Source organism: Ctenopharyngodon idella, chromosome 7, assembly GCF_019924925.1.
Source record: "Ctenopharyngodon idella isolate HZGC_01 chromosome 7, HZGC01, whole genome shotgun sequence".
Taxonomy (NCBI): Eukaryota; Metazoa; Chordata; class Actinopteri; order Cypriniformes; family Xenocyprididae; genus Ctenopharyngodon; species Ctenopharyngodon idella.
This window is the reverse complement of record NC_067226.1, coordinates 40,148,103-40,386,345: the sequence shown is the minus strand read 5'-3', so window position 1 is coordinate 40,386,345 and position 238,243 is coordinate 40,148,103. Positions and strand designations below refer to the sequence as shown.

General features: G+C 37.3%; 5 protein-coding genes, 1 long non-coding RNA gene and 2 other non-coding genes across 17 annotated transcripts; 5 read left to right on the top strand and 3 right to left on the bottom strand.

The window, feature by feature from the left end:
* The first annotated feature begins 7,165 nt into the window (after positions 1-7,165).
* psmd9 (proteasome 26S subunit, non-ATPase 9) lies at positions 7,166-14,361 on the top strand. 2 transcript variants are annotated; one of them, XM_051899399.1, is made up of 6 exons: positions 7,166-7,486; positions 8,730-8,829; positions 10,869-11,056; positions 11,819-11,920; positions 12,068-12,156; positions 12,363-14,361. In XM_051899399.1, exons 1-6 carry the CDS (start codon positions 7,361-7,363, stop codon positions 12,388-12,390), a joined length of 633 nt encoding a protein of 210 aa, XP_051755359.1. In that variant the 5' UTR covers positions 7,166-7,360; the 3' UTR covers positions 12,391-14,361. The 2 variants fall into 2 exon arrangements, with proteins under 2 accessions (XP_051755359.1, XP_051755358.1); XM_051899398.1 differs by having other exon boundaries at positions 8,727-8,829.
* A 1,484-nt stretch (positions 14,362-15,845) lies between these two features.
* ywhae2 (tyrosine 3-monooxygenase/tryptophan 5-monooxygenase activation protein, epsilon polypeptide 2) lies at positions 15,846-28,314 on the top strand. Its single transcript, XM_051899397.1, has 6 exons — positions 15,846-16,111; positions 16,988-17,187; positions 18,451-18,557; positions 19,770-19,976; positions 24,574-24,710; positions 25,800-28,314. The coding sequence occupies exons 1-6, from the start codon at positions 16,048-16,050 to the stop codon at positions 25,850-25,852; spliced, it is 768 nt and encodes a 255-aa protein (XP_051755357.1). The 5' UTR covers positions 15,846-16,047; the 3' UTR covers positions 25,853-28,314.
* A 9,074-nt stretch (positions 28,315-37,388) lies between these two features.
* Positions 37,389-93,620, bottom strand: LOC127516366 (sodium/potassium/calcium exchanger 3). 2 transcript variants are annotated; one of them, XM_051900929.1, is made up of 17 exons: positions 93,172-93,620; positions 86,716-86,808; positions 62,878-62,954; positions 62,696-62,770; positions 58,231-58,315; positions 57,210-57,313; positions 55,036-55,110; positions 51,562-51,587; positions 51,343-51,396; positions 47,957-48,093; positions 47,698-47,864; positions 47,289-47,493; positions 45,490-45,656; positions 45,236-45,350; positions 42,696-42,808; positions 42,533-42,598; positions 37,389-41,675 (listed from the first exon to the last, which is right to left on the bottom strand). In XM_051900929.1, the coding sequence occupies exons 1-17, from the start codon at positions 93,278-93,280 to the stop codon at positions 41,565-41,567; spliced, it is 1,779 nt and encodes a 592-aa protein (XP_051756889.1). In that variant the 5' UTR covers positions 93,281-93,620; the 3' UTR covers positions 37,389-41,564. The 2 variants fall into 2 exon arrangements, with proteins under 2 accessions (XP_051756889.1, XP_051756890.1); XM_051900930.1 differs by lacking the exons at positions 62,696-62,770; positions 62,878-62,954; positions 93,172-93,620 and having other exon boundaries at positions 86,716-86,797.
* A 4,688-nt stretch (positions 93,621-98,308) lies between these two features.
* On the bottom strand, positions 98,309-162,296 carry zmp:0000001168 (signal-induced proliferation-associated 1-like protein 2). 6 transcript variants are annotated; one of them, XR_007930831.1, is made up of 17 exons: positions 161,411-161,589; positions 140,988-142,628; positions 137,490-137,614; positions 136,739-136,927; positions 134,723-134,897; positions 134,188-134,291; positions 130,316-130,473; positions 129,634-130,237; positions 127,264-127,538; positions 122,270-122,641; positions 121,332-121,461; positions 118,177-118,300; positions 113,457-113,555; positions 113,233-113,314; positions 108,544-108,622; positions 108,209-108,294; positions 98,309-102,736 (listed from the first exon to the last, which is right to left on the bottom strand). XR_007930831.1 is itself a non-coding variant. In XM_051899216.1 (17 exons), the coding sequence occupies exons 2-16, from the start codon at positions 142,105-142,107 to the stop codon at positions 108,228-108,230; spliced, it is 3,819 nt and encodes a 1,272-aa protein (XP_051755176.1). In that variant the 5' UTR covers positions 142,108-142,628; positions 162,045-162,296; the 3' UTR covers positions 98,309-102,736; positions 108,209-108,227. The 6 variants fall into 6 exon arrangements, 5 of the variants coding, with proteins under 5 accessions (XP_051755176.1, XP_051755175.1, XP_051755177.1 ...); XM_051899216.1 differs by lacking the exon at positions 161,411-161,589 and adding an exon at positions 162,045-162,296 and having other exon boundaries at positions 108,209-108,410; XM_051899215.1 differs by having other exon boundaries at positions 108,209-108,410; positions 161,411-161,590.
* A 16,207-nt stretch (positions 162,297-178,503) lies between these two features.
* Positions 178,504-225,392, bottom strand: LOC127515925 (RAS guanyl-releasing protein 2). Of its 3 annotated transcripts, none has more exons than XM_051900100.1 (17): positions 225,027-225,392; positions 198,797-198,952; positions 198,479-198,581; positions 197,199-197,252; positions 196,975-197,106; positions 195,218-195,368; positions 194,498-194,671; positions 192,288-192,404; positions 191,916-192,197; positions 190,090-190,170; positions 189,743-189,865; positions 187,617-187,732; positions 186,556-186,697; positions 184,657-184,693; positions 181,765-181,923; positions 180,618-180,680; positions 178,504-180,487 (listed from the first exon to the last, which is right to left on the bottom strand). In XM_051900100.1, exons 2-16 carry the CDS (start codon positions 198,864-198,866, stop codon positions 180,622-180,624), a joined length of 1,800 nt encoding a protein of 599 aa, XP_051756060.1. In that variant the 5' UTR covers positions 198,867-198,952; positions 225,027-225,392; the 3' UTR covers positions 178,504-180,487; positions 180,618-180,621. The 3 variants fall into 3 exon arrangements, with proteins under 3 accessions (XP_051756060.1, XP_051756059.1, XP_051756058.1); XM_051900099.1 differs by having other exon boundaries at positions 178,504-180,323; positions 225,027-225,391; XM_051900098.1 differs by having other exon boundaries at positions 178,504-180,680; positions 225,027-225,391.
* LOC127515926 (uncharacterized) lies at positions 200,013-209,909 on the top strand. Its single transcript, XR_007930889.1, has 2 exons — positions 200,013-206,841; positions 209,645-209,909. It is a non-coding gene; the product is annotated as an uncharacterized LOC127515926 (long non-coding RNA).
* A 10,190-nt stretch (positions 225,393-235,582) lies between the features above and the next one.
* On the top strand, positions 235,583-235,655 carry trnak-cuu (transfer RNA lysine (anticodon CUU)). The gene has a single exon. It is a non-coding gene; the product is annotated as a tRNA-Lys (tRNA).
* Positions 235,656-236,548: 893 nt separating this feature from the next.
* trnal-cag (transfer RNA leucine (anticodon CAG)) lies at positions 236,549-236,623 on the top strand. Its single transcript has one exon. It is a non-coding gene; the product is annotated as a tRNA-Leu (tRNA).
* Positions 236,624-238,243: the final 1,620 nt, after the last annotated feature.

Genomic DNA, 238,243 nt, shown 5'->3' with positions numbered 1-238,243 from the left:
ATTACAGTTGGTTCACAATCTGATAGATGTAAGCATTTGTTCATGTTAATCACCAACATAGAAATGAAATGGGTATGTGATGATTTAATTTGAAGTATTACCGCTGAGTGAGCAGAGATAACACATTGTTTTTAATGAGATAAGGGACAAAACATGTTTTAGATGTTTTTATTTTTTTAATAGGCTACTACATTATTAGAAATGTATGTATTTGTAGACACAGGTCTCAGGTAATGAACCATACAAAGCCTGTAACACACCAAGCCGACACCGACGAACTAGTGGCAACGAAAGCAGACTGCGGGGTTGGCTCACGTTGGCAGCGTCTGGGTCCAAAGTTGCCCTGACACCCCAAACCAACACTCGACACCCGACGGCCGAGCACGTCCGTTCTGTGTCTGCGTAAGAAGAAATGCCTTTCTGTACCAGCAGGTGGCAGTAGCTGAACAGCCAATCAGAATGATAAGATGGCCCGACTGACCGACGAGCTCCGACACCGATTCATGTCGAATCGGCCGAAAAAAAGGCGACAAGGACCAACTTCAGCCAACGGTGCGGAACACACTGAGAAAACTTAGTCGGCCGACCGTCAGCTTGATGTGTTCCGGGCTTAAGGCAGGGGTGGGGAATGTTGATCCTGGAGAGCCATTGTCCTGCAGAGTTTAGCTCCAACCCTAATTAAACAAACCTGAAGCTAATCAAGTTACAGGCAGGTGTTTTTTTTTTTTTCAGGGTTGGAGCTAAACTCTGCAGGACAATAGCTCTCCAGGATCAACGTTCCCCACCCCTGATATAAGGGAACAGATTTTTATGAAAATGTTTTTTTCTTTTTTGTAAAAATTGACATTTATTCATTTCATAAATTGATTAACTCCATTAGACTGCATGCTATACTTAGAAATGCATGCTATTTTAATTGGATCCATCCAACAATAAGTCTTCAATTATGTAATAATGGTGTTCAGTAAAGGAGCTAAGTGATAAAATACAATCTCTCTCTCTCTCTCTATATATATATATATATATTTTTTTTTTTTTTTTTTTTTGTCTATTTTCACACTATTATGAATAATCCTCTCTGGGTTATGAAGCTCTGGTCGACACTCCAACGCAGTAGGTGGCGACAATGCGCCTAAACGTTGGTGCCACTGGCCATTAAACTGAAGAAGAATTTCATGACCACATCAATATGGTTTTTGACAAGGGCTGCGTTCCACTCCACTTTTAAACACGCAGTCGCGAACTTCTCTAAGCACTTCCCCTTGGGGGAATCCCTGCCGCCATTTTGAAGTGCGTTCCACTTCGTGAAGTGGACAAGGGAAGTTTATATGGACAGACCCTCGCTCCCTCGATTTTGACCGAGGGAGTGAGTCTACTTCATATGTACACTTCAGACAGCTCCATATACCACAATGCAACACCATTGTGATTTCACTGCATATCGCGTTTAATTTACCCCACCACGAACTCTATGATATGTTAATTATTTTTTTTAAATATCTAAAACAACCCAAACACACCTATATACAGTACATGATAGGCCTACAGAATGCTGCACTAAACAGTTTCGTAAGGGAAAAAAATATATAAAAAATAAATCAACTCCATAGTGGATTCCAAGTGATCAAGGGATTAAGACGTTCCGATTCAACCCATTGCAAGGGTTCCGCCAGTAGTGGGCACCAATGCAACATAAGCAATGACGTACATCCGAGTCAACAAGACTGAGGGAAGTTAGCGAGGGAAGGGCATAAAAAAACAAACTGGAACGCAGCCAAGGTTGAACTACAATGGATTTAATAAAGGCTCAAGTATGCAAAGAATCTGTTTTAGCAGTATTGTTTGATATAGAGAAAGCTTATGACATGTTACGGAAGGAGGGGCTTCTGATTAAATTAAAATCATTGGGTGTAGGGGGCAGGATGTATAATTGGGTGATTTCTATATAATCAAACAATATAAGTTAGGGTAGGTACATCAGTCTCTTACAGATATGTAATTGAAAATGGAACACCTCAAGGAAGTGTATGCAGCCCTCTTCTATTCAATATAACGATTAATGATATTTGGTGTATAAGGAAATGAAAATTTCATGCTTATGATTACTATGATTATTCTTTAGGGTTATTTATATGTTTAATTCTTTCAAACATATTCTTATGTGGATGCATTTACTCTTGTATGAACCCATTTATGCTTCAATTTAGCTTACAAAGCCTTGGTTAACCTTATATTAAGAAAGCTAGGACATGCCATTATTGATTTCCTGACTAGTTTAAAATTTAGCATGAGTTGGTGATCTTACTAAGATACAGATATATTTGCATTAGGTCTAGACTTGGCCAACATATGCTTATTCGACTCATTCTGCTTCTACTTGTTAAAACCACAATGTTTAGCTGATCATTAGTTCCACATTTTGTTCTGAACATAGGTATAAATATTGACAACTCTCACTGCTCTGGGCTCTTTCTTGTGTCTTGCTCATAGGGCCCTTTTCTCTCCTTTGCACTTATTTATTTTATTTTGCACTTATTTATTTACTGGCAATATTTATTTTACTCAGAGTTATTTTACAGATTGGTTTATTGTTACTTTGTTACTCACTATTAAAAGCTGATTATTACTTACAAATTCATTTAATGATTTATTGTTGTATTGTTTTATTATTCATTTTATTCTTATAAATAAAATCATTTTTGATTTATCACGTCTGCGTCTGACTGGATCTCCTTGCATCAATATTTTAAGCATGTTAAGCAAAGAATGGGAAAATCGCTTTATGCTGATGATGGGGCAGCTTTGAAGAGAGGATGAAATATTATGTACACTGCAAAAAAGGTCCAGATAGCAGTATACCATTTTGAGGAGTGGGAAAAGAAATTGGGATTTCGTTTGTCTAGCTAAATCCCAAATAATGTTTGTTTTTGGTTAAAAAAAAGAAGTAAAAATCAGACAATATGGTCATATTCTTGAGTAGGTAGATGTAAACTGCGTCCCAATTCAGAGGCTGCATCCTTCGAAGGCTGATTGTGTCACAGCGGCACAATGAAGGCTGTCCCAATTCCAAGGCTCCTTCAAATGCGGCCTCGAAATGTGTCCTTCATTTCCTGGGCAATGAAGGATACAACAGATAGATCTTCTGCGGGCTAGCCTACCCCAGAATTCATTATGCCGGTGACGACTTTTGATACAACGATCTACAATCTAATGATACAAATGTAAAAATAAACAAACCTGCGAGCAGCATTTATCAGGGTTCAAGCGCTTTAAGGCCTTTAAGCATATGCGTAAAAAGGTATAATGTTTTAATTAGCAAGCCTGTAACCATCTCGATCAAAGATGGAAGACCATTTACAGCCTATACAGGCAATTTACCATAGAAAAAATATATGGTTTATAAAGCTTTTTAACAATTATCGAGGTTGAGTCAAAAACCTGGGACTAGTTCGCCAAAGTTTTGAAGTAATCTCTAATATTTAACAAACAATTCGATGGACAGCAGCGGTCCTAGAGGCAAAGTTGCTCAGAATGAGGAGTTTTGCCATGTGATATAAAGGTCGTGGGCGTGTGAGAAAAATCCTGTGATATACAATCCTTTACGCACGTGAAAAGCATGAAGGTGCCCCCCTGGTGGCCAATTTCTTTCAAATATCTCACAGGCCTCTAGGGCCACGAGTCAAACAGGCACAGTGAGTTTCGTTCTGATCGGCCTCCATTAATAGGTGCTCAAAATTCATTATCCAATGATGGCCATGTTTTTTGAGATACACCAATGTCCTCATAGACAATCATGGCATCTTGGACAAAGACACCGCATGCCAATTTTCAAGTCAATCGGACTAACGATTAAGTAGTTATAGCCATTTTCTTTTCTTTTTTTCTCTGTTATAGCTCTACCAAGTGGCCAATTGCTGCGATTTTTTTCACGTGACCAAAGATTGAGCCCATACACCTGTGTTCCAAATTGGTAAAAATATTTAATTTCATTCACGAGTTATAGTCATTTTAGTAAAAGTGGCTCCTCCCACTTTGAACGTTTTGGCGGCCCGTGAATCAAAATTTCATTTTTTTTTTTTTTTTTTGATAATTATTGACAATCAGACTGTAGAGAATCTTGCTGCACTGGCTTGGTTCTGATCAGGCCAAAAACCTAGGACTAGTTCGCAAAAGTAGACTTTTTTCATCCGAAATTTGCATTATGGAACACCTCAAAAACCAAGGATTAAGACCAACGATCATTATCAACGTCTTGAACCAAGGATTTCAACGATATAATACACGTGAGCGGTATTAGGAGTTATGAGTGATTTTGTACTTTCACCACTGTAGCGCCCCTGTCAGGCCGATCGGGGTGAGCCTTAGTGACATTGTAGACCAGGGGTGTCCAAACTCGGTCCTGGAGGGCCACTGTCCTGCAGAGTTTATCTCCAACTTGCCTCAACACACCTGCCTGGAAGATTCTAGTATGCCTAGTAGACCTTGATTAGATGGTTCAGGTGTGTTTAACTGGGGTTGGATCTAAACTCTGCAGGACAGTGGCCCTCCAGGAGCAGGATTGGACACCCCTGTTGTTGACGGTATGAGTACTAGTAGCCCGCAAAGTTTCAAGTCTCTACGACTCACGGTTTGGTCTGCCCAATCACTTTTAGGGGAGAATGCTGATCCTTGGAGATTTCAACAATTATTCAGCCTCTGAATTTGGACACAGCTGTGGTGATATTTTTTGGAGTATGGTTTGAAAAAAAGTTTATATTCTATATAATTATTGAAAATTGAATATTGAAAATTGATTAAGTACAAGAGAGCACTAATGCCCTGTTTCACAGACAAGGCTTGAGCCTAGTCCCAGACTAAAATGCATGTTTGAGCTGTTTTAACTGAGAGCAACTTGCACTGACTTATCTTAAAATATGTCATTGCCATTGTTTTGTCTCAAGATGCACACCAGTAATGCTTTTTTTCTAAGGCACGTTTATAAAAGTGGGATAATCCACGGCTAGCTGTGCATTAAACGATTTGACCCGACGCGATGCACAGCTATCCGTGGATTATCCCTTACTTATTCAGACAATTTAATGGTGTATACATCTTGTGGCAATATATCTGGCTCTACAGTGGGTGGAAGAAGTAAGGCTAGACAAGGTAGTCATCTGCACAGACTCTTTAGTTAGCAGCTATAAAAAGTCTGCTCTTACTGTAGACAGGATATACACACTATATTGCCAAAAGTATTGGGACACCCCTCCAAATCACTGAATTCAGGTGTTCCAATTACTTCCATGGCCACAGGTGTATAAAATCAAGCACCTAGGCATGCAGACTGCTTCTACAAACATTTGTGAAAGAATGGGTCGCTCTCAGGAGCTCAGTGAATTCAAGCGTGGTACCGTGATAGGTTGCCACCTGTGCAATAAGTCCATTCGTGAAATTTCCTCACTACTAAATATTCCACGGTCAACTGTTAGTGGTATCATAACAAAGAGGAAGCAATTGGGAACAACAGCAACTCAGCCATGAAGTGGTAGGCCACGTAAAATCACAGAGCGGGGTCAGCGCATGCTGAGGCGCACAGTGCGCAGAAGTCGCCAACTTTCTGCAGAATCAATAGCTACAGACCTCCAACTTCGTGTGGCCTTCAGATTAGCTCAAGAACAGTGTGTAGAGAGTTTCATGGAATGGGTTTCCATGGCCGAGCAGCTGCATCCAAGCCTTACATCACCAAGCGCAATGCCAAGTGTCGGATGCAGTGGTGTAAAGCACGCCGCCACTGGACTCTAGAGCAGTGGAGACGTGTTCTCTGGAGTGACAAATCACACTTCTCTGTCTGGCAATCCGATGGACGAGTCTGGGTTTGGCAGTTGCCAGGAGAACGGTACTTGCCTGACTGCATTGTGCCAAGTGTAAAGTTTGGTGGAGGGGGGATTATGGTGTGGGGATGTTTTTCAGGGGTTGGGCTTGGCCCCTTAGTTCCAGCGAAAGGAACTCTTAATGCTTCAGCATACCAAGACATTTTGGACAAATTCATGCTCCCAACTTTGTGGGAACAGTTTGGGAATGGCCCCTTCCTGTTCCAAGATGACTGCACACCAGTGCACAAAGCAAGGTCCATAAAGATATGGATGAGTGAGTTTGGTGTGGAGGAACTTGACTGGCCTGCACAGAGTCTTGACCTCAACCCGATAGAACACCTTTGGGATGAATTAAAGCGGAGACTGCGAGCCAGGCCTTCTTGCCAACATCACTGCCTGACCTCACAAATGTGCTTCTAGAAGAATGGTCAAAAATTCCCATAAACACACTCCTAAACCTTGTGGAAAGCCTTCCCAGAAGAGTTGAGGCTGTTCTAGCTGCAAAGGGTGGGCCAACTCCATATTAAACCCTACGGATTAAGAATGGGATGTCATTAAAGTTCGTGTGCAGGCGTCCCAAAACTTTTGGCAATATAGTGTATGATATTCTGCAACTTGTGTATTGACTCCATAATCAAGGAATATTAATTTTCTTTGGGTTCCAGCACATGTAGGAATAGAAGAAAATGAAATAGTGGACAGACTAGCAAAAAATTCATTAAAATGCAATAACGTCAATCACAGTTCACATGAGCAAATCTGAAGCCAAGGTACTTTTTTGAAAAGCTGCAAATAATATCTGGCAGAAACTGTGAGATAGAGGAACAAAGGGAAGACACTTATTTAGTAGGCCTATACAAGAAAATGTGGGTATAGGTGGAGGAATCACAACATATTAAGAAGAAAAGAAGAATAATTTATAACAAGATTATGTAGGCTTATGGGCCACACTGGACTTAATGGTAACCAATATAAAACAGCATTATAATGAGTTTTGCAGTCATTGTAATGTAGAAGAGACACAAGTCATTCTACATTGTACAAAGTATGAAAATGAAAGATATGAAAGATGATGTTCTGCAATATAGAAAAGCAACAAGATTATATTTGAGAATATAATAATAATAATAATTATTTTTATTATTAAGTAAGTAGGCTATAGATAATCCTTCCGCATATACTGTTCCACACTCCAGTTTAGTTGGTGGCGAGTGGCGGTAATGCACCAAAAGCTGGTTTGCCAACAACAACAAGAATTTCATGGATTCGCTCTCCAGCACATAGATGGCGTTATGCACCTCTTTTAGTTTGCTTGCAACCCGGCAGTGAATCCACTGGAGAAGAGGCTGCGTGACTACTGACTAAATTTAGTGCGCTTCTGTCGAATCATTTGGCGTGAACAATTTGTAAGATTTCTTTAAATAAAATAAGTAAAATCCGTATTTGTTGAGCATTCAGAGGTTACTTGGATAAAGACCATTCAGTTTATTTTTTTGGCAAAAATTGTCATGAAAATGACAGAGGTAAACAACGCTGTTGAGCCAAGTGTAACTGAAGAGGATGTACGACTACTAATAAAAAGAAAAGAAGATATTGAAGAGCAAATCAAAGCATACTACGACATGCTCCAAGCTGTAAGTTCGAACCATAGATATTTTTATGTGGATTTAAATATGTTGTCATTCCGCCTTGAAAAAGATAGGCTACTTTGTTGGCTGCCTTGAAGTTGTTTAATTAGTTCGTTCTTACAGGACTTGTTGTTTGTGCTAGATGCACGCTACGGTCTCGAGAGCAACGATTTTTCAAAAGCTTTTAACTTGAATACGACTTTGGCTCTTTTGTATGGCACTTGTAATGTATCGTTCCTTGCGTAACTTGTTTAACTGCGTTTGGAGAACGTTCATCTGTTTCAACGTATCATGAAAACAAGAATGGAAATTATAATGGAAATACTAACGTGACAGGTGGCTTAAATTACATTTAGCGTGCTTTGACTTTATTAAATATTTCACCAGAACATTATGGAATACAGTATAGTCAGCCCTGCTGAAATAGCGTCTTAAACCAACGGGCTTGTATGGAGTTAGAATAGTGTCAAAGTTAATACATGGACAAACCATGATGCACACACGCAAAAAATAATTCACATTCACAAAAACGAATTCATGCATTTGCAATTTGTGTGCATATTTTGAGACTTTCCTGTCTCTATACCAGATTGCAACAGTTGGTTTCTGGAAGTAAAATTCCTATCCATTTCCCCCAAAAGTCATGTTAACAGTGCAATTCTTGAAGAACTATACTAACCGTGATCTAATATACACTAATCATATAATCGCAGCAAATAAACGGCACCAAAGATACTCTTCAGTGAACACCCACTCCCATAAAGCCCTGCGAATGATGTAATCAAGTCGCTCTCTCTACACGTGTAAACTAATTATTTATTTGGTTATTTTATAATAAAATTCAACTACACTGTTTCTATACTTTTAATAAACAACTTTAAATCAAGGTATTTCTTTTATTACATTGTTCCCAATGCTTTGTGAGCTTGTGGTTCATTCCTGCATTAATGATGTTAAGTAAACGGTTTTACTTTTGTCTTTTTGTCTGATTTTCAAATTCTTATTTGCTTTAAATAAAAGTCCTTTCTATTATATAATTTCCTGTTCCCACCAATCAATTTTCATTAAAATATTTAAATAATAAAAATAAGTAACAAAAAAGATTTTATTGTTGTCGGTTTACCCTCTCGGTTGGATATCTGGGTTTCAGCCATAGATTTGAAAGAGTTTACCTCTGTTGCCAGCTTTTCACCATGTTGCTTGCTATTGTTCTAAAGACATTTAGACATTCATATGATTTCTTCAGCAGGGAGGTGTAGGCATGGACGGTCCTCTAGTTGATGTCGAAGGCTTTCCCCGTGCAGATGTGGATTTGTACAAGGTCCGAACAGCAAGGCACAGTATCTCTTGTGAGTATGTTTTTCATCTATACCAGTAGACACAATAAACTGGTAGAAATAAAGATTTTGGTCTATCGTCTCTTTCGCAGTTATGCGTACGTGAGTTTGCCGTGCTGCATCATCACAGAAGCATATAATTTGCATGCATTTTTAAGCATTGTGGATTAAAAACAATTGATTTTAAACTAGGGATGCACCGAAATGAAAATTCTGGGCCAAAACTTAAAATTCAGGATGCACTTGGCCGAAAAGCTTTCTTGAGGTAAATTTAGCATTAAGTGACATTGTATAGCCTACAAGCTCTTTTATTGACATCTTTCCTCGGTTGAAACACTGACTGAGCGATTACATGAGACAGGATTCATTTCGGTAATGCCTTGGACACACTTAAAGGGTTAGTTCACCCAAAAATGAAAATAATGTCATTTATTACTCACCCTCATGCGGTTCCACACCCGTAAGACCTTCGTTCATCTTCGGAACACAAATTAAGATATTTTTGTTGAAATCCGATGGCTCAGTGAGGCCTCCATAGCCAGCAATGACATTTCCTCTCTCAAGATCCATTAATGTACTAAAAACATATTTAAATCAGTTCATGTGAGTAAAGTGGTTCAATATTAATATTATAAAGCGACGAGAATATTTTTGGTGCTCCAAAAAAAACAAAATAACGACTTATATAGTGATGGCCGATTTCAAAACACTGTTTCATGAAGCTTCGGAGCGATATGAATCAGCGTGTCGAATCAGCGGTTCGGTAGCCGAAATTTTGGTGCATCCTTATTTTAAACGTTTGAAAGCAGGCGTCTATCAGCGGACCATATTAACCATATTGTCCTCTGATAGATGCCTGCTTTCAAACGCTTCCGTGTGTAACTGTGCGAGCGCCTGGTGAAGAACGTCAAAGATGTCTAAATTACATTATGTTTTTGAAGTGTTGATCATTGTAGCCAATCACAGACATATCTGTTGAGTGCGTGAACACAATGGCCAATCACAGGTGTTTAAATTAGTCAGAATCTGCTCAACACCACTTAAAATGCTAGGGGGAATTGCTGGCATCATCACAATTTTAAAATTTCAGTACCGACTTGGTACCGAAGTACCGGTACTTTTGACAACCAAGACTATTCAGTGGTTTTGTTCATATAATTACTTTATACAATTTATGTAGTATTGATGTAGCTCTTATTTCTAGTGCTTGTAGTTTTTTTTTTTAGGTAGGTCTGTTTCATTTGTGTATTTGTTCTATTGTAGTTTTGTCATTGCTTGTAATTAGTTTTTTTGTTCTTATTTTAATACTGTTTACTTGTCTCCAATAAGCTTAAGAGTTTTCTTTTTTTTTTTTTTTACTCAGGCTAATCGTTTTTTTATGATATTGAAATTGGTGACAAGAACTTATTGAAATAAAACCCTATTTAAAGCAAAAAGAACTATATCTTGATATATATCATTATCGTGACATAAAATGACTTGTATTGTGATATAAGATTTTGTTCATGTCGCCCACCCCTACATCTATAAAATGCATGTTCTTACTTTTTTTTAGGGTAGTGAACACAAAAAGTATGATGATAATACCTTTGGCTTTTGAACATGTATAATGGTATATGAATATATTAATTATTCAGTGGCATGGTATACATCACAGTACCATAGTTTTACTGTCTGAAACCATCATTATGCCATGGTAGTGCCACAGTATTTCTTTGTAAGTGAAAGGATGTTTGTTTAATTTCAGTAAGGAATTGGTGTAATTCCTTAGACTCTGGTGCATGTTTTGGATTTCCACTTGAATTTGACCTACCTAAGCTAATATTCACCCCACAATATTGCTGTATTTTACTGTATTTTTGATCAAAGAAATGCAGCCTTGCTAAGCATAAGTGACTTCTTTTAAACACATTTTAAAAATCTTAATTTTTCCAAACATTTGACTGGTACTATATAAGTATAACATACCTATACTATATATATTTGTAATCATTTGCCATTCTTGTAACTCTTCAAGTGTTTAACATTTTTTAATCAAATCATTTTTAAAGGTTTACAGAATGATCACAAAGCTATCATGGTGGAGATAGAGGAGGCTCTTCATAAGCTCCATGCTACAGCACGGGTCAGACATGAGAAGGATGAGACAAAGATGGAAGCCACTGAACAGTCTGTGTCTCTGCCATCCCCATTTGCCCTGGTAGACGCTGTAACACAGGGTTCCCCTGCTTTTCAAGCTGTGAGTTTGTGCCCCCAATCAGCCATTTCTGATCTTCTGATTGGTCGAAGTTAACTTGAAATTAAAATCACCCTGTTTGCTTAATACACCTTCCTGGTTTTTAAAATCCTGACCTACTTTTTTTCTAACTACTGTATGTGTCCTTCTTACTTGTAAATATACAATATTATATAAGTAATTTACATGGTTGCAACTTTAGGGTTTTATTAATATTTTGAATCATATTATATTTGTATATTTTCTGTTTTCATTTTAATTTTAAAGTTTTAGTATTTTTTTTTTTCTTAAAATAGGTATATATATTTTTTAATTTTTATTTTAGATTCAGGTATTTTAGTACATCAAGTTAACTAAATTAAAATGAAATCCATAATAATATTAATAAATTACAACTAAATTAAAATGAGGATTTTGCCTTGGCAACTAGCTGAAATAAAATAAGTTTGTTTTTTTATATTTTATTTCTGTTAATGTTTAATTAACAGTTTTTTCAAGTTAATTAACATTTTTTTCAAGTAACAAAAATGTTTTTCAATGGTTTTAGTTAACTATAATAATGAGCTTCTAAGTTACTGATTGGAAGGTTTATTTCATTTCTCATACTTAATTCTGTACTTATTTTGATTCTAGGCACTAATTGATGATGTAAACAGAGAGTTTAAAACAAATGTACAGCACTTTACAAAGTGGCTGTTGTTTTTTCTTGAGGGACAGTAGTTGCAGTTGATGTTTACATTGATTTCTGTTTTGTTCTGTGTATAGGGTTTGAGAGTTGGTGATGAGATTATGGAGTTTGGGTCCGTAAATACACAAAACTTCAGGAATCTGCGTGACATCGCTTCTGTTGTCCAACATAGTGAAGGGGTGTGTTGTAACTTGAAACTCTATCTGTTTAGTTTAAAACTCTAGTGCATATACATATTCTTTTTAATACTTTGCATTCCTGTTTATGTTCTGCATGATTCATTTAGATTTCCGTCTTGATGGTTTATTCTCCTTTCTATACTGCAGAAATCCCTTCGTGTTGGACTGTTTCGAAATGGACAAGAAGTACATCTTAATTTGACTCCGCGGAATTGGTCTGGTAGAGGATTACTAGGGTAAATAATGTGTGCTTGGATTACTTACTTATATCAATAATGTTAATTCAGGCAACAAGTAATGAGGTAATATGTATATCATCTGTCTTTGCTGAAGTCTTGTATGGTTTTATTGAACACTGATACATTTGTGCTGCTGCTTTTGTAAATACAGCAAAAAAATCTTTTGAGTATCGTTAATACATTTTTTATTCTTCTGTCAATAGGTGCAACTTAGTACCTCTTCAGAGATGACCAGTGAAAGTGCAAGGATCATCTTTACGACAAACAACACAACTCTGAACTAGATCAATTTTTTGCTTGTTTTGCTTTTGCAAATTGTAAAATTGAGTTAAGTAAATAAATACCCAGGAGAGATGACAAGAACATTCAGTATCAGACTGACTTAATCTGTCAAAAGGAAATAATTTCTTAGCAAGCTTTTCACTTAGCTTTTTCTTCCATTTCTTGCATCCATTTTTATTTAAATTCTTGTTTTAATTTTGATGCACTATGGAAAAAAATCTGGCAAGAGGATCTTAAATTGTACATGCAAAATTTCTTAACATGTTAAGCCATTTTCATACCACTTTTTACGGAACCTGGTGTGTTTTCTTCCTTTGTTCGGTTAGGCATATATGGACATGGCAATTGCACTCAGATCCACACCAAAACAGTCGCTCATATGATGGATGATGCAGAGGAAACTGACCAATAAGAGGACAGACTTTCTCACATGTGGCTTGCATAAACACATTTTGGTACACCTTGAAATGTTGTCTTGTGAAAGCGAACCGAACCAAGAGGAAAATGTAACATTGTAACAAATTAAGTCCCTGTTTCAGAACAAAGCAAACAATCTACAGGTCTGAAAACGCCCTTAATGTTAAAACACAGCAGAATGATAAGAACAGAGTCATTCTGAAGGGCCTGGGCCCTGATGTATAAAGGTAGCATAAGCTGCGTACCCTTTGTCACAGTTGCATTAGAACAACACCAGGGTGAATAAATACTCAAGTCACTTTTTTTTATTTTTTTTTTTTATAGCGCTTTATACAATACAGATTATAAAGCAGTTCTGCAGAAAAGTGATGTCATCGTCCAGCTCAGTTCAGTTCTCATCCAATAGTGTCAGTGCAGTCAAATCAGTAATATTGTTGAATATTAAGTGTCCCCAACTAAGCAAGCCAGAGGTAACAGTGGCAAGGAACCCAAACTCCATCAGGTGACAGAATGCAGAAAAAAACCTTGGGAGAAACCAGGCCCAGTTGGAGGGCCAACGAACGAACATGGTGTGTTTGTGATTCAGGCTGCATCACACACAAATCAGATTGTGGATTGGTAGCATTCAAATATTCCATCTAGTTCCTTTTGCTTGATTGGATTGAAGATTGGATTCATCTCGCTGATGAAGCTGGTCATATGTCTGTGCAGAGGACTTGTCTGGTTTTTGTGGTCTTTGCTGAGGATTTGTGTCGACGGCTGTCGTGTTGATGAGGCCTTTATGGGATTGTCTAGTTGACAGGATCTCTGCTGACATTCAGGGCTGCGATGTGGTCATGTCTATAGGTGCAGGTCCGGTCCACCATCTGATCTGGATATGGACCGGATACGGCTGACTACAGTAACCTCGGGATAAACGGAGAGACTAATATTAGAGTAGGTGGCATTCTTCTTACGATGTAACAAGTACATTGTTATGAGAAGTCTTCCCAGTTCCGGTTGACCTAATTTATGTAGCCTAACAATTCTTTAACGGGAATTATAGAAATGTGATTATGTGTATGCCAGGTTAATAGATGTGTTTTTAGTCTAGATTTAAACTGGCAGAGTGTGTCTGCTTCCTGAACAAGGCTTTTGGTGCTAAATAGGAAAAGGCTCTACCGCCTGCAGTTGGTTTTGACATTCTTGGTATTTTAAACTGGCCAGAATTTTGAAATAGCAATAGATATGAAGGAATATAATGCATGAAGAACTTCATAATTAGCAAGATTTTAAAATGTATGCGATGTTTAATTGGGAAATAATGTCTGAATTTGTATTTTTGGGTGAACTATCCTTTTAATATATGTGATAAACATATTACGATTTCAACTTTGGGCAGCTTTATATCCCAGGGGTTGATGATGATGATTATTATTATTATTATTATTATTAATATCAAAACAATCAGATTTCAACTTTTTCTTGTATAAAAATCAAATTAAAACTGATGTAGAAACCTTTTACATGCCTTTATTTTCTTTTGTTGCTACTTTTCAAATGCCTTTTATGTATAGATTGTATTGTCCCTTGTACCAGAGCCAGACTTTAAAATTCGAACTAAAATTCTTTAAACATTTTATACATTATCATAGTTTTAAGCATGTAATAATCTAAACAATGTATGAGAACGTAAAACATTTCAATATTTCATTGTGTGAAAATGTTTTTAATCTCTTTTTAAAAATGATGACTCTCACATTTGTGGCATCATTTCAACCACAACAAACAATTTTGCCCATAATGAAGTTTACACACTACTTAAATAGAATTTTGACTACACATATCTTGAACCATCTTTCTTATTAGTCAAATTATAATTGCACATACCTCTAATGATCACTTTGACTTGTCAAAACACAATTGTAACTATCTAAAATAGAATTATGGATTGCCAAACCAAAGCATTAAATGATAACTTGGCTTGCCATATAACATCTTATTTATAGGACTGGTGTATGATTCAACTACATTGGTTTGAGATTTTCTTGTAAAATAACAACTTTGTAAATGACATTTAATTGGTAAGTATTATATTTTGTCTAGTCATAAATTAAATTCAAGGTATCTATAATGTTAGGCCATTTTGACCAGTAATATCTTAGATTAAGATATCAAAAATGTATTACAGATATCTTTAATAATGAAAAGATAATGAAATCAGCAATTACAATTATGACAGGTCAAAAAACAATCAGATTTTACGCATAATTTAATTAGACATCTTGAAATACGGTACTAAGGCTAGTAAAAACTCAAGTTGTGGATAGGCTATTTTTAATTACAATTTCTACAAATAACTCAAATATTTCTAGTGGAAATATATGACTTGTCAAAATGGCATTGTAGATATCTTGAATGTAAATTATGACTAGTCAACCGGATTACAAATATATTAAATGTGGCTGGCCATGATCGGTAGTGGATATGTGGAATTACCAGTGAAGCTTTAAATGATAAAATGTTTTGTGACCAATGTTCATGATTTTTTTTTTCTAGGTACGACCATCACAAAAACCAGGCAAAGGAGTATCCACGAGACGTCAGAACTTTTTTTTTTTTTTTGTTATTTAAATGCAAGTGTATGAAGACAAAACCTTACTTTTTTTCTTACTGATTTTATTTGTAGATAATTTTCCATCATTAATTTGAATAAAGAGTAAACAGGCCTGCAAATTTGTTAGGTTGATAGGAGACTTTGGTTTACTGGAAGATGAATAAATGAATAAAAAGACCCCTCTCTGTACACTTATCTTTCTTTGTCTCTAATTTATTTGTGCCTTGATTTACTTTTATTTTTAAATTATTATTATTATTTTTTTTACGTCTACGAAAGCTATTTTAAATGTATATTTTAAGTTCTTAAAAAAAAAAAGAAAGAAAGAAAGAAAAAAAAAAAAAAAAAAAAGGAGTATCCACGTTCGTCGCGAAGGAAGTGCGCAGGACTCGCTGCGAATTTCCCGGATAGAGTTTTGTCGCCATATTTAGTGCAGTGTCGCCGGTTACAGTGTACGAGGATTTTAAGCTGCCGTTGATTCACCAAGTAACACAGTATAGTATATTTATTCACTTGCTTTTAACCTTTTCATCCGTCTGCACAAAAAACAACGTCGCTTACCATTTCCACCTCCTCCCGATCCCCAAGTAACCATGGCAGATCGAGAGCACTTGGTATACCAGGCTAAACTAGCAGAGCAAGCAGAGAGATACGATGGTGAGTTGATGTTTTTTGGCGATTTATATTCTTGTCACACATTTGAATTGCAGCCGAGGAAGAAGAAGCAGCAGAGCTGGATTTGTTTGTCCTATTACTGGTGAAATTGTGGGTTGAAACCCAAAATCTAAGCGCTGGCCATTCACATGCGCACGTCCAGGTGAAATGGGAAGAAATATCCGTTTGGAAAGGCCTAGACTAACTCAACCCAACCTAAGCTTATACTGCATTGTTAATATGCTTCAAACTGGGGTCCGTTGAAAAGTCTAGAGAAAAACTGTATGTAAACAGATTAAAATAATTTAGATTAGATTTTAATAAATGAATAAAATTGTGTATAATATAAAAAAAAATATTAATCTATTAAATTGATTTAATCAGATTAAAATAAACATGCAGATTGATATAAATAGATTAAAATGAAACAATAAGGTAACTTAAAAGATAGATGCCTTTTAATTTTTAGGATACAATTTTGGGGTCTGGCATCTAAAAGATTGAAAATCATTGGTCTAAACTAACTCAGCCCAACCTAAGCTTATACTGCGTTGTTAGTATACTAAAGTAAATGTTGATCTCATTGCTCTCATTGCCAAGAACTGTTCTGTAAAATCTGTGAATGGTTAATTTGTAATAGCTAGGGCTAGCAAACTAGTAGAGTTTGAAACCTCTAGAAGAATTAGTTACCATGCTAGTAACTTTTATCTGGAAAATTAAAAGGGGGGGAAAAAAGGTTCCCTTATTTCACTACCCAGTCTGTGACATTTGTATGTTATGAATTGTAACAGAAAAGCTGTGTCCTTTTTCCCTTTGATGATCTTTGTTGATACGTTCCCTTTTTGTCAGTAGGATCAATCTTCTCTCTCTGTGTTTCAGAAATGGTGGAGACAATGAAGAATGTTGCAGGGAAGGACATCGAGCTCACAGTAGAGGAGAGAAACCTGTTATCAGTTGCATATAAGAATGTGATTGGAGCACGGAGAGCCTCCTGGAGGATAATCAGCAGCATTGAGCAGAAAGAGGAGAGCAAGGGCGGAGAGGACAAACTCAAAATGATCCGAGAATACAGACAAACGGTGAGACTACATTTTATTTTTACAATTTTGTTTTATTTCAGGTAACAAATGTTGTTGTTTTTTGTAGTTTTAGCTTGCTTTCACACTGGAGGAACATTTTCGTAACTCCTAGAACTATTGGCGGAAGTACCTGCTTTTGCCGTGTTTGCATCACGGGAACTGGGAACGATTTTAGTTATAGGAACACATTTTGGGGGGACTAAATTAGCTCTTGGTTTACAACATGCCCTAGATATTGATTGGAAATGTTATGATTCTTTATTATTGTTCGTTAACACTTTACAATCAGGTTCCAGTAGTTAACATTAGTTCATTTTTTTCAACTGACAATGAAAAATACTTGTAAAGCATTTATTAATTTTAATATTAATTTCAACATTTAGTTACACATTATTAAAATCAAAAGGGATAACTGTATTAATTAATGGACCTGAGCTAACATGAGCTAATGCCCCAGTATAGTGACGGGGACACTATACTGTAACAAGCACTGTCCTTCAAATGAGACGTTAAACCGAGGGCCTGACTCTCTGTGGTTATAAAAAGTCCCATGGCACTTCTTGTAAAAGAATAGGGGTGTAACCCTGGTGTCCTGGCCAAATTCCCTCAATTGGCCCTTACCATACATGGCCTCCTAATAATCCTATCCATTGAATTGGCTCTGTCTCTCTCTCCTCTCCACCCATAGCTGGTGTGTGGTGAGCGCACTGATGCCTTTGTGGCTGCCATTGCATCATCCGAGTGGATTCTGCACACTGGTAGTGGTTGAGTAGAGACTACTGATATGATTGTAAAGTGCTATATAAATGCCTCATTCATTCATTCAATACAGTATATTATGATAAACACTTAAGCAATTTTCGCAACATAATCGCAACCGTCACATGCCTAGCCCCTATAGAAGAACAATTTTTGGTTAACCAAAGAACCTTTCAGTGATCAGTTCTTAAAAGAACGATTTTTTTTCTTGGTGTGAGGAACATTTTATAAATCTAAAGAACCTTTTTCCTCAATAAATAACCTTTTGTGGATTTAAAAAAAAACAATGGATGTTAAAGGCTCCTCATGGAACCATCAATGCCAATAAATTAACCTTTATTTTACAATAATACCTGAATCCATACCTTGAAATGCCCTTGTTGTGAGTTCTATGGCTCAGAGACTTACATGGTGTCTTGTGAAAGGATTTTAGACTGTTTGTTTTTTTATTAAGTCATGTAATCTAGATGTATGTGATGCCATTTCTCATCTTACCCTTTGCAGGTTGAGAATGAGCTGAAATCTATTTGCAATGACATACTGGATGTACTGGACAAACACCTCATTCCTGCAGCCAACACAGGAGAATCCAAAGTTTTCTACTACAAAATGTAGGTGGTTGACAAATCAAAGTACATGCATTTAGAACTTCATATGTCTCCTACACAATGCTTAGATGGGCGAGGGTCAGAGTGTTGAGTATACTGTACTCTCACTTAAGTCATGGGCTTCGTTCATCTTCGGAACACAAATTAAGATATTTTTGATGAAATCCGATGGCTCAGTGAGGCCTCTATTGCCAGCAAGATATTTAACACTTTCAGATGCCCAGAAAGGTACTAAAGATGTATTTAAAACAGCTTATGTGAGTACAGTGGTTCAACCTTAATATTATAAAGCGACGAGAATACTTTTTGTGCGCCAAAAAAACAAAATAACGTCTTTTCAACAATATCTAGTGATGGCTGATTTCAAAACACTGCTTCGAAGCTTTACGAATCTTTTTTTCGAATCATTGGTTCGAAGCGGCAAAGTCACACGATTTCAGTAAATGAGGCTTCGTTACGTCATAAGTGTTTCGGAATTTCAGTAGTTCACGTGACTTTGGTAGTTTGATACGCGATCCGAACCACTGATTCAAAACAAAAGATTCGTAAAGCTTCGAAGCAGCGTTTTGAAATCGGCCATCACTAGATATTGTTGAAAAGTCATTATTTGGCAGGCCAAACCAAGATGGCAGGTGACTTGTAACATTCTGTCCAGGGGCTACAGATAAAAAATAGCCTTCGGCTAATTCTGTGCATTTACAGAAATGTTTTATTAATGTGCAATGTCCCTGTTAACTAAACAAATAAATAAAATAAAATTAAAAAAATAAAATTTTTGGTGCCCAAAGTATTCTCTTCGCTTTATAATATTAAGGTTGAACTACTGTACTCACATAAACTGTTTTAAATATGTTTTTAATCCCTTTCTGGGCATTGAAAGTGTTAATTGTCTTGCTGGCAATGCAGGCCTCGCTGAGCCATTGGATTTTATCAAAAATATCTTAATTTGTGTTCTGAAGATGAACAAAGGTCTTATGGGTGTGGAACAACATGAGGGTGAGTAATAAATGACAGAATTTTCATTTTTGGGTGAACTAACCTTTAAATTTCCCTTTTTTGCATGACAATTTCATTTAAACAATTGATTTTATTGAAATTAATAATCGTGACAGGCCTGATATATCATAACATTTTTGAACACTTTTCTGACGTCAAGTCAATTTAGCTAATGCAAAGTTAATCTTTTCACCCACACTTGTTTTTGTGTGTTTGCAGGAAGGGTGACTACCACAGGTACCTAGCAGAGTTTGCCACGGGTAATGACAGGAAGGAAGCAGCAGAGAACAGTTTGGTTGCGTACAAAGCTGCCAGTGACATTGCCATGATTGAGCTCCCACCCACACATCCCATCCGGCTTGGCCTAGCTCTCAACTTCTCCGTCTTTTACTACGAGATCCTTAACTCCCCTGACCGCGCATGCAGGTTAGATTTTTTTTTTTTTTTTTTCCCTCACTTAAAGTGTGTAATGCTTGTTTGATGTTAAAAATTCTAGGGCTGCTCCCAAATAGTCGAAACGTTAGTCGAGAAGAGGCTTAGCTGACCAAATTTTACAGAAACAGTCATAGAAAAAAAAAAAAAATCCTCCACAGGAATTGGCGAAGTCAGACAGATCTTTAACAACACATTTGTATTTTAAAGGCTCATTACTGTGGTTTAGTATTTTTCTGTAATGTAGAAGAATGTTACATATAATATCCTTTCTCAGCCCTGAAACTCGATTATTTTCCGATCTCCATCCACCCAGTATATTTAAGTAATTAATTAATTAAAAATTAAACGTACGAGTTGTCAACTAATGGCTTAAATCTTTAGTTGTGGGCAGCCCTAAAAAATTCCTTGTGTCCCAGATTAAAGGGTACATAACACACAGTTTCTGCCAATCTCATGTTAATCTTGAGTCCCTATAGAGTAGTATAGCATCCTTCATATCTCCGAAGAGTCTTTAGTTTTATCATATTTATAAAAGACTGATAAGCTGTACCGAGTCTTTCCGAAAACAGCCGAGCTCCTGGAGGTGTGCCGTGGGCGAAGATAAAAAGAGTGACGAGCACGCGCAGCTTTTGTGCAGCGAAGCTATCAATGGTCTGCTAAACAAATGTTTTTAAACACACACAATACACCATCGCATTATCCATGGATAACTTTTGAATCACTATAATGAATATAGCGTATAGTGAATGATGAATTTATGAATTCACTACATTCGTGTTGTTTACATTACATGCACTTAGGCGCCTATTGCCAACAAAAGTTTTACTCACCACCTGCGGTTCCAACTCATGACCGGGATCATTATCGCTGTGATTGCTCCATCTTTCAGTTTCAAACGATCTGGAACTGGGTCTTGTTTATGAAACCATAAGCGCCGATCCCGAGGGCTCAAACAGCCGCGGAAAAACACGAGATATTCTCCATTCATTTTAACCAATAAAAAAGTGATTGCAACTATCAGTTTCTATGGTTATTTTAATAACAAATATCGAGAGCACATCAATGTAATGCGTGAGCACAAAACTCTCAGCGCCACTTAACACTAGGTTCTTTGGGAAGCAAGGTTATCTTTCCCTCACAACCAAAAACACACTTCTTTGGTGACTGTTGATTTCGTGAAGTCCTGTGACCTGTGCAGCGCTGCCGACGACTTCCGTAAACCCGAACGAAGCACGTTGATGGGCGTGCTCTTGCTCTCTCGCTCTGGTCGACGTGTGCGTGCACGCTCTTCTGGGTGAAGTGCCCGTACAAAGAATTCTGACCCCTTTCACATCACACAGGCCCATACTTGAAGTAAAGACAGCGAAGTTTATGAGGACTTGGAACAGTATTTTTGGCACAGAAATACTCCGTCATACGTCCAACTCGTGTTTTGAAACTTTGTCCATGTTTACCATGAGAATCCAACTCTTTAACAGTGTAAATAAGTCAGAATACATGAAATGGCATTATACCCCCCCTTTAAAGCAGTTTCTATGGTTATTTTAATGACAGATATCGAGAGTGCATCAATGTAATGCATGAGCACAAATCTCTCAGCTCTACTTAACGCTGGGTTCTTTCGGAAGCAAGGTTATCTTTCCCTCACAACCAAAAACACACTTCTTTGGTAACGTTGATTTCGTTGGTCTAAAAAAAAAAAAAAACAGTGACACATCTTTCTCGAGCAAGTCCTGTGCAGGGCTTCCGACGACTTCCGTAACCCGAACGAAATGCATTGATGGGAGTGCTCTTGCTCTCTCTCGCTCTAGTCCAGGAGAAGTGCCCGTACAAGGAATTTCACCCTTTATTTCATAATAAAGGGCCATACTTGAAGAAAACTGTCCGAAGTTTGTGAGAAATCTCAAGAGTATTTTTGGTAAAGAAATACTCCGTCATACGTCCAACTTGTTTTTTGAAACTTTGATCATGTTTAATAAGAGAATCCAACTCTTTAACAGTGTAAATAAGTCAGAATGCACGAAATAGCATTAGACCCCCCTTTAATATGCATAGACAGCTATGGCTAAGCAGTGTTATTTTAGTATCATTTGGCGCTTTTCCACTGCATGGTATGGTTCACTTAAATAGTACCACCTTATTTGAGGTTCTAAGCGAGCTGTACCGATACTAAACTGTGACGTGCAAACACTGCAGATCACTGATTGGTCAGAGTGAATCGTCACTACCAGCGTCAATGGATTTGCAACAGTGACGAGATTGAAGATTGACATTGAACTAGATTTAAATAGTCAGTAACAGCCACCGCAGTATCATTGGTTTAACTGCTTTAAACGACTTGCTTTAAACGACCGTCGCACGCAACTTGAAAAAAGAAAAGGCTGTATCAGTAGAGGCAGCACAACTATAACGATCACTCTAATCCCAACCACTTTGAAGCGGTACTGAACTGCAGTGGAAAAGCAAACCGAACCAAAGTAAAGCGCCAATTGACATACTATTAGTTTTTTATTTTTATATTTTCTGTTTTCATTTTAATTTTAGTTTAATTTTAATAATTGTGTTTTGTCATTTATATTAGTTTTTTTAATGTCTACATATATTTGTATACATTTATTTCAGCATTTGTTTATTTTACCTAATGTTGAAGCATAGTACCTCATGTAAAAATAAATTGAGAAATGTTGAATGGGCAAATGACTGAAAAAAAAACAACAAAAAAAACCCTTATTTTATCCAAATGTGATCACATTGCTGGAATATTTGCGTAGTAGGCCCTGTTTTACATCTGGAATTAAGATGCGTTTTGGTTGAACAGATCACAAGTGGACGACGCTAAATACAGGTGTAAACGGGGTCTAAAATGTTTTGAGCTTGTCCACTTTTGACCACTTCCAGAGGTAGTCGAAAATGCATTCGACCGGATTGCTTTCACAGTGTAGACGCTCATGTGGTCGAATGCGTTCGAACAGCCACAAAAGACTGCCTACTCTCTGCCTACTGACTTAATGCATAAACATTATGGGAAACGCGTTAGCCGGATGGGATTTAAACTTTGTGCGTGGTACGTTTCTCGTCTTCAAACCAATCTTTGGTCTCCAGCCAACAATGTTCTCTCACAATTCCTGATTTCTAACACACTCACCATGATCTTGCGGCTGGCAGAGCAGAAAAGAAAGCTGCTGTTCTCTGTATGATTTTCCGTTGTCTCTGGGTGCATTCATATGTAAATTGCTTTAACTTATTTAATCTATTAGATCAAAAGATCCGAAAAAGCCCATTTATTTACCCACCCATAGACACTCCCCTAAAAGAAATCAGGACAGAAGTGGTTGAAAGTGGACAAAAGTGACAGATTAAAACACCAGGTGTCTTCCTCGTCCACTTGTGATCTGATCAACCAAAACACATCTTAAAGGGTTAGTTCACCCAAAATAAATAAAACAATTCTGTCATTAATTACTCACCCTCATGTCATTCCACACCCGTAAAACCTTCATTCATCTTCGGAACACAAATTAAGATATTGTTGATGAAATCCGAGAGGTATATGACTCGTCTATAGACAGCAGTATAAAAAACATTTCTTAAGGTCCAGAAAGGTAATAAAGACATCGTTAAAACCGTCAACGTGACTACGGTGGTTCAACCTTAATTTTATGAAGTGACGAGAATACTTTTTGTGCACAAAAACAACAAAAAATGACTTTATTCAACAATCTCTTCTCTTCCCTGTCATTATCCTTACGCATGTGACGCAGTAAGCACAGTGAAGGCTTCTGTGTTTATGTCTGAATGCTGGCTCAGTATTGGCTAAAACTGCACACATGAGCAGCACGACGCATGCGTGTGTTGTTGACGCAAGAGCCGGCCAATAATGAGTTGGCATTCTGACATAGAACCTGGAAGCACTGGATGTAAACAACGTATGAGAACGACACAGAAGAGAAGATATTGTTGAATAAAGTCATTATTTTTGTTGTTTTTGCGCACAAAGTATTCTCGTCGCTTCATAAAATTAAGGTTGAACCACTGCAGTCACGTCGACGTTTTAACGATGTCTTTAGTACCTTTCTGGACCTTGAAAATGTTGATTTATATTGCCATCTATGGACGAGTCATATACTTCTCGGATTTCATCAAAAATATCTTAATTTGTGTTCTGAAGAGGAACGAAGGTCTTACAGGTTTGGAACGACATGAGGGTGAGTAATTAATGACAGAATTTTCATTTTTGGGTGAACTAACCCTATAATAGCAGGTGTAAACAGGGCCTTAGATTCTCAACAGCTGTTTCTCAATCTTTTCCTCCCGTTTTTCAACACAATATTCAAAGCTTGTTAATATATCAATATTATTTATATATCAACAGAAACTGTGGGTATTGATATATAAAATGATTTTAACCATGATGCATTTCATGATTCCTGAAGTTTCAAGAACTGTCTGTTATTTAATAAATTTAAAAACAATAGTTATTAAGGGGGGAAAAAGAAATGTGATTTTAGTCAAGATTTTTATTTTATGTAGTTATGTTAGCATTTAATTAGGATTTAGCCTCAGTCTGACCCACTTACTCCTCCAACAGGTTGGCGAAGGCAGCGTTTGATGATGCGATAGCAGAGCTGGACACGCTGAGTGAGGACAGTTACAAGGACTCTACACTCATCATGCAGCTGTTACGGGACAACCTGACACTGTGGACTTCAGACATGCAGGGAGATGGTGAGACACACCTTAGAGAAGGGAAAACTGCTTTGTCAATTGCTATAGTAGACTAAAGCAGTTTCTAAAGCAAAAAGCTAATTTCTCACCACATGTGGCTTGTGGCATGACTGAGGATTGAAGAAAACAGAAACCATTTTGTAGTCGGAGCAGTTATCATCCGTAGAGATAGTCGCTGCGTCTGAAATTGTGTACTGTCTGAGTAGGTACTTTTTGAATTTGAATTTACTCCAAAGCCATTAAAAAAGTATGCTCTATATAGTATGAATATGGGTAGTATGAATGAATTTTGGATGTACTACATCAATGTTGTTACTGTCATGTAATCTACCAGCGTCAGTTGTGTTGTTTCACTTTCGTTCATAAATCCCCTCCCATGGCCTCATGGGATAGTAGTGTCCATCAAATGCGCACTTCAGAATCTTGCCGGAAGTAGTAGGTCATCCACTTTCACCTACTATTTTACTATTTATTCGGACATACTTCTCTTTTGGCCTACTGTTTTCTGCATACTATATAGTAGGGAAGTATCTGAAATTGGATGCAGTGAGTTTTTCTTTTAACAGTAAGAATAGGAAAATAATCTTCTGCCAATAGTTCATTAGCCTAACTGTAGGTTTTGACGCATTATATAGAATGAGTGCATTGTCTCTGCATTGAACTTCAAGCGTGGCTCATCCAATCAGAATGTAGAATCAGTAACTATTTGTTTAAAAAAAACTCTAAACAGAATCTTTGGTAATTGTTCATACATATGGAATGTTTTGTGAAAACATTCATTTACGCAGAAACTTTATATATGCATTCTGTGCTTTTGTACAGTTGACATTAACAAAGCTAGAGGAACATGGACAAACCAGTGTAAATGAAAATAAATGTGAACAAGCACTAGTTGGGTGCAAACCTGTTTGAAATTGGTTGTAGCATCTGTGACTAGTTGCAGCGTTGCACAATTGCACATGAAGAGTGTCAGCCACGTGACTTCAGTTTTTTTGTCGCAGGCTTAAAACGTGTAAGGTGTCGAGTTTGTCTTATAGTGTGTGGCTTAAACTGTTAATGCCACTGTAATAACAGACTTCTTTTTTTCAGGTGAAGAACAAAATAAACCAGCACAGCAAGATGCTGAGGAGGAAACCCAGTGAGATGTCAACGCCAACATACTAAACCTTCTCTCTCTCTCTGTCTGTCTGTTGCTCTCTCTTTCTCATTCATCCCTGCCCTCAGGGAAACCACATGGTGTCATAGAGAAGAGTTCAGATGCTGAATGCTGTTTCTGTCCATCCCTGTTTTATCACTTTATCTGTCTGTCTTTTCCTCTCTCGCGTTTCTCCTTGTTTCGTACCTTTGCTGTCATCTATCTGACATCTACAGTAGTTTGGAGTCATTGAGATTTTTTTTGGAGTCATTGAAGTCTCTTATGCTCACCAAGGCTGCATTTACTGGATCAAAAATACAGTAAAAACTGTAATATTGTGAAATATTACTTTTTTTTTTTTTTCTTTTTTTTTTAAATATATATTTTAAAATGTAATTTATTCCTACAATGCAAAGCTGAATTTTCAGCATCATTACTCCAGTCTTCAGTGTCACATGATTCTTCAGAAATCATTCTAATATGCTGATTTGCTGCTCCATTATTAATATTGGTGCTCGATTATTAATAATGGTTCTTATCAATGTTGAACCCAGTTGTGCGGCTTCATATCTTTGTGGATACTGTGATACATTTTTTTTTTTTTTTTCAGGATTCTTTGAACAAAGTTCCAATAAACAGCATGAATATAAATGTCTTTACTGTCACTTTTGATCAATTTAATACGTCCTTGCTGAATAAAAATATTACTGAAGTATTATTTTCTTTAAAAAAAAATCTTACCCTTGACTTTTGAATGATAGTGTCACGGTATCCACAAAAATATGAAGCGACACAACTGTGTTCACTATTGATGATGTTAAGAAATGTTTCTTCAGCAGAAAATCAGCATATTAGAATGATTTCTGAAGAATCATGTGACACTGAAGACTGTAATGATGCTGAAAATTCAGCTTTGCATCACAGGAATAAATTACTTTTTAAAATATATTCACATAGAAAATATTTCTTTTAAATCCTAATAATATTTCACTGTTTCTACTGTATTTTTGATCAAATAAATGCAGCCTTGATGAACATAAGAGACTTCTTTCAAAAACATTAAAAGATCTTACCGACTCCAAACTTATAAGCGGTAGTGTATATTTTTAGAGGGTTTTAGGGTTTCATTTTATTTTATGTTTTTTAAATCTTAAGCATTTTTTAATAAACTATTCACTTAGGTCATTATATGATTATATGATGCCAGAATGGAGAGTTTCCTCTGTAAGGTTTGGCTTTACTACCTGTTGCAAACTTCCTTGAGAATCACACTTTTATTATACAGGTTTGCTTTGGCTTAGTTCTTTATTAGTGTTATTCTGTCAATTGAGCTCAATGGCCATTATTGGAGATGTTTATTTTTAGAAGCTTTTTTTGAGGTCGGCTGTGAGTAAAAAAACTCAAGCTGTGTAATCGTAAATTTGGCCTCAAAAACATTTTGCCCTTCTTTTCTAAAGCGATGGATTTTGTCAGAAAGTTCTCTGTCTGTGGTATGGTGTCCTGTGGTTGGTTACAATGAGTAACTATACGCTTTTCAAGCTTTTCAGAAATGAATGCAACTCTCGCCTCAATGTTATTCGAAAGGCTGCTGCTGCAGAAATATTTCTATAAAGCTGTTGTCAAAGCTCTTGTGCTTTGCCTCAGAAGCTTTTTGTGTTTTAAGGCAGGAAAGAAACAGATCTTTCTCAAGATCAGATGCAAAACAAGCAAGATGCTTTGGTGTTTTTCTTCAATGGACTGAGGTGAAACTCTAGTTGGGGATTTTGGTATGACTTTACAATGAGGTTGCATTTCTTAACATTTGTTGACTACGTTATTTAACATAAACCAACAATGAGCGATACTTCTACAGAATTTATTAGGTAATGTTCATTTCAACATTTACTATTACATTTTGTTTTAACATTGGTTAATGCACTCTGAACAAACATAAACAATTTTTTATTTACTAACATTAACACAGGTTAATAAATGCTATAAAATCATTTGGTTACTCTTTAAAGTGTCCTTGTTACAGTGTAATTATACAATATTAACAATGAACATTTTCTTAATATAGGTTTAGGGTTAGTTGCTTGAATTTGTGTAATTTACTGTTAATACTATAGTATGTACATGTAACATGTAACAAGGATACTGTAAAATAAAGTGGTCCAAATTTGCTTGTTGTTAGTTAATGTTAGATAATGCATTAACTAATGTTAACACACATGACACCTTATTGTAAATTGTTACCAGGATTTCATCTTCGTGTATCTACTCTCATTCTGACTCTTTCTCTCTTCAGTCTACATTGTCATGTATTTCTTCTGTTCAGTACGTGTAACTTGAATCTGATTTGTACTGTTTATTCTGCCTGAAGCCAACAAACACCTGTCTTCGTATGGAGACACAGCATGAGATCGACTCAACCTTCCGAATAAATCAAGACTAAATAAATGAATTAATAAAACACTATCTTAACCTTTCTCTTTGTTTTAATTGATTTATTGGAGGCAAGAATATTTATCTATAACGGCTGAAAAAATGAAAAAACTTTTATAAGAAAAAACGTCATTGGCAATAACATAAGCAGCATACAAATTGTAGATATTTTAAGTTTTTTTTTTTTTTTTTTTTTTTTTGTCCTAATATGTGGATAAGCATCATCTAACAGAGACTAACTAGCCAAACCCTGACCTCTTGAGGACACTGGAAGAAAAAAAAATGCTGTAGAAACAATTTTTACTCTGAAATTGCCTGTAAATTTCACAATTAACCCTTATGCACTGTTCGATTTCTGGTTACTGCTTATATGGTCCGGGTCAAATTGACCCTGACTGGATTCAATACAATCCCCCAAATCACACTATGAAAAAAAAAAAAAAACATACAATCATGTATAAATAATTAACTTTTAATAATACTTTTCACACATTACAAAGAATAAATATCTGAATTTATAATTTAGAAAAATGTTTTTAACCACTATTTTTAAGACTGCCCCTCCCCCCACCCCTTGGGGCATTTACCATTATACATTTATAACAATAATATCTTAATCTAATCCTAAAGTAATCTTGACAAAATATATATCATCTGAAAGCTTTTAGACTCTAGTTTTAATATTGGGTGACAGAGCAATAGATAAATAGCGATAGATTCTTGATTTGTGTTGTGGTGCCAAACTATCACACACCCTGATTCTTTCATTCCTTGTTTACGTCTGAATGCTGGCTCATTATTGGCCGGATCCTGTGTCAGTATCACATACATGCGTCGCGCTGCTCACGTGTTCAGCGTCGGCCAATAATGAGTCAGCGTTCAGGCGTAAACAAGGAAGCCTGCACTGAGTTCACTACGTATGACAACGGTTCAAATTGTTAAAGTCGTTATTTTTATTTTGTTTTTGCACACATAAAGTAATCTTGTCGCTTTATAACATTAAGGTTGAACCACTGTAGTCATGTTGACTATTTTAACCATGTTTTTAACTACCTTTCTGGACGTCAAAAGGTGCAATGACGTTGCTGCCTATGTTTGGATCAGATACCCTCAGATTTCATCAAAAATATCTTAATTTGTGTTCCAAAGATGAACGAAGGTCTTACAGGTTTGAAACGACATGAGGGTGAGTACTTAATGAAATTTCATTTTGGGGTGAACTAACCCTGGCAGCTGGTAGACCCACCACATACTAACCGCTATTGACCCCTGCGCTGTTCAGGGACTCATTATTCCAATTCTCAATGCAAATGTCTGTGAAATTACGTCAGTTTATGTCTTTTGAGTTTTTTTTTTTTGTCCATACAAATATTTACACGTTAAGAAAGAAGACGTTTCTTTTTTTTTCTGTTTTGCTGAGTTTATACAGTGGGGAAAATAATTATTTGATTCCCTGCTGATTTTGTAAGTTTGACCACTTACAAAGAAATGAAGGATCTATAATTTTTATGGTAGGTTTATTTTAACAGATAAACAGAATATCAAGCAAAAAATCCATAAAAAAAAAAAAACACTGTACAAATGTTATAAATTGATTTGCATTTCATTGAGTGAAATAAGTATTTGATTTGGTCACTAGGTTTGCACACATCTCAGGAGGGATTTTGGTCCACTCCTCTTTACAGATCTTCTCTAAATCCTTAAGGTTTCTTGGCTGTCACTTGGCAACTCGAAGTTTCAGCTCCCTCCACAGATTTTCTTAAGGTCTGGAGACTGGCTAGGCCACTCCATGACCTTAATGTGCTTCTTCTTGAGCCACCCCTTTGTTGCTTTGGTGGTATATTTTGGGTCATTGTCATGCTGGAAGACCCATCCATGACCCATCTTCAGTGTTCTGGCTGAGGGAAGGAGGTTCTCATCCAGAATTTTACGGTACATGGGCCCCGCCCATCGGCCCCTCAATGCGGTGAAGTCATTCTGTACCCTTAGCAGAGAAAAACCCCTAAACCATAATGTTTCTACCTCCATGCTTGACTGTAGGGATGATGTTTTTGGGGTAATAGTCAGCATTTCTCTCCCTCCAAACACAGCGAGTCAAGTTGATGTCAAAGAGCTCAATTTTGGTCTCATGTGACCACAGCACTTTCTCCCAAGCTTTCTCTGAATCATTTAGATGTTCAGACGAGCTTGTCCATGTGCCTTCTTGAGCAGGGGGACCTTGCGGACACTGCAGGATTTCAATCCATTGCAACGTAGTATGTTACCAATGGTTTGCGTGGTGACTGTGGTCCCAACTGCCTTGAAATCATTAACAAGCTCCTCCTGTGAAGTTCTGGGCTGATCCCTCACCTTTCTCATGACCATCCTTTCCTCATAAGGCGAGATCTTGCATGGAGCACCAGACAGAGTGCGATTGATGGTTATTTTGGATTTCTTCCATTTCCGCACCAACAGTTGTCTCCTTCTCACCAAGCTTCTTGCTGATGGTCTTGTAGTCCATTCCAGCCTTGTGAAGGTCTACAATCTTGTCCCTGACGTCCTTTAACAGCTTTTTGGTCTTGCCCATGGTGGTGAAGAGGTTGGAATGGAAGATACAGATTCTGTGGACTGGTTTCTTTTATACTCGTAACAAGATGACGTTAGGAGTACTTTCTTAAAGTGACAGGACTAATCTGTGTTCCACTTGGACACCTAACCAATCTGTGGGAGCCAGAATTCTTGCTGGTTGGTAGGGGATCAAATACTTATTTCACTCACTGAAATGCAAATCAATTTAAAACATTTATATAATGTGTTTTTCTGGATTTTTTGGTTGATATTCTGTCTCTATCTGTTAAAATAAATCTACCATACAAATTATAGACCCTTCATTTCTTTGTAAGTGGTCAAACTTACAAAATCAGCAGGGGATCAAATAATTATTTTCCCCACTGTATATATAATTTATGGGGTTTTAATGCACACCTTTCAGCCAAAATCCAGTACTGTACTCATGTTGCAGAAAATGGTACAAATACAATGGTATTTATTTCATCTGCATTTTGAGAAAGCTTGTAGCCTAGTACGCTTTTGTGAATGTGAACTCCCTCATCCAATATCCAGAGCTTTCACTCTGACAGAGTACAGTTGAACCATTTCAACATTGATGATTCACAGATCTGTGTTCATGTTTCTGTGTTGAACATCATCTGAACCAGCTGACTCTCTCAGATGTCTGGTTGTCAAACCTCATAAAATGTCTGTTGTTGCTGTTGCTTAGCTCCATGTTCTTTCACATAGACTGTCTATTTCTGCTGTCAATTTCTCAGGGCTGTCTTATGTTATCATCACCTAGCGGTTCAGAATAACAATGGCTTCAAATTTTATTATAGGCCAACGCAGCCAAAAAAAAAAAAAAAAAAAAGGTTGCATGTCTGGAACTCGGGTTTTAAAGACATAAATGGTTGTATTAACATCTTGAACTGGATGTGTAGGCTGACTCATTTGATTGGGCGAACCCATTTACACTATAGGCCTATGTGACCGGATTCACAAATATTGCACAAACAAATGCAAATAGTGTGAATAGTGTGAAAACCTCATAACTCCACCCACCTCAATCGAATGAACTGCTGTAGTTTGTTTGCAATGCTAAGGTAAAAAAAAAGAACTGGTTGTTTGAATAAGTACACTGTTTTCTTTACTCAAGAACACTAAATATCTCTCTCTCTCTCTTTATTTATATATATATATGTATATATATATATATAAAGGCTAATGTTTTATGTATTTGAGGAGCGGAGAAGAGTGTCTTAGTCTAGCATTTGCCGTCAAGTCTTAGGCAATACTGTCTTAAATAGCACTTCATTTATAACATGAGATTTTGGCCAAATGACAGAAAAAAAACTGAGCGCCCACATAGCTACAATAAACTATATCCTGTAAGTATGTGAAATTTTTATTTTGCCTTTGTCACAATATGAGATAATTCCAGCCCTGGGAGTAAAAATGAACGATACTTTTACAGCATGTATTAGTATAGGTTACTGATACTTTTTTTCTTCTTCTTCAATTAATTTAATATCAGTTTCAAAATTATAGCTTAAAATACCATTTTACATTTTCATGCCGTTATTTTTTGTTGGGAAATGTAACATCTCTAATAGCTTTCATGCCAATGAACACAAGATTTGCATGATTATTACTTTTTAAGAAATGTTAAGGAATCTTAGTGTATTTTTCAGTAAAAAAAACTTGTCACCCTTGTTCTCTGAAGGAGGGAACGGAGATGTCACGTCGGTGACCAATGAATCCTGCCAGAGAGACCAATCTACTTCGAGTGTTAACTAAACGAGCCAATGCACCATGACAGGCGATATTTGCATTTGACTGCCACGCCCTGCAGCGTGGGTATAAATAGGCAGCAGGAACAACGCATATTCAGGTTTTCACTGAGAAGCCGAGCCGGTGACCCGGCCAGCGGTGGTACAGCAACTGTGGTGACAGGATGTGACATCTCCGTTCCCTCCTTCAGGGAACGAGGGTTACACAAGTAACCAAGACGGTCCCTTTCAGCCAGTCACGTTCAATGTCACGTAAGTGACCGACGAATTGGAAATTCCTACCAAAGCGCCACTGATGCTGCCCCTTCCAGTGCCCTGCGAAAGCCTGCTGATCCCTCCATGCCTATTAGGGCAGAAGATGGGACAGGGCTTATGCAGAGAAGATTGATCACTGCTGTTCCTGCACAACCCACTCAGTAAGACTTGGATAACACTGGGAAAGCATTCCCTTTCCACTGGAAAAGGAATGCTGCGGAAGCCACATCCTGTTGCAGGGAGGTTCTATGTGGAGTTTACACATATGGACTAACGCTATAGGGTCGTACTGCATATGGATGTCTCTGGGGTGACTCTGAGGGAGTAGGCTACACCTTTGCAGAGATGGCAGAGCGGGCACTGCCAAGGGAAAGACACAAGCTTAGAAAAGCTATACCATGAAAAAATACACATATGGGATCCCCTCAGGGTCACTACATATGGGCACCCAGCCTAACACTGGTTTTCAAGAATACAGCAAGTGAAGGCCTCTCTGGGGGAACTCCAGAACTCCAGGGAACTCTCTGGGGCAAAACAAGCATATATTATGGCGCAACAAGCCGACATTAAGCCGGGGCCTTATGGTTCCACTAGTTTGAGGTGAGAACACAGGAGGATACCGGCTCAACATGAAGGCTATAGAATCCAGCGAACATGTTGGGTCTCGCCCAACCCATAGCTCTACAAATATCTGTCAGCGAGGCACCACGTACCAGCGCCCAGGAGGATGCAACACTTCTGGTAGAGTGAGCTCGCAACCTGAGCAGGCAGGGTAAGCCAAGGTGATGACATCCACTGTCCAGTGGGCCATCCTCTGCTTGGAGACAGCGTTTCCCTTCTGCTGGCTTCCGTAACAAAGAGCTGCTCTAAGGTCCCGGTTCACGTACAGTCGCAGAGCGTGGACAGGACAGAGCAAAGCTAGGGCTGGGTCTGCCTCCTCCGGGGGCAGTGCTTGCAGGTCCACCAAGGTCTCAGAATAACATGGGAGTTAGGCGGCCCAAACTCTTGGCACGATTCGTCGACCGAAAATGCCTGCAGGTCCCCTACCCTCTTGATGGAGGCCAATGCAACCAGAAGCAATGTTTTCATAGATAGAACCTTCAACTCTACTGACTGCAAAGGCTCAAATGGGACATTCTGAAGTGCACTAAGCACCAGAGCCAAATCTCAAGAGAGTATGGAGGGAGGGCGAGGAGGCATATTTGCGCAGACCCTGGGGCCAGCTGTGTGCCAGTCAGTCCGTGCCAAGTGTTCCCTTGGTCAGGGAGTAAAACAGCTGGCAGTGAGAGGTTTCTGGAGAGACAAACAGGTCTACATGAGCAGCTCCGAAACAGCTCCAAATCAGCTGGACTGCCTGGTGATGCAGTCTCCATTCTTCCAGAAGCACAGCTCATGAGCGGCTACATGATTGAGCACACCGGTGATGTGAATGGCACAAAGCGACCTCAGATGCTTCCAACTCCAGAGGAGGAGATGGCAGGCGAGTTGCAACATGTGACGGGAGCGTAAATGACCTTGTCGGTTGATGTACGCAACGGTCACAGTGTTGTCCGTATGGACCAATACGTGTTTGCCCTGTAACGGCTTTTTTTAGGCAGCTCAGTGCACGACGTACTGCTAGCAACTCAAGGCAGTTGATGTGCCAATGCAGTTGGGGTCCCATCCAAACCCCTGATACTGCATGCCTGTTGTGCGTGCCACCCCAGCCAGTGGCAAAGGCACCTGTGGATACAACAGCATGCCTGGACACCTGTTCTAGGGGCACACCTGCCTGAAGAAATGAAGGGTCCACCCACTGGCTGAAGGTTTGGTGACAGGCCGATGTGATTTTTACCCAGTGAGTGCCGCATTGTCACGGCCATTTTGGGACTCAGCCGTGAAGCCAGTGCTGAAGCGGTCTCAAATGAAGTTACTCTCGCTGCAGCTGCCATATGCCCCAGGAGAAATAATTTCGGTGGGACCGCTGTCCTGCCTTTGAACGAATTCAAGCAGTTCAACACTGACTGACCACGTTCCTCTGTGAGGTGTGCTGTCTGTTCAAATGAATCCAGCTCTATCCCGAGAAAAGAGATACTCTGCACAGGGGAGACAGGGACAGCCCGAAGGGAAGGACTTTGTACTGATATGCTCAACCCTCGAATGCAAAGCGCAGGAACGGCCTGAGTCGAGGGAGAATCAAAAATATTAAAGTACACGTCTTTCAGGTAGATTGCTGCAAACCAATCTTGGGAATAACATTTTGAATGGTAGCTTGTGAAGTGCTCGGTTCAAAACTTGCAGGTTCAAAATTTGCAGGTGCCATAACCCACCGCCTTTCTTGGGTACAATGAAGTAGGGGCTGTAAAACCCTGTCTTCAGGTTTGGCAGAGGGTGCGTGAGAAGGCTCTGGAACCAACCACTGTTGCCCGCTGGCAATATAGGATGATGAGAGTGATACGGTTCTGCACCATCCACTGCTCTCCATGCCCTCTTGAAAATTTGGGTACCGCTGGCTTTAGGGCCAGTGCTGAAACAAAAATAAAACAAAAGATTCTCCACTCAGCCCTCCATTGGGGGAGCTCTATCTCCCGAAGAGCTGATCCCTCCATCTCAGGGTCGCCCGTCTCAGGGCCTCTTGCTCTTACGCTTGCCGCCAGGATTGGTGGGGGCCTGGACAGGCTGGGCGCCCTGCTTGTGACCGGCTCCACAACTCTGCTTGGATGGAGGCTGCTGCTGTGTGGGAGTGGGGGCAGATGCAGGGGGGTGCCCTCGGCAACGAGCAGACTGGGGCGCTATGGCTGGCGGTCCAGTGGTCGCAGCAGCTGTCCACTGGGGCAGGATATGTTTAATCGCCTCCATTTGCTTATGTGCAGCCGAGAACTGCTGGGCAAAGCTCTTGAGTGCTGTGCGCAGCTCTTGTAGAACCTCTGGGTCGAGACCACCCTTGTGCAGGTCTTTGAGCGCTTTGGCTTGATGGACCTGGAGCAACTCCATAGCGTGCAGGGCGGAGGCAGCCTCCCCACAGGCTCCAGTTGCATCGCAACTGACCGCTCCACCTGGGGGATCTCCGTGTACCCCTTTGGCAGCCCCACTATCGAGGGTAGAGACGCTGGGTCTGTTTATGGCAGTTAAAGGTGCCATCCATGACCTAGTAAGCTCCTCATGCACCTCTGAGAAGAATGGGACTGGGGCGGGACATTGAGAACCAGCATGAGCCGCCCTGAGAAACCAATCATCCAACCTAGAGGGCTCGGGACATGGTGGAGGTCTCCACTTGAGCCCGACCTTCTCAGCAGCCCGGGCAAGCATCGCCATCAACTCTGGGTCTGACTCGGACAACACTACTGTTCCCCAAACTGAGCTGCCTCCTTATCCTTTATATATATATATATATATATATATATATATATATATATATATATATATATACGGGGTGCACATAAGTGGTACGCAGGTACGCATGCGCGGTAAAAAAATAAACGATGCGTACCAGAAAACATGGAGGGAAGCGCTTTTGAATACCAACATTTTTGAGGACCGGTTCACAGGGACCGGTTTACTTACTGGAGTAGGATTTTTCTCCAACTCTGGTAAGATAGCAATCATGATGATAAGTTTGTTCTTTAATTATTTAATTATTAGGTTGCACAGATCGCAGTTAATCCGTGATCCATTCAGATAAGGTCCAACGGTTCGGCACGCATGTGATTCGCGGATTAACTGCTAAATTTACCATCATAGAGTGAAAGTTTGTCATTTGGATGTGTTTTGTCTCGCCAATTAACACATTCAAACGATTTAAAAAGCGGAAGAAGAGGCGAAAAATGGGACTCACAAACTGTTATCTGTGCGCACAGCCTCACACCCCCGAAACACACGCATGCAGAGAGAGAGAGAGAGAGAGCTTGAACACAACACCGAATTAATTCCTCTTTCGCGTTTTCTTGCACTTTAACGGACACATACATACAAAATTATGTCAAAATACCTGTCTCGGCAAGTATTCTCTCGGTTCTGTCATAAGTGAACAGTTGAGAAAGAAACCGGATGTGTGTCAGTTATTCGGTCCGTGCTTTCCTTCTTAAAGTGACAGCAGCCTTTGCTGTTGTCTGTGTCATTAATGTTAGTAAAAAAAAAAAAAAAAAAAAAATCATTATCATCGTCTACCATGTTCGAGAGAAAAGAAGACACTTTCAGACACTATATATATACATATTCTTTTTTTACTAGTGGGTGCAGGACACTATAGTTCATTTATGTAAGTTAGGATAGCAAAATAAAGTAAATTGTAACATATTATACCCAAAAATTCTTCATACAGTGGACTACCAGTAAAATTGCTAAAAAAAGTTTGAACCAAAAATTATTCAGACACTTTGACCTGACCATGTTTTGCTTAAGTGTTATCTGACATAATTAAGATTTTTTTTTTTCTGACAGTTTAACTAAAAAAACTAAAAATGACAAAAACACAACAAAATTACTAAAACTAAAATGAAATGATAAAAAGAAAACATTAATTCAATCTCAATTATACTAAAATAACACTGACAGAACCTCTCATTCTTCTTATTGCACATTTTATTGCACACAAGAACAGACTTTTTGTAGAACAAAAGCCATGAAGCATTTGATTTTCACTCCCCGCCATGATTATTATTTAGTGGCATCACTGTTTTGTCTTTGCACTGACCATTTAGTCTCTAAAACCAGAAGCAAATGTAATCTTTACAGAATTTGGTGAATCTCACAGGACAGAAGTAACAGAATACATATTTATATATATGCCAACAAATGGTATCAATAGTGAAAATGTACAATAGTATACTTCATTTTAAAATTTAAGACATCAATAAAAAACAACTCAAAAATGTTAAGGGATCTTTTAGCAAAGCATAGACTAGACATTGTTTGACTCATTGATTTTTATCCAGTCTAACACACAACACTACAGTACTCACATCATATCCACCACATTTATGTCTAATATAGAAATATTATAAACATTTCAACTTGACTTTATAAAACTAGGCAAATTGTAGTAAATATAGACAGTAAAGTTTTCTTTCTGTGTACTCTCATACGTAATAACAAACAAGCTTAAACCTATATAAATAACGTATATCCCTAAAAATTACCTAAATATCTTTTTTCAATAATATGATTTTTTTTTTTTTTTTTTTTCAATTTACAACTAGTAAAATGAACCATTTTTGACTGCAAGGGGGGAAATCTAAAATTTCACTAAAAAATTCAGTACACATATATTATATTCTATAACAACCAGTTACAAACCTCTTTAAAAAAAACATCCAAAAAACTACTATCAAAAATACAATCACGTTAAATTACTACTACAGGCAAACCTGTGGTGTTTTGTTTATCGCTTAAAGAACTACTGTTTCTACAAGTATTCCCACACTCACTTACAGTGATCATCAAAAACAAATCAAGTCATCAGTCTATGAATTCAGAAGTATTGCTACAGTCAGTGCAAACAGATTAAAGACAGAATTACCACAACGTGATTACTTTGTCAATAACTACAGTAAATAAACAGTCTTTATATAACCAGTGCTATTACATAATCCTATTACAAAAACCAAGTACTTGTAATTAGAGTATACATTACATTTTAAAAATGAAACACACACGCAATCAGAGTACAGTTACTTTTTCATGCTGACATATTGATTATATTACCATCAGTCAACAGCAATAAATTAGTTAATTAATTTGTAATTTACTAATAGTGAGCTGTCTGAGCCACAGGCTGGAATATGTTTGGTTGATCTTTATGTGACATGTCCTTGATTTCCAAAAGATGCTTATATCCACAGCAAAAGTAATAACTATTAAACTTTAATAGTCTGCTGTTATTTTTAACTGGTTTACTATTGTGTGGTGAAAGTGGTGTTAAATGGTACTTAAAATAGTTTACCCAAAAATGAAAATTCTATCACAAAAGAAGATATTTTTAGAAATGGAACACTTGAATGGAAAAAAAATTATGCATTACTCAAAATATTTTCTTTTAAAAGTAGCAGTACAATTTTGGAGCAACGTGAGGGTGAGTAAATGATGACAGAATTTTCATTTCCGGGTGAACTATTTCTTTAATTCACAAATTAGTTATTTTTATCAAAACATGCAATAATTGAAGAAACAATTAAGGCTGTTTGTGTTGATAATAAAGATGTGCAGTAGTTTAAGGAATATGTTCATATCTGGTCTTTTTTTTTTTTTTTTTTTGTCAGAACAATACAACAGTATTTTTTATTAAAATAAATAAGATATAGCTCAAGTGCTACAAAAATAATTAAATTATAATACTTAAAACGTGTAATCTAAAAGACAGTTACTGATTAAATTGTTTTAATCAGTGCCTAATTATTTTAGAAGTTACAAACCCAACACTGTATTTAGCATAGATGCATGCATGCTTGATCATTACATATATTCCTAAAAACAACTTGTTTAATGCTGTCATGTGGTACAGTATGTTGTTCTGAATTGACAACTCTGTGATTATCTGAATGCTGATATTGAGTACAGCACGACTGCAACTGTTCTATAAACAATTAATTCATAAAGAGTCTTTATTTAGAAATATATAGAAATACAGTTGTGGTCATAAGTTTACAAACACCTTGTAGATCCTGCAAAATTCTAATAATTAAAGCTGCATTCCGTAAGTTTTGCCTCTTTGTCGCCATCTCTGTTAGAAACCAGCAATTGCAGTTGTTTGCGGAATTATCATTTTTAAGTTGTAGAAGAATTTAATATTTGCTGTTAGTGTGAATAATGTACTTCGGAATCACAGACTGTAGTCTTGAAGTATGACCAAAGTAAGAATTTTCACCGGAAAATGTCATCTGAACAAGTAAGTAACATGTCTCCCACTTTTGTTCTGAACAACTTAGAAAAAAAAAGTATTATAATAAATCGCGCTGCCTATGGTGATTAAATTTAACGAACGCTTAGCTCGGATCACGTCAAACTATTCAAATTAATATTATTGTTAAACTTTGTTCTCAAATTGTTAATGTTAACAACATCAGCATTGCGTGGCTATGTGTATTTAGTATGTAGCATTACCTGTAGATTAAAATTTCTGTACAGTCTAATCTCTAACAATAATTTTTCACACCATACAATCCGCCATCCAAATGATAAGTTTAATTATTGCAGCTGCGGTGAGAAAAGGCTATAAATGATCTGCCTCACATGCGATATAGCCTTCTGGGACTCGTTCTTTCTGTTTACAGATGTGACGCAATGACACAAAGACATGCTTGAATTTCCCGTGGAAACCCACCAGTACCACCAGAATTATAAAACATTATTACAAGCTTACCGTTGTGAATTGGGCTAAGATAAGGAGATAGTTTTGAACACTGGCTGGTAATGGTACTTGCTCAAAAATTGATTTTGGATAATTTTTAACCAAAAAAAGTTACGGACAGCAGCTTTAAAAAATAAATGCATAAGAGGAATCATAAAAATTGCATTTTTGTTTTGTATTTATTCAGAGAAGCTTATTTAGGGAAGCACTAAATACACCACAGTTGTTTACATATAAAACAACATGGATTTTCTAGGTAACTGCACACAGTATTAAGATTCAAAGGTGTGAACTTTTGAACTGATTCATTTGGTCTTGTGGACCATATTCAGGGCAGTACTAAAAAAACAACATGCAATTTTTATGATCCCTTTTTTTTTTTTTTTTAATTTATAAATTGACATTTCTCATATTCTGCAAGGTGTATATAAACATACAACCTCAAATGTAGTTCCAGAAGGAGCCAAAGCATCAAGTTTTGGATGTCAACAAAGTAACAAACAGACCAAAAGCTGGTCTGGTATAGTGTACATCAGTAAGGCTGAAAAACAGCCATTTCCAGCGTTTTGTAATCACTTGTCCACTATGAGTTTTACATTACCTCAATAGTGAGAGAGACTGTATACAAAAGCTGGAAATCTCTGAACACAGACAAGCAGAATAATACGAACTGTGTGAAATGCCCCAGTGCTGTTATACTCTCTATTGGTACTCTTGGAAGGCAGCTCAGCCAATCAGATTTAGGGATTAACTGAACTGTTGTACAAACTAACACAACAGCAGGACTACCCTTGTGAAAAAGAAGTGCGCATAATTGTATTGAATGTGCACTTGTAATGTACTTCAAATCTCAACATTTATATTTTTAAAAAACTGTACTTGCAGATAATATAATATTATTGAATTAAAAGGCCACTTAAGTGCACTTAATGTCAAATTAAAAGTTTTTACATTTTCTCTTTATTACAAAGTACACTTGTCAAAAGTGTGTTAAGAAACAGTCATGACACTTAGGTTTTAGAAGTGTACTTCTTTTTCACAAGGATTTAACACAGCAAAGCAGCTAAACAGTGACTTATTGTAATACTTCAGTGTTCTTGTAAGATGGCAGACTGATAGAAACATATTATACAGTATACCTTCCAGCTTAAAGCAGTGCTTAATGGACAGAACAAAAGACTGATCGGATTTGAACACTGTCATTTCAGTTTAAATGCTTCGAAAACCATTCTGTAGAGCACAAAATTTCCTTTTGCTGCTACATTGGATGCAGGCATGAAATCAGCTAAGATTTAGTACCTGATCTACAGTAAAAAGCACTATAAAATTCAACCAAAAACAATGAAGAAAAAAAAAAAAGTCAGAATTGCAGGATATAAACTCATTTGAAGCCTCTAGAGCTGACCAAAGAGGATGGAGCAGAGCAAAAAAACAGAGTAAAGGAGCAAGAGACCAAACCCTAATTTCCGATCCAGCTTCCAGCCATTCAGATGCACACTCAGGACCTACAAGACACATACGCAGTTAACATTAACACCAATAGCATTGAGTATGTGGGTAGTCAGTATGTGATTAAGGGGGATTTCACTGCCTCTATCCCACTTTTTGGTTCATTTTTATCCCTGCTTCAGGTCAGATGGAATGCATTTCCCATTTCTCACAGTAGATGGTGATGTACGTTTCCGGCTTATAGACCATTTGGGTGTTTGCAACAGTTTGTGTGCATAAAAACACATGGTCCTCAACCTTGGGTTTGTGAAGATGGGCACAGTGTAGTTTTTTATTTTTATTTTAATTAAATACTCTTCTATATGTTATAGTACGTTTTTACATTTTATTTCTAGAGTGTCCTTGTTACAATGTAGTTAGGCATTTAAGTAATATTAATGAACTATATGCACATACTACAGGGTTAGGGTTTGATTTAGGGTTAGTTGCATGTAATTATGCATAATTTATAGTTATTGCTATAGTAACTACATATAACATGTAACAAGGATGCTGTAAAATAAAGTGTTATCTTTTGTTAAAACTATTGGTCACACTTTAGATTAGGGTCCAATTACTGCTTATTAATAGTAAGTAAGATAGTTGTTAAGTTCAGGTATTAGTAGGATTAAGGGATGTAGAATATGGTCCTGCAGAAAAAGGCATCAATATCTGCTTTATAAGAACGAATAAACGGCTAATATCCTAGAAATATGCATGCTAATATGCAACTAGTTAATAATGAGAATTGGACCCTAAAGTGTTACCAAAATATTTTTAGTTTTTTTTTTCCAATTATGCAATTATCTGCAGACCAAATATGGTAGAGAATCTCTGGTGTAGAGCTTGTATGTTGTGGTACTGGGTTGCTCACAGTGAGGAAGACTGATGCGAGCAGCAGGATGACAGAATAGACCAGGCCCTTATTATTGATGAATACCTGATAAAAGACACAGACCAATCAGATAAAAGCATCAACGGGAACACATTTGCATTGGATAAACAGCTTTTTTTTTTAGAATAAGTAAAATGCTCACTGTTGATCCATGGTGTACTACTAAAGTTCTTAGAGCCCAGGGGAAGCCCAGTCCCAGCAGGATGTCAAAGATATTGCTGCCAATGGAGTTAGACACTGCCATGTCCCCCATACCTGAGACACAAAATACAACATCAATGTAATACATTTTTTCAAATAATTGGCAGTATCCAAAATCCTTGTCCTTGTGGGGATATTTTTTGTCCCCATGAAGAAAAAAGCTTATAAATCTTACTAAGTGATGTTTTTTTGAAATTTTAAAAATGCAGAAAGTTTTCTGTAGGTTTAGGGGTAGGGGTAGGGGATAGAATATACAGTTTGTACAGTATAAATATCATTATGTCTATGGAAAGTCCCCATAAGACATGGAAATCCAGCGTGTGTGTGTCATGTAGGGATTGAGGAAGATGATGAGATGAGGCACGGATGAAACAAAGTAACTTTAATTAAACAAAAGGTGAGAATAAATGCAACAGCGCGTAGCATACAAACACAAACAATACCAGACAAAGAATTTAAGGGCTTAAATGGGTGATGAACATAATCCAGAACAGGTGAACTCTAATCAATCATATAATGATTAACCATGACAACTAAATACAATCAGGAACAAAGGAAAACAAAGAGAAGCAATCTAAAAGTCTTTAAGATTGAAACTGAAACTAAGACTGAACATGACATTCCCCCCCCCTCCTCAAGCCATAAATGAAAAATGTTCAAATTAAAGTTCAGGAGAGTGGAGGAGCGGAGGACCACCACAGTAGCACTGATGAGACTGAAGACCCCCACAGTGGAGCAGAGGACCACCACAGCCAGGCTGAAGATCCCCATGGTGGAGCCAATTGTGGGAGGAGCCAAGGTGGAGTTAGCGGTCCAACAGCCAATAGTAGAGACCTGGAGACCCAGGCGCAGCTGAGGAAAAACAACACTGTAGGTTCAGGAGGCCAGGGGTTTGTGACCAAGGTGGAGCTGGTGGGACAAGGGAGCCCTGTAGAGCTGTGAGGACGACGGTCCCTGGTGGAGCCAAGGGGGCGAGGAGCCAAGGTGGAGCCGACTGGTCAACGGGCCAAGGTGCAGCCAGGAAATTCACTCGCTACAGCAAAACTGGTGACTGGAAGACCCTAGACGGGTAGAGTCAACAGAGGAGGAGACGAGGGACTGGAAGGAGCCAGCGGAGGCGGGGCCAAAGGGCTGACTGACATCACACCCTATTACAGAGGCAGTCATGTCCTAATGGTTAGAGAGTCAGACTGGTAACCTGAAGGTTGCAGGTTTGAGTCTCAATACCTGCAGCAAGGGATCTAACCCCCAATCGCTCCCCAGGCACACAGCAAATATGGCTGCCTACTGCTCCAGGTGTGTGTCCACAGTTTGCCGTGTGTGTGTTCACTACTCACTACTCCTAATGTGTGTGCACTAACTAGACGGGTTAAATGTAGAGGGTTACCATACTTGGCCTTCACATGTCACTTTCACTTTCACTTATAGGAATGCCCACCTGGAGGGAAAAACAAGGCTTTCTTCCATTGCCCGCCAGTCATTTTTACTAGGTTTGTGCTAAGTACTAATGTAAGACAGTGATATTAAAAAACAAATTCAGTATACACCTTATTGATTAGGCACAGTATGTACAGGCAAGCAAATTAACCCAGAATATAAACACAATGCACAGTTCCTTATTAAGCATTTTTCCAAAGAAAACAATTATAAAGAAAATGCTTAACCATTTAGCATGTTGCGTTCATATTCTGGGCTCATCTGCTCACCTGTATATAGTATGCATCTTCAATAAGGTTTATACTGAATTTGATCTTTTAATATCACTGTTTTAGTATATTAAGGCACAAGTGTTTTTGAATGTTCCCCTGTTTTAAGTTGTTGGAATACTGCAGCAGGTGCTGTATATAGATCACAAGCGCCCGAAACTTGCATTTTGTTCACGTTTTTGATTTTCTGTAATACAGTTCTATGCATGTTTTGCCCTCCAGGTCTCCGTGGCAGTCACGTAACTGAAAACTATGAATTAAATAAAATTTATATAGGTAAACAGTAAAATGAGGATTATTGGAAGGATTGGAGTACATTGTATAAAAAAATACTATTTTTCAGTCTTTCTACTTCAAAATTTGATGTTTAATTCAATGTGTTAATTGCTGTTTCTTTGAAACAATTTTTATGGTAACACTTTGCAATAAGGTTTAATTTGTTAACAGTTAATGCATTAACTAACATAAACTAACAATGAGCCATATATTCTTACTGAATTTATTAACCTTTGTTAATTTTTGTTAATAAAAATGTTCACATTCATATTAGTTCACAGTGCATTAACTAATGTTAACAGATGCAACTTTGGAATGGATCTTAAAAATTTAGTAGTAAATGCTGAGATTAACATTAACTAAGATTAATAAATGCTGTAGAAGTATTGTTCATTGTTAGATGTTCAAGTTAACTAATGGTAACAATGAAACCTTATTGTAAAGTGTTACCAAAAATTATATTAAAGATAATAAAAGCATGCATACAAAGGTTACACACCTTGACGGGCAACAATGAGGCTTGCCATGCAGTCGGGTACACTAGTGCCAGCAGCCAGAAAAGTGATTCCCATGATGTAATCCGGAATATCTAGCGTGTAGCTGATGATGGTGACCTGCAAGGCATTAAAAACACACCACACAATGATAAAAATCATCATAATGGACCAACCAATGGAATGAAAAAAAAAAAAAAAAGAGTAAAGATTGGGATATTTAGTAAGAATGTCCATTTTTTTAAAATCTTTTTCTTACCATCCACACCATGAGGTAGGAAAAAATAGCAATCCATAAAGTTGAAGCAATAAAGGTGATCATGAACCAGCGATGCCAACGTGGCAAAACACAGTTAGGCACTGTGTAATACAGCAAAACACCCAGCGGCCACGATACAAACCACTTCATACGCGCACAGTAACCAGCTAATGCACACAATACACAGAGAAAATGAACCATAAAAAGTTATCAAAGCACCATTACATTACTCATTGTTTTGTAAAAAATAAATAAACAAATAAAATCACAATACATAAATAAAATGATTCCCAAGAAAAGAAAGACAAAATAACCACAAAAAAATTTTTTTTAAAACAATCTTTTGATTACTTCAATACAATTTTTGTAGAAAAAAAGGTCATAAAAAATCATTCTTAAGAAAAAATGCAAAAACAAAAGTAGAATAAATAGCCTATTTTTTTCCTTGACTCTGTACAGGTCTTACTAAATGAATGCAGAGGGAAGATACATTAGCTGTGTTTACATGGACCCTAATAATCCGTTTGCAATCGGACTAGTAGCAGTCGGAATAAAAAAGTCACATGTAATCACGTCAATCGGAATGAATTGGCCAAATCCGACTGAAATTTCATTCAGATTGTAAGGGGTGGTTTAAACCTCTTCTAATTCGATCGAGAGGACATGTAAACATCTGATCAGATTAAAAAAAACGAACTGGAAAGTTCTGCACATGTGCAATGACGTAGAAATGGCGTAATGGCGTAATGATGTATGACGGAAGAAAAAAGCTGTTGTTGAATATAGTGTAAAGTCACGTAAATCTAAAATTCTCCTTCCACTCATCGTCTATGAAGTGCTGTTTCGGACTCTTATCCACAGGTCCGGTAAGGGGCATTTTTACTGCTTGATTAATATAAACAGCACAAAGCTTCATGTGCTTGGCGTCTCCTAATTAAGACCCGAAATAGATAAATATAAAGTCTGCTTTTTAAAACAAAGAAAAGCAGCAATGGTAGAAGGACAGTTAGTAAGCGCCAATAGTGGGAAACTTGACGTGCAGTGTGCGCATGTCAAAAGATCAAATCTGAATGTGCACATTAACCAGACCATTTATTTAGCGTTCATGTAAACACTATGTTTGGATCCATCAATCGGAATGATTTCATTCTGACTAAAACAAAAAGTGTCCATGTAAACGTAGCTACTGTTACTACCAACATACCTTTACAATATTACACAATTAATTACTGATATGAACAATAATGGTCTGATCTTAAAGCTGACAAATGAAGTGCTAAACTGTGCCAGAGTGAGAACAGGTTGTTATTGGATTTAAAAGTTAATATTCAATAATACTATTGGTTTAACTGCACTGACACTATCGGATGAGAACAAAATTTGAACTGAATTGAGCTGAGCAAAGACACTAACTTTGCAACATTGACACAGTTATTGAACTGAACGGAATCAACATTGGACTAAATTGAGCTGAATACTGACAATAGCGCTGCTTTACAGCTGAAATTGAATTTGTTTCATAATTTAATATTTTAGGACATTTATTATTTTCCTTTTTAATAATATAAAGCAGCTTTGAAACAATCTGTATTGCATAAAGCGCTATATAAATAAATGCGTCTTGACGACTTATTACATACAGTTAAATTCATATTAGATATTAGCCCTTAAATAAAAATTCTCCTAGAGATGATTCACGGCCTACCAAAGGAACAAACCAATGTTTAGTATATTAAGCGGAACTTTCTGCATGTTTTTAATACTAATAAATTGCATTCGATCTGCTTTCATGTACTAACCAGGAATATGGAGAGGTCTGAACCTTTCGTCCCCATCCTCATCCTCTTCTTCATGATTGTTTTCCCCTTCCACCTTTACTCCTTTCTTACCATCCATCATTTCTGCATCCTCAAGTGGCTGTGTTTCAACACTTCCTCCATTTACTATCCCTCTAGAATTGAATGTCTTTACTGGGGTCCTGCTCTCCCTGAGCAGTCGCTGTCTCTGAAATGAGCGATGGAGAAATGGTAAAGAGGAGGAAATGAGAGGAACTGACATTTTAATGCAGGGTTGGGCAATATTCTGAATTTAAGAATTTACTCCCCTTTCAGTTTGTCAGTTGGAATTTGAATTGAAATGACAGGAAGAGTAAATTAATTGCCATTAAAAGAAATTGGTGCATATATATATATATAAATTAAAGTTCACCTCACTGATGAGCATGCGTCCAGCCATAGTCAGACGGGTACGTGGGGAGAAATGTGGTGTGATCATGACACGCAGCCCAGCCTCCGGGAATGAGAGCTGGTGTGGCCTCAAGATCAGCAGCTCATCCACCATCACTACTGGTGACTCCTGCCCTGAGCCTGCTGGAGCTGAGAACAAAACAGAAAATAAATACATAATTTGACCCACCAGTTTGGAAGTGCTGTTTTTATAGAAAATAAAAACATGTATGCATGAGTACCTTTCCTCAACAGCACCATGGAGGTGTTGCAGTTGACTTCATCACCCTCTTTATCTGTGGACATTTCTCTCCTGACACAACACTGGGCTGGCCTGCCACATGATCTTTGGACAAAGCTGGCAATCTGACTGTTAAACCTGCGAATGAGATTACAGTCACCATGAAATCAAAATCGACCATTCTTATTTTTTATGGAATATTGCAGTATTTATTATAAATGATTTATCTGTACACATCATTATTACACATTATTCATGTGCCCTGTAGTCTTTCAAAATAACTTCCTTCTCTTGCAGTGACATCTCTTATCTTCTCTGATGACATGTTTACTGGTGCAAGGCTGTGACAACCTGTCACTCACACGAGCAAACCACAACCATCCAATCAATTCCCCATGGACAAAATCAAGTTTTCTTGTTCAAGAAGCCGTTTTACTCAGATATATGTAACAATAGGGCAGAAAAGGCTAGCGCAACTTCCGTTTCATGCCGACTTTAAGGCTAAATCAACCAACAATTTGAGTTTCTGTTTCTGACGGACTAGAAAACAAATTGTGTCATATTTTATATATTTAAATGTTAATATATAAATATACAATTGTTTTTTATGTTTTTGAAAGAAATCTTATGCTCACTACGGCTGCATTTATTTAATCAAAAATAACTAACAGTATTTCAATTTAAAATAACTTTAAATGGCATTTATAATGTTACAAAATATTTCTATTTCAAACAAATGCCATTCTTTTGAACTTTCTATTCATCACAGAATCCTAAAAAAGCAGTAAAACTGTTTTCAACATGGATAATCATAACAGCAATTACTAATAATTGAGCATCAATAATAATAAATAATAATTGAGCACTAAATTAGCATATTAGAATGATTTCTGAAGGATCATGTGACACTGAAGACTGTAATGATGCTGAAAATTCACACAGGAATAAATGACATTTTAAAATATATTCAAATAGAAAACAGTTATTTTAAACTGTACTAATATTTCACAATATTACTGTTTTTACTGTATTTTTTTAATCAAATAAATACTGCTTTGGTGAACATATAAGACTTCTTTAAAAAAAAAAAAAAAAAAAAAAACATTTAAAAACGTAATTATTCCAAACTTTTGACCAGTAGTATATATCCTCACTCCTGATATGCTTTTGCATACCTATGCATTCTCCTGGTATGATTTTAGCACCCTCTAGTGCAGGGATGGGCAAACTCGGTCCTGGAGGGTCACTGTCCTGCAGAGTTTAGCTCCAACCCTGATATAACTCACCTCCCTATAGCCTTCTAGCAATGCTGAAGACAGATTAGCTGGTTCAGGAGTGTTTGATTATGGTTGGAGCTAGTTAAGCAGCACTACATCTAATTGTTCTTCAGTTCAGTGAAAATTATTCTTGTTCATTTCACTTAATCTCATCATATATTTTAAGCATTTTTCATTATTACCTACATGCATACTTACCTGTCATGAAGCTGTGCTATATAAAAAATGATCATTTTTAGGCGGAACTTTGAAATGTATGATTAACAAATGTAAATTCTTAAAATTCATTGCTAATTATTCATACTATAGTTTTTCAAAATGTATCAATAAATACATTATTGTACATTTTGCAGTTTCACAGTTAACTAATATAAACTTCAAAAGTCTCTCAAAGAGTTTTGAGTCGCTGTTTCTCTTAAAGGAACACTCCACTTTTTTTTGAAAATAGGCTCATTTTCCGACTCCCCTAGAAATAAACAGTTGAGTTTTACCTTTTTCGAATCCATTCAGCTGATCTCCGGGTCTGGCGGTACCACTTTTAACATAGCTTAGCATAGTTCATTGAATCTGATTAGACCGTTAGCATCTCGTTAAAAAATTACCAAAGAGTTTGAATATTTCTCCTATTTAAAACTTGACTCTTCTGTAGTTACATCGTGTACTAAGACTGATGGAAAATGAAAATTTGCGATTTTCTAGGCCAATATGGCTAGGAACTATACACTCATTTCGGTGTAATAATCAAGGAACTTTGCTGCTGTACCATGGGTGCAGCAGGCGCAATGATATTACGCATATTTTAAATAGGAAAAATATTGAAACTCATTTTTGGTCATTTTTGAGCGAGATGCTAACGGTCTAATCAGATTCAATGAACTATGCTAAGCTATGCTAAAAGTGGTACCGCCAGACCCAGAGATCGACTGAATGGATTCGGAAACGGTAAAACTCAGCTGTTTAACTCTAGGGGAGTTGGAAAATGAGCCTATTTTCAAAAAAGTGGAGTGTTCCTTTAAGGCACTTGGTGGGGACATAATGCCTCCAAAACACAACATACTTTTCATTTTTCAACAAAGTTGTATCTGTATGGGATAAATATGTAATATCTTATATTATCAACACATTTGCAACAAAACATGCTTCAGCTTCCCTCCTCCCATAAAATAGAGAGCAGGGATGTTTATCTCAGTCTCAGACAGCTCAAGCCTCCTCTAATGGCCTTAAAAGGTGCTTAATGAAGACTGTTGTCATCTAGAAGATCCTTATCTCTCTAGAAGCTGTGTTGTCTGTACAACACTGTTGCTCATCCAGGTGACTTTCTAAACAATAAATGGAACATGGTCCTTTCTCTCATTCAGAGGGAAGAGGTGCAATGCATTAGCTTGAATTTGTAAATTCTTAACCCAGAGAAGAGAAGAGACACTTGAAAATTGATATGATTGAAGCAAGAGGGAGGTCTGTGTAAAAGATGTTTCAGCTATTATTTGATAAGTTCATTTGGGATTTAGAGCCAGACAAAGGCAATGAGTATTAATTCTGGGATTACATGTCACACTTTCTTAGTTCCTCCCAAGGTTTCTTCTTCTCAAACCTAACCATCTAGGGAGTTTTTCCTTAACACGATAGCCTTTGACTTGCTTACTACAAGTTTTCAGACTTAACTTTCAGTAACACTGCTTTGAAACAGTATGTATTGTTAAAAATTCTATACTAATAAAACTATATTAGACTTGACAAGTGTCTTGCCTTTTTTGAAAGTATTGTAGGTGGAGCAATATTCTCCCCAATGTTGTAAAGTACTTAATTACTCGAAGTATTGTTGCTGGTTTCTTTTCTTGTTTTTTTTTTTTTTTTTTTTGTTATATATTTTGCAGGTCATCATGATATTCCATGTGAAAAAGAAATACACTTTAGCACACATTTAAAAAGAATACTTATGAAAATAACACTTTGAAAGAATATACTTCTAAATTACGCAAAATTAATGTTTTCTGAAACTTAATTGCATGTTAATCTGATGATAAATTTGGAGGGATTCTTTACTTTATGAATACTACTCTGAATACTTTCTAAAGGCACTGTGATGGAGAACAGCATTATTTATACTCACTTCATGATAAGGATATAGACTCCATACATGGAGATCAGAAGCATGGATTCCCACCTATAACAATGGATGCAAAAAATGTTAGCGAATACAACTCTCATATGTATAAAGATCTCATATAAGTATAAATATATTAACTTTCTAATGCTTCTAAATAATGAGACTACTCCGCTTGAACATGTGGACATGAGTGTAGAAGAAACATACAGTTGCAAAACTTACCATACAACTTGTTCGTCATAGATAACCTTGAGAAAAGTAGACAAATGAAGGGGTTAAATGACTGGGATTTGGGATTTGAGCACTGACAGTCATTATTCACTGTTTATGCTTTTAAGGGGTTCCCAAACTTTTTTTCAGCCGAACCCCTAAGATGTAAAATATTTACTTGAAGTATCCCCTTGAGATCTTAAGTTAATATTTTAATCATTTAACAACACATTCACATGTTCACAGCTCTCTGATGTTGGTTAATGGTCACAGGTAAACAGATAAAATATCTAATAATTTTTTAGTTAGTGATTTATTTTGATTTTTTTTATATTTTGATTTTAAAATTATATATATAAATAATTATATATGACGTTGTGATAGGAAGAAACAGTTTGGAAATTTTAAGAATATTCACACTTGGGTTCGCTCTTTACAAGAACCAACAAGGGAACAAGACGCTACGTTATGATGTTGGTGCTATGGGAAAGCTACATGAGCCAGTGTCTGAAGCACATGTAGAAAACGCCAATTTTGATTGCCCAACAGTGTGGTCAGGTGACATTGCATGCATAAGACCATAAATAGATGCCTGAAATGCAGGTCACCAGATTTTATTTGTCTGTAGGAAGATGTTTTCAGGCATTGCATGAAGTATGGCAAAGCGGCGGAACTGGGTTACATAAGTAACATGAGACGTTCCCTTTCGAGTGGAACTCAACGCTGCATCATGACGTTAACGCTATGGGAATGTTAATACCCACGTTGCCATACTGAAAAAATACCTGACCAACAAAATTGTGAAATACGCACAAGCACAAACCCTTTGGTCTAAAGAACGGATTAAAGGGTTAGTTTAATCCGGTGAACTAACCCTTTAACCCAAAGCAGTCAAAGCCTGGGGTCAATCCAATTCAACAATAAATATGCATGAATGTGTGTGGAAAGTTCCAGCCTGCCGGAGCACAAACATATAAAGGCGTATTATTTAGAAAAAAGCCCAGAGAGACGTACACTCCAAGGATGAAGCCTACCATGCATCCCACAGGTAACTGAAATTAAAGAACTATATGAATGTGTGCAGAAGGATTAATCCAAAGAATAAACCCATAAAGACCTGAGATCCTGGGGTTGAATTCATATCCAAACAGTAGAATCTTATGAATGTATATGGAGAGGACCAGTCTGCTGCAGCACAAACATCTTGTAATGGCTCACCCTTAAGGCATGTGCACACCGGGGCGATTATCACGCGCTCTTATCACTGACATTTAACGCCTCATGACTAAACAAAGGGCGCCAATGTGAGTGTGTACATCGATGCGCAAAACGCCTCGGGTTTGTCTGGCCGACCAATGAGATTGGAGCTTTTGTTCACGTGCCTGGAGCTGCTGAAGTTACAGTAAAACACGACTTGGTGGCGCTCAAGCATGAAACGATCTTGCAGAGCACACATTGATACCTAAGAAGATGACGAAGAGGAAGTAAGTAGATGAAGAAGACCCCTACAAACTATAGGTGCTCTGCCAGTTCTTGGCCACACCAATAGATGTGTATTATATGCCATTTTATTTCTGTATTTTTATTGTTTTTTTACATTCAAGAAATATAGTTGAGAATGTCTATTTCATAAATATGTTTATTTAAACTAGCGTTCACTTGCACTACTGTCATTGTGACTTATTTGCACTACCATATCTGACTAACATCTCCTCATGTCATGTACAGTATATGCCATATATACCATTTTATATCTGTATTTTATTTGCACTACCATTCACTTGCACTAAGCACAAGTGCCATATACTGTCAGGGAGTGAATTTGCACATTTACTAGGCGCATCGCCAGTGAAAATCGCTTGGGTATGAACACAAAGACGCGTCGAAAAACGTCTTGAAAAACGCTGGAGATAAGTGCTTCTGCCATGGTCTCCAAAGCCGACTAGTAACTGATCAGATTTACACCACAAGCCTGAGCGGCCAACGTAAGTCCTCAAGATCCTGACTGGGGACAAGAGATGAAGCCTTTCTTATTTTTGCAAGTCAAACGGTGGAGGAGAAAAGGCTTGAAGGATGACCGAATGGGCGGTCGAAAACAGCACCTAGCGTAACCCGGCCTCAGGTACAATAGAACTTTGACCAGTCCATGGGGTAAAAACTAAGCAGAAGGGAGCAACTGAAAGGGCCTGCAAGTCTCCTACTTTCTTAAGCAAAGTCAGAAACTCTGAGGCTGACTCCATGGGCTCAACAGGAGCCACTGATAAGCCTTCCAGGACTTTGGAAAGATCTCAGGAAGGAAATTGCGGTCTGCAGATAGACCTCAGTTGTCTGGCACATAACATGAGACAGGGGAATGCCTCCCCAAAGAGGCTCTGTCAAAAATGAACTCAGTGAGCTGAAGGCGGCCAAGTAAACTTTAGCAGTAGCAGGTGATAGTCTTGCCAGAAGAAGCTCCTGCAAGAACTCCAGCACTGAACCAACCAGCCAGTTGACTGGGTCAACGTGGTGCTGAGTACTCCGTGATGCAAGAGATGAGGTTAAGGCATAAGGTTTCCTCATGGAGGGAGCCCTATCATTTAAGATGGTCTCAACAACATCAGTTGAGAGACCAGAATCTATGAGCTGGCACCCCTCAGGGGCCATTACTACAGTTTCCAAATCTCAGGCCTGATGCTTATTTGGCGTTTAACTCAAAGAGCTGCTCAACATTTCCTCCTGCCTTATTTTGTTGCAGACCTGTAATCTATGTGCTGCCTCTGCAAACATGAGACCCAAGTCCCTTCAGAAGAAAGTCAAACAGGAGCGAAGCTTAAAATGAAACTCCCTAAAGTGCACGCCTGTACACGTCAGTACATTTCATACACAGATGGCTCCTCTCAACTGTTTGCTTGTTCACAAATTGCGTGGTGACACACATCTTAAATGTTTTCCATTCATACATTGTAGACAAACTTTTCTCTTACCTATTTCTTCTAATTCCTAACAAACACATAGGACTTTCCACATACATGCAAACAAACGGTTTCCTGAAGACAAAGAAGCTGGTGAAGTGCATTTCAGGAGTTTATTCATGGTCTTAGTGATGCGCTGATGCTACGTCACCTGACCACGCTGTTGGCCAATCAAGATTGGCATTTTCCACATGTGCTTCAGACACCAGCTCATGCAGAAGCGTTCTCATAGCGTCAACGTCATTATGCAGCGTTGAGTTCCACTTGAAAGGGAACTTCTTTGATTTGATAATCTTGATTTAATAATATATATTGCTATTTTAGTTTTATTTCAATGAATTCTGTAGCCCAATTTGGTTAATGTTACATTCAGTTTAATTAATTAATTAGTTTTTTATCAACTCACAAATCCCCTGCAGTTCCCCTACGAACCCCCATTTGTGAAATCCTGGCTTAATAAAACAATATCAATTGCTTTTTACTATTTCCCTTTTCTTTTATCCTCTCTCATATATACAGCCACCCATACACTCACCAAAATCAAGGCCAACACTGAGAAGATGTAGTAGAGCGAGTCTCTGAACATAGACCACCAGGTAAGGGTCACCGTCTAGGGCACAAATGGACACATGAGAAACTGTGGCAATATGCTTATTTCAAGTGTTCAGTACTTTTGTGTTCAATGTGGTTATAATAAAGAATGGCTAAACTAACTCTTTACAGTTGTGCCTCTTATCATTAAAGGGGTCATGACATGAGAAATCAAATTTTCCTTAACCTTTTGACATATAAGTGATCTTTGTACTATTAAAACATCCTGCAAGTGTCATAGCTTAAAAGCCTGTTTGCATCTCTGTATACCTTTAGAAGGTTCCCTGCATCAGAAACAAGTGGATAGTTCATTTTAATGGCGTCATGGATCATGTCGGAGGACTATATGTTTGTTCGGAGCATTTGACAGATTGTTTTGTAAACAAAGCACCGTGTAATGGAGAGTTCACAAAGAAACTTTTGTTGAAAGATGAAGCAGCTAACTGTATTGGATCTGACAGCAGCTACATCGCAAACCGTAAGTAAACAATTTTTAGTAAACAGATTTCCACTCTAATAAAAAATTATATAACAAACACAATAAATGTAACCATTTAAAAGAAAAAAATACTGTATGTTTTGTTATAGCTTTTGTAGCAAGGGCACCACCATCTTGCAGTACTGCAACCTGTGACGTCACGGAGGTTGGTTTTCTTGCATGAGTTCAACAGATACAATGGTAGAGAAACAGTTAAAGACAGACAGTGGAAGACAGATAATGAAAGATAAAGACCGAGACAGTGAAAGATGAAAAATGGAAAGCCACAGGGCAACAGGAGACAAAAGGGAGGCCACTATTGCATTGCTCCTGAAAGTAAAAATGAGCTTTACAGTGTTAAAGCAAAGAACAAAAGATTCCATTTTCATAAACTGCCGATGTACAGTAGGCTACTGTTTCACTTCCCGATACACATTCAGACACATTCAGATACACACAAGTCCCACTGTCTCAAGATTTCCATAGTTATACTTTCCCAATATGTTGCCAAAATGACTGTCAGAAATGAATATGAACAACAACCATTATAAACACCCCTTTGTCATTACACAACATGCAGAGATCAAGCTGATGCCAACCGCAAAATAAATATTTCTTACCGTGACTCCACATTTACCAATCAGGTAATCCAGGATGCTGAATAATCCCTAAACATTATCCCTAATCCTGTCATCTTCCTTGCCATCATCTTTTTTAAAAATGTTTTTTATCATTTTTTTGCATTACGTGCAATAAAGTTTTTAACCAAATTTTCCTAAATTATCTTTGTTCACCCTTTTTTTTTATCAACCCAGTATTCCCTTGCAAATAGTACTGGAGCCCTCTATTGGTCAACAACTACTACAGATATTATGAGTTTATCTATTACTAGTAATGATTACAATTAGTAAAAGCAGACAAATAAAAGACCAGAATCGAAACTATATATTAAAAAAAGGATATTAGTTAATAATAATGTACAGTAGGAGCCCAGTAGTATTATTTAATATTAATTATAAGTTAGATCCTGTCCTTGATTCTGATTGGTCAATAGCTGTGTTTGATTCACGATAATTTTCCTTCAGGTCAGCAACTGGTGGCAACTTTCTTTTCCCCTTTAAATGGTTACATTTATTGTGTTTGTTATATAATGAAAAATATAAAAATATAAGTTTTGATTAGAGTGGAAATACATTTACTAAATAATGTTAATTTGACTGACTGCTTCATTTCCACTTTAAAGAAGTCACCCCTTAAAAATGAATAATTTCAGACAGAGGGTCAGAATGAAGTTCGAAAATAATCATTTTTGAAATAAGAACATAATATATAAAATGTCTTTTTTTGTGTGCAAAAAACTTAATACTATTAACATTATAAGTGAACCTATGGAAGCTTGTTTCTGCCATGGAATAAAAAAGGTAATTGCGACTTTTTATCTCACTGTATAGAATTTTTTCACGCAATTGTAGATTATATCTCAAAAATCTGACTTTATAACTGACAATTGCAAGTTTAAATAATCGTAATTCTTAATTTTTTTTGTCATGACCCCTTTAACACTTACGCTTCTGCTAAAATCTTCTCCTAAGCTGAGAGGAATGAATGATGACGTCAGTTTGATAGATCAGTATGTCTACCTGACGGGCAAATATGCCACACACTCCAATGATGACCAGTATGTTAAAGACAGCCGACCCTACTATGGTTCCTACTCCGACATCCCCCTCTGTGATAAATACACCTGCCAGTCAAGAACATGGACAATGGTAACAATAAGCGACACAGAGAAATTACATTGATTATTTAACAAATTTCACATTTTACCATCTGGTTTAAATTATAAAACAAAAAAAAACAAAAAAAAACTTAGTGGACTTGGTAAAAATACACAGTTTAGCCATTTAATTACTTTGGTAAAGAGCATCTATGATGAATTTACCTTGATGTTGTTCCAAACCTGTATAAATTTCATCCAAGGAAAACTTTTTTTTCTGAAGGAATATAATAGCTTTTTAGGGGAACAAACTAAAATTTAACTATTTATTCATTTGTAATCTTCCCCTCTATTGTAGCCTCCAAAGCTTATTTATTCAATGAGATCTAATGTCATTGTTTTCTGCATGAATAGCAGAGAATGAGATTTTCAGTAAATAATGACTTACATTTCTGTCCTCTGTGGAGCTTGACAGTCCCTGGTAACTTTATCAAGTCAAGTCTTATTTGTTTGTATGCTGCTTTTTATAATACACAGTTTCAAATCATATTTACAGGAAATTACATATATTGTAAAATAAAGTCATACTATAATGTCTATAATGTATAAAGTATTGAACAGTTTCAACATAAGCTTGACTGAAAGTCATGCCATACTGCATTTGAAATTATATGCTTTCATTGTATGGAAAAGAACAACTTTAATACTTAAAATTTAAAATTTCTCCTTTTGCGTTCAATGGGTTTGTAATGAAGGTGAGTAAATGATGATTTACATTTTTCATTTAACTGCCTATTTTTGTAAATATGCATCAATCATCACAGTTTTGAGGACAGGACTTTTGTAATGTAATGTATAAAATGTAGTATGTGCACATCTTACATCTTATGTGAAATTATAACTAATTAAGTGGAGGTTCAAAGGTAGTGCAAAAGCAAACTGACCGATTAAGGAAGTAAATAATTCTGGAGCTGAACTTCCTGCAGCCATAAACGTAGCTCCAGCCACGTCTTCACTCAACTGTAGATTCTAGTGAAGAACATTATATACAGTAGATGATGAATCACAGGTACTAGCAATAATGTGCAAACAGTGAATAAACTGTCTCTTTGACAATTTCTTGTACAGTGTCCAACAAAATGTTTCAAGATATTTATCTGCGCTCATGGATACCACATTAAATGCCATGTACTTCAACTAATCTTCCCTTGTGAAAAAGAAGTGATTAATTGTACCGAATATGCACTTGTAATGTACAACAAAATATATTTTTAAAAATTGTACCTGCATAATATTAATTTATTGTTATTAAATAATACATTATATTTTAAAGGTACTAAATTTCAACTTCATCATTACAAACTTTGTGTAATTACAAATATATTAAAATACATGACCTACGTTTCATTAGAAATGACAATAAAATATATTTAGTTTATCATAAATGCTTGTCAGTACATTCAGCAGTACATTTAGAAGAATTTAACATAAATTTGGTCTAAAGATGCATACTAGGACGTAATCAGACGCATCCTAAGTGATGTTCCTGAGCTCCTTGTGTGTTTCGGGTCTTTCAACATCATACACACTCCCTGAGGCGACCCAGCTAGGGTTGAACAGACTCCGACTTGGTCCCAGCAGCATTAGCCCACAAATCACTCCTCCTAAACCACAGACATCTAGAGGCCCTCTCTGTAGTTTCCATTGTAGACTTAATTGTTCTACTTCTTACATCCTCAAATATGCCAAGTAAAGTGTATACTTTACACAGAGAATAGCCAGCAAACCCTCTACAACCCACGTTTATGGGCTCACATCGTGCCTTCCAGCCTCTCCTTTGGCAATGATCCACCAGCTCCTGGTACTTAGACCTTTTCCGCTCATTCGCCTATTCCACATGGTCTTCCAGGGAACTATCAACTCTATGAGGAACACCTGCTTTGTACAGTTTGATATTAACACCATATCTGGCCTCAATGATATCTGATACGGGAACTTGAGTTGCCTCCCCGAGTCAAGCTGCATCTCTCAATCTGAAGCTGATGTGAGAAGACCAGCTGCTGGTTCATTTATATATTTATTTATTGGCTCTAACTGCAGCTGCGCACCAGCCCTTCCAAAGGCAGTGTTTCTCTGGCTGTGGATCTGCTTGTTACTGGTGATGGCATCTGCAACTGCAAACCTGGTCATGTCACCAGCGGTAACAGGCCCAGGGCTTTTGGATGGCTACTGAGGATGTGCTCGAGTGAGCCTCTTCCAGGGCACAGCGGGCATACCGGGGAATCGTTCTTGCTCCAGATGTGGAGATCATTTGGGCTGGGTAGGCTTGGACTAAGAATTTAAGCCGCTGAGGTTCTGCCTGCCAGATCTCAGACTATGAGATCTTCCTCTGCAGTGCACCGTCCCACCTTGTCCAAGCACCCTGCTGCCGCATCACCACCATCTTGATCTATCCCTACCCAGGCCTTGTCATAACATGGCTGTGGGATAGCTCCCAGCCCTGCCTTTACTGTCGCCACTGTGCCCACAAATGCCCTCTGTCTCAGCCGAGATTATACTATTTCCATGGTTTCTCGAGCTCTACTCTTCCTGTCTGTCCGCACCATTATGCCTGATGATTCCACTTTTGAAGACCTGGAGTCTCAATAGAGCACTGTCTCTCTTGTATGAGCCACCCTAAACTCTTCATTGAGACTGCTAATCAGTAGCAGAAGTTTGTTGCTCCTCCCATACAGAGCTACACTACAGAGGCTACGAGGCAGACCAAGCCATCTACGGAGATACTGTAGGTGTTGACCTTCCTCTCCAATATGTCCACTGTTGATAGAGTTACTTCATACACCAGCAGAGGCCAGAGAACTCGAGGTAAAATACCATGTTGGTAAATCCAAGCTTTGAACCTGCCAGGTGGGCCAGACTTGTCCACTGTGGTGAGCCAGTTTTCGAGCTCCTTAACTATTATTTAGATAGATGTAGCATCCCTGAGTCTAGAATTGAAGACCTTGCTTAGGCTCTTGACTGGTTTCTCACTGAAAAATGGAATTACAATGCCATCCAAAAAGAAACAAAACTTGTCCACCACTTACCCCTCTTTAGCGCCATGGCCCTGGATTTGGCAGGTTTAAAACTCATCCTTGCCCAGGAGATGAGCTTTTCCAGGCACTGAAGGATCCCCCTACCACCAGCCACTGATGATGCAGTAACAGTGAGGTCATCCATAAAAGCTCTGATCGGTAGCTGTTCAATACCAGACTTAGACAAAGGGCCTCTGCACTCATTTTCTGCCATCTTAACCAGCATATTCATGGCAAAAGTGAAAAGAATAACTGAAATGGTATGCCTTATAATCCCCTTTTCAAGTTGATGCCAATCTGATGCTACATTCCCTGAAGTGACCCTGAGCCTAAGTTCTTGTTTTAGTTCAGGTTGAGACCCTTGATCTTACTGGGTACAGTGGCGTAGCGTTTGTGCACATGCACACACATACTGACAGTTACTCACATACAGAGATAAGAGATGGTGCATCGTACACACAGAAACATTCAGGAGCACAGAAACCTGTTGTAAGCACTGCCCACACCTTTTTTTATTAAAATAGCTTCACTACTGAAACGCTACATTATACTTCTCAGCAACAAGGTGGTAACGTCACTGTTTTTTTAAAGTAATTTAACACACAGCTTCACTATTAATAAAGAGACACTGCATAGACGAAGGTAATTCACACGCACAATCTCAATCTCTCTCTCTCTATTCATTCAAATAAATGCAATCTTATCTACTTTATCTCCGTGTCTGATTTAAAGCGAGTAGAATGCTAGCTCTAATGACCTGTAGACAAAATAACCCATCATTTTTACCATTCTAGTCTCTGCATCGCATCAGGTGTTTAAACAGCCATTGCATATCACATACCCAGCACTTGATTTGTCCTGGTTAACTACTTCACTAAAACGCTCCCACAAGGTTCTTTACTTCCTGTATGGAAGTATGCTGTCCTGTCCATATAATGTTCCTTTACTGTATCTTCTAACTATTGTTTGTCATCATTGTCTACTCTACTTGTATTATTTCTTCCTTGTTAAATGTACATTGTAAAGCGTCCTTGAACCCTGGAAAGGCGCTATATAAATAAAAATTGTTATTATTATTATTATTCCTTTTGTTATGTTTTTGAAATTTCACACTTCTCTAGGATCGGTTTTGTCCCTTTAAGACAAGTCATTTCACTCGGCGGCCATCTTTGAAAAGCCTCTCGGGCATGCAAGTGCAGCTCCTATCTCTTTGAATGGGGAAACATAAAAATTCTCCAAAGCTGTTTGCCAAGCTTTTGATTAAATTTCATATTTGAAATCACCAATGAAGTCTGACAACAACTGTCTCATAAATTATGTTTTTAAACGCTCGAATCATGACAAAAAACGGTATTTTTCAAGCTGGATCAAACTAATGTGCATGCGCAGTACTAAGTGTGCATCTCTATAGGAAGCGTGCGGCTGACTGTTTCTATAGGAACCGGAGCTTCTAACGGCTGCTGCAGTGACGCAATGACTTTACCAGTCGGCGATTGGCTCTTATTTATAAGGTGGGATTTATTCCGCCATATTGCACATTGCACTTTCTCCCATTCAAAACAATACAAGTGGCGCGTCTTGTGTTATTCTATAGTCTTTGATATAACCTGCGATTCGTGCATCACTACTTAACAGAGAGAGTACTTTTTTTTTTTTTTTTTTTTTTTTAGATATAAATGTCCTTTGTGAAGCAATGTGTTTGGCATGGTATTTTCATAATACGTGCAGCATAAATGCCTCTTTGTTGCACTTGTTGTTTGGGGCCCGTTAAAAATGTTTTGTATATGCCACCATTGTGTCGATTCAAGACAGTCTCAACTAGTATTGAACTGTAGGCATTGGAAAGGTCAAGCCAAAGCACAACCAGGTTTAATTTAAACTATAATGCATTTTCATTGAATTGCAATTAATATGCAGTTAAATGTCCAAAAACATTGCATTCAGTTCGAACTTATGTGTATTTTTTTTAAAAGCATATTATTTCCATAAGTACTCTTTTTAAAAGTATGCTAAGTTTACTTCTTTTTCACAAAGGTTCCCAGTAGCATGAATCTCTGTTGTTTTAAAGGACAAAATTCTTAAAATCTGTCAAATTGTGAACAAAGGGAATTTCCTAAAGGAACATGAACAAAGGGAATTTCCCTAAAAGGAAACACACCTTCATTCTTGATGTGTTAATTAACACTTTACACAGAGTTCATGACACATAGCATCAGTGCTGACCCATGGGAGCAGGGAAACAAGGCTGTCATCACTTAGTTTTCTAAGGAATGGCAAAAGTAACGTGTTGTCATTCTTATTCCAGCTGAAATGTCTGACAGGTGGCTAGACTCACCTCTGAGATCTTCTCCAGGGAGGGGACAAAAAAGTCATCGCAAACAATAGCAAGTGCGTAGAACATATAGATGGCCTGCAACGAGAAGAGAGAAGATGGATGGATAGATAGATAGATAGATAGATAGATAGATAGATAAATACATAGATAGATAGATAGATAGATAGATGCATCTCACTCACACATAGCACGTGTAGTAGTATGGCACCTCTCTTTCGCTGTTCTTTGGTGAAGATGTCCTCAGGGAACTCATGAATTGCTAATGGGAAGATACCACATGGTATGGACATGGAATCATTAGAAACAGTTGTGCTTGTTGGATTTTTCAAACCAATTTATTTGAATGTGTGGTGGACTAGTTGCATGTTCAGGCAAAATATACAGTCTGACTGAGGAATATGAACTTTATTGATGACAGAACCCAATTATATTTATAGCAGCCCATGTTATTGAAACCTCCCTTCTTCACGCTCATAGGCCACACACATACACACAACCTAAACAAAACCACTTTTCAACAAAATAAAAAAAAATGAAACCAGCGAAAATTGTAGAGTGACAATAATTTTACTAACAACGTACCATCTTGATCTACTCCGTGAAGTCATGTAAATCTCATTCAAAAGCACACATCATGACCCGAAATCTCATTGATCATAAATACAGTAGAATCAACCAATTCATTCCATGTATTAAGTATTCACATATTAAATAAAGATTCTGAAACATTTGTACTTCTGAACGTTGTTCATACGTAAATTAGTTTTAGATGATGTCAATACATCAATATTGTACGTTTTGTTTACGTCTATGTAAACAAAAGTAAATGTACGCATGCCGTGGTTGACACATTTTACGCATAACTACATGCGAATACTCATAAGATCCTTAGGAAAAGGACTAATAAAAACAAACGCATACACAGGAATAATTTTCTTTCTTGCCCTTTACATCCCAGACAAAACTTCTTCACCCCTCCTTTGTTATTTGCAATGGTGTCTTTTGATTTCTCTCATTGGTCTTTTCTTTTTCTTGTTGCTTTCTTGCACTTTCTGTACTTCATTTCTTTTTCCTTTCTCTTTCTTGTCATCTTTCTCTCCTCTTCTCTAGTCCAGTGTCAAAAGACATGTTTTGGCTCTATGTAAATCACTGAATCGCTCTGAAAAAACCCGCCTCCAATGAACGTCCTGACGAGCTGCCTCAGCGAAGGCAGTTACTATGGAGACGTATTCCCTGGGGCAGTGAATTGTTGACGAGCAGCGGCAGGAAGCCAATGGCAACAGAGCGAAAGTGAGAAACTGGGTGGAGGATATGTCTTTCCCATGGACTTGAACTCGGAAATATGGAAAAAAAGGAGGGACGAAGAGATGACAAGCAACACAGAAGTGCAACTGCTAAAAATAATTTCCCCCTCTCCCAGGGGGAAAGTCTTGGGGTTCTGTGAGAAAGACGCACATATAAGATGGTGTTTGACTCCAACAAAAATAGAGGAAAATGTGTAAATCAGATTGCAGACCAAGTGAATGATTTTAAGACAAACTGAATAACAGGAAAAGCTAGGATAATGGAAACTTACACACTCACTTTTTTCCCCCAAATGTTTTTAAGTCTCAACCTCACATATATGCCAACCTGTCATTGCAACCTGTAGGCTCACTGGAAAAATGTTCCTTTACTTACATTTTTGCAAAACTCCAAAAACATACCTGTACATACAATTCATGTACAATTCAACTTTTATTCCTTTTTAAACAAATTATGATTACAGGGGCAGATTATCGATTAATAAAGACTTATTTTCATGCAGTTTCTTGCACAATATTATGTTATGATCTCAAAACACTTTTACCATAGTTTTGTAAATTTGTAAAGTAATACATTTTAATGTTTGCGCTACGTAACCAGCTCCATACTGTATGTTTGGCTTTTTGGATGTAGTAAACTTGCTCAGTAGCTCACATGGTACAGCACCGCACTTGTGATATGGAGCATTTAGGTATGAGACCCGTGAAACACGAGTCACAATAAATAGCTCAAAGTTAAAATGGCACAGTTACATCAGCAAGTGTGTTTTTATCTCATGTTCGCTTTTGTTAACACTATTGGTTAGGTTTAGTGTAGGGTTTCAGGGCTGTACTTTTAACTTTTTTGGCACATAGCACTGGTGCTACAGAGTGTAGTGAACAGCAGACGTGATGGCACCAGAGCTTCACAACAGACATCCTTTTGTCCCACATTGATTAATATAAAAGAGTGTGATGGGACCCTCAATGACAATTAAATGATTATTGTAATCAGGACTGCCAAAGGTGGAGGACAGGAAAGATGACATCAACGGCCCATTGATCACCGGCTAATCTTATCACGAATTGCCTTTGTTCACTTCAGCCCTCCATGCCTGAGTCCAAGGTGTGGATGGCCATGGCAGAGACCTGCATGGGTCCTGTTTGATAAACCCGCACCCGCCCCGCACCCGCAGTTGTTAACAGCACACCCGACCCGATATCCGACAGAAACACTAATTTTAGCCCGCACCCGAACCGACCCGTTTGACATAAAAAACGCGACCCGACCCACACCAACATTAAATCTCCTACATCAGGTAGACAAAAATATTTTTCTCATGTAGCACCCGCACCGCACCCGACACGTAAATATTATTCCACTCGTTACATACAATTTGGCGGGTCACCCGTCGGGTACCCGCGAGTACCCGCCCGCGTGCAGGACTCTAGGCCACGGACTCCTAGGACTACCAAACTGGTTCTGGAATAAAAGCCAATGCAATTGCACTCACTGAGACAGAAATGTGATGCCTCAACCAATTCACATCTAGTTTGGACTCTATGAGTTCAGAGCACTGCCACAGGGACTTTAAGAAAGGTTTGAAAAAGAAATAAAGCATTTCCAAGGTCCTAAAGACATTGTTTTATTTAACTGCGTATTTTGGGACAATGTAACAAGTTCTACAGGATGAAAGGTGGGAGTGATGGGCGGACACCTGGAATGCTACGACCCAATCACATCACCACATCAGGAAAGGTGGGGATTAGTAATCCCCTCCCCAACGGGAAGGAATAAAAGCTTCCCCAAGTGAAAAACCTGATGAGGTGACCTGACCTGACCATCTGACCTGATGAGGAAAGAACAACAGCACGACCAAGGTTATACTCTTGCGAGTAAACCTTTCACCGCACGGACCTTCAAGCAGCCCAACTGCTTCTGCAGAGGACTATGGCTCCTGACCTGCATAACTCAAGTACCTCCAACCTACAGAAGATCCTGCGGATCGACCACCGTCTGACCTACAGTTCTCTGGATTACACAAAGACCCCAGCACTTAGTGCAGCTCTGCAACTATTGGAAAGCAATCCAGTTTCTCCCACTGCAAACAGAAGGATACCAGTGGAAGACGTTTCTCGTCACTGGACTGATCACCCGACCAAGTGAAACGTAAATATAAACTAACCAAACCTTTTCCCAAAGGCCTTGGCATTAGATTGTTGCTATATGAGATTTGTGTAGAAACTGTTTATCTAGGGTCAGCATATACAGATAGATACATCAGACACGTTATCTGTATTCATAGTAAATGCTTATTTACTATTTCATACCAGCATCCAGAAAGACCACAATTTGACTCCCCCATAGACTGCTAATTACCCATTCATCCAATCCATTGCACATCTATTTGGCATTCATTTTGTTAACGTCCATTTGTGTAGTAATTTGTAGTTTCTGTTTGATTATTGATTCAGTTTTCTTAGTAGTACAGTCATTTTCCTTAGTAGTATTTAGTGAGTGTGATATTTTACTCTTGTGTATATCTTTTTGTTAATAAATTCATTTTTATTGCAAACTGTGTCATTCTTGTGTTGATAATCAGAGGCTCTACAAGCTCACCCGAATCTCACTAAATCGTTCAGATTGGTCAGATGACAAACTTCCTCCAATTTATAAAATTCTAATTCAGTCAACAATCTTCCATGATTGTTCTTTATTGTCAAGGTGAGATTCCTTGTCTGGTGCCCTGAAATATAGGAAGGAATCATCTGACGCAATATTATTATTAATACAAAATATATTAATATTAATATCTAAGACCATAAATAACTACATTTGTCGTGCCCTCTTGGGAGGCTAATTCAAAATCACTACAAGATTTTGAAAGTTGTGTAGCACAGGCCACACAATTGTAGCACAAGTATAAAACATCTATTACCATATCTGAAAACAACCACAAGTAGTGCAGTTCATCACTTAAACAGGCAAGTGACTGACAGGGCACACAATATACAAACCTCAACCAGAAATGTTTTCAGACAATCATTTTCTTTATTTGCCAAAAATAGCAGACTGCATAAACATAACACCTCTTTCTTAACATTAAGTTAATTTTGTTTATACAGCCCAATATCACTAATCACAATCCACAATTGGTTGAGCACTTGAAAGCGCTGCTTCATTTTCCTATAAATCATTAGAAAGGTTTTTTATATATATAAAATATTAAATTCTTATGATAAAATCCGTAAAGGTAATTTCTTAATATGTGTCAGGAAATCTTATGCATCCACCGATAGAGAAAAAAAAAAAATTCTCTACACTGGAAAAAAATCCTATGGATTCACATATGTTTACTTCAAGTTTCTTTAGAGAGAAGTATCATATTTCTTATTTTTACCCAAAATAGGATGTTGTGAGCATTAGTGAGTACACATATGTTATGTCTGTTTCATTCATACTCGTAGCCGGAGGGCGCCCTCATTCAGAAAGTCTACAAGTGAGGCTCATAGAGGTCATAAAACTTATGTTCCAGGAAATCCCTTATATGGACAAGTCATCCAATTATTCATCCAATAGTTCTCTGCGAGACGCCCTAACCATAAATATATATGCTTCTAATAACGTACTGGTTCTATCACTGACGTACGCAAATAATCTACAGGAACACTGATATTTCTCTGTTCTTGCTCTACTTCATCTGCTAGTATTGATTGGCTTGGAATGCTTTTTCAAATCCACATTGAATTTTGCTACATTCATAGCGGGACATTTAATGAAAATGCAGAAAAATAACATTTAAATCATTCAATCATTCAAACATTTGATCATTTTGCTACAATTTTTGCTTGAACATGTTAAACATATATAATCATTTCTGAAATACATTTTCATTTTAATTTTGCAACTTATAAAGTTATAAAGTTAAAATATATGTTTAAATTATATGTTAAAACTAGTGTAGGAAATAGCAAATGTAAATTATACTATTGAATTTAAATTATCATTTTGCTCCAAAGGTTGCACATATGGTATGGAAAATGTAAATTTAAATACAGAAATGCATAGCCATTTTGCATATTACATTTTAAATTGAATATTGCTACAAATATGCGTCCATAGATTTCATAATCGCACAAAACCAAATTGCGATTTCGGTTTCATTTCTGTTAATCATGCAGCCCTAGATTACACAACAAATGCTCACTCACTTCACACAAACAAGCGCCTCTGTCTCACACACCTGCAAAACTGTATCACATGCGTGTTACTGTGGTAAATTTATTCATCGCACAGATCCAGTTTTATGTAGTACGTGCAACATATAGGCCTATGTCACACTGTACAGCCCTAGGTTTACTGTTGGTGGTAAGTTATTTCCAAATGCAATAGGAATCCTTCAGCACCACTGACCGGACATTTCACTTAAAAAGTGCCCTATACTGTGCAAGAAGCAATGTAATATCATTTTGCAGAAATGTGTTTTTCCAATGAGTCTGGTTTGTGTCAGTGTGCAAATATGTCACTGTGACCTTTCACCTCACAGCAACAGCCATCTGCTCCACCTCTTGGATACAAGCAGCCAATTTGGCCTTGTGTTTTCCTTTTTCTTACCAGCTGGAGCCAAGTTTAGCTACAGTGCAGCTGAACTGATTGAAAGCCGCTCATAGATGGCTCACCCAGTTCTATGTGACAGTTATTCTGATCAAAACAAGGAAGTATAGCATAAAAGACCTCAAATTGCAAGAAAAAAAATTGGATAGAGAAAAGGCATGATTGGTATGAAACAAAGTTGAATCAGCTATAAATCAGCTCTAAAGAAGATAACAGTGTCATTATTCAGCTCAAATTTTGTTCTCATCCAATAGTGTAAATCTAGACAAATCAATAAAATTACTGAATATTAAGTGTCTTTCAAACTGAAACCACACACACAAAAAAAATTAACATATTGTGTTTCACTGGTCTATTAATCTGACCTGTGAATTATGTCAGGGGGTGTAAAGAAAAGAAAAAAAAAACTAAGTGAGAAAGAAGTGAGAATAAGTGGGCAACTGATATCAGGTAGCTTCATTGGGCCACAATTTATTAATGCAAATATGGGTACACAGTGGCAGAGCTTGTCTTTTCGCTATGTGGGTGCAAGTGAGAAAGCCTCAGTTAGGTGTAAATTCCAAAAATAAAGCCTATTTCAGATTGTTGCGGAAAATAGCACATCATTATTTTCACTAACTTTTAAAGTACCTCCAGTTTGTATTATAATTTAAGTTCTTCAAGTCTTTTTGGCTGTTACAAAGGTAAGCAAGTAAAATGTGAGCAATGCTTGCAACTGGCAGAATTTAAAGGAATAGAAAGCCAAAAATGTATATTTTGTCATCATGTCGTTCCAAACCTTTACAAGAAAAAGAAAAATATATATTAGGGGTAAAGATAATTTAATTTAAAAGTATTAAATTTAAAACTTTAATAAAAGTTTTTCCAAATCTCCCCTGGATTATTATTAGACATGATAGATTAGTATTGATTCTAATTTTGACTGAGAAGAGAAGCAACCTTATAAAATGATCTTTACCATTTTTATGCCTAATTTTGCATTTAAGGAATATCATGGGTTCAATACAAGTTAAGCTCAGTTGACAGCATTTGAAGCTTTGTGTTGATTAGCACAAATCTCTTTTTTCTTAAAAAAAAAAAAAAAAAGGATTGAGGTTATATTGCAGCACTTAAAGGTGCAATATGTAGTTTTCGGCCGCTAGAGGTTGCCTATTCAATACAAATGTGTAGCTTGATGAAGCCAAGTTTGAGCGCGGAATCTTGGGACATGTGGTCTTCACCTCACAGCCGGTGGAAAATAATTCGGGATAGCACTCGGGCAGGAATCATGCTCATGGATGCTATTATTAACGTTACTCTAGTATGAAGCAGAGCAGGACCGAGCGTTGTAGGAGCTGAACGAGGCCGCTGGAGCGATTGTTAATGAGAGACGAACGCAACACAAGCCTCATGAGCAGCGGAACTTTTATTGTGCCACAGTCACAGGCGCCGCTTCCGCTTTTTACAGTCATGAGTATGAGGTAACGCAGCTCTGTTTATCATATTAGATACATTTGAGTGTGTTGAAAATGATGTTATAACATTACTCTGTGCATTTGCTCGGCGGCTGCTGTGAGACACTTGTTGCACACTGCTGTGAGCTAGATCGATTTTAGAATATGATATTAAATGCTGGATTTGCTGTGTTGATAATTGGCATGCAATTAATTGTAAAACGTATTGTATGATGGAGAAAATTCTGTATTACTGTTATTAAAAATAAAGCTGCATCTGATTATGCTATGTTAGCTAACGTTACTTGACAAAATAGTGTTTTTCTCTGAGGCATGGTAAAAGCATGGTACTCGCAAAAAATCAAGAAAATTAGATTTAAACAATAAGACAATGCATTAAGCTAGCTATAACAATGATTAGTTTTCTGTCTATAAATGTATCAAAACAGATGTTCCCTTGTCTATTAAAACATGTAATACATTAAAGCATCTTTGGTGTTTCCATGGTTTCTACAAAATAAAACCGGAAACCGAGGTTAACGCGGATATGACGCCATTGACAGGCAACTCACTCACACGTCCTGGAGCCTTGGTTAAAATAGCAATTTTCTCAAGATTTGCAAATAGTTGGAAACATTTGGGATATTGTAAGTACTCAACTGAACAAAATATATAACACTGGCCTAGTGCTTTTTGGATATTTTACTGCAAAAATCTTACATATTGCAGCTTTAAAATGCAAGTGAACAGGGAATGTGTTTAAAGGGAATTTGGAGAAATGTAAATGTAAAATGTTTATAATAGCAATAACATCAATTATTCTGTTAAAAAATGTATTATTTGAGATGTAATGACTTTTACAATTGGTTTAGGGTTATGACAAAGTTGTAAAACTGGATATAATTTACAGATTTACAGATATAATTATGTCTTGTGGCTGTACTATTAAAAGTGAGCATTTTAATGTTTATAAATTGGCCCCGTTCAGTTCCATTGTAAGTGCTTAACTGTAAACCAGATTTTTGCTTTTTTAAAGAAAAGGAGGGACAAGTGGGAATTCATTTTTGTGGTAATCAACAGTATGCTATTAATTGCTGTCGACTGAGCTTAACTTGCATTGAATCTGGAATATTTCTTTAATGTGCAGTTTTAAAAAGGCTCATTAAAGCTACTAAATTTATTCAACAAAGAGCAGTAAATGTTACTAATGTTACTAATAGAGCACATGACATCACAGTAGGTGGCAGTTATTGTGATAGTGGCAAAAACACTGAGTCACAGCACTGGTGTTCAGGTTGAATGCTGCGAAAAGTACACAAAACACATCTAAAATGGGAAAGATCTTTGTGATTAACTGTACAAATAGTTTCAACAAGAAATCATAGCTATCTTTTTACAGACTGCTGAAAGCTTGAGAAAACAAAAGCAAATAGCATAAACAACTAGAATCCAGGTAGTAAACGTGGATTTGCAGTTACCATTTTGTGTCAGATATGTGGAATTTTGGAGTAACATCATACCTTCTAGGTTATATATTGTATTGAGAGCACAATTAAATATTTACCATCTTACAGTCATGTGAAAAAGAAAGCACACCCTTTTGAGTTTTATGGTTTTACATATCAGGACATAATAAAAAATCATCTGGTCCTTGGCAGGGTTTAAAATTAGGTAAATACAACTATTCTACAGTTCCTCCATTCTACAGTGAAGAAGATTATTCACAAGTGGAAAACATTCAAGACAGTTGCCACTCTTCCCAGGATTGGATGTCCCAGCAAACTCACCCCAAAGGTCAGACCGTGCACTGCTCAGAGAAATTTAAAAAAAAAAAACCAAGAGCTACATCTCAGAATCTACAGGACATCCAGAATCTACAGACCTCAATTAGCATGTTAAATGTTACATTAACTTTTGCAATTTCGCAGTACAATTACAAAAAGACTGAACAAGTATGGCTTGTTTGGAAGGGTTGCCAGGAGAAAGCTTATTCTCTCTATAAAGAACATGGCAACACGGCTTAGGTTTGCAAAGATCTGAACAAACTACAAGACTTCTGGAACAATGTCCTTTGGACAGACAAGACCAAAGTGGAGATGTTTGGCCATAATGCACAGCACCACATTTGGAGAAAACCAAACATAGCATATCAGCACAAACACCTCATACCAACGGTCAACCACTGTGGTGTCGACCATGAACTCTTCTATATACCAAAGTATTCTAGAGTCAAATGTGAGGCCATCTGTCTGGCAGCTAAAGCTTGGCCAAAATTGGGTCATGCAATAGGACAACGGTCCCAAGCACACAAGCAAATCTACAATAGAATGGCTGAAAAAGAAAATAATCAAGGTGTTGCAATGGCCAGACCTCAACCTGACTGAAATGCTGTGATGGGACCTTAAGAGAGCTGTGCATAAACAAATGCATAGAGCAAATCTCAATGAACTGAAGCAACGTTGTAAAGAAGAGTGGGCCAAAATTCCTCCACAATGATGTGAGAGACTAATAAAGTCATATAGGAAATATAATACTTCAAGTTATTGCTGCTAAAGGTGGTTCTATAAGCAATTAAATCATAGGGTGTACTTAGTTTGTTACACATGGCTTCTCCATTTTGGCATTAATTGTTGATAAATAATGACATGGATGTATTGTTGTTCATCTAAGGTTGTAATTTCCTAATTTTAAGACGTGCTAAAGGCCAGATTGTTTTTTTTATTATGTCCTGATACATAAAACCACAGAATTCAAATGGGTGCACTTTCTTTTTCACATGACTGCATATTCATTTATTTAAAAAAAAAAAAAAAAAAAAAAAAAAAACCTTTATTGTGATGAGCCTTGTGTTCTACAAAGGGGGATGGTTAGATAATGTTAGACAAATCCAGTTTTCCTTACAAAGCTAGTTTAGATAAATAAATATATAGGAGCAAAAAGAAGTTCTTAAATAGATTCAGTTTACAGCATGGAACTCTGTATTGTCTGCCTGACGGTAACAGCTGATAGTTAACTTTAAAAGTTTCTGCAAAATACATTGAAAAAACCATTGATGTCCTCGTCACTTTTATCCCATTTTGAAGTACGACCAAGTATCAAGTCGAATTTATTAGCGCTTCACACTACACATTGTTTCCTAGCAGCTTTACAGAAAGTCATACTCTTGTCTATAATGCATATAGTGCTTTAACATGATTTAGGGCTGGGCGATATGACGATATATAACAACATTTTAAGTGATCATCCGGATTTAGATACCTATATTGCATTTATAGTGTTATAGCATTCACGGGCTTTGCTCTATGTATTTCTCCGGCATCTGAATCGGGTACATAAATATATATAACACTGTTGAGTCCAAATTACTTTAATTTAAGAAGATAATCATGTTTTACTCCTGTTTTCACAGTTTCCCCTATTAAATCCAGTCATGTTGCAGGATGTTTTGTCATATGTCCCAGTGGGAAAGTAACATCAATGCATACCATCTATATTAACTAATTACCATTTTTGTTTGTGCATATGATCCAAAGGCCTCAATTAAATTAAACCAGTAATTCCACGTGATTCCTTTTGTTTTATTCCAATATTAGTTGTTAGTGTAACAATTAGCATAACATTGAATATTGCTTTCAAATTGCAAGACAATAAAATGTCAGGTTGTATTTGATTTACTGTTATCTTAACTTTTATCAATACTCTAGTTTCATCGCTGGATTGAAAAATGCCATAGGATGTGACTTCAATCAGACAGTAGTGACACATTATCACAAATATCTCAAGATCTAAACATTTGATTGACTAAAAATAAAAAGTAAAATGACAGTAATAAACGTGCATTTGCTGTGAAATAAATAGAAGATTTATTTATAAAAAAGTAGATTTATATGGTCAGTGGGCTTGTTAGGGTCACTTTCCCTAAATATCTGGCAAATCATATCCAGTCAAAAGCATCCACATTGTGTCAACCAATTTCTTCTGCTCATGTCATGTGACCTTTATGCAGCATGTCAGAAGAGGTAACACTCAAGGTCTCTGATTACAACATCGTCAGAAATGATGCAGCATGATTTGATTTTTATTTGACTGCAGCAATTGGGTTTGCCTTTGTAAGGGATTTTCTTGCCACCTACTCCTGTGAAATGTACACAAAATATTTGGCTAACGCAAAGAACATCATGTGCAATGATTACTGACATGCCTAAAAATAGCACCTTCCCTTTCCTTCTCATTATTTATTTCCTCCCACCTTTCTCTCTCTCTCTCTCTCTCTCTCTCTCTCTCTCTCTCACTGCCTCAGTCTTTTTCATCTAAGCTCTTGCTCTCTCACGGCTCTCCACAAACACACGCACTCCCAAAATTTTGCATTCAGTTGCCAAGCAACACAAACCTCAAAGGACGGGGTCTGCCGTCTCGTCTTTTTAAAGGAACAAAAACAATGGCGAGGACGAGAGAGAAAGACAGAAGGGAAAAAAATGAAATCGATCTCAGACTTATTACATAATCCCTTCTAATTATTGAAGAACAGTTAAAGAAATTGTGCCTATTAAACATAATATTGCTCAGCTCTCACAGACAAGCAAAGACGCTGTATTTATGACTTCACCAGAAAAATTTTCACCAGATTTTTACCATCTCATCCAATGGTAGAGCTCCAGAACACATCTTCAGACAATGAGAGCAGTCATTAACCCAGGGCATTACTGCAAGCACGCTTTGACTTGATGAGTTACCTACTGTCATCTCATACTCACAAAATGCTTACAATTTTTACCCATCCCTTTAAATTAAGGGATGGGTAAATTAAACACGATTCAGCCTTCGACAACAATGCTAACATACTTGTATTTTAATATTAAAACACAATTTATTAAAACAAAACTGTCATAAAATATGTACCTTTAAAGGATTAGTTCACTTTAAAATGAAAATTACCCCATGATTTACTCACCCTCAAGCCATCCTAGGTGTACATGACTTTCGTTTTTCAGACAAATACAATCTGAGTTATATTAATAATCACCCTGATGCTCCCAAGCTTTATAATGACAGTGCACGGAAACCTCCTGTTTGAAGCTCAAAAAAGTGCATCCATCCATCATAAATGTACTCCACACGGTTAATAAAGGCCTTCTGAAGCAAAGTGATGTGTTTGTGTAATAAAAATATCCATATTTAACAAGTTAATATCTAGCTTCCACCAGATCGCCTTCCATATTCAACTCACGAAAAAAGTTTTTCGTAAGTTGAATAGGGAAGGCGTAAGATGTAGCGTAAGCATTTTGAACTGCGAGAGGCATTACATTTTCTTTGTAAATTGAATATGGTAGGCGGTCTTGCGGAAGCTAAATATTTTATAACTTGTTAAATATGGATATTTTTCTTACACAAATGCATCGCTTTGCTTCAGAAGGCCTTTATTAACCCCCCGGAGCCGTGTGGAGTACATTTATGATGAATGGATGCACTTTTTTGAGCTTTAAACAGGTGGTTTCCGTGCACTGCCATTATAAAGCTTGGGAGCATTAGGGTGATTATTAATATAACTCCGATTGTATTCATCTGAAAGAAGAAAGTCATATACATGGCTTGAGGATGAGTAAATCATGGGGTAATTTTCATAAAGTGTACTAATCCTTTAACTGCACTGTAGTCAATATTTTAACTTCAAGCCTCACACTTAAAAATGAGCACTTTATGCATTGCTTTTAAGTTAACATAACACTTTAAAAAATTGTTTGACAGTAATACTTTACATTAGATGTAAAGTGCATTAACTAACATAAACTAACAATGGGCAACAAATTTTAAAGCATTTATAAACCTTTGTTAATGTTAGTGAATAAAATGTTCATGTTAGTTCACAGAGCATTAATTAGTTAACTTTTGATCTTAAAAATGTAGAGGTAAATGTTGAGCTTAACATCAATTACGATTTCTAAATACAGTAGAAATATTGTTTATTTTTAGTTCATGTTAATGTAGTTAACTAATGTTAACAAATGAAATGTTATTGTAAAGTGTTACCTGCTTGGACTTATTAGTAATCACCTTTTCCACCCTCCACTACAAACCATTAGTGAATACTGTCTGTACTGTAAGTGCTCTTGGATCAACTCACTCAATGTGTCTTGTCTCATTTAGACTCAGCCATGATTGGGAGTGTTGGCTGATTAAGAGCATGCAAGTTCAATTTAAGAGCCATTTAGCCTGATTTGTGAATCGTTGACCAGTTTGACAGAGAGCAATAAAGACAACTAAGAGCTATGAATGTATGAACACTTACAAAAGATAAAACTAGTAAATGAATAAACCTTTATCTGGCTGAAAGAGGTAAAACTAGTGAATATGAGAGTGTTTAGTGTGTGCGAGATATACAAACTAAGGCTACGTTCACACTGCGAGCCTTAGTGCTCAATTCTGATTTATTGCTCAGATCCTTTTTTTATTTGTTTTTTTTGTTTTGTTTTTTTTGTATAGCTGTTCACATTTTTGTTTTAAATGTGGCCGATTTCAGATTCCATTGTGAATTAGTGTGATCTGCCATGGAAGCCAGCGAATTTATGCGCAGACAATATAAAAAACAAAGTTGAGGATGCAAAAAAAGAGTTTTTAAACATTTATAATACGAGCCCTCATGTTTTGCTGTCACTGTAATACTTATAAGTTCTGACACATCATTGTCCTTCCACTGGCTACCTTTCACAACTGATATAAAGTCTTGATATAAAATCTACCATGAGTGCAGAATTGTGAAAAAATTTTGCTCTAGTCTAGAGTAATGAAAAATTTGCATGAATTCCGATATTACTGTTCAGACTGAGGTCACACTGCAAAACTCGATTCCATGTGGTTTGTGCTGTTCCCATTGTCATGACAAAAACAGATCTGAGTCACATATGAGCAAAAAATCAGATTTGGGCCACATTTACCTGTAGTCTGAACCTAGCCTAAGTATGTTAGGGTGACCACAGACATGCCGTTTTCCAAGAACAGTCCCCATTTTCTGAAAATGTTTTATGTGTATCCCTTGTGAAACAGAAGTATATTTTAATAAAAATAGTACTATTACAGATAGTTTAAAAGAATATACTTGTACAAACTGAATGTAATTTTTCCAGACACTTAATTGTGTCAGGGCTGGTTGCAGGTAAAGAGAGAGAATGTGTGAACCTGTCTGCAGGAATATTAATTAACCCCTTAGCATTCCTAGCAAGGTCTCTTTTGAAAGGTATGTTTACCACGAGCGGTATAGTGGAACGTTAACAGGTTAACTGCTAAATGTTCTGACAAGCATTTATGGTAAACTGAAATATACTTAATGTCATTTTTAATGTCATATTTAAATTTGTATGGCATGTTTTTAAATATATTTGTAATTACACATTTGCAATAAAGTTGAAAATTAGTACATTAAAAATATATTAACGGTCACACTTTACAATAAGGTTCCATTAGTTAACATTAGTTAATGCATTAAAAACATTAACTAACAATGAGCAATACATTTGTTACAGTATTTATTAATCTTTGTTAATGCTAGTAAATAAAAATACAACTGTTCATTGTTAGTTCATGTTAGCTCAGGTCCATTAAATAATACTATCAGACATAACATGTAATTTTAATAATGTATTAGTACATGTTTAAATTAACATTAACTAAGATTAATAAATGCTTTAGAAATATATTTCATTGTTAGTTCACGTTTACTAATGTAGTTAACTATAATGTTAACGAATGAAACCTTATTGTAGTGTTACCGTATTAACTACAGATGTAATATTAAATAACACACTACAGTTAGTTTCAAGTACTTATACATGTGCTTTAGTATGTTAGTCAACACATCAAAATAATTGCATTTATTATTGCATGTATTTTAAATTTTAATTTGACATTGTTTTTTTTTTTAAAGCATTCTTAATTATGTTAAGAAACAGTCATGAAAGTGTATTTAAGTGGTCTTTTATTTCATTCATTTTATATTATGTGCAAGTGCAGTTTTTTAAAATATACATTTAAGATTTCAAGGACACAAGAAGTTTACATTCAATACAGTTAAATGCACTTCTTTTTCTTGAAGGTATGGAGAGCATTCTGCATGAATGTGAGAGTTCTTTGTTTGTATTGTGTATGTGAGTTTGAAATATGTCCCAAATGTCACCTCATACCTGAATCTCCATTCAGATCCTTTGATAGAGTAAAGGATGACATTTCTTAGACTTCATGCCTTCCTGCCAATGCAGCAAGTGAGCAACATCATTGACATTTTGTTGATTATAATTGGTGCAATGTTGTGTTGTTGCGTCACGTCGAGCAGCTTGCTTGCACAGGGTTAAAAACCAAAAGAACTGGGTCATGCATAGAGCTCACAGTTTTTGTTACTGCGCACTGTAAAATGTGAAATTGTGCAATTGTTACCTTAGAGCTATTTCAACCTGATCAGACCCTTAAAAATGATGTGAAGTAACCGAATGTAGTCTCAGAGTCAATAACTCATGGCATTTGTGCTGACACACTTTGATTTGACCTATTCACTGGAGAAATCAGATTCTCTATATCAAAAGATCTAGTTTGATAGTCTTATGGTACACTTTATCCCTGTCATCCCTGATTTGAAGACTGCACTTGTGAAATAAAGTGTTCTTAAATGTATTGTGTACATCAAATCTTAAGAGTATATTTCTTTAAAAAAAAATAAAAAAATTCACTTGCAGCAGTGGTGGACATTAGAGTTTTTCAAAAAACGTGAGAAGAAAAGATGGACTTACTGGCCGTTCAAGAGGATCGTTCCCTCGAGGACCACACAAGGAAATTTTTAGACCTGGCATGCCAAACACCTCTCCCTATGTTTGTTTTTTAATACCAGCCTAAATGAGTGGTCCTGCCCAGAGAAGGTCCTTGAGGGACATTTGTTGGCTATGTGGAGTGGGTGCTCCTGCACTGTGGTTCCCCCTTCACCATCTGCGAGGCAGAGGAGAACCTCATCAACCCCGCACCCACCAAGGATCCAGCAATGAATCCCGCACCTGCCATGGAACCTGAGCCAGAGCCCACTCCCGCTATGGAGCCAGAGCCAGCCGCCATGTCCATCCCAAAGCCAGAGCTGGCCATCATTTCTGTCACAAGTCCAGAGCCTATCGCCAGCTCCATCCAGGAGTCAGCGATTGCGGCACAGTCCATCCCTGAGCCAGAAATGGAGCTCTGGCTCATTGTTTCTTGGAATAGGGAGCCAATTCCCACCCAAGTACCCACCCTTGAACTCTTTTCTCCTCAACCAGATCCATGGAATCACATTGATGACCTGATCCCGCTCAATGTCCTTTGTATCCTGTTATTTGCGTCCTCTCTGCTGGTTCCGTAACCTGCCCTGGATCTGCCTACTCCAATGGTGCTACTCAGCTCCTCGGCTCTGCCCTCTCTGCTGGTTCCATCCACTGCCCTGGATCTGCCTGCTCCACTGGTGCCACTCAGCTCCTCGGCTCTGCCCTCTCTGCTATCTCTGTGCAGCTTTTTGGCCTTCCTGATCCCCAGCTCTGCACGTTGATGCAGATCCCCCAGCTTCACCTCAGCCTCCAGGCCCATAACTCCACCTCGGCCTGTCAGCCCATCGGGTCTGCCCCAGCTCTGTGCTCCCTCAGCTCCACCGTGGTCCATCAGCCCTCGAGCTCCACCGAGCTCCTAATTCCATCTCCCTGGTCTGCCGAGCCCCTATCTCCACCTTCATCCTGAGAGCCAGCAGCTCTACCTAAAACTTCCAGGCCTGTGCTGTCGCCTTGGACCGTCGCCCTGTCAGCTCTGCTTGGGTCTCCACCTCCCCTGGCTCCGCCTTCGTCGGTCGATCCTCAGGTTTCACAGAGCGAAGCCTCCACCCTGGCTCCTCCCTCTATCGGCTACGTCATGGGATCTTCCTCTGCCAGCTCATCCAGGGTCTTATTCATCGCCAGCCCTACATCCACCTCCAGAACCTCAACCCTCCCTCCGCCATTTGACTGTTCGGACAATTTTACTATTTTAATAAGTTTTGTCATGCTTAAAAGAAGTACACTTATTTTGATGTGTTGACTAACATATTAAAGCATATGTTACTTGATTATAATTTTTAGGGCACAAGCCCTGAAAGGGTGAAGGCCCTATTGTTTTTCTTAGGATCCTTCTTCTTTATTATTGGAATCGTTGGAATTATTGGCCATTAGGGTTGACATGGGGTTGAAACCCTTTTATACAATCATATACACAATCCCTAACGTCATCACGGTACGTGGCGCGGCTGCGAACCGCATCCGGCGGTCTGTCTAGTTTTTATTTTTGTCGTCTTTTGTTTTGTGTGAATGGAAGAAGTATGTTTTTCTGCATGGCTGAAGGGATTGAATATGGTTGTGTTTAAGGAGTTGCCCTGGACCGTTGCCCTCTTGGTTCTGCCTATAGTGCAACCCTTTTCACCTACAGTAACCAAACTTCATGCACTTATAGATCTCACCAAGCCTAACAACTTTCGCACTCTAAATTTTGGGTTGTTTGAAAAATGCATGCTTTGGAATTTGATATGATTCTCCCAGGCAATTCCTCCGATCATCACCAAACTCGGTCAACATGAAGCCAAGACATTGAGAATGCTAAATTGCAAAGAGTTTTTTGATATCTCAAACTGTTTGGCTGTGGCGGGGCAACAAATTTATGGTGAAAAAAGGGGAACAGAATGTGTTATAACTTTTGCATACATTGACTGATTTTGATGAAACTTCAGCTGTATGTTCATTGTAGGAGGCCTATCACATGGATGTGACTATTGTGAGTCAAAGTCATAGCATCACCAACTGGCAGCAGGAAGTGTGTCCCTTTTGAAAAATGCTTTGAAATCACCTTCTTATATTTATGTGATTTCCTTCAAACATGGTCAGAATAATGTCAAGACACATAAAAATGTAAAACTGTGAAGAGATTCTTAATAGCTTAAACAGTGTTGCCATGGCAATGCGTCAAACTTTAATCTTTTTGGGTGTTTTTGAGGCTCTTATGCTTCAAATTTCATGGAACTCGACACACACATCAGAGTTGTTGACCGTTAGACATTGGCAATTGGTAGGTTTAGGGGTAGGGGTAGGGTAAGGGGATATAATATACAGTTTGTACAGTATAAAAACCATTACAACTATGGAAAGTCTACGTATAGATTAGGGCTGCATGATATTTCGTTTTAGCATTGATATCGGGATGTCCGCATCCAAGATATCCATTGCAGGATGTGCGATGTCAAGTATAGAGACGGTACTTGATCCGTTATCCGTACGGGCCAGCTGCCCCCCGGTTCGGAATGCATGTGATTCACAGATTAATTGCAAAGTTTAACCACCAAAGAGTGAAAGTTTATAATTTGCATGTGTTTTTAAGTCCTGTCAGTTTAAACATCAAGCGCAAGAAGACTGGAATTTTCACACTGTTTTCTGTGTACTCACACAGAGCCGCACAGACAGCACGATAACACCAAATTCAGTTCTCTTTCACTTTTTTTTATTTTTTTTTTTGAGCTGGAAGAACAGACACGTGAAATGAAGTCAAAATGCCCATCTCGGTGAGTATCCTCATAAACAGACAGTCGGTTATGTGTTGTAAACAATAAAAAAAAAAAAAAAAGGATGCATATCATTGTATTGGATCCATGCTTTTGTCTTAAAGTGACAGCAGCCTAATATACCCGCAGCTGTTTGTCACCAATTTTAATCAAACAACAAAAGAGAAAGAGAAAATCACTTCTGTTGCTTTAACAAAGATAAACTGAACGAAAACCACGAAACAGGATAACTAGGATACCAATATCCTTTGTATCCTAGGATACCATCTCCGCCACCTCTGGTGTCTCGGGGTGCAGCGGTTTCCAGCGAAGTGTTGGGTGTTCCGTCTTCCTGTTGTTGCCCAGGACACGGAACACCCAGCACCTCCTCAATGGGAATTATCAAAATTGGTACCTATTTCAGAAAACTTGGCAGCGTGGAAGCCACTGCCAGGCATCTCTACTTGGGTTCTAACGACAGTAGAAAAAGGGTACAGAATCCAGTTTGCTCGTCGCCCTCCAAATTTCAACGGCCTGGGCCCCACTACCGTAAAACCAGAGCAGGCACATTTACTGTCACATGAGCTGCAATCTCTTCTGAACAAAAGGGCCATAGAACATGTTCTCCTCCCAGAGAGAGAGACAGGCTACTACAGTCGATACTTCCTGGTCCCAAAAAGAGATGGGGGACTGCGTCCGATTTTAGATCTTTGAGGCCCGTTCCATCAGAACGCTCAAGTTCAAGATGCTAACTATCAAGATGATCATGTCGCAAATTCAACATCACGATTGGTTCATCACAATCAATCTCAAAGACGCATATTTTCACATAGAAATATTGCCACAACACAGGAAGTTCCTGAGGTTCGCTTTGGGGGACGAAACTTACCAATGTCGGGTTCTTCCTATCACCCCGCACATACACAAAGTGCATAGATGCAGCGCTGGCTCCTTTGCAACTCCAGGGCACCTGCATTTTGAATTACATAGACGACTCGTTGATACTAGCACAGTCACAAGAGCTAGCGTCCCGACACTGAGATGTCATTCTAGCTCATCTTGTCTCTCTGGGGTTGAGACTCAATGCCAACAAAAGCGTTCTCTCTCCTACCCAGAGAACGACATACTTAGGGGTCATATGGAATTCGATCAAGATGCACGCACAATTGTCTCCCACTCAAGTCATGACCATCCAGTACACCTTGAGCAAAGTCAGGCTAGGTCAAGCTCTTACTATTCGCCAGTATCAACAGTTATTAGATCTCATGGCATCAGTGTCCATGGTGATCCTTATGGGCCTCTTGCACATGAGCCCATTCCAGTTGTGTCCTCAGGGAATTTCATCCAAGGGCCAATCCCCAAAGGCAAATAAGGGTTACGTGTCCCGGACTACGTACCCTCTCTATGTGGCTCAGACCCCAGTTCCTCACCTTGGGTCCTACTCTAGATGTGCCTTGCCGTCGCAAAATGCTAACAACAGACGCCTCCCTGTCGAGCTGGGGAGCGGTCTTAGATGGTCATCCAGCGCAAGGGGTGTGGGAGGGTCATCAGCTTGAATGGCACATCAACTGCCTCAAACTGATAGCTGTATTTCTTGCCCTGAAATACTTCCTTCAGCAGTTGAGAGGCTGCCATGTCCTTGTATGGACGGACAACACAGCGGCAGTCTCTTACATAAGTCACCAGGAAGGTCTATGTTCGCGCTGCCTAAACAGGCTAGCGCAGCAGATTTTTCTTTGGGTTCAGGACAAGTTTCTGTCCGTAAAAGCAATCTATATCCCTGGACATCTAAATGTGATAGATTTACTGTCCAGACAAAGAATATAAATGGGGGAGTGGAAACTCCACCCCGAGATAGTAAAACAAATCTGGATAAGATTTTACAAAGTGGAAGGGGACCTCTTTGCCTCCCAATAGACAGCGCAATGTCCCATCTACTTCTCTCTGAGTCACCCAGCCCCCCTGGGTCTGGACACAATGGCGCATACATGGCCCAGAATGCATCTATATGCTTTTCCCCCGGTTTCTCTGCTCTCAGGAGTTCTAGCCAGAGTTCGCCAGCAAGGGTCTTAAGTCAGAATTTGGTTCTCAGAGATAATAGCCCTGGGTGATACCGAACAGGAGGGACCTTCTGTCTCAAGCGCAGAGGACAATATTTCATTCCCGGCCGGAGTTGTGGGACCTTCACGTTTGGCCCCTGAGGGGTACCAATTGAGGGACACTGGGCTTTCAGCTGACATCATACAGACCATTCTCAGTGTGAGGGCTCCCTCCACAAGAAGAATTTATGCCAACAAAAGATGTCTTTGAAAGATGGTGTACTGCATGCCATTCAGATCCAGACAACTGCCAGGTTGCTTCAGTCCTGGAGTTTCTGCAGGAGAGACTTTCAGCAGGCATTTGACCCGCCACTCTCAGGGTTTATGTGGCCGCTATATAGCCTTTCCACACATTGACTGACAGGGTGCCAGTAGGCAATAATCCTCTACTCCGCTTCATTCGTGGGGCCAGGTGACTGAGGCCTCCCGTTAGAGCCAAGATTCCCTTGTGGGACTTAGCCATAGTCCTCGAACCTCTAGAGTCAACACCTGACAAGCTACTGACACTTAAAATGGTTTTTCTCATGGCTATAACTTCCCTGAAAAGAATTGGGAACTTGCAGACTTTGCCCTAGGTATCGTTAAGGCTATTTTGCATCCTCACCCTGACTACTTGCCTAAGGTTCCATTTTCGACCGTAAATCTGGTCACTCTTGAAGCCTTCTGTCCTCCTCTGTTCACAACATAGGAGTAGGAGAAACTTCACCGAATGTGTCCAGTTCATGCTCTTCAGGCCTATGTCCACCGCACTTGTAAGTGGCTTAAGTCATAGCAACTCTTCATCTGCTATGGAGGTCGAAACAAGGGGGCAGCTGCCACCAAGCAAACAATGTCACATTGGGTGAGGGATGCCATTGCTCTAGCTTATGAGGTGCATGGTCAAGCTTCGCCTCTAGTAATTAGGGCTCATTCCACCAGGGGGGTTGCTTCCTCTCAAGCTTTGGAAAGGGGTGCCCCTTGCAGCAAGTATGTGATGTGGCAGGTTGGACCTCTCCGCACACATTCATAAGATTTTATAGTTTAGATTTTCATGTTACTCCAGGTCCTTGAGTCAACATCACAAGCTCATGTCTGAGACCTTTTGCATGCTTGTGAGCACACACACTACACAACCATGAGGGGTCCAGAAACTCACAGTGTGGCGGCGTGGGTATTCTCGTTCTCATAGCGCTAAGCGCAGCATTGAGTGTAGCTTTTGAAAGGGAACGTCTCGGGTTACTTGACTGTAACCCTGTTCCCTGATAAAGTGAGAACGAGATGCTGCGCTTCATTACCACACTGAGGATGTCCCAGGACCATTCTTCAGACAAAGTGATACCTGAAGATGCACCTGTGGCACATCTAATTATACAGATGAGCGCACATTACTATGACGTCACTGTCTGAGGCTGTCAAGTTCAATGTCAATTTCATTGACGTGTTATACACAGTATTCACAGATGGTCACGCAAAGCTGTTCCCATAGAGCTAAGTGCAGCATCTCATTCCCGCTTTATCAGGGAACAGGGTTATAGTCAAGTAGCCAGAGATGTTTTCCTAAAGCCACTGGGGTAGTGGTGGCGCTGGGGCTTGGGGCAAGTCATCGTTGCTTGCAGCTATATTTTTATTTTTCATTTTTTTAAATAGTTTAACATAAGTGTCCGAAAACATTACATTCAGTTTGCACTTAAGTACGGTGTATATTATTAAGATTATTATTATAGTAATAAGTACTCTTTTTAAAAGTATGTTAAAGTTTACTTCTTTTCCTCAGTGTAACACAACTGTTGATGACTTTGTTATTTACAATGGGTGCATACTACTTTTGTTGCAACTTGAGCCACTCACTTGCAGTGTAAGCACAAGCATTTTTATATTTAAAAAACAGCAATATACATATACTGTATATCAAAATAAACACAAAGGGCTTCTACACTTAACACTGCAACAGATAATTCAGAAACACTGATTTTCCATCATGTGAACAAAAGTGCAAATGGATCTTGCACATTTTTATTCATCAAACACTCAATCTGATCTTTCGCTAGTGCTAATTCTGGCAACTAACTGCTTCAAGCATGCAGTCATTGGTGTATGGCATTATTTAAACTGCTTGCTGTGTGCACATAGATACGAGCAGACAGATCATGCTGTGATCTCAGTTCTCAGTACTTTCCATTTACAAATGGCAACAGAATTACAATAATAACAACAAATGTATTTGTCTAAGATCAATGTCTGTAACCTTTTTCAGATGAGACAGTAGAGTGTCTGTTCCTGACTTCTGTTTATGCTTGCTGTAGCTTCTTAATATCTCTGGACAGTGTATGTTTTCTGTTCCATTCCTTTTTAACTCATTCTATTTTTTGTACACCTTAAAGATGATGTTTGACAACAACTTGGCCCCTTCAGACAGAACACTGCTTTCTGAAGGCCAAGTAGACATTTGTGAAAAAGACTTTACACTTTAGCATGCTTTTAAAAAGAGTACTTCTTATGGAAATAATATACTTTTAAAAATATATACTTAAGTGTGAACTGAATGTAATGTTTTCTAAACTGCATGTTTAAATTTAGTAGTTTCAATTTATATTAAATGCAGTTTGCTGAACTTTAGTGTGTTTTTGACTCACTTATGTAAGACTTAAGTATATTTTTATATGGAATTTCATAATTAATGTACTGAATTAAAATTGACTTTAAAGTTAAACATTTAATTTGTATAAATTTACATGATCATATATATTTAAGATTTCAAGTACACTAGTGCACATTCAGTACAATGAAGCACACTTCTTTTTCACAAGGGGAGTTTTGAGAATATGCTCCATGCAACCATAATAGCCTAGAGATAAAAACATACACAAATAGATTTACTGTGTAAATGTTGTATATCTTTCAAGCAGTGGCCTTTGGGAAAAACAAATATATACTCTCAGTAGTTTGTATAAATTACCACGAAAACACTCAATGAATAGTGCACCATAAAATCTTAAATATGAACTTAAGATTTCAAATTTTATGAAATGAAAATACTGTAAAATGTTTGATTCCCACCTGCTCTGGGAGTGTCAATTGTTTGATTGTCAATTCCATACTGTAGGACCCTGCGTCTGGGAAAGTCAGTTTCTGGCCACGAAGACTCCACCTCTGTAAAGACACAAGAAATTAATTCACCTATACACCTTTCACAACCAAACATGTTCAAAAGTTTACTTGCAACAATCAACAATGCTAATGAAAACATTTACTTGAACACGAATCCATCAGATAAACCAAAAAAGGTATTTGTGAGCAAGTATGCTTGAGTAAAAACATTCAGCATCAGACAGCACTTCAAGCTCCACCACGCAAGTGTGCCTCTTGACACAACCATTTTGTTTAGATTTCCCTTGGCAGCAAGAAAACACAACAGTGTGACAAAACTACAGTATGAACTAGGCTTATATAGAATACTTTGAGCATACATAAAACATTTTCTGTTGCACAGATTGAAGGACACACATACAAATGAGTAATGCTAATCGGCATTTTAAATTGAACTGCACTAAATTACACTACTGTATATCAGATTTCTATAATTATATTTATTATTATTAGTTTTCTAATTTTTGTTTTTGTTATGTTATTCAGTAAGAAGATTTCATCAGTCTCAGGTAAAATCTGAAGGAATCTGAATTTAGTTATTTTGTGTAATGTATATCTTTGGATAGTTTACAAAACAAAACAATACTCTTTGAAAACATAATTGTATTGCATTGTGTTCACTTACAAACAGTTCACTTAAAACAATCCTCATGCACAATTACAGAGTTATTTGCAATCTGATAGTAACATTGTAAAAAAAAAAAAAAAAAAAACCTTTATTAAGGACCCTCATTAAATACCTTCAATGCAGTTAGCTTCACTATCAAAGAGTAACTAACTACTTTTTTAGAAGGGTACTTTCACTGTAGCTTTATTTATAAGAAACTTGTAGCTCATCAAACTACAACTTCAAAATATCTTAGCCAACACAACAGTAATAAATACACTGGGAATTACATAAACAAGGTAGTTTACATTGAATCACCATTGAGTTTTTAATGACATAAATATAATCATCTGGCTTTATAGATAAAATCTGAGGAACCATGACTGAAACATTCAGGCTACAGAAACTGGCAAAAGGAAGATTAGATGCCCAGGCTCCAATTAGGCAAATATCCCCCAGAAAACATTCAGACCAAGCCTAGGAGGACACTCAATGTTCTAACTAGACCAAAGGTGCATCGATAGGTGCAATAGTCCAGCACATGCAATAGGTGCCAAATAGGAACAAGAGAAGGTTGATAAGGAAACAGCTTAAGTGAACTATAAAACTAGCTAGTCACGACTGTTTCCCGAACCACGTTAGTTCAACAATATCATGACGTCATGTTTATATATAAGATTATTTTACATAAACAGAAAGCCGGTCATTTTTTAATCACGTTACCATGTGGTATTTGGCATAAACTTTACTCCTGTAATGGTTCATTCAGTCAGCAGCTTTCTCCACAAAGAAAAAAATTTCTGACATAAATTTTCTGACATTTTCTGCTGTAACTAACTGAGGTCTACTTCACTGTTTTTGTTTCTTGTCGTTTTGCTTTATTTGACCTTTGATTCATTGCGGGTTCCCTCATACATCATATTCCGGGGTTACTTTACGCATTTATGCATATGCGCATTTCTCAAAAACGGCAATGATTGTTGACACACTAAAATATATAGATTAAAATGTATATATATTTACAACCCCAATTGCAGAAAAGTTTTGTAAAATACAATAAAATCAAGAATATGTGATTTGTTAATTTTTAACCTTTATTTAACTGACAAATTGCACACAAGAGATTTTCAACATTTTCACTGACCAACTTAATTGTATTTTATAAATATAAACAAATTTTGATTTGATGGCTGCAACATACTCAAAAAAGTTAGGACAGAGGCATTTTTACCACTGTATCACATCACCTTTCCTTTAAATGTTTTAGAATTGAGGATACTTATTGTTGCAGTTTTGCTGATACAAGACAGCTGTTTAACAGTCCGTGGTCATCGTTGTCTGATTTTCCTTTTCAGGATGGGCAATACATTTTCAACAGGAGACAGAAATGGACTTCAGGCAGGGCAGTCAAGCATATCGACTCTACAGTGTAGTGTCTAAGAAACCACTCTGATGTAGAACGTGCTGAATGAGGCCTGGCATTGTCTTGCTTCCCAAGAAAGATGTCATTTTGATGGAAGTATATGTCTCTGTACAATTCCAGTATTCATCTCCACATCAGTGTTACCTTCACACATATTCAAGTTACCCATGCCTGACACAGATACACCCCCATACAAATGTTTGCTTTTGCACCTGTCGCTGATGAAAGTCTGGATGGTCCTTTTCGTCTTTGGGACTAAGAACTTGATGTCCGTTTTTTTCCAAAAACAAGCTGAAACGTGGACTTTGTCACATATTTCCGCTGTCTTTTGGACCATCTGAGATGAGCTCGGGCCCAGAGAACTCGGCAGCATCTCTGCATAGAATTGATGTATAGCTTTCTCCTTGAATTCAGTGCCATCTGAGAGCTCAAAGGTCATGCACATTCAGCAGAGGTTTCCTGAGATTTCTCTGGATTCCCTGAATCTTTTCACAATATTATGTATGACAGATGGTGAAAGACCTAAATTCTTTGCAATCTTGCATTGGTAAATGTGATTTTTGAATTGTTTGACAATTCTTTCATGAAATTTGGCACAAAGTGGTGAACCTTTGGTGGATGCTCCTTTTATACCCAAACATGATCCCCTCACCTATTACCAATTGACCTGCTTTAAGTGGACTGTTTCCAAACAGCTTAAACTTGGATATTCTATAATCTTTTCACTTTTATTTTGCCACTGTCCCAACTTTTTTGGAGTGCTTTGCAGCCATCAAAATCAAAATTTGCTTATATTTACAAAATACAATTAATTTGGCCAGTGAAAACATTGGAAATAAATTAAATAAAGGTTAAAGAGAATTAACAAATCACAGATTCTTGATTTTATAGCATTTTACAAAATGTTCCAACTTTTTGGGAATTGGGGTTGTAAATGGGGTTATATAGATATAGAATGTACTGAATGTGTTTGCTTACTTATTGTGCCTAAGAGCACAATCTATTTAAGTCCAAGTCATTTTAACAAGAAACTATGCTTCTAACCACAGCTCGAGAGCTGTAGTTCCAACCTTGTGAGTTTGTGATGCTGTTTGCGGATGTGCATTGCAACTATGGTTTTAGGAAATGCCAAATCGTTCAAATATGTTGGTAACAACGGAACTTTCGACCATAGTTGGCTAAGGATGCTTTTGGAAAATGCAACCCAGGTCTGCATGCCTAAGTCAAGATACAAAATTGACCAAAGGTGGCATTTCCTAGCTTGCTTTCAAGTACCACATAGTTTTGAAAAAGTAATGATAGGCAGCTCTGTGAATATTACACATGCTATGTAAAATATTTCCTAAAATGTTTTTTAAATTTAAGTTTGCATTAAATTAAAGCAGAAATTGAATATTTAAATTTAAGCTAAATATTGCAACATTTACTTTTAGTAACGACAATGTTTTGGCAAGTCATAAATTCAAGTTTCTCTTGTTATTAAATTTTGAGATCTGTGTTATGGACTGTATTTGTGGATGTTGTTTTCGGTAAAAAAAAAAAAAAAAAAAAAAAAATGGAAGAATTTAAAACCAGAGGAGATTATCAGTCCACTGTAACATGGCTGAGAATTTAAATTACAAGCTTCATCATCAGGAAACTTTCAGGTTTATGTTCAGTTTGTTTGTGTTTTAGTTTTGGTTTTCCCCATCTGTCGTGCAATTCATTGTAACCATCCATGACAGAATACAGAGTTTGACGGCATGGAATGGAGCCCCACCCGTACTCTCGCCACTGAGGTCGAGATGTGCCAGGTCCTAATACGATGTTTTGAAGGATTGGAAGAGGTTATTCCCCAAAGTCTCCCTTCTCCACTCAGCTCCAGGTCTCCTTCGTCACTGATGGTCCTGCCCAGCCTCCCTCTCCTGCCTATGCCAACTATCTCCTCGGCCTCGCCTCTGCTGGCTCCCTTCAGTCCCTAGGTTCCTTCTCTGTTGGCTCCACCCTGCCGCTCGGATCTGCCTTTGGCCTTCTGGTCTCAAGCTCCACCTTAGCGTGTGGATCCTGTCACCACCTTGAGTACTCACCCCTCTGCTCTACCTGGGGCCGTCATCGTTGTGGATCCACCAGGCTTCCTTGTCCCTCCGGCTCCATCTTGGTTAGTCTCCGCTTTGCCTATGCCATGGACTTTTAGGACTTCAGCTGAGCCTCATCCCTTCACCCCTGTGGCTCAGTCGGGCTCTGCTTTCCCTCCAACTCTGCCTTGGTTCTCAGTCACACCAGCTCGCCTTAGTCCTCCGGCACCCTGGCTCCACTTCGGTTGCTCATCACTGCAGTTCCGCCAGTGTCCACCTGGACCGTCAAAGCAGGCTCCACCCCTTCTCCTCCCTCCATCGACACTGCCATGGTGTTTAGCTTTACGTCCACCTCCTGTCTGTCTGTCCGCCTGTTTCCCTAGTTAGTTTTCATGGTTACTGATTATGTTACTCACCTGTTCCAGTTTCTGTTGATTAGCTTCCCTGTGTTTTGATACTGTAGGTTTCGGTATTGTCTATGTTTTACGTGGTTGTTCTTCTAAGCTTTTTCCTTGTGTTCTCCTGCGTGTTCCTTGTTGGGTTTACTACTAAAGACTGTTTATGTTTGTTAAACTCCATTGTTATACAATTCATTGCATGACAGAAACAAGGCTGTTTGTGTCAATGAATGGTTACAACTTCAGTTAAACTTCAAGATAAAGAAATCAGTGAACATGGATCCACATACAAGTGACTTCTATGCTGAGTCTTCTGCTTTTTAGAGAGACTGCTGCAATGTTGCTCTCCACAACTGATTTAAAAACTGTTTCTTATCAGACTGTCTCTCCTGCTCTATTTGTGTAGGGCATATTTTTTTCAGCTTTCATTTTGTGATGCTATATATGGGTAAAATAGGCTCCTCTGCTGCAGAACCGTCCTCTCTGTCATCACAAAACATAAAAATTGATGCCACACACAAAGCTCAATGTGACCACTGCAAGTAGGAACAGTTTGTTGTCCTGGTTTGGTCTGTTTGTCAGTAGGTATAAGCCTGCAGCTTTATTTAAGAAATGTCAAATCATTCGATTATATAACTACACTTACTGTAAGTAGATTGTTTCTTCAACTTGTACTAACTACTGTAGACTGAAAGTGACCATCTGTCTATATGCCATTACTCTCCTTTGTGAAAAAGAAGTTTGCTTAAATGTATTGAATGTGCACTTGTAGTGTACTTCACATCTTAAATTTATATTATTAAAAAACTGCAGATAATATTAATAAACGAAAGGCCACTTAAGTGTACTTAAAGAGAGAACACTTTCATGACTGCTTCTTAACACATAAAAAAAAAAAATAGTGAAGTTTGTAATAATTTCAAATTCAAAGTTTTACTTTAAAGTACATTGTTTCAATAATATTTTGTCGTTCTTTAAAAAAGTACACTTATTTTGATGTGTTGAACATACTAAAATGTAAAGTAGGCTACTTGATTATAATTTTAACTACTGTGTGTTACTCAATATTACATTTAAAGTTAATTTTTTAAATGTACTAAACTGCACTTCCATCATTACATGACATACACATTTCAATAGAAATGGTAATAAAGCATAAATGCTTATCAGTACATTCAACAGTACACTTTAACCATTTTCCAAAGACAATAGAAGTAATTATGTACAAGTACAATATAAGTAATTATGTGCCATTGTACAAGTTTGTCGTATGATTTTTCAGACAATGCCCTTGATAGATGAATTTCAATGATCAAGATAAGGAACTTTCTGAACCCTTAAGGCAGCAAAAGAATTCGATTTAGGTAGGATAGTTTATATACATTGGTCTGTCTCTCTCTTCCTCTAACACTCATCACCCTCTCTTTCTACTGCAAATCAGCACCACATACTACAGGTTAATTGGTTATATATATATATATATAACCATCTTTCAGCGGTGTTGTGACGCAGGTGTGAAGGGGGTTTTACAGACAGAACAAGCCAGAAGAAAAAAACTTTACATTTCAAACAGTAGCTAAGTGCTGCTTTATGAAAACCATATGCTAAATTATTAGGCTATTTTTAACTGTATAATCAATCAAGACTCTTATCTTATAGCTATAGTAAAAAGGAAAATTTGCTCTATTGTACTTCCTTTATGTGCATAAAATCATGCTCCTCTTCATGGGCTGTCACACTGATGCTGAGACACAAATGAAATTCTCAAAAAAAAAAGAAAAGAAAAGAAAAAGAAAATCCCTGAAAATGCATGTTACGAACAAATGCATAACCAAGGGATGATCGTGTTAAACTAATGAATGTTTTGTCTGTGAATGTCCTAACCTGTCAGTTGCAAGACCTGTGCGACCCACACAACCACGAGAAACCCGAATGCACAGCAGCAGAAGCGCTGGAACGGCCGCCGTCTGGCGCTCCATATCACCGACTTCATTCCGCTCCGTCTGTTCTGCACCAGACAGAGTCAGAACATGATCGCCGCAGCAGCAGATTCCTCCTGTTGTAAGGCAGGGCTGATAACTACCTTATTACTAAACTAAACTTTTCAGTTGCCTTGTTTTTCTTCATCGCAGTTAACACGGCACTGTTTCAAACTATTTAGAAGCATCACAGCGCTAACCTTACGCGCAGACCTGTTCTGTATGTGCTCGGGTATCATCTGCTTCAAAGCGCACAAATGCGCTCACATGCCATTAGATTTGGAAAGGTCGTTGTAAATGGTACCCTCTTTCTCTCCCTCTCTGTTTTTCTGTCTCTCTCTCTCTTACACACACACAGCAGACAAATCACACCGCTGCCACTTGAGGGCGGCTCTTACCACAATAGTCGTCGTGTAACGTCGTGGACGACCAATAAGAAAACACTAGGAGGCGAAAGACTCGTATGAGTGCATTGCTCAGATCTATGAGCATTATAAAAGATTGGGCGAAGTGCTAGGTGAAATGATCGTTTTGATATATTTCTATTCATCTTATCTCAGGTTCATACTGATAGAATAATAGAATGAGAAGCATCCTTGTGAGTGCACTTGTATTTAATATACACGTGTAGTGTAGGCTACTGAAAATCTGAAAGTATATTTTAAAAAACTGTACTTGCGGATAATATATTTTATATATAACTATTAAATACATAAGACTTATTTAAGTGGGCCAAAAAGGCATTTTTAAGTTCAACTAATGCACTTAATATAAATTTAAACTGTCCATAATACATTTTCCTTTAATTGCAATTGAGATTCAATTAAGTGTCCAAAAACAATCACACTTAAGTATATTATACTATTCTTTTAAAATATATTATAAAATAAGTGTACTTCTTTTTCACAAGGGTGTCCTACGAGTAGGTGTAGCCCAAACATTGACTGGTAGTAGCTATCTGTGTGAGGAAATTGCGTTCACATGTTCAAACTATACTTAGTATCTTTAGGAAACCTTGTTCATTTGCAGTTGCTTTAGTTTCTGCATTCGTTCAAATCTGACACAACGATGATACACTCGAGGGCCAGCGGCCTGGTAACATTTTTAAGCAAACTAAAACCAAATTTTCACTAGCATAGGCCTACTGTATATCCTTACAACTAATCGAAAGCAACACAACTTTAAAGGCACTGTTAAGTAACTTTATACTGATATTCACCACCAGGTGGCGACATTTACTGTGTGTATTTGTTCTCGGGATTCTTCAATTCCTCATGCGGAATGTATGTAATGGGATATATGGAATATCATATAATATTTTGGTATAGCATTTATTTTACTATTTGATCATGCAGCTTACATTTAAAATCAGTGGCCAAATTAAATAGAGATATGATGAGACATGCTCAATGTCAAAATATGTGATTCATTTTTAAAGACCCAAGGACATCACCAATCAACATCATTACTTTTAAAGGGATAGTTCACCCAAAAATGAAAATTCTGTCATCATTAACTCACCCTCAGGTCGTTCCGAACCCGTAAGCCTATTGTTCATCTTCGAAACACAAGTGAAGATATTTTTAATTAAATTTCTGTCCCTCCATTGACAGCTACGCAAATACCACTTTGACACTTCAAAAAGTTCATAAAGAGATTGTAAAACTAACCCTTTAAAATGGTTATGTTTGTATGTGTTATGTATGGTTAGTTTAAGATCTTTAGTTCCCACAAGGATAGAGAAACAACAAACACAACTTTAGTATTTACAGAGCACTAGTGCCTCAAACCTGATAAGCCACAATTTAAGCATGACGTCAAAGACACATTTCTCTTCCAAGTTCTGGAAGATATCACACAGTACACTCAGGTCAAATAAAGACAAAATCCAGAGTATTGTTGTCATCAACAGTCTGCACATAACCAAAATAAAAGAGCGTATGTCTTTGAATACAAACTGTTTAGAAAAGGTCTTTAAAGTTGGTGTGTTTGCAGCCTGTTTGTGTTCTATATCACTAATGCCAACCAAAAGAGCAAAGAATCTGGTGGTAGTGTTTGATGTCCAGTTGAGCTTTACTAATTATATCTCGACAACAGCCCTGTCGTGAAGGTTCAAGCTTACAAAATCAGGTAAATCATGTTGGAGAACACTGTGCAGATCCTTGGAGAGCCAAGCTGTTGTCCTTTCAAGACTGAACCACTGCAATGCTCTATTGGCCGGCCTCCCAGCCAGCACAACTAAACCTATGCACAGGAGCCAGAACATGGCAGCGTCACGTCAGCTTTCTCTTGGTCGCACTATGCTCGCTGCTTCTGATGCTGGCCTTTTCAGCAACTGGAACTTTAGATATACAAAGATGGTGCACACATATTACTTTAATGTGCAAAAGTGAATGTGAAAAAGTGCAATGCGAAATGTGGTGGAATAAGTCCCGCCTTCTAAATAAAACAGCCAATTGGTGAAGTCATCGCATCACCTGTCAGCTGTCTTTAGAAGCTCTGGCTGCCACAGAAACAGTCAGTGTTCTGAAACCCACCTTTAAGATGGCACATGTGCATTGCCTGCACGGCTAGCAATAGCAAGCTAGCTTTGAAAGCATAAGTTCCCACCCTCCCTTCAGAGCGCTCTCCAAAGCCACGCCTCCTCCAAAACACATGAACGCACAGCAGAGTTTGCAAAGCGTCATGAGATGAAAGATGACGTTAAATTACCTCATCACAAAGCACATGATTTTACAATAATAATGAACGTAAACAACTTACAGAGCTCTAATTGTACCACCTGACTGCTGCAGATTCATTTCGGTGTTGATAGTGTTGACAAAGAAACGTTGAGTCTGAGGACGTGAACAGCTCAGAGTAGAACATCACGGGTAGCCATCTCGTAATTACGGTTTCGACCTGGTGTGAATGCAGCAAGCTTGTTGTTTTGGTTCATGAGGAACTGTAAAATATGACTGTTGTTTATTTACGGCGCTGCTCAGTGGCTCTCTGTTTACAACACGCTGATGATGTGTGATGTCTGCACAAGCAGGTGCGCAGAGGTATGGAAATACGAACAGTATGTTGACAGGCAGGTAGGACATTGTATCATTGCATTCGGACCTGAGACGTCCATAGAAGATATATGTACATTTTTTAATATTTAGACCACTTCTATTATTGATTGCTATTAGAATGTGAAGAGAGTTTCAACCAGTATAACAAAAAGTGTTTATAAAACAAATTACCTACCTTATCTTTAAGGTCAGTGCACTAGCGGCGTATGGTTGTTTCGTCACAACAGGCACAAAGTCGCTTTCCAAAACCTTTACTCTCTCTGCTCCTTTTTGGTGGAACATGATGCCAACCTGTAGTTCTACACTTATGATGTCCCTCAAAAACAGGAAGTTCAGGAGAGACAGGAAGCTCAAACATCTGGGGATGAACTCCATGGCTATGACAGGAAGCACAGGAAACTCATGGATGTTGGAGAGCGTGCAGGGTTCAGGCTGGGCTCCTTATAACAAAATTATGTTTTTACAAAAACAAAAATAAATATGAGAATATATGATAACTGTATTTAACAAATATTTTTAAAATATTCTAATTGTATTGTACAAACTGTTTCCAGTTAAGGTCATTTTTAAGTTTAAAATTTTATGTTTGTGGATTTGGAAATGTATATTTACTAGCACTGTCAGCTGTTAGTGCATAACGCCACCAACTGGACTGGAGTGTGAATAACGATATTGCATAAGGATTTAAAAAATATTTTTTTTCTACAATTTCTATGCGTTCATTTTTTAGGGCTTGGCATAACTATTACACTCATCCAGGTCTAGAAATCACACCTTTATAATTAGACTACCTCATGTAACGTGGTAATGTGATATTTTGTTGTAATCTGCCAATGTCATTCTGGCTCAAGTTTGATCTTAAGGTTTTTGTTTAAAAGCATAACCATTGTCCATGCATTAACTCAACCTCTTTGACTCGCTATACAAAATTAAAGGCAAATATCAAATGTTAAAGGTACAAATTTACCTTTGGCCTATAGTGGTTAAATAAACTGCATTCATTTTGCGGAGGAAAAAGGTTGTGTTTCGGCTCTGTGTGACTGTGCGGATGAATACGATTCTTTCTCATAACTAAAAAGAGAGAGAAAGAGAGATCCTACTGCTTAATAAAACATAAGAGATATAACCAGTTTAGATGGAAAGGATCTCAAGCTGACTAGCTGAAGACGTTACTGTAGCTACTATATATCCTATCCATTAATAGACACAGTACTTCCTTAAAAATAAATTCCAGCACAGAGCTACAATAATGGAATGACCCTTCACAATTACAATGAACACTGTTAGAGAGCTATATGGCAGTTTATCTGTTCAATAAAATACCTTACTCACCTGTTGAGTAATAAAAACACCAAATCCCTCAGTTCTCGCTATCTCCGAAAAGCCAAGCCAATGTTGATTCTCTCTGTCACATTCTCTTTTTGACAGCAGACTCTCCTCTAGTCAGCGTTTTTTTAAACGGGTGATTCCCAGAGGTTCGAGATATATCATGCTTCTTTGTTACTTCCTTTGTAACCTTTCTTACTCATTGTGACAACTAACCTACACTGTCAAAGTAGTTGGAGCAACTTTTCTCTATTTACAGATATGAGGAGACACGCACGGGTGACATATTAAAGTAATTTCCCGTGAAAACCATCCCATCTGGTCTAAAATATAAACACTTATAATAGGCTTACCACAGTGAATCAGGGTAATACAAAAAAAAAAAAAAAAAAAAAAAAAGGTTTGGAAGAAGGATTACCAATGTATTGACTTAAATGTTGTTAATTTTGAACAAAAAAGTTACATAGTTTACCTACCTTTAAATAGACCATAAAAGGTTTAGAGAGTGGCATGCGCTCATTTACCAGGGTAAAAATTTTGGTCTTATCCTTCAGTGTGTATAAAGAATATGTTGATGTGAAACAAAAATATAGCAAATGTTTTATGAGTTCAATGACAATATTAGACAAAAATATTTGATAAATTTCTGACACAAGCTTGTACAGAAACAAGTTCAGTTTTATTGCCAGGATCCCTCAGGTTCACATATACAATACTTGATCAATCCCTATTAGTTAAAAGAAACAAGTATAGCTCCGGTGATCACCATACCATTTCTTAGTATGTTTTGACTGGACGGCATACTCCTGTTGGTCCAGTCATAATTCTTTCCGGATATCACAGACCAGTGTGCATAGTGTGTGGGTTTGTGGTTTGCCATACACCTACATTATTCATTTGTTTATGTGACAATACTTATTTATAAAAGTGCCTGCTAACTAGTGATTCTGTTTCAGGAGCTGATCATTTATGGGATTAGTAGAAATAATGCTATTGGTTGGCAGGTTTGGCAATTTAGAACAGTCACTGACATCAGTGTATAGTAACTACTAATAGGGACTAAGCTTAATCTGTAAATCTGTCCTTGGGCATGACACGGCCAGCAACATGACATAAAAAAGCAACACATCAAGGAATGTTCGGCTAACAGTGGAAAATGCACATTCATAGGAGTGGTTCGGATAGTTTGTAAGGCTTTTAATTGTACAGTCTGTAAATACCACAGTTGTTGGTAGTGGAACATTATAAAATTTGGCACTACAACAATCCACTCACAAATTTCCAGCGGACTATGCTAGTTTATCTGCATGATTTGCATGGCTTCATTCCCTGGAGTGACCGTGGCTTTGTTCCAGTGAAAGCAGGCTGTACTTTAAAAGTCCTTACAGATGTTTCAGTGCATATACAAGTATCACATTTAAATCAAAAGGACCAACATTTTGTAAACAACAGAATTGCATCATTAATACATAAATCAAACAGCAAGCATGACTCTAAGATGAAAAGCATGTATGGCCCCATAAAATACCATATTATTAAAAAAGAGATAGGGATAAGTTTGACATTTGCAAACCTGTCCCTTTAAAATACATTTAAGAATTTCAAGTCATGTGTAATTTAGTCTAAATGCATTTGTTTTGATTTGTTTTTCAGATAAGTTTTGCTGACAAATTATCCTGATCTAATCATTAATAACATTTTTTTTTTTTTTTACTGGAAACCCCTTGGGTCACCACAGCAGTTAAGAGTTAACATTTCAGTATCGAACAAAAGTTATAATACAGCTTTGACAATAAAAAAATAATGATAAAATTATTAAGAACATGAAGAGATGGAATGTCACACAATTTTTCAAGCAGCCACGGTTGTAACTCGCACTGTCCCTTTGAGTTTGTTTCCAGTGTAATATCGGAGAGTATTTTTCCACTACGGAAAATGCCTCGACGGTTGTTATTATTCCAACAATTCAAAATATGACCTGCTATCATGTCATGCCTTACTCTTACAATTTAAAACTAAAATAAAATAAACATTCATTGGATCACAATTTTGCATCGCTTCCCTTCCAGTTCAAATATACATATCTAGCAATAACATCCACATTTTCAAGATTAATAAGTTATAACATTTTTATAAATACATACACAGATACAGAAGGTGGCTTAGAAATTGCTTGTTGCACTCACGTGCTTTCACAGCCTCCTACGATCTAAAAGACTATGTCGCACACAGATGAACAGGAAATAGTTCTTTTACATTGCTCTTTTGCTAAGTAAACCCCACAAAATGCATTACTGATTGCATAAAAGCTGCATCAGTGTTCTTCCTGTCTGTAACAATAATCACGCTGCATTCATCAAACTCAACAAATTCTCCACTAATGGTAACAACTAATCAGTAAACTCCAGCTCCATCTGGATATAGACTTACACACATCAGAGGGAAGTAACACTTATTTTGGCTCTACGTTTCTTCACAGAGAGGAATAAAGATATAGATTTATAATTTCATTGTAATACATCAGAATCTGCTGGTACCAGGTTATCACAGTGACTCTAAAATAAAAAACCTCAACATTTGAAGGGGAGAAGACGTGTATGACGTACAGTAATGCTGACGGATGGATATTTAACATTTCGCTTCGTTTCCCTTTGCATGTAGGTTTGTGGTGGTGCCGTGTGATTCGTTCAGCTTCAGTCCGGCATGTTTTGCGAGTGTGTGTGCAGGTAAGAGTCCAGTCAATTTGCTCTTCTTCTCGTCACATTTTCATGTTATTATCAGTGCACCTTTAGGTGAGGTAAAGAGTGATATATGGGTGCGATATGGAAAATAAAACAAAATAGCAATTTTATAAATATGTGCTGTGTCACAATTCAGCGTAAAGCACTCTAGGCAATTTGTGTGAGAACAAAGTAGAACTGGTCTGGCTTGTCTCTTAAAACTTTGTGAGCAGCAAACACTTGATTCAAATTGGCAGCAATCTTTATAAATAGAAATGTACTACTTTAAAGTCATTGCTTCCCTTCGTAACTTAACACTAAGGATTGTTTTCATCTCAAATCAATGTCCTTCAAGCAGGTGTCTGCAAGGCTCATTCAGATTCAGTGGGATCAGACATAAGGCTTAAAAAAAAAACACACACACACACACACACACGCACACGCACACACACATGAAATTAAAAAAGTTCAAATATCAGACACTTTGTCCCATTGCTAAAATCACAGCTGTGAAAAGGTGTTACATGAGCAATTTCTTCTCTCTGGTATGTCACAAAATTTCCTTGATCAATTAAAAAAGTGTCTAGTGAGTCTAAATTCTAAATTCAACTGGCTATTCAAAGCAGGAATTAATTTTTTCCTCCAAATATTTTGTGGAATATTCCAGCTTCAACTTAAGTTCTACTGACAACTGTTACATGCTGTCGATTACCACTGAAAATTATTTTGACTTGTCCCTTGCGAAAAAGTACACTTTTAAAAAGCATATTTTTTATAGAGTACTTAATACAGAAATAATATACTTTAAAAGAATATACTTCAGTGCAAACTGAATGTAATTAGCGCTGAATGTAAATAACTGCAATTAAATGAAAATGTATTATTTGAATTAGCTGAACTTTAGAGTGATTTTTTTACCCACTTAAATACATCTTTATATGTAATTTCATAATTATTTCTATTGTCTTTGAAATATGGTTAAAGTGTACTGCTGAATGTACCGATAAGCATTTATGTTGTAATTACACATTGTAATGAGGAAGTTGCAGTTTAGTACATTTAAAATATTTTAACATTAGTAACTGTGCTTTAGTATGTTAGTCAACATATCAAAATAGGTGTACTTCTTTGAAGCACGGCAAAAGATTATTAAAATGATGATTTAAAAGTGCACTTAAGTGTGTTAAGAAACAATCATGAGTGTACTCTCTTTAAGTACACTTAACTGGCTTTTTATTTCAGTAATAGGCCTATATTATCTGCAAGTACGGGTTTTTAAAAATATACTTTTAAGTATTGAAGTACACTTTAAGTGCACATTCAATACAATCAAGCGCACTTTTTCACAAGGGTAGTCACAAACAAAAAATGTGTTTACCAAAATGCACATATTTTCAGATTTTCATTAATTTGCATTGCTCTTGATGTTGTTACGTTAACATATTCACTTTAGATATAAGTGAGAAGCCAGCCTTTTATCCATTGCCAACAGAGAAAAGGTTAGATCGGGTTCTACCTGTTTCTGACACTGTGATGGTTAATAGATGGTTACAGTCACACTGACATTTTAATAATTTTCTTCTAGTAAGAAACCGCATATACACTGAAGTACATGATCTGGAACTCTTGAAGCAATTTTAACACAAGTAAGGGGAATGTATTGCTAGGTATCTGGACACGATTGTTTGTGACCATCTGGTTCACTATGTAGGAATATGATGAAAAATTCAGAGTAGGGAAGAAATACTTAAAGTATAATATGATTTTGAAAAGTTAATGTCACTAAATGTCTTCTAAAGTCAGGTCTGAGGGGTTGCAAATAATTACTTTTAGATATTGAACTGGTTTTGAACTGCTTGTCAACAACACTAGCCGATGTTAAGGGCACGCTTACAAAATAGTAATGATTAAGAGTCTCCTACGAAACTGGTTCTTGCACCGAAGGCTATCATTGTTAACAAGCTGTCACAGTGATGGGAGTATATGTAAATCTAGCCCTGAAAACCTTTTAGGGTGCAACAGAGATGGTGATGATTTGTTAATTATAGTATATTTTGAGTGAGAATATACTTTAGCCGACCACTTTTCGAGTAAGGCTTGTCAATGTTCTTGTCACTTAAGATAAGTTTTTAGGGCTTTGTTTGCTAGATTTGCTAACATTTTCATTGGCCTTTAGATGTGTCTGTAGATCTTGCTTGCTGCCATGGTTTAGCCTTCAATGCTAGCAGGGTTTGTTGACGTTGCAGAGCAGTTCGGTGACCTTAATGAGCCGCGCCACGGTACTCTGAGACTCTTCCTGCAATCGCTGGTTGTTCTGCCTGAGACTTTGCACCTCTGCTTGCAGCAATGCCTTGTCCTCCTTCTCCTGTGGGAAGCATGCAAACATAATGTCTTTCAGGTTCAAGCTTTCTCACTCTGTATTGGTACGACATATCCACGCCACATGAGGGTTTACTATATTTGAATATGTTGGTGGTATGAGACAGAGGAAGACAGGTGAATGTGACTTCACCAAGTAAAACATGTTCCTGGTTCAACATCTTTGTTGATCCTGGAACAACATTCCAATCAACCAATCAGATTTGAAGGACAGGTTTAGAGTTAGTGTCAAGTTTAGGCTTACAACAAGGGTTAAGGGCTTCTACACTATTCTTATTCACCTATCATTTCCCTCTGATTTTAGGGATAAGTAATGGATAGGGTTAGGTTTAGGGGTAGGGATAGGGTTAGAACTATGTTTTTGGACAGGATTGTTGCTCCAGGTTCAACAAAAGATGTTGATCCAGGAACATGTCTTGGCAAAATCAAAGCGACCGATGAAGACAATAGCTTGCTTGACACACATATAACAGCAAATGCCACACACTATTAGGCTACATGCTGCAACACAAACAATGATCCTTAGATCACATGCTATGCAAAAATACAGAGTGGATAAATGAGGACAACTGGTTCTTACACTGAGGCCCTGATTTACTAAGAGTTTGCATGTACACTGAGGTAGTTTTATACACTACCTTTTAAAAGTTGGTAAGATTTTTTTATGTTTTGAAAATGAAAATATTTTGAAATAAGTCTTATGCTCACAAAGGCTGCATTTATTTGATCAAAATACAGTAAAAACTGTAATATTATAAAATATTATTACAATGTAAAAGAACTGTTTTCTATTTAAATATATTTTAAAATGTAATTTATTTCTGTGATGCAAAGCTGAATTTTATTCCAGTCTTCAGTGTCACATGATCGTTCAGAATTTATTCTAATATGCTGATTTGTTGAGCAAGAAACATTTATTATTATTATAAATGTTGAAAAAAGTTGTGCTGCTTAATATCTTTGTGGAAACAGTGATACAATTTGTTCAGGATCCTTTGATGAATAGAAAGAACAGCATTTATTTGAAAAATAATTGTAAAAGTAAATGTCTTTACTCACACTTTTGATCAATTTAATGCATCCTTGCTTCATAAAAATATTAATTTCTTAAAAATTATAGGATTGGCACTTCACCAATTGCAATACATTAAAGGGCAATATAAATTCACAAATAACACACACACACACACACACACACACACACATTACACATAATGTGTACAAACCCGATTCCAAAAAAGTTGGGACACTGTACAAATTGTGAATAAAAAAGGAATGCAATAATTTACAAATCTCATAAACTTATATTTTATTCACAATAGAATATAAATAACATATCAAATGTTGAAAGTGAGACATTTTGAAATGTCATGCCAAATATTGGCTCATTTTGGATTTCATGAGAGCTACACATTCCAAAAAAGTTGGGACAGGTAGCAATAAGAGGCCGGAAAAGTTAAATGTACATATAAGGAACAGCTGGAGGACCAATTTGCAACTTATTAGGTCAATTAGCAACATGATTGGGTATAAAAAGAGCCTCTCAGAGTGGCAGTGTCTCTCAGAAGTCAAGATGGGGGGAGGATCACCAATTCCCCCAATGCTGCGGCGAAAAATAGTGGAGCAATATCAGAAAGGAGTTTCTCAGAGAAAAATTGCAAAGAGTTTGAAGTTATCATCATCTACAGTGCATAATATCATCCAAAGATTCAGAGAATCTGGAACAATCTTTGTGCGTAAGGGTCAAGGCCGGAAAACCATACTGGATGCCCGTGATCTTCGGGCCCTTAGACGGCACTGCATCACATACAGGAATGCTACTGTAATGGAAATCACAACATGGGCTCAGGAATACTTCCAGTAAACATTGTCGGTGAACACAATCCACCGTGCCATTCGCCGTTGCCGGCTAAAACTCTATAGGTCAAAAAAGAAGCCATATCTAAACATGATCCAGAAGCGCAGGCGTTTTCTCTGGGCCAAGGCTCATTTAAAATGGACTGTGGAAAAGTGGAAAACTGTTCTGTGGTCAGACGAATCAAAATTTGAAGTTCTTTTCGGAAAACTGGGACGCCATGTCATCCGGACTAAAGAGGACAAGGACAACCCAAGTTGTTATCAGCGCTCAGTTCAGAAGCCTGCATCTCTGATGGTATGGGGTTGCATGAGTGCGTGTGGCATGGACAGCTTACACATCTGGAAAGGCACCATCAATGCTGAAAGGTATATCCAAGTTCTAGAACAACATATGCTCCCATCCAGACGTCGTCTCTTTCAGGGAAGACCTTGCATTTTCCAACATGACAATGCCAGACCACATACTGCATCAATTACAACATCATGGCTACGTAGAAGAAGGATCCGGGTACTGAAATGGCCAGCCTGCAGTCCAGATCTTTCACCCATAGAAAACATTTGGCGCATCATAAAGAGGAAGATGCGACAAAGAAGACCTAAGACAGTTGAGCAACTAGAAGCCTGTATTAGACAATGGGACAACATTCCTATTCCTAAACTTGAGCAACTTGTCTCCTCAGTCCCCAGACGTTTGCAGACTGTTATAAAAAGAAGAGGGGATGCCACACAGTGGTAAACATGGCCTTGTCCCAACTTTTTTGAGATGTGTTGATGCCATGAAATTTAAAATCAACTTATTTTTCCCTTAAAATGATACATTCTAAGTTTAAACATTTGATATGTCATCTATGTTGTATTCTGAATAAAATATAGAAATTTGAAACTTCCACATCATTGCATTCCTTTTTTATTCACAATTTGTACAGTGTCCCAACTTTTTTGGAATCGGGTTTGTAGACATTTGACACAGTAGACATTTGGAATAAATTTCTGTACATTGTAGATTAAACAAGTAAATTAGTAGCTTTAATTTGTTATCTTAGTAAATCAGGCCCTGCGTTCAGATTATCTCTCGATTGTAAAAACAGTCCAAAAGTGGCATCAGACATGCATAAACAGGTTGCATAAGTGATATGAAGCATTCATTAAGCAAGAAAAGAAAAATACATGGATTTTAATGCAATATTCATGTGTCCGAAATATCTTGAATGATATTCATGCGTGAAAACACTGAGAAGGCAACGATGCTTCTAAACATGGTATAATTCATGATAGCTTGTTATTCATGTATGTGCATGTATAATAATGTTTTATAAGGCCACACTTTTAATCTCAAGGTGACCAAAAGGTTTAGTAGACTATGGTTTACTTAGATGAGTGTGCTGGATAACTGTGGGACATTATGCAGTCAACCATGCTCAGCCTCTCTTTCCCTTCCTGACCTTTTTTTACGGATAATGGGATCAAACAAAAGAGAACTGAGACCCTGGATCAGCTATAGTATTCATCCTGAGGGGCCTTAATCATAATATATTATGTTACTACATTATAGCTTTATTATGTGTGCATGCATTTCATTCATATGATTGTGGTCTTCGTGTCAATTATGGTCTGCAGTAATTCTATAATCCAATGTTTGTATATGTTTGCATAGATTTATGTTTATCCTCAACTCATCTATTGAGTGCCACATGTAGCTCTTTAAAGACAGTTTTGTAACCCCAAATCTAACTTTTCCCCAAAATTGTTCTTCATGCTTGTCAGCAAATACCTTTGAATATAATTTCAAGTCACATCACTACAAGACGCCTCTGCTCTGACCAGCCAATCAAAATTAACCTCAGATCTCACAATCAAGCAAACAGTCACTCCATTTCCTAACTTCTGTTGTAGCGACCGAGCAAAAACTCAACAGAAATTTAGCTCCCATAAATGGGAAAATGAAGCAGGCATATAATGATGTTGAATAGTGTGTGAAATGTGCTTTTTTGGCAAACTTTATGGCAAGATCAGTGGAACTTATCTTGTTTTGAACCTAGGAACATTCTTTTAAAAGATAATATTTAAAGCAACATCATAATAAAATTATTTTTAATGAATAGATAATGCTCTCGTTTTTTTAAGCATTAGATTTTTATTATATTCTTGCCCAGTTTTGTTGTTGCTGCTGCTGTGGGAACTGGGTTATCCCATACCAAAGAAATTTGTGAACTGATTTGGATTCTCATTTCTAAACTGGTCTAAATCAACAAATCCCTCGTAATGATGAATTGTCATATAAGAATATCTGGTACCTACCTACTGTCAACTTTATAAATGCATTAACTAACAATGAGCAATACATTTGTTATAGTATTTATTCATCTATGTTAACATTAGTTAATAAAAATACATCTGTTCATTGTTAGTTCATGTTAGCTCAGGTACATTAACAGATATAACTTGATTTTAATAATGTATTAGTAAATGTTGAAATTAACATGAACTAAAATTAATAAATGCTTTAGAAGTATTTTTTCAGTGTTAGTTCATGTTAACTAATATAGTTAACTAATAACCAAATATCTTTTTCTATTAAAATCCGTAGAGTGTCAACATCACTACTTGCATTACTAAGAAAGGTTTCTGTCCATTTCCTATTAGACATGTTTAAACATGCCACATACAAATCCAAAATGAGCAATTGGATTAACTTGAAAACAGAAAAATGAAAGGCTACATACTTGCTGCAAAGTTTCAGCAGTCACAACCATATTTAAATGTGCTTAAATGCATTTAAACATTTCAATTAGTGAATATAATAAATTGTGATTCATGTGTGAATGGACAACAACATATTACATATAATCCAATAATCTGTTTCCAATCACTAGTATCACTTTGCACCTGTTTTAGAGCTGTGCCAAATAAAGATGTATAGATGCCAAAATGTTGATATGGTTATTAATATTATTTAAAAACCATGTATGATAGCAAGTCATATATGCTGTGATTATTAATATGTAACCCCTAATGTGATTTGTTAGATTTGTGAAATTAGTACCCTTTTATTTGGGATCTTAGTAAATCAGGGTCTGAATATTTATACCAGTTTGAATCAAGACACATTTACTACTGTAAATTTGTGTGTACAGGGTTTACATGTCTTTGAGTGAAATATGCAAAGAAATATTAAGAATTATTTCACTATTTTACAATGTCTTCTCTTAGTTTCTTTGTCCTCTGTATGTTATCTTCTGTCTTTTACAATCCAAACATTCATTTTGAGAGAAAAATGAGACAATAAAAACGTAGTATATCAGAAAATTATTCTGAATGAATCCATTCAACATGTTCAGAAATATTTATCTCTGTTTGGTTCTCCTGCTTCTCGTAGAATGTGTGCTTTTCCTCGCCTATCACTCAATCAAGCACTGATTCTGTGCTCTCCAAAGCACATTAATGTGATTTGATTGGCTTTGCTTCTCAACTTTATATCACATATGTCCTTCACATCTTTGAGTTAAACTTTCTCATCATTTTGTTGTTAATCAAGTGAGAGCTGTCATACATATTGTTGATTTTTGTTACTGATTGAGTAAAAATCTCATGCTCTACTTGCCTTCACTGCCATTGGTCGGTTAGTGTTGAGATTGAGCATGGCTGCCCATTGTCCCTCCAGCAATCTTCTCATCTCCTCTGTTCACCCTGCTCAATGACAAGACAGGTTTCTTTTGCTTGTCCCGCCCTACCTCTACAGTCCCTCTGTTTGATTGGCTCTGTGAAGCAGCAGTGGCTCTTTGAAGTAGCGAAGAGGGCAAGGACTGGACAGGGCAGATATACAGACAAGGATGGGTGGATGTATTTAATGGGAGATATTTGAACGGGGTTACTGTGTGGGAAGTATGCTGCGACAGAGAGAGCTGTGCTGTGACAAACCCATAGAGGACAAAGTACCTTTTGGAGGTCGTCCTGCAGTCGCTTCAGCATGGCTTCTAACTGGGACACTTTCTCCTCGAGGTGACCAGGCGAGTCACTGCGAAGGCAGGGAGAGAAAGAAGAACATGGAGGAACACAAATATATGGTGTGACATATCATATGATATATATATATATATATATATATATATGGCAACAATAGTTCAATCTATGCTTTATTCTGGCATTGTTAGAGCATTTAGACTTCAAAGGGACAATGCTGAATAAAAGGGACCACATTTAAAGTAAATGTAAGAAAAACATTTTTTTAAAGGCATAAATAGTCATGAAACATGAAAAAAGCTTAAAAAAAATCTAAAAGCACATTGTTAAAGGCAATGTTGAACTATAAAAAGTGGCAACTGAAGTGGCTATTTCTACTTGATTTAACCAACAAAAATTATTTTGTTGGTATAAATGAATGAATTTAGGTTGATTCAGTGATGTTGAATAATTTTGGCTAGAATAAAACTAGTTAAATTAGATGTTACCATTTTTAGGTGGCATATTTTTTAGTGTACCACACTTCACCCATCATTGTGAATAATAAGAGGAAAGTTGTTAGTTTTCAAATATTTTGTGCAAATTTAATTGATTTCCCTATGAGAATATATTGTAGTGTAAAATGTAGTTTATTCCTGTAACGACTCAAAGGTTGAGGATCCAAACGCAGTTTATTGAAAAGGGTAATCCACAGTCATAATCCAATGTACAGGCAAAGGTCAAAACACAGGCAGACAATCCAAATAAACAACACCACAGACACACAGGCAAGAACACAGTAATTGAAGAACGGGCTGAGATCAAGAAACCAAGATACAAAAAAAACGGGAAAATGCTCAGAATTGCACAGTTACACATACAATACTTTGCAGGGAAAGGATGAGTGAATCAGGCTTATATAGGCAGAGTTAGCAAGGCTGATGAGCTTAACAAGGTAATGAGGTAACAAGCTAACAAGGGGGTGTGGTCCAATGAGTGTCGATGATAACTAACAAGTGATCAGAGTGGCAGGGAAACATGGTGAACAAACAACAATGGAGACACATAGGCAGGGATCAGGACGCTCCTAACAAGAAGTCCAGGGAGGCGGGGCAGAGGTGAACAAGGGGGCGGGGTGGAGGGCCAGGTCCATTGAGTGGAAGAGGGTCTGCAAAAAGAAGCCTAACAGGCAGCCAGGGCGAAGCAGGCTGAGCAGGTGGCCAGGGCGGAGCAGGCCGCCAGGGTGGTGCAGGCTGTGGAGGTGGCCAGGCAGACAGGCTTGAAGACCCCCACGGCGGAGCAGACGTCCACCACAGCAGCGCAGATGTGCTTGAAGACTTCCATGGCAGAGCAGACGACCACCACAGCAATTCAGACGGGCTTGAAGACGGAGCAGACGTCCACCACAGCAGCGCAGATGTGCTTGAAGACTTCCACGGCAGAGCAGACGACCACCACAGCAATTCAGACGGGCTTGAAGACCTCCATGGCGGAGCAGACGTCCCCCAGGGCAGATCTGGCAACACTGGAAACCACCATGGAAGATCAGGTAAAACTGAAACATGAAGCACAGAGAGGTTAGTGTTGGCCACTAGGGCCGTAACAGGACAGGCAGTGAGCACAGGAACGTCCTCCAATGTTCTGACTAGAACGTCCTCTCTGGTCATATTGAGGCAAGCAGACAGTTCAGGAATGACCTCTGTGGTTGCGTCGAGGCAGACAGAAAACTCAGGGACCACCTCCGTGGTTGCATAAGGGTAGACAGGGAACTCAGGGATGACCTCCGTGGTCGCATCAGGGCAGACAGGGAACTCAGGGACAACCACTGTGGTCATATCAGGGAAGACAGGGCACGTAGGGATGACCTCTGTGGTCGTATCAAGGCAGACAGGAAGTTCGTAGGTCACAAGGCTGGGCTCTGGGACAGAAGCAAACTCTGGAGTGGACTCATGGACTGAAGCAGGCTCTGGAATGGGCTCATGGTCTGGAGCAGGCTCTGGAGCAGTCTCATGGGCTGGAGCTGTCTCTGGAGCGGATTCATGGACTGGAGCGGGCTCTGAACCGGATTCATGGGCTGGAGAGCAGTGTGCGGCCCAAACACACAAAATGACCATAGCCATAACGGGAAGTACCAAGGACAAGGGAATGACCTCTTGGATGGACAGCGCAGGCACTGGCAGGCTTGAGAGTGCTGAGGTCGGTGGTCGCATCAGAGCAGACAAGGAACTCAGGTACAACCACTGTGGTCATATCAGGGCAGACAGGGCACTCAGGGATGACCTCCGTGGTCGTATCAAGGCAGACAGGAAGTTTGTAGGTCACAAGGCTGGGCTCTGTAACAGAAGCAAACTCTGGAGTGGACTCATGAACTGAAGCAGGCTCTGGAGTGGGCTCATGGGCTGGAGCAGGCTCTGGAGTGGGCTCATGGACTGGAGCGGGCTCTGGAGCGGATTCAAGGACTGAGCTGGCTCTGGAGCGGATTCATGGGCTGGAGAGCAGTGTGTGGCCAAAACACACAAAATGGCCACAGCTTCTGGGACGTGCAGGCTTGAGAGTGCTGAGGTCGGTGGGCTAGATGGTGCTGGTCTAGGGATGCTGGCTGCATGTACCAACGTCAGCGGTGTATCGTCCAGACTTGAAGCCAGACTCCAGAGCTTAGGGAAAGCCTAAACCTCTTCACACGGATGTGGTGTCGATGACGGCTAAAGACTCTGGTAAGGCACCCGTGAAGGCTGGAGACTCTGTCGTAGCGGCAATGATGGCTAGAGGTTCAGGCATGGCAGCCATCTTGTCTGAAGACACAGGCGTAGCGTCCATTTTGTCCGAAGACACAGGTGAAGCGGCCATGTTGTCTGATGACACAGGCGGAGTGGCCATGTTGTCTGAAGACACAAGCGGAGCAGCCATCTTGTCTGAAGACATAGGTGGAGCGGCCATCTTGTGGGAAGACACAGGCGGAGCGGCCATCTTGTTTGAAGACACAGGCTTGGCGGCCATGATGGGATGAGACTCTGGAATGGTGGCCATGATGGTACGAGACTCAGGAATGCCGGCCATGACAGGATGAGACTTTGGGATGGCGGCCATGACAGGACGAGACTCTGGGACATCTTGATCGAGGACTCTGGTATGGCACTGGGCTAGCGATCCTTAAAACAGGACATGCTGGTGACCAAGATGGGCCAAGCTCCATGGCCATCGGTGCTTGGTGTCTCCTGCCCCCCCCCCAAAAAAAATGTTTAGGGGAAGTGTTCTCATCCATCTCCCTAACAGTGAAGGAGGAACCAGCCAACAGCAGAGCATAGTCCAGAAACTCAATGAGTGACCCTCGAGGACCATCACGGATGAGCTTAGACTAATAATATTCATTAAGTCCATAACAAAAGAAGTCTATGAGAGCATAGTCTGGGAGGTCAGAGAAATTGGCATGTTCAAAAAGTCCTGGATATGGTCCTCGAGTGGTCGATTACCTTGACGTAAATGGATGATCTGAACTGCTGGATCCATAACGGGCAAAGTATTCTGTAATGTACTGCTCCGAGACGGTTGAGCTTCGAAGCTTCATGAAGCAGTGTTTTGAAATCGCCCTTCACTGGATATTGTGGAATAAAGTCGCTATTTTGTTATTTTTGGCGCACAAAAAGTATTCTCGTCGCTTTATAATGTTAAGGTTGAAACACTGTAGTCACATGAACTGTTTTAAATATGTTTTTAGTAGCTTTCTGGGCACTGAAAAAGGGAGTGTTATTGCTGTCTATGGAGGCCTCACTGAGCCATCGGATTTGATCAAAAATATCATAATTTGTGTTCCGAAGATCAACGAAGGTCTTACGGATGTGAGACGACATGAGGGTGAGTAATAAATGACATAATTTTCAATTTTGGGTGAACTAACCCTTTAACTATATCATGAATTGTATGATATATTCCGACTGTCAAATATGTGGAAGTGAATGTGTTGTGTCATTTAAACACCTTTAATGATCATGTTAGTTGATAGCCTATAATGCGGCATGAGTTTGCACCGCAATTCAGAGGATCTGTCAGATTTACATCACGTAAATTTCCACCATTTTCCCCGAAATACATGAAAGTAGGCTAAGTGGCCGGTGAACTGGGAGAAGAATAGAGTAAACTTTTTTGTTTCATGCAAAAAAAATCAATAAAAGTATAGCTATGCAGCTTCCAAAGGCATCCGTGTATGGAATTTGAATAAAAAAAAACTATAAATGTCCTTTTTTTCTTTTTTTTTTTTTACTTCATTTTAATGTCTATGTCTGAAACCTCAAATAAACATTATGTGTTTGAAAACACTGAATAGTTGTGATATATGAAAAGCACTAAGCGCGTCTGTCTCTTGGCTCAGCGCCAGCCAAAGCGGGAAAGCAGGATTGAATTATCAGTGATGCACTGAATGTTCTAATCACACCAGTGTGATCGTACGCTTCAAAGGGTTAAAATCAATTGTGTTTCGGGGGTGGAGGGGGGATGTTACTTGAAATAATATAAATGTTAACTAATAAATTATTTCAATTTCTTATTAAACGTCAAAAGAAAAAAAAAAAATTCATTTGGAAGAAGGGGGCCCAAAATTATGTCTTGCTTACCCCCCTTAAAACTCTCCATGGTGCCCCTGGTTGTGAGTATAATCGAATGTCAAAGAATGCATGGCACAGTCATTCTCACCTGTCCTTTAAGTCTTTAAACTTGGTTTCTGTCTGACCTGACTGGGTCATAGTCTCTTGAGTTCCATCTCCTGACTTCCGATCTGAAACCCAGCAGGAAATGACATTAGTAATATTCCATCTTATCCTTGCAAAGTTACCAGACCAGCATTCTTCAGTGAACAGACTAAACAGACTTTCACATGCTCAAACACATTTCATCCACTGAAAATGGTCATTTCTCACCTTCTCGAGACAAAGCTTCCAGAATGTTCCGACAGGCGCTGGCCAGATCAGAAATCGACTGCCACTCCTCCTCAGATGAATCTGTTGTCTCTGAGAGAACTGAAATCAACAAAAATATATTGTAAAAAGAGCTCTGTGCAAAAAACAGTTTAGAAAGCTTTGGTCAACATTGACCTGGAGAATTGGGGGAAATGTTGACATAGGCTGCAGACATCACATTTGCAACTGGAGTGTGTGTAAATTAACACTTTAGCCATTAAAGTGGATAAATGGCCTTGTGGAAAAAGTACACTTTAGCATACGTTTATAGAGTACTTATTACAGTTAATTGCAATTAAATTAAAATTTGTAATAGTTTAAATTAGAGTGTTTTTATGACACACTTAAGTAGGACATAAGTACATTTTTATATGTGAATTCATAATTACTTATTTTGACTTTAAAATATGGGTAAAGTGTGCTGAATTTACTGACAAGCATTTATGGTAAACTAAAATATACTTTCATGTCATTTCAATTGAATCTTGTATGTCATGAATTTAATTATATTCATAATTACACAATTGTACTGAGCTGCAATTCAGTACATTTAAAATTTATTAACTTTAGATGTAACATCAAATAACACTAACAGTTAAAATTATAATCAAGTCCTTAACATGTGCTTTAGTATGTTAGTCAACACATCAAAATAAGTGTACTTCCTTAAAGCACGGCAAAAGATGACCAAAACATAATGATTTAAAATGTACTTTAAAGTAAAACTTTTTTGACATTATTACAATGTGCACTTTTTAAGTGTACTTTAAGAAACAAGTGCACATTCAGTACAATTAAGCACACTTGTTTTTCACAAGAGTGAACAAGCATTATTCACAAGCTGAAATACATTTTTAAATTTAGTATTATAATAACGTCTAAATTCTGCCCCGAATTTGGGAGTTTATGTGTTATAATGTTATAATGTGATGATGCTCTTGCATTTGTTAACTCCAATTTTCAACTACTTTGTTAACTCATATTTTCAACATCAAAAATAGTACAAGCAAGTAATTAGTAGAGTATGATAAGATGAAGTTGATGTTTGGTAAGGCAGTCATTTCCCTATTTTGATCTCTTTCCTTTTCACTTTAAGTATTATTTCCCTTTGACTGCTGTTTTGAAGGTACAGTAAAAAAATACTTTTCTGGAGAAAAGTTCATCCTGCAACAAGCCACCAAAAATGGGGACTGTTTTCCAAACTCTAATACTGTAAATGAAACTTTTAACACACATGTGAATATAACATTATATATAATTGTTCAAAGTAAAAGGTGGTTCCTACTGATATTTTGGAGATTTGTTTAAAAAGACCTGAGTAAAGAGAATAACACATGCACACCCATATGCATTTTAAAAGAGAGCTTGGAGAGATGTAACCGCTCAACTAACAAGGGGCAGCAGCGAACAGATGGCCCAGAGACAGTGTCTTGATTTAAGGCTGTATAATACCCCTTATCCCAACCAGCCCTAGCCTGGCCCCCATCTGTCCAAAGCTTTACACTCATTTTTAAAATGTCAATGCAATTCATTCCTTGATTCGTATCTTTTAAAGCTTGCCAAATTTGCTTATGGATGGGAGGATGGGATAGATCAGCTTAATTTTTAAAAAGGCAGCATTTACAGGAGAAAGGCTTATGCAGGAGTAAGGGAAAATGAAACCTCCCTGAGGAAGAGAAGGCATTGAGCCACCCTGTAGCCAAGACAAAAGAACAAAAAAGGAAGCTGAGCTGATGTGCAGAGCAAAACCCTAACAGCTGAAACTACTTAATATTGCAATATAGTTAAATTCATTATATATTATACAGTTTTCAGCTTATTGTCATATATATATATATATATATATATATTATTCCCATCAGGTGGGATCTTCTGTCTCAAGCAGGGGGCACAGTTTATCACCCCCAACCACTATGGAAATTGTGGGTTTGGCCCATGAGGGATATCCCCCCTCCACTTTGAAGGTGTACGTGGTGGCCATAGCTGCTTACCACACACCTTTGGGTGGTGAGTCACTGGGGAGAAACCCACTGGTTCATTTCCTATGTGGTGCTATGAGGCTGAGGCCGGCAAGGCATGCAAGGGTTCCGGCCTGGGATTTGGCTGTGTTACTAGAAGGTCTGTCCAAGGCATACTTCGAACCTACTGATTCTGTTGCAGAGAAATTTCTGACTCTAAAGACTATGTTCCTGCTGGCCATCACATCTCTTAAGAGAGTAGGAGATCTTCGGGCTCTATTGGTTTCCCCTTCATGCTTAGAATTAGCTCCTAGTATGGTTAACCTTCATGTTATGTTGCAGGTCAATTTGACCAATTTTGATTTTTGAGTTGTTGGAAATAAACCGGTTAACCTATGTTTTTTTTCTTGACATTTTATGACCTTTTCTCATTTAGGGTCATAAACATGCATGCAAACTTTCAACATGTGTTTTAACACGTACACACATAATTTCTATTATGTTTGTGATGTTTGTGGGTCAATTTGACCCACATATTTAAATGTTTTAAGGCAACTGTACAGACCCAAATTATAACATTTTTTGGTTCTATTTTGTTATTTTAGTTTATTTTACTACCCTATGAAGCTAAAAAGGAAATTTCCCACTTATTTCAATATGGAAAAAATATTTTGTCAGCCACAGATGGTAAAATGAGCTATCATTTCTTTTTTCAAGCTATCTGAAATACTTTTTAACCTATGTTGTTTTTCTTGAAATTTTGTAACTTTTTCCTCATTTACTTTGTCCTCAAAAACATACGTAAAGAACCAGAGCGTGTATAGTTTGGCACCCACAAATGGAGAATAGATCGCTATTTATCTATTGCTTTGTCATTTCTTTTCAAAAACAGTCACCAAATATGAAAACTAGTCTGAAACCTTTCAAATGATATATAGTTTGTCCAGATTACTTTAGATTTATTTAAGATATTATTCCTATACATGTGTAATCGCAAACGTCCCACAGGTGTGGGTGTGGAAGGGGCAGTCTTAAAAATAGTGGTTAAAACATTTTTATAAATCATAAATTCAGAAATTTATTCTTTGTAATGTGTGAAAAGTATTGACATTAAAATCTAATTGTTTGTACCTTATTGTATGTTTTTTTTTTTTTTTTTTTCAGTGTGATTTTTTTTTTGTGGAATTGTACTGAATTCAATCAGGGTCAATTTGACTCACTCCAACAAGGTCGTACTCGGAAATCGAACAGTGCACGAGGGTTAAAGGCTTTTTGCACCCTAGACTGGGTTACATGCCTAAGGTTTCAACCAATGTTGCACGATCTATAGTCTTGCAAGCCTTTTGTCCTTCTCCATTCCAGACGTCAGACCACGAGAAGCTGAATCTGTTATGTCCACATGTCTGTTTTTGGGTCACCAAGGAAAGGATCACCAGTGACCAAGCAGACTATGAGCAAGTGGATAGTCAAGGCTATTTCTCTTGCTTATGAGGCATGCCGTCAGACTTTACCTATGGCTGTCAGAGCACACTCTATGAAGAGCACGGCGGCTTCAAAAGCCTTATTGTCAGGGGTATTCCTTCAAGAAGTATGTGATGAGGTAGGCTGGTCCTCTCCGCACACATTTGTGAGGTATTACAACCTAGACTTGGACTCCACTCTGGGGTCTTTTTTTTTTAACCTAGATTTGTGCTCGGCATGATTCACACTAGGTCAGGCACTTGTCAGTATGGTGTAGTGGGTATAAATATTCCCATATAAGCATCTATGTTGAGTTACCTCGAAAGGGAATGTTTCATATTACGACTGTAACCATGGTTCCCTGAGGAGAGAACGATACGCTGCATCACCCTACCATACTTGATTGACTTGCTTCGGCCATTCAGAAGCTAATATTGTTTGGTCCAGGTGCACTTTATAGAGCTTCCTGGTCTTGACTTCACATGAAATGGGCTGACATCCTGCCATGCCATTGGACTGATTTCACACGTGCTTCAAGACACATTCACGCAGAGGCGTTCCCATAGCATCTACGCCAGACGCAGCGTCTCGTTCCCTTCTCAGGGAACCATGGTTACAGTCGTAACCAGAGACATTTTTCTTTGTAATAAAGAGTATGATGTGTAGTGTTTTAAAATCTGTTTAGATTTGTACACATTCCAGCCTTTACAGAGTTAAAACACTCAGGCCCCGTCTACGATAGTGCGTTTTTGTTTTAAAATATTTTAAATATGTTATTGTTTATACAGTCGTCAAGGATACGCAGAGCGAACGTGGGCAGCCACGCCATCGCCATCATTTTCAAAAGTCTCCGTTTTGGTCCATTTATACTGAAACTCAACCCCAGCATTTTCAACGTTTTCGAAAGTCTCTGTTTTCGAGGTTCGAAAACGCCGGCATAGTGTAAACGACACACGTAACCGTAGCAAAACTAATGCGTTTTAAAATGAAAATGCACTAGTGTAAATGGGGCCTCTGTTGTATATATCTAAAGATCGCATCTGCACTTGTGGAAACTGCACTTATAGATAAAAGCTTCATATGTTTTGAAACCACAGAGTCATTGTAGAAGTGCTTATTTGAGGGCTTATTTAATATTCCACTGCAAATAATTGCCTGCTGTATTAACAGTGGTCTGAACTTATAACATTAACTACAAACATTAATTGAAAAATAATCAATTTACCGCATAATGTTTTGTGGTATCATTAAGAAACACTTACTCTTAGTGATGGAGTTATGGAGGCTCAGAGCTCTGGAGTTTCTTTCTGCACTTTCCATGCAGGCAGTTCTCATGGTCACATCACTGACCGATGGCCGCTCCTCAGTCCCCAGATCAGGTCCAAACTAGACAGAGAGGAAGAATCAAACAATCAAGTAGGAGTGGGCAGTATAATGACCATTATTGTAATGATATTATGGTAATTGTATATAACAAAATATTTAATTATTTGTCAGTTTTGTATAATTAAAAACATTTGATATTTCGATATAATTACATTATAAACTGAAGTATACACCGATCAGGCATAACATTATGACCACCTTCCTAATATTGTGTTGGTGCCCCTTTTGCTGCCAAAACAGCCCTGACCCGTCGAGGCATGGACTCCACTAGACCCCTGAAGGTGTGCTGTGGTATCTGGCACCAAGATGTTAGCAGCAGATCCTTTAAGTCCTGTAAGTTGCGAGGTGGGGCCTCCATGGATCGGACTTGTTTGTTCAGCACATCCCACAGATGCTCAATTGGATTGAGATCTGGGGAATTTGGAGGCTAAGTCAACACCTCAAACTCGTTGTTGTGCTCCTCAAACCATTCCTGAACTATTTTTGCTTTGTGGCAGGGCGCATTATCCTGCTGAAAGAGGCCACAGCCACCAGGGAATACCGTTGCCATGAAAGGAAACTGTGATGCACTGTGTATTCTGACACCTTTCTATCAGAACCAGCATTTACTTCTTGAGCAATCTGAGCTACAGTAGCTCGTCTGTTGGATCGGACCACACGGGCCAGCCTTCACTCCCCACATGCATCAATGAGCCTTGGCAGCCCATGACCCTGTCGCCGGTTCACCACTGTTCCTTCCTTGGAAGACTTTTGATAGAAACTGACCACTGCAGACCGGGAACACCCATCACAATTTGGCCCTTGTCAATCCTTATGCTTGCCCATTTTTTCTGCTTCTAACACATCAAATTTGAGGACAAAATGTTCACTTGCTGCCTAATATATCCCACCCACTAACAGTTGCCGTGATGAAGAGATAATCAGTGTTATTCACTTCACCTGTCAGTGGTCATAATGTTATGCCTGATCGGTGTAAAATATATCAGGGAATGTCTTGAAAAATTTTTTAACATTGCATGAAAGTGAACAGGAAAGAGATTATACTGTAAGACAGAACATTTCTGTAAATGATTATTTCTCAATGTATTCAGGCATTTAAGACAAGAGAAATTAAGACAAGAGAAAATGTAGAGAATAGAGGGAGTGAGAGAGAAAGTGATTTTATGAGGGGAAGAAGGGAAAACATGAAGTGGGAGGAACAGTGAACATACAGGAAGGAAAGAGAGAGCGAGTGGGAGAGGGATCCGAGAGGTTAAAAACCCTTCTAAAAACACTACAATCACTTTCCAAATACAGAGAGCTACACAAGCTGATCCATCAGTTGCCCTCTGTGTGGGAGGCAGGATCCTCCATACACATCAGCAGCAGATCATGACATGCTTCAGGTGATGAAATCTATTCTGTGCTATTCTGAGAGTTGTTTTTAAGTACTTTTAAGAGAGTTAATACTGTTTCTAAGTAAGCCTCATAGAGGTGAATGATTCACATACTTTCTTGATGCATCGATTACAAATCCATCTTGAAACATGGATTTTTTTTTTCAATGGTGAAGTGCACATTTTACAAAATGAATCGTGATAAGTTAAAGTATTATTCAATATTTTAAAATATATAAACATTAATATCAGGTTTCCCACAGTCATGGAAAAACTGAAAATAATAGGGAATTTTAAAAATGGTTAATTCCAGACCAAGAAAACTCATGAAAATAAATAAAATATTTTTAGAATATGGATTTTTTTTAGGTGTGCTCAGCTCAAAAATACTGAACTGTTTGTAATATTCCAAATAGCCTGAATCTACATGTAGGTAATGTGTTTACTTTCAAGCTGCTTGGTGCAATAAACATCATTTACATCCTTTGAGTGCACTTAAAAAAAAACAGAATCAAATCAGATCAAATCAAATTGTGAATAGCACTGCATCGTTGTGCATTTGCAAAAATCATTCCAGAATCAAATCTGAATCCTATGAATCATGAATTGAATTGTAATTGACAACTATTAGCTAAGGATGGACGGCCCAGGACCTACAGTATAACACCCCCATCACATGCATTTACACACACCTGTCACCAACAGAATTACAGAGGATACACAGCAAGATCAAACATCTGATCAGTACCAAAAATAGGAAAGCCGATTTGAATTTTCAAAAACACACAGAGATGTGCTAGTAGAGTTTTAGAACAGAGTTTTATGGACAGATGAGACAAAGATGAACCTTTATCAAAGTGGGAAAGCAAAAGTGCGGAGAAAAAAAGAAACTGCAAATGATCCAAGGCATACAAGCTCATCTGGAAAGCATGGTGGAGGTAGTATCATGTCATGGGCATGAATGTCTGCCTCTGGAACAGGCTCACTCATCTTTATTGATGACTTATTTAATGATGGCAGCAGAAGAATGAATTCAGAAGTGTACTAGAAAATGAACACTTTCTGGGGTCTTTCATGCTGTCCTGCAGGGAAGTTGCCCGCAAGAGGGGCAAGCTGGGTGGGGAGACTCACTAGAAAGTGCTTCATATGGCAACAGGACTCTGACCAAAAACACTAGTACTGCCAACTCAATCAAGATTATCATGGTAAAGAAATGTTGTGTCTTAGATTGTCCAAGTCAGTCTCCAGATTTAAATCCAATTGAACAAGCATTTCACCAGCTGAAGAGGAGACTAAAGGCAGAAACTCTCCAAAACAAGCAACTGTTGAAAATGGCTGTATTAAAGGCCTGGAAAAGTATTTCAAAATGTGAAACCAAGAGTCTGGTGATGTCACATGCAATTACACACACCTGTCTGCTCACTTATTTAGTTGATGTACATTTTGATAATACAGAGTTATCTGATGGTCAGAAACAAGAAATCAAAGGGCATTATGTTTGTTTGTTCCAATAAAATAATGTGTTTTGGTGAAGGAAAAGGTTGACAACTCCTGGCCCTCTATAAGTGTCATTGTATCTGTGCCTATTGTGATCATATGATCAGTTCTTGCTGATCATTCATAGTGACAAGAAAAAAAAAGTGTGCATTTCATACCTCTTCCTCTTGCTCCGGAGGCACTTTAGGTTTGACTGCCAGTATGAGGTCAGGGGTCACATCCCTAAGCTCTCCAGGGTTTTCATAGATGTGCCTGTTTCCTTTCAGCCCCACATTATCATACACATGTCTGATAGACATACACATTCACAGAGAGAGAAATATTAGTTAAAATACATTAAACAAAGAATAGAATAAAAAACATTTACATAGAAAATTGAGCTGCTCACTTGTGTGAACAACAAAGAGATTTTATGAGGATGGGATATAAGTCTTGCTATTCCAACTACTTCACACTTCACTACTATGAATTACTACTTTTTGAATTAAATAATATTTTTGTTGTCTATTTATGAGTGCTATCCAATTAAAGGGGTCATGCATATTCTTGCTTACATGTTTTACATGTTTTAGTATGTTAGTCAACACATCAAAATAAGTGTACTTCTTTAAAGCACAAGAAAATATTATTAAAACGTAATGATTTTAAATGTACATTAAAACTTTACATTTAAATATATATTACACAGTGCACTTTTTAAAAGTGTACTTAAGTGTGTTAAGAAACAGTCATTAAAATGTACTCTCTTTAAAGGGATAGTTCACCCAAAAAAGAAAATTCTGTCATCATTTACTCCCCCTCAAGTTGTTCCAAACCTGTATGAATTTCTTTGTTCTGCTGTACACAAAGGAAGACATTAACAGATTAATACATTCTGTGTTTTATATATATATATATATATATATATATATATATATTGTTCATTGTTAGTTCATGTTAGTTAATGCATTAACTAACAAACAAGACATTATTGTAAAGTACCTAAAATTAGTTAAATTAAATTATAATGAAAATGAATTTTGGACCCTGATTTGTTAGGAGTAAACAATTAAGTGTTATAGTGAAATCAGAAGTAGACAAACAGAAATCTGTATACCCTTCAAGGATGTCCTGGCATGGAGGATGTCCTTCTAATGAGTAGCTTCGTGTGAGAGAGACAGGGATTTCTGGGGTCTGACTCTTCATGCTGTCCTGCAGGGAAGTTGCCCGCAAGAGGGGCAAGCTGGGTGGGGAGAGGAGCGAATCTGTATCCATGGGCTCGGGAAATCCTATCTGCTCTACAAGTAGTTCCTGTTTCGGAGTTTCAATGTCATACATCTTATTTTCATTCTCTTTCTTCTCCTCTTCCTCCCCTTCATCACCATCATCATCATCGTCGTCATCCAGAACCCAGGCCTCGCCCGATTGTCCCTCTCCGGATTTGCTTTCTGCATCCTGGATGGCTTTCTGGTATAGCTCAGAGAAACTCCTGAACTCAGGCACGAGAACAAGAAAAAAGAAAAAAGAAAGTTTTGAAAAAGGTCAAGTGAAAACCTCAAAGTTTCAGCTTATTTATTTCAGAACAGTTAGTCATGGATGAAAAGATCAATGCTACTATTTTGGTTTTTCTTTTTTGAAGTATGTTATATAATCAAAGACTTACATAAATCATGCTGAGTAAGTCTCTTTATATAGGATTTGAAAAAAAAAAAAAAAAAAAAAAAAAAAAAAACAGTTTTTACCCAAGATCTATTTGTGTGTGTTGGTTTAGATCCATCAATAAGCATTATGAAAATTGAATGATAGTTGGCCAGCTGGTGAAACACTGGCTAAAACATGTTCACAAAACAATGAGTACTGTCCTTCATTCAATTGCTCCTTCCCCTCCTCTCTATCCATCTGTTTCCCTCCCTAGGGACATAGGCTCTCTCGCTCTCGCTCTCGCTCTCTCTCTCTCTCTCTCTCTCTCTCTCTCTCTCCCCTCCCCCTCTATATATATAGACAGAGAGAGAGTTATATTTAGTGCTGTCAAACAATTAATCACAATTAATCACATCCAAAATAAGTTTGTTTACATAATATGTGTGTACTGTGTATATTTATTATGTATATATACGGTATATATAAATACACACATGCATGTATATATTTAAAAAAAAAAAAAAAAAAAAAAAAAAAAATATATATATATATATATATATATATGTATATATATATAGTATAAATTATATATAAATATAAAAATATATATTCATGTAAATATTTAGTATATTTCTTAAATATATTCATGTATGTGTGTATTTATATATACATAAATACAAACAGTACACACACATATATTATATAAACACAAACTTTTATATTAGATGCGATTAATCATGATTAATCATTTGACAGTACAAATTTATATAAAATATATATATTATAGATAATATATATATATATATATATATATATATACACACACACACTACATTGCCAAAAGTATTAGGACACCTCTCCAATTCATTGAATGCAGGTGTTCCAATCACTTCCATGGCCACAGGTGTATAAAATCAAGCACCTAGGCATGCAGACTGCTTCTACAAACATTTGTGAAAGAATGGGTCGCTCTCAGGAGCTCAGTGAATTCAAGCATGGCACCGTGATAGGTTGCCACCTGTGCAATAAGTCCATTTGTGAAATTTCCTCACTACTAAATATTCCACGGTCAACTGTTAGTGGTATCATAACAAAGTGGAAGCAATTGGGAACAACAGAGCGGGGTCAGCGCATGCTGAGGCGCACGGTGCGCAGAAGTCGCCAACTTTCTGCAGAGTCAATAGCTACAGACCTCCAAACTTTGTGTGGCCTTCAGATTAGCTCAAGAACAGTGCGTAGAGAGCTTCATGAATTGGGTTTCCATGGCCGAGCAGCTGCATCCAAGCCTTACATCACCAAGTACAATGCAAAGCGTCGGATGCAGTGGTGTAAAGCACGCCGCCACTGGACTCTAGAGCAGTGGAGACGTGTTCTCTGGAGTGATGAATCACGCTTCTCTGTCTGGCAATCTGATGGACAAGTCTGGGTTTGGCAGTTGCCAGGAGAACGGTACTTGCCTGACTGCATTGTGCCAAGTGTAAAGTTTGGTGGAGGGGGGATTATGGTGTGGGGATGTTTTTTAGGGGTTGGGCTTGGCTCCTTAGTTCCAGTGAAAGGAACTCTTAATGCTTAATGCTGACTTGAGCTAACAATGCTACTGACACTCTTTGCACCACTCTAACATCTTGCTTAGATGACTTCTGCCCCCTTTCATCCAGACCAGCCCGCACCACCCCCTCTGCCCCCTGGTTATCCGATGTTCTCTGTGAGCATCGGTCTAGACTCAGAACATTTTAACAGAAAACACACAAGTTCTCCCCTCCTTCTCTTTGCTCTCTGAGGCAGACATTTCCAAACTCATCCTTTCCAATCACCCTACTACCTGTCCGCTTGACCCTATCCCCACTCATCTTCTTCAGGCCATCTCCTCCTCAATTGTACCTGCACTCACTCACATTATCAATTCTTCTCTTCACACTGGTACATTTCCCACAGCTTTTAAGCAGGCTAGGATTACCCCACTGCTTAAGAAACCCACTCTGAATCCAGCACTTTTATAAAACTACAGACCGGTGTCCATTCTTCCATTCATTGCAAAGACACTTGAGAGAGTTGTGTTCAGCCAACTGTCTACTTATCTCACACAGAACAACCTCCTTGACAACAACCAGTCTGGCTTCAAGAGTGGCCACTCAACTGAGACTGCCCTGCTCTCAGTTACTGAAGCCCTGAGACTGGCACGAGCAACTTCAAAATCATCAGTACTCATCTTGCTGGATCTGTCTGCTGCTTTTGACACAGTTAACCACCAGATCCTCCTGTCAATCCTCATGTCAAAGGGCATCTCAGGAACCGCACTCCAGTGGTTCAAGTCTTATCTCTCAGGTAGGTCCTTCAGGGTAACTTGGAGAGGTGAGGTGTCTAAGTCGCATCATCTTGCTACTGGGGTACCTCAGGGCTCAGTGCTTGGACCACTTCTCTTCTCCATCTGCATGTCATCACTAGGATCTGTCATTCAGGAACATGGTTTTTCCTATCACTGTTATGCTGATGACACACAACTCTACCTCTCATTCCAACCAGATGATCCGACAGTTGCTGCTCGCATCGCAGCCTGCCTGACAGCCATTTCGGCCTGGATGAAGGACCACCACCTTTAGCTCAACCTTACAAAAATGGAACTGCTCGTGGTCGGTGCCAACCCAACACTTCATCATAACCTCTCCATTCAACTTGGTTCGTCAACCATAACTCCTTCCAGGACAGCCAGGAACCTTGGAGTGGTGATGGATGATTGTTTAAGCTTCACAGATCATATTACTACAACGGCCAGGTCCTGCAGATTTGCCTTGTACAACATTAGGAAGATTAGACCCTTCCTATCGGAGCATTCCACACAAATTCTTGTCCAAGCTCTTGTTCTATCAAGACTGGACTATTGTAATGCTCTCTTGGCAGGCCTTCCAGTATGCACTGTCAAGCCTCTACAACTGATCCAGAATGCTGCAGCAAGACTGGTTTTTAACAAGCCGAAGAGAGCGTATGTCACACCACTCTTCATCAGTTTGCATTGGCTGCCAATAGCTGCTCGCATCGAATTCAAGGCTCTAATGTTTGCCTACAGAACAACCACTGGCTCTGCACCACTATACCTAAACTCACTACTTCAGACTTATGCACCCTCCAGAAGCTTGCGTTCTGCAAGCGAACAGCGCCTGGTGGTGCCATCCCAAAGGGGCACAAAATCACTCTCACGGACCTTCTCCTGGTCTGTTTCCTGCTGGTGGAATGACTTTTCAAAAAAACATTTTCAAAAAACTGCTAAAGACTTTTTCATCAACACTTGACCCAGGAATATTAGCACTTACTCTTTATTTATATCTTTACTCTTCTTTTTTAGATTTCTCCATCTATCTGTATTTATATATTAAAAAAAACCTTGCTACGAGCACTTCGCTGGTTAAACTGTGACTTAACACGGCACTTGCATACTGTTGCATTCGTGTTGATTTGATTGCTTCTACTATTCTCATTTGTAAGTCGCTTTGGAGAAAAGTGTCTGCTAAATGACTAAATGTTAATATAAATGTAATGCTTCAGCATACCAAGACATTTTGGACAATTTCATGCTCCCAACTTTGTGGGAACAGTTTGGGGATGGCCACAAAGCAAGGTCCATAAAGATGGATGAGCGAGTTTGGTGTGGAGGAACTTGACTGGCCTGCACAGAGTCTTGACCTCAACCCAATAGAACACCTTTGGAATGAATTAGAGTGAAGACTGTGAGCCAGGCCATCTCGCTAACATCACTGCCTGACCTCACAAATGCGCTTCTAGAAGAATGGTCAAAAATTCCCATAAACACACTCCTAAACCTTGTGGAAAGTAGTAAACCCTACAGATTAAGAATGGGATGTCATTAAAGTTCATGTGCACTTAAAGGCAGGCGTCCCAAAACTTTTGGCAATACAGTGTGTGTATATATATATATATATATACTGTATATTACTATTTACTATATATATCATTTATATTTATGCATTTGTATTGTTGTAAAAAATCATGGTTTCCACACAAATATGAAGCAACTGTTTTCAACATTGATAATAATAAGAAATGTTTCTTGAACAGCAAATCAGCATATTAGAATGACTTCTGAAAGATCATATGACACTGAAAACTGGGGTAATAATCCTGAAAATTCAGCTTTGCATCACAGGAATAAATAACATTTTAAAACATATCTAAATAAAAAAGTTATTTAAATTAAAAAATAATATTTTACAATATTACTGTCAAATTAATGCCTCTTTGGTGAGCATAAGAGACTTCTTTCAAAACATTAATACCGTCCCCAAAATTTTATACACCATATATATACTATAGCACTCCATCCTCCACTCCCTGCTTACTATTTTTACTTGTCAGCCCACTTTTCCCTAAAAATCACTGCAGTGTATGAGTGCTTTACATCATCTCTCCATTTTGTCCACCTTCTTTCACACGCAAATAAGCCATCACCTCTATTACCTGCGTGGTTTCCCGTTCTCGTCTGGAGGAATGACGGTGATGTGAATCTTCTGTGCCGTGCGGAGGAGTCGGCTCCTCTCTTCCTGGCTGAGGTGGACCAGGACCTGACCACAGAGACGAACAACACGAGCCCCCAACTGCAACCCACCACTCTCTGCATATCCAAACCGCTGCAGCTCAGTTACAAAGCCTTCCTCACTCATCAGGAAGCCAGGCTGACCTACTCCGTCCCGCAGGGGTGTGATCTCACGCGCCTCACAGCCTCGTGTTACCAGCTACCAGGGGAGTTAGTATAGAAGTGTCATGTTAAAATGGCATAGTGCAAAACATAAAATCTCAAAGTCTCAACTTGATTATCAAGAAATAACTTAACAAATAACAACAAATAAATGTTCTAATGAACTTTCTATTTGTCAAAGAATCCTGAAAAAATGTATCATGGTTTTCACAAAAATATGAAGCAGCACAACTGTTTTCAACATTGATAATAATAAGAAATGTTTCTTGAGCAGCAAATCAGCATATTAGAACGATTTCAGAAGGATCATGTGACACTGAAGACTGGAGTAATGATGCTGAAAATTCAGCTTTGCATCACAAGAATAAATTGCATTTTAAAATATATTAATATAGAAAGCAGTTCTTTTAAATTGTAATAACATTTTACAATATTACTGTTTTATGGTATTATCGCCCACAATAACAGTATTCACTTTACAGATATACTGTACCAAACAATATGTTCTGAAAACAAATCCCTCATTCCATAGTGCTAACAATTCATGAGATTAAAGTGCCTCTATTATGCTTATTCAGATTTTATCTTTGATGCAGTATGTAATATAGCTAGTTGTGAATGTAAAAGGTCTGCAAAATTTTAAAGATCAAAGTGCACAATAAATGGAATTATTGTCTCCCAAAAGAAAGAACCAATTCTGAACTGCCTGAAATGAGTCGTCAGTAATTCCAGTCTTACTTACTGCTCAAACCTACGTAGGTTTGTAACAAATCTGCATAATGCGCACCTATGGTCTTTACTGGCTGCCCATGAACAACGTCTACTTTGACCTGCCCTCAAACACTGTAGTTCTAGCTGAGGCTTGGAAGAGTTTGGTGCGTTTTGTCGACATGTTAGAGAAGATGCTGTTTTCTGCGCTGCGAAAGCAAATCCACATGGACTTCCAAAGGATAAAGACAGGAATAGGCTTAATTTGCGAGTGGGACAGGTGGGACATGTCCCCATCACTTTTTGCCAGGGTCGATATTGTCCCCACCACTTTTTGAAACATCTCGCGGCATGGATGTACCTAATACAAATGAAACATCTCCATTTGACTAGCAGAGCATTCATTTACTTAGTTTGTTAAATAAGAGTCGATCTGGCACTGGAATGTGTTGTTTTTTAAATCATGCTGCGTGTTCGTTGCCGCTGTTATCAGTGGCGGAAGGCAACTGTGCTCTCTTGGCACTTGTGCACTTCACACAGATGAGCACTTCAATCTATCGCTTAACGCCGTTGCAGAGACTCTCTGTTCGTTCCGGTGAAATCACAAAACAAAATGCACACAAACGTGTCCATGCTCTTGACATATAATCACTGATGAACATCTTTGGTTTTAATGAAAAAAAAAAATATATATATATACGAGGGTGGATTAGAACCCAGAATCTCTCTGACACACTCAACAAAAGTTCTACCACCACACCATTATCATTCAGATGTGAAGAATCTAGGGACTAACAATAGATTATATTATAATAGATGTAAGGATGAAACTATCATGTTAAATGTGATAAATTAAGCTCAATGTACAATTGAAACTGATTTCTGGACATTGTAATGTTATTTTTTCTGCAATTGTTATTGTTGGGAATTGATACGGTAAAACCAACACCATTGTTACTGTTCATTTCACTGTGTATCAAGTTCTGAGGAGATGAAATTCAGATATGGTAAAGGATGTTTTGTTTCCGACACACACTGTAAGCGGTAGACCAATCACAACAGACTGGGCCATCTGACCAATCAGAGCAGAGTAGGCTCTCGGAAAGGAGGGGTTTAGAGAGACTGGATCCTTGATCTAACCATTTCAGACACTGTGAGAAAAGAGGTGCTCCACTATATATTATGAGAAAATTAAAGTGTTTTTGACCATGGATGTATGTAAACCTATTGTAGGAGACCTCCAAAACAAAATTAGAACCCTTTAAAGTAGCATAATAGGGGCACTTTAAGTGCTGCAGTTTAGTGAATTTACCTCATCAAAAGTTTTACTTTCTAATTGTCTACTGCAATATTGTGTTGTCAGGAAACACAATCTATAGATAAACTATAAGTAATATAGCTTTGCATGCTGCATTACATCTCACCTCAAGCCTCTGGACAACCTCCTTAATATCCTCAACTTGGCTGTCCAACATTGTCACGGTCACTGCCTCGCCTCTCTCATAGAAGATATCCAGGCAAAGGCCACCCTGAGCTCCAATCTCGGTCACAGCTTTCCAGCCAATGACATCGCGGCAGCTGCAATTGAACACGACTGTTCTAGTGGATCGCTCTATGAGCACGACTGACTCCGCTGATACGCCAAGCAGGCAGGAGAGGCTAAGACCGTTGCTCTCGCCGCCCTGAATGACGGTGACGGCCCACACTAAAGCGCCTGCGCTATGAAGCTCTGCACCTTTAGCTCCCTTCAACTTTTCTTTGCGCTTCCCGCCCAGTGACAGCAGCGGGAATTTGGTGGAAGAATCAATGGGTGTGGTGGTGACATAGTTTTCCGCCAGGTCTTTCAAGTACTCTTGCCGTGTGCGTGTGGCCATAGAGCGAAATTTTTCAGATTTCTCAGCTGCGTTCTCTGCATTAATGGCTTTGGCAAGGAGAAAGTCACGGAAGGCAGAGGAACGTGGGAAGCGTGCACCTTTAGGGAAGAGAGGACCAAAGAGAGGGATGTCCTTGGAACGAGTTACTGCAACTCTGAGAAAGGTGAAGATAGAGACATTTTTAACATTTTGATAACATTTTATATGTGTTTTTACGTGTCTACTCTCTCACCTGTAATAGGTGTTGTCGGTGCAGGGCTCGTGTACTCGGACAATGATGAACACATGCTGAAAGTGAGAACGGATGGCTTTGGGGGTGAAGGGTAAAGCACCTGGCTCCTGGAAGACTATTGTAACAATATCATTCCCTATGTGCCTCTTCCTCAGTAACTAGAAGAGAAATAGAGAAAAGAGAAACTTAGATATTATGTGGACAAAAATACTGTTAGTTAGTTAATTTGCACTGAATTGCTTGAGAAAGACATTTTTATTCTAAATGTAGTGAATATGCTACCAAATAAACTGACCTTAGTTGAAGCGTAACTCTCTACGGATAAATTAAATGTTTAAGGAATCCTCCGATCATTGGAATAAAATAGCAGACTGACTGAACTGCATCAGTAAGCTCTCTTTTTACCCAGCAGACTACAATTCTTTAGACATATAGCCTATGATATTGCTGACATTCACACTCGATTACATTTTAAGAGAGAGAACAAATTACAATTTTGTTAGTGCCTCTTCAACACGAACCCATCCTAAACAGCGCGCCGCTGTGTGCACCGGTCCATGTTGTGCATATCAAATAAAATCAGTCATAATAAATAAATGTCATTTCTTATTTTTTTTGTATTAGTATGGGCTACGTTCACAATGTCAGTTTTTCGATTTGACAACCGCATTTATTTACAGTGTGAGTCTTGAAATGTCCAGTTCACATAGCAACTTACAGTAGTGTCTCGAATAGGCTACTGTCTATATGAAGATGCAATGATAGTCAAGCCATATTCTCTCATAGCGACAGTGACCAAAGAAACATCAAAGATGGTGACATCCATAAAACTGAAAAGTTTTATCATTTTTGACATGACAGAGTCCAATTATTTATTTATTATTTATTAACCGACAGCAGCTTCAATGCAATCATGCGCTAGCAGGACGCCTTTAACCATTGCACTCGCATCTCACATCCTTTGCAGTGTCTCGCGCATGACGGCATTTGTATGGAAATAGAATTGTTCCATTATTCCAGATAAACAGATTATGATCCACAAATAAATTTAAAGAGATTCACAAAAAAATAATCATATGCACAAATAAATAGAATGAGACCCACAAATATATGTCAGGAGTTTCACAAAAATGAATGAATTTCACAAATTAATAAATAAAATGAGATTTGCTAATAAAAAACATATTCACAAATATGTTTTTATGTCACAAGCACAATTCTGCCTGGCATTCATTTGTGAATCGGTTTCCGCGCATTTGTGAATCATTTGAGTATCTATGATTTACTCACCCTCAAGGTGACTATCTTCTTTCAGACGAACACAGTTGGAGATATATTTAAAAATATCCTGGCTCTCCAAAGGTTTATAATGATAGTGAATGGGGGGCATGTTTTGAAGCCCAAAATAAATGCATCCATCCATCATAAAAAATAATACGGCTCCAGGGGGTTAATAAAGGCCTTCTGAAATGAAGCGATGGGTCTTTGTAAGAAAAATATCCATATTTAAAACTTTATAAAGTAAAATAACTAGCTTCCAGCAGATGGCCCTACGCATTGATTTGCGGCGGAAGAGTGAACTCTGACCCGACGCATGAAGTAATGATGAACGCGGTAGCGCAGAGGATAGAGCAAAACAAAACACCGCTCACGAATTAGAAGTCTAAAATAAGAAATTTTAGAGGAAGAGGAGCTTGAGTTTGTTGCACAGCCCTATTTGTTTAAATCGCGAGAGGCGTCTAAGCTTACGATACCCCTACATCCTGTGTCATACATCGCATCAGACGATTACTCATTTGGTGTACTTGCGCGGTATGCGTACGGTCGACAGGCGGAAGCTAGTTATTTTAGTTTATGAAGTTTTAAATATAGATTTTTTCTTACAAAAACCCATCGCTTCGCTTCGGAAGGCCTTTATTAACCACCTGGAGCCATATGGATTATATTTATGATGGATGGATGCATTTATTTTTGGCTTCAAAACACGCTCCCCATTCACTACCATTATAAATCGTTGGAGAGCAAGGACATTTTTAAATATAAAAATTGTGTTTCTCTGAAAGAAGAGTGGCTTGAGAGTGAGTAAATCATTGGATTATTTTAATTTTTTATCCCTTTAACGTTACCATTGTTTGCAGAGAATATCTACTTGAGTTCTTTTTAGATTATGCATTTCATTTAAAAGTAAAATGTCCAGCAGTCAAACACTTGATCACACAAATAATATTTCAAAGGAATTAGACTTAATAGTTTTTGATTGTAAAAGTTATTTACAGAACCCAAAATAAATACAAAAAAGTATTTTACAGCAACGTTTTTATTTGCATTATCCACTCATAAAAACCATAGTACATGCCGCAGTGATGCCGAGGCTCGTGCTGTTACATCATTGATGGTCATTCGGGCTCATATTTGGTATTATACATGGTATTATGCAAGTGTGGAATACTGTACTTTGGGAGTAGCTAGCTGCATTTACATGGACTGTAATAATGTGATCCTTTGTTTATAATGATTATAATGCCTTCTATTTGCTGCGTGCTGCAGTTAAAAAATGTACAAAAAGCAATTCACAAATGAATGCCAGGCAGAGCTGTGCTTGTGACATAAAAACATACTTGTGAATATGTTTTTTATTAGCAAATCTCATGTTATTTTTTTGTGAATTTAATTCATTTCTGTGAAACATATTTTTGTGGATCTCATTCTATTTATTTGTACATATGATTATTTTTTGTGAATCTCTTTACATTTATTTGTAGGTCATAATCTATTTATTTAGAATAATGGGACAAAAACACCCCCATACAATTGAGTCGCGCATAGAACAGAAAACTGTTGGGAGCCGCTATGGTGGAGAACAGTGGCTGGATCTAAAACCTTCAGATCACACACGGCTCATTCCCACGCTCTAAGTTACAGAAAGTGAAACCACACAAAAAAACCACTTCGCAATGTATGACGTGACAGACAATTAGTTGTCCAGTCCAGTTCTATTCACACGGTGCACATTTTGTGAGAATGCGGTTGTGAATCCTGAAAATTTGCGGGTGTGAGTTGTCACTCCCGTAAATAAATGTGCTGTGTGTGAACGCAAATGTATTAAGGACTCAAATACAGGACTGACAACCATATTCTGCTGTGTGAGAAACATGGCCATTATTGATGCTTATTCAATTCAAATACAGTTTCTGTATGTTATTTATGCTACATATAAAAATACCTATTATGATCACGACTAAGTAGTACTGTATTTAATTTCATTTTCGTATTTAATTTTACTGTTAGTTACGCAAGGCAAAAGTTAGAATAAAAGATAAACTTAAAGTCACATTATTTCAACACAACTTTTGCTCATGTACTGTATTTGAAGGCTGCTATTGGAATATTGAGGGTAAACGTCATATTATGCGACTATGCATTACTTTACAGACAGCTTATGACCTACTGGCTACAATCTGCCTTAAGAGCAAACAGTGCAACCAAATGAAGTATTGAGTTAGTTACAAACTAACTAGTCATTACTAAGCCTCTAGTGTGGACTTTACATTCCAATTTAAGTAAGAAATTACTAATGGCTGGTGCAACCTTACCCAGGTCTCTTGCTTTACTAAAAAAATAAAATAAAAAATGAAAAGGCCTATTTATTGAAAGTTGCCAGTGACACTTGTCACCTCTTTACTATTATATTTTGACAAACAATATTAAAGATAAGCAATTCAACAAATTTATATTTACCATTTGCACATAGATGTGAGATCCTAATTAATAGTTATAGTATTCATATCATTGTCCTGTTCATTTGATGAGTAATGGTTTTTAGAAATGCCTCTAAGTGTTTAAATGGGATGTTTGTAGGTTCAGTGAGTTACCTGTTGTGTATTGTTGGCCGTGTATGGAAGCATGGTGGAGACATGGAACATGATCTCGTAATCCTGGTAGCGAGTATACAGTGAGTGTGTTCCTGTGGAGTCGGCTGCAAATAACAAACACACAAACACTATTATTACACACCAAATCAAAATCTGTTATCTCTTCTTTCTATTTTCTGCATATAGACTGTAAAATTACTAATGTTTTATGCTCACCAAGGCTGCATTTATTTGATCAAAAATACAGTAAAAACAGTAATATTGTGAAATATTATTACAATTTAAAATAAAATACAAGAAACATTTCTTATTATTATCAGTATTGAAAACAGCTGTGCTTTCCGTGACCGTGAGACTTTCTTTTTCAGAATTCTTTGATAAATAGAAAAGTTCAAATGATTAGACTAATAGATTATTTTTGTACCAATGTAGAAGTCTTTACTGTCACATTTGATTCATTTATTCATCCCTGCTGAATGAAAGGATTCATTTCTTTTAAAAATGTGTGTGTGTGTGTTTTGAGGTTTTTTCTCACTTTTGGTATCTAGTTGTGCTCTGTATTTCTCCCAGCCCTTGAGTCGCACTCTGTCTCCAAGAAGGTCCAGAAACTCATCAAACACTGGGCCAGCACTCTCATTGTTATACATGTCCTCTTCAGTGCTTTGTCCTGCTCTGCAGTACATAACCCCCACCTTACGCTGGAAATTCAACTACACACACACACAAAACACACATTAACAAGGATAAAATTACAGTTACCTCCCCACCTTGTTTTCTACACGCGCAACACCATTCTTCCTCATTGTTTCATTAAGCCTCTTTCACACTGCATGCACAAGCAGCACAAGTTTATTTTTTACTGTCTGTTCAGAAATATGGTAACATTGAGGAAAACGACACTTTTCAAGCCTATACACTTACATATATATATATAAGTATATATACTCACACACTGGCATTCAGAAGATTTTTTATGTTTTTGAAAGAAGTCTCTTCTTTCTCAAAAAGGCTGAATTTATTTGATCAAAAATACAGTAATATTGTGTAATATTATTACAATTTATAATAACTGTTTTCTATTTGAATATATTTTCACATGTAATTTATTCCTGTGATGCAAAGCTGAATTTTTGTCTTCAATGTCACATGGTCCTTCAGAAATCATTCTAATATGCTGATTTAGTGCTCAATTATTATAATTATTGTTGCTCAATTATTTACAAAAGTTCTTTTTATCAACATTTAAAACAGTTTTTGCTGCTTAATATTTTTGTGGAAACTGTGATATGTTTTTTTTCCAGGATTCTATGATGAATAGAAAGTTTAAAAAAAAAAAAAAACAGCATTTATTTAACCTCTTAAGCCCTGAGGGTATTTTCAGAGGTTTTTTTTCTGAGCGACACACACAAAAAAAAAAAGACTCGTAACTCCAAAACTATAGCAAGGAGAGTCAAAAGGTTGGTATCGCTTGAAAGGAAACTTTTTAAATTTCTAAATTTGGACATTCTCATGCTGAGAAACTGCAAATAAACAGTAAAAAAAAAAAGAAAAGAAAAATGTGGAAAAAAGGGAACATTTACATATCTTTCGAATTTAAAATGGAATATCTCATGAAGGAAATAAGGTAGGGGGTTCATCATTTATCGTGATGTTCCTCTATATGCGAGCTGTATCTGGATCAAATTTTGTGGTGATCGCATGAAAAAATCAAAAGTTACAGCATTTGGAACAAAGGTAGGCATTTTTGATTTTTTTTTTTTTTTTTTTCTCTGAGTGTCATGCACAAAAATAAAATCTCTCAAATCTCTAGCAAAGAGAGTCAGAAGGTTGGTATCATTTGAAAGAAAACCTTTTACATTTTTAAATAAAAAAAAATAATTAAATTTGGACATTCTAATGCTAAGACAAAAAATAAAAGTTTGCTCAAGGGAAATTTTTACATATATTTCATATTTGACATGCAATAACTCAGAGGAAATAAGGTAGGAGGACAATTCTTTTTTGGTGATGTTCCTCTATATGTGAGCTGTATCTGGATCAAATGTCATGGTGATCCAATAAAGAATTCGAAAGTTACAGTATTTGGAACCAGGGTAGCCTTTTTGTTTATCCATTAGCGCCCCCCTGATGGGCATTTTTAAAATTGTCCTTTTACGTGGAATAACTCGTGATCGGCGCATGAGATTATGTTGATTTTGGACTCTTCAATCGGGAGAATCCACTGTAAGTAATGATGTGCAGTTTTCTACAATCTATGCATGTTTCATGAAGTTATAAGCGGAAATGCCAAGTGATAGCTACATTTTAGTTTTAGTCAGCATCTGTGTGCCTGTATATTACAATTGAAAACAGTTATTTTAACAATATTTGTTTTTACTGTATTTTTGATCCAATAAATGCAGCCTTAGTTAGCAGAACAGAAAATCTTAATTATTCCAAACTTTTGACTGCCAGTGTCAGTGTCTATATCTAATTGCCTTTCAGTAACCTGCAAACACAAATCGTCAGTTCGCCAGAATTACAGAAAGCAGCTCAATGTAAAATCACTTACCCCCTGCTCATCCAGTTTAAGGAGTGTGTCTCTGACTTTAGGGGACGTGGAGGCCAGTCTGAGGCAATGTAGGTTGAGCTCAGGCAAAATAAACTCCAGCAGTCTCTTGGGTGAAAGGCCACGTGGCGTGGTGTGACGTGCTGCGGAGGGAACAGACTCCTCCATGATTGAACCTCTCAGGGTCTTCAGCTGCAGGAAAATGACAGGGACAAGACCAATTAATGACAGCAAAAGACATAATGTAGACTCAAAGGGGTTATATCATATATTTTTTATTTATTTTTCCCGTGAGGTTGATCATATTTGTGTTGTATTCATAATTATATAAAGGCATTGAAAAAAAGTAAAGAATACAACTGTAAAACCTCAAAGGTTTAATTTCAAAACAAACCTTTTCCTTCTGAGAGGTCACAGTAGTAATGTTTTTTTTTAAAGACACTAATTTATTTTTCTGTCTGTCAAAAGTTGAATACACATCTTAATCTATATAAAGTACTGAGTTAGGGTCTGAGGACAGGTGCTGTACAGTAAGTAATAATGTAATGCTATATGTTTTTTGTAATAATAATAAATAAAATGGTACAGTTGTGTATGAAATTTTTTTCTAATCGAAATTAGTAGCAACAAATGGACCTCAAGGAAAAAATAAAAATGATAAAGTATAGGATATAATTCCTTTAAATGAATGAGTGAAAAGGATTTAAAATGTCTTCTTCGACTTCTTCTGTGTGTGAGAGAGTCTTGTATTTACTTCAGTGGTCCTGAAAATGATTCTGTAGTTGTACTGGGACCCACTTGATCCCTCTTTTTCCTCCCTGCGAAAACTGACAGCCACTGGCCCCAAACGATCATCGATGCCAAAGAAATTCTGATGGTCTGGATTACAAGATGGAAAAAAGGTTAAGAATTAATACAAAATGTTGACAATTAATAGAGTTAACAATTCTGTAAATAAATAAATAAATAGTGAGAGTGAAAACAATATGAACAAACACCAGAATACTAAACACCAAAATAAAAGGAAACTATGATTGTGTAACCTTTAACAGCTTATTACTGAGATGAATAAGCATGCATGATGGCCAAACTACTGTGTTTGATAGTGTCAAGAGTCTGAATTGTGTTCCACCTGCATTTATTTTGAGCTTTTTTCCTACATATATGGACATCAGACTTGTATTGGCCCTTATGTACATTTATGTCCAGATTCAGAACTAGATTGCCAATAGTGTGTTGTCTACGTCATGACCTGGCAAAGCTGCACTTGACAGCTTGTTACAGTCACAGTTGTATTAAAAATTAAGGCTAATAGATTCCCCCCTTTTAGATTTAATATGCAACTGTTTCTACAGTGATATTTTTAGTAATGTGATGTTGTTTGAAAATATTATTATTTATATTTGTGCAGCACATCCTCTGCAATCCTATCCTGGCATTTGATTAGACAGAAAATGTGATAATACTCTGAAGTGGAGAATGAGTCATCAAAATTGTTGATCCGTACTCTCTGCACCCCCTTGTTTGAGAACCACTGCAGTAATGCATACATACAGTGTTTTATGTCTAAAAAAATATATGTGTAAGAGTTATTTTTGAATTATACTCAGCAAAAATACAATTATATATCAAGAAACCAAAAAGAGGCATATTTCTGATAATAAATAAAAGGCCAAAATTAGAGGCAGACAGGTGCCCCTCATCACGTCTAAATGAAGGTGCTGCTTGCTCATCTAGACAAGCAGTCTCCCTGACCACTGCAGACACAAAAGTCTACTATTTTAACTTAACCTTGGCTTGAGTATAACCAAAGCAAAAAATACATTTATTTTTTATTCCATTGAACACAAAAGCAAGTCTAAGAAAGAATGTTAGGGACTGACAGCTTTATTCTGAACCACTCACTGCATTGAATGTGAATGGTGATTGTTGCGCCATCTGTTGTACTGTTGTGGGTCAATTTGCATGTTGTTCAGTGTTATTAGTCCATTTGAATGTAATTTACTAAACTTTTTTGCATCACAGGGGCCTTTACAGTCAGAAATATTTGTCTTAGAAGACAAATAAATACAAAAGAACAAAAAGATATACAATAACAGTACGTTGGTTTGACAAAGGCAATAACAGACATGGTTCCAACACTGTTAGAAAAATGTGCAAAAGCCACACCTTTACAACAGCTTGTGACAACTTTGTACCTTCTCTACCCCTAAAAGGTGCATATTAGTACCTTAGAGCAGGGGTTTCAAACTCCTGGAGTTCCTGGAGGGACACTGTCCTGCAGAGTTTAGCTCCAACCCTAATTAAACACACCTGAACCAGCTAATCAAGGTCTTCAGAATTACTAGAAACAAAGGGTGTGTCTCAATCAGCTCCCTAGTTCAGTAGTCAGGGCACTGATCAGGAAGTCGGCCATTTTAAGGGCTGTCTCAATCGCAGAATCCTTCAAGGGCACTGAAACGTTCGCTCCCTAAAAAGTCCCACAATGTACCATGAAAACCAGGGAGCATCGATGCTCACTATGCTCCCTTAATGGAAGTTCTGAAGCGCAAAACTTAAATCACGTGAGCCAGCTCACTACACATAACAACGCTCAATAGATGTTTTTTAAAATACAAAACATTATATTATTATATTTCAGCATAAACATACATCGCTAGACAGGTAATTAACATAATCTAGCTAACATTTATAATTTATTTACAGCTGAAATGTTGCACGTATATGTAACAAGTATAAAAGTATTTATTATAATGTACTTTAAATAACATTACAAGTAATGTCAGAAAGATATCAGCTCTGCTTTTGCTCATAAATACCAGTAGTGATGTTGTACAACGAGAAACATTGCCATGTCGCTGGAAATAGAGTCATAAGTGTCCTTTACTGTCCTTACCAGTGCCCGAATTCATGTACACGATATACTGATTCACAAGCTTGGGAGCAAGGGAGCTGATTGAGATGTACCCAGAGATTATTGGTCTTATTATTGGGAGATACGAATTTCTGTGGCTCTACCATTGGAGAAAGCGTAACGGCTAGCTTGGATCACGTGTGCAATGATAACCAATCGCGTTACAGTCTTGACGTCATTGAATTTTTGTACAACAGCCAATCACTGTTTGCGGATACCATAGAAATGACTCAGAAATGCTGTAAACTGAATCAAACCTGTTGCGCAATTGCTTGTGACTTTTCTTATAAAACAGCATTTTTTCAGTGTAAACTCTAAAAATAGATCAATACAAAATGAATGTTTAAGAGCAAACATGTTGAAGATTAGCCAATGGGCTGTCAAGTCATTAAATGATAAGTTATTTCCTCACAAATGCGGTTTATTCAGCATAGTTAAGCCTCTCCTCCATTGACATCCATTCAAAAAAACAAAAAAAAAACAAAAAAAACACCTTGTCTCCTTCCTTCCTTAAGTACCACAGTGTTAGCAGGCGTTATGCTTCAGCTAAGGTTGCAGGCTTGCCTTCAAGTGGCTTTGCCAGAAACTTCCAGGCAGGTGTTTTGGAGCTAGTTGGAGATATACTCTGCAGGACAGTGGGCCTCCAGGAGTGGAGTTTGACAGATGTGCCTTACAGTTTATATGTAATAGGCAGGGGTTCCCAACCACATTCCTGGAGCCTGTCCAACACTGCACAGTTTGCATGTCTCCTTTGTTTAACACACCCATTTAAGGTCTTGGAGTCTCTACTAATGAGCTGATGATCTGAATCAGGTGTGTTTGATTAAGGAGACATGCAAAACATGCAGTGTTGGGGAGGCCCCAGGAATGTGGTTGGGAACCCCTGCCTTAAGGTACTACTATGAAACTTTAAGGGGTAAATAATGCACAAAGATGTCCCTTTAAGGTGCATATTAGTGCCTAGAGTGGCTACATTAAAGTACCCTATAGGGTGCCCAATCCTGTTCATAGAGATCTACCTACCTACAGAGTTCAGTTCAACCTTGCTCCAACACACCTGTCTGTAATTATCAAGTGCTCCTAAAGATCTTGATTAGCTGGTTCAGATTAGCTGTTTGATCAAGGTTGAAGCTGAACTTTGCAGGAAGGTAGATCTCCAGGAACATGATTGTGCATCACTCCTTTAAGGCTAATGCCCAAGCTGTTGCAACCCCTAAAAGTAAAAGTTTTGCACATTTATTCTAAGAGTGAAATAGACTAAGCAATGAAAACGAGTATGTGATATGATTCTTCATAAAGAGCAAACAAGCAAAAGTGGTTCACCACACACACTCTCACCTTTCATGTAGAAGTATTTGTGATAGTAACGAGCCCCAAGGTCTGCATGCTCTATGAAGTAGTTACTTTTACCCTGGGGCTGGACGTGGCTCTCCCTTGGCTCCTCTAATACGGAAACAGCATCGTTGGGGCTTTGAAGACTCCTCCACCTGCACCTGCTGTGCAGGCCAAGCCCCACGCTCTCCTCGCCACCCATCTCATTCCGAAAGTGAGGACAGCTGAGCAGGAGATCATTATCATTCCCATCTCCTTCGTCCAACAAAGACTGCTCTACATCCTCCGAACTAGTCCCACTTCCCGTGCTGCCCCCTCCACCCTGAGAAACTGAGGAAGGTGTGGATTGCGAGAGCGGACGGAGTTGAGAGGCAGCTGACGCACCAGATGTGATGTTCTTCTTGCGCCCAATGCTGTCCCGATTGGTGGCAGCCTCCGTCAGGTCAAAGAGGATGCTCTGTACGTCATAGTGTGCAAAATTGCGCACCCAAGCACCGCCTGGGACTTGTTCACAGGAAAACTGAGGGGCCTGTGGAGGGGATGGTTTGGCCTTCTTACCGAGCCCCTCTGGTTTCGGGGGCTTGACCGGTTTTGAAGTGTCTACTGCTGGAGAACAGTTTCCTTGATATAAGTCGTCCAGCTCAGGAGCTGCCTCTTGCAGCCCCAGAAGAACAAAAGGATCTCTGAAGCGTAAGGCATTGGGACTGAGAGTGCCTTGTTCTTCGGCTCCAGGATCTACGGACTGTGTCTGTCGCTCCAGTGAGGAGAGGCTGCCGTATTCTCGGTGGAGGGACTCTCCCTGCCCTGCAGTTCCAGTTTTGTCCCCCCCTGCTCGAAGCAACTTCCTCCCGACCTGCCCTGTTGAATCCAAATCGCCAAGGGTGACGTCACTGTTGCTGCGCTGCATTATGTGTCCACGACCCACTGTCCTCAGATTCAGCGCAGCTGCATTGGGTGTGACGCTGTCACTGTTTGTTCCCTCTCCCTCTCTCCTGGGGGGCCATTCGGCCACGACTCGTGTCCGCATGCTACCACCATCCTGCTTGGGGTCAAAACTCACTCTCGCTAGGGGCGGGCGTGGACTCTGCCTGCGGAACTTGCGGATGAAGAGATCGTCTGACTGCATGACGCCCTAATGATTTGAAGTTGTGGGAAGCTCTCACTTTTCAGTTGCCCTTGCCCCTTTTTCTTACTTCTTCCTACCAAATTACTGCATCTGTGTGAATAATTCAGGAGTTTTTGAGAAACTCAAGTGACGGACACAAATGTTTCTGTTCTAGCCATGAACACCGAAATTCTCCAGCACTGCCAGCAGAGCTCCGTTCGATAGGTTCCTCATTCACTAAAATATTCAGAAGGGCTGAGCGCAACCTTCTGCCTTGGAATAAAATAACAGCCGCACAGGCTCCAGATATGATTTCAATCTCTCATTAACCATTTTAAATTCTAATACACAACAGTACTCTAATCATTAATGTTATAGGCCAAACCCCAGCAGATTGTATGTGGATTGATTGAAGTTGGACCTCCTCTTGACTCCCAGTCGGGTTTATTCTGATTCAGGTACACCTCGTCGTGACTCTCCGTTCATGGCCAACCACAAGCTCTTTGCCCTTAGGGACCACGGCTGCATCCTTCACTGAATTCCTGAAACACAATGACATGTAGGTTATTTATAGTTTCTACATAATAATAGATGTTATAAAAAATTTTTTTGCAAATTACATGCTTGGGTTGTATGGCAGTACATTAGATGCTGTTGTAAATTCTGCTGTACTGTTTATACTTTATTATGTGAAAAGATCTGTGTGGATATTAGTGGTAACGGCTTTAAGTTTTCGTGCATGTATCTTTAAATGCAAATGAGCTGCTGCCTGCCGCATCCTATCTAGAATAGTGCTGTGCCTTTATAGCTTGTGCCTTGGATACTCTGCCAAAAACGAACAAAACATCTGTTTGGTTCTCTTTCACGTCTTATTGCACTTAAACTTTCAAATACACACAAGGTTATGTCAAAAACACACAAAGTTCACATAAACACAGTTGGTTATGTCTGTGAATGTAAACAGCAGGGAAAGAAATCGCATGTGTATATTAGATCTGTGTATGAAAATGACAGCAGCGTAATACACAGTACCTACTGCTCTATAGGCTGTTAATATGAATCAAACAACAAAAGAAAAACAGAAAATCACTCCGCTTGATTGAATAACTTTAGTAGTTTTAATAAGAATGCATTTCTTACTTAAATGCTGCTGTTAAATGCTCTGGCGAGGAGATAAACATGGCGGACTGCATACTAAGCTAATAGTGTACAATAGCACAAAAGGGTGGTTGTGTACATACATTTTGGACACATAATTATGTTCAAAAACAATATAAAAGTGAATTTTGCATAATAGGTCCCGTTTAAATTTCTCTCAAAAAGTGTTACATTTCCCTAGCCATTGGTGAACCCTGCATAGGCGACGCATCTGTCAGAGCGGCACTATAGGTCAGTACAGGGCGCAGCTCAGACATACACACAGCTGGTTTGTCTTCTTACCACTAACCAAAAAGATTAATAATCTCTAATCCAGCTCTCTGTTGTGGTGAAACCGCCAAAATTAAAATGTAACCAAACTTTCCCTATTCCTGATATACACACGCTGACTTACTAATGATTTGTTTTAAAGAACTGTATAAGCGAGCTGGTTTTGATCAAGGGGCTGCTCACAATTAGAACAATGACAACAACAACAACAAAAAAAACTTCAATGTTGTTTGCATGTTTTGTACAATATGCAAAAAACATTGAATGTATAAATGTAGTTGTGTAATTGGTCACGTAATACCTGACACAAACATAAATCTAACAAATAATGCACGTGTCTTGCAAAAAGAAAAAAAATCAGAGGCCTATCTAAACGCCATAACAAACATGATGTGGTTGCTAAGGTAGAACGGTTTTCATTTTTATACACTTCCTTTTAGTCAAAAATAGCATACAGACTATGCCATACATCAGACCACATCCACCCAGCTGACCTGCACAATAGCTGCTCTGCTCACAGGAGGAGGGGACTTCCTGCAAACTTTGCCAATACATTGGAAAGTATCCATAAAATATGCAACATTGTTTGCCAGGTTTTTTAGCCCATATTGCATGATTTTTTTTTTTTTTTTTTTTGTCTTATGATTTTCTTACACTCTCTTTCAGGATCTCTATCTCTGCATTCTGGTTTGTTGGGGAAAGGAGGGAGAAGAAGATTAATATCGCAGAAACATGCCCGACAACTTTGTTTTAATAAAATCATTCTGTCAGATATAGTGTCACACAAAGTTTGGCACATGTACAGTAGTTTATTCAGCAAATAAATCTCATTTAAATTATTATGGTGCCCATTGTTCAAATGACCCTGAATACTATGGCAAGCAGTTTTGTCTTTTAATGTCATCAGTGTTACTTTATGTAATTCAATTTTGACAAGTAAAAATCGAATTCTTGAGCTCTACAACTGCATTTGAAAGACTATTTAAAAAGCTCTCTTACTGAATTCTCAATGATAAAAACTTTTATTAGCAAAAGTGCAGTTGTAGAGCTCTTGAATTAAAATACAGATACAACGTTTTTGATCTCAATTACGACATTATGACTTTTGACTAGTAAAGATGGTATTTTGACAAGACATCATTTCTATTATAGAGCTCAATCAAATTTCTACTTGTTTTCATCATATGCAAAACAAAACTGTTTATATTGTATCGGTTTGATTGTCTTTTTCTTTCCAGATCTTGCCTAGGGAAGAGGCTGTCATTTTTGGATATTGGCACAAGATTTTTTTTAAAAGTTTATTTAGAAAATATATTCAACATCCATCCATCCATCCATCCATCCATTTTCAATGTAAAACAAAATACTATTGTACAATCCATACTTTGAGTCTAGCCGACTCCTGGAGATACAGCAAGCTCAGTGTTAATGCTCTGCAACTGCTTTAACTCCCAAGGACTCCTGCCTTCTTGGACTTTCTCACTGCCCACAACGCTTTACCGCCTGGCCCCTATTAATATTCATGAGATGCAATTACCATAATGAGCTGAATAGAGAGCTCTAAAAGGCAATTCTGACTAGTAAGAATTACTATTGTAGATGTCTTTAATGAATTTGATGAAATCTATAATGCTATTCTAACTAGTCATAATTTCACTTGTAAAGATCTTAAAGGGTTAGTTCACCCAAAAATGAAATTTCTGTCATTAGGTACTCACCCTCATGTCGTCCCAAACCCGTAAGACCTTCGTTCATCTTCGGAACACAAATTAAGATTTTTTTGATGAAATCTGAACCACACATAGGCAGCAACGACATTGCACCTTTTGACATCCAGAAAGGTCTTAAAGACATTGTTAAAATAGTCTGTGTGACTACAACAACTTTATTGAACAATTTGAACTGTTGTCATATGCAGTTGATGTAGTGAACGCAGTGCAGGCTTCCGTGTTTACGTCCAAACGGCATCTCAGTATTGGCCGAAGCTGCACACGTGAGAAGCACGACGCATGCATGTGATGGTGACGTAGGAGTCGGCCAATAATGAGTCGACGTTTTGACGTAGAACACGAAAGCGCTGAACTGCATTCACTACGTCAACTGCGTAGGACAACAGTTCAAATTGTTAAATAAAGTCATTATTTTTGTTTTGTTTTGCACACAAAAAGTATTCTCGTTGCTTCATGACATTAAGGTTGAACCACTGTAGTCACGTTGACTATTTTACCAATGTCTTTACTAGATTTCTGGACATCAAAAGGTGCAATGACATTGCTGCCTATGTGTGGATCAGATACCCCCGGAATTCATCAAATATATCTTAATTTGTGTTCCGAAGATGAACGAAGGTCTTAAGGGTTTAACTAACCCTTTAAATGTATTACTAGTTGTAATAATTCTTACTAAATTTAATAATTTCAGATATCTTTTATTTGACTACTATAATTCTGACAACTCAAAATTGAATTATGACTAGTTGTAACTAATTACATATACATTACAAAGGTAACTACAATCTAATTTTGACAAATCATATTTGCAACATATCATATCTGTATATATATTGTAAAAACTCAACTGCAGATATCTAAAATAAAAAGCAAAACAAAACAATGGAAATCAATTGAGACAAATGACTAGTCAAAAGTGAATTACTAGTCAACATTGCATTGTAAATATCCCCCAAATGAATCATTACAAAATTACATTTTAGATATCTTCGATGTGAAATATAACTAGACAAAATTAGGGATGCACGAATCTCTAATTTTTGCTTTACACATTCCTTACCTGCTACTGTTTCAGATTCTGATAACCGAATTCTGTATATCAGCCAATACAGATCTGATACCAGAACTTCTTTTTTTCTTACATGCTAACTACACAATAATTCATTATAAATAAAGAGAAAACAGAGTCTATGGCAAAAAAAATAAATAAAATAAATAAATAAAAAATTATATATACAACTGTCAGAAATAGACAAAGTATTGGATTTGTCCGACAAATATGACAACAAAGGTCCATATACATGTACATCCCAAGTCAAAACTGCATTACATGTCTAAAATTGCGCTACTGAATCATAACCAATAATGCTGGGATCTTTTTAGGATAAAATGGCTTGCCATCGAAGACACTAAAGAATGCGTTTTGGTCAGATGTAAAAAGCACCTAATATTTCTTAAACAAAGCAGAATATACTGTTAGACACAAGCAAGGCCATTTGCAAAAAACATTTATTATGCCATGAACTTCGCGAAGTTTGGTAAACCCACCAACCTTTTTTACCCTCACAATTCTGAGATTCTGAGTCCTTTTTAGTTTTAGCTCCAGTAATGTTTAATATTTGGACCTAATGAAAATAAATAAAAACCTTCAACATTATATAGCCTAAAGTCGCTATAGGCCCTATCATGTTCCAACATTTAATCAATGGATGGCACATATCCACAGATGTCTGGGCTAAACCCAGAATATCCACTGACCCTAGAACCGCCCCTGAGTATATCATGTCTTTCTCCGCATCGTTTTTGTGCTGATGTGACGTTTCTTTCTTATGAGCATCCATGCACTAAATTTCATCCAAATGTCGCTAAAAAGAGGGCAGTATGGATGTGCATTGAGAGCTGTGTGAATGCAGTTAATAATCTGCCTGCCTCTGAACAGACTCATCTACCCTAAAACAAACCTATATCATTATTATTTTTTCACAATTAGTATCTCTTTACAATAAAATGAGCGTAATAATAATTTCATAACAACAAAGGCTGCTCGCACAGATTAGAAAACGATATGAATCACTGACTGCTACATTTCAGCAATGCCAACCGGAACAGGACGAAGTAACCAAATGAACAAAGAAGCAAACGAGCACATCCTTTCTCACTTACAGGACGCTGCTACTGTCTTTATGCCGATAGCATCAGTGGCATTTGGTGTCACTTGCATTAAAAATAGCGGTCTCGAATGAAACTCACCGACAACAAAGCGATGTCTGACAGCTGTCTAGTCTCTTTTTTTCCCTTGCGTAATTCTTGTCGAACTGACGTCTTTTATGCTAAACCTAGCTCGACGAATATGCCGTTTTTGCACAGCGACTTCCTGTGATTTGCAACATCGAGAACAGACAGGTGCAGTGGTGCAGCGAGCCCTTCCGATGCGCGCGCCAGTGAAGCTCCAATACGCGAGCACTGCGGTGATGTATTTTAAAGGTGAACGACGAGGATTTGACGGTTTCATCTCTCTCTCTCCCTCTCCCTCCCTCTCTCTCTCCCTCTCTCTCTCTCTCTCTCTCTCTCTCTCTCACACACACACACACACACACACACACGCACACACACACACGGTACAGCGAGTGTCCTGATCTTATTTCACACTCTCCTCTCTTGAAACAGACGATTTTTTTTTTCTGCAGATTTAGGGGCAAACGCACACTGAGCAAACGCAGCAGAATCGAATGCCAGAATTTCCAGTGCTTCTCCGTCATGTGAAGCCCGAAATGTTGCACTAAATAAATAATTCGCTATATTGTGGGCAACATCTAAACTAATCGCCAAGAAGGGTCTATTTATGAGGAATAAACACTTATTGTCAACAACAACACTTAAAACCGTGTCAAGTCTGTTCAAATCAGGATTCCACAGAATGACAAGCTATTATCAACTAAATGGAACATTTAGTGTGAATTGTGTTGTGCATTCATGACAAATTTGGTTATTTGTACAGTGTCTGTTTCCTCTTTCTGATATGGGAAATAACTGAGACCCCATTCTCACTCCACATATTTAAGTTTCAGTTTCACTTCCAATTTTTCTGACATTTCATAGTAAATTTAGTACAACTTTTTTTGGTATTATCATTTGAGACTGTCACAGTTGCACAAGGCTTTCGTCAACCCACACAGGTCCTCTATGGAACAGCCTAATCATTGGGCCTTTTTTTTAATGTGGCATATTTCTTTTTGTCATTGATGTTTACACTATAAAACATTTAGGATGCATTATAAAACATCCTAAATATTTAATAATGTCAATATGATTATCCTGCAGCCTCTGCATTCTACCAACTGTTTTTCACTTTGAAGTGCATCACCTGTTAATGTGTTTTTTTAAGTTGCACATTCAAGCATGATTAATTGGTAGCTGAAAATAGATGCAAATTTAACTGTCTCTGTTAAAACTTTCCACTTCACCACAACCCCAACTAGAGTAAAGTTGTTTTAACTTGTGTAGGCCTTTACTATTTGAGAGAGTTATATTATTCTTTGATACAAATGTATCTGTTGAGAACGTTAATATATGTAATCGAGAGAAATGAAACAAATTTATTCTATTTAATATTGTTTAGTAAACAGCATTTTTATACATAAACAGTATTGACATTAATGTCTTGTATTTAAGAATCTACATGTATATCATTGCGAATTGGCAACTAAAATGTAAATATTTTCATTTGTAACCGGGAACAAGATTTATTAATTGTGCAGGAAGATGTGCACAGCTTTGTTACCTCTCTGTGTTATCCTTTTTTATTTTGTTTGGTTAAAAGCTATATTTGATGTAGGATGAAAGATCTACTGCCTTAACTTGTACGGTCAGTGTTGACCAAGTCATTTATACACTGGCAAATCTGTGGAAACTAACATGACAATATTTCATTTTATTTATTTATTTAGTCAAAAACAGTTTTTAGATATGAAAGCTTGTTTCCGCCATGGAATTAAAAAATAAATAAATAAATAAAACATAATTGCAACTTTTTATCAATTCTGACTTTTTCTCACAATTGTGTGATATAAAGTCACAACTGCAAGTTACAAAGTCAGAATTGCGGGATATAAAGTCGCAATTGCGAGAAATAAAGTCATAATTGCGAGATATAAACTTGCAATTCTGACTTTTTTCTTGCAATTCTGACTTTTTTCTCGCAATTACGAGTTTATATCTCGCAATTCTGACTTTTATTACAATTGTGAGATATAAACTCGCAATTGCGAGTTATGAAGTCAGAATTGTGTGATATAAAGTCGTAATTGCGTTTTATAAAGTCAGAATTGTGAGATATAAACTCGTAACTGCGAGAAAAAAGTCAGAATTGTGAGTTTAACAGCATTTACTGAGGATTTGTTGACTAAGGGAATGGAAAGTAGTTTACTACTAATAACAGAATAACAGAATGTCTATTTGCTGTGTTATAGTATAAGTTTGTTATGCTTTTTTTCTCCATGTCCCCACACACATTCTAACAAATTAGTATACAGTCATTGCTTTTTTCGCCCCTGTATTTCATACAGCATATCCATATTTCAGCCAAACTGTTATGCTTTTGAAAATCTCAATGACCCATAGGGGCCTATGTAATACACTTAAACCATATCATGTTGCTACGATACACGGCTTGCTATGATGCACAGTGTTTCTTACAGTTTTAAATTCCCTGTATGCAGTGAGGGATTAAATGGAGAAAAGGTACTGATACTAGGGGGTCGCACTTGGCCAATGAGAATTGGCGAGTGGAATTTGCATGCGCCACTCCCCCGACACGGGTATAAAAGGAGATGGCGTGCATCTACTCATTCAGGTTTGTACTGAGGAGCTGAAAACATGTCCCAGCCACTTCAGTGGATAGTTCAGTGTTGTGGCAGAAGGCATACAACGTCTCGTTCCCTTCAACACGGATACAATAGTAACCAAGATGTTCCCTATCTGTCAGTATCTTCGACGTTGTATCGATTAATGACACTACAGGGGTCCCTATGGAAAGTGCCACAACAACTGACACGAGATTTTGGCAGTGCAGATGTCGGCAAGCTACTGCGGTAACAAGTGCACTCACAACGTTGTAACCTTCCCAACGCCCCACATAAGCCGTGTAGTCCTTCGTACCACGGAAGGGACAGAAAGGTCAGTAGTTACAGGTCACTATAGCTGGTCTTTTGACCTTTTCTTTCTTTTTTCTTCCTCCTAGGAGACCACATCCTGCCCGAGGAGAATACATCACATGGACTTAACAACCGGGAAGAAACACACGTGGAAGTCCCTGCGGTAGCCCATCACTAGATATTGTTGAGTAAAGTCGTTATTTTGTTTTTTTGGCGCACAAAAAGTATTCTTGTCCCTTCATAACATTAAGGTTGAACCACCGTAGTCACATGAACTGTTTTAAATATATGTTTAGCAGCTTTCTGGGCATCTGAAAGTGTTAATTATCTTGCTGGCAATACTGAGCCATCAGATTTTATCAAAAATATCTTAATTTGTGTTCCAAAGATGAACGAAGGTCTTACGGGTGTGGAACGACATGATGGTGAGTAATTAATGACAGAATTTTCATTTTTGGGTGAACTAACTCTTTAATGACGATAATACAAATAACAGGCAGGGCAACACACACTAAATGTAACGTAGACCGAACACTGAAGGACTGTAAGGGAAGAACTTAAGTAGAGAACACAAACGAGGATAATTAATCAAACATAGCTGACACATATGAACTAATAATGATGGTAACCAAGGAGGCAGATGAGTGGCGGGAATCTGAACAATGACGACACGTAAGGAATGAAAACAAACTGAAAGTCCATGAGAACTAAGACAAACCAAACATGCCTGTGACAACAACAAAATTGCTAAAATTTGTTATAATATTCATTTTATAATAAATGCAAAAGCAAAACATGCAAAAAGAACTAGGGAATGTAAATGGCAAATGAGCTAACGAGTGTCCTCTGCAGCCATCTACTGGTTATAGTGGTAATTTCATGTCATTTTCATCTTAAAAGTGTGTTTGTTTTCCACCAGGTGACAGAAATCCTCCTGTGAAGCGTGGCACATTTTCAATGTTATCTCCATGAATGACTTCTTTAAAGTTTATAAAGTTTATAACTTCTTTAAAGTTAATTTTGCTGCACAAAGTAGAGTTAAAAAATAATAGTGTTTAAAACATTACATGTGTTGAAATTTATTTTTTTTTTTTTAATATTTTACCCACATATTGCCAATCTAGACAATTAAAGTAATATACAGTTTGTGTATATTATGAATGAATAGTGAAGAATATTAGCTGGTTATTTAAAATGATTAGAAATTAATTCAATATTCAGGGCTAGTCTGGATAGTTAGTGTAGAACCTACTCTTTTGTTCATGCCTACACTAGTATGCAAACAATATATTAAATTATTATATAAAATAATTAATAAATTATTATATAAAATAAAATATTATTATTATTTTTTAAATCATACCCTTTTTGGAGGCTGAGCCCCCCTAATATTGAAATTCTAGAATCGCTCCTGGTTGTGGGTTTGTTTCGGAGAAACTGTTTGACTCTGACCGTCACCCTTATTATAGGGGCTGCTTCCTGTTTGACAGGAAGTGATGCGATACGCCGGTTGACCTTTATGTAGACTGGGAGGATGAAACTGTCATGCCATCCTGCATGACCTAGAACAAGGTGAACTAAACTTCCGTGTCAATGTGTAATTTCTCTCCACTTTGTTTCCTCCATGCTCACATCTTTTGCACTTTTGATATATAAGCATACAATGCTAAATACTGTTTGTTCTGCAAAGTTGAATTTTAACATTTTGAATAAGTTTTTTCTGCATATCATTGCTTTAATCTCCACCATAATCCTGTACATTTTATTATGTTTTTCATGTGGATAAACAAAACACATTTGTCTAACGCTAGACTATGGCTCTGTTTACACCTGCTATTAACATGACTCTTGTGTGATACAATCACAAGTTGTCAACCAAGACAGTTATCACATGTGTCTCAAATGCATATCCTGTGATCACTTGGGATTGGATTTAGTTTGAGGGGATCTTTGATTTCATGAATACAGCTCTCCTCAGAAGTTTACCATTTATAAAATAACTAAAAGAGGGATCTTTCACAAGACAAAAGAATAACAAAATTTACATAAATTATCCTGGTCAAAAGTTCAAATATGTATGGTTTTTATTATTGTGTGTTGCTTCCTCCAGCATACTGTACTTCAAGTCAGTCTGTCACTGCAAGTTGATATCATACTGAATTATTTAGCACATATTGATCTTGATGATTTAAAATGTACTTTACATTTAATTTGGACATTATTACAAAGCACACTTTTTAAAAGAGTACTTAAGTCAAGAAAGTGTAATCTTTAAGTGCCCTTTTATTTCATTAAGATTTGAAGTACACTACAAATACACATTCAATATAATTAAGTACACTCCTTTTTCACAAGAATCCTGAAATTGTGTGGTTCATTAATAGTATCTCATTTCTCTGTGATTATAGAACAACCTGAGTAAAAAAATTGCTGCCACAAGTTCCCCTGGTACTTGTGCAAGGTCACCCCAGTGCTTGAGGCAACACTGTATTTTTAGCATATGACACTGAACACTAAATAAAAAATAAATGCTATTTTGTGTTCAGTGTCAAAAATATGGTTGCTCGACAAAAATAGCAGAGGACTGACAAAAATGTGTCCATACGAAAGTGTAGTAAATAATCATAAACTTGGAAGGACAAAGAGGTTGACTAAAACATTATTCAGTTATTCATGTGAAAACCATCAGGCCACATTCAGGATATGCTTAAAAAGTCAACGAATTTTGCTCCTCCTCCAAAGCAAGCTTGAGAACAAGAACAAACCTCAAGCAGGAAGTTTACAACTTGGTTCATAAGTTTGAAATGATGTGAAAAGTGTACAAAGGCACAGATAAGAGACATCAATCAGACACATTCACACAAACGCAACAAATTATACAATTGGAATTTAAAGCTGCTGAATCTGTTGGCTGCATTTGAAAAGGCAGGGTTTTTTTTGAGTTTTGTGTTTGTATAACATAAAGAGGAAGAGGAACTTGTATGTCAAAACAACACAATGGAATTAAGTTGGGTAATTTAAATGAGAGTATTTTACTCTTTATGCTACTATTGTTAGGTTGTTTTCTATGTTTGAGTTCAGGCAACTTCCTCTGTCTATCTGTCCATTTAGAAGAAGTAGTAGGATACTTTTAAAAAGAGTACTTATTTTTGAAATAATACACTTCACTTTTTGAACTGAACTTTACAAATAATCCAATTAAGTGTGAAATGAATGTAACTTATTTTGAACGCATGATAATAGCAATTAAATAAAAATGTATTAGTTTAAATGTATATTAAATTTACTTACAGCTTTTTTGACCCACGTAAGTAGGACTTGAGTACATCTTTATATGTAATTTCATAACTTGTCTTTGAAATACAGCGTGCTATTGAATGTACTTCAAGCATTTATGGTCAAATAAAATATACTTTAATGCATTTCTATTTTAATTTATATGACATGCATTTCAATATATTTGTATTCACACATTTGTAATAAAGTTGCAATTAAGTACATTTAAAATAAATTAACTTTAAATGTAATATTGAATAACACAGTACAGTTAAAATTATAACTTTGGAGCAGTCTGGTGACTTGATTCATAATCAAAGTAAATCATTTTTTTTTCTACAAATGTAAAACTTTTTTATTATGGGTAGGCCTAATTATAACTAATTAGCATTATATAAAAACAGTAGTGGTCTGTCCTCATTTATGTGTGTGTGTATGTTTAAGATGTCTACAGAAATGGGGCTTATTGCCCAAGTAGGCAGGAAGAACAACTGTTCTAATGAAAGAACAGAGAGACACACTCTCACAAAGAAAGATATAGTAAGAAGACTTCCTCCATCACTACATCCATTATACTTCTGTTACACTGTTCACTCTGTCCATACTAACGTCTTTGCACCTGCGCCTGCTTCAGAGCCTTTCACCATCCTTCTTTTCCTACTTTACATTCTCCTCTCATCTCACTATTTTACTAATATAAACTTAGACTATCACTCTTTGAAATAAAGATCAGAAAAGGGGGTTTTCACAGCAATGCCACATAAGAAACATTTTGGGTTCCGCAAAGAACCTTTCAGCGATCAGTTCTTAAAAGAGGTTCTTTTTCTTAGTGTGAAGAACATTTTAATAATCTAAAGAACCTTTTTCGACTATAAAGAACCTTTTGTTGAATGGAAAGGTTCATGGATGTTAAAGGTTCTTCATGGAATCATCAACGTCAATTAAGAAACTTTATTTTTAAGAGTATATGTCATCATACATTAGTAAAGAAATGATCATCTGCCCTTTTATTTTTTTTTTTTTTTTTTTTTTTTTTGAGAGTTAATGCATGTGGTAATATTGGTAAACAAGCTCTTTTCAGCCTGCCTTAGAATTGGAAGATATGGAAAATAGGGTTTGGAAACGTCTTGTGAGAAGTATCATCTCAATGTTGTGATTTTTTCAGTTGCATCTCTTTGGCCAAATACTGTAAAAGTACATGTCATTTACCTGCTGAAAATGTAGGACATGAGGCACTAGGAGTGCATTTACAAATTCTTAGCTTATGAATATTAATTAGGCCATGCAGACATTGCTTGATATGACCTTCCTAGAGTGCCCATTCGCTTGGCCTAATTAATATTAATGAGCTAGAGGTAAGCTGAGCCCTGGGCTCATTTTTCTAATATCAAGCTCATTTGAAATGTCCATCAATCAGCTAGGTCCAGGTTTCAGTTATTTGCTTCTTTTTAAGGAGTTTACAGAGTGTCTGCTAAATAGCACATGTGACTTTTCCAATGTGATTACGTAATGCGTGATTACGTAAGCGTTTGTGATTAAAAAGTATATACATTTTTATTTTTTTTTAGAAAATGACCGATCGTTTCACTAGATAAGACCCTTATTCCTCGGCTGGGATTGTGTAGAGCCCTTTAAAGCTGCATTGAAACTGCAGTTTTGGACCTTCAACCCGTTGTACCCCAGTGAAGTCCACTATATGGAGAAAAATCCTGGAATGTTTTCCTCAAAAACCTTAATTTCTTTTTGACTGAAGAAAGAAAGAAATATATAAACATCTTGGATGACATGGGGGTGAGTAAATTATCAGGAAATTTTAATTCTGAAGTGAACTAATCCTTTAAAAATTGGACATAGTAAATATACATCCTGCTTAACTCTTTTTCACGTTCAAAGATTTGACGGATCAGACATCTCCAATATGTCGGTCAAAGAGCTCTTCATCTGGAAAGCATCTACTCAGTACAAACATTTGATTAACATCTTACACTCTGAATCATAAACATCTTAAAGATATTTAAATGTGAGTTTTAAATCTCACCAGCCTCTCTTTACAACACAGTTTTAAGTGGCTTTTTAAGAAGATCCATAGGATCTAATTTGAAAGCATAACAATTGAATGTTTAAGAAACATCAGCCAATTAAGCATTTGTGTTTGAATGAGAATGCATATCTTAAACAGAATTTAATGGAATGGTGGTGGGGCTTAAGACATTATTGGTCATTCAATGCTTCTGTGAATAAAAAGGACCAATAATAACAAGGTCTGAGATTAAGAAGATGATAAAAGTTACTTAAATGTAAAAAGTTTTGGTTACACTTTATTTGGTAACACTATTTTACAGTGTCATTTTTACACGTGTTACATGTAGTTACTATAGTAATAACTATAAATTATGCATAATTACATGCAACTAACCCTAAACCAAACCAAGCCCTAATCCTAACCCTATAAGTACATGTAGTTACTTAATATCACTCAGTACTTAAATGTATAATTACAGTGTAACAAAGACACCTTAAAATAAAGTGTAACACTTTATTTTAAGGTGATGTAGTTACATTGTATTTACTCAAATAAGTACTGAGTGATATTAATTAACTACATGTACTTACTATACAGTTACGGTTTGATTTAGGGTTAGTTACTTGTAATTATGCATAATTTACTGTTATTACTATAGGAAGCACATGTAGTAACATGTAACTACGTCACCTTAAAATAAAGTGTTACCAAAGTTACAATTTTGGCCATTTTTGCTTTTGAAGAAACAGTTGAGGAGAGAAAGAAAGCAATAGAAAGTGGGAAAAAAAGACCATGAGTCCAGACTCAAACACAAACTGCTGTTGCGATATTTGGCAGAGCTCTGTTCATAAGGCTATGGCTCCGACAAAATGTAAAATGTTTTATATATTGAATAATATGAATCATGAATATTTATCACGTTGCTTTTGACCAGAGTGATTTACTGAAAACAAAATGCAGACTGTGAAAGGTGAACACTAGTTTCTGGATTACTGATTGCGTGTTAGTCCTACCCATTGCCTATGGTCTTGCATTGTCAGAATGTCTATAATTAAAGTCACCATGAAATCAAATTGACAGTTCTTGTTGCTGTTGTTGTTTTATGGAATATTGCAGTATTAATTATAAATGATTTATTCGTGCACATCATTTGTGCCTCATGTGCCTCATAATTTGTGATCAAAATAAATTCCCCTTCCTCTTGCAGCAACATCGCTTCCTTTCTCTGATGATGTGTTTACTGGCGTGAGGGCGGGACAACCTGTCACTCACATCAGATCCACCAATAGCAAACCACAACCATCCAACCATCCAATCAATTCCCCATGGTCAAAATCAAGTCCTGCCCTAATTTTTTTCTTGTTGCAGAAGCCGATTCACCTGGATATACGTCACAATACGGAAAAAAGGACTATCGCAAATTCCCCTTTCATGCCGACTTTTGTGCCGCAGATCCAATCCGAGTTATTAAATATTGAATTATCGAAAATATACAGGGATGCGCAGAGTTTCTCAGGGGCAGGGGCAAAAAGGGGCATCTATCAACGGAGTAATTCCAATATAACAATTACTACACTAATTATCAGCCTATATATATATATATGCCCCTTTTATATATATATATATATATATATATATATATAGTCAAACCAAAATTTATTCAGATACCTTGAACATTTCATTCATTATTACAGTTTATTCAGTTTAAAAAAATGGTAATAAAATATGACAAGATCTTAGAGGTAAACTGTGTCAGAAAAAAATTAATCTTAATTAATTCAGATAACACTTAAGCAAAACATGGTCAGGTCAAAGTGTCTGAATAATTTTTGGTCCCAAATATTTATGGGTATACCCAAGAATTTTTGGGTATAATATGTCCAGTTTACTTTATTTTGCTATCCTCACTTACATAAATGAACTATAGTGTCCTGCACCCCCTACTAAAAAAATATAAAAAATGATATCTAGTGTCTGAATAATTTTTTATTTGACTGTATATGTGTGTGTGTGTGTATCAGTACAGATTTGAGTTCTTTTTTTGCGACTTATCGCGCTTGAGTGGTTTCATAGCACTTGAATAAATGATAGCGTGATCATATACAGTAGCGCAGACAAAGGATGACAGAAAAAAACCCTGGATGTTTACATATAGGCCTATATATCCCAGACATTGTGGGTTATTTTTGTGGCTTCTCAAAAGATAATGCAATCTGTCTCCCTTACTATAGCTCTTAGGGTATATAGAGCATTAGGACATGCATCTACATCAACATAGCTTCCCATCATTTGGGTCAAAGCATTTAATATTTAAGTGTTCCATTTTAACATTACGCTATATTTAGCTTCACTTGCAAGTTAGAGCAGGGCAGCGAAAGTGTAATGGAATAAAATAAAAATTAGTGAATGTATTCATGCACTTTTTAGGCTTTTTTTTCTAGTTAATAATGTTTAGGGAGTCATTCTTATTACCTCACACTGTCATATGTCTGAGCAAAGGAGATTGTTTGTCTTTGCCAAAATTGATCATTACATTTTTGTTTTCAGAGTTAACATTTTTGTACATTTCTTTGCTCTTCTTTGATGGTGATATTTCACACAGCAGTTGGTTAGGTGGCATTAAAGCTCTGAGTTTCCCACAGACACTCACAGCACTTTCATTGATTTTCGGCTCCTTGCACCAAGGAAATGCTAAGACATACACATACTAATGTTGAATGCTGTTTTTTTCCGGCATTATCATTTGCTTGAGAAATCCTGTATTTCATCAGACATGTAGTGCATGTTTTTCATGTGTAAACATATATGCAGACCTTAGATAAGTCTGTATCTGTGTCTAAGCACATATATAAAATTTGGCAACATGATCTCATGGTATATTTCTTTGTATTTCACTACACATACATCTAAACGTTTAAACCTTACAGACCCTCCAATCCTTATTTAATCTATGCATATTTAATTCATGGAATTAATCAGTTGATTCTGCTGTATTTACGATTATGTTTTCAATCACATTTATTTTATTACATTTCATTCTGTTGTGTGTGACTTCTGGTGCCAGATCGTTTGAAAGACTGTACACTGTCATTGTACACTGAAAAGTAATTTTGTTCAGGTTTGGGGATAAGGTTATGGGATCTAAAATATATAAATATTTATAATATAAACGATTCATAAATATTTAACATTTCTGTATTGGTAATACTGCTTACATTTTAGATGTCAGTGCAGCCGTTTGTTTGTTTGAACAAAAAGTACAAAAAGTATGTATTTAATGTATTAAATATGCATTATATTTTATGTACAAATACCTACATGTAAACAATGAGACCAGACTGAAAATGGATACACATCTGTATGCTATACATTCACTAAGGCCTCTGTATCTCAGCATCACAAAGTTGAAAAGACATGACCAGCTTCCCCAGCACAACTTCAAGCACTGAAAGTAAAAATTGGCAGTACTGGTCCAAGAGCAATATTATAAGAAAACTTAAGCTAACAGTTTGAATTACAGTGATAAATTCTGCCATTTGTCTTTTAGCCCAGATAAAGGAAAAACCTTCATAGGTTTTCAGTACCAAAATGATGCTACTCTTGTGAAGAAGAAGAAGTGTGCTTAACTGTATTGAATATACACTTGTAGTGTACTTCAGATCTATTTTTAAAATACTGTACTTGCTGATAATATAATATTAATAAAATAAAAGGCCACTTAAGTGTACTTAAAGAGTTAGTTCAACCAAAAATGAAATTTCTGTCATTAATCACTCACCCTCATGTCGTTCCACACCCGTAAGACCTTCATTCATCTTCGGAACACAAATTAAGATATTTTTGATAAAATCCGATGGCTCAGTGAGGCCTCCATTGACAGCAAGACAATTAACACTTTCAATGCCCAGAAAGCTACTAAAGACGTATTTAAAACAGTTCATGTGACTACAGTGGTTCAACCTTAATGTTATGAAGCGACGAGAATACTTTTTGTTTGCCAAAAAAACAAAATAATGACTTTATTCAACAATATCTAATGATGGGCAATTTCAAAACACTGCTTAATGAAGTTTCGATTCAGTGGTTCGGAGCGCCTATCAAACTGCCAAAGTCATGCCCCCCAGTGGTGAACCATTGAAATTTCGAAACACTTTTGACATAACGAAGCCTCGTTTACTGAAATCACATAACTTTGGCAGTTTGATACGCGCTCCGAACCACTGATTCGAAACAAAAGATTCGTAAAGCTTCGAAGCTTCATGAAGTAGTGTTTTGAAATCGCCCATCACTACATATTGATGAATAAAGTCATTATTTTGTTTTTTGTTTTTTTGACACACAAAAAGTATTCTTGTCGCTTCATAACATTAAGGTTGAACCACTGTAGTCACATGAACTGTTTTAAATATGTATTTAGTAGCTTTCTGGGCATTGAAATTGTTAAATGTCTTGCTGGCAATGGAGGCCTCACTGAGCCATTTTATCAAAAATATCTTAATTTGTGTTCCGAAAATGAATGAAGGTCTTATGGGTGTGGAACGACATGAGGGTGAGTAATTAATGACAGAATTTTAATTTTTGGGTGAACTAACCCTTTAAGAGAGTACAATTTCATGAATGTTTCTCAACACACAAGTACACTTTTAAAACTGCACTTTGTAATAATGTCAAATTAATTTTTACTTTAAAGTACATTTTAAATGATTATTTTATAATATTTTGTCATGCTTTAAAGAAGCAGTTATTTTGATGTGTTGACTAACATAGTAAAGCACGTGTAAAGTATGTGATTATAATTTTTAACTACTGTGTAATATTTGATATTACATCTAATATTTTTTGAATGTTCAAAATTGTAACTTCATCATTACAAATTTGCAATTACAAACAATAGAAATTATATTAAAGTATATTTTAGTTTACCACAAATGTGTGTCAGTACATTCGGCAGTACACTGTACACCATATTTCAAAGACAATAGAAGTAATTATGAAATTGCATAAAAAGATGTACTTAAATCCTACTTAAGTGGGTCAAAATTCAACTAATTACATTTAATATAATTTAAACTATAATACATTTTCATTTAATAATAATAAAATGCAATTCCATAAAAATACATTGGAAGCAGGTTCTACTTCATATACTGTAGATAATTTATAAGTAATGATTTCAACAGTCACACCTCCAGGAAAAAAAAAAACAATCAAATGAAGCCAACAAGCACATGTGTTATTGTAGCACCTGATAAGACAGAGAAAGAGAAAGGACTCAGTGCATATCATCACCACATCACAGCCTAATAAATGTGACAAGGTGCAAGATGCCATTGTGCAATTATCCACATTATACGTCAACTGCACAGGGTCAAGTGCTGCCATGAAAAGCCATGCCGTCGTACCCTTTGTTGTGCATGCTTACGTAAGATTTCTGTCCTTCCTATTCTTTTATCGCTCTGTATTCCACTCCCTCCATTCTCATCTATTATCAACGTATCCCTAGAGCCCGGAGAACAACCCTTCCCCCCATCTTACCAAACAAATGAGAAAGAGATTGATAGAGACACTACAGCGCATCTTGCATTTTCCTTGCCACCTTGAACACCATCAGCAGCAGAGGTTGCGGAAATAACTTCAGTGCAAATCATCTCTGCAAACTTCCCAGTCGTCCTTTTTATGAATCCACACAAATAAAATGTGGAAAAAATCCTTACCTTTTTAGTCTGTTTTTCTCATTCCCTCATATTTTTTATCTCCATAATCTCTCGTCTATCATCTAGTGCACATCCTCAGCAAAGATCTGCAGTGGCTCGGTGTCTGTGTCGGAACAGCGGTCTGCGCGTGTGCGCGTGTGTGCATGTATGCGAATGCAAGCCAGCAATGACGTGCAGACGTGTGAAGCTAGCAGAGCACAGTTTCAACCTCAGACATCACTTCCTCTGCCTCACAATGTGTTTCCCTTTACTGTGTTGACACATCCTCTTCTCTGTCTCTCTCCGTTACTTGTATCCTTCATACAAACCACACATGCAAAGGCAGAACGGGATGTACACTCTTAAATATAAAGGTTCTTTATTGGAATCTGTGGTTCCATAAAGAACATTTCATTTCACATTCATGGAACCTTGCACAAAAGGTTCTTTATAGTGGAAAAAGATTCTTTAGATTATTAAAACGTTCTTCACACTAAGAAAAAAAATGGTTCTTTTGGGAACTGTTCACTGAAAGGTTCCAAAATGGTTCTTCTATGGCATTGCTGTGAAACCCCCTTTTGGAACGTTTATTTTTAAGGGTGTACAGCAAGATGTGCAGTTTTAAATGAACAGAAAAAAAAAAAAAGGTTCTTACCTCCCAGTTTTTATCTCAATTCCACATAAACGTTTCGATTCATGTTAGCATTTTTGTGAACTCTCTCTCCCAGAGAAGGCTGTTTTTCTTTCACCCAAATATGTCAATGCAAGATCCACCCTTGACAGCTTGCCCTGAGAAGCTCACTATGCCCCCTTCGTACTGTTCTTACAGGGGCAGGTTGGATTGCTCTCCGTCTTTTTCTGCCCCTCTCTAGCATGCTGCCTTTAATACCCATTCACATCAAACTAAAGCCGACCCCTTCCTCCGCCCCGCATACGCTATTGCTCTCCACCCCCTCCTGTGTTTTCTCTCCTTCACCCTCTTGCTTGGATCTCTCTTGCCCTCTGGCTCCTCAGCCTCCTCCTCACTGTAGCTACAGTAATCCTTTTTCTAGACTAATGGATGGATGATTAAAGAGACTAGATTAGTATGGAGTAGAAATGATTCTTCTCCTCTTAAAGTAAAGGTTCCAAAAGGGTGTTTTTGTAACGATGCAATAGAAGAACCATTTTTGAGTTCCTCAGGAAAAAAAAAAAACACTGTTAATAATATTCTTAAAAGAACCATTTTTTTTTTAGTGTGAAGAATCTGTTTCCACTATAAAAAAGCTTTTTTGAAATGGAAAGGTGGTTGTTAAAGGTTTTCATGTAACCATCAATGTCAATAAAGAACCTTTATTTTTTATTCTCTTTTTGTGCTTGTGTGTGCACATAACCCTAAACACTTCTGACACATGTCAGCACAGACATACGCAGTCGTTCACTTGTGATGTGATATAATGACTAGGACTGGGAGAGGCTCTCCTCTAGATTCATTATTACAGCAAGAGGACTCTGCTATGGCTTGGCCATCTGGCAGCAGAATGTGGGGTGACCCTCCCTGATACTAACTGAACACCACGGAAGTAGGGGAGGAGTGATTTGGGGGGTTGGTCGATGTGTCACACACACACACACACGTACACACGCACACACACACACACACACACACACACACAAAGCCTTTTTGTTTGATTCCCAATTGACAATATTACTGTAAGAAAGGAGAGTATGAGATCTTGTTGTTGGTTCATAATATCTATCAGAAAGGTGTTATTTTATAGATTATGTAAATTAAATTTTTATACAGTTTCTTATTGAAACCTTGCAGATGAACAAACCACAATCAGAGCTCTAACAGCTGCGCTGTTATCCTTAAATAAAACTAAATGAAGCTGAAATAAAATTACATATAAATGTTAGATGGAAAAGCTAACTGCAATATGTTTAAGCTGAAGTACTAAAATTACTAAAACTAAAACTGAAATAAAAATAAATTCAAGCTATACAAAAACGGTAACACTTTATTTTACAGTGCCGTAGTTACATGTTACTACATGTACTTACTATAGTAATAACAGTAAATTATGGATAATTACAAATAACTAACCCTAAACCTAACCCTAACGTTAACTGTAACTCTATAGTAAGTACATGTAGTTAATTAATAGTACTCAGTACTTATTTGAGTAATTAATGTAACTACGGCACTGTAAAATAAAGTGTAACCTAAAAAAATTAATAAAAATGACAAAAGCACATAACAAAAGTACTAAAACTTAATTAAAATGAAAATATAAAAATAAAAGCTAATATTAATTAATAGAGTGCTGCAGGGATGAGTTATTTTTGTAGGCCAAAAGCCAGAAACGAGTTCACAATTTTGCATTTCTGGTTCCACCCTGACGTCAGTCAGGTTTTTTTTTTTTTTTTTTGGTTAAATGCCCGAAATAAGTTCTGTGGTTAACACAAGCTCAAGATATTTCCACATTTTATTTTTATGACATAAAATGCACCAGTAATAGCCTCTTGTGATTATTTTTAAAGCTTTTACTTGTCTTGAAAGAGGCAGTTGCTAACAAGTGGCTAAATAGCACTACTAAATGGTACTATGGGTTGTCTGGGATGTTAAACGCCATCAGCCGAACAGATAAACTCATTGCTTTTACAGCCTTGTTGTGTTAAAAACCGTGCTCTTGCAAACTATCAGGGAAAAAGTTTTTAAATAAAGACTGAAAGAGTTGTCGAGGCTTAATGGTGGTGATGTTGAAGTCATGTGATCGTGGTGTAGTTTGTTTATAGCCTACATTTTGCTTTTTTCTTCTAGCGATTGTCTTTAGGTTAAACTGTGTTAATTTGTGAATGGTATAATGATGAACAAAACTTGTATGAATAATAAACTTTGGTCACAGAGCTTATTTTCTGCAATAGTCCAAAAGCCAATGGAAAAATCCTTTAGGTTTTTGTTGAGATAACCAGGATGATGCTAACTTTCAGATCTGCCTACAAAAATACATCAACACATCAGTACTCTATACTTTAATAGCATATAAATAATATTAAAATAACACTGTTCTGGAGCTTGTGAAGTTGTGATGTTGGGAATTTGAAGGGTTCTTTTTCTACTGATTTCTTGCAAGGATTCTTTCTTGTCCTGTTTAACTTTTTTGTAAGTGTGGCTTCAGGCCACAGAGATAATAATCAATAAAATAGGGAGGTAATAAACAAAATATTTTAAAAAGGAAGAACAAAATGTATAAAGGGGATATGGTGCACAGCTAAAAGTGGAGTTTGGTGTCCTTGGTTCAGTCCTACATTTACCCAGACATTTTTTTAGAGTCATTATATGGTCATCTAGTGGACATTGTTGGTACTTCTACAAGTGCATTATTGCAAGATGCTAGTGCCCCTAACAATGCTTTAAACTGCAGATTTGGTCATTTTTTTATATTTATATAAGAACAGTTTTCTTCCTTTTGTTTTCTTCTGACCTGTGTGTCATTCTGCTTTGTTCTAAATTTCTATCAATTTATTAATACATGCTGTAAAAACAAATTCCAATTAGGAGTGAACCTTGTGAGGTTTGTTATACAAAATGTTGCGTACAGTAAATATATTATACAATTTATACCAAAAACAATAGTGGTAGGCTTTATTGTCATATCTTATTTTGATAATAATTAATTATGCTCCCATACAGACACATTATGTAAAGGTCTTGATAATTAACACTTTATGATCTTTCATCACACCAACCTAAATATCAAGGAGGACTGGGCGATTCCATATCAGCTAAACCACAGGTCCCTGGATAAAAGTTTTGTTTTAGATCCTTTTTTTTCTGGTTTAGGAAATGAAAATGATTTATTATGAAAATAATTAAGCTCATTGATCTATATTTCTTATCCATCATTTCGTAAAAGGTGTTCAAAATTATATTTGGAAAAAAGTAGACACCTAAAAAAGAGCTGTAGAAAGACTGCAGCTTCATTAATATGACTGCATAAATATACCATAAGCAGGTGTACAGTGCCCTCCACTAGTACAGGCACACCTGGTAAATATGAGCAAAGAAATAAAAATGGCCATTTATCTATTTATTCTTGCATTTAAATTATTCTCAAACATCCATAGATTAACTAATATTATTCTCCAAAATGTGTGTGCCACAACTGCATCTGTTGAAATTTATTTGACTAAAAATCTAACTGAAGTATATTCACATTCATATTGTAGATTCTTAAGAACCTGAGTGATCACAAACCTTTTAGTGGTAAGTCATGACTCATGTTTCACTGGTGAATAAATATAAGGTGACAAACAGGCCAAATTCCAATACTAATGAATCACTAAGGGAAAGACCTTATTTGGAAGGGTTGCCATAAAAAATCTTTTGCTGTTCAGTGTTCATTAAATCTTAGGTGTTTATTGTTAACTAAATGTTACTATAACTTTCAAAGGGACCAAACTAGGCAAGACCAAACTAGTGCTTTTCATAAATAATTAAATAAATAAATGCATACATACATAACATACTACAAGAGGAAGATATAGCCATACAGAAAAGTACCTCATCCTTACTGTTAAGTATGGTGCGTCTTTGATGTTGCAGGGCTGTTTTTCTTCCTAAGGCCCTGGACAAGTTGTTAGGATACAAGAAACAGATATTAAATCAACACATGACTGCCTTTGCCAGGAAGCTTAAAAAGGGACATGGTTGGATCTGCCAGCAGGACAATGATCCAAAGCACACCTCAAGAAAAAAAAAAAAAAACTCTGGTTTACTGAGTATAGCCTGAAGGTCTCAGCCCCTTGTTATGTGTTCATCAACATTTTTACATAATATTGAAGAAGACTCAGAGCTGTTAGTTTTATTTGTTTGTTTTATGATAATCTTTCAATTATTTTACTTTAAAGGTGAGATATTTTTGCTCATATTTTGAAATAATTTGAAAGAACAAGAGGATAAACACCAAAGACATTTTCCATAGCCTGTTTTGCTCATATTTTAGTAAATTCAACATATAAGTAATGATGCTCATACTGTAACTATAAATTATTTACACATGATATTTGTAAAAGAAAAAAAAAGAAAAAAAAAACCTGCTTACCACTAGGTATATGAATATATTTCATATATACTGTACACTCCAAAAGTTTGGAATAATGTACAGATTTTGCTGCTTCGGAAGTAAATTGGTACTTTAATTAACCAAAATGGCATTCACCTGATCGTTTAATTTCAAAAGCGGGAACGAGATGCTGCACTTGATTAGTGCTATGGGAACGTCTGTAGAAGTGACCAGCTGTGAATATGTGTGAAACACGTCAATGAAATTGACCTAGAACTTTTGTAGGCTCTGGCAGTGACATCATCAGCATGTGCCCACATCAGAGGCTATAATTAGATGTGCCACAGGTGCATTGTCAGGTTTATTTTGTCTGAAGAGCAGTCCTGGGACATCCTCAGTGTGGCAATGAAGCGCAACATCTCGTTCCCACTTTTTCAGGGAACAGGGTTACAGTCAAGTAGACATTCCCTTTCAAAAGCTTGATTAGCTTGATTAGCGCTATGGGAACGAGAATACCCACTCTGCCGCACTGGAGGTGTCTGCACCCCTTACGGTTGTGTAGTGTGTGTTCACAAGAACGCAAAAGGTCTCAGACATGAGCTTGTGATGTTGACTCAAGGACGTGAGAGCCCAGAGTGGCATGAACATCCAAACTGTAAAATCTTATGAATGTGTGCGAGAGGACCAGCCTGCCGCATCACACACATGCTGCAGGGGGGCACGCCCCCACCAAGGCTCTAGAAGAGGCGACCACCAGGTAGAAAGAGACGAAGCTTGACCACGCGCCTCATAGGCAAGGGCAATAGCATCCCTCACCCAATGTGACATTGTCTGTTTTGTGGCGGCCGCCCCCATGACAAACAAATAGTTGCTCTGACTTACGCCACTGGATAGTGCGGTGGACGTAAGACTGAAGATCAAGGACTGGACACAATCTGTGAAATCTCTCCTGATCCGGCGTTGTGAACGGCGGAGAGCAGAAGGCTTCAAAAGTGAGGTGATAGCCATAAGAAAAAACTTTTTCAGAGTCAGAAGCTTGTCAGGTACTGACTCTAGAGGTTCAAAGGTGTCTCCACCAGCTCATGAAGGACCATGGCTTCAAGTCCCATGGAGGAATGTTGGTTTTAACTGGAGGCCTCAGTCGTCTAGCTGAGCGAGCAGAGGTTGCTTCCCAAGTGGTACCCCGTCAAACATAACCCTGAGAGTGGCGGGGCATGTGTCTGCTGATAATTTCTCCTGCAGAAAGTCCAGAACTGAAGCAATCTGGCAGTTGACTGGATCTGCATCATGTGCAGTACACCACCCTTCAAAGACACCCCATTTGTTGGCATAAATTCTTCTAGGTCTCAATAACTTGAAAGCCCAGTGTCCCTCAGTTGGTACCCTCACCATATCCCTTGGGCTGGACGGCCACCTAAGACTGCTCCCCAGCCCGTACAGAAGCGTCTGTTGTTAGCATTTTGCAACATCAACGCACATAGAGTAGGACCCACAGTGAAGAATTGGGGTCTGAGTCACATAGAAAGGGAACGAAGTCGCAGCGTGTGACTTACCATAAACATGGATTTTTAGAAAGGGCACGAAGCACTCAGCGCATGCCCTTGCCCTTGCTTGCCTTCGGGGATTGCTTGGATAAAATCTCCTGGCTTTGAGCCACAACTGAAGCGGTCTCATGTGCACAAGGCCCATAGGGATCACCGTGGATGCAGCTGCCATGAAACCTGGGATTTTTTGAATAGTAATGTACTGACCTAGCCTGATGTTGCTTAGGGTGTTTAAAATGGTCTCAAAATGAGCGGGAGACAGTTGTGTCCCCGATGTTGACCGAGTCCCACTTAACCCTAGAGCGCTTTTCTTAGCATTGCGTCTCAGCCCCAGAGACAAGATGAGCGAGGATAGATCTCGATGTTGAAGCGCAAGTCCTTGAGACTGAGTCAGTGTGGGGTGACAAGGATAGGTTGAATGGAAGAACCCAATATTGGTAAGCTTCACCCCCAAAACCAAAGCTCAGGAACTTTCTGCGTTGTGGCAATATTTCTATGAAAATATGCGTCTTTAAGATTGATTGTGACGAAACCAACTGCAATGTTGAATTTGCGACACGATTGTCTTGATAGTTAGCAACTTGAACTCTTGAGTGTTCTGATGGAACAGTTCAAGCCTTCAAGCCCCCATCTTTTACAAACCAGGAAGTATCGACTGCAGTAGCCTTTCACAGAGAGACTTTTCAGCAGACTTTCACTCTGGGAGGAGAACATGTTCTATGGTCTCTTTGCTCAGAAGTGATTGTCTTGGAACAGCAGATGCACCTACTCTGGTTTCATGGTAGGGACCATGCCGTTAAAACGATCAGGGCAGTGTATTCCTTTTTCTACTGTCTTTAGGACCCAAGGAGAGATACCCGGCAGTAACTTTCATGCTGCCAAAGTCACTTTAAAGGTGTACCAATTTTAATACTTCCTTTTGGGGGGATGTTCTGTGTCCTGGGTGATAACAGGAAGCGACAGAACATCTAACATTTCACTAGAAACCACTGCCCCCTGAATCACCAGAGGTGGCGGGGATGTTGCAGTGGTTTTGTGTGGGTGTCGGGTAGGAGCTGATTGGTGTATTTTTCATGCTACACTAAGAGATAGTTTGCAAGCAACTCTTCGAACTGGGGCATCATTGTATAACCACACACCCTTGCACCCACGATAGTCGAATAAGTTGACGTCGAGGGCACAAAGGCACACAAAAAAATAAGGATTTCCCCATAAACGAGTTAACGTTATGGGGATCCTCAAGAAGGGCAGTCTAGCTGTAATCTGGCCACTGCACGAGTTACCACCTCAAGTAGCTCCTCACACACTTTATCATAAAGGGAGGAGCGCTCGGAAGCAGTGCTCTCAAAGTCCATCTTTAGATGGCAATTTCAGTATTTAATTCCTCAGAATTGAATGTAGCCAAAGAACAACCAGAAATTAATACAAGATATTAATACAAGCATCTAACTTCTCAATTAGATCAGTATTATCATTTAATACCTCAGCATTAAATACAGCCAAATATCAATCAAACAAAAAAACATGGTCTGGATGAAAGGCTGTGCTTAATCTTTTATAAGATCAGCCTGGTACGCCTGTAACAGCCATTGTGTGCAGCGCAGTACCAGCCTGACTTGCTGCTGAAATGCCTTTGATGATGCGCTCTCAGGGGAGAGATAGCCCACAAGTGTCTCTCTGATCTGAGGCTGCATCATATAAACGCCGTGCCTTCGCAACCACGATAGTCGAATGAGTCGACGCCAAGGGGGGCAAGACACGCGATGTATAGTATATATATCTTTATGAACGAGTTATGTGTTTCGAGGGTCTCTTGTTTCTGTGACCAGTGCACAAGCGACCGCCCTGAGTCATTTCCCCCTTATCACCACAGGAGGAACGCTCGGAGACGACGAACTCACATCCAAAAATACTAGATTCAGTGTCCTCTGCCTGAACCGAAGAAGTGCCGGAGCATGCTTTGGTAGTCAGGCAAAAGGACACTGTGATCTGGAGAGAGAGCGAGCGATAGGGAGTCTCCTCAGCCAGACTCCTCAGCCAGATTGACACGCGAGCCCCACGATCATAGTGGGTGCTACCCCTTTGCAATAAGCAAGGCAAACACAAAGCACTTCAACTGTGAACATTCCACAATGCTCGCAATCACCATGCTCACACGCAAGGGCAGCATGTTCTTCCCCCAAACACACAAAGCAAAACTGGTGTGTGTGGCATACAGGCATTAGCCATGAACACAGAGACACACACCGTTTGTTTTGTTGATCGCTTATTTTCTTTTTGTCTTTCTTTTTCTCACTTGTATGACAGAGATGGAAAAGAGAATGTTTCTGCACACTGCCTGACAAATCTAACTCCTAACAGAAAAAGACAGAGCTTGAGCAGAGCTTGAGAAGCACGCACACATCACAGTATGGTCTGAAGACAAAAAGTCTGGACGATGCACCTGTGGCACATCTAATTATAGCCTCTGATGCGAACGCATGCTGATGATGTCACTGCCAGATCCTATAAAAGTTCTAGGTCAATTTCATTGACTTGTTTCACACATATTTACAGCTGTTCACTTCTAAAGATGTTTCCATAGTGCTAATCAAGTGCAGCATTAAGTGTAGCTTTTGAAAGGGAACACAAAGCATCGTCAGGACATTACAGATGTAAAAACAGCACCATCATTATTTGAAAAAAAGTTATTTTTGATTAAATCTAGACAGGCCACATTTCCAGCAGCCATCACTTATCCTTGAGTAATCATGTTAAATTGCTAATTTGGTACTAGAAAGTCACTTGTCATTAATTCAAACAGCCGAAAGCTATTTAGTTTGTAAAATTAAACTTAACATAGTCTTTGTGTTTGTTTTTGAGTTGCCACAGTATGCAATATACTGGCATGTCTTGAGGCCAATATTAGGTCAAAAATCCATTTTGAGGGAACTTGACGCTGTGTCATGGTGTAGACGCTATGAGAACATCAATACCAATGCCACTACATTGAGGAAGAATGCCTACCCAACAAGACTAGGTAATACTGGAACAGACAATTGTTGAGTGCAGACAGGACTAGGTCAACCCTGAAGGACCTGTGATCCTGGGGTTGAATCTATCTCCAAACTGTAAAACCTGATCAATGTGTGAGGAGAGGACCAGCTTTCCACAGCACAAACATCATGTAAGGGCACACTCTTAAAAAGAGGGGTGAACTCTGTCTTGGCAAACCCTTGCTAGTACTCCCGGGAGCAGAGCTATTGGAGGAAAGGTGTACAGACGAAGCCTCAACCATGTCTGTACCATTTCATCTAGTGGGGCGACTCCTCCTATTCAAAGGAAAGACTCAAGACCATACCAACATCCTCCAGCAGCTAAAAGAACATTGTCTGAAATCTAACCAACAAGCAAGAACTATGCTAGCCAATGACATGCTAGACATGCTATGCTATGTCTATAACTTATTGTCACCTACATTGTCGGTCACAACAGAAGCATGCTAAAATATTTACATGCCCTGGTATGTAAAGTGCCCCCAGGGAAAGCAGTTTGGTTTCTGCCCAGAGCAGGTTCTGCTGCGCCTGCCTGAAAAAGGGGCAACAACACATGGTAGCCCCTCAGGTGTGGGAGGAAGTGTTTCAGTGCTGGAAACACCACTCTAATTTCCAGACAGTTTATGTGCCATGAAAGATGAGTTGGGTACTTAGCCCTCAATACGTAATCCTTAACGGGTAGTCCAAGGGATAAAACCCTTTGCTCTTGAGCCAGAACTGAAATGGTCTCATGTGCAGTAGACCCAATGGAAAAACATTGGCTGCTGCTGCCATGAGACCCAACAGCCTCCAAATTCGAATGACTGACAGATTTTGGCCAAGCCTTACAGTGCCCACAGCAGCAAGGAACGAATCAACATGTGCAGGAGACAACTGTTGCTTGCATCGTGGTCAAATTCCATACTACCCCTAGAAAAGAGGTTTTCTGACTCATAGACAGCACACTCTTCTTGAGGTTTAGTCTCAGACCCAAACACCTCAAGTGGGCCATCACGACATCTCAATGCCGAGCTGCCAACTCTTCCGACCAAACAAGTATCAGCCAGTCGTTGATGTAATTCATTACACAGATGCCCTGGAGTTGCAGAGGAGCCAGAGCTGCATCCATTCACTTTGTGAAGGTGCATGGTGATAAGGTTAGACAGGGGAAAAAAATAACTCAATATTGCCCCCAAAAGCAAACCTAAGAAACTTCCTGTATTCAGGCAGAATCTCGATGTGAAAGTATGCATCCTTTAGATCTTTTGTGACAAACCAATCCTTGGATTGGATTTGAGACACAATGAGTTTGAGCTTTAGCATCTTGAACCTCACAGATCTAAAATCTTTATTTTCTCATTCATCTTTCTCAGTGATGTTTCTTTATTAATAACTTCAAACAATCCGCCCACTGAAAGCTGCATGAATTATCATACAGACATAAATAAAACATATTTCACGAGTTCACCCTTACATATAATACGGATATAGTAAAGAGTATAGAAAACTGTCATGGGATAGAGGTAAGTCAGCTTTATACCTTGTCACAGATCTACCATTTCCCATCATCCCTCCTTGACCACACCTGCACTCCCTCAGCCATCACCTCTCCTGAATGCTAATCACACACACCTGCACCTCGTCTGCACCCTCATCACTCTGGCAATATAAGCACACACCTCGCCTCTGCTCATTGTCCCATCTCATTTCAACGAAGAGGACTTACTCCATGTTTCTTCAGCGTTTCTTCAAGCTACTATTCTCCAGTATCCCTCCTGTGCTTACCGCTTGTTCTCCACTCCAGCGTCTTCCTCCTTCCAAGTCTCTGTGTCTGCCATACTCACCTATACCTGCGAGGTGTGTGTGTCCATCCGTCCTCCCTCTAGTTCATCCACAATCTCCTAGCCCTGTAAGATAAAGACATTCAAGTTACTATCATCATCTGCTCAGTCAAAATATCATTTGAACTTTTTACTTACCTGCCATCGTCATATCTGCTTAGTTGCTGTCAAAAAAGACATCTGTTAATCTGTATTCCTTTATCTGAGTCTACTACCGTAACAGAAGACTGGACCTCAAATATAGACTGCAGCAATGAACATTTCTTCTCCATCCTATTGACCAGCTTTACTCCCTTTCCCAAAATGGCGGTTCCCTGGCAGCTTATGCTGAGACGTTCTTGGAGATGGCCTCCGCCGTCTTCCTGGAGGATGATTTATTGATGACACTCTTCCATGGAGGCCTTGATGACACTAACAACTGTTCATTAGAACAATACATCCTGTACGCACTCCTCCTCAGTCGATTGTCCTCCAGAATGTCTCATCCTTTCCATACATCAGATTCTGCTCCAGAATTTTCTCCAGCCCCAGAATCCGTTCCAGTGAGAGACTTTCCAGAGTCTCTTCCCTTTATGGCTGCCATTCCAGAGTCTTGTCCCAGGATGGCCGCCATTCCAGAGCCTCGTCCCAAGATGGCCGCCATTCCAGAGCCTCGTCCCAAGATGGCCGCCATTCCAGAGCCTCATCCCAAGATCTCACCTCTGCTCACTGTCCAGTCTCATTCTCAGGACTTACTTCATGTTTCTCGGGCATGGAGACGAAAACCAGCGACCTTGATAGAACCACCCAAAACCAACTGAGCGGGCTGCGACCATGAACAGTTTGACTGGGAGGGAAACAAGGTTGTTGTAGAAAAAAGACAAGTGATTCCACTGATGTAGGAAGGCTGAACAGATTATTTCTGTGTAACGACTGAATGCTATATAAAACTCTGGGGAGAAGGGTGCGGGATGAATTGGGAGTTAGATTCTTGAACGTGACCGACAAATCCCTGCAGTCTATTTCGCGACTGGATTAGGTGAGTGGAAACAGAGATAGTAGTGAGGAAAGATCAATGTCCGCACCTGCCAGGGCTGTGGAGACAGCCTCATGCTTGGACTTGGGGAGGAAAGTAGAAAGAGGTGAATGGGGGAAAAGGAGGAGGAAATTGAGACAAGTGAGCCTGTGGCGCTAGCGGAAGCAGCCTCACGCTTATGTCTGCTACTGGGGAAGCCATGTGAGCCAGTGACGCCAACGGAGGCAGCCTAGGTTACCATAGAAACATGAGTGGTTTGCCGTTAATGGCTTTTGTGACACTCGCAAACACCACTGAACACGCACTATGGCCGGTACAACTTGCAATATATTATTATTATTATAAACTTTTCATTAACTTTGGTAGGCTGTACAACAAAAGAATTGTAATCTCTAATCTCTAGTGATGTGTCTAATTTTTCATAGATCATTTTTGGTTGGGGGGGGGGGTGTAATACTATTTTATGCATTCTGACTTATATACACTGTTAAACAGTTGCATTCTCATGTTAAACATGGCCAAAGTTTCAAAACGTGAGCTGGACATATGACAGAGTATTTCTGCGCCAAATTCACTACTTCCGGTTTCGGTACAGGATTCGGAGAGTTTTTTTTCAAGTGTGTCCTGTATGATGTCAAAAGAGAGCGGAATTCCTTGTATAGGCACTTCTCTCTGATAAGCGTGCGCACACACATCACCCAGAGCAAGAGCAAGAGCATGCCAATCAACGCGTTTCGTTCGGGATACGGAAGCCGAGAGATTTTTCAACAATGGCTGTGTCCCAATTCAGGGGCTGCACCCTTTGATGCACCCTCTCATTTAAGAAAAACAAGAGATTGCAACTTAAGAAAGAAATTACAGTATTTTACACCTCACAATGAATATCAGTCAATTTTATTACGGTTACTTTTCTTAAGTAAAATATCGTTGATGAAGTATGCAGCCTTCAAATGCAACCTCCGGAGGACGCAGCCTCCGAAATGAGACGCAGCTCCTGTCAACAAAGGAGTGTGTTTTTGTTTGTGAGGGAAAGATTACCCTTTTCAGCTTCCCAAAGAACCCAGTGTTAAGGGAACAGAGGATGAAGTTTGTTTTTCCGGGGCAGCAACGGAATTGTGCATGTATGTTTGTTTGTTCCTGGGAATTCGGTGATGAATACTTTGTAAACAAGTCCCAGTTCGGCGCTGGATTTGCAGATCGGGGCGGTGAGTAAAGCTGCATCAGATGTCTGTGTTTTGTTGGCAATCGCCGTGCAAGTGCATATAATGTAAACAACACGAACGTTTTTGTTCCCTTTTTATTTATAAAAATGTTGCAGCTAGCATGCGATCTCTACACAGAAGCTGCACGCGCTCGTGACTCTTTAGCTTCGCCCACGGCACTGACAATAGACACGCCTACAGGATCTCGGCTTTTTTCCGGAAAGACTATGTTTAACGTATCTATCTTTAATAAATATGACAAAACTAAAGACTTTTCGGAGATATGAAGGATGCATTGTTACTCTATATGTACTCAAGCAGGGCTCGACAATAAGGACTGCCCGATGGCCCGGGGCCAGTGTGAACGACGCGGACAGTAGACGGAACGGTCACTTGCCCGATCGGGCCAGTGCTGTAGGGTGTGCCATATATATCGTCTATGTCTATGATATCGTAAATGTTGATTTAACGATCTGAATTATCGAGTATGTCCCTCACTTTACAAAAACCAAACAAAAACACACCCATTGAGCGCACGCGTGCACTACGTGACGTCTAGTAGGTTAGACTAGTGCGCGTGCATATTTAGAGTGTACGCTTTCACTGCATGATTTAGTCTAATAAAATGCATTTAGAATGCCCCACAATTCAAGATAAGGGGCAAAAATGCCCCAGTATATTTTTTATATTTAAATAATTTAATATAGTTAACCAATATTACACAGCGCCGTTTTTCTCCAAATATCAGCCATTACAAATGTGATATTGATTTTATACAGCGTAGAGTTTAATTAACAGATATGAACAGATAAAGAACTTAATATCAAGTGACTTACATTTTAGACACCAAAGCGCCTGTTTCACTCTATTTCTCCAACGAAAATAGTTCCAAACAAAGTCCACAGAATTGTTTTGCATCTCTGAGCAACACTTCCTGAATGAATCAGCCATTTGAATGAATCGGTTGAATCCGGTTGAATCTCAATGACTCGCTCATTAGCAGGGACTTGCTGCCACCTACTGGTGGGTTTAATTCCAGGTTTAAAGTGTCTTTTCATTTTTAAAATAATTTCAAATAACAGTATTTAACGTTTTATATTTTCAACATTTCAAAACATTATTTATGCATCTGTAACTGCTCTTGACTGATTAATAAAGTTTATTCTATAGTTATATAGTTATATTATATATCTATAGTTATATAGATATTACTATTTCTGTACCTGAAAATCTCTTGTTTAAACCTACATGAAAAACTTGAAAAGCATTGTTTATTTCTTTTATATGTTTGTTCTGTTGTATTCATTTGTGCTAGCACTCTTAATTTTATTATTTATTACTATTTTATTACTTGCTGTTTATTTATCTAACGATATTTAAAATTTAAGTGAGTTAATCTAGTAGCTTTTGGTGTCATAACCTTATTTATTAAGGATACATGTATCAAAAACAATGAAAACAATAACTTGTCTTATTTTATAGGCCCCATTTTCTTTTCTGTTACTTTATTAATTTTTTGTTGTGGGGCAAGTGAAAATTTTGGCGGGGCAAGTAAAAATTTGAACCAATCCTGTAGAAAAAATCCTTAGCGTTGAGCCATGCTCAAGATTAACATGAGATTGGCAGAAACTGTGTGTGATACCCCCCCTTTAAGGGTGAGAGACCTGGCGAGCCACATGATTTCTGTCAAGGAGCCAGGTGTGGCTTGCAAGCCATAGGTTACAGACCTCTGTCCTATACTGTTTGCCTGACATAGTTCTCTAACTCCTACTCATAGACTAACAAAACAAACAATATAACAAATGATACAGAGAAATTTCTCCGGCTTTCTGAAGACAAAGAAGCTGGGGATTCCGTGACATAGGCCCTATGTCCCTTTATGGTCACGCTGATGCATCACACTACGTCACCAGACCTCACATTGGCCAGTAGACTTGGTATGTTTGCTTTAGAAAAGCATAAAAAAAAACTCTTGGATTTCATCAAAAACATATTAATTTGTGTTCTGAAGATGAACAAAGGTCTCACAGGTTTGGAATGACATTAGGGTGAGTAATTAATGACAGAAATTTTGGGGTGAACTAACCCTTTAAAGGAACTGAATATTCCCAATCAAGCCATATCTCTTCAGGTGGAAGGAACTGGAATTGAAAGGAACTGAAAGCCATATCTCTTCAGCTGGAAGGAACTTCTAAAGGCAGAAGCTAACATTCAACTATTGTATCTCAAGAGATAGCATGGTAGCAGAAAACTATTAAAACTAAAAAAAAGATGAAAGATTGCAATGGAGATGCTTTTGTTGGATGTTTTATGAGGAGTTTTTTGAGCAAAAACAAAACTTAAAAAAAAGGATTATCCGTAAATAACATATTTTGGTCCGTCTTCGACGGTTGCTTTGAAAATTGAAAACAACTGTTTTAAAATTAATAACGTCACAGAAAATAGGCAGCGCTAATATTCGACATAACATTAAATTTACCTGTCGAGCAAGAAAAGGGCTGGTTCTATACCTCGGTTTTAAATCCTTTTGAAGTCTCTGAGTTATCGCCATCTCTGAAAAGTAGCCTAATGTTAAGAGTATTGCTCTGACACTTGATCCTTATAGCTTGTAAGCTCTTCGGGGTTTTTTATTTTAACAAGTGATTTCTCAGATGGTTGCCTTTTTAAACGATCCATGTTAATAGGCCTATTGCTATGAGAACTAAGGCGCTGACAGAACTTGAAATAAAGTGTGTTTTTTTTTTTTTTTTTTTCATTGTCCACATTTATTTCTACAATTATTATAAATGTCATTTCATTATTTTATATGTTGTCGAATTTGGTTTGTGACTTTGAAGGGGAAAATAGGCCTTTTTTAAAAGCAGATCTCGCGTGAGGGACGTGACTACGCTAAATCTAGAATAGACGATATGAGAAATAAAGTTGAACGACATCAAAAGCGTCTTCGGCATTAATCATTATCGCACGACCACATGGAGTATCAAAAGGTAAGAAGCAATTTTTTTGTGCTGCAGCTGTGCAGTGAAATATTTTATACACTCTTTAGCCTCGCGACGAAAATTATTGCGTCATTCAAATACGGGACATTTAGAAAAGGACCGTTCACCCAAAAATGTAAATCTGGTAAGAAAGTTGGGATCCAAAAAACCTAAAACAAAACAAAAACACCAAACCATTTTTTTTTTTTTTTTTTTAGAATATCTTCTTTTATGTTCTGCAGAAAAAAAGTCATTTAAGTTTGGAACCGTCTGTAAAGACAAGAGTGATCCATAATCTCTTTAATTAAATTCCAATACTAGGGGGCGCTATAGGCTAACCTAATAGTGCAAGTTTAAGTTATTTTTCGTATTTGAATAACGCAATAGTTTGTAAATTATTTTTCTGACTACCAGCTAGACTCTGGTTGCAGTAGAAAAGAAGAGAGTCTCATGTAATTTTGTCACTCATAGATATTTTGATATAGCAATATTTATTGTCACTGAAAGATTCCTACAGACCTGCACATTAAAAGGTAGTTGCATGAGAAAAATACATTCAATTATCACCAAGGAAAAATCATCTTTTGTATTACAGAACAAACAATATTTCAGTGTGCAACACAACAAATTTACTTAAATGTAAAATGCATTCTCAGATATTTCTGTACATATAAAAACAAAACATTCAACATAACAGGATATTTTAATATGCATACAATACATGAGTTACAGTACATGCCTAATGTCATATAGTCATATTTCCCAGACTAATATTGACAGTTTCTCAGATCATTGGAAGAATTTTGGAAATTTCATCTTAACAACAACTGCTACAACATATATTGAAAAAGAGAGAGAACAGGGATATTCCCAAATGTGAAATATGGACCTAGTGTTGTGAACAGATGCCTTTGGCATCTCACAGCAACAGAGGCAGAATTTTTAATAAAAGGAATCTTTTGAACATAGAACTACTAGAACTACTTGTAATCATAATCTAATTAAATAAATAATAAAAATTTTTTGATCATCTCAGAGAGAAAAAAAAAAAAACACTTTGATGTATTTCCTCATTAAGATCTAATTTTCATATTTATTTCCATATTCTATATATTTCTATATAGACTTTAGAGTGAAGTATGCAAGGAAGAGGTGTCCTTTTCACTACACAAACAATGGCAACGCAAACGCGTGGTGCAGCCATCCTGCCCTCAACATAGCTGATCTGAGATCATACAGTTGATGGGTCATTAAAAGCCATTTAACCATTCAGCATGCCATGTTACATCCAAACGATCACGAGTGATTATGTTTGACCCTTTGAATTAATTCAAATTCTTTATCAGTTAACGTTTAATGCTCAGATATGCAGAGGGCAAAATCTCTGGACACGAGACCCAAAGATTTTATCTTATTTACCAGCATGTTCCTTCCCCAGATGAAGGTATTGACACACTAAATGAAGAAAAAAAAACTGTCCTGGTGTAAATAGCTCCACAGGAATTTATTGTTTCTGTTCAAAATCTTGTTCATGCTTAATATTTATGTGAATGGAGGGTGTTTCAATGTAATTCTATATGACTGCCTTTTTTATATCATTGTTTTTTTTTAGTTTTTTTTTTTTTATGACAACCTACATTCAACATGGATGACAAAGATTTTGATGCACCAATTACAGCTGTAATATCTATGACTATCTTTTATTGCAGTTAACTCAAGATAAATTAATTGGGAATTAATTAATCTCCCATTTTAATTTAATAAATTCAAAGATTTAAAGAACATAACGGCTGGTTGCATAATACCAACTATATTTCAGGCACAAACAAACACATTAGATCTATGCCACCTTAAGTTTACACTGAAATTCAGCCAGAACTGCTTTGGTTATGTCAGAAGATGTCTTTACTTCAGTGAATGTACTTTTAAAAAATGTACTCTAATCAAAATGTACATTTCTGTAACTCAGAACATGGTAACTGAAGGAACGTACTCTTCATTAAGGTCACATGATAAATGACAGAAATTTCCCCCTTCTCTTTTTCATCTATTTTTCTTTGTTTTTTGTTTTTATTTTTGTTTTTTTTAAATATCATTTATAAAAGTTAACTTACAAGGCATTTCAGGAGCCTGGGAAAAATATACACCATAATGATAAATCCTACAAATATGCTTGAGATACGTTTGAGATTACATTCAGACTTCAGAGGGAAGAGGCGATTGATCTGGTCTGCAGTTGCAGCTTCAGTCCAGCAGATAGCAGCATGTCTATGTCTCATGATGTGTGTCAGGCTGTGATAGAGAACACAGTCGAACCCAAAATTTGATAACTTTCCTGATTCGGATCAGCTCTTTTTTCTTTAACATTGTTGCGGTGAGGTTGTGATTGGAAGAAATTTGCCCCAACACAAGAATACTTGTTGACATGCTGACCATTCGTGAAATCAGATAAAAGTCTGTACATCATACAGTTAACAATGTTGAGTTAACAATACAATATTATATGCAATGTTCAATACTTAGCTTCTTTTTTTTTTTTGAGAAATGTTTTTATACAGTGATTAGTCAAGCAGAATGTTGGTTTACCAGTTTAAAGGTGACAGTCAAATACACCCTGTTCAGCTGCCTCAACATCCTCTTCTGTGATGACTGAAGACAAAAGAATTAACAGAAATAGACAGAGTTTAGTAAACAGCTAATCTAAGATTGAAAGCTTCCGCCATGGAATAAAATTTAAAAAAAAAAGTAATTGCGACTTTTTTTTTTTTTTTTTTGCGACTGAGGAAAAAAGTCAGAATTGTGAGTTATAAACTTGGAATTGCAAGAAAAATTATCAGAATTGCGAGATGTAAACTTGCAATCGCGAGAAAATATGTCAGAATTGTGCGATTAAAAAGTCGCAATAATCTTTTTTATTTTTAAGCTTTAAAGGGTTAGTTCACCCAAAAATAAAAAATAATGTCATTAATTACTCATCCTCATGCCGTTCCACACCTGTAAGGCCTTCGGAACACAAATTAAGATATTTTTGTTGAAATCCGATGGCTCAGTGAGGCCTGCATAGCCAGCAATGACATTTCCTCTCTCAAGATCCATTAATGTACTAAAAACATATTTAAATCAGTTCATGTGAGTACAGTGGTTCAATATTAATATTATAAAGTGACGAGAATATTTTTGGTGCGCCAAAAAAACAAAATAACGACTTATATAGTGATGGCCGATTTCAAAACACTGCTTCCTGAAGCTTAGGAGCGTTATGAATCTTTTGTGTTGAATCATGATTCGGATCGCGTGTCAAATCGCCAAACTGCTGAAATCACGTGACTTTGGCGCTCTGAACAGCTGATTCGACACAAAAGATTCATAACGCTCTAAAGCTTCATGAAGTAGTTTTTTTGTTTTTGTTGGCGCACCAAAAATATTCTCGTCACTTTATAATATTAATATTGAACCACTGTACTCACATGAAGTGATTTAAATATGTTTTTAGTTCATTAATGGATCTTGAGAGAGGAAATGTCATTGCTGGCTATGCAGGCCTCACTGAGCCATCGGATTTCAACAAAAATATCTTAATTCGCGTTCCGAAGATGAACAAAGGTCTTACGGGTCTGGAACGACATGAGGGTGAGTAATAAATTACATTATTTTCATTTTTGGGTGAACTAACCTTTAAGCTTCCATATCTAAGTTCTGCAATTATGTGCAGTGTGTATGAGAATATGTGTACCTGTGTTCTGCAGGTTTGATTGAGCATTACTGGGCAGAGGAAAGCTGTAGGATCTGGACTGTAATGATGGTGGTGTCTCATGACTGATGCTCTTCGTTCTTTTACGGCATTCAACTGTCAGACGTCCATGACATGCTTTGTGACAGTTCACCCCACAAACTGAGAGAGAGACAGAGAGAGAGAGAGAGAGAGAGAGAGAGAGTGTTAGTATTCAGGTTGGTGGACAAAGGTGAAAAGAAAAGCCCGTGTTAAAAAGAAGTGTGCATAATTGTAATGAATGTGCACTTGTAGTGTATTTCAAAGTATAATTAAAAAAATGACTTGCAGATAATATTAATGAAATAAAAGGCTACTTAAGAGAGAAAAGTATACTTTCATGTTTCTTAACACAATTAAGTGCACTTTGGTTGTTTTAATAATCTTTGGTAACGCTTTATTTTACAGTGTCCTTGTTACATGTAGTTGCTATAGTAATACCTATACATTATGAATAATTACATGCATCTAACCCTAATCTAATCCTAACCCTAAGTACATGTAGTTAATTAATTTTACTCAGTACTTAAATGTATAATTACACTGTAACAAGAATACCTTAAAATAAAGTGTTACCTAATCGGTAACACTTTATTTCACAGTGTCATTGTTACAAGTTACATGTAGTCACTGTAGTAATAACTATAAATTACACATAATTACATGCAATTAACCTTAAACCAAACCCTTATCCTAACCCTATAGTAAGTACATGTAGATAATTATTATTACTCAGTACTTAAATGTATAATTACACCATAACACGGACATCTTAAAATAAAGTGTAAGGGTAACACTTTACAATAAGGTTCATTTGTTAACATTAGTTAATGTATTAATTAACATGAACTAACCATGAGCAATACATTTGTTACTGTATTTGTTAATCTTTGTTAACGTTAGTTAATAAAAATACAGCTGTTTATAGTTTGTTCATGTTACTTCACAGTTAACTAATGCTAAAAAAAAATACAACTTGATTTTAATAATGTATTAGTAAATGTTGAAATTAACATTAACAAAGATTAATAAATGCTGTAGAAGTGCAGTTCATTATTAGTTCACGTTAACTAATGTAGTTAACTAATGTTAACTAATGAAACCTTATTGTAACCAAAGTGATTATGAAATTACGATAACACTTTATTATAGTGTCATTGTTACACATGTTACTTTTAGTTATTTACTGTAGTAATAACCATTAATTATGCATAATTACATGCAATTAACCCTAAACCAAACCCTCATCCTATACATGTAGTTAATTATTATTACTCAGTACTTAAATGTATAATTGCACTGTAACACGGACACCTTAAAATAAAGTGTAACTGAAATTACTTATGAAGATGTACTTAAGTTCTACTTAGGTCGTTAAAAAAGCACTTTAATTTTAAACTAATTGCATTTAATACAAATTTAAACAATAACACATTTTCATTTAATTGCAGTTAACATGCAATTAAGTGTCCAAAAACATTACATTCAGTTTGCACATAAGTATATTCTTTTAAATATTCTGTTATTTCTAAGTTTTCTTTTTAAAAGTATGCCTAAGTGTACTTCTTTTTCACAAGAGAGCTGATAACCAAAACACAGGGAGAAAAACTGTGAGACAATAAAGGATCTGAGGAGAGGAGAAGAAAAATAAAGGCTTTTTTTTTACACGCTCAACTGATCTCTAAAACACTACTAGCGTGACAAAAGATGTATGAAAACAAAAGTAAAAAAGAGAAGTACCTTTTCATTCCTTTTTAGATCCTTTCAATTTCACACATGTCTCCTTTCTCTCACTTAAATGTCAACGCTAGCTATTTTGGCCATGTTGCAGGTTTCTCTTATTACTCACACAAACAGTACAGGCCTCCTTAAAATACTTACAGACTGAGACAATGGCCATATGAATCTAAGACACAAATGTTTTTTTTCTCTTTATTGGAGGACTTTTTAAACTAAAAGAGTACTAAAAGTAGTAGCCACAATTCAGAATTTAAGTATACAAAATTGTTTGGCAATGTTAATTTACAGCATTTTAGAAATAAACTACACTTCTCAATAACCATTACATTTTTCACAATTTAAAATATTTATATTTATATATAATATAAATTATATAAATATTTGTACATTATAGAATAGGGACAGGGATTTTTTTAAGCTAGAATAGATGGAAAAACACCATAAATGTATCATAAAAGTTCATATGATTTTGTGCTATAATCTTATATGTCTTGCAATAGCATTTTGTGAGAAATAAACTGAAATTTTGGTCATAATTTATTAGCTTTATATCTCTCCTTGCACGTTCATTAGAGTTCATGAGAGAAGCGATCTCTGTTTAGTATTTTGAGTCAGATATTTTCAATTAATCATCAGATACAGTCCACGAAACTAGTCTGAATGATTTGTTCACTGAATCGGTTTTTGAATTCAATTCACTGACTCACTGAGTTAACAGCCTAAATTTAAATCTGTTTCTCATCCAAAGCTATCATATGACTTCAGAAGTAGTATGGGCTGCTTTTATGATAAATCTATAGTGCTTTTGCATCCTTTATGAAGTTGGAAAGCTCCAGTCCTGTAATGGACTCTGCACAATCGCTTCCGCATTTAGACTCACCGGCCACCCCAACAATCAATGCAGCACATTGTATGGAAATCATGAGAAAATTAAGCACAAAATTAAATATTGGGGAAGTGTTACACGAAAGCACAGAGTCCATTGCATTGATAAGAGCAGCTGTCTATATTCTTCAAATCTCTCTCCTATTGACCTTGTCTGAATGGGTGAATTGGTAAAGGAATTGGTAATGTTTTCAGACATGTCAAAAACGCACACATACAGCTCTCTCTTACCTTTGCATTTGTATCCTTGTTTATAAAAGCCCCATATCTTAAAAAGAGGGATATACATATTAAAGTTATTTTTGAAGAAAAAAAGAGATGCAGAAAGGATGTTGAAAATAGTACAGAGAAGAGAAAAGGGAGAGACTAAGATCAAGAGAGAAAGAGAATCACAGCAGGAAAACAATAGATGAAAGGGAAAGCCCAAACATCACAAACACACAACATCAGAGGCCACACACACACACACACACGCACACACACACACACACACACACACACACACACACACACACACACACACAGGTAGATCTGAAAGTACCACATACACACAATGGAAGGGACTGGGGTACAGCATTCAATACACAGCTACACACCACACCATGCTATAAATAAACCAACAGATCAAAGCCAAATGCGCTCAGATAGAGCTAATTTCTAAAACTGACCATCTTAGAAAAGACACTGGCTATAATTAAAGTGCCCCTATTATGCTATTATATATAAGTTCCTAATTTTGTTTTGGACGTCTCCTACAATAGGTTTACATGCATCCAAGGTTTTTGCCATTGATTTTCTCATTTACATTGCAGCATCACCTAATCTAAAATAGATCAAGGATTCAGTCTCTCTAAACCCCTCCTTTCTGAGAACCTCCTCTGCTCTGATTGGTCAGAAGGCCCAGTCTGTTGTGATTAGTCTACTGCTTACAATGCATGTCGAAAATGAAGCACCTATTACCATATCTGAATTTCAGTTCCAGAGGCTTCCTCAGCGCTTGACACACAGTGATAAGAACAGCAACAATGGTGTCGGTTTACTTTATCAATTCCAGTCCAAGTTCTTATCTTTTGGGAGTGCATGCAATTTGGATTTGCTTTCGCAGCACAGAAAACAGTGTCTTCTCAACATGCCGACAACGCGAACTAAACTCTTCCAGGCCTCAGCTACAACTACAGTGTTTGAGGGCGTGTCAAAGTAGATGTTGTTCGAGACAGCCAATAGAGTACCTCAGGGACGACGTGTTTTTTGTAGGCAAAACCCGGAAGCGAGTTAGCATTTTAGGACTTCCGGTTCCATCGCCCTAAAGTCAATGGGTTTTTTGAATGGGTTTTTGCTAAATCGCCTGAAATAAGGTCTGTGGTTAACAAAGCCTCTAAACATTTTCAAGTTTTGATCTATGACATAAAACACACCAGTTATAACTTTATTGTGTCTAAAAAACGGCGGTTGCTAACAAATTGCTAAAAGGGGCTGCTTCCTTTGGCGGGGACTTTAGACGTCATCATGACAAACAGGACATTTGGACAGCATTTCTCATGAAAAAGTGGATAAGTATTCATACACAGCGCAGATCATAATCAGCGAGAATTTTTTTAGATAAAGTTGTTTTTTAAATCAAGTTTGAGGAAGCTTGGTGGTGGTGACGTTGATCCGCGACCATGGTGCGCTGTAGTCCGTTTATAGCCTACTGTTAGCGCTTTATATTTGACGACTTTCTTTAGGCTTCAAAATGTATAAATGTTGTGTTAACTTGTAAAGATTATCTTGATAGACAAAACGTGTAAGTGTCATAACACTTTGTTAAACACAGAGTTTATTTTTTGCGATTTTCCAAAAGTCTATGGGAAAAATGCATTGGCTTTCGATCGAGGGAACCCATGCGTCGCTAACTTCCGGGTTGGCCTACAAAAACACGTCATCCCTGAGGTACTCTATGAAGACCATAGGCATTAGGGAAATTTGTTACAAACCTACATAAGTTTGCGCAGGAAGTAAGACTGAAATTACTGATGACCTCAGGCAGTTCAGAATTGGTTCTTTCTTTTGATAATATCTGAAAAAGCATAATAGGGGCACTTAAAATCATGACTCTATTTCTATATAATTGCATGAGCATCTGATACTCACAAAGCCGGTGCAGTGTTCGCAGAAGGTGGGTTTCACGTATGTGGTCTCTATAAAGGTGTGTATGAAGCCCATCTTACAATTGAGCAAAGAACTGGCCTTCATAAAATAATCTATCATCTCCTCCCTGCTGATCTTTCCATCCCTGATAGAAGGAGACAAACACAACATGAAATGAGAGAGATACACTCAGAAACAGCCTACAAGATCCAAACAGTGCGGAGTAAAAGGGTGCTTCATGAACATCACAGGGGAAGAGGCCCAAAAACTCAGCATCTTGTGCATGACACGGCATTCTAAAACTGTGGCGCTCAAGTTAAAAGAAGTTCAACTTTTAAAAAAGTGTCTTTAGACCTTGCACATTCTACTGACCTGCTTTTCGCGTTTTAACAGCAAAAACGCGTTCAGTGTGAACTGGCCCTAACAGCGCTCGTCAACAGTGTAGATTACCAATCAAATCAAAGAAGGCGGGCATTACTGTTTAAGGATTAGTTCACTTTGAAATGAAAATTAGCCCAACCTTTACTCACCCAAGCCATCCTGGGTGTATATGACTTTCTTGTTTCTGACGAAGACAGTCGGAGAAATATTAATAAATATCCCGATGCATCCGAGCTTTATAATGGCAGTGATAGGGTTCAATGAGTATGAGCTGAAGAAAGTGCTTCTTGCATCCACATCGATCCATCATAAACGTGTACTCCACACGGCTCCGGAGTGTTAATAAAGGCCTTCTGAAGCGAAGCGAAGCATATTATGGATATTTTTGAAGTCGAATATCGAGCTTCCGCCAGACCGCCTTCCGTATTCAATGTACGCAGAAAGCGTAAACTTCTTGCAGTTCACAAAGCTTACGCTACGTCATACGCCTTCCCTATTAAACTTACGGAAAACGTGTAACTGACGCGACGCCAGTTTACACTTTCTTCGTAACTTGTACCAAGCTATTAGATTTATCTGCTGAGCCTGCTGAATTTTGTTCATGCTGTGAATCATATTTTGTGAATACATTTATATTATGGTGTGCAAAAGACAGTGCTCTTGTTTGGCATTGATACACTCACTGATTTTTATCGAGTTCTCCAAACTTGCTGAGATATGGAAAATTATTCCTGATGCACTCAAACTCTTCACGTGAGATGAAGCCATCACCGTTTGAGTCAAAATTCTTGAACACAGACTATGAAAAGAAAATAGAAACACAGTTTTATTAAACATCTCTAATAATACATCTTACACAATGGAGGGATTTGTAAATGAACATATTGAGCCTGTTTAGCATTTATACTGTTATATAAACCTGCACTAAGCCCCGCCTTAAAATCATTACTGACAAACCATACATTGGCAACTAAAAGATAAAAAACACAATGTGCAAAGGGAGGATAGAGGGGCTTTTTTCTTTCTTTTCCAAAACCTTAAAATTATTTTAAAAAGTGCATGCTTAAACTTAAACCACCTTCTTTTCCACAAGAACAGGAATAATCAATAAGGTCTTGATGTCATTTAATATTAATGCATCGATTCTGGTCACAGTAGTGGCGAAAGAAACTGAGTTCACTGTACCATAGTGAGTATTCCTTAGTAATATTTGCCTTAGAAAGTACCCTGAAACCAGTAGCAGTTTTGTTCAGATAAACCATTATCACTTTTAATTAGGGCTGTCAATCTGGTATGATTAATTTTGGAAATGATAGTATGTTAAAACATAATACACTTATCCACGTCCCCTGACCAATATGTAAATTCCAATAATTGTGATTTTCACAATTAAAATGACAGCAATTTAAAGATTTTTTATTTAGTTTTTGAAAAATGCTGTTTTTTTATAATTAGGATACCACATTTACCATACTATGTATAACGTTAAATGTACAATAATCATACGTAACAGGAAAAAGAAAACAGAAAGCTGGTTTGTTTTTGTGTCTTACCAAATTCTGACACACAGTTCTGATTTTGAGGTGTGTTTTCGGTAACACTTTACAATAAGGTTAATTACTTAACATTAGTTAACTACATTAGTTAACATGAACTAATAATGAACTGCACTTACACAGCATTTATTAATCTTTGTTAATGTTAATTTCAACATTTACTAATACATTATTAAAATCTTGTTAACATTAGTAAATGCTCTGTGAACTAACATGAACAAACAATGAACAACCGTATTTTCATTAACTAACGCTAACTAAGGTTAGTAAATACAGTAACAATTGTATATCTCATGGTTAGTTCATGTTAGTTAATACATTAACTAATGTTTAACTAATGAACCTTATTGTAAAGTGTTACCGTGTTTTTTTTTTGTTTGTTTTTTTGCTTGCTCAAAAACAGAAAACTAAAGACATGTTTTTCAAAGATGAACTACTTGACATCTTAAAAATGCAATGCTCATGTCGTGAGATGCTAAAAAAACAGCAAGAAACAATGCAATGGCCAAAGTCTTCAATATGTTTGGGTACATAGACCAATAATTCCAAAATATTGTAGAAAGAATACAAGAACGCAAATGTCCTCTGAACAAAATCCACATCTGAGATTGAAAACTCAATTGCAAAATTAATTGCTAGATGATATGGACACTTTTTGTAATGTTAATTGCAAGAAGATCTATTAAATGGTTTAATCTGCCATGTTATTCGGTTCAATCATGTAATTATTAATTAATTTTTAATTAGTTGACATCCTGTAATTCAAAAAAATTCCTATTAAATTGTGCTTAATTCTCTTTAGTTGACTCTCAAAAGTATTTGACTAGATTTTTAACCTTTCCATCATGCATTTTTAACCCAATTTGGACAATTACTAGATAAAACTGCACAATTAATCAAGCTGTTGACTGGGTTTGGAGCAATAGATTAGAGGGGCGGGGCTTAGTACAGGCTCAACAGAAGTGATTCAGGCCTGGTTTTACAGACAGGGCTTAGATTAAGGCAGGATGAGGCCTTAGTTCAGTTGGGATATTTAGGTAGCTTTTTTAAATGTGCCTTAGGAAGAAAAAAAAAAGAAAAAAAAGCATTACTGGTGTACATTTTGAGACAAAACAATGCTTTCAGTTAAGACAGCTCAAACATGCATTTTAGTCTGGGACTAGGGTTAAGCCTTGTCTGTGAAACCGGGGGTTAATGTGTTGAACATAAATGTGCGTCAAAACAAATTAGAAACATAAGAATGTTTCTCTTACATCCACCATCTTCTCGATATGTTTGCTGATAATAACAGGATTAGCTTTAGGCTTCACTGATGCTGCCCATTCATCAATCATTGACAGCTGTTTAGGAGCTGGACTGGAGGAAGGTGTTGAGTTCTGATCCAGCAAGCAAAAAGCAAAGTTACAAGTGTGCATTTATCTTTACATTTCATTTATGAGATTAAATCTAATCTTGTGAGTTTACTTATTTTACTGTAAATAATAAATTTTTTCATAACCACACATCAGCATTCAAGTGAATGCATTGACCTGTTTATTGCTGGGAAAAAAAAAAAAAAAAAAGCATAACATTAATCAAATCTAACAGGCTGGAAACTGACCGCAGGTTTTGCAGCTCTGGGTTCTCTCTGTAATGAGAGCTGATAAATCTCCTCTTCTGTGTGGTACTGATCCAGTGACACCTATACATAAAACACAACCAAAATCTGTCTCAGGATTCAATGAGCTGAAAATGATGAATATAACTTTCGGGGGAAGATTAGACAAAATTATTTCTTATATTTCTCAGAAAGTAATCCTGAACCTGATAGATTGCTGTCTACTAAATGTCTCTGCTCTGTTCTGCAATTTGTGTGTGTGTGTTTATCAGATTTTTTTTTTTTTTTTTTTTTTTTTACAGAAAAACAGTCAGTAATAATCAGCTAAAATTAAAGCAAAGTTTAAAGAGTCATCAAACACTTTCATACTGTATGCATGTTTCCTCTCTCTAGTACATGTAGTTTCTGAAATGGTTGAAATATAGGATTTTGATCAGCCATGAATTTTCATGGTACATTCACCCCATACAGAAATTACTGTAATTATTTAGAAGATTCTATTTAGAGCTGTTCACGTTCTGGCGACTTTAAAAAAAAATGTTTCTATGGCAACGCTCATAAAAATTCTGGCAAACTGCAAAAAAGTATTCTTGAAAACGCATTCCATGTTTTGTATGGATGGACGGGTGGAACAGATTTTGGAATATACAATTTGTGCATGGCAACAGTTGTTTTTGAATATTGAGCATGCACAGCATATTGTGTTGTATATAAAACATCCTGTAGAAAATGTCTTTCTGCTCTATTTCTGTGCTGAAAGTGTGCTGAATGTGCACTGTGAACTATCCAGATATTTGTTAAAAAAAAAAAAAACTATAAAACTGTTTCAGAGCTGTAACTCAGTCAGTCTACATGCTCGACACACTGAGCTATGTTGCTCATGCAGCTGATGAAAGTTCAACTGAGTGCTGCAGGGATGACATATTTTTGTAGGCTAACTCGTTTCCGGCTTTTGAAATTTTAGTACTTCCGGTTCCATTGTCCTGAAGTCAATGGGTTTTTTTGTGTGTATTTTTGGTAAAATACCTGAAATAAGGTCTGTGCTTAACACAAGCTCAAGATATTTTCATATTTTATTCTACAATATAACATACACCAGTAATAGCCGCTTGTGATTTTTAAAAACTTTTACTTGTTTTGAAAAAGGCGATTGCTAACAAATGTCTAATTGGGACTACAGAGGTTGTCGCTGACATTAAACGACTATCTGTTCACTAGTCTACTTTTACGGTGTGTTTATAATCACGCTCTTGCAAACTATTATAACTCAAACTTTCAGGGAAAATGTTTTTTAAATGAAGACTGAAAGAGTTTAATGGTGGTGATGTATAGCCTACGTTTAGCTTTTTACTTTTTACTTCAGGCGATTGTATTAGGCTTAAATTCATTAAAGTTGTGTTCATTCATGAAGATGATCATGATGAGTAAAACATGCAAGTATCATAATTTTTGCTGGGCTCAACTTATTTTCTGTAATAATTCAAAGGCCAATGAAAAAAATTACATTTTTTGTCAAGGGAAACTGACTTACGGGTTGACCTAAATACGTAATCACTTCTGCACTCTATAGTGGAAATCAAATTTTCTCAAAATTTTTTTGCCAAAAGCCAATGGAAAATCCTATTAAGGTTTTGTCAAGGGAACCTAAATGACGAACTTACAAACCTACAAAATACGTCATCACTTCAGCATTCTATAGTGGAAATCATGTTTTCTCAAACTTGGACACAATATGAGTTTTTACAAATAAACAGTCAGTCGGTTAGTATTATCCGAATCGCTCTATTCCTCTTGAAATCATATACACATCATAAAACACACGCACTCACTGTAAGTAGATTGAGCAAGTCTGTGTTGGCCTCAATGTTTGGGGGAGTGTTCTGCACGAGGGCTAATTCCTGCAGGATCGCATAGAGCTGCTGAGTTTTGGCCAAGTTGACACGAGTCTTCTGTTTGTCTGTCCAGTCGGGCAGAGCAACATGAACGGCTATCAAGTCCTTGAGGTTAACAGCCAGGATTGGAAAACGAAATCCAGTGCATTCAGCGAATCGGCGCCGGTATTGGCTGTAGTTACCACAAGATGTCACCAGGTCCAACAAACTGTTAAAGATCTGAGAGAGATATTCTGAAATTGATACTGTCTGAAATACAAGTGTTGGGTTTGATAAGTTTTGTGTCTGGTGCACATGTGTTTTACGTACCTTATTGGTTTCATTGCTGATGTGTGCCTGTGTCTCCTTCAGCCTAGAGATGGAGGTATTACTGAGACCCCCGACCACCGCCATCAACGTGTTGAAATTCTGCAACTGCAGTAGTTTCTACAGGGTGTGAATTAGTGAGAAAGAAAGAGAGGATGAAGTTGACAAAATATTTTGTTATATTATTAATAATAAAAATAATGCACAAACAACTATGCTATTATGAGGCTCTGAAAGCTTCCTGGTCTGCATATTTTAGCACACTCATGGAAGATGACCAAAACACTGTGGTTAAATGTATTGATCCATTTGATTTTTTTTCTACTTATTTTTAATAATTATGAACAAATATATGAAACATAAACAGTTTGCGAACAGTAATTTATTGTAACACCACACTATCCATAAACGGACAAAGTTGATTAAGTATGTATGTTAAGTTAATTTTAATATTATTATTAATAACTATCACTGCTTTCCAATGTAAGTTCTACATAAAATCGCATTTTCCATTTTCTCCCTATAGAGTAAACTGTAGGTCATTCACTATATAGGCAATCTTTTTTTTTTTGATTAGTAACATAGAAATAGCGCAGAATCTTAAATATTCTGAAGCAATATTTCACACAATTTATTTTAACTTTTTCAAAATCTTTCCACTTACTAACAGTACAAACTGATACAATAATTGCATACAAACTTTTGGTGCTTGGCCCCTAAATATGTTCCTAGATAGATAGAGAGAAGAAAGAATTTCAAAGACAAAAGACTACTAGATATGAAAAGACAATGGGCAGAAAAGCTTGTGAAAGAGAACGGAATCATAAGGAAGATATAAAGCGGTAGTCTAAGTGATATTTTGGAAGAGGAAGAGCTCAGGGCTCATAAGAAGGAAGAGAACAAGGGATCATCAGGAGGAACAAGAGCAGGGGGTAATAGAGCCCCACTGCGCTTCTGAAAAATTCAAAGAGAAGAAAAGTCACATGGGCTAGCTGTCATCGTACTAAAGGTCTACACCAGAACTCTGTTTTTTAAGTCTTAGGGGGTTTTATTGATTATGTTCTCATTTTTGGTGATTTTTCCACACTGCAGCTATTGTTCTTTTAACTACAATAACAGTTGCACTTTATTTTACAGTACGTGCACTTACATGTACTTACAGTGTACTTGCTTAAGAAAGTACTGGTTAATATAAGCTAACAACATGGGTTAAGGTTAGGTTTAGGGGTAGGTTCAGGGTTAGTACCTAGTTATTACCCAGTTATTGTAATTACTATAATAAGTACTAGAGGTGTTAGTTCCCAGCCCTGTAGATTATAATTTCAACCATACAAAGAATTTATAGGCCAAGCACTAACAAACCCAAAAGAGCAACTGCATTCTGGAAATAAGCTCCAAAAATCACTGCCTTTAACAACTATGTACTAACATTTACTACTATTTACACCCAAAGACTAAAGATATAGAAAGACGGTTCACTCGTATTAATTTTGAATGGGAGAAACTACAACATACAATATGGCGGAATACGTCCCGCTTTCTAAGTAAAAGAGCCAAACGCTGATTGGTAAAGTCATTGCATCACTGCAGCTGCCGTTAGACTTACGCTTAGGACTGCACATGTGCATTGTCTCGTCTAGCCTGAAAAATAAGCTTTTTTAACGCTATTTGAGCATAAGAAATAATATTTATGGAACAGTTCATGTCAGATTTTGTTGCTGATTTGAAATATGTTATTTAATTGTGAGTTCGCCAAGCAGTTTTTGAGATTTCAGAATTCGCCCATTCAGGACTTGGTCTTGGATGCCCGAAATAGCTGCCCGGAGGCGTTGTTGCAAATATGGCTGCTGAGTGAACAAACTTTCCTTGAAAGGGTCTTTGGTACACCTCAATAGTGGCAGTATTTTGCAATACAATAACAATTACTGATGTACACTGAAAAAAATTGGTGTAGGATTTACTTAAATAAAAATAAATTTTACTTTGAAATAAATTTCACAAATAATTACAAAGAAACAGCATGTAACATATTGAATTAAACATGAAATTTTGAAGTAGACAAAATGAAATAGCATTATTTTGTAAAACAAAATAATAATCCAATAATCTTTGTTTTATTTCAAAACATTTTTTTTTTTTTTTTTTTTTCTCAGTGCACAGTTGGTAAAGACACCTAATATAAAGTGGGACCAACAGTTGTTAGTTCTCCTGACCTGTGCGAGCTGTATGAAGTGTGTAATCACGGCAGCTCTCTGCGGGGCAGTGGGTTTGCTGAGAACCATCAGCTGAATCCATTGTGAGACGCTGTTAAAGAGTGTAATAAACCTCTCCAGAATTGGGTTATCTACTGTACAGCCGTGCATCACAAAGCTGTGGTAATCCTGAAACTGAAACACGCATAAAACAAATGGTCATAGACTATGTGAGGACTTTACGACAAACTTCATAAAGATTTAATAATGAACTTCTTTCTACACATTACGTTTTTACACATTCATTAATAAGAACATAACAGGTTCATTTCAGTTATTATTTTGTCTTGTGGAATATATGCAAACACCTGTTATGTGAAAGAGTATAAAGTTACCATTTTGCATTTTCAGATATTACCTTTCATATAGTGTGTACAATAGCTGTTTATGAATGTAGAAGGTCTGCAAAGTTTCAAAGAATAAAGTGCAGATAAATGGAGTTATTGTCTCTCTCTCTCTCTCTCTCTCTCTCTCTCTCTCTCTCTCTCTCTCTCTCTCTCTCTCTCTCTCTCTCCCCCCCCCCCCCCCAGTCTTACTTCCTGCACAAACCTACGTAGGTGTGAAACAAATTTGCATAATGCCAGCCTATGGACGTTACTGTTCATATAACTGTGTATCAAGTTCTGAGAAAGCCTCCGGAACTGAAATTCATAAATTCAAAACCTGTACTCACAAACATACCATTATCTTGCAGAAAGATTTGTACTCCAGATAGGTCAGATGTTCAGCAAGCTCACAAGGGTCCAGGTGATCAAACAAAAGGGACATTTTTCTCTTTTTTGACATTGATGGAACTCTTTGGGTAACTTGTCGTTTCCATTTATACGAGGGCCTACAGCGGGAAAAAATAAAGTTATTTCAGACAGGACAGTTGACTAACATGCTGAAATATGACAGTGCTGTGTAACATAAAAATAAAACAAATCATCAACTACTCACCCTCATTTTACTCTAAACATAATCTTAAACACTTGTGTTTTTAATTTTGCTACATTTGAAAGTGCAGAAGCATAAAGTTTTGAGAGCTACAGCAGAAAGCATGTGGACCACTTTTATGGTACTTTTTTGGTGTTATTTTGTCTTTAACAGCTGCCGTTACCACCCATGATCATGTGGAACAGAGCAGCCTGGACATTATCTTCTTTTTCTTTGATTGATGGAAGAAAAAAAACATGTTTTGAACGGGAGTGTGAGTAGATGAGAGAATTTTCATTTTTTGCTGAACTTTTATCCATGCATAACATTTTTTTTGCTATTTCATGTATTCTGACTTATTTACAATGTACTAAAGAGTTGCAATCTCATGCTAAACATGGCCAAAGTTTCAAAACATGAATTGGACGTATGACGGAGTATTTCTGTGCCAAATCCACTACTTCCGGTTTCGGTACAAGATTCGGAGAGTTTTTTTTGAGTATGGCCCTTTATCACGTAATAAAGGGCGGAATTCCTTGTATAGGCACTTCTCCCTGATAAGCGTGCGCACACACATCACCCAGAACAAGAGCAATAGCACGCCCATCAACGCGTTTCGTTCAGGATACGGAAGCCGAGAGATTTTTCAACAATGGCTGTGTCCCAATTCAGGGGCTGCACCCTTTGAAGGCTGCATACATCATCAAGGCAGTCTCATTTAAGAAAAATAAGCGTTAGATTGCAACTTAAGAAATAAATTACAGTATTTTAAACCTCATAATGAATATCAGTCAATTTTATTACGGTTACTTTTCTTAAATATGACATCCTTGATGAAGTATTCAGCCTTCAAATGCGATCTCCGGAGGATGCAGCCTCCGAAATGAGACGCAGCTCCTGTCACCAAAGGAGTGTGTTTTTGGTTGAGGGAAATATTACCTTTTTCAGCTTCCCAAAGAACCCAGCATTAAGGGAACAGTGGATGAAGTTTGTTTTTCCGAGGCAGCAACAGAGTTGTGCATATATGTTTGTTTGTTCTCGGGAATTCGGTGATGAATACTTTGTAAACAAGTCCCAGTTCGGCGCTGGATTTGCAGATCGCGGGTGGTGAGTAAAGCTGCATCAGATGTCTGTGTTTTGTTGGCGCAAGTGCATATAAAGTAAACAACACGAACGCAGAAACTGTGTGTGATACCCCCCCCTTTAATCAAATTAACTTCTCTTTTTTGCAGGAATATCTCTTCTCTTCTCTGATGACGTGTTTACTGGTGCGAGGGTGGAGCAACTTGTCACTCACATGAGATCGACCAATAGCAAACCACAACCATCCAATCAATTCCCCATGGACAAAATCAAGTCCCGCCCTACTTTTCTCTTTTTTTTTTCTAATTCTGAGAGGCCGTTTCACTTGGATACACATCACAATAGAGAAGAAAAGACTATCGCAACTTCCGTCATATCGTCTTTTACCTTTTCAGAGTGAGAACATAAAAATAAGTGTAGGTGTGAGTCTGTATACATACACACTCTCTACATCAATAAGTTGACTCTGTGTTTCATTGCCGCCGGTGTTCAGGTTCTCTCTCAGGTCTTTAATCTGGTCAGCCAAAGCAGGATTCAGATCAAACTCTACAGGGAATTCAGAAATCCAGAACCTACATAGAATAAGACAAAGAGCAAATGCAATGAAAAAGAGAAGATAAGACATACCATGGAGAATTTGAATGAGATACAGGATTAGTCTTACTTTACAAGATGGCATATTTGGGCTCTGATCTCATCAGTGCTGCCCTCCTGTGACCTGCACATTTGTTAAGGGTGTATCTATCGAACTCTACACCATGACATTTTATTTAAATTTTACACCAGGACTTTATAGCAAGTCTTACAAGAGAACATATGTAAATAAAATATTGGAATTTTATGGAAAGTTATCAACATCATAATCTAAATTTTTTAGATTTGCATAGAATATTCTTTCATATAGCTCTACTTAATTAACTTTACAACAGGAATTAAAACTTTAGTACTTTGGTTCATCCAAAAGATATCAGGTTTTACAGCACCTTATAGCAACCACCTTATAACCATCTAATGAAGTTGAAATATATTGGTCAAGTAAGATTGTCGTGTATTGAAATAATCAACAATGAATTTGGTTATTGATTAGTAACCGTCTGCGCAGAAACCATCCGACAGTCATGCTGCTTTACAGTAGAGAATGACCAAAGACTTTGGAATAACACATTTCTATGGACAAAATGCATATGAAAAATAGCATAAGGGTTTGTAAACCACATCTTGCCCTGTTGTACTTTGACTGATGCGTGTGCTGTTTAATGTTTTTGAGACGTTTTCCTCAGTGCATAATTTTTGATGGTTTTATCCTTATCCGAAAATGACAGAAAGTCCCACGAATATAACCTGACAAAGAAAGCGAGTCTCCGTTAGACTTCAATGACAGAGCGTCGGTGGCAAAAATATATGTTTTGCTAAAATATTTCTTGTTAGAAATTAAATGTAGGTTCAAAATTCTACCTATATAACAAATATTAATCATATTTTTATGAGAGCATCACAGTAAAGGGACTATTGTTGGAATAGCCTATTAATGTAATATAATGACTGATCAGATGAGTGGATGTGTGTGTTTCTCATACCTCATAAATTTTGTGCTTTTGCTTTTGTTAATTATTTTTAATTTAGTCATTTTAGCTTCAGCTATAAAATGTCAAGCAATCAGTAGTTTGGTTTAGAATGTAATGTTCATATTTTAATCCTTTTTTTTTTTATAATGCATAGCCTACATAGATATATTCACAATATTTGTGAATATATTGCATATTGTTTGGAGGACAACATTGGGCAGGATGTGGAATAACATTTTTAAAAATGGATTCAAATTAATTTTACATGAATAATATTTTGATTTTTCATTGGATTAATCAAAGATAATAATCGTTAGTTGCAGCCCTAGAACAATGCAATATAAAATACCACAAAAGAGTTTTTGTATATAAAGGATACTTTAGCAGCAGTTTCTTGGACAGATCGGTGGAAGATATGTACCAAGGATGCATCATCAGAAACATTTTCAAAAAGGAGGGATTTTTTATTGTCCCTGCATTGTCTGAAAGCACAAACATCACAGAAGATTAATGACAAAATAAACCATACACATTTTTTAACACATTATTTTGTCCTTGGTCACTGTTTACCAGCTTTACTAGCTAAGCTTTGCTAATGAACAGCATGATTACTGTTTGCTGGTACATCTTGTAGATCCGCACCAGAAACTTCTGCTTCTCAACTGCTCTAAAAATAAAACTTTCTTTATAGACTCACCGAAGGATTGTATGCAGATGTCCACCAACTCATCCACTGTTCCTGAATCCACAGGTAACGGATCCATCATTTCTCTCTCTTTCTTCCTCTACCTTCACTTTCTACCGCCCTTCTGTCTTTCTCTTCTCCTCAAGTGGTCTTCCTCTTCTGTTTTGTCTGTCAATAGAGATTGTTATGTGAAGAGGAACACATTGAACAACTTTGTGAAAAAGACGTGCATGTAATTGTATTGAATGTGCACTTGTAGTGTACTTCAAATGTAAAAAGTAAATAAAAAAAAAACTGTATTTGTCGATAATACACTGCCTGGCCAAAAAAAAAAAAAAAAACGTTGCTGCTTGGATTTTAATAGGCAAATACTTAAGAGTCTATGGATGGATCATTATTACAGTGATTATTATTTTTCTAGCATGTTATATGTTTGGCAACGGTTCTTTAGATGGAGTGTGTAGCTTTTCATTTCTTAAACAACCATGTATTAAGATGCATCATGGCCATATTCCAGGATGACAATGTCAAGATTCATCAGGCTCAAATTGTGAAAGAATTGTTGGGAATGGAGCATGAAGAATCATTTTCACACATGAATTGGCACTGACCTTAACCTCAGTGTAAGTTTTTGGGATGTGCTGGAGGAGACTTTACAGAGTGCTCACCTCTTGCATTGTCAATACTGACCAAAAAATGTTGCACCTCTCGATGGAAATAAATTTTGTGATGTTATTTCCATCAAGAGGTGCATCAATTTTTGGTCAAGATCTTGTATTGACAATGCAAGAGTCGAGCACTCCAGCACATCCTAAAGACTTTCAATGAAATTAAGGTTTGGACTCAGAGATGCCAATTCATGTGTGAAAATGATTTTTCATGCTCGCTGAACCATTCTTTCACAATTTTAACCATGGTGAATCTTAGCTTTGTCATCCTGAAATATGGCCACGATGTGTCTTCATACATGGTTGTTTAAGAAATGAAAAGCTACACACTCCATCTTTAAGGGTTAAAAGAACCGTTGCCAAACATATAACATTCTAAAAACATAATAATCACTGTAATAATGATCCATTCATAGATTATTTGCCTAGTATTTGCCTATTAAAATCCAAACAGCGACTTTTTTTTTTGGCTGGACAGTGTATAATATTAATAAAATAAAAGGCTACTTAAGTGTACTTTGTAAGTGCACTTTGTAATAGTCAAATTAAAGTCAGAACATACTAAAGCACATAAAAAGTACTTAATTATAATTTTAACTGTAGAGTGTTATTTAATGTAAATATATTTTAAATGTACTAAAAATGTGTCATTACAAAAATATTTAAATACATGACATACAAGTTTCAATAGAAATGACATTAAAATATAATTTAGTTTACCATAAATGCTTATCAGTACATTCGGCAGCACACTTAAACATATTTAAAAGACAATAGAAGTAAATTACATTTAATTTTGTACTTAAGTCCTACTTAATAAGCAGTAAAAAAGCACACCAAAGTTAAGCTATTTGCATTCATTTAATTGCAGTTGATATGCAATTAAGTGTCTGAAAACATTGCATTCAGTTAACACATATATTTTTAAAGTATATTAAGTACTTTTTTTTAAAACTACATCTAAATCACAAGAGCATGTTTCACATTTCAATGCTTTCTGCTTCACGCTTGACAGTACAAAGCCATTTCTGGTCTTACACGTCTAACTGCAGCTTGCACAGAACATGTGGTAAAGTTAACTAGTATAAAATATATATTTTCATCCATATGAAATAAAAAAAGAGCTGCTGATGCAGCAGAACAATGTGTTGTTTGTTTGCTTGCGTGTGTTTGTGTGTGTGCTTAAAAAAGCTCTGCTGTATGTGAAGAACTTTGACCGAAACAAACACTGAAGACGACATCATGACACTACATTCTGGCATATTAGTGACAGAATGACAGACATAACAAATGTCCCAACTGATAAACTATTTTAATGTAATAAACACACAGAGAAACATCATAATGGGCTGTAGACTGCTGAGCAAATGACCTCTTCCAAAACAGAAAACCTCAAGTTATCACATCCTAAAACAGAAACAGTCACACATACACCAAACCACGGCCTATCCATCACACACACTTATCACTCATTGTCCTTTCCTGTATTGACAGAACAAACACACACATTTCTGCTCAAGCAGTCTTAGCAAGGTGGCCAACAGGAAACCATGGCAACACACTCAACCTCTCCATATGGAAACACAAATTATATTCCATTACACTGTAAAATAAATTGTAATAGTAACTGTAAGATTATAAAAATGCTACATTAAAAACTTGTTAATTTATTAATAACAAGTTGTCTTACTGACTGTAATAGATTTAACTTTACATTTCATGTAATTACAGTAAAATATTGTTAAATATACCATTTTTGGGAGTAAAAAAGAACAAATCATCCTATAATTTAAGGTGAAAAGCCATAAACTGACATTCCCAGAATTCCCAGTGTGACACTTAACATTTGATGGTTTTTAATTTTAATTATTGTTTCTTTTCAGTTTTTTGTTATCAGTTATGTACAATATGTTACATCTTATGTTAAGTTAATGCTTATTGTGTTATTTTAGTGTCGTGTGTTAACATGAAGGTCTTTTGTATTTGTGTTCATGACACTGTGTACACAATATATTAATATTTACCTCAGCTTGTGGAAAGCTACTTGTGATGAACATTGATTCATCATGTGTCTTTCTCTTTATACTTTATTATCGTGGATGTAAAAAGTACAAAACAGATTTTACTAGCAGTGTGGCCTTGCAAATTCAGCAGAAAAGGGCTGATTGGATTTAACGGTTTAAAATGTTGTTGTTGTTTTTTTCGTTTTTTTGTAAATTACAGTTTTAAATTGTAAAATTTACAGATTTTTTTTTTTTTTTTTCGGTAAAAATCACAGGATTTTTTTTTTTACAGTGTACAAAGAATTCCACAAAAATGAAATGCACAAATGTACACATAAAACAATTCACAAAACAATATACACTGTAAAAAGTGGTAACCTGCAATTGTTACCATAAATAGCTTTTTTTACTAAAAAAAACCCCCCATAATTTTGTTGGTATAAATCAATGTATTTAGGTTGCTTAAATATTTAGGGAATATTAAATAATATATTTAGGCAATATTAAATCATATTTTTGACTTGAATAAAACTAGCTAATTTAGACGTTATCATTTAGGTTACCATTTTTTCAGTGTAGAAACATCTAAAATATTACAAATAACAAGCCATTTCACTCTCCAAGCATACCAAATGTATTTGAGCTCTGACTGGCTAATTTAGCCTCAGTACTCTGTTTGACAGAAACCACCGAAAATACAAAGAAAATCTGTATTCTTGTAGACAGTAGTGCAACCTTAAATAAGGCATCTTTGGTAATGATACACAGCCACGCACACACAAGCCTCCATTAAGCTACATGAAGCGTGTTTTATATAGGATCTCATTGTATGGTGGAATGTGTGCGTGTGTAGACTGCAGAGATGTGGGCGGACACTTTCAATTACAGCCCTCATAGAGAGAGAGAAGAGAATAATAGTTGAAATAGAAGAGCCGCAGTGCTGAGAAAACGAGTGCAGGGCAAGAAACAGATGGAGTCACAAGGTGAGGGAAAGAGGGATTTGCACACAGAAGAAAAGAGAAATAGTCTCCATGTCAAGAGACGCTTAGGCCCCGTTTACACCTGGTATTAAGATGGGTTTTGGTCGATCGGATCACAAGTGGACGACGCTAAGTACAGGTGTAAACGGGGTGTAAAATGTTTTGAGCTTGTCAACTTTCAACCACTTCCAGAGCATAGGTGTAGCTTGACGTTTGAGCTTGGGGGGTCGATTTGGTTAGTCACACTTTTAAATACATTTTAGCTTTTCTATAGTAAGCTTTTTATTTTGTATTATTACTTAGTATTTTTGCTGTGCTAGCAATAAACATGTTGAAAATAATGCACTATAAACATGTTTGTCAACAGAATCTCAACCTACTGTAGGCTTTTATTAAGCAAATCAATGAGTGAATTACTCACCCACTGCTTTAAAACAGATATCTGTTGGGCATGATTCAAGTTAAATGCACAATAGCAGGCACACTTCATATTTAGTAAATCGTACTGAATATGGCCGATTAATCAGTTTATATTCTAAAATCCATGTTTAAGTTTTGTTCTGTTTTGTTGTTTGTCCTAACCCTAGACCCAAGTTTGGTTTGAGGATGAAAATTATACTAAACACAATGTTCTCTCACCATTCCTGATTTCTAACACTCACTCACCGTGTTCAGCGTGGTCTTGAGGCTATCAGAGCAGAAACGAAAGCGGATGCTTTCCATGTTTTTCCGTAGTCTCCTGTGCGTTCATATGCAAATTGCATGAGCTTATTTTGTCCACCTGATAGAAAGATCTGAAAACCCATACATTTACCAGCACATAGATCTTCCCCTCAAAGAAATCAGGACAGAAGTGGTTGAAAGTGGACAAAATAGACGGATTAAAACACCAGGTGTAAACAGGTATGTGTCTGCCTCGTACTTGTGATCCGATCGACCAAATGCATCTTATGCTGCCTTCAAGTGCTATAGAAAATTTGATTTGACTTCCCACTTCTGAAGTCGTGATTATGACTTCTGTTCTGTGTGGACTGGTGATGCAAATTCTGCCCTATAACCGTTCATAGATCGTTATTAAAGGTGGAGTAAGTAGTTTTTCAAAAACGCTGTTGGACATCGTTGATATTTGAAATCAACCCAAACAAACCCACCCCTCTCTTTATGGCTCCGCATCCAAAACTCACCCTCCAATTCTAACCACCCTGCTCTGAGTCGGTCTCGAACCCTGGCCTGTTCGCTGCTGGCAGGTGAGGCAAGTGCACTGACAATGATGCTAAACACCGCATTCTCTAGCGGTGGTCAGTGTGCAGTGGTTTACCTGCACAACTCTCACTATCTGGCCTCTGTTACACATGCAATGCGAGAGTGGATGTCTGTTTATCACAGCTGACGTGCAACAAAATGCTTCATGAAAAATAAAGCGCAGATGACGAACAAACAACAGGGTAGCACAAAAAATGAACATACAGCACACAAGAGTAAATACAAACAAGAGTTCGTTGTTAGTCACCAACAGCACAGCAGCTCCAGACAATCAATGACACTCAAACCCAGTGTTACTCACGTGTGAAGCGGAATCAAAGCAGCCTCCGCGTCTGTTTTCAGATTTTCGCGCTTAGCTCTCTCCAGAGCTGGAAAGCTTTTCTAATATTAAAGCGGGTCCTAAAGTGTTTGCCCAGTCATAAACCTTCATTCCAGTGATATTCTTTTAAGCTCTTTTGTATTGTCTCATCTCTCTTTCTGCAGTTTTTTTTTTTTTTTTTCAAATCTCCATTTTGCTCGTTCTGTCTCCTCGACCGTTATACGCCCCCTAATGCTGATTGGTTACACGTTTGTTGTTAGTGTCGGGCTGTCTAACTTCCAAACAGTGTTTTTGAAAAACTACTTACCCCACCTTTAACTGACTAACCGTTAAACAAATCCACCTTTTCCCTAACGAGCCTACTGCGTTTTAGATCATGGGAGGAGTTCCACTCATAAAGACTGAAACAAATAATTTCAAATCATAAGGTTGCGCTACAAATAATCCTTATCCATCAATTTGACTGAATCAGCAGTAAAATTTCGTTCATGTTTTGTTATTTAATGGTATTTTAATGTAACAAGAATATCTATGACAAGAGCTCTTTTCAGTCGCTGCATTCTTTTCCTCCTGATTATTTTCTCTTTTTTTTCCATTTTGTATTCCGCTGTAACAGCATGAAGAAAAATACATATACTGTGCATTTGTGGCCTGCTCTCTCGATTTAATTTACAATATATCCCATGAATAATTCACTGGAATGGACTCTCGGTTTTTTCTCCCCAAATCCTTACATCTCTTTCTAGGTTTATCACATGGAAATGTAACTGTCTCCCCTTTTCACTTCTAATCCCTATTAGCAGTGTTTACTGGAATGTTTCTAAAGCAGGTAGACAATATCACTTTGAAATATCACTCAATGTTCCAGTTAATGAACATTTTTGATTAAGGCGACGTATTACACAATACAGACATACATCACTACAGGGATATTTAACACGTCTTTAATATTGCTGTGGAAATAATTGTGGTCTGTTGTAGTAATGTTTTTATGCTTTTACACTTTTAAATTAGGCTTCGATGGTTGAAGGGTAAGTAGAATAATGTCATCTATTTGAACCGAGTTTTTGAAAATGCGTATTCATAGAGCAAATCTTTGTGTAAATCCAACACATGACCTAAAAGACAAGACATGGGCTAAATGTTTTTTTTTTTTTTTCAAACAGCAATACGTCAACATGCCATTTGTCATATGCCAAACTCACCCTTCATCTGAAAAGGTCAACTATAGTATAGTATGAGAGCATTTACTGTATTGGCAGCAAACTCATATTGGATACATGCAATTATAATGTATTTTACATCAGTTTCATAAAGCTAATGTAAGTGTATTTTCTGATGTGATAACTATAGCCTTTTTTGCATTGTAGAAGTAAAATATCATCCCATATCCTGTTAACTGTCAATGTCCCGGTAGCGGGACACTTGGCGCGCTTTTTTATTGCCTTTTTCCCTATCACATATATCATTTGAAAGCTTAAACACTCAAAATTCATCTTGTGACATTGCATTACCATGGAAATTGTACTTTAAAATCTTTTAGCTGACTCAATTTGTGATATCAAATTTGGAACTCAACTTGATTAGACATATGGCTTTGATTTTCTAGCAATTTTAAATAGCAAATTATTTTGTAAAATATGTATTTTGTATTCAAATAAATAGTTCAATACATTTGCATTACGGTAAAAACAGAAAAAAGGGCAATAGAAAAGCACACCAAGAGTCACACTACCGGGATACTGACAGTTAGCAGGCTACAGAAATGCGTCAAATTTCTGAATAAAACAGCTTTCTAGTTTGTCATCTGTCTCTGATGCTTTTTCATGGGGAATTACAACACTCGTGCATGTGTATGTGTTTGTGTATTGTATGTGTGTGTGTGTTTGTGTAATGTGTGAGTGTGTCTGTATTGTGTCATCTGTAAGCAGCTGTTTTCAGAAGCTTCTGTTGCTTGGTGACAGAACCCCAGAACTATTGATCCTCACAGGGATTTAATCGAAGGTTATGAGTGAGTGTGTGTGTTTGTCCGGTGTTTTATGGCAGAGGTGTTTTGAATATTTCAGTCCCTCCTGCAGAGTGTGTGTCCTGACGGCTCAGGGGTTGGAAGAGAGGGTACATTCAACTAATAAATATAACATCATCTGTCTGTCTTTCTTTCATTCATTCTCTATCTCTCTCTCATGATTCGCTACAATAAGAATGTTGATCTAATCAGACACACAGCGCTCATTAGAGGAGGAAATAACATCACTCACACAGAAGCTGTCTTTCAGATACACATACGAGTGTGATATTATCGGTCACTGAAGTGACAAAGCAATGATAGCTCAACACTGATGATGCAAATCTCAATGCAACTATTAATCTTACTCTCATTATTGGATGTCTCATCATTGCTCATCAAAGTCATGGTTTCACCTAAGGAAACCTCAGTGGAGAAAGAAACAGGATGAAAGTGAAGTGAGAGACTCTATATGCTATTTAGAGGAATGGTATCTGTGTTAGACAACAAATTCATGAAACACAGGGTTTCAAGTTTACAAAATGAAACAAATCTAACTCGATTTAACAGTTTCACAGTGCTCGCTACTTTATATAGTGCTACTGTATATAGCACTAGAAGTGTGAGCACTGAGCAGCCAATCATGTGAAACACGAGTGAACATGATTCATTTCTCTGCAGAAAATGAAGAGATAATCCGTATTTCAGAGTCAGAATTAGAAAGAGATTTATTGCCAAGTATATTTGCACACCCAAGGAATTTGTTTAGGTGACAGAAGAAGCTTTCCAGTGCACAGAGACAGCAACAGTACACAGATGGTAAAATTATTTAGATTTTTTTTTATTTTTGTATACATTTTTTAAACATTTGATATGAAGCTTGATATGAATTTTCAAAACATAATTTGTCATGACTCATGTAATGCATTAAGGCTTTTTTTTTTTTTTACCTTTATTTATAGAGCACTTTATACAATACAGATGGTTTTAAAGCAGCTTTATAGTGATAAACAGGAAAATAACGATTCACTGATGTAAACAGTATTCAGTTCTGCTATAAAGCAGCTCTAATAGTAATTATCATAAATTTTCATTCGAAAGCTTAAAGGGTTAGTTCACCCAAAAATGAAAATCCTCTCATTTATTACTCACCCTCATGTCGCTCCACATCCGTAAGACCTTTGTTCATCTTTGGAAGATCGTTTTAATGAAATCTGAGAGTTTTCTGTCCCTCCATAGAGATCCAATGCAATTACCACTTTCAAGGTCCAGAAAGGTAGGAAAGACATGAATTTATACTCCATGTGACTCCAGTGGTTTAACTTCAATTTTATGAAGCGACGCGAGTGCATCGAGAGCATCACAACTCGCGTTCACGAGAGCATCACAACTTATGCGTTTTGTGTTCACGCGAGAGCTGACCGTTGTGTTAACATGCTTTGGATATTTTATTTATTTTGTGAATAAAGTGCTTTTTTTTTTGTGCAAACATAGCACTTATGTTATAAAATAGGTTGTTTGCACATGACGTTTGCTGCAGCGCGAAATGCGGCTGGAGGGCAAGGAGTGATTTTTCTATATAGGAATCCTATCACAAACTCAATGTGTTTTCTCCTATGTTTTGCGTCGTTTATGGTTGCTCAAATCTATCAAACCGAGAAACCACAATGAGCTTTTATCATTTACGTAACTTATATCGTTTTTTAACTTTAAAAGTTGTCACCTTTTATAGCGTTTTGCGTCTGCTGATACTGAAATGAATATGGATAACGTTACCTGTTTACCTTTTTTGTTTTTGACTTGGTTAAATATTCACATTATGCATGGTATCGTTTGCAAAGAAGAGAAGATGCTGGATTTTACCCCATTGCATGATCATTTTGTGTTTTCACTTCAGTTTTATAGAATTCCGTTCACAAAGTTGATCTGGTTACCGTGAAAACAGTGTCACGTGCTGCTGCTTCAGCCATCATATGGTAGAAAATGTCCAAATAAAAAAATGTGTTCAACAAGCTGACAAAAATCGCTCCATTTCTTTGTTGGAAATGTAACTGTAATTTTAATGTTTTCTTTGAAAATAATCACCACGGAGGAGAATCGGAGGGGCATTCAGAGGACAGACACCCTTTTTTACAGTCTATGACAGACACCGACACACTGTTTTTATTTTTTTTATTGTATTTATTTCAACACACGACAACCAAAATCAAACCCGTAGAAGCTTGTGAACAGTTTTGAAGTGGCTACGTGCAAGTTTTGCTCATTCACAAGCTGAGTGAGGGTCATACTCGCAAATGTAATGTTAATTTTTAAACCAAACAAAATACAACACTTTCAAAAACACTCAGCTTTGTGATTATTTTATTGAGTGATAGGGAATAGGTTCAATCAGTGACATTATTACATTTGCTTTACGGCATCTCCCCGTCACCTCCTCAACCTGCTTCCCTTAGTGTGTTTTTAGACGTAGAAAAGGCGAAAATTGTATTACACCATCCAGTTTTTCCCCTGAACGATGATGTGAGCCCTTGTTGCAATTCTCGATTCAGCATAAATGACCTACAATGGCGACATTTTTCACAATCACGACAGAAAATCAAAAATACTGCCCTAACTTCACTATCAGAAAGACAGCGCGATATAAACAAACCATACTAGAACTGAACGTGGCGTGACGGCAGCTTCACATTCTCTATATCTACCTCCTCGATAGCAGACAAGTCTTTCAATTCAGTAGAAAAATCGCTCCTCTTCATAACACAATGTTTACGTCTAAACTATGTTGTAATTTTCTGTTTATACCTTTCTAAACCAGCACAGTACGGACTTTTCTCCATCTTTTCCATTCTAATTTTCACTGCTTGCCCTCCACATCAATTTCGCGCGTCACCAGAACCACGTGATTGCAAACAACCTATTGAGGTTAAACCACTGGAGTCACATGGAGTACTATAATGACGTCTTTCCTACTTTTCTGGACCTTGAAAGTGGTAGTTGCGTTGGATCTCTATGGAGGGTCAGAAAGCACTCAGATTTCATTAAAAACATCGTAATTTGTGTTCCGAAGATGAACGAAGGTCTTACGAATGTGGAATGACACAAGGGTGAGTAATTAATGACAGAATTTGATTTTCTAGCAATTTTAGTGTCCAAATAATTTTGTAAAACATATGTTTTGTATAAAATGAAAAATATTTAATTCAGTACATTTGCTTTACAGTAAACCTAAACTTTTTTACTCTTTCACTTCTGCAATAATCTGCTGACTGTCTTCTTTAAAAATAGACCAACCTTAGGTCTCTAGTCCAAAGCATTCATGAATTACAACCATTTAAGTTTAGATCTATGCTCCAAAGGGTGCTGACAGACAGGTTAATTATATTATTTGTCACATACATAATGGTACACAACTGAACCACCTTAGAAACAACTCTGCAAACAGTATTTTTGCTGATGTTCTCAGTATCACCCACTGCATAACTTGCAAAGAAATGAAAGCGCTAGCGCAAGTTCTACCAGGAAGACTTAATGTCACGTCATCCTTCATAATAAGTCTGGCCAATCACTGCTTGCTTGACACCTGGTATAAATGAGCACTGAATTCTCTGCTTCACGTTCGCAGTTGATGACGCTGACGTTCCCCTCCATCCTCCCCACCACAACCCAGTCCAGGTCGACCCAGTCCATCCATCGGGGGTAGGCTCCGCCCCTGCCTTCATCTTCAGCCAGGATCAGCCAAATCTGCATCCCCAGGATTCGGAGGAAGGATGGGGCCTACGCCAAAGAACTTCAGTACAACTAAGCATGAAACGTTGTACCATGTTTAGTTGTACTGTCCGTCACTACCATCTGTTTATACTTTATGGAATAAATAACATGTAAATGTTTACCTGCCCTCTGAGTCTTTATGGTAGAACTGCAAAGCAAAAACAAGGCTATATCTTATAATCATCCCCTTGGAATTATAAGGTTCTATCTGACATTTTTGTCAAAATTGAGTTATTCACATATTCATATTCTGTGACAACTTATTTACATAATGTGATGTTTCTTTTTTTAAGTTGTGTACATGTTGGGACTTTTTTTTAGAAAACAAAAAGGTTCAATCTACAAAGTCGAACTCTAACTTGATTCTATAAGGTTCTATCTCTGGCCCAATCAGCACTTCAAATGCACACACGAGGTCCAATCAGGATCAGCTTTCTTTGTCATGTCGCCGGACTGCTCTGTGACAGAAGAAAAGAGCGCAGAAAACGCAAAATCAGTGAAGACTAAACAATTCCACGCAACCCGATGTTTATTAAAAACCTCATGATGGAGTATTTTATTTATGATCTTGTCAATGACAGCAGCCCAAATTCCAGGGAATTTCAGTCTTTTTTTGTGTTTTGCTGTATCTGTTGCTGAGGAGTTATTTTCATAGTTAGACACCATGCTAGCCAACAGTGCTATTAAGAGGTAGGTTCAAGTTTTGTAGTCTATTTGCTTTAATACAAGGGAATGTTATGTATATATTAGGTTATGTTTTAACCCTGATCCATCCTGTGTACTTGTATTGAGCTGTATGTAGCTATAAAGCTCTACGCTATGGCATACCGGATTAAAGTGAATAAACAATGACATAAAGTGAGATAAAATGTTAAATTTTACATTGTTGGTAATGAGTTGTTGCATAGTTGAAATAATTTAAATATTTTAAATGTGAAATATTTTTAAATGTTTATTAAACTTTGTTAAACACCTTGTCTGTTTTCTTGCAGTTTTTTTTAGTCTTAAAATGTCTTAAATTTTACTATATTAAGCCTTAAAGGTCATATAGTCAACAATTTAATTGATGGGGTCTTAATTACAACAATAAACATTAGCATGTTATTTCAGCCATACTGATGTCTAGAGAGAAAGCCATTTTACCTGTCCCACTTTCTGTGGAATAAAGTCCTGCTCAGTTGTATTACAGTAGCTGCTTTCTGTCTAAACAAAAGGAAAATTAAACTTAAGTGGTTCCTGCAATACTGTGTTAAATTACCCACCATATTACTACCTAAATTTAACATCTGCACTGGACAAAATATTTAGCACTGCCTTTTATGCTTAACTTAAACAAGAAAAAAATATTCATTCTAAAATATGAAATAAATGTCATAGAAAGCATTAAATTTAACTTTCTCATGCATGTCAACACATTGTTACAACACTAATTTTATGTTTTAAAATGAATTATAAGTAAACTGTTTGTGTTTCTTGAAAATTATTGCTTCAATTAATGTTTTGCAAGATAAAACCTTATAATTCTATGCGAAAAGTGATTTTGCATTTGACCCATTCCAAAAATCCCCATTTACAAATTTGAGAGGATTTTGATATTGTACATTTAGAATACATTTAGGGTCTGTGTCATTTTCATGTATGAAAGAAACTTGTTCCCCATATAATTTTTGCTACATGTATATGGAATGCAAAATCTTTAAAGGTCAATATCTCAAAACTGCTCAGAATGCAAATAAAACCTTATAATTCCAAAGGGGACGAAATGCTGCATGGCAATGAAATAAAACAAAACTAATAATATTAAACAAATAATTCTCAATAAAAGCTGGAAGATTTTGTCAGTCTCTATAATTCTTTAACTGTGAAACATGCTTTAATTTGGAGCAAGACATACAAGGGTAATAATCATTTTATTGTATCAGAGATGCATTTTATTGCTCATAGATGATCTCTAAACAGTGAGTGAAAATTAGCTTTCTTTTTGTTTGTGGCTGTTTTGGACCACATTAGAGCCCACTGTGTTGGAGGAAACAGCTATTTTTGTAATGTGGCAGATTGGTTATGTGGACGCACAGGTGTCATCTCTCATTCTCCAGCCTATTTACAGGCAGAATCTGCCAAATTTATTACATTTAGTGCAGGTAATGTGTGGACGTTTGTGTGCACAATAATAATTAAATAATAATAATTATTATTTAATATTATTTTGAATATAATATTAATAATAATAAGTGTAGCCTATAATAATGGGAACAGCTGATTTTACTGATTGAAAACGTATTATTCATAATTTGATCACAGCCTTAGCTGTACAGTTAGTCCAAGCCAGGCATTAATTTGAACAGAGACAGTTGGTATGCTGGTGTCTTTGTACAGAGCAGGAGATGTAGAGAACTTGTAAAAAAAAAAAAAGAAAGAAAGTGCTGTCTGTTGTGTCGTTACAAAGTGTTTTTGGCCCTTATGAAAATTATCATGATTTTTGCGGTGGTTTCAAGCCATGTACGAACATGAGCTTTATGTGGGAAGATCTGTTATGACTGTCTTTTTGGCCACTTTGCTGTTTCCTTCTGAAGTCTAAAACTTAAACCACCTTAGAATGTGATTATTTCCACAATCAAAGTACAGACTCAATCATACTAAGATGTTTACCTGACACGAGTAAACCTCTTCACTTCTGTTTACATGCAATTTTCATTATTATGATTATTCGCCAAGAATTGTTATTTCTACCACCATAATTCACATAGCGCAATGCACAGCACAAATGATGAGCTCAAATACAGCAGGTGTGTTACTGTTTTAATCTGTTTACGTCAAATGCAACGTCATCCATGTAAGTCACAAGCACATGCACATTTCACATGCCTGATTAAAATCGGCATAAGTTACGATCATGGTTGCTACGATTATGAGCTTAATCACATCAATTTGATCAAAGTATTGTGTTTACCATGAGGTAAAGCTGCCTAAATCTCATTATAATCGCATTATGAGGGTGAATGTAAACATAGTCATTGTCCAAGTCCTTCTGTAAATCTTGTGGCTCTCTGTGATGTCACGAGTATTCTCATGTATTTTTACATAAAGTGTGGTTCTACGCTTAATTATGTTTTCATACACACTGAAATGTACAATATTGACAGCACTAAAAGGTAAATGATTTATGTATGAACTCAGAGATGGGCACTAGAGTTAGTGACTCGGACTCGAGTCGCACTCAAGTCGCATTTTATAAGACTTCAGACTTGACTCGACCTGAAATGACTTCAGACTTGACTCGACTCGACACAAAAGACTCGTGAATATTTTAAAAATATGGAATGACAACATCAAATTTTATGAGACATCGCATCTACAAAGGTAGTCACATTAACTCAAACAGCTAGCTGCATGGCTAATTTGGATTGCCAGTCTGTTAAAATATGAACAAAAATAAAAATAAATAAAAACGTTTTATTAATCTTTTCATAGTATATGCAGCTTTTCTCTTTCTTAATGTGTCCATATAGAGAGATAGAAAGAGATGTTAATCAATTTATTACTTAAAGCTCATATTTTAAGGTATCACAAACAGCATGCGTACAGTTTTCTATTTACATTCTTAAACATTCCGAGGTTTGATATTTTCTGATAATGACTGTCGTCAATAACACCAAGGCTGTATAGCAAACTGCTGTATAACAAACCGACTCACTGGCGCCATCTTGCGTCCACTTAGCGACTGTATTGAAAATGACTACTCGTGTTGCCAGGACGATTGTTTTGTACATTGTAATGGATTATAAAGTAACAAGCTAGTAGGCATGTGCCGATATTCGGTAAAGCGATATATCACGATAATGAATATGCACGATATTGTTATCGTGGGCACTTCAAAATACCGTAAATAATCATTTATTACCAATTATTAAAATTTTTATGATGCATTTAAGAATACTTTCCCCATCAACCGTATAAAATGCACAACACCGCTGTATTCGGCGTCAAAAAGACATGCGCTCAGATGTAAACAAGCCCAACGTGCATGAGAAGCACACGGCGGAACGAGTGAAGGAGACGCGCTGAATGAAAGTGCACGTTCACTCTCTGACAGCAGAGGGCGCTGATGGAACAGCAGAATGCAGCGGTTACCCCGGAAACCCCGCAAACAAAGCAACTGCGCTAGTGAAGTTTTTAAAATGCTTCAAACTGCCATTCATTTTTTTGTAATCTCAATGTTATTCATCACAGCACCAAATACTTAATACTTAAAGACTTAATAGGCTATTTATTTTCAAACTTAAACAGTTTTATATTTTAATCTGGACTACAACATGCCCTAATGATTAGAAATGTTCTGATTATTTGTTATTGTTCAGTAAAACTTTGAGATATATGGCTTCATTAGTTAACATGTTAATTCATTATTACCAAACTGAAAATTTTACTTTATATTTTTTGTGTATTGTATTATTGTATTTAAACATTCAGAGATCTTTTTGTTATTACATAAAGAGTTCTTAAACCTGTTATACTATGACAATACTTTTTTTGCAAATTATTTCAATATCGTGATAAAACTGTATACCGTGATAAAAGCTTTAGCAATTAATCGCAACATGAAAATTTGATACCGTCACATGCCTACAAGCTAGATGTAGGCTACATTATCCCTTACATCATAGGACCTTTATTACAAACAAAACAGATGATAGAAAGATCATATTATTTTGTCTAGGATAGGATTTGAGTATGAGAATTTTTTTTTTTTTTTTTTTTTAATAACTCGAGACTCGACTCAGACTCGTGACAAAAGACTCCAGACTTGACTCAGACTCCAGTGATAAAGACTTCAGACTTGACTCGGACTCCAGATAAAAGACTCGTGAACATCTCTGGTATGAACAACTTTTAAACGTACAAAAGGGTTTGGAGTAGAGTTAAGGGATCTACAATTTACCTATAAAGTTCAATTATACAATTATCTTTATGATTTAAAAGATGCACAAATATTTTGCATTTCTTGAGCTGTAAATACATAATAATGTTTACATTTAAATGTTGTCTATACATTTATTTGGTACGTTTTAGCATCTATCCAAACGTACAAAAATGTACGTTTGCACCTGAAAATGTTACGCATTGATACCTACGTAATAACAATACGACCAGGCTGCTCTGTCTGTGTGTGTGAAAAGGGGGAGAAAAGAAAGATAGAGGGAATGTTCTCTGTTGATTGTTCTATCTCAGTGCAGATGCTTCCTGTTGCACTGAAAATGGAACAGTTTGACAGCTTAACAAAAGGCGGAAGTTACTGTTTATGTATGTATTTCACAGAGAATAAATGAGAATGATGTGCGTTAATGTGTTAATATTACTTGTTTATTCACAGTATTGTTATTTTACTTCATTTTACACTGCATAATTTTTTATTGCATACAGGTATGCTACAAACGCTAAGGCAGTACAAATGTGCAGTTTTTTAGTGACCATATGTTCTTGACTCAGTTTTAAAGAACTCTTTATGCCAAAATGGTTCTAAGGAGTCTTAAACAATAGCATAAAACTTTCATGTTTAATGGTTATTTCAATATATTTCTATGAATAAAAAATGAATAAACAAACAAACAAACAAAATTAATTAAAACTAAATCTATAAAATTATGCCCCTCAAAGGTTCTATATATGAAATGTCTGAAAGAACCATATGGATCTATAGAAACTTTTCTGCTGTGAGTGCAAGAGAGCATTGTTATATTACTTTATTTACATATTGCACAGTTTCTCATTGCATGCAGCTATGCCACAAAAGTCAAGACAGTACAAATGTGCAGTTTTTTAGTGAAGTCATGCCATTAAACCACAGTAAACCTGAAACTAAAAGAGAGAGCGAGTCAGATGTGCTTTTACTGCTGCAGTGTGGTTACTGTACAATTCTTGTGAACTGAATAAGCAGACAGGAAGACTTGTTTTTCTCTCTCCTATATTCTCAGTCCATCTTTCAGCAGCAACACAATGGCAGCACTATCAAACCAGTTATGCAAATGACCAGAACTTTCTCTCTCACACTTTCACAAAACTCACAATGTGAAACACTCTCTGTGTGTGTGTGTGTGTGTGGTCCTGGTAACTACATTATGGGGACCAAATGTCCCCACAAAGATAGTAATACCAGAAATTTTTGACCTTGTGGGGACAATTTTTTTCCCCATGAGGAAAACAGCTTATAAATCATACTAAATTATGTTTTTTGAACATGTAAAATATGCAGAGAGGTTTCTGTGAGCATTGTGTTAAGGGGTTTAGGATTAAGGGAACAAATATACAGTTTGTAAAAATTATTATGTCTATGGAAAGTCCCCATAAAACATGGAAATTCAAAATGTGTGTGTTTTAGCAGCAACATTAGTAAATAACAGTAGAAATTAGTTGAAGACATCCCTAAAACATTCACAGTACATACTCTTAAACACATGGACTTCCTGTTTATCCGACTTGACAGTAGAATGGGTCATGCTGCGCTTCCTGTGTTTTTACAAAGTTAATGTCAGAGGCCCAGACTCACTACCAGAGCCAGGCTGTATACAGTCCTAAATGGTCAGATTATACATGCAGAGAGCAATATTTGCATGTCAGTGTTTCATGAATAGCACATACTGTTTAAATTGTTGTAAACTTTCTGTAGCAACATGTAGATTGGTACCGCATCAGTTATTTGCTAATACTGTGGTACGTCTGTGCATGGTGCATGGATGCAAACGTGTGTGCATATGTGCGTGAGTTTGCATAACTGCATCTTCATGTAGACCTCAACACTTCCTGAGTATAGTCTGGCAAAAGGTGATCCCCATAAACGCTCAAGAACAGAACACAAAATATGATGAACAACTCAAAGCACATATTTAAGATTCATACAGCAATCATATTTTCCTAATGAGGTTAACATAGTTTAACAACTAGGAATCCAACTAGTACTACTTTTTATTTGTAAACAGGAGGCAATAGGTGAGGTTCAAGTTTCAATAGAAATTACATTAAAGTATATTTTAATTTACCATAAATGCATTTGTATATAATGTACATTCAACAGTACACTTTAAAGGGGACAAATCATGAAAATCTTTTTTTGTTTAAATGCTATAGGTCCCTGGTGCATCTACCAACCCAGAAAATGTGAAAAAGAACAACCCAATAACTTTGTTTTGGTAAGCCTTTCTCTCCAATCATGTGAAAAAATGAGCCGTTCAGATTTCGCTCCCCTTGTGAAGTAGGAAGGGGATCTTATTATAATATTACCACCCCTTAATCTGTATGTTTTCACCCACGGCACTGTCATTTTTTTTTAGCAATCAACAACAGTGTACCAGTAACACTGGTCCTGGAGGGCAGCTGTCCTGCACAGTTTAGCTAAACACACTTAAATGTCTTTAGGATTACTAAATCTACGTGATGGAAGGTGAATTGGGTCGAAGCAAAACTCTGCAGGACAGCAGCACTCAAGAACAGCCATCCCTGAGCTTGTGATATGTCTCAGCTATGTAAACAATATCACTGTTCTGTTAACGACTATAATAGTAAACATGAGTCTCCATAAACTCCTGGCATCTGAGCCACTAAGGACGCAGTGGTGTAATTTTATTTATGAAGGGAATGTATCCAGATAAATTCATATACCAGTATGTGCAAGTCATTTTATACCAGACTGCTTTGCACACGAGGGTCAGTAAAACACAGGATTTGCACAGAAGTTGATTCTCAAAGATGGATTGATACCAACTGTTCATGATCCAATTTCATATATATGTTGTGATGTTTGCAAATTGTCTTTCTGAATGTGTTTCGTTAGCACGTTGCTAATGTACTGTTAAATGTGGCTAAAGTTACCATTGTTTCTTACTGTATTCACGGAGACCAGAGCCATGTCGTGATTTTCATTTTTAACCCGAAAATGCTTGCAGTCTGTATAATTCATAAAGGCATCTTCATTCTTATCGAGTCTCTCCAACAGTGTGTAGCTTTAGCCACATTAGCCGTGCAGCACGCTATCAAACTCAGTCAGAATCGAATGTTAGCAAACATCCACAAAATACATGCCATACCTACGTGATCTGATATGCTGCATCACAAACAGTTTGTTATGATCTATTTTGAGTTATATTTGCTGTGCGAGCTTCTCCTGTATTATTTATACTTCAGTCTATTGGAATTGCAAGCTTGTGGGCAGGGAGCACAAGCTCATTTGCATTTAAAGGTACACACACCAAATCAGCGCATTTTTTCTCCCACCCAAAAATAGGCAGTTAAAACATGGTATAATAAAAAATCCATGGGGTATTTTGAGCTGAAACTTCACAGACACATTCTGGGGACACTTGAGACTTATATTACATCTTGTAAAAAGGGGCATAATAGGTCACCTTTAAATAAATTTGAGAGAAAATAGAATCATGAAATTATGAAAGATTAAGTACTATTTATGCGTGTCAAAAAACACTTTAAAGTTCAGCTCAGTGCATTTAATATAATGATATGCAGTTAAGTGTCCGACATTATTCTACGTTCAGTTTGCACTTAAGTAAATTCTTTTAAAATACATTATTTCTGTAAGAAGTATTCTTTTTAAAAGTATGCTGAAGTGTATTTCTAAATATCTAGATATATCTAGATAAATAACAAAGTGCAGTATATGTGTGTATTGTGAAAATCTTCCATTCCTAACCAGTGAAAGTGACAGACCCCTGACTAGTGATGGGAAATCTGATTCTTTTCTGCGAACTGGTTCTTTCGGACAGTTCGTTTCAAAGAACCGGTATAAAATCCCACAATGATGTCACGTATACGCAATTCCAATAATGATTTGAAATGCAGATGTTTCACATGTCTAAAGCATATATGGTAAATAAACTAGTCTTAATCAACTCACCTTTTTACATACACTATGAGAAACCATAAAAAACCTTTCATTTCGCCCCTCATTGAAGTCAACTGTTTGTTTACGCATATGCTTATATCGGCAGCTCAACGGTCATGGACATGTCCGAGTCCAAACTGTTTCTTCAGTTCAGAGAACTGCTGAAACCATTAACTGGCTTTTGACTCGAGAGACAAATGCTATCAGTGTAATGTTGACTCGAAAACCTCTTCCATCGCATCACTGTTATATTTCTAATACCTTTTATTTGTTATCCTTTATGCTTTTCAGCAAAAGACATCAGAAACATACATTTTGCCCCCTTTATGAAACCCTTGGCAGACAGTTCTCAGCATGTTGGACATGCCCGAAAGACTGTTTTCAGTTCAGTGTACTTTTGGGCTAACTGGAGCGCTGAATTAGTTGGCAAAAACCAGCATCTTAAGATCATATACTCCTGGATATTGGCTCATTTCAGGATGGAGTGACTGTCTGACAAGTCTGAAAGTGAGTTTTGATTGAGTAATTTGTAGATCTGTGCTGACTTCAGCCATGAACTGTTTCAAGCAGTTCAGTCTGATTTGGTGAACTAAAAAAAGAAACAGTTCAAAAGAACGATTTGTTTGTGAACTGGCCATCACTACCCATGACAGAAGAGGATGAGGTTTCATTAGAAAACAGTTTGCAAGTGAAATGCCCCCACTAGAATCAAGTTGATTCAATCAAGTTGACACTGCCTTAACAAAAATAGTATAGCAAATGACCTGCACTGCTTTGAACCAATATATAAAGTGACCATGATATAATTCACAGACAACTTTCTCCTGTAAAACATGTCACCAATTTCACCAATCTTCTCGATGAGTCATTTCTTGCAAACCTCCTCTCTGCGTATCTTTTGTCTAAAAAAAGCTCTGCAGCATTCTTTTTTTTTTCTTTTTTTTTTTAAATCTTGAGCTTAATCCAGCTTTCATCTCCAATATGCTGTTGTTTTCTGTCTCTTACTGTAGTCTGACAGAGACAAATATGTGCATGTTTCTCACTAGCAGGTGTCCATTTATGTTACATATTTCAGCTTTCTTTCTTAATTCAGGCCCTTGTTTTTCCACTTCTAGGTCTGCAGAAATTCCACAACTATTCCTTCCTAATAACAACCATTCCTAATAGGTCTTTATTAGTGAACATTATCCTTTTCCACTGTCTCTGCATCTCTTTTTCTTTGCTTCTCGCTCTCTATGCTGTGGGATTGATTTTCCCCAGGTCAGTACGTTATTTATCTGCTCTATTTAGAGGTAATAACTCTTCAAACTGCCAGTGAGACTAATTTAGTTAGTTACCCATGTTTTTTTAACCCACGCTCATTGGAAAAATGTGCCTGTGGCAAACTTTTTGCAAACAGATATTATGTTGCTTCTTGCACAAGTGAAATGTCCGGTGAATTGGGCTAGAAGGTTAACGCTCTATCGCATTTAAAAATAGCATAGCACCTACACTAAACCCTATGCTAAACCTAACCGAGAGTGACATATATGAAGTTAAAAAGCATATGTGTGATAAAAAATGCTTTTGCTAAAGCAACCATGCTGTTTTAGCTGCTTCTACAAGTCTTTGAGCTAGTTCCGCCTTTTTGATGTGGGAATATTCTCTGGTTCATTTCTTCTGTTCAGTCCATCGAGGGCAGATGTCTGCGAGTAAAAACATGAACTCACTGGAGAGCTGCTTTATAGTAGAATTCTATATATTCTATGGCCTTGTCCACACTAATATGTTTTAGTTTGAAAATGCATCTTTTTCTCTCTTTTGGCCTTCCATTCACACTGAGATGGCAATTTTGTCAAGGAAAATGGACCTTTTTGAAAACACTCTCCAAAGTGGATAAATCTGAAAACGTTGTTTCCGCGTTGTAGTGTGGATGGTGAAAACAGAGGTATTTGAAAACAATGTTTAGTCATGTGACGCATATTGTACCAATAGATATCTAGAGTTATACCCGGTGTTGTTGTGCCTGCTATTTACATTAACAGTATTGCTCAAGATACAGTAAATGCTCCCTTGTAGAATCTTCGTATTACATTCCTGCAAAGATGGCAGAGAATTTACTCACATTTGCTGTTCTGCGTGGCAACCCTAGTGAAAAATAAATATACTAAAATATATTTGAAATACATTTATTTTATGCTAAATATACTACAAATGCATTCACATATGTATGTACTTAATATAAATACCCTGCAACTGTACTTTTAGTATACTAAATTGGTATACTTAAAGTCTGCTAAATTGGAACAAGTATTTTTGTGTTAAGTTCCAAGACATACTTAAGTATTTTTGATCGTGCTAAAGTGGAACTATTGCAAGTATACTTTAGGTACACTTTAAATATCTTGCATTCAAATTATACAGTGATCATACTATCCTTACTAATAGTGATATTAAACACATTTTAGGCTTACTATTAAGAAATATGCATTGTGCAATAAAGAAGAATTCCAAATAAAGTTTAATTAGAATATTTATGTCAGTAAATATATTAATGGGTTTGTAGTTAGTATGAAATTAATGTAGGCCTATTTTAGATACATTTTGGTAGGTATTTTTTACTAGGGCAGACTCTGCATCCATTGCCTCTGACTTGTTTTCTCACCGTCACACACCTAACTTGGAAACTCTTAAGAAAATCCAAAGTTACCAAAACTCATAATTATGAGTTGTTCTGATGTTCATGTGCATTTTAACTCATTCTTTCTGACATGACTTGAAAACACTGTATCTGCTTGACCCCCATTGGCCTGCCCCAACACCCTACCATTGGTTGAACCTGAAGTTGACACATACAGACCGCAATAATTGATCTATGTTTCGAACACACCATAAAGCCAATGCCATCACACTCACCAATAATCGGTTTTGCTGTACTTTTTCTAAACAACCGAACTCGCTAGAGTTCACACTATTGGGAATCTGTGTTGCAGATTTTGGCACATTTGTCAGAAGGAAACCTTTAAGAGTCTAGAAACTCATTGTAGCTAAAGACACAAGTCTCACTATGTATTTCAAATCTGAGAATGATGAAATTATTTTTAGATGCTATATAGAAAACGTGAGGTATGAACTGAAACATCTAGTTTGTTTCTGCTAAGAGGTGCTGTAAAGGCAGAATTTTCAAACCCAACTTTTGCCTACAGCTCAAATGTAACAATGAGCAATTTGCAAATAAAATGATTTAATTTATTAAATATTTAAGTACTACTTCAGTAATTTATTTTTGTTGAATCCTATGTTGACCTGTTATGATTAAATATGGTGAATGATTAAATATATTGAAATATGGACTGCAGCCCTTTGGGCTGTCCAAATATTATGAATTATTAATTGTATTATTAACTGATCCTGACCATTCATCAAAAATTACACAAAAAGTTAAAATGTCAAATAAATTCAGAAACGCTAACTGCATGAAAAGTAAATAATTTTAATTTATGCGTCACATTTAAATCCGCAGCGAAATGTGAGACCGCCAAATCATTTCATTCCGTTTTACGTCAGGAGCAGTTGTGGTGCATTAAGAGTTAAAGCGCGCAGAGACAATTGGCAGAGAAATGTTATGTATGGTGTTATTCCATCCGCATACACTGAAACACAAGCAGTACTGCGTGTTCACATTTTTCCACCAACGAACAGAACTGTCTGTGTTTTAGTGCGTGCACAAGAATAAAACTATTATGCCGGTTTATGCAATTGCTTCATGTTACAGATCATTTCAAGTTAATGACAGATCAAGTCAAGTAAAAGGGAAGCAAAACATTCTTGATATTTAATGTTAAGTCTGCTGGTTTTATTTCTTCAACAGCTTAAAGTTTAATGCACTTTCGTGTTATATAGCTACAGGCCGTTTCAGTTTATTTTCACGCACCACTTACTGTGCCGATATTGAGACATTTCTCAGCGATTCAGTCTTTTAATCCATATAATTTGTGCATATAATCTTTTTTCTTAGCCTATAGCTGTACTTGTAACAGTATAGAGAGAACACAGAGTAACCTGAGTTTTGCTTTGTCCATATCTGCATGGTGGCAAAACAGGTAAACCAAGTGCTCTTGTGCGACAGAGACCCGGGTTCGAATCCAGCCTGTACTGGTTTCTACATTCAATATACATATATATCTGTTACCATTGTCTCACTGATGTTCACTGGATAAGTAAGTTACTGGTAGACTGGGGGTGTCTGTAAAAGGCAAATGCTTAAGCTGTGACTTTATTTATAAAGATTACTTTATTGTAGCCTATTTGAAGCACACTATAATGATGCCATTGCAAAATTAGTTGTTCCAATTTAGCAGACTTTAAATATACCAATGTATAGCGTGCCACAAATACATTTAGTTATACTTAAGTACATACGAATAAATTGTGCTTAAGTATACAATTTTTTCACTAGGGAAAATATGACAATTGCATTTTAAACCCGATTATGAGCACAACCTAGACGCAACAAGCTCATTTGCATTTAAAGGTACACACACCAAATCAGCGCATTTTTTCTCCCACCCAAAAATAGGCAGTTAAAACATGGTATAATAAAAAATCCATGGGGTATTTTGAGCTGAAACTTGACAGACACATTCTGGGGACACCTGAGACTTATATTACATCTTTTAAAAAGGGGCATAATAGGTCACCTTTAAGTAAATTCAACAGTGAGTGATGCAATATTATACTAATAAAATGATCATGCCAGAAGAATAGTGTGAGAACTTTATTATATCTACTCTCTCTGCATCATCTCGTGAGCTTTTAGTATGTAATGTATGCATGATTTACGCATGCGCAGTCAGGTGATTTAAGCGTTTTCAGATATTTCAGTGTGGATGAGCAACTTTTGGAAAACGCTTGAAGACGCTAGTGTGGATGAGGAGCGTTTTTAAATGAAAACTCTGTTTTCAAATGTCTCCAGATTAATGTAGACGTTTCCTATAAAGTACTATACAAATAAACATGACTTGACTTGAATTGCAAACAAGTCCACATTGCTATGATCAGATGCTTTCGTAACTTCTGTTTTCAGTGTTATTTTTGTTATTTTGTTATTGAGAGGAAAACACATAGCACATATTTACATATTCATCTAAACACTGCTCTCATCACGGTGGGCGCCGTCAGGATGTCCACTAACAGTATACCACTGGTCATGTGTTTCAAATTTCTTTTTAACCCTAAGCAAAGAATGAAAAAGAACTTCACAGCAAGTATACTGGGGCCTTTAGTTTACAAATCATGCGCTATGGTAAAAGCATTCTGAGGATATAATAACATAGTATTGTGTAAGGAACCGCATGAAAATAAGTCTTTATTAATCAGTAATCTGCCCCAGTAATCATAATTGGTGTGAAAAGGAATAAAAATGGTTGGTGTTTACTACCACTAGGGTTCCAGCTGGAAACTTTTTACAAAAATGTAGGTAGAGGTGCGTTTTTCAAATGAGCCTATGTTGGATTATTCAGTAGACAGGTCTAAATAATGTCTTCCCCAGTGATCAGGCAGTAGTAGATCCTGCCATTATAACAGTGACCAATGTCCTACCGCAAAACTCTACCCCAAAAAAACATCCATTACAATGCAAAAGGTTAGGGAAACCATCCGACCAGTCTGCCTATAGTCTCAGTACTCATGGGAAAGGTCAGTGATGCCTCATTTGATGGTAATGTCATGAGAAGTCATGTACATTTTTTTTTAATCTATAAGCTTTTCTGACCGTTGTATGTGTTTGTTGCCTCAGTCTTTATTGTTCCTGACAGGGAAAACATTGTATGGTACGGTTAGTTCAACCAAAAATGAAAATTCTGTCATCATTTACTGACCCTCATGTCATTTCTTTCTTCTACTGAAAGAAAAAGATGTTTGGACCCCATTGACTTTCATAGCAAGAAAGAAGATGTTACATAGAAGAAAGAAATGCATGCAGGTTTAGACATGAAGGTAAGAACGAGGACATGAATGTTCATTTTAGGGTGAATCATTCCTGTAAGATCAAAACAGCTTAGAGAAGCTTTCTTAACCAATTTCTCAGCATTGCACCACACTGGGTGTTAAGAAGAGTCGAGCTAACGGAAAATACAAAATACACAAATAGAAGTATGAGTATGTAACTAAAAAATAACCTCATGGCGTGAAAGGAGCTTCTCTCTCTCTCTCTCTCTCTGATGTAGAAGCGTCTCTGTCAGACCCTGTGCTTATATGCCTGGTTTTGCATAATGCGTAATAACAGAAATGAGTTCAAACCCCCCAAACAACGCAGTGCGCTGCGCGCGCGCACAGACGTCCAATCAGACTAACAGTGCCCACTCACCTTGATGATCGGCTGATTCAGGTCTGGATCAGCACATCTGTCCACATCAGTCGGGTCTTTGAAAGTTTGGAGATCCGTTCAGTAAATGATCATATATTTAAATATTGTCACGGTTTGATGAACACAAAGAGCGTCCTATGCGCACTGATCTTCATCGCTCTGTGCTACAAGTGTCTTCCTATTCGATTCCCCAAGGTTGGAGATTTACAAGGAGCGCGCACACGAACGCGGAGAGTCAACCTCTGAATGGGTGTGTGTGTGCCGCGCGTGTGTGAAGCAATCTCTCCCTGATTCTGGAGCTGAAGGCGTGTAAAGGCGGTCCATTAGTCGCACTATAAACGAGCACTGCATAAAGGCGGCGTCCCACTAGTAGACATCGATTTTGATCGAGGTGTCTCACCTGTTGACTGTTTTTGATGAAATCTCGCCCTCTCCTGTCAGAGGTCTTTCACACACGCCGATTAAGAATGACAGAGGGGTGATCAACTTTTCTCCACAGCTAACGTTCCCATTAAGTTATAAAAATGTTATTTCTGAATGTTCTCTGAATGTTCAAAATGTCCAAAAAAACGTTTTTCTCCCCTTGGTTATGCGAAAGTTAAGGAAACATTCAATTTTAAACATTATGGGAATGTTACAGTACTTTTGAATGTTATCTGAACATTCTGAAACAGGTTGTACACTGTAAAAAAACAATTGCCAGGAATTTACAGGATTAAAGAGTATTTTATTTTACAATAAAATAATGTAGTCAGAAATTTACAGTGAAATTAATGCATTCTGGGTCATTTTCTTACAAAATTTTCTGAATCAACAGCAAAACTCTTGTTTTACTGTGTATTTACATAATAAAGTTGTCTTTAACCATGCCACTGTAAAAAATTATATTGTTTACCACTGTAATTGTTTTGAAGTCACCGTAGGGGTGATTAGTGTTCTGTTTGTTTCAGATCTTAGACTTTACATATTCAAATTCAAATTTCTGTTCCAGTCAAGTCAGAAGTGTGACAAATGAAAATATTTGTTAAAATAATGACAAGCTAGAATATAAAATAAGCTAACTAATTTTGTTTTAGCATTATTTTAACATGAAGATTTACCAATATCTTATTTTAAATTCATAACTGTTTGTGGATGGATATTTCACAATAGTGAAACATCTGCTGAGATACATCTTTGAAAGTTGCGACATCATCTTGCAACACTTGCAAACACTTTTTTCTTCTTTCATCACATAATGATGCACAGACATCAATACTCGACATACAAAACACAACAATGGTGACACTCAACAAATAATAATGATAAAAAAGATAAACTAAATAAACCAACAACTCAAACTGCTAAGAGCAAACCAAAAATAATTTAGGCAGCACAAATAAAACCAACAAGTATCAAAGAACTCTACAGCATAATCTATTCATGCTGCATTGCATGCTGGGTACCTTCATAGTACTTATGTACTGTAGAAATACAATATGATACTGTTTCTTTACAGTAATTTTTGTTTTCCAATGCTGTAAACTCACAGCAAATCCAAGATTTTTTTACAGTACAATTGTAAAAACTTGACTGAAATTGGCAGTAAAGTACTGTAGATTTTACAATAAATTTCTGAGAATGCAGTTGGATACAAGAGAAGTCAAATTGTGGAATTACTGTGAAAGTAATGCAATTATTAACCTAGAATATACTGTAATTTACACTAATATTTTTAACAGTGTTAAAAACCTTCAGGCAAACATCCAACTATGTTCAGGTAAAAATGTTTCATGAATGATGTAGCCTATAAATAATGTTTTAGCTCTAACTTCTTGAGAACATTATTAAAGCCAGATAACTTTAAACAAATGTTTTATTAACGTCACTGGAAGAACGTTTGTTCATAACCTTGAGAGAACCTTAGCATGTTAGCTAAAGTTCTGGGAATGTTACATGTTAGCTGGGTTTCTTTTGCCATTTCGCATGAAGCTCGCAGAAACTATTTGGCTGAATTATGATGCTATGATGCAGGTTACCAGAAATTCACCATAAAAAAATACAATGTTTCCAGTATTACAAGATGGCATATCAGTGCTTGTATATTTTACAACTGTTTACAACACATATTTAAGTGGTGTAATTGTTTTTATTTTTATTTTTTATCTTAAAATGTATATATAACCGCTATAATAATATGTGATTCAACAGAAAGCCACATAATGAATCATAGTTCATCATAAGTAGCCTGTCCATAAAACATGGCCAATATTGCTTAAAGCCTGTCCAAATATAAAATATATATGATTTGTGATGTAGGGACTTCTGGAAATGTCCTTTTACTATTTTTCGCTGTAAATGATATGGTAATTCATAGTTCCCTTTCAAAAGGGAACTCGTGCTGCGTCCCCTAGGGGTCGCTATGTGGAATGCCTCTGGCATGCCAGGTGTCTGAAGCGTGAGTCTAAACAGCAGCAGCCTATGACGTTGTAGCAAATTAACTCAAAATAAATATGATTATTAATCATAACTAGTTATAATTAATTATAAATATTTATAATGTAATAAAATTAATATTACAATCAATTAACCTGTTTGGCCAATGAACACTCAGTGTTGTTTATTAATTCTAAGAAATATTCATTTCCAGGTTACGGGAAATAACAATCTTATGTACAGTACTAGCATGTAGTCAGGATTGGCATAATTAGGGACTCCTGAGCATGAGTTATTATAAGCATGAAACACGGACAACTTTACGTGTGACATGAACAAGACTTTATTAACTAGACTAAACACTTAAACTACTATAATATTCACACACATACATGCATAGTTTACCAAGGGAAAGAGAGAGCCGAAGCAAAATACAGGAAGACAAGAAGTTCCAGTATTGTTTGAAATTCAGCAGATAAACAGCCTTGAGCAAACCATCAGTTTAGTCCTAACACCCTTCTTTAAAAGGGGTAAGGATACTTAATGTATCAAATAATGAGACTAAGTTTGACACTTGCATGTCTCGCCCATTTGAATTAAAACTGTCCTGATGTAATTTGTGGAGGCTCCCATTGATATTCGCTGATATTGTCTTGATGAAAGAGAACCAGTTGGATTCAGAGGATCTTTGGTGAATGGAAGGTCTAGGCCGAAGCCTGGCACAAGCTTGGGGTTCCTTAGAAGCTTCTAGCTTCTTAGCATCATCTTCACATCAGCATTTCTCAGTAAAAGAGAAGAAGAGAGACTGTGATCTTGTGATCAGTGATTTTAAAGGGTGAAGATGTCACACCCTCTTGAGGTGTCTGAGCCAATAAGGAGTTGTCCCCTCGGATGGAACTTTACGAGTCTTTGTGCCTTTGGCAGGATATTAGCATAAGACACTGGATTGGATGAATGAGAGATGAACCTTCTAGATTCTTATAATACTAATGTGTCACAGAGTTAGCAACATGTAACATTAATTAACAAATAGGAAACGGAAGTTGGAGTCCATCGATACCAAACATGCTACCCATGTGATTTTAGTTAACCATAAATTTTCAACTCCGAAACATTAATACCAAAATAGTTCAAAAGATAGAATTAATACATAATAAACCCTATAAAAGGAGAGTCATGAGATGGGAAAATTGGATACATGTTTATACATTTCTCAAGTGGTTATATATAGAATATATAGGATTAAGAGGGTTTATTTGTCCTTCTCAGAAAGAATGAAGTCAGAGTCACTAGTCTCTGCAAAATTCTTTCTGATCGTAAAAGTTCTTATCAGTTTTCCTGTGTCCTGTAACAGGACACCTAGTTCTGCTTGTGTGTTAGCTACGTTTGGGATGCTAGTTGCAGTTTTAGGGGGATGGGTTCACAGAACTTTGAGAGAGTGAGTTTCTGGATAATTCATTAAATATAATGAATAATTGTGTGTCTGATTGGTCCAGACGCTACAACGTCATCACTGGTGCGGCCGTGTGTATAAAAGGGCACCTGTGAATAACGTCATCCTCTTTCTTGTCTTCAGGATACCAGTTTGTTTGAACGTGTGTTTATTCAAAATAAAATCTAGTACTATGGCAAGCACTAGCATTAAGGAGTTTAAACAGTTAAACAGTGTGTTCCTCCGTGTCAGCGTTATCTGACACCAGATGACACACACGATATGTGCATGGCTGAGGAGCATGCACGCTTCCCTCGAGGCGGTTGAGGAGCTGTGTCACACAACAGATTTGGCTCTCGGTGCCACTAAACATACTGCTGCTGCGATTAGTCAATCTATGGCGGCCATGGTGGCTATAGAGAGATATTTCTGGGTGAACCTGGCCAACATCAGGGAAGAAAGACAAAAAAATTCTCCTCGACGTGCCGGTTTCGCCATCCGTGCTTTTCGGCACATCCGTTGAGACGGTGGTTAGCAAGTTTAGAGAGGCGAAGGCACGCTCCGCTGCTTTTAAAACTTTCATACCGTGCCAGTCCGGGTCCACGCCTCAGTCTGCGAGGGGGGCTGGCCTGTACCAGTCTCAGGACCGGAGACAGGTCCAGAAGGCCAGCACTGCCACTTGCGCTCCCCCTCCCTTGAGGGGTAGAGCGCAGAGGAGGCGTGAGGCCAGAGGGAGAAGAAAAGAAGAACTCGGTCAGCATTTTAAGGTCCCGGAGGACAAATAACATCTGCCTCCTTCCGTCCCTCTCCCTCCTTCCCACGATTTTTCCATCTGGCCCTGAAGCTGGACCTATGATGTTTTTGGCAGTTTGTTTTACTTTTACATCTGCCTTTCTGATGATTCGGCATTAGTGGTTAGTTGTGAAATAGCTGTCTGACCCCTGATAGTCTACTGAGCAGTAGGCTCTCTGTGAGCCTCCTTAGTGACTATATTATTTTAAGTGATCAATGTTTTAAGGCCTCCGTCTGCAGAGCTCCATCTGCTGGTGATGCTAAGTTGTTAAGCTTTTTTATCCCTTTTTTAGGAAGCACTTTTTGCTTGTAAAAAAAAAAAAAAAAAAAAATGCTTTTTTTCAAGCAGTGTTGTCAAGTTGTTAGGCTCTTTTTTGAGCCTCCTTGGGTACTGCTTTTATAGAATCTGCTATCAACATCTGTTCCAACTTTATCTACTCTGCTACTGATGCTCATGTTTTGCTTTTAGATACGTAGAAATGCTAGTAGAAAACTTTTCTTAATTGTGTTGTGTAAGGTTTCATCAGGAAGATTTTTTTTCTTTATTTAGTTTATTATTATTATCATTACTACTACTATTGCTACTGCTACAACTATTAATTTTTATTATGCGTTGAGATTGCTTGTGCCTAAACGTTTTTACAAAAAAAGAATATTGACAAATATCTAGCAATTCACAAGTACATTATTTTCACTAAAAGTAAACAAGATTATTCATATTGTTTCGTTTTTAAACCTTTGAGCGGTACGGTCCCACATATGGGATTTTTATTTCTGTGCCCCTGGGCGTACGGTCCCACATATGGAATTTTAGAACTTTCAGCGACGTCACATAACTGCCAGATTCAAACTGTGCTTTCGCGCTTTGGCTGCGAGACGGACTCGCTCAGCTCTTGTCATATATTACAGCTATGCTATTAAGGTTTCAGACATTTAAATACGCATAAGCACCAGTAAAACGATACAATTAGAGTTTATAAAATACACACTGATGTCAGACATCAGTGGAAGCAGCAATAACAATCCATTCAAATATAATTTGCCGATATTTATTTATATCAGAAACACATAATGGGCCTAAGTAACTATAAAGTTTACTCTATTATTCTTCCAGTTCACCAGCCACTTACTTGCATGTATTTAGGGAGAAACTGATGAATTCACGTGCTGTAAATCCGACTGACAGGACTCTGCGAACTGCGGGGCAAACTAAGATGGCGGCGCCCATCTCGCGTTATAGATCAAGATAAAGATCATTTATAAAGGTTTTTAAATGACAAAACACGCTCACTTACACATATTTGAGGATCGGAATATCAGAAAATTGATGACATGGTAAGCAAGTTTGTGAATATTTTAAATAAAAAAGGAAAAACAAAATAATAGAGATCCATCTGTCATACAGTGTTATTGTGGCTGCGTTCAACGTATGTGACACGCATGACGCGTCGCCATGGAAACAATAATGGCAAACGTTTTAAAATAACGGTCGCCTTAAAAAAACTTACTCTGGGGGGTCAGTTAGAATATTTTAAACTCACGCTTGAAAGGGTTAAGCATGAAATAAACAAATCCTTCAAATTGCTTTAAATGTTTTCTATATCTGGTCTTGGTACGCAACGCAATGCACTGAATCTCCAGAAGTCTCTCTCGCGCAATGATGTCAGTGATCACACGGAAAAACCGTTACAAAAAAACTTACAAGCAGAAGCAGCGGGACTGAGCGGAACGACACAAAAATCTGAGGTAAGTAGGGCTGGTCTAAGGTCTTGTCTCTTGGTCTCCTAGGTATTCATACTGTACTGCCCATATAGATTATAAGAAACCTTTATCAAAGTAATTGTGTCTCACTGTGTAAAATATGGTTTTTTAAACGGCAGACACACACAGCTGTTAAACCTGCTAACTAATGCAAGAAGGACCTGTTGGATCTTGCCTCTTATTTCAGAGAGACCTGGCCCATCGTGTCTTGAAGTATGCCTACAGTGTTGCCAAATTAGCAATTTTGTTGCTAGACTTAGCAACAACCCTAGGGGGATGGGACAACCCTAGCAACTCTTTTTTTTTTCTTTTCAAAAAGCACCTAGCAACAAATTTAGCTATTTTTAAAATGCATTTGGCAACTTTTAGCAACTTTTGAAAAGTAACTCAAACTATAAAAAAGAAACATATTTTCATCTAAATTACACAAAAAGAGGAAACCATTGAACAGCTAGCCAGCCAAGCAGCACATCAGCCAGGAGAGAGCTGAAGAAAGATGCCGTACACACATTATATGTGAATTAAGCTGATAGTTGCAATTGTTCAATAATAATCATTCATTTATGATACAGCATGTTATTAGCTTGTACCTATAATTGGTTCACACTGTAATAAAAAATAAAAATAAAATAGAAAATCAGAAAAGGTACTGGTAATTTTCTGCCAGGAAATTATCTGTTAAGTTGTAATCCCGTACCCTAAAACACAAAATGCAATGCGTCATTTAAAACACAGGTAAAACACCTGAGAAAAACCAATACAGGTAATTCCTTCATATTAACACAATTGTCACAGATGGTGTTGCTGCCCATGCTCCATGGCCCAGGCCCGCCCATGCTCCATGGCCCAGGCCCGCCCATGCCCTATGACCCAGGCCCGTCTCTGCCATGCCCTGTTCCATGTCCTGTTCCCCTGCACGGGTGTTGGGTGTTGGGTTTTGTGTTGTTTGGGTGTCTGGAGCTGCCCATAGAGGGGGGAATATGTCACAGATGGTGTTGGGTTTTGTGTTCATGTTCATGTCTTTATTTTGCAGTTTAGTCATGTTTCATGTTCCTGTTTGTCATTGCTTTGGTTCCATGTTTGCCATGTGCTCCCTTATTTCATGTGATTCCCCTGTTTGTATCATGTGATCCTGCCATGTGTTCCCATGTTGTCATGTGTCCTATGTTGTCATTGGTTGATTGTGCACAGGTGTGTCTTGTCTAGTCATTAGCCTTGTGTATTTAAACCCTCGTGTTTGCCATGTGTCTTTGTCATGCATTGTACCAATGGTTGGTGAGTTCCATGTGTCTTGTTAAACCATGTCAAGTCAAGTCAAGTCAAGTCAAGTCAAGCCTTTGTGTCTTTTGTTCATGTTTGGATTCATTTAAATAAACTGCACTTGGGTTCTTAAAGACTTGCCTCCAGTGGATTATGTTACAGAAATACATTGCGCCCTATTTTTACAGAATTTCCTTGTTCTTGTAGCACACTAACTACCGATAAACTGCTTAAAACTATAATTGTTCAAAATGTGTAGTTTTACTAGTTAATAAAAAAATACATAATGTAATTGTTCAAAAACGTGTAACTGTTCAATAATTCAATGAAAATATCTGTTGTGTACAAATAAGATATGTTTATATTATTTTTTTATATACAAATCTAAATTAACATATTTCAAATCATATTCATATTTTCATATTTTTTATGTGTATTCTACGCAATAACACAGTTGTTTACATCACGCAATGACATCCTAACATCATTTAGCAACTTTTAGCAACAAATCGACCCGCCTTTAGAAACTTAGAAAAATTAGTTGGCAACACTGTATGCCTAGCGGTAAAAAGATAAACTGTTGCGGTGTTTAATTTTTTTGAAGGATCTACTGTAGATCATTGTCTTACACTGAGAATCCCCAACCCCCAAATATGCCATATGCTTCTGTTTTATAACTGAGCATTTAGCCAGGTAACTTGAAGACTTCAAGAAAAAAAGTTACAAAAAATATTTATAATTTTATCTGTTCAAAATGCATTCATCGAAAACCCATAACCCTTTAAAAACAGAGGTAATTTAAAGGGGACCTATTATGCAAAATTCACTTTTATAAGGTGTTTAAACACAGATGTGTGTCCACAATGTGTGAAAACAACCAGCCGATAATGGTAAAAATCCACCCACTCCTTTTTTTATAATCCCCATAAATCATAAACAGCCTCTCCAAATGGGCTGTTCCAGATTTCAGATTTCTACTCTTTCTTATGTAAGAGTAGGGAAGCCCCGCCCATGACTGGTGGTAATGATCTGCCCTGTTAGCATAGCCGCCCTGAGAGAGCCTGCAACAGTCCGCCATTTCTGTTTATTCGCTGTAGCAGCTGGAGATACAATGCACCCGGAAAGTATTCACAGCGCTTCACTTTTTCAACATTTTGTTATGTTACAGCCTTATTCCAAAAGGGATTAAATTCATTTTTTTCCTCAAAACTCTACAAACAATACCCCATAATGACAACATGAAAGAAGTTTGTTTGAAATCTTTGCAATTTAATCCTTTGGCTGTAACATACCAAAATGTGGAAAACTGTGAATACTTTCCGGATGCACTGTATACAATGTCTGCGCCAAAAACATTACAAATGTTCTGTTATTGGATGTACCAACGAACATACCAGTCTCCATAGACTCTCTGCATCTGAGTCACTGAGGAAACTGAGGTTAAATTTCAGTTATGAAGGACTGTGCCGAAGAAAGTCGGTAAAGTGTTAAATTTTTTTAACAAATTTAAGATCATCATGTTTGCAGCGAACAATATATTTCAGGAGTAATAGTAATAATAGTATCTAGGTCTGAATTGAAATATATATTGTACGTTTTAATGGATCACGCTACAAACATAACGATCTTATAATACATGATGCATTGTTGTGTCCGTTATCGCATAATTCCCACTTTTGGACACTTTTGCTTTAACCCTTAAATGCATACCTCGGGTCTTTAGTGACCCGGGACGTCATTCACTACCCTCCTCCTCATTCATTTTTTAAAGTTAGACTTCAACCTTCTTGGTATTCCTCAATCAATTCATTATAAAGAATATAACATATAACATAACAAAAAATCATAAAACTATAAAAGAATGCCTATTTTTGAATTCATTTTTTGTAAAAATTGTATATGGTCGCTAACGACCCGAGGTGTGTATAAGTGTACGTATATTTTTTCTGCACAACAATAATCGTATCTTAGATGACGGAATAAGTGCAATTCACCTTTATTCCACAAGGTGGCAATGTCTGATACACAAGTGACGACTCATTCAGACAGAAAACGAAATAATAAGAAAAACATGAAATGGCTCAGTGATTTACTGCAGAGCAAGTACTAAACGCAATCATATATGACTGTCACTGTCACTAGATGGATCTGGTGAAGCTGTTAGCGATCGAAATATTGATTTTGAAGATGTTGAAAATTATATAGTTCTGAGAATATGTTTGAGATTGCGAATGGGCTCATATTCGTGACCTCAAACATAAAACTAGCCTATTATTAGGGACGAAGGAACTTTTTCGGTGCCATGCTGCCAGGGGACCACAGACGCAGAATTCAGCACGTGTGCCATGTAGGAAGCTCGACACAGCGGTTTCTGGCCCCCGGGTTTTAGCGCTTACAGCTTCGTCAGTTGCTTTGGGTTAAAAGAAGACAGCGGGCGTTGTGTGAAAGCTTATATCTGCCCCAGTTCTAATGTGGTTCTAATGTGGATTTTGGTCATATAAGCAGGGCACCAGTAACTTGTAACCTATCAAGCTCTCTGGCATGAGGTCAATCGATTTGGCATACGCCTACACGTGCTGGCGTTTTCGTATGTTCAGGTCCGGTTGGAGGTTGGGTCCTCCAACTCTTTGCTGTATGGCTCACTTTTGCCTTTGGAAATTTGAAGGAGTTTGCCTTCGCTCTCTCACTCGACAGACCCAAACGGAACTTTAAATCCTGGTTTTGGTTGTGCATATTATTGGCCTGCTCTACTGGGTCAAAGTAAACTCTAAGCCTAGGCTTAACCCTGACTTTGCCCGCACAAGGTTTTCCTCTGCGAAATGTGAGGCTCCACTCCACGCAGGTAATTTAGGCAATGATAAAAACTGTGACCAGTCCGCAGTCATACTCTACATCTGCCCGGCTAGCTCAGTCGGTAGAGCATGAGACTCTTAATCTCAGGGTCGTGGGTTCGAGCCCCACGTTGGGCGTATCTATTGCCTCTATCTTTCTTCCCAACAGCTTCTTGGGTTCCAGCGTGTAAAACAGCGCAATACGCGCAATCGGTTAGCGCGTTCGGCTGTTAACCGAAAGGTTGGTGGTTCAAGCCCACCCAGGGACGAAATAGCTTTTTTTGGTCCCATGCCACCAGGAAACCACAAATGCAGAATTCAGCACATGTGCCATGTAGAAAGCTCGACACGGCGGTTTCTGGCCCCTGGGTTTTAGCGCTTACAGCTTTGTCAGTTGCTTTGGGTTAAAAGAAGACAGTGGGCGTTGTGTGAAAGCTTATATCTGCCCCAGTTTGCTGTGACGTGTGCATGGAATGTTCATGTTTTGTGGCGGAGGCCTGTTTTCCAGAGAGGTCCTGCTCAAAACTCCTTTTAAAACAGCATCGAGCACTTGTAATAACTTCCGGCTGTGTTTTAATATGGATTTTGGTCATATAAGGAGGGCACCAGTAACTTGTAACCTATCAAGCTCTCTGGCATGAGGTCAATCGATTTGGCATACGCCTACACGTGCTGGCGTTTTCGTATGTTCAGGTCCGGTTGGAGGTTGGGTCCTCCAACTCTTTGCTGTATGGCTCACTTTTGCCTTTGGAAATTTGAAGGAGTTTGCCTTCGCTCTCTCACTCGACAGACCCAAACGGAACTTTAAATCCTGGTTTTGGTTGTGCATATTATTGGCCTGCTCTACTGGGTCAAATTGTATCCCCCGGCAACAGATATGGCTGAAACAAACAAAGTAAACTCTAAGCCTAGGCTTAACCCTGACTTTGCCTGCACAAGGTTTTCCTCTGCGAAATGTGAGGCTCCGCTCCACGCAGGTAATTTAGACAATGATAAAAACTGCAACCAGCCCGAAGACAAGCTCCACACCTGCCCGGCTAGCTCAGTCGGTAGAGCATGAGACTCAGGGTCTCTCAGGGTCGTGGGTTCGAGCCCCACGTTGGGCGTATCTATTGCAAATTCTGGGGACACCAGAGACTTATTATATCTTGTGAAAAGAGGCATAATAGGTCCCCTTGAAAAAGAGTGCTGTGTGGTGGCTGACTTACGTATAACGTACCAAAAAAAAAAAAAGAAACAGATTGTAGGTTTTCTGTCCAAATGTACAATAAGTTAAGGTACGTTTTGCTGTTGTTTTGGTGTTGTATTTAAAAAAAAAAATACTTAAAGTTCTTAAAAATGAAATAATACGATGTACTTTCTGTCATGATTAATGACACTTCACTGCCATTATTTTATAGTAATGTGTTTTATCGATTGTTTCCTACTATTTAAATCAGGCCTACCAGGTACCTACTGACAACTACTCAGAGTGTGTAGCTAACTGTTAAATAGTTATACATTACAAGAAGTCTAAACACTTTAAGTGAGATTACACTTTGACCTTTTTTATTTGCCAGAATGGACCCGACACAATACGAGACAATATTAAACTACAAAAGTAGTGGAAAATACCCAGAGAAATTACTGAAAGCTGAAAAGTATGTAATTCGACGATGTGCTCATCACTATGTCGTCCAGGCAAGACACTGTACTGTACACTTATTTATAGTTTGCATATATCCGACCGACAGTATGTCAAGTCATTATTGTATAGTTATTTTGTACTTATTTGCAATGAAAGGGTTTACATTTTACAAAATGAAGTATTTAATTTTCTTCTGTTATTACATCTTTTAATAAGAATAAGAATTTTGTCCTCTTTCTATTTGTTCTTCTATGCACTGAAAGTTCTAGGGCTTTGTTAATGTTCCCATGTTTAAAGTTGCCACAGTCATCGCATGCTTTGCTTTAATTGTACTATTTAGTTTTTTAGTATATTCTTATTTATCTATTTAACTTTTTTAGAATTTGAAAAATAATAAAGATTTTGTTCGATAAGTGTGATCTCTGATTGTAGTCCTTGAAAAAGTAGTAACCAAAAAAGTAGTGCTTAAAAAGTCTTTGAAATTTTAATTTTACAGTATCTGTACAAACCCTGCAAATAATACCTACCCAGTGGTGGCCCTATGGAGGCCTGAACATTAATAAAGGAAAGGCAAACAAATTAGACAGAGAAAGAAACGGATGACTGGAAATGTACAATAAACAACTATATGCTAAGCGGACCTGATAAGATGGACAATGAGTGTTCATACATGGTAGGCATAAGTGTGGCTCATAGTACTTTAATAAAGCAGTGTTTTACTTCAGTGTGTATAGCCGGCGTTGTACTCTCCCAGGTTCAGAAAGCTGTCCTCTGTAAAATGCGCCGTACACAAGCTAACTTGCATTACTACAAGTGGACATTACGTTTATATTTTACATTGCTTGTTAAACTGAGGTGACAGTCTTTTTTAATAAACCTTAAGCAATGATCTGTCTATCCCTTTTTTATTATAGCCTAATTTTTATTTTAAATAATAAATTTCAAAGCTAGAATAACAGCAAAAATGCTAAAATAATAATAATAATAATAATAATAATAATAAACATACAATAAGTACAGTAAATAATACTTAAAGGAAAATTAAAAGGAACTATCTATCTCTGAATATTTATCAGCCACCAGATGGCGCTGTTGTCAA

Excerpts from the sequence above, each read along its gene's own strand:
- LOC127515925 (XM_051900100.1), bottom strand. The coding sequence starts at position 198,866 with ATGATGGATCCGTTACCTGTGGATTCAGGAACAGTGGATGAGTTGGTG. Across the intron at positions 192,198-192,287 it reads TCAGCAATGAAACCAATAAG|ATCTTTAACAGTTTGTTGGA; the intron begins GTACGTAAAACA and ends TATCTCTCTCAG. Across the intron at positions 189,866-190,089 it reads CCAGAGCTGCAAAACCTGCG|AACTCAACACCTTCCTCCAG; the intron begins GTCAGTTTCCAG and ends TTGCTGGATCAG.
- psmd9 (XM_051899398.1), top strand. The coding sequence starts at position 7,361 with ATGAAAATGACAGAGGTAAACAACGCTGTTGAGCCAAGTGTAACTGAA. Across the intron at positions 11,057-11,818 it reads GTTCCCCTGCTTTTCAAGCT|GGTTTGAGAGTTGGTGATGA; the intron begins GTGAGTTTGTGC and ends TTCTGTGTATAG. Across the intron at positions 12,157-12,362 it reads TCTGGTAGAGGATTACTAGG|GTGCAACTTAGTACCTCTTC; the intron begins GTAAATAATGTG and ends TTCTGTCAATAG.
- LOC127516366 (XM_051900929.1), bottom strand. The coding sequence starts at position 93,280 with ATGAAGTCGGTGATATGGAGCGCCAGACGGCGGCCGTTCCAGCGCTTC. Across the intron at positions 62,771-62,877 it reads TACTACTACACGTGCTATGT|GCCATCTATATGTTCTACGC; the intron begins GTGAGTGAGATG and ends TTCTCGTTGCAG. Across the intron at positions 51,588-55,035 it reads CAGTGTTGGCCTTGATTTTG|GTTATCTATGACGAACAAGT; the intron begins GTGAGTGTATGG and ends ACTTTTCTCAAG.
- ywhae2 (XM_051899397.1), top strand. The coding sequence starts at position 16,048 with ATGGCAGATCGAGAGCACTTGGTATACCAGGCTAAACTAGCAGAGCAA. Across the intron at positions 19,977-24,573 it reads TCCCCTGACCGCGCATGCAG|GTTGGCGAAGGCAGCGTTTG; the intron begins GTTAGATTTTTT and ends CTCCTCCAACAG. Across the intron at positions 24,711-25,799 it reads TTCAGACATGCAGGGAGATG|GTGAAGAACAAAATAAACCA; the intron begins GTGAGACACACC and ends TCTTTTTTTCAG.
- zmp:0000001168 (XM_051899216.1), bottom strand. The coding sequence starts at position 142,107 with ATGCAGTCAGACGATCTCTTCATCCGCAAGTTCCGCAGGCAGAGTCCA. Across the intron at positions 137,615-140,987 it reads CAAATACTTCTACATGAAAG|ACCATCAGAATTTCTTTGGC; the intron begins GTGAGAGTGTGT and ends CTTGTAATCCAG. Across the intron at positions 122,642-127,263 it reads GAGAACGGGAAACCACGCAG|GAGTTTCTCTGAGCTATACC; the intron begins GTAATAGAGGTG and ends GCCTGAGTTCAG.